The following is a 287,780-nucleotide window of genomic DNA, read 5'->3' as shown; positions in this document are numbered from 1 at the left end:
AATAAAGGGAATGCAGAAGGCAAGGTGAAGAGACAATGGTAATTTTATGCCCTGCCAGTCAGGCCCATTCATCCTGGGAGCAGCTCCACTTTCTCTCTGTACTGTTTCTTTTCTTTGGAAATGGAGCTGTGAAAGAGAAAAAAAACTGATTAAAATCAGCACCCAAACTGACAAGGAAAAAACCATTTTAATCTCTGCAGCCGCAGATTTATCTTTTTCCAAATAAATGAAACAAGAAAGCATTTAAAATATTAGCCGGTAACACAGGGCAGAACCTGGGATCATCTTAACTTTGATGCCAATCCCATCATCTGACAACCTCAACCACAGCTAAATTCTATCTATCTATCTATCTATCTATCTATCTATCCCCATTCACACCCATCCATCTATCTATCCACCTATCAATCTACCTCTACGCGTATTGTCTCTCTCCCCATACATTCTCTCTATCACAAGGCATACTATTTTCCTATCTGTCTGTCCATCTATCCATCCACCTATTTCCCTACAGTTCTAAAGGGTCTGTCACTGTTTTATCATCCCTACCTTGGATTAATGGTAAACACAAGGCTAATATTGTCTCCCAACTCAAAGTTTATTGCTAGCGCTAACCTCAGTATTACATATTAATTAAACCTGAACTATATCATCAACGTGAAAACCTAATTTTACCCCTAGCCACAGCACTAGCTAGAGTCTAACCTTCAATCCTAATCCTAACCCGCTGCCACTCCTGCTCTGTCTCTGTCTCACCCCGTTCTACCCCTGACCAACATAAGCAAGCCTTCTTAATTGGCCTGCTGGTTCTTGATTGGTCATTATTTCCTCCTGTCCCTTCTAGATCTCTGGAGGACTGTCTTGTTGGTTGCCAGGTCTGAGTGGGTTTTTCTTGGGCCCGGAGTCTCATGGTGCTGATGCCTCTAGCAGGGGGCAGAGAAGGCCTGATAGACCCCATCATGCCCCCACACTAATCTTACCCCCTATCCTTAATGCTTAACCATAACTCTTCTATGTGGACTCATAATGCTTATCCCTAACGCTAGTTGTAGCCCTGTTGGATGCCGGCACACTAGTCTCTCAGCATGTGAGAGGCCCAAGGAAAGAGAGAGAAGTGTTTTAGAGTACTATTTTGGGCATTAAATCCCGGTCTAGAATTGAGAAGAGGAAAGTCATCCATTGAATATATCTGGGGTGGGGTGGAGGTGGGAGGAAGTTTCCAAGTTAAATTCTGAGCAAAGCTAATGCATGGATTTTATATGGCAAGCAATGTGAGTTCATTCTGAAAAGATCAGTTTCCTCTGAAAGGTGCCAGAATGGGAACATAACTGAACAGTCCAAGTGTAACATTCCTATTGTAAAATGATTGGAAGGGGATTAGGCTGTTTAGCAACAGTCCTCTGGGCAGATGGACACATTTTCCAATCAATCCCATTTGCTTACAGATCATTCCTTGCAGCCGAGTAGGTAACTGCAGGCCAGATTCTCAGCCCATGCAAATCGGTGTAACCCCATCGACAGAGGATGTTGTGAAGGCCAAGACCATAACAGTGTTCAAAAAAGAACTAGATAAGTTCATGGAGGATAGGTCCATCAATGACTATTAGCCAGGATGGGCGGGGATGGTGTCCCTAGCCTCTGTTTGCTAGAAGCTGGGAATGGGCGACAGGGGATGGATCACTTGATGATTACCTGTTCTGTTCATTCCCTCTGGGGCCCCTGGCATTGGCCACTGTCGTTAGACAGGATACTGGGCTAGATGGACCTTTGGTCTGACCCAGTAGGGCCATTCTTATGTTCTTATGTTTGACAGAGAGACTTGGATCCACATCCGCTGATGGTCTGGCCTGTCTGTGCAAATGCTTCAGGGCAGGAGCTGACCTCTAACAAATGGGGTCAGGAAGAAACTTCCCTGGGGTCAGGTTATCTCATAATTGCCGGGCTTCTTGCACATCCCCTTGAGACAGCTGGTGCTGGCCTCTGTTGGCTGGAGACAGGCTACTAGCGGGAGGCCTGGTTTAATGCAGTATGGCTGTTTCTATGCTGTTAGAAGAGCTGTTAGACGCAGCTTTTTTAGCAGTGAAGACAAGGCCTACAGTTAGTCTGTCAGCTCAGGGTCACCAATGCATGAGCTATCCTGAGGCAAAAAACAGCAGAAACAAGGCACTGTAGTTATATCATGAGGTTGTGATGGGTTCCCCGGGGTGCAGCCTGGGACTGTGGGACCGCTGTGCCCCCTTACCTCTTCAGCCTGGGCTGTCTCTCACAATGCCTTGCTAGTGACCAGCAGCAAACCCCTCCAGGTGCTGTGATCACTCAGCACAATTGCATGTGGAGCCCCACAGCCAGCTAGATTGCACGAATGCTTCCAGAGCCACTCATGAATCACACAGAGAAAGGCACTAGCCAAATGCCCCCAGCTCCCAGCACTGTACCTCAGGTATATACTGTCTTGCACTGCTCAAGAGGAGCAGTGCAAGTTTATTAATTGGTTCATCACTTCATCAATGGAAAGTGGATGTACACCAAACTTTGCAAACCTGAGCAGATTTACCACATACTTCAGGCAAACTCACTAGTAAAGATAAACAGTTAAAATCTATCCTTTGTAGTCAATACATTTGTTTAAGTGACTAAAAGTGATAGGCAAAAAGTTAGAGTTAGTTACCAAAAGAAAAGAAAATATAAGCACACAGTTTAAACTCTCAACCCTATTAGATTGGGCAACATCTAGATTAAGCAGTGTTTCTCACCCCACTGGATATTACAGTTCATAGTACACAGGTTTCACCCGTGAAACCTGGGCCATTCCCCTCTGTTGGAGTCTTCGGTCTTCTGCTGAGTGCCTTTGTTGCTTGCAGCATAGATGGGGCCAGGAGAAAGGCCGTGCATGAGGCCCCTTTGTTCTGTTTTATACCCTCAGTCCATGTGCTTGGAGAACATAGTCCAGGCATATCTGGTGGACATTGCTGAGTCCCCAGGCAATGTTGAGCAGTTCCCCTGATGTGGCCTTATGCAATTGAGTCATTGCATTGTAACTCCCTTGCTGGACAATGGCTGTTGATGTCTCTTCAGCACCCACCCGGGTACTGGTTACCTCCCTTGTCATTGTCTCTGGAGAGCTGGTACCAGGGCACCTCCCAGATCCACAGCATATTTTAGTGACAACCATACAGCACACTCTCCTAACTCCATATGCATTAATGATATACATATTTAGAGAGAAAAATGACTGTCATTATAACCGTTCCCCTGATATTTTATATGCAATATCACAATTCTAGATAAATGAGGAATGTGGGGGTGACAGGATGCTCCCCCAAGGTACAGAATGTCACAGAGGTAAACTAGGTGCAGGTACAGTGCTCACCTGCTCTAGCTACCTCACAGTAAAACTAGAGTGCCTGTCCTTCACTGGGTTTTCCCTCAGGATAGCTCACCTGTATGGGTGGCCCCGAGGCAAAAACCACACCCCTATTTCAGCAGTGAAGGCAAGGCCCAAGCTGCGGACTTTCCAGCTGTGCTTCAGCTGGTTGTGTTACCAGGGAGGGTTTTGTGCAATATGCATCCCTGAAGGACCACACAGTTAATAAAGTCCGGTGCTGAGGTAATGCAGACTCCAGGGGCCTCCACATTCAGCTGGCCCCTGCTTTGCAGGCAGTGGCAGCCAAAGGTCAGGCCGTGGCCGAGTCCGATGCACACTCCTGTTTTCTCACCTCCCTATGCTGGGTCCCCTGCACCAGCAGCTGAGATACAATTACACGCAATTATTGAACTGTTGCGCCCAGCTTAGGGAACTTCAAGGAAACAGGAGGATGCAGCCGGGAAGGCAAAGCACTGGTGGTTTATGAAATTAGAAAGCTCAAAGGCAGCGAGTCCTCATGCCAGAGAGGAGCTGGGAGAAGGGAGACGTCTCCGCAACGCTTTATGGGCAGGTTCGGCGAGGAGATTGGAGTTGAAAGTGCCGCAGCGCCTGATTTGATATCTCCTCCCCGCACCTTGGCTGCAATTTCCGCCTGTAGGGTTTCGTCAGGCGTCTTTGGTGGTATTTCTGTACGCTCAGTGGTTCCTGTCTGCAGAGATCTGAGCAGGATTAGGCAAAACGCACGGCTGGAGAAAGCAGTTCAAGTGCCCCTACCGCAGACTCATGAACATAGCTGGAGGGGGAAGCCGGAGTCCCTCTACTGCAGACTCACGGCCACTGCTGGAAGGGGTGGAGCTCCTAGCACAGACTTACTAGACTCTCGGACTGGTGGACAATGCCTGGGGGAGCGAGCCATACCCCCAGAATCCAGCTGTGCTCATCAGCACTTTGTAAAAGCCCAGCACCCAGATGTTCATCTGGGCACCACAGCCAGCCACCAGCCTCCAGTTCAGACAGAGGCTACTTCTGACCTGCAAGAATCCCGATCTGATCAGCTGCCCTTCCTTGGATAGCTTCATCTTCTTTCCCTGCCCTTGGGGACATCTAAAGCTGGCTTCTTTTTCTAAATCTGGAGCCAGGGTAGCCACTGGGCCACGCATGCCCTGTATTCTTTTCCCAGCTGCTAGGCTAACCAGAGTGGAGGACCTGAAAAGGCATAGCAGTGGGTGTCCTAGGTGAACAGGCCTGGAATAGTTAACAGTGTTTTCTACTAGGGAACCATTCAGAGTAGACTGCACTAGTTCCCTCCCCCATCTGGGCTCCTGCAGTGACTGTATGGTCAGCTCCATGCAAAAGGCACTGAGGTTAAGCACCCAAGTGATTTAGAAGCCTCTGAAGGGCTGAATTGTAGGCGCCCAAGTCATGTGGGTACATTTGAAAACATGACCCCAGCTGAGTGCATGGAAATCCCCATCCCCGTGTGCAGCAAGAGAGGAGCTGCTGGAAGCAGATGGGGATTAGAGCAGACGTGAATGTGCAAGAGGAACCGGGAAGATCACTTAAGTGAGTGAGTCGAATCAATTAAAGAGGCAAAGATTGTTTCCTCTCAGACACTTCAGAGCTCAGCGACATGCATAATGACACTTTCCCATTTGTCAGAGAGAAAGTTTCCGGTGCCAGAATACGGTGTTATTAAAAAACAAAAACAAGGGGTCTGTGAATTTAAGATTCATGACCTGGACAGACAGTACTGGCCGATGATAGCCATGCAGCCTGCTTACTTTCCCTCCCAGCTCAGTCCTGACCTGCCACACCCCCTGCTATCCCGGTCTTGGCCCCCATACAGCTGTGCTGACTAAGGGCACACCACCATGCCAGGCCTGTGCCCCGGAACCTGTCTGCCAGGGTACCTCGAACTGAGAAGACACTATTGATCTGACTGACCAGCGCAGTTGCGAGGGATCCAACCCTTTATTCAGTACCCACCAGACCCGTGCCAGCTCTGATCCCAGGTAACTAGCCATGAGCACGGTGCATGGGCCTTTGACTGGAGGAGCTCCCCTCTCTCAGCATGCAGCTCTCCAGACCCCACGAAACCCACGTCCCATGTGATGTGAATTCAGCACAAAAGGGCTCGGTGTCTTTTCTCAGCTCTTGCTCCCTTCCCAGCTCTCCCAGGCAGATGCCATGCAGAGGCATCAGTAGCATGTTGAGTCGTAGTAAGAGCTTTATGCAGAAGATGACCCAGGAAATCCTGGATCGTGAGCCTCCAGGAAAGGCACAGTCAGAGAGAACACTTCCCTGGTTTGCAGCAGCCGTTGGGGAATGTCGCACATCTGCACTAGCCAACAGATGTTTTCCGAGGCTGTTTTCTCCAAATACATTTCCCTCTCCCTTCACATTCTGTCTCCCTCGATTCATGTTACAGACACAGAGCACAGCTGTATGCCGGCCCGTGCCAGTGCACACCACATCCGCTCTGCCCTTTACTCCTCTCTTGGGAGGCACAGTACATGGTGGCTCTGGGAGAGGTTCTGAACACGCACTGCACGAGACATGGGGAGAGTGATTCATATCCCAGGGTGGCTCAGAGGGAGCCCCACCCTCCCTGTGTGCAGCAGAGAGAGATGGGTGAGAGCGACAGAGACAGCTTGGGGCAGAGGGACTGAGACATCACTCTGCCAGCTAAGACTGAGGGACAAAGGCATCCCCGCCCCACCTTGGGGCAGAGATAGCTGCAGTCTAGGGAATACACCCTCCAAAAGCTGGAGCCCACTGGCACGGGTAGATCCTGACCCCCCCTACTTCCCTTTTGGGGTCCAATATCTTCCCTGCCTATGAGAGCTTCGCTTCTCAATCACGGGCCAGGAGAGAATTGGTAGCAGGATGGAGGGAGCATGGCTCAGTGCTGATCGGGGGAGTGCAGCAGGGCGGTACAGACCTTGTAATGCCAAGGCCGATCAGAGACACTTAGCAATACAATCACGCGTTGCTGGCAGCCGCACAAAGGAAATTGGCACAGTAAAATATTTCCCTCCTCACTGCGTCCCATTTACATGTTTATAATGGAAGTTTTTAAGCCCCTAATGAGAAGGAAGCTCATTGTGGGGAGACGATGATTAAAGCAGCAACAGACGTGATCGCAGGCAATAACAAAGGGATGTTAATTACATCAAGGGAACCAGGAGGGCTGCTGTTTGTGGCCCTATGGTTGTGGCCGACCTGCCTCCCTCCCCTTCTGGTGCTGGTGGGTTCACCCGCAGATTCCTAGCCTCAGCGAAAAGCAGCTTGCAAACCAGCTGGGATGCAGCTAAGGGGAAGGTTTTTTTTTTTATTATTCCTCCCAGCTGCAGTCCGCAAAAGCAGGAATGAGATAGTTTAGTGCACTGGCAAAGCTGGTCCCCTGCTTTGGGGCATTGACAAACTGTTCCCTGTCTGCTGGGTTAGATATAGCCAGCACTGGGAAGGGCGCCGGAGAGGCAGAGAGAGGTGAAGTGCCCTGCAGACCGAGCCATCGTGGTCAAAACGCTTAGCCAGCTAGGAGAGGTGATGGGGCAAAGATTCAGGTACTCAACTGGATGTGTTTCCACAGAAGGGAAGAGGCCTCTTCAGGGTTATTTGTTAGAGTTAGAGCCACCCTTGCCAGCAGCACAGGGTGAGGGAGGGTGTCTCCTCCTGTCAGTCAGGGCTCATGAAGTGCCCAGCAGGTGCTTCCCAGACATGGACTGATGCAACCACTCTGCTGGAGTCAGACTTCTGGGGAGAAGTGTCTGCAGAGAAGAAGTTGTACTGTCCTTCCGAGATGGAGGAGGGATGAGAAAGGAGTCCATCTGGGGTGCTGTGAAAGGAGGAACTCTTGCATAGCAGGAGATGGCAGAGAACAAGAACAAAAGAAAGAGTAAATAATAGAAAGATCAAGAGAAGGAAAGTAAATAATAGAATGGTCACATATCTAATAGAAAACAAGAAAGAGTAAGTAATAGAAAGAATGGATGAAAGAAGGGGGAAATAATAACAGAAAGAAAGAAAGGGCATTAGTAATTGGAAAGCCTAATTTAAGCAGAATAACCCTGGCATTTTCTCTTTAAATAAATAAGGCAGCCAAGCCCTAAGTGTTTGAGTTAGTCCCAGCCAAAGCTGCAGTATCAAACTTTAATCTATTCTTGCTGGAGCAATTAAAGGGAGAGATATGGGCCCTGAAATGCAGCCCAAAGGAACTGACTGAATATTTAATACGATTTCAGGCTTTGAAAGTCCCAACAAACCAGCGGAATGGGGAAGCCGATGACAGCTTTGTCTTAATAAGGAGAAAGGGGGAAAAAGCCCATGTTCTGCAAAGAGAAAGAGGCTCATTAAAAAGGAAGGAAATGTTGTATTGGAAGCAATATGGCACTGGGCTACGGCTGAGTGCTGGCATTCCAAGGCCAGGAGCTCCCAGAGGGCAGGGGGTGCTGGAGGGTTGCTTGTGCGTTGGTGCTGCTCACGTCTGAGCTGCAGGGTTGGAGCCATTCTGGCTGGGGAAGATTAAGCCCAGATGGCGAGAATGTTACTCATCTGGAGTAACACCTTATTCCCCGAGGAGTCAATGGGACATCTTGCTGAGTACAGTGTGAACAAACAAGAGAGGGCCTTTAAGTAGTGCAGGTAAGTTTCCCTTCCACATATAGGCCAGTGGCAGCCCTGTGCAGCTATGAGGTGGAAAAATTATTCCTTTGAGAAAGAGCTTGAATTCATAGATATCTGGGGTCTGATTCTCTGCCTGGCTCCTTGTGGAGTCAAGTGCACCTGTGCGAAGGGGCGGCCAAAGTCAAAGCTTTTCCCAGCCAATGGCTCGTCGGGCTGATGTGGTTTAAGCACGTTAGTTTCGTAGCCAATGGTACAGCCAGCTTCACCTTCGACTGCCCTAACTCAATGGATCAGGGACTCATTTTGCAGCTGGGCCTTTCAGCACAAGATCGGGAGAGATGCGACCCCATGCCCATCAGGAGCGTGGTCAAGCACACCGCACCTCCACAGAGGGGCAGCCAGGTGCTCCCAAATCAGAATGGTCTTCTCCTGTCTGCCTGATTTCCCCCCCCCCCCGCCCTTTGCACCAGCGCAAATGGTGACACAAGGTGCAAGGCAAGGGCGAAGCAGGCCCATAGATATGAAGACCAGAAGGGATCATTAGGATCCTCTAGTCTTTCTTCCTGCAGAGCATAGGCTGGAGACCCTTCCCCAGTGATTCCTGCAGTGGAGGAAACAATTCTTCTCAATGACCCTGACCAGCATGGGACACAGATGGCTGTGTGAGGGACATGCTGTGGGCTATTTCTTAGGGGACCTGATTAATATTCACCAGGGTTTCTCCCTGTGAGCGGGCAGTGGAATGCAGTCCAACCTGCAGCAATGGTGAGCTGGCTGTCCTGACACCACAGCCCTCGTGCCAGCTTAAAGTTCTGGAGCTGGGTGGGTGGATTTGTCTGTCTTTGAGGCCTCAAGCTTTGGGCAGCCTTGAGTGCGGATAACAGAGAATAATAATAGGACACCGCATGGGCTTCCACTTCCCTTTAGCTAAACCACAATTTCCTTTAGGAGAGCTCCAAACAAATTTACTCTTGTAAATTACCATAGGGCCAGAGCCTCACATCGACAAGGGGCCCATGGGGCTGTATCAGTCACGCCGGGTGATCTATGTACCCCTCTAGTAGCTGGTCCAGCTAAGGGTCTGGCCCACTGGATCTAAATCAAGGGAAGGGAAGCACTGCCAATTCACATAGGGTTTTGTGAGCCTACAAATTAGTGTGAGGGATTCACAAAGCCAAGAACATAAGAACAGCCAGACTGGGTCAGATTAAAGGTCCATCTAGCCCAGTACCCTGTCTTCTGACAGTGGCCAATGCCAGGTGGTTCATAGGGGATGAATAGAACAGGGCATTTATCGAGTGCGCCATCCCCAGTCGTCCGGTCCCAGCTTCTGGCCGTTAGAGGCTGAGGACACCCAGCATATGGGGTTTCATCCCTGACCATCTTGGCTACCAGCCATTGCTGGACCTATCCGCCATGAACTCATCTCATTCCTTTTTAACGGGGACAAAAGCGAGTGAAGACCTCCAGGACCCAGCCAGCTGTAATGTGTTATAATAGAGAAATAGCAAAGCTCCCAATGGCCCATGCCCCCCCTGCCCCACTGAGGGGCTGGCTGTCACGCTCCAGCCCATGGCAGGGCAGCATAGCGTCAGACCCTCTGGGGGGAGGCTGAGGAAATTGCTCACCTGGGCCAGGCACCACAGTGCCCCCCAGAGAACCCGTCTGTGCCGGCGAGTAAACAGACAGGTTAGCGCTGCAGCCAGCTCTGAAGCGACTTATTAAAGGGATTAGCCATCGCCCCTGACTGGATTTACGATGGGGGCTGTTTATCAACAGATAATCCTGTCTCAAATCCTCTCCAGTGGCTTGGGGAAGGCAGAGGGGAGAGCGGGAGGAGGGAGAGAAGGAAGATGAGTGAGGAATAAAGCAGCAGGAGGGGGGGGGGAGCAATGGGAGGAAGGCCGAGGAATCTCAGAGGAAGAGAGCGGAAGGAAGGAGTATGCAAGATTTTTTCATCTGAAGGGCGAACCCAGTCCCTAATGCTCAGTCCAGGTAACTGGGCTGGGCTTTGGAGATCTCAGTCAAGGTGCTTTGAGGGGAGAAATGGTCCCCACTGACCACAGAGGAGCCCCAGATCCACTCTGTAGCCACAGCACCAAGCTCAGGGCTGGAGTAACTTCTATAGCCCTTGGGCCCTGCTCTAGGTACACAGGGGCAAAGGCTGTTGGACCTACACAGTGGCGCAGCCCCTTGCCCATTCCATGTTGCCCCCAAAGAGGTACAGTGCCATGCAGGGCGGCTCTGTGGAGCTGGTTTCAACAGAGCACAGAGCAGTGGGAAACGCTCTGCCCGACTCTTCTCAGAGATGCTGCCGTGCCAAAGCAAAGCAGAGCAGACCCCATCAGTGGTCATGATGTGGGTAAGAGGCATCTGGCTGGCTGGCAGCAGAGGTGCAGCCTGGATGGCTCAGTGAGGCATGAGCTGGGATGCTGTGTGTTTTGGGGGAGGGTCCATGACAGCAGGGCTCACGTAGTGCAGACCCCTGAGAACTTGCTTTGGGCCCCAGTGTTTCCTTCAGTCCCTCGTGTGGCCTCCTCCATTCTGGTTCCACAATGCCTCAGGGTGTCTAGCTGCAAAGCTCTGCCGAGGACTCCATGCACTGCCGAGGGGGGTGGGGATGGTTGAGGCAGCAGCATTGCAGAGGCAGGCAGCCGGGGGGGGGCGTGGGAAATTTGAACCGCTGCATGCTCAGAACCACAAACGGGGGCTCTCGGGATGCTGCCAACCTAGTGGATCAGGAATGACTGTAGCCCTCCTTAACGCAGTGTGATCTATGTACCGCTCCAGTAGCTAGTCTAGGTCAGACATTTATGTATCTGTTCTACCTACAGCTAATGGGTTTAGGGACCGATTTTTAAAGGTATTGAAATCAATGGGAGTGAGGAGCCTGGGCACTTTTGAAAATCCCATTAGGCACCTCTCTGCAAGTTTAGGCTCCTAAATACCTTTAAAAATCTGCTGCTGAGACTTTTAGCTCAAGCCAAAGAGGCTCTGGCTTTTAGATCAAAATGTCCAAAGTTTGATCCCTGCTCACGACCCACCCAGGGAGTCATATGTGCATGTTTGTCCGTGTAGGAGAGCAAACCTGGCTACCATCACTGAGGAAGGTTTGGCACCCAAGGCCTGGCTCTGCCCAAAGGCCCCTGTTTCAGCACCATGGACAAGGCTCCAATGGAGCCTGACAAACTGGGTTTGCCCATGTTCTGTAGCAAGCCTGCACTTGAAGCGGCGTATTCAATCCTGATTAGCTCTGACACACTCACCTGTAACCTTTTCATTAGGAAATTATGTTTAATAGAAATTGTTCTGACACTTCTCAGCGGCATTTCCCCGCAATTCATTAGGAGGCGGGGGGTGGGAGGGGGAGACATGAAATCAAATGGTAACGGTTCAGGCGTTTCTTTTCGGTGGCAATATTTGTGCTAATCAGGCCGCGGTGTGAAGTGAATGGGCATCAGCAGGCGGCAGTGGGGGTGGGAGTGAATGGGAGCACACAGAGGAAATGTCAAGGTGAATGGCTGCCTGGAGCCCACGGGGGAGGAGAGAAGGGGAAATCAGCCAAACACACTTGGCCGGAGGTCAGGAACGAAGCTGGTGGAGCCAAGATCAGTTAGGCGGGGAGCTAGGGTTGCCCCTGCACAAGATTTTGAGCTGTCTCCATTCCAGTGTTCGGAACCAGCCCCATCTGTTGCTCTCTTAAAAGACGCCTACAACCTAAGCAGAAGGTTCATTAGGGAGCATCTATCGATCTGTCTGCAATGTTTCCTAAAGCTGTGGGGAACTAGAATTTCTGTCTCAGAGGAAATTTTACAATTTGTTTCATTCTGAATTGTAGTTAAAACAAAGACTTTTGTAATTTCCTGCAAAATGACGTTATTTTGGGGAAAATTTGGTTTTTGGGGGTCCATCAAAACGTTTCATTGGATTTCCACTTTTTAAATGCAAACTACCATTTCGAAACAAAAAGTTATTTCAAATGAAAAAAAATAACAAGACAAGATGTTTCATTCACAAAGAGTCAAAAAGAATAATTCAGCCTGATCAAAATGCTTTTTTTCTTAAAAATGTCATCCAAATGGACACATTTATTGCAATTAATAGCAGTGCAATGAATAATGGCTGAAAAGGTGAAAAGGTTTTATGGGGGTTTGGCATCTAAGTCCATTTCAGGTGTCTTTGAAAGTCTCAGCCAATAATAATAAACATTAGTATTGGTTTAAAGGAAGACAAAGTCCTGGTGCTAAACATATAGCTGATGGTTTGACTACATTTGTGGTTCACTATGAAAAATGGTCCAGAGACCAAAGAACCAAACATAGCCAGTTTTCTGGTCAAAGAGAAAGTAGTACAATATGAAAGGGAGACATACATACCCCTCCTTTTGGGAAGCAGTTCTCCTCTTGCTGTATGCCCACTTTACACAGCAGGTGTGCTTCGAAATATACCCCCAAACCGCTTATAGCGCTGTTGCTTATTAGTTAGAAAGGGCTTTCTATGCCACTAGTTCACACAAACTCTTTAACTTGTTGTTCTGTACCTTTTCTTATCTCTGTTTTGGATACTACATTTTGAATGAATTGCCAATAAAGGTACCCATGCTAGGACATAAAACAAAAGTAGCTTGCTTTGACAATCTGTATATTTGCTAATGCCAAAAGATAAGTTTAGCTTTGTAGAGAATTGTGGGATATCTCTCTCCCGACATACATGAGCAAAATGGACAGAATTGTAGGAAAGACATAATATAACGCGGTTAACATAACTGCTCACATGCTAGGTATAATACAATATTAATAAGATATACCCTACAACTAACATATACATATTGGCTAACAGGCCAGTATTTATTATTGTTTACAAGAGACAGCATGTGGTCTAGTGATTAGAGCTGAGCTCTGACAGTCCTTAGAGAAAAACTAACCCAACAGCCAAATCAGGACTCCTGGGTTCTATTCCAACCCCTTTGTGACCTTGGGCAAATCCACTTCTCTTCTCATTGCCTCATCTGTAAGCAGGGCAAGAACACTGTGTGGGGGTGTTCAGTTTAATTACCATTTGCTAGGCTCTTTGGGAAGGGAAGGCCCCAGAGAGAAGACACCGTATTATAATAAGGACCATAAGTTCTTTCCAGACAGTTAAGGGATGATAAATTCCCCTGCCCAGAAGAGATCTGGTGGTTTAAGTTGCACGCAGAATGTGGGGAAGAGGGAAGAACACTGGAGAATAGGAGTTCAAGAGCTATATGGAGCAGCAGGGAAGGGAAGATGAGCATGTGGCTGCATCTAGGTTTCTGGTTAAACACCAGGTGCAGCAGGTGGGACTTGAGAAGAGACTAGAATGAGAAGAGAGGGGGGCACATTGTGGGCAGCAGTCGGGACTGGGATTTCTGCAGGGAAGTGCATTGGCGCTGGCGGCTGACCATGGCTTCATGGATCCCTGGGATTTGTGACCTTCAGGACCGGGGGTGGGGTGAAATGCAGGAAGGCTGGAGGAGGGAGAGGCAGCGGAGTAGGGGTGGGGAGGAAACTGGAGAATGATCCTGGGTTTTTCCTAGTGTACGTTGTGGCTGAAGTCAATACTGAGCTGGGTCTTTCCCATGGCTACCAGGAGAGAGATGAGCAATTTATTCCAGCCCTACCCCTTCCCTATGGGAACGTCACAGATTTTAATGTGAGAAGGGATCTTTAGGTCATCTAGTCTGACCTCCTATATCGCACAGGCCATTAAATGTCACCCAGTTATCCCTGTGCTGAGCCCAGCAACTTGTCTGTGGCTAAAGCAGATCTCCCCGAAAGGGATCCAGTCCTGACTTGAAGAGCACAAGAGAGGAAGAATGCACCACTTCCCTTGGTGGTTTGTTCCAATGGTTAACCACCCTCCCTGTTAAACACACGGGCCTTATTTTGAATTTGAATTTGTCTGGCTTCAGCTTCCAGCCTTTGGCCCTTGCTCAGCCTCTATCTTCTAGATTAAAAAGCCCTTTAGTACCCTGTACTTTCTCCCCACAAAGGTACGTATTCCCTGTAGTTAAATCACCTCTCAATCTTCTTTTGGAGACGCTAAACGGGTGGAACTTCTTAAATCTCTCACTGTAAGGCACTTGCTCTGATGCGCCAACCACTTTTATGGGGCTTCTCCACACCTGCGCCGCTTTTTTCAACATCTTTTTTAAATATGTGGGCACCAGAAATGGACAAAAGTATTCCAGTATCAGTCTCACCAATGGCAGATACAGGGGCATAGGCACTGACTCCCTGGGTGCTTCGGGGTTGGAGCACCCATGGAAAAAAATTAGTGGGTGCTCAGCACCCACTGGCAGCCAGCTCCCTCTTCCCTGCCCTAGTGCCTCCCAGCCACTGGTGGCCCCACCAATCAACTCTTCCCCCTCCCTCCCAGTGCCCACCACCCGCTGCGATCAGCTGTTTTGTGATGTGCAGGAGGCTCTGGGAGGGAAGGGGAGGAGTGGGGATAGGGTGCACTGAGAGGAGGGGTCAGAAGTGGGTGGGTGGGGGCGGAGGCCTGGGCAGAGCTGGGGTGGGAAGAGGACAGACAGGGGTGGGGCTTGGGGGAAGGGGTGGGGTGGGGGCAGGTCCAGGGTGGAGCAGGGGAGGGAAGAGGTGGGAGGAGGTGGGGCTTGGGGGAAGGAGGTGGGGCCCGGGATGGAGCAGGGGGTTGAGCGCTCCTCGGGCCCGGAGGAAGTCAGCGTCTATGTTCAGTGGCAACATTACCGCCGTGAGCTTACTCACGTGTTTACACATCCAAGGATCACATTAACCCCTTTAGCCACAGCATCACACTGGGAGCTCATGTTCAGCGCCTTGTTCACTATGATCCCTAAATCCTTTTCACAGTCACTGCTTTCCAGGGTACAGACCTCCAGTCTGTGAGTCCGACCTGCATTCCTTGTTCCTACATGTATCACTTTTCATTTGACTGTATTGTGTGTCAACGGGGCCTGGCTTCAGGGTTATTTATCACTCTGCCAATCTTTGTGTCATCTGCAAATTTTATCTGCCGGGATTTTATATTTACTTCCAGATCATTACTGAAAATATTGAATCCTGATCCCTGCAGAGCCCAACCAGAAACACCCTCTTTCAATGAAGATTGCTCATTGACAACAACTTTTTGAGATCTGTCAGTCAGTCAATTCTTAGCCCGTTTAATGTGTGCTCTATTGATATTGCATGGTGCTAATTTTTTAATCAGCATGTCATGTGGTACTGAGGGAAATGCTTTACAAAGGGAAAGTATGTCGCATCTACGCAGTTACCTGTAGCAACCAAACTTGTCATCTCATCAAAGAATGAAATCAGATTTGTTTGACAAGGCCTATTTTCCATAAAACCACGCTGACTGGCACGAATTATATTCCTATCCTTTAATGCTTGATCGATTTAATCCCATATCAGCTTTCCCATTATTTTGCCCAGGAATGAAGTCAGGCTAAATGGCCTGTGGTCACCCAGCTTTTCTTTTCGAATACTGGCCCAGCATTCGCACTCTTCCACTTTTCTGGAGTTTCCCCAGTGTTCCAAGATGTATCGATAATTAACTCTAGCACTGGAAAGAGTAATGCCAGAGCAGAGGAGATGGAAACACGCCTGCCTGGATGTGTGGGGATGGCTGCTCAATTATCCCCCTGGTTTGGGACCTGTTGCTGATTTCCCCTCGCTGGAGCCTTACATTTATTAGGCCCCGATCTCTCCTCTGTGCCAGAATTGCCAGCTAGTTGCCCCGCTACCCCCAGTTGGCCCAAATTGGCACACTGAGACCTGCTTAGTGTGTGCCACTCGCCACCAGTTTGCAAATGAGTTTGCACAAAGGCTTTCTGACCCGAATGTACTTCCCTGCTATTATATCCCTTTCACCGCCTCTAACGCAATTACCACTCGCCCAATAATAACATGTAATGCAATTACATCCAGCGAGCCCACCAGCCGAATGCTCAAGTGACTTCAGCTCATCTGCACTCACTAGATCTTATGAGTTATGACCAGATTTTGAGCCGCGCCAAGCTAGCAAGCAGCCCCCCGGTGGCATGAGACGTGGTAGAAGGGATTCACGGCTGACCTCTGGACCTGGAAGAATGAGTGAGACATAGAGACTGAATTCCTTTCTTACCTCCAGATCCTGATTGTGGCACACTGGCAGGGGGAGGTGTGTGTGGCGCATGTACCCACGCTGCTGTGTGCTAGGGGCTGTATGGGATAGGGCATCAGGTGTTTGGGCTCTATTCCTGGCTCAGTGCTAGCATGCTGTGTGACCTTGGGGAGGTCACAGTCCCTCTCGATGCTTCAGCTTCCCCCCTCCTATGGATGAAAGGTGTAAATGCCGAGTGATGCGCCTTTGTCCCTTGTTCCCCAGAGTTGGCCTATTTCCCCAGCACTCTATTCAAACTGAATTCACACGCATGAGCCTTGTTGTTATGCATAAGTGAAACACCATCTCTGACAAGGGGCTTTCTGCTTGAGGGTGCTGTAAGAAGTGCTTAGAAGCTGGTGCTCTGGGGGTGCAAGATTCTCATCATGCATTAATATTACCATGGTTCATGCATGATTTACCTGTGTAATTCACTGCCACTAGGTATAACTGAGGCTAAGCATTAGGCAGGATTCCTAAAAGGACTGGACATTCAGGTGGATAAAGAGAATGTCCATAGTTAGATAGATAGATCAATCAATCCATAACCCTCATGCTTCATGACACAATATGACCACTAACTGATAGGGGTCAGGAAGGATTGTTTCTTATTCTTGATTATGTGGTTTCTTTCATCTTCCTCTGAAGAGCCTCTGTGAGAGACAGGACTTCCTCTGATACCAGTCCCTGTGGGAGACAGGACACTGGACTAGACAGACCAGATGTCTGATCTGTTGTGACAGTTGCCTTTGTAACTTTGCTCCAGTCAATCCCCAGATGTTGGAGGCAGTCACATTATTCCCCTCGCCCATCTGACAAACGACGTTAGATTTTACCTCTGCCGATAAGAGCTAACCTAGCATTTTACAACTGTATATCTGAAATTAGTAGCAGCTTAATCTCCCTCTGCTGGATCACTCAGGGTGTAATTGTGCAGAAAAAAAAGAGTATTAAAATGCAAAACACTCCATTGTACTTTTTTATGTTAAATCCGTTCCTCATTCTGTCTTTCTTTTAATTTTACAAGGGGGTTTTATTTTATTTTTTTTTTCCTGTGGGTGCGTGCGTTCGTCTATCATAAAGAGAATGAGCGGGGCACGCAGAGAGAATAATTTCAATTTTGACATGAATCTTAAAAATGAATACTTAAATACAAGCAAAAAATATATTCTTACACCTTTAATTTCCTCTCTATGAAGTCTAATGAAAAAGCCTGATTATTTTTAATTCTTCCCTTTAATAATTCAGTGGCAGAGTGATTTAAGGCTGGGGACGATAATTACCTTTTCACTTCCCTGGTAAATGGAGTTTTAATAGAAATGGGAGCTCAAATGCTGGAATTAATTCAAACAGGTCAGCATCAGGTCATCCATAGCTTCTTCTGTATAAATCATTTATCTGTAAAATGGTCTGCTTCTCAATTTCACAGGGAACCCTACTCAGGGGCTCCATTTGAAAGGAAGACACAATGTTTATATCTTGTAAGGCAAAGGGAAAAAAAGTGCAGTGCACATCATTGTGGGATTTTTAAAAAAATGTAAATTACTGGCAGGCTGAAGGAGATGACTATGCGCTTGGGTAGATAAAGATAGTTCACACCGGTGTAACTACAATGGTAAGCTACAAGGGTGGCTTTCTAAATTACTTATATTGGGCCCTGTTCTCTGAGCACCGCACAGTCTTAAATGTATTTCTTCTCACACACTCTCTGTGAGGCAGGGCAGTGGTATTATCCCCAGGGAACTCAAGCACAGAGAGACTAAGTGACTTGCCCAAGACCACATAGGAAGTCTGTGGCAGAGCAGGACATCGAATGTGGGTCTTGTAAGGATTTTACTACTGCCCGAACACCTGGACCATCCTTTGTCTCTAATCCCCACTTCTGCAAGCCCCTTTTTGCACTATTACTATGTGTCTATGTTAGGTGTTTGTCTTAGTGTAGCTACATTGATGTATTCAAATTCAAATTTCCCTGGTTAGACAAATCCCGTGAGAATCCAGGAGGTAGGTTTCTCCTCCTGAAGATCTTGAAGTGTAGCTAGGAATCATTAATTGGGATGGTTTTGTAGTTAAGGCACCGGATTGGACCTCAGGTAGGTTCAGTTCTTGCCTCTGACACAGATTTCCTCTGTGACCATGAGCAAAACACATAATCTCCTGGTGTCTCACTCATCCGTTTATGAGATGGGGATAATAATAATTCCCTACGCAGGATGGGTGTGAGGATAAATTCGGAGATGTACGTGCGGTATTCAGACAGGAAACTGATGGGGGACAGAGAAGTATGTTGATAGATGGGCAATTTGTACTTACATAGCACTTTTCATCCCAGAATTTCAAAGCATGTTACAACCATTAACCTTTCTAATTCTCCAGGGTGGTATTTATTTTTATCCATCTTTGAAAGATGGGGAAACTGAGGCACAGAAAGGTTAACATGACTTGTCCAAAGCCAATGGCAGAGGTGGACAAAGAACCCAGGAGTCCTGATGACTACTTCACTGCACTCATCATTAGATTACAGCCCCTCCCTGCTTGAACTAGGAGTTGCTCATCCCAAATAAGCCTTCAGCAGTCCGGGATGGGAGGGATGAGGGTGTCACTGCATCCCCAGCATGGGCTCATGGTGCCAGGGTGAGTGACTGCAGGGTCCCCCTCACAGCACATGGCATATGCAGGTACCAGGGAGAACTGGCCCCTTTGGCTCAGGCAAGGAGAGCTCCTAGCTGACTAGCAGCCAGCAGTGATGTGTCATTTTATCCTACCTATCCCTAGCACTGGGTGATTTAAATAATTGCCCCAGCTCAGCAATAACAGAGGGTGACAAAGCAGGGACAAGTGAGATCCCAGGGGCTTCCATCAGGTGCTACCAGACCACAGGACAGCACATGGGGTGGTGGCTAGCTGATTCACTGCTCCGTGAATGCGTGTGAAAGCGGATGAGAGAAGAGGGGAGAGCCCATGGGCGCTGGATGGTCAGAAAGCACATGTACAAAACGTCCGAGGCAAGTCCTGATGCATTGCAACGTACCACGGGTGCCCACACCCATCCATCAACCCTTAAAGACAGACCACCTGAGCGGGAAACATTCCAGCTCCCCAGCATGGTTCCCATCAGCTCCTCATATCCCTGCCTCCCCGCAAATGGCTTGGAGAACAGGTGCAGCATGTCCAGAAAGTCACAAGATCAGGGCTGTGATGAGACGAGGCAAAGCAAGTTCCAATGCCCAGGACCTCCCAACTGAACAAGGGGGCTGTTTGCAGAGGCTCTATCATGGTGTCACGTGGGCAGAGAGGGGGGTCTCTCCGGACCTTTTCTTATAATAACAGTTAGCACTTGTTTAGCTCATTCCAGCTATCGCTCTCAGAGCCCGTGGCAAAGGTGAGTCGATAGCATTCTCCCCATTCTACAGCCAGGGAAACTGAGGCACGGAGTAGGGACATGACTTGCCCAAGGTCATCCAGGGAGTTGAGAACAAAACGTAGGCGCCTGGATGTCTAATCTTGTGCCCCGCCGGCTGGATCATGCAGCCTTTAAGGCATTCTAGGGACGAACCCATTCCTTGAGCGGTGCCATGCCTGGGGTCTTCCCTCTGGAAAGCATGACAGGATAAAGGTCCTATGACATAGTAGGGCCCAAAGCAATAGGAGAGAAATATTAAACTTCCTGGAAAATGAGCTCAGGAGGAACCCCAATCAACCTTAATTTCTCCAATAAACCTGTCCCGACGAAACCCCCACAGCCCCAAACTCTCCGATGAACCCAACCCTGGAGAACCGCCCTCGTGGTTAACAGGGCTCCACCTAAGTTCATCCACTCTGTGCTACCGAGCCCAATGCTAGGCTAGTAGGTTTGTGCTGTGCAATCAACCCTCTGACCTAGCATTCGCTGCCTCCCCTGATTCAAAGGCTCCGGCGGGGGGGATCGGAAACCAGAAGAGTGTTGAAACTCTAAGGGGAGGTGGAAATTAGCGAGGCTGCGCTGGAATCGGGGAAAGCAGTTGGGGGTGACGTTTCTCATGAACATTAAACACAGGCAGCCGGGTCTCTAATTAAGTGCTGGGACGGCGGAACTTTAAAGCACTCCAGATCTGATTCGCGCCGAGGGCATGTTAATGATTTCTTTTCAAATGTCAAGCAGTTTTGTTTCTATTTCCTTTCATAAATAATTTCTACCAAGCCGGCGGCGGTGACAGCGCCCATCGGACAGGAGCAGCCCCCTCAGCGGCCAGTCCCGCATCGGTGCCATTAGGATGTAGCGTTTACACTGCAGCAGCACTTCGGGGTGGGGCAGAGGCAGGTAGCAACACGTGGGCCCAGGCCCAAAGAGTAGAGAGGCATAAGTACAGCGGGAGAGAAGCTGCTGGCTAGGAGGTGTAGATGAGTAACTGGATAGCAGGTGCGTGGGACGTGGGTAGGTCGTTGGCTGCGCTGCCCAACACACTGGTGAGCCGATGCAGGCGGGGGAGTGATCACTGCTTATGTCCCCACTTGAAGCAAGGGGAAACTGAGGCCAGAGCCATAATTTGGTCCTTTGGGCAGTGCTGCTCCAGGCTGTCCCATACTGAGGCTGGATTGCAGGGTTGTAATCTAGCCCTAAAAAGACATAAGGACATAAGAATGGCCCTACTGGGTCAGACCGAGGGTCCATCTAGCCCAGTATCCTGTCTTCCGACAGTGGCCAGTGCCAGGTGCCCCAGAGGGAATGAACAGAACAGGTAATGATCAAGTGATCCATCCCCTGTCGCTCATTTCCAGCTTCTGGCAAACAGAGGCCAGGGACACCATCCCTGCCCATCCTGGCTAATAGTCTTTGATGGACCTATCCTCCATGAACTTATCTAGTTCTTTTTTGAACAAGCAATATCCAAGGGGTGAGGGGCAGGGTTACACTCAGAGGGGATGCAGCCTACAGAGAGTTACCCTATGGATCAGCTGTTCCCAGCAGACCCTCAAGCCAGCTGTCATTCTAGGGTGGATTTCTTATGTGTGGCATGGGGTAGAACACCCCCCACTTTCATGGGCTTAATGCAGGAATCCTGAGGTGAAATTAATTGGCCTGGGCTATGTAGGAAGTTAGACTAGATAATCAGGTCCCTGCCTCCTGGCCTTAAACTTCCTGAGCCATGGGATGGAGGGGAGCAAAGGCAAATGGCTACCTGGATGCATTTCTCTCACACGCTTATCCAGTCTCCCAAGGGAAACGGTGGAAGCCTCTTTGCTTGGGACATTAAAATTGGAGAGAACCAGCCCTGCAGAATGTAATACAGGGCCGCGGCTTTCAGCCTTTCCCCCTTGCAATTCTATGTTACCCCAGAACAAAGCTCTGGGAATCCTCTCCCTCCCATCTTGTCATAACGAAATGGAGGGTGGTTGTGACCCCCTGGAACCTGTCTGGGACCCCCAGGCTGAGAATCTAGGCTGCGGGGGGACAATCCTCCACTAGCTGGTCCTGAGACTTTTTGGGGGGCATGAAAGAAACTCGTCTCAGATTGGAACCAGCTGCTGAGCGGAGCATCCACCCCAGGTGCTCCTCCACGCTCGTTTGTGAGTGATTAGGGCCAGCCACTAGGATGCGCTCTGCCCGTCTTAGGACAAGTGGTTTCTCATTGTAGCTGATTGGAACCTCTGCAAGTTTACGACACACTAATATTCCTTTGCCCATTACCATTTAAGGTCAGCTATTATACACCGCTTCCTGGGGAACTCAAGCAAATGATTGCATTGCCTGAGTCACAGACTCATTTGGTAAATACAAATACAACTTCCAGACTCAGGCAATGAACCGATCAGTCATCAAACTGTGGCGCTTAAAACTGATGTCTCTCTTTTGGGGACTGCAGAAATACTACGTGGTCTAGGATTTGGCCTGCGCTGTGTGCCATAGGTCACTATTTAGACTGATAAATACTCTGTGTCAAAGGCCCAATTTCCTCCTTTCTTTCCAGCCATCCGTAGGATTTTCTGTAGCATCACTGTATCCAAAAGGCACACTAACCTTTTCTAAAATATTGGTTCACTCAGAGGCATGGAATGTGGCCAGAAGCCAAATCTGCACGCTGACTGTAACCTCAAGGGAGACGCAAGTCTTGCACTTACTGTCTCCAGAGCTGAATTTGGTTGGCTTTCTGAGTATTGGGGTTAGAGCTAACTACACCCCCAGCAAATGCCAAGGGAAGCCAATGAATTTCACATGGGTGGGGCTAACACCCCATAACCTCTACATGGCTTCAGTGGGGCAGGGAGAGCAGTCCTGCAAAGCCCAGGTTTGCTTCAAACCCAGCCTCGGTCCAGCTCAAATGAGCTCAGTGAAAATGGCCTGAGCTTTGGGCTCACAACGGAACGAGGAATCAGGTGAGTTGGATTCGGGTTTGATTTTGGTTATAAACATTTTGTGCAGCTCTGTCTCAAACTTGGCTGATTCCTGACACCTGGTCTCCACTCTCCTTCCTCTTGGAGTCATTGATACATTTAGTCAGATGAAAAAAAATGAGTCTACAACAACCGTCCATATGTGCCTGCCCAATGATACATAGCACATGACAGGGACCAGTCCTGCCATCTTCACTCAGTCCTTAGCCTGGCACCTCAAGCAGCAGTGCTGCCTAGTGGAATGAGTACTATGCTGGGAGCTGGGCAGTCTTGAATTCTAATCCCAAATTGCTCTGAGCCTGATGTCACGTTACACTGGGGTGAATGGAGAAACAGGCCCATGCCTCAGTTTCCCCAGCTGTAGAGAGGCAGCAGATAGGGCACTAAAGACTGGGACTCAGGAGACCTGGGTTCTATTCCCAGCTCTGACCCTGACTTGCTCTGTGACCTTTCGTAAGCCACTCGCCCTTCGCTGTGCCTCTTTCTCTCCCACCTCTTGTCTGTTTAGACTGCAAGCCCTTTGGAGCAGGGACTGTATCCTTACTCTTTGGCTGTTCAGTGACTGTCACAGTGGGTCCCTGATCTTGATTGGGGCTTCTATGCGCTATTATAATACAAATAACTAGTAATAATGTACAAAGATAACAGCATCATCCTTTTCTGCCTCCCGGGGAAGCTGTAAGGATGAACTAGTTAATATCTGCACAGTTCTTTGACTGCACAATAGTGCTATATAAATGCTAAAGACCCTGGGTCCCCTTAGAGTCTATTAGATATCAGCTCTAAGACACTTGAGGAGACATTGGTTGGTATTTGTGCTGCAATATGCTGTAATTTTATTTGTAAATACATTCCGTTTACTGGTTACTAATTGTTGATTATGAATGATTATATCTGTATTGTTGTTCTTTGTCAGGTATTCATCCTTATGAATATTGTTTTCTATTTATATGTGAGCATGTTTTATCAGGGTTTTTTGTATTTAAGAAAATAAATACAAACAGTAAGCAATAATAAAAATTAATAAATGGGCTTTCCCTTGTAACAGACTGGCAAGGTATGTGCCACTTCTCCCTCTAATAGCCTGTCTGCTAGAGAATAGTAACCTACTACTGCTAGAAGCTGATGGAGTTACTCCTTTGGGTCATGTGGCAGAGGTTTGTGCTGACAACTCATATAGGGGGGTTGTTACCAGAACTATTTTTTTTTGAGTGGAAAATTTCTCAAAAAAAAAAAAAAAAAGACTTTTGAAGAAATTTTCTTGGAAAACTTTGCATTTTCTGTGGAAAAATTAAAACCCAAGATATTTCAGTTCTGAAATGCCACCATGGTGCCTCATGGGAGTTGTAGTTCAAGTGCTTGTGCTCACATTCTCCTTTATGGGCTGGGCTCCCTGATCAGACTACATCTCCCAGGAGTACTTTACTCATCTGGAATGGCACAAAGAGGCTGTATCTTGTTTCAGGAAAACAAAGAGTTAATAGCAACTCATGCTCACACAAGTGTTCCCGGGAGGCACCAGGGACCTGATCCATGTCCCATTCCCAGCAATGGGAGTCCTTCCACTGAGTTTAATTGGAGATGCATCAGGCTCCATTACAGCAACAGATGGGGATAGATTATCTTGGAACAGGCTGTGGGCTGGGTGAGGAACTTCTAGCTGGAGGATATTTGTTTGTTACCTTGTGGTGTTCTCTATCTGCTCTTCTGGGACAAGGGGGAAAACAATTCTCCCTGGAAGCCTGGCCAACCCAGTGCTCATTGGGCTGAATTCCTATAGCAGTGAGCATTACGCTAAATGGATGCATGTGATGTGCACCCCCCCATCAATATGGGACTCCAGGATAGTGGGGAGGGGGCTGGGACATCCAGGGACCAGCAGAAGACAAGAGCCTGCATCTGCACTGCCAGATTCTATCCCCCCCATTGCGGTGTATGGTCTGCTGTTGTCCTCTGTTAGGGTTGTGACCCATCACTTGCACCTGGATAGAAGCAAGTCCTGGATTCTGAGGAGCACTTCCCTGCGGAAGAAGCAGAGACAAGTTCTAGAGATGGGGGTGAAGAACAGACCAATGAGACGGACTGATGCGGGACTATGTCTAAAAGGGCTAAGACTTCGATAGCCCCTGAGCTGCTGGCCGGGGCTGCGGATGGAGCTGTGTGCCCTGAGAAGGGAGCATTGGGTGGGAGCTCCCAGCACAGTACTGGAATGGTGAGTCCTTAAGCCCCCAATCCTGCATGCTCCAGGGCTGGGGCTGCACCGTCTGGCGCTTTGGGGGAAATCGATATGGTAGCAGCTCCCACTAAACCTCTCTCCTTCGGGAATGGGAAGAATGTTACGAGAGCAGCTCGTTCTTCCAATCTGGTGGAGCCTAAGGGAGATTAAGAGGATGAAGATAATCTCGGACCCCTCACTGGTTCCTGATGTCCCAGCCAGGCTTCACCTTTTATAAATGGACTTGTAAGTTGGACATGTTCTGGTTGATTTGGTGTGTGGACAATATTTTGAGTGCACTTGGTGAGGACGAGGCTTTAGTGATCCGTTTTTAACGTTCGCTTAAGAAGTGTTTTGCTTTATAGTCAGGTCCTTCTGTGTACGTGTTACCATTTCATAACATTTTTAATCGTTTTTAATGTGATTTTATGTGAAGAAAGGCGTTTTTCATGTCACGTCTCGCACACACACACACACAAAACCACCATTATGAAAAAAAGATCCAAATGGGAAAAAGTCTGTGTCCATTACCCAAAGCCCTGGGGCCAGAGTAGAGATGCCTGAGTGACAGAATGGGCTCTTTGGATTTATGTTGGCCGGGAGTTGCTTCCTAGTGTTCTCCTCTGTGCCTCGCTGGCACTCCGCTCTCGAAGGAAGGCAGGGCCTTGTGGTACTTTTAACGCTTGTATAAACAGGCCTTTCCCCTGTAATGATGTTTATCAAGTCACACACACATTTTGTCTCTTGAATTTTTCATGCACCCAGTCCCCTAAGGCGACGCAACCTGCTAATCAAACAGCAGCAAAGCTGGTGCATGCTCCGTTCCCCGCTACCATTGATAATCACGCTCCTCCCCCCAACCCCGAAATGTGGTCCAGCAACCGGGATCCCACAGGTTGCCAGTTGCAGCTTTAACTGACAGATGGCCTATTACGTCCGCTCATGGGGGCTTTGTGATTAAGTGTGAGGAGGAGGCGGATGGCACCCAGTCAGTCTTAATTGGGGAAAGTGGCCATGGCTCTGGCGAGGGGGTTGGCTCCCAGTGTTATCATCAGGCCAGGGGAAAATAAATTCCCTCCCTCCCCACATCCTCTTCTACCAGTTCAGCAGGTGACTGAGGCAGCAATAATAAGCTAACTTCCAATTGTAATGATTCTGCCTGTGCAAATGAGCGGCCTTGGGGGAATCTGGTAAGCCAACACAATCCCTTGCCTTTCTCTTCCCTTTGAAGATCCCAAGCCTGTGTGCCGTAAGCCTGAATCCCTCCTCCCCTCTTGTGTGGAAAGTTAGTATTCCCCAGGTTTGACCCAGAGAGAAAGTGGAACATTTCAGTGGCTTCACTAAGATCACTCAGAGATCCTCCATCAGAGCTAGGAGGGGGAACCCAGGAGTCCTGACACACAATCTGCCACTCAGACCTCTGGATGCTGATCACTCTAAACATGAGCTGGGAGTGAGAAGGAAGGGTTGAAACTGCAGCTGGGTCTGTGCTGATGGACGCTGAAGACCTTTACAGAGTTTTGTGTGGAGATTGTTCCATCCAGCACTGATATGCAGCCACCTTTGGGATGGAACATGCAGCTGTTTAACGGCATATAACAACAGTACGTGACTATGGAGGGCAGGAACATAAGAACAAATGGCCATACAGGGTCAGACTAAAGGTCCATCTAGCCCAGTATCCTGTCATCCAACAGTGGCCAATGTCAGAGGAAATGAACAAAACAGGTAATCATCAAGTGATCCATCCCCTATTGCCCATTCCCAGCTTCTGGCAAACAGAGGCTAGGGACACCATTCCTGCTCATCCTGGCTAATAGCCATTGATAGACATATCCTCCATGAATTTATCTAGTTCTTTTTTGAATTCTGTTATAGTCTTGGCCTTCACAACATCCTCTGGCAAAGAGTTCCACAGGTTGACTGTGCATTGTGTGAAGAAATATTTTCTTTTGTTTGTTTTAAGCCAAGGGAAAATAAATGCTGTATCTTCTGGAAGGAGGAAATGAAAAACACCACACCCTGCTAAAACAGTGGTGGTGGTGGTGGTGGTGGTGGGGAACGGAAGGAGGATGCCAGGTTTCGCATCCCTGAGTTTTGCAAAAAAGTGCCTGGGGATCTTTAAGAAACACAGCATTATCCTGGAATTATGGGATAGCCCTGAGGCATGATGGGATTCCTAGAATCGGTGCTTAGTATTGGTGGGCTGTCAAGAATCACTTTGCTGCTGAGTTGAGGGACCAGGGACACATCCCCATGTCCCAGTCAAGGTAATGCTAGAGTCGCTGCTTCCACCTCTGCCTCTGGCTGGTACAGAGGGCTTTTGATAACGCACCAGAGGGTTAGGGTTAGCGAGAGGAAAAGATGCTTGCATAACATACAGGGTTCTGCTTTCATTCATCTTAACTGCATTGCGTTCTCCCCCCGCTCCTCTGATGCTGCCGCTCCATCGCAGGCTCTTTCTGTCTTTCCACACCCTCCGCTCCTACCGCAGCTCCTGAGGTTTGAATCCTGATGTCAGACGAACATGGTGTGAACATTATTATAAAATGAAACCTATTCCGTAAGATAACAGCCCTCCTACAGGTGCTATACCGAGCTGCCACCCATTCCTTGGGTAGAGGGCGCTGCCGTGGGTTTTAGTTAAGCCAAGCATGCTAATGTGCTGGTCCAAATTCTGTGCTGACTCACCGTCCTCCGGTGAGGTCAATGGGAGGGCAGGGAGTGTAAGCCAAGATAGAATTTGGCTGTGGATTTATAGTTCCTGGTGTTAATGCGCCAGAGCTAGATCCTATTGCATTCAGGGCTGGGCGGGTGACTCCTGGCACTAGGGCCCTGGAGTTTCGATCAAGAGAAAGAGGATTTGAGGCCATAGCTCGGAAAGCTCCATTTGGGCTCTCGATTCCACTGCACGGCGCAAGGATCTGCATTGCTCAGTGACGCGCAGCCTTCGAGCGGCCGCTCCATGGTCTCTTGGTGGAAGGTTTGGACAGCAGGGAAGGGGAGCACGGTGCTGGCTCAGCCGTGTTTCCGCTATGAATGTACTTCACTTGCAGACCTTCGAGCACTGTCTAAGAAGAGACAGGTTGTTCCGGCTACCTGGATGCCAGCTACAGCTGATTTGACTGCAGTGTGTGAGGTCAGAGAGATTTTCTCTGGCCCATTCCTCACTGTGTAGCCCTCCGAGGCAGGACAATGCCTAGGCAGGCAGAGATATTCCAGAGCCTGGCCTATGCCTCATAGACGCTTCAGTCGCTCCAGCCTAAAAATAGAACACCAGCTGCATAGTCCCGCCAGGAAGTCATCGTAGACCCCACTGTAAAAACCCCGCGCTGTTCCAAATGCAACCGGACATGGACCATCCAGAGGACTGAAAGCTGCAGAGAGGAATCTGTGGCTGTGGGGTACCCCCCTTGCAGTGCAAGTTGAGTCTGAAGTTGAGTTGGCCAAGCTGCTAAGACTCTGGGGAGATGGAGCCCAGAAGCTTGTGGCGGTCTGAGTATCTCCCGCTGCTGGGGCAGGCAGGGTGTGAAGGGTGGATGAGTGTGCACTAGCCTTTAATAGAGAGAAAAGGACTTGAGGCATCACTAGTTTGGGGTGCAGTGGTCTTTTTCCTCTCTGTACACACGTATGTGTTTGTGTGCCACACAGGTGCACACACATCTATGGTCAACATGGGCATGCGTGTGACAGTATGTCTGTTTGCAGGTGGGTGTTTCCGCATCCAAGCGTGCTTGTAAGGGGGCGTTTGTGTGAATATCTGTAAGTGCCTGGCTGCATTTTCACAAGTGTGTGCAGACACAAGTGTGTTGCATGCCTGTCTGCCCCGCGTGCCAGTGTTGTGTATCCACTTTATGCAAGTGTGTGTGTGTTCCAGTGTGTGTGCTTTTGCACATGTGTTGTGTTTGTGCTTATGTTGTGCATGTGTTTGCGGATGCATGTGATTGTGAAGGTCCCCATCCTGTGTGCATGGTGAGAGGAGTCACTGCTGCTGTGTGGATACTGCCCTCAGCTGTGGGACTCAGAGAGGTCCCTGCTCACAGCCCCTTCCTCTCTGGCACGCACACCTCTGTCACTCCCGGGTCTCTTTCTCCTGTCTGCCTATGTACCGCAGCCTGCACTTTAAAGAGAAACCCCCCTGCCTGCACAGCGAGTGCCCGAGATACTGCCGGCAAAGGGGTCTAAAGGGAGCAGCTCCTGACTTGCTAGCTTTGGGCACCCTGTTTGATGGGTGATACATCCTGGAGATATGCAAAGCCGTGAGACCCGTGGATCAGTGCGATCCCATCCTGCTTGGCGGTTTATCGGGGGCAAGAGCCGTGAAATTGATTCCAGATGACTTGTTGCTTTAACCCAACTTGATGCCGAGATGTCCTATGCCTGAGGTGGGGTTGGATGGAAATCAGCTGCCCCGTAGGCTGGCATACAGGGGGTTGCTTACCCAGCGGGAGCATTAGAGGCTGGGGGCCGTTTCCAGGGGGATTTTTAAAGTCAAATTCCTTGGGAACGTTCCAAAATTTGAGGAGGTGGCAGGGGAGAGGTGGGGAGAAAACCCTTAAAAACAAAGGTGGAAAAACTCTCAGGCTTTTGAATCTGAGTTTAACTTGAGCCCTTAGATGTGAAGTAGAAACGCTAGCCGATGCCCAGCGAGAGAGACAGAGGCGTGTGGGGATGGATAGATTCAGAGAGCTTTGGCTTGGTGCAGGAGCCACTGTCCCAGGGGTCCTTTTCTCCATCCTCCTCAATGTTCTTCCTCCTTGTTCTTCTTCCTGACTGTGACCCTGCAGATCTGCCACTCACATCCACCGGGAGCTTGTTCCTGGCCTCTCTGCTGCTGTCCCCTATGACAATGAGGGTGCACCAGGCTCTCTACCTATGGCAAAGCACCCAGGGGCGGTGATGCGCCCACAGCTCCAGGCATGTATGTCAAGAGAGCCGCAGGCTGCTTTGCTCATGCACTGCTTGTGCCTGCTGCAGCCCACGGGCAGTTAGGGGAGAGGATCGGGGTGGGAGGGGATTTTGCAGCTGGCGTTTTGCCCTTTCTTGCAGTGTCCACCCCACCTTTCATAGGCTGCATGGCCCCAGAGCTCAGCAGGGTTGAGCTTTCCTCGTGCGGAGTCACGGGAGCACAAAGGCTTTGATGCCATTTCACTCAAGATTGCCCATCTCCTCTTCTTTGGGCTCTGAGCTGGGGCAGGAAGCGGGACAGGGAGGCCCCGTGTGGGTGCGTTTGTGGATATGCATAACTTGGTGCAACGGGGCAGCTGGTCTGAGGCAAGAAGAACAAGGAACTTAAAGTGGCACCAGGCGATGAAATCTCACTGGGATGGGGAGAGAAGATGGAGACGGGGGAAGCCGGGTGCAGGGTTTCTGGGGTTGTTTACCAAGCACATTTTAACTTTGAGAATTATGGAGGCCTCATTAGAACCCCACAGCCACTGAGCCACCTTTAAATGGAGGCTGGGGGAGAGACACTAAATAATCCATAGGGAACCTGCCCCTGATGATACCCCTTTGCACATGCTCAGGGAGAAAGGTGGGAGACAGATCCCTTGGGATTGTTGTTGTGCACTAAGCACTGATGATGTGGACTTTACTGCTCAAGACGCCAATAAAAAGCCAGTCCCTCCCCCGGGAGCTTACCATCTAAAGGACAGACTCAGAGAAGGAATGATGGACCAGGACTGGGCTACCTAGAACAGGCATCCCGCTACAGCTAGCTGAATGATGCCCATCAGTGTTGCTGAACCGCTGTTGAAATTGGGGCCTGTTGCTCCTTGCCCTGCTCCCTTGTTCATGCGCATTCAGGCAAGCGGGTTTTTTGAAGTGGCCACTGATGTGTGAGACGGGCCTCTGTTTGCAGAGCAGGGACATGCGTATGCAAAGCCAAAAGTTGGTGAGCATCCCGCAGGCTGGGAAACGTGCAGCCCACGCCACCCTGCCAGTCATTCCGAATGACACTAACTCACCGGACTTGGGCTTGCACCCCAGAAAACCACAGGCAGAGCAACAGCAAAAACATGCTAATTCATTTGCTATGAATAATTCAGCCAACTCCAGTGCTGACGTTGACACTTTTTGTTGTTGTCCCTAGAGAACATCCACGTAATACACACGTAGTCACCACTGTACGCTTGTTTCACTGGGAAACTGAGGCTGGGAGACATTCCTCTAGGAGATCGTGTGGGGATACAGAGACCTAATCAGCCCCAGTTCTTCCCTTTAAATCTATCTAGCCATCTTTCTTTCTTTCTTCCTTACAGACTCCTTTCTGTTTGGTCCTCATCACCCTAGTATTCTAGGGTTTCAGATTGAAGTAGACCCTTTATGAACTCTCTCTTTAAATGGGAAACAGGGGCTGGGAATTTTGCTTTAAGAGTTCAAAGCCTCTTTCTAAAATGTAGAGCATATTTACGTTGTTTGCATCCTATGGCGGGGAAACAAATGCCTCTGATTTGTGAGCGGCTCCCAACCCGCTGCCCATTTTTCCAGGGCTGTGCATAAATAACACAATTTATTCAAAGGAACCCTTTCTCCTATTTACATTTATATTGAATAATTTAAAACACCTTCCCTATTTCCATAAATTACTCCCCCTAGGATGGGGAACCTGCCTGTGTCGAAGGGATCTGCTTCGGGGGGGAATGTCTAATTACTTTAACACATGCAACTACATTAAAGCGAGGGCTGACCCCAGGGAGGGGGCAGCTGTGCTGACAGGGGGAGAGGGGGATGCAGGGTTTTGGGATGCTGCGTGACAGCTGTGAGTGGTGGGACCGGGGAGGTGTGGCAGGGCTGAGCACTGCAGTGAAGGAGGCTTGGGGGCACCCGAGTGGAAGGTAAAAAAAATGCTGAGCAGGACGGGGCGTGCGGGGGGCTCAGTCCTGCATCAAAGGGCGACCACAGGGGACCTGATCCTGCATTGCTCAGGAGGATGTGAGAGCCTGATCCTGCACTAAGAGAGCACAAGGCACATTAATGAGCGCTCCACTGCCCAGTTGCCCTACCCATGTCTAGGGTGAGGCCAGAGAAGGGAACGCAGAGCTGAGCATCTCCTTGATGCGAAGAGGATCCTGTATAAGACCATGTCTCCTCAGCCCAGCTCCTGGTCCCTCTTTTATCCAGTGCTCTTGTCAGCAAGGGAGTGGGTGCCCAAGGGGGTTGGAACTTGCTGCTGCTCAGTGCACCCTACTCATGCTCACACCGAGACTCAACTCGCATTGCCACGGCAGTACCTCAGCCTGTGCTTCCCACTGGGCCCCAGGCCAGGGCACCCCAGATCCAGGGCTAAGAGGCTTGCCCAAGGCCAGGCAGTGAGCTAGGGACAGAGCTGGGAGCAGAATGCTGATGGGTCTGATTCTGACCTGGCTTGGGCATGTGCTGCCTCATTTACCCACAGCCTCTTGCACTGGGCGGTACTGCGGAGCTCACTCCCTAGGCCTGGGGAGCTCCACTGGTCCTGAACTCAAAAAGGGCCTTGGCAAGTGGGCATTCCTGCTCTGAGCACCCAGGGAAGGCGCCAAGCGCATCTTCACCCCCAGCAGGAAGAGAAGAAAATAATCAGCCCATCTTGGGCCTTTCCATCAGGAACTGAACTCCTCCTCCACCTCTTCCTCTGCTGTAGATTCCATCTGCGGGACACATCACAGACACACTGGAGTAGCCTGGACATCTCCTGCTGGGTGGCTCCATCCCTTACTGGAGATCGCAGCAGTTCAGAGTAATTAACAAAGGGGAACCCTTGGCTGCCCCTGACATCAGCAGCTTCTTGCTCAGAGAGTCATTCCGGGATGGTGTCCTGAGTTTAATTTCCCAGAAGCTGGCTTGCTGAAGGAAGGCAGGAGGGCTGCGGGTCCATCGCCACAGACAGCAGAGGATGTGAACCAACTACGAAAGGAAGGAAGAAAACTGCAGCGTTGTGGTGCTTGGGAGTTGAATTATGACATGATGGGAGCCCGGACCCTCCAGCACTGAAAGCAGCTGACTTGTGGGTCACTGTTTGCAGGGAGAAATTTAGCAGAAGGGAAAAAGAATCACAGGGAATTTGCAAGCTAGTGTTTCTCCTCCTCTCAATAGTTTTCCCTTCTATTTTCATACTTTCCCACATAGGTCTGAGTGACTCCTGATGGCTCTGGAAGAGGTGGTTCCCTAGGGACTGGCAAAGACATGGGGGAAGTATAAGGGGCAAAGAGAATACAGAAGCGATGGGGCCTGGGAGGAAGGTGATGGGTTGATAGCCCTGGCGACTGAAGGCCTCTGTTCATCTACAGAACAGGTAAAGCACCAGCCGACTACGCCCATGCACCACTCCGTTGTGCTATGTCCTTGACCCTTACCATGGCCCACTGAGTCCTTGACCACTCTGGTGAGACTGCCAAGAAAGTTGCCAGTTCATGGCAGCTGTCATGGGGTTTCTGAGCTGTGGATCCCAGTCCACTAGGAACTGCATGAGACCCACCATACTTGTTTCACACAGGCCCCCAAATTTCCACCAGCTGATTACAACCCTCAGTTGCTTCCAGCCTGAGTTAGATTCAGAACACTGAACAACAGTGCAAGACTTTGCACCTCATTACTGATCCCTGGAGTCACCCAATTCACAGATCTTAGGAACGTTAACCTTTCACCGGCTTTTAAGGGATACCCAATGGACTCTTCAGCCCAAACCCTCTATTACAGCACATGTAGCCCCGGAATACAGAGGGCAATGCACCAGCAGAGAGATCTCATGCATTTGGGACTACCGGCCGGGGCAATGATTCACTGATCAGCTAAGGGATAGCAGCATGGACACTTCTTGATCACATGAGCCTTCTTTAAGTCCACTGAAGTCCTAGGACCTGATTCAGGATGCCCAGTGCTCCGGGCCACCACCTAGGAAAACTTGATGGCAAATGTGGAGAACAAATTCTTTACTCTGATTCGGGATTCCCACTCCCCACAAAGCTTCAGACGCCACCTGGCAGGCAGAGGAGAGACATGCAGTGGGGCATGCCAGCCCAGCCACATGCATGCTGTTTGCTAGTGACAGCAATGTGTGACTCCTCCTCTGGGATGGGTGATCTGTATGGGGAGGAGGTGTGGGCCCCAGATGGCCAGAATAGAGGGGTGCCCAGTCACTCTGCTTTGACTGCATTGTTATTTATTATTGGTAGTACTGGAGCACCTAGGAGTTACAGTCATGGCCCAGGACCCCATTGTACTGGGTTCCATACAATCCAGAACAAAAAGAAGTCCCTGCCCCAAAGAGCTCACAACCTAAGTAGGAGACAAGAGACAGCATATGGCTACAGAGAGACCGACGGGACAGTACAAGGAATATGTGAGACCATATTCATCAGCATGATAGGCAGTGGTCACAACACACCAGCAGCCTAACCATGGTCAAGTCTTTTGTAGGCATCATGGCAAAAGAGAGGATAAGGACTCAAGGAATGGCAGCTGGGGGTGGATGAGGCCCTTATGCTTGGGGGCATTTACCTGCAGCGATCCCGTACATAAACATACATGTCCAGCTGGTGTAAATTGGTCATGCTGATTGGGATCAACTGAGGATTTGGCCCGCTGCGCTAGTTCTGCGTTCACACTTTTATAAAGTAGGAATAATTCAGGTGAAGTCAAAGAGCCTGGCTGACTCCTGAGTAACTCAAGTTTTAAGGCTGTGTAACTCCACTGGGCACTGGAGTAGCCCAACACAAACTTGGAGCGGACCAGGAGCAAAACCATGGTAATTCAGGCCCAGTGGACTAAGCCTTTAATTGAGAGCGAAATAAAGCCACCTGCGTATAATACATCCCTAGAAAATTCCTCCTTAAAGTAATCTCCCTTTTCCTGGCCACTACTAAAATTTCAGGCTTAGAAATTAATTATCATTTTAATGTTGCCATTTATTTTACTGCTGGCTGTACAGGGAGAATAAATCCAGCTTGAAAATAAATTGTGATTACGGTGTCCACACTTCAAAAGCTTGTGATATTGCCTCTGTATTAATGAAATATTATTGACTAATTCTATTGAATTTGGCAAAAGGCCCCCCGCCCCCCACTGTGCTGAAGTAGAGCTCTTCGAAATTAAACAGCAGTTCAACTCCTGGCATTCTGCAAATGGCTACATCAGAAAGAGAATGATGAACGTCCTTTCATTACTTACCTAGAATAGCTATTTGCCATTCCCCCTCCTTAGTGTCATTTATTTCTCTGGGATCTAATTCTCAGCAGATGCCTCTGGTAGTGTTTTATGTTTGAGGGTCCAGATACCCATTTAATTAACTCCATAATTGTATGGTAACTGCTGGTCCTCTGATTGCACAGTAAGCATCGGCTAGATTAAGACAGTAATTTCATGCTTATTTCTGTCTTCCCAACTAGTGGTCTCTCAGGGCCAGATCTCGAGGTCCCGTATTCAGTTTCTACTCAGGCAAAGCTCCCGCTCAAGTCAATAAGAGCTTGGTGCATAAGGACGGTCAGAAATACCTGAGTAAGAGCCTTATGATTTTATTAGTAGTAACAGAGTCCCCATTGTGCTGGGTGCAGTAGAAACACAAAGACAAAGGGTGAGAGGGGAAACAGGGGAAATACCTTGCCCAAGGGCACAGAGCAGGTCACTAGACTGCTGTGGATAGAACACAGATCTCCTGAGTGCTCATCCCTATCGTTATGTCCCACTTAAGCCTGGGGGCTCAACTGAGACCTAGACTTCGTGCTGTCCCTCTGCACAGGAGTGTAGGTTAGCCCTGAGGAGTTTGTGGTGATGCTGGATTCCTTCGTACAGTGCTGAGAGGGGTTTGCCATGTCGCTCCGGGGCTGTTCTGTGCTGATAGCTACATCTCCTTGGTCTCCCTTGCACCACGTGGGAGGAGACAGTGTGGAATTTATAGGGAAAAGGGTGGTGGACCAGACAGAGGGGAAAGGCAGCTATGTAGCAACAACCCTCCCCCTCACAGCTGCAGCACCCTGGGGACATGCTCAGCTCCGTCTCTGTCTGAATGGGGCCATGGGGTCAGGAAGCAGCTGCTCGACCCCCCCATGTTCCCGTGACTGATCTGCACAATACACAGATCTAGGGGCCTGATGTCCAGGCAGCCCTTCGCTGTCCAATTCCTTATTGAAAGTGGCAGAATCTCCGGAGGACACAGAGCAGAGTTCAGAGTGCAGCTCCTGCCTTCATCTTTAATGCGCTTGCCCCATAGTCACTCTCAGCGATGGAGGCGGGTGTACGGCCATGCCGGGAGAGAGAGATGGATATTGCTTGGAGCTGCCTTAGGGAATTGTGTTAATAGGCCTGGAGGGAGAGAAATTGGCAGAAGTTGGGGGAAAACCCTGCAGCAAAATTAGGAGGAGAGAAAGAGACATCTCCTGGCCCCAGTTTCACCATTTTCTTTGCCTCTCAAGCTCTCTCCCCCTCCTGTAACTTAGTGCTCACTAGTATCCTGGATGAGATTAGCTCTCTTTGACGCCATTCTCCTATCTGTGCAGACAGGTTTCCCAGGAGCTCATGGCATTCGAAGCACAGGTCCATAGGCAGTGAAGGCTCCCTGGTTGCAACTGCATCATCAGTGGCTAATATCCCATATAGCCATGCAGTGTGACGCTCTCGGGTTTAGTAACTCAAGCTTTCTTAAAGATATTAAAGCTTGTGGCACAGATGCAACAGCCATTCCATTACTCAGGGTGGATTCTATAATATTAGCTCAGAAGCAACTTAATAGCACTTCCAAAGCAGCAAGAATTTACAGTGGGTCACACTCACCCCGACTTCATCTCCATCTGGACTGATGTGTCATGACTTTGTATTCTCCCCTTCCCTGTATGGATGCATATCTGACCTAAACTGCCTACTCTCCCTGCAGAAGATATGAATCTGAAATTCTCAAAGCCTTAGTGACAATGCAACACAACAAGGCCCATTGAAGTCAGTGGGAGTCTTCCCACTCAGTGAATGGGCATTGGATCAGGCCTTAAACAAGAAGACCTTTTTAAAAAACCTAAACAGGTAATAGACAATACGTGATCTAGAAAGTAGAGTGAATCAGTGACAACTGGTCTTGGCAGGGATCAATTGAACCTAGAACAAACATGCAAGTGTGAAAATGCCTCAGAGCATGACTCAAAGCTGAGATCATCTTGCATCTTTCCATTGGTTCTTCAGCTGCTAGAACATCTGGGGAACATATGGTGTTGACGGCACTTGTCATGATGCTTCTTGCATTGGAAATTTGATTTGGGTACCCAGAACAAGTCTTCATTCCAGATACATTTTCCGAAGACCCAAATTGTGATATCCCTCAAAGCACTGCATAGGGGCCCATTAGAGAGTTTGTGTTTGAACATTTGAAGCAATTATTCATGTTCATCTAGCTCCAAATAGCTACCAAACACCATGTGTTTTTCCTCAGTGTTAATAAAAGCCTAAATGATTCTTCATTAAGAAGCCCATTAAGAAGCCTGCAGTTTCCTCAAAGCTCATTAGAGGATATTCTCACCATTAAATTATCACACTGGAGTTTTACAGAAGACTGAGGAAAGATGCCCTATTGTGATTAATTCATGATAGATTTTCTCTCCCTTCCATACAGTCTGTTCCCCAGACTCAGTTTTGCTAATTTCCCAACCTCTACATTCCTTGGAGTGCAGCTCTGATCCTTCAACTTCTCTCTGCAGGGAGGGTTTCCCCAGAGCTGTGACGCAGTGAGTCTGCAATCTGTCTTTGCAGCGTTTCCCACCAGTTTTTGACGTGCAGCGGGACCTCCGCGCATCTTTCTCGGAGGGAGATTATTGCTCCATTTAAAGTTTCCAAGCCTTCGCTGCAGGGCATGTTTATGACAAGGACATATGAGAAGACTGGCAAATCTGGAACTGAACCCATTTATCGGCACCCATCTTAGGAAAAACGCGGCCCAGCTTCGGTAGCGCATCCCTTAACTAGAGCTGTCCCTGGTGCTGAATCATGGAGTTGATGCTGAATGGAGGAGCTGCCCTTTGAGATGAATGGTGTCTCTGTCCCAAGACAAGAGAAAGCCATAAACAATGCTATTTACACTACCTACAAAATGGCAACCTCCTCTAAACCAGTATCCAGGCTCTGCTAGCAAGCCCTTGGTTTTTTCGCTGTAATTCCCTACATACCAAAGGCTTAGGAAAGGGAGCAGCCTCACGGGCAAAAACCTGAAGTAGAAAGGGCAAAGCAGGCCAGAGCACAGAATCTCCTAAATTAAGTCTATGGCAGGTCAATTTGTGTCATCCTCCTGAACCCAGGAACAAATCACATGATCGAGGGATTACTGTCTCGTGGGAAAACCGGCTGTTTTAAAACAACAGAGCTGCGCTAATCTCCCACCAAGTATTAAAATCTCATTTATGGTACATTATACAATTGGCCTTTTGAACAGTCAAAGGCCATAAATGAAGTTTATGGCATCCCGAAGTCAAATCTGAGGAAAGAACGAGAGATAATCCGTTCGGCTGGAGAGGATGGAGCAGGAAGGGCCAGCGCGGCACAATTATTTACATCCATTCTGAGTCACAGAGAAATTAAGTGCATTAACTGAGCTGCCAGGCCCTCCTCAGAATGGGGCTTTAAATGATATTGATGCGGTGCTAATAGGTGTGCAGTTTGTCTTGTGCATATTGCCGCTCAGCACTTGGAAGCAGCCCATGGGCAGGAGCTTTAGAAATATTTTGTCTCTTCAGTAGGGTCCATTTCTGTGGGTTTGGAGCGTCAAACCCCGCAAAACAAATTCCAGTCCCATGAGCCACCCAGTTGGGTTAGGGCCCCAAAGTGCATTTAACTGAGGTACCCAGCTCTTGGGAGCCTAGTCAAAATAACCCCAAAACTTCCCAGGCAGGATTTATTATTATTCTTGTTATTAGGGTAGGGCCTAGTGGCTCAGACTGAGATCAGGGCCCCCTAGGTGCTGTACAAGCACATAGTAAGAGACAACCCCTGCCATAAAATGCTTGCAGTCTATGTAGACAAGGCAGACAAAGGGTGGGAAGTGAAACGGAAGCACAGGGAAAGGAAGTGACTCGCCCATGATTCCGCAGCAGGGCAGTGGCAGAACTGGGAATAGAACGCAGGTCCCAATCCGGTGCCTTTCGCACTTGGTCATGTTGCTTTGCTTTAAGCTAAGAAGACACAAAGGCTCCCATTAGCCTGGTTTCGTAGCCCTGGGAAAGTCAACCAGCCAGGCCAGATCCCCAGCTAGCGTAAACCGATGCAACTCCATTGATATCTAGGGAGCTCTCAGAGGTGGTCTAGGTATACTTAATGTAGCCTCAGCAAGGGGGCAGGGCGACTGGACTAGCTGACCTCTTGAGGTCTCTTCCACCCCTAACTTTCCCTGATTTCTATAGTAATACCGTTACACTGCTTTACGGCTGAAGATCTGGCCCACCATATCCCCTATGGAGGGCTACATTTTTCCTCAGATTTTTCCTCATGGCCTGGCCCAGCTTTCATGAAATCAGTGGGAGTTTCGCCAGGGTGAGGAGCAAGTGAAATCTGAGGAATGACTCCAAGGTCTAGCCCATGGTCAGTTTTTAAACAGAGTCTGAAAATTGCCCTGCTTCAAGTAGAAGAGAAAGAAATTCCCCCCACCCCCCCTGAGATAACAGTTCACTCCTTCCAGGTCTTCTCCCACCAAAGGCCTGCCGTCTCAGCACCCCAGGGCACCTCCTTGTTGGACCAAAGCTTGAAATCTATAGAGATAACTGTTGCCTTACTCAGGGAAAACTCCCAGTGGGACAGATCTCAAGATGAGCTGATCCCTTCCAGTCCTATTGACTTTGGTGGGCTTGGAGGTGCTTAGCACCTCTCAGGAACTGACCCATTGTCTTCAATGAAGGCTTTGCGCAAGTAAGAATTGAGAAAGGATTTGACTCCTAGTGTACACCCAGGCCGAGTACTGCTCTCCTGCCAGTCCCTGCTCTGAGGGCATGGGGCTGTGTTCTTCCCGCTGCTCAGAAAAAGGAATTCACCCTCTTCTTGCCAATCCCCAGACAGGGTCTAAACACGGAACATCACACCTTTTACCATGCTGCCTGGTGCTTGCGTGCACACTGCGCGGTAGCTAGGGATAGACGGTGGATTGAAACTAACCCACAAAGCATTCAGCAATCAAAGACATGTAACCATATCTCCAAGGATCATGTGTCTCATTTCTAAAGGACAAGCAGGGTCCTGGCCAGCCACAAAGCTTCTGTAAATATTTAGAGAGTTATTATAAGCAAGGCCAGCCTTTGGGTTTCAGGAGCCCCAAAGTGAGGCTGGATTAGCATCCCCTTTGGGGCCAGGCATGAGTGTGTATAGCAGGGATTTGGACTAACCAAATGAGAGCTGTAGGATTTCACTTCAGAAGAAAGAGCCCAACACAAGGGCCTCTCTCCTCACCGAGGCTTAATTAATTATTGTTAGTGAGGCGCATAGAGAACCACAGATGAAAAGGGCTACATGCTTGCAGAGCACCATCCTCATTGTTACTAGCAAGCAGGGATGTGCAAACACACTTACTCCTGTGAGTGCTCCTTGCCCCATTGGGGCTGATGTTCCCAGATTCACTGGGGCCACTCGTCTACCTCAAGTGCCCTCAAAGCTGGCTCTGAGCACGTCCTTTGCCTCCTTGCTTTCTTCTCTCGTTTGCCAAACCTGATTGTCTGAGTTTCTCACAAATAATACTAGCAATAAAAAAAGCTCATGCCACATATGTGATTGAAGCCCACGTCCAATCCACAGGTGAAAATGACGCGTGCCCTTATAGATTTCAGATTCTGGGTAGCAGAGTGTGATGTAGCTATATGAAGAGCAGCTGATGCATCATGCCTGAATGCAGAGAATCTAATCTATCATCTAATTTTATTATCTCCAAGGTGCCTGTCATTTCAGTGTCCATCCACCTCTTCCTCTCTAAAGGCCAAATTCCATTCTCAGTTATAGCAGTACAGTCCCATTGACTGCCAGGGAGCTGGTGGAACCCGGCGAAGAATTTACCCTGAAGTGAATGAGTGTCTCTTCCATTTCATTTCCTCCTTCTCTATTGAGCTCTGGCCCACAACAATCAGGGGGAGGGCCCCTTGCCTCAATGAAAGGTGACACGTATGCTGGGACACAAGAAAATACACTGTGAATGGGGAAGTGCCTAGGGGATGCTGATCAAGGGGGAAATGAAGGAGAGTGACCTGCATTCAGGTTGGGATTCTGAGTGAAAAAAAACTAAACTGCTTTCCCAGATGCTGTTTATCAGGGACTAGAGATAACTTTCAGAGGAAGAACTACTGAGCAGTCCTAGCCATGGATCACTGCTTTCCTGTCAGACAGAGGGGGCCATCTTTCCAAAATTGGGTGCCTAGCTTTAGACAGTCAAAGCTGAATTTTTTGGCCATAACATTTAATGTAGAAGGTGTCAGGGGATCCTGAGCCAGAGACTACACACCTCTGAGGCTGGATGAATCAGTAAGTGAAGGCATCTCTCAGATGTTGCACCTGGAGACTCATCATCAAGGAGTTTTGGTGCATCTTCTCCTTTGAAGGATGGGCAGGATGTTATATTGCTGTGACTCGACGGGCACTGGCCCTGTTGGCCTGTGGCTGCCTGTCTTTTAACATTGCTGTTGCATTTCTAATGATGCCTGGTCTTGGGAAGGGCTTGATGAGGTCCCTTGGTGGATGTGATTGATGGGATCAGATGTCATGAGCAAACTGTTGCTGTGATGGATATTTGAATGCTGGGACCCTGCATATGGGTGTGTGTGTGTCAAGAGGAACTTCAGTGAATCATCCGGCAACCATAGTGGATTTTGCAACTTAATTAACTGACTCTGCTCAGCTGGTGCCCTGTTTCCCCCTTGCAGATTTAAAGAGGTGAGTCACCAGCTGAAGCAGAGTTTAGGGTGGCATTGAGCACAGAGACAGACTGCCAGGACGGGCGAGTGAGCTTCAGCTCATCTCTGCATCCCAGGCCTACTCTGTAAGGGCTCCCTGCTCCATTCAAACTAGCACGCATGCACACATGTGAACACATGTGCATTCACGTGCACACATTTATCTCTATATATACATGTGCACACGTGTGCCCACACATTTTCTTTGGAGTCAATCTTCATGGTCATTCCTTTCCTCACCAAAGGACCCCATTTATCACTAGAGGGCAAGTGGGGAGTTCGGTCGCTTTGTCCATTCAGTTCTAAAGCCAAGGCAGCCCCTAACCTAGAACGATAGGATCCCCCATTACTGAGCTGACAGGGGAACCCAGTCTTTCTTCATTCACTTTTAGGCTTCCTCTATGCCAGGGCACCCCCTGATCTACTCACAATGTATCCCCATTCCTTGAGCGAGAAGATAATTCCCCTCCGTTCATTCAGTTCTGTACAGTTCCTGGTCTGATGCACCCCAGCCCTGCCCTAAAAAAACCCTTTCATTCACGGATAACAGTTCCCTTTTATGGGCAGTGCATTATGTTTTAATCTCCATCATAATCAGTCATTTAAATCAAGAGCGCTTGGGATTATCTGCTGCCATCTTTGGAGGAAAATGTGCCTAGTTTAAAGGCATTAAATGATCTTTATTCATTCCGTTCAGGAACGATGATCTTAGCACAGACTTAGAAGAGGAATGGTCCTTCTTATATCTGTTGCCTTGATCTGGATGCAATTTTTGGGTCTGACTCAGAACATTTCCAGAGTTTTGGGGGCATTTGTATCTGAGGTGTTAGCTTGGGGGCCATTTCTACCTGATTTCAAAGCTAGGTGGGGAGGATTAACAATGTTGAGGCATCTTTTATGCACTTAGGTGTCTGCACTTTTTTATGCACTTAGGTACCAGGCCCAGCTGAGGTCAGGGTCCCCTGGGCACTGCACAGACACACAGAGGGAAGAGACAACCCCCGCCCCAAAGAGCTTGCAGTCTGAGCAAACAATGGAAACATTCTGGGGTGACATTTTCAATAGTGCCTGAGTCTCCCTGAAAGTCAATGTGGCTTAGGACCTAAGTTTCCTTTGTAAAGATGAGTTACATACTTCGGCGCCTCACTCGGCTGCACTGGGACATTTGACGCGTTATCCCCATTTTACAGATGGGGAATCGAGGTACAGAAAGAGTAAGAGATTTGCCTAAGGTCATATAGGGAGTTTGTGGAACAGGCAACTGCTGAACCTTCATGGCCTGAGTTCCAGTCCAGTGCCCTAGCCATGGGGCCCTTCAGGTCCCCTGTTTGCCAGAAATGGAGGCAAAAAAATTATAATGCTCCTATGTTTCCCAATGCCCTTTGCAAACTCCACCCATCAGATTTACAGCGTGTAGGTCAAACCGGGCCCTGGCATAAACAGGTGACACCCCAGCAACGTGGAGTTACACCAGGCCTGGATTTGGCCCTGTATTAGCTGAAAACATTTCACCTACTACAGTCTTCCTCCCCATTGTTCCTTTTCTCTGTCACTGTTAGCAACCCCCCTTCCTCCCGGTCTCACAGTCCTGTAACACGGGCGCCACCTTTGACTGCTCCTTCTCTCTAGATCAGTGGTTCTAAACCTATTTACCACTGTAGGCCACATATGCAGCTTTCTCTGTGTTATGTGGGCCACATCCACACAATGTATATACTACCTGTAGGGCCTGGAAGATGTCACACGGGCCGCAGCTGTGTGCTGATGCTGCAAGTGACCCGTTGGTTGAGAACCACTGCTCTAGATCCTCACACTCCAGTCATGTCCTACTCCCACAGCTGCTGCTTCCTCCATCACATTTCCAAGCCCTGGCTTCTGTTCTCTGTCCGCACCATTCGCAACTCTCATCCACACTCTCCTCATTTCCTGCCTTGTTTAACGCGCCCAGCACCATGGGGCTCTGATCCTGGTTGGGGTCACTGAGTGCCATTGCCATACAAATGGTAATAAATAAAAATAATAATAATGAACCAGGGCTCAAAGGCTCAAGTTTATGCCTGCTCCGAAATATCATCTCCCTCTTAGTCCCTTATTGCAGTCCCCCAAAGTAATCTCCTTCCAGGGCTGCAGGTGCAGATTCTCAGCTGATCCAGTTCCACTGAAATCAGTGGGTCACACCCTCACCTGGTGTCAATCAACGTAGCTCCATTGAACTCGGTGGCGTAAATCAGCCCAGACGCCAGCCGACCTAGGCTGATTCGCACCAGCTGAGGGTCTGTCCTTGGAGGAACAGCTTTCTCTGGCTGTCTTGGGAAACACGCGAGCAGTTAATTCAAGAGGAACACAGGTCTGGAGAGCAGACAGGAGCCAGTGGAGCGACGTGGGCATGTGCTGTGTGTTTTCTCTCCCTCCCCTCGCCAAGATTACTGTTTCCGTGCTCTGTGGTTTGAAAGCGAACGTTGCCGATACCAGTGCGGTCTCTTATCATGAAGCTGCTGCAAAAATTGCTTTCAAATTGTTTTACAATTGGGTTTTGCTCGCAAGCCTCCTGATTGAGCAAGGCAAACTCGAGATGGGAAACGAGTCTGGGGCGGGAACAGGAGAGGGAACCTGGAGGACAAGAGACTGCGGGGGGAAGGAGGGTAGAGAACACGGGACTGTTTGCCACACAAGCCCACATGAATTAAGGCAGAAGTTTGTTCCATAGCCTTGTCAGGGGTGAAAATCACTGGCATGAGGAAGGCTAGCATGTGGCCTGTGCAGCACTTGTGAGATTTCTGGGGCAGGGAGCATCTTTTTGTACAGCGCCTAGCACCATGGGGTCCTGGGCTACGACTGGGGCTCCTAAGTGCTACTGCAATGTAACTAATAATGAAGAATTATTCCTTAAGCCCTATGGTTGAAATTCTGGCCCCACTGGAGTCAACAGGAGTTCTGTCCTTGATTCCCCTGGAGCCAGGATTTCTCCCTAGGGAATCAAAAGGAGAATTGCCAGACAGCGTAAAAGGAGCCACCTTAGACTCTAGGGACACTAGGGCTAGTACGGCTTCCTTCTCAGGGCTTTTTACTTGCAAGGCTACACAAATAAAATAATCCCCAGTGACTTTGTTGAAGTAACTTTGTAATGAATCCCAGCCCTTCTCCCAACAGACGCCCTGGTGGTAATATCTTGAAGTAGCAGCAGAATACAATAAATCAGCTTTTAACAAACTCATAAACTCATCGAGGGGGAGGTAAACCAATTTCTGAGCCAGTTGAGGCGCTGAGATTTCTCAGAGTGGCACAAAGCTTGAGTGGATTGCGAGATTGCTCTTGAGCTGGTGAATTAGTCTCCTTTTTCTCTGCGGCTGATAGGGACAATACTATTAACTCTTTGGCGGCTATGGGCTCTCTCTCTCCCTGTCTCTCTCTCACACACACTTTCTGGCTCACACAGACAAGCTGATCCCTCCAGCATGCCCCTCTGCTCCTCCCCCAACACAGCAGTAGATCTGGGACTGTAGGTTTGAATCCCAGTACCTTTAGCTCAGCCTTCCTTCCACTTGAGGTAGGTCAACACACAGAGGCCAGACAGCTACGGTGCTGTAGCTATGCCAGCATAAACCCATGGAGTAGACGCAGCCTACAGAGACAGAAAGCTTTTTCCCCATAGCTGTAGGGACTCCACCTCCCCGAGCAATGGGAGCTAGGTCGATGGAAGCATTCCTCCACCAGCCTAGCTGTGTTTACACCGGGGGGGTCGGTCAGCATAGCTTACGGTGCTCACGAGTGTGGATTTTTCACACCTCTAAGTGCCGTATAGTAGCATCTCAGAGCTCCGAACACCTCAGGAATGGAGGTGGTTCATAACTCTGACTAAAACGTTATGGCTCTTTCAAAAGTTTACCACTGAACATTGACTTCATACAGCTTTGAAACTTTGCTATGCAGAAGAAAAATGCTGCTTTCCCTTTATTTTTGTAGTCGTTGACATTTATCACAGCACTGTCCTGGATTTGCTTTTTGTTTTTTTCTGGTCTCTGCTGCTGCCTGATTGCGTACTTCTGGCTCCAAATGAGGTGTGTGGTTGACCGGTCAGTTCCTAACTCTGGTGTTCTACTGTAGCTCTGTCGACCTAGGTTTTAAATGTGGATCAAGCCTGAGTCCCACGTACGTCATTTACTTTACATGTGGCTTTTTTTTGGAAAGGCCTTAAAACACCAGGTCCCGTCTGCTTTGTGAAAACAGTAAAGAACCCAAGACATGGTTTATGAGTCAGGGCCAAATTCACCCCTGACTTACGCCCCATGCAACCACATTGCTTTCAACTGATTAGCAGTAGAATGTGGCCCTGACTATTTGTTCTTAGCCAAAATTTCCCGTCCCTCCTGTCTGCTGTATGCATGGCTGCTGCCTTCCACCCCAGAGGTTGCTGCATTTCCATGAGGCTGTACATGTGCAAAGTGTAAAGTACTTTGCCAGATAAACACCAGCTGTTGTTATGTTCACACACCTCCTTGGCATTCACTCACAGGCAGCCTGGGAAACACCAGCCTGAGGAAGAGATACATTTCCTTTGCCTTGTTGTTTTTCAATGGGAAGCTCACTCTCTGAAAATCTTCACTGCAGCGTTTAATGAGAGCAGTGAGGTGGGGCAAGCCAATGGGGTGAGTTGCCGACTGCTTGTTGTGGTGTATCGAAGACGGTGTTGGAGTTGCAAGCTGTCACTTTACAAGTAGGGAGATCTGTATCAAAGCACAGGGTTGGCGTCAGGCTGAAAAAAGCCAAGAGGCAAGGTGGGATGAGCAGCGCCTCCCTGCCTTTGGGAGCAGCCTGTTTTGCTGGTCTCTTGTGTGTTTTGACTTCGAAGAAATAAAGTCGTGTTATTTTGCAACCTTCCAGCAAGAGTATTTCTGGTTCTCTCTGATTTCTCCGTGGCTATGCTCTGAAACGAAACACTTGTGACTCCACAGAGCTCTGATGCTAAGCAGCCCACAGGAAGGAGAAAGGCAATGGAGCAACTGCTGTTGTTGTGTCAGAGGGTTGGGTCTGGTTACAAAGACCTAAGGCCATTTTCACCTGTAGTGAAGAGGGGATCTGGGAACTGCTTCCTGTGTCCTTGTCATCCAGGTACAAGGCCAGACGCTCAGCTGACATGAATTGGAGTAGCTCCACTGACTTCACTAGAGCTCAGCTAAACTGACCACTGCAATCCCCGTCCCCTAGAGGATTCCAGAGGCTGCCTCTGAGGAGCTGAAAGAGGATTTTCATGCACAGATTATTACCCATGTGTCTTCTCAGAAAGGAAAAAGCCACCCTTCCACTCCCTCACCCCCCTTGCTGTCAGACAGGTTATCACTGTAACCATTCCCTAGCACCCCGATGGGAAAAAACTGCCCAAGCAAGTCACATAGGCACCGCAACCCCCCACCCCCCCGAGCCAGCCGAGTGGGGACTAGGTTGCTATAGCAACATCATGGTATAAGTGACACCCCCCCCCCCGCTTCCACCACTACACACCACCGCAGAAAAGAAACATGCGGCGTCTTCATCACGGCGCTGGGGTCACTCGGTTTATCCAGTTGTCAAAGATAATAGGAAACAGGAGATGCGGCGCTGAATGCTGAAGCACTACGAGGGGTGGGCTGGCTGTTAACTCTCCAAACTACCTGTGATGCCAGCAGGGATCTGACTCAGGGGAACACGTCGCGGGTTGCAGCCAGGTCTAGAGCTCCACAGACCACGCAGCTCCTGCCCCTGAAGACAGAAGCCCCGGCGGAGCTCCAAGGCAGGACTGCGGGGGTGGCCCCTGATGCTGGCCCAGGCATCATGGCCATGTTCAGTATATTCCATCCCAGGGGCACCCAGCAGCATTCCTTGCTCCCATCACCGAGGGATACTCACGTCCCATGCACGCCTGTCCTGCCCACCCAGTGCGACGATGAGACCAAAGGCTGGCTCATTCACAGAGAAGAGTCTCTCCTGAGGGACTCTGCCCTGCTCACTGACTGGGGCACTGGCACCTGGGTGTAGGGCATTCAGCATGTCCAATCCCCTGAATGGGATTGTGATACCTAGCAGAATTGTGCACCAGCAACTACCAGGCCATAGATCTTCAGGCCCAGCCAACTGTATGAAGGAGAGTAGCAGAGGGTGCCCTTTTCCTCCCTTATCTAATACATCCTGCTCTGCAGCTGGGGATGGAACAGAGCTATACTGCTCCAGCTTCTTGTCTTCCTGCAGCATCGCTCCATTCACTGCAATAGCGATAGCTTGACCAAGATCATTCAGCCAACAGGCCAAGGACTACAATAGGGCGACTGTTCGTATTATGACAACAACTAGGTGCCCCAACTGAGGTCAGGGTGCCATTGTGCAAGGTATGGTGCAGAGACATAGCAAGAGACGATCCCTGCCCCAGAGAGCTCACAGTCCAAATAGACAAGTTCAGTAAAGGGCAGGAGGGGTAACAGAGGCACAGAGAGATACAGTCAAGCAGCTGGTTAGTGGCAGAGCTGGGATCAATACCCAGGTCTCCTGACTCCCAGTCCAGTGCCATGCCCTATCCATCTGCATGGACATAACGAAAACCTTGCGCCATTGATGCTCTATGTCCACTCTAAAATCATATTGCAAATATAGTGGAAACTCCCATTCTGGCCAATGGTTTTCTTTATTAACAGCCTAGCAGGAGTCCAGGGTCGACCTTTCACACTGACAATAATACCTAAATTATCCATCCAATTACATTACTCGCTTTCATCCAAGGACCTCAAAACGCGTTACAAAAGTGAGTCAAGTTTTATTATCTTCATTCAATGGATGGGGGAAAATAAGGCACCAAGAAGTGAAATGATTTTGCCCAAGGTCACCTAGTGAATCAGAGACACAGCCTAGACCAGAGGGGCAGGACAAAGTTGATAAGAAACCAGAACTCTATCTAGGGTTGGCAACCTCCGTGATGGACATTGCATTAAACACTGAGAGATAGATTGGATTAGACCTCCCAGGTCTCTTTGACAGCAGCTTCTCCAAAACAGCTGAGCCGCATTCCATCTCCAAAATTGTACATGATTCCATTAAAAAAGAAAAGGGCCCATATCTCCCCACAAGCAAGAGCTATTCTAGCTGCTGTTGCTACTTCCTCCACTACTGCAGAGTCTGCTGGGTAAGCCCAGGCACGTTCTCACTGGCAGTTTGTCTTTACAGAAACAAATGCCCATCCACTGTGTAATTAACCCAGTTAACTGAGACACTGATCCATGCTAACTCCGTGAAACCAGCTTATTATCTGTGGCGCTAATTAGCCAGGGAGAAATAGACGCTGGTTTTGCAGAATATCCGTGTAAAGGGGGAGTGAGAGGAAACCCTTCAAAACTGATTGCTTTTTTGCCTTTTTTCCCTTTTCACTCTAAAATGAGAGATGAAAAAAGTCAGATGCAGATGCAAAAAAATAAAAGCTCGTTTAGAAGGAGTCAATCAGAGCTGGGCAGGTCTGGCAGCAGAAGTAATGCACAGTCATGGGAGAGCGTGAAAGAAGCAGTTTGCCCCTCTTAAATTGTCTTTAGAGCTCAGTTGAAATACTGCACATCAGAGGGGAAGGAATGCTGGATTTCCACTGGAAATAAGGAGAGGAAAAGCTTACCAAAGATTTACTGTAGGTTTGTACAGGGCCTTGTACATTGCAACTATAGCCTGGATAGTGCCTTTAGGTGCTCTACAAATAATACTAAGCGTCATTAATAATTATTACAAGTGTCTTCTCAGTAAATCTCCAGAACGGTTTGAAAAAGATGCTAGAAGTAATACAGGAGCTAGAGTGTGTATCAAATTCCAAAGTTTATTCAGGTTAAAAAATGACAAGTGACGCTGTGTGTGTCTAAAGCAAAGCCTGTTACTACTGGAGGAAACTCAAGCTGTAGTTTTACGGTGGCATTTAGTATTCGGAGCGAAGTCCAATTTGCTCATTGTGCTGATGGGATATGAAAGGCAGGATGGAGTTTTACTGCAGAGCGGTTGACCTAGCTCCCGAGATATTACTGATACACAGCTGTTTTTCAGCATTTCAAAACACTGGAGTCATTATGTGGAGCTGTCTGCTAAGAGAAGCAATTAAGACTTCAGAGCATTATGAACACCAGTTCCAAAACGTATACACAGGGGACAGAACCATCTTAATCCCAGCCAGAAGGGAGCGCCACAGGGAATATAAATTACATAGGACCCACTAGTTCTCAGCCCAGCCAGCAAGGAGCACAACCGGGAATGTAATGGGGAGTCCCATCCAGAAGGGGTCATGGTGACCAGTTGAACCCAAAGGGACGTACACAGGACTGGGGAATACAAAAAGGGGAAACCATCTTCTATCCATCACTAGGTGGCTGCAGAGAATGGGACAGAGGTGGAGTGAAGAGGATCTAGTACAGTCCCTGTCCCAGCTCACGGGGTGCAACTGAAGAAGTTTGCACAGAGAAGGGGATAAACCAGGGAAGCTTTTTTTTATTCCAGCCAGAAGGAGGCACTGCAGAACTCGCCCCAGGGGGAACAAACAGGAGACAGGTGAGTCTCTGTCCTGGACAGCAGGGATTGGAGATGAGGAAGAGGGGCAGAACAATCTGAGGCTACGTCCACACTACGAGTTGGGCTGTGATGCTCAGTCCCCACAGAGCACCCCTAAAAAGGGGGGGATGGGCCTCAGAGCCCACGCACCAGCCTGAGCCCGAACAGCTACACAGCTCTTGTTAGCATCATAGCCTGAGACTTGCTGCCGCTGGATCCTCCTTGCACCCACGCATGCTAGCTCTCATCTGAGCTAGTGCGCTAAAAATAATAGCATAGCCAGAGTAGCATGGGCAGACGCCGGGCCCCCGCCGCCACCCACGGCTGCCTGTGCTGCTGTGACTACACCACTGTTTTGGGCATGTTAGCTCGATGAGAGCTAGTGTGAGTCTGTCTACATGAGCTGGGAACCACTTCCCTAGCTTACAGGATAGACGTAGCCTGAGTGGGAGAGGAGCTTTCTACTGGAAGAATGGATATTAGGAAAATCTTTTTCACTAGGGGGGTGGTGAAGCACTGGAATGGGTTACCTAGGGAGGTGGTGGAATCACCTTCCTTAGAGGTTTTTAAGGCCCGGCTTGACAAAGCCCTGGCTGGGATGATTTAGTCGGGAATTGGTCCTGCTTTGAGCAGGGGGTTGGACTAGATGACCTCCTGAGGTCCCTTCCAACCCTGAGATTCTAGGATTCTATGATTCTAAGAAGAGACAGATGATGGTGTGGCCAGTGTGGCTAGCTGGATCTTGGTAAAAGTAGGGGAGATAGATAGATAGATTCCAATTCTTTCTCTGGAAAAGCCTCCCCCCATCCCTCCCTGAGCAAGGAACACATTTAACAGCCATGAATTAACACTAAGACAGCTGCCTTAATGATTCGCCCAGTCTCTCATTAGTAACCTCCCGCAGCAAGGGGTCCAGCCAGACCTGCTCTGTTGTGGATCATTTGTAACCAAGGTGGCATGGGTTAAATAAATAACCCGATGCGCCTTTTTCTGCTGGCTGGCTCCTCGTTCTTAGCGACGCCGCTCCTTGCGCTGAGTTTGGATTGGGGATGGCTCAGTTACAAGGATGGGATAGAAGAGGGCTTGGCTTTTCCATGACTCCCAATTCCTAAGACAGCTTGTGGACCCAGGCGGGAGGGACAGCATTTCTAGCATAACCTGGGAGGCTATAACAGCTTCATGACTCAGTGCATCGAGAGGCCACGACCTGCTAAAAGACATGCACTTGAGGGACATTTACTGGCAAAAACTGATCCACGCTGGGCTTTTGGCTGGGGACACTTCATCCATTTAAACTCTTTATATAGTACAAGTATTAAGAGTTGCTGGTGCAAGGTGCCCAAATGGACTCCCTGAAGTCCTCTATTTGGCCCCGAATCCAACAAAGTATGTTTCACTTGAAACACCTGAATAGTCCCCATTGAACTCAATGGGGCTACTCAGGTACTTAAAGGTAAGGCCGTGCTTAAGTGCTTTGCTGGATTGGGGCCTTTACACATTGAAGAGGGACAGCATGGGGCATCATTAGTGTAGATTTACCCTGTCAGTGCCCACTGCCGGCAGTGAGAGAGGAGGTCAGTCTCCATGGCCCCATTCAGTCCTCAGCCTCTCTGCGGCCGAGACCAGGGTATGAAAAGTGATGGAAGCTTTTGTGATCCTGCCTAGCGGGATCTAGAGTGGAGCAGCCGTGCTCATTTTATGTGGCTCACCCAATAGCCATCAGATGGTAACAACTCTTTGGACATGGGCTTGATCTACTGGTGAAAGGGCACCTGGCCAAGTACTGACCACAGCTGACCATCAGGGGTGCTGGAACCATTTGTATAGTGGGGGTGCTGATTGTGCTCTTGTTCAGGTAGATGGAGGAAGCACGTGGACGGTTTGACTCGGATGTGGTATCAAAGACACACGCACTGCAGCAAAGGGTGAGATTCATCTCTGTGCAAAGGCCTATGCACCCCCTTAAGCCCTCAAAGTAGCACATAAGTGGTGCATACACCTTGTGGTGGCTCTTTTGCACGTAGGGCATTTCACCCCACATGTCTTCCTGCTTTGTGAGTACTGGCCTTGTCACGCTCCAGAGAGGTAAAAGCCATGGGGGGATCTCTCTCCAGTCGGGACTGGATTAAAGTAACTGGAACTTCTTCTGCAACAGCAGACGCCAGGGAAGGGGGGATGCCTCTGTGCTGGCAGCTGCGCTGTAATTATGCTGAAAGTCCATATCACCGATTACGCTTGTTCTGCTTGTACGGCACGAGGCTGGTGGCTTGTTTAACAATTCACAGAGCATTGTTCTCACCGCAGCCATAACACCACAAAATTGATATTGTTCTTACAAGGGCGGCAGAGATAAGACGCGTGTTTAGCACAATGTCGGGGCCACGATACCATCGCTGCATGGGGAAATTAAAAATGTCGACGTGGAAGCAAAACCCCGATCCCCCCTCCTCCCCCCAGCATTTGCGGTGGCAGCATGGGTGTTCCCCACGGGGCCAGCGAGGAGGACAGCAATTGATGAGGATGCACGCTCCGCTTCTAGCAAGCCGGACCCTTGGGACTCAGCGGGGAGGTGACAGCTTTTAGAACAGAGGCGGCACTGAATGAAAACACTGGCACTGAATCCCTCCAAATTTTGTGGAAGTTTAGGTTTATATCTAGGCCGGTCTCTGGTCTTTTATCGGTTCAGCCCCAACGCATCCAGAGCCCCAGACCTTTCCCTTTCTTCAAGGTGAGAAGAAAATCCTTTCTGGCTTTTTGCATCCCAGATCCTTGAGATACACCATCTTGGGGATGGTGGGGAAAGCTGGGAACCGCATGGTGTGTGTGTGTGTGTGAGAGAGAGATGGAGTGTGTGGGAAGCATGTATGTGAGTATATATTGTGTGACGTGTCTATAACATGTCCCTGGAGGTCACCGTTGCGTGTCTCTCTATGAGGGATGGCTGTGAGTGTCCCTCACTGGGGATGTGTAATCTGTATCATGCTCTCCCTATGCACTTGTCACCTAACTCCCTTCCTGTTGGTTGGGGCTGCCTTTCCTTCCCAGCAGAGAGAGGGTCCGTTTTGTGCATTAGCGCCTCATTGTCAGTAGGAACAGAAGGGCTGCCACTTTATACACATGTATCCATCAGAGACAGATGGTTCCAAGAGACCCATAGGCTCAACGTGGGAAGCATTAATGCAGTTTTAATTAAACTTACTTTCCTGGCTACGTGGGCCTTGGGGAGACAGAATGTTGAGAAGCAAAACAACATTCCGGAACCTGTATTTTCCCCTTTTCTTTTTGTTTTTCACTTTTATGGAGGCACCGGCTGTGGCTGTGGGTAGAGCTGGGTGGGAATGTTTTTTACATCCTGTGAACATTTCTGAGAGTTCAAAAATAAAAACTCCCCAACCCAAATCAGGACCAAAAGTCCAAATCTCAATTTTTTTTGCAAACTGAAAATTGGAAAGACCAAAAAATTCAGGTTAGCTGCATGACATGGGACCTGGAGCTGCACAAGGCGGGGGCTGCATACGGTGGGGACAGGAGCTATGTGAGGCTGCATGAGGTCAGAACGGGGGCCATGTGAGCTGGAGCAGAAGTGCCTAGTGTGGGCCAGAATTTAATTCTCCTCCCTAGGATTCCATCTGACTTTCTTCCCCGTAAAAACACTCTTAAAGGGCTCCTTGACCGTCAGAAAGAAGGGGCCAAACTCATTTCCGAAGAGTTCCATTGGCAATCAGCCAACCAGAGATCGGATTGGGGCTGCTTTTGCAAAACCGCTTTGGTTGGGTTTCGCTTTCCTACAAGCCCAAACGAAGCATGTCTGTGCCCCAACTCCCCTTTCCCCAGGGAGAAAGCACAGCTAGGATTGGGCAGCAGCAGATCTGCTTTTTCTTCCCAGCTCTGACATTGATTATATTGCCTTAATGCACGAGAGGATTGCGAGGCTAAATTCATGGTTGTAACACACTTTGGGATCCTTGCAAGGCAAGTGCTGCAGCAGGATCAAGGATCGTTCATTCGAACTCCACACAGACCAGGTCAGTGCCGCAGTTTTGACTCATCTCTCTGAGCTGCTCAGACCCCTCACCCCCAGAGTTCCCCCAGCCCTCCCTTAACGAACGCTGATAATGAGCAGAGCAAACCCATAACCCTAGACGATGAGCAATTAATCAGGCAATCGGAGAAGCATGCACTGCATCCATCTTATCCAAGTCAGGGCGCAATCCGCCGCAGAGGTAGAAATGCGCCAAGAAACTCAACAACAACAAAAGGTGGCAAAGGCCAGGCAACAAAGTTATACAGGAGCCTGGGAGTCGGGGAGGAGAGGTCTCTGAGGCCTGTCTGGGTTCCTGCTGATTGATGATGGAATAACAAGAAAGAGATGGGGCAGAGAGACAACGCATGTGCAATTAACTTTCCTGACAGCGCCCCCTGATTATTGGGGACATGTGTCGGATAAGACTCCTGATAAGCACTCCGAGGGGGAGAAGCAGAGAGGCCCAGAGACCGCAACAGTTTCGGGGAGGGGGGGAGAAGGGGGTGCCCATCACGGGGCTGATAAGGAGAGAGCTGCACATGGCAGCGGATGATTGCAGCTGCTGTGAGTCACCCCCCAGGGGCTGAAGACCAGGCTGTGGAGCCTGCAGATTCGCTCGCCCAGCCACCAGGCTAAGGAGGCAGAGGAACCGAGTCCAGCCAGCCAGTCCCATGCCAGCCTGAGCTGGACATGAAGAGAGGGGAGAGCCCACAGTGGGATGTTCCCTCTCCAGGCTGGGACAGTTGAGGTTCGGTGCCCCAGGCTGCAGGAGGTCTGTTTCGGTGAAAGTCCAGCAGGCGGGAGAGGGAACGTTGAGGCAGCCCTTGCATACTGAAGTGAAGCAGGGAGAATGTGACATCACTCAGGGATGGTCTCCCCACAAGCAGCCCTGGCTGTCCCTACATGGCCAGGAGGACATGGGGCACTTGAGGACTCCCCCCGCCACCGCCCTCTTCCCTTTCTATCTAGGACTCTGCGCCTCCTCTGGAGTCAGTGTGTAAACTCACGAACAGGCAGGGCTCAGCTCAACCCTGCGTGGGTTTGAGGTGTTGTCCTCTGCAGTGCACACCCCTCACCGGCAGGTCCCAGATGGGTTACAGCCCATAGCTTCGCCTGGCTTAGCCTGGGCCACAATGGTCAGATCTAGAGCCAGATGGTTCCATTTCAGGCCCATCTCTGGCACTGCTCCCTGGCAACTCTCAGGAGGGCGTCTTACCCCTGACCCTACCCCACCCACTTCCCCCACATCCCAGGAGGAACCACTCCCTGGAATATTTTCATTGCCCGCAATTGAATGGGATAACACTTTGCTAGAATGAGAAAAGCGAATTAATTATCCAGTAAGAAAGCTGCCCTCACCCCTCTTTGCCTGCCCGTGGCTATATATTAATCTTTTGTTAGTTTGTTTTATTTGGAGCTGAATAAATTGGAAAAGCCGGAGTGATTCATGTACTGTGGATTGGGTATTGATCCAGCACACGTCCCTCCTTAAAGTCCCAATCGGTCACGCCGATCAATTGTGCATTCTGGCCTAGCCCTCTGCGCTTGCCGTTTGCAGAAGAGGAGACGCAGCCTGGAAGCACGTCTGCACGCCTCTCAGCTAGTCCCCTCTCCAGAAGGTTTCGCACCCCACAACCCCAGGAGCCAGCTGTTCATACACTGACTCAGAGCTTGCAGCTTTACCAATGGCAGTTGCTCTGATTGGGTAGCTACATGCGCCCTACAAAGTCCTGTCTGAAGCATAGGTAAAATACTGGGATGCTTCCTCCACTTTGGCTGTTCTAACGTCCTGGCTGGGAAGTTGGAAGGGGGGCAGCTTTCTGGACTGGAAATGCTGCTGGCATTTGTGACTCGAAGTCCCACAGGGCTTCATGCTCAACTGAGGTAATCTGAGATGGCCCAGAAGACACCATTCAAGGGGCATGATGGCCCAGTATCTGGGTCCTTTATAGGGAATCTCTGGCTCATGATCTGTCCATTCTCGGATGTTTATGGCACCCATCATGGAGGTATCTGAGTGCCTCCCAAAGTTTATCGATGAATTTATCCTCACAACCTCTCTGGGCATATGATTTCCATTTGATAGATCATTTGTATGATGGTAATGTCTAGAAACCCCAACTCAGAGAGGGCAGAGCCAGAGGCAGTCTCTGCCCCAAAGAGCTTACAATCTAAATAGACAAGGCAGACCAAAAAATTACTGCTGCCCCCATTTTATAGATGGGGGTCCGAGACACAGAGGGAGACTAAGTGACTTGCCCAAGGTCACTCAGGGAATCTGTGGCAGAGCCAGGGATTGGACCCGGGTCTCCTGAGTCCCAAGCCAGTGCCTTAACCAGAACCAAGAAGGGAAAAGGAAGATCCCAGCAGCACTGTGAGTCTGTGTTGATGTGGGATAGGTGGGCAGCAATGAAGGCAAAGAGACGCAGGGCGAAGGGGAGTGGGTTAGTGCTGGAGGTGGCAGGTTGGATGGAACTCACCAGCTTCCCAGTGTCTGTTGGAAAGCTCTCTAAGAATAGCTGAGCAGCACGGGGGGTAATTTGCAGCTCGAACAGCTTCTCGGGCGCACTGCGGCATGGTCATGGGGACTGGGGCTCAGGCTGGTGGGATGCAATCTGCCTTCCATCGAGAGACTCCAGACTTGCCCAGCGGGAGCCGGAATTAAAGTGTGAAGATTGCGATGAGAACCCGACAGCGGAGGGGAGGGAGGCAGTGGTGCAGGGACAGCAGGGGGCCCCAGCCTGCTACCTGGGAGGGAGGCAGGTGGGCGGCACAGAGATCGCTTACCCTGAACCCTAGGGGGTGAGATGACTTCAGAACGAAGCCCATCGGGGCTGGGACTCGTGCAGCCAGCACTGTAACAGGGATCCCAACAACAACTCTATGGGAGGAGCCTGGCACTGGAAGCCTTGGGAACTCCCCACAGCCAGCCCACCGACACCATTCTTTACATTGTCTCCTGCTGGGAGAGGCTGGGCGCTAGTGCTCCTGCCCCATTCCCTGTAAAATCCCTGGCTGGATGAGGTGGTGCTCTAGGCACTTGTGAGGTCCCTCACAGCTAGCACTCTGCCACTATCCCAGCAGAAATCCTTGCTCCGCTCCTGTCTTGTTTAGTGGCGAGGGGCATGACTCATGTGAGATCTGACAGGAGCCCGCGGAGCAGAGTAAAACGGAGCCTGTCTGAGGCATGGCAGCGAATCCTGGAGTAGCTCGGAACAGGGTCAGTGCTGATTGCATCTTCATTTCATCTCGGACAGGCAGGAAAGCTCCGGGGGTGGTAAAATGTAACATAACATGGGCTGCTGCAGAAATATTTCCTCCTACCTGGAAAAAGAAGAGCTTTCCCCTCACTGCTGACGTAGTCGTAACCATAACCCTTTGCAATAGGATAGCACCTAATATCAGAGCTCCCAAAGCACTTTAACAAGGTGGGCCAGCACGTTATCCTTACAGGAGAAACAGACGAAAAGGGGAATTAATTCGCCCACGGACAACAATATGTCATTGACAGAGTCGAGAATATCCAGGTATCCCCATGCCCACTTCCCTGCTCTAACCACTAGACTCCAGTGTTTCCCAGGGCTGGGTAACAGAACACAGGAGCTCTGATTCCTAATCTCCTACTCTAGCCACACCACACGACTACACACCCCTCCCACAGCCATGAGTTAAACCCAGGAGTCCTGACTCCCAGTTCCTTTCTTGAACCATTAGCTATCATAGCATACGTTTGTATGTTAGGTACCAAGGTAACAGCCACCAGACAGATTTAACACAAACACTGTGTGGATATTAACATTACATATGCAGACACAAGTATAATACAGACATCCTTTTTTATTTCTTTACATTTCGTGCTGGCTGCGATACCCTCAAGAGAGGCATGCCTTGTTTCCCGGCAATGATACTTAGACATGCTTCAGCTCCATACAAAGTATATGATTTCAGGACACTCCATGGAAAATAGCAGGCCGCAGTGGGCCATCACAATTCCAGCTCACTTTACATATGAGAGCTCCTTGAGAGGAGGGATTACAAGTCTCTTCAAGCCAATCCATTTGCCAGGTACCTATTGCAGTTTAAGAGGTAGCTTATGTCACGGAGTATGGGGGGACTCAGGGCCCTGCACCCCGGCGTCCTGCAATTCACCATGACTCTCAGCCAGCCAGTAAAGCAGAAGGTTTATTTAGACGACAGGAATACAGTCCAAGACAGGTCTTGCAGGCACAGACAACAGGACCCCCCTCAGTTAGGTCCATCTTGGGGTCCCAGGGCACCACAGCCCCTTGGGAGGTCAGAGCCCTGTCTCCCTCCCAGCCACATCACCAGCCAGCTCCTGAAACTCTGCCTTCAGCGACCCCTCCCACAGCCTTTGTTCAATTTCCCAGGGCCAAGGTGTCACCTGGCCTCTAACCCCTTCCTGGGTTCTCATGTTACATGCTCAAGTATTCTCCGTTGGTCAGTCTCCCATCCCCCAATGCAGACTATCCTAGCCACACTCCCCTGTCAGCATTCAAAGCCCACAGTAAGAACAGTCCCAGTTCGTCACAGCTTATTCCATCTCCTTGGGGCTGCAGCTAGTTAATGCAGTAAGTTCAGTTCACATGGGCTTGGAGAAGCTTCTTCTGCCACTAGTTCATTGTGTGGTCTTGGGCGAATCCCCTTGCTGCTCAGTGCCTCAGTTTCCCCATGGGCCAGGGCCCACTCCTAGTCCCAATGGGAGCATTGTCAGTTATTTCAAGGGGAGCCCTATAGTGGCGATGATACAACTGTTACCAAACCCAAGGTTGCAGGGTATCCGTGTTCCACAATTTATTACAAACTCCAACCCCAGGCCCGGATTTAGTAATGGGCTCTCCCAAGATCACAAATCTTCTGGCCTGTGATTTGGCACCTTGGTGCATCCCACTGGCTCTGGGCATGTGTCTTCCAGAGGTGGGTTGTTCTTTTTATTGGCCATGTGAGCTACACAGTCGTGAAGGGGGACGGGTACGCTTTCCCTGTCAGGCTGATAACATCCTCCTGCAGCCGCAGAAGTGCTAACACGTTCTGCCTGCCAACTTCAGGGCGATCGGAGCATCTGACAGACAGCAGCTTCCCTATGTGTTAAACATTAATAGCTTTCCAGCTTTGCCTCTACATTTCCTGTTACTGGGGACATGAGCTGCCTCTCTGGAGATGTCAGTCCACGACAGAACAATTACTCCACGGGCTCAGTGCTTCTGAAGAAGGCTGATGGCTTCAGCCCGGAAAAGGAATGGATTGCCTGAGAGTGGTAAAGGAAATATCGGGGCGTCAAGGGATTTCAGCAAGATGTTGTCACAAGGATGGGACAAGAGTGTGGCACCAACTGTGCAGCTGGGACGTGGAATCAGTTTCTGCAGAAGAACGTCGGCTGTTTGATTTAGATGAAACATTAACTCAAAGTCCTGACCAATCATGGACACGAATGATCCCATGGCATTTGGTGCAAAAGTTGAGGTCTTAACCCTGGTGTCACTGTCAGATTCCAACTCCAATAATTCCGTTCGGCCACCTCTCAAGTGGCTATAAAATTCTTCTTTGTTTTCTCGCCTGTTATGTAGTGTTACTGTGTACAGCCAATTCCTTGTTGTGTTCCACTCCAGAGGCGGATGCTTATCATTGGTGGGGGAATGATGGTTGTGAATACAGCAGCACTCTGCAAAGTTGCAACATTTTTGGGGGGAGGGGGCAAAATGTTTCACAATTTTGTCTTGTGGAAACTCGTGCTTGCAAAATGTGGCTGTGTCCTGGAATTTAGCCAAAAAGTTTTTTTTTTGGGGGGGGGGTTGTTGTTGTTTTGCATCAAAAAATGCAAAACCACAAATCTTAATTTTTGCATTTGCAACTTCTCCCACACCTGAATATGGGCCAAAGGTGACTTGTAAGTTCACCTGGGCTTGAGTGGCAAGACCCAGTTTCACATCAAACTGTGAGACCATTCAAATCTGGGGTGCTCCTTGTGAAAATGTCACCCACCTTTAATAAATACATAGATCAGAAGCTCAGCTGGTGTAAAGTGGTGGATCTCCACTGAAATCAGTGGGGATATGGTGATTGAGATCAGTTGAGGACCTGTCCCGTAGCAGGTGAAGGACTTTATGATTACTTTGAGAGAAAGCTGTCATGACGTTCTCTCTCACCTTTAAGGTTCCCAGCATAACAAGCCCCAGGAATAATTCAGCAGAAGTTCAGTATTACCTACTGAAAAAAAGGATTCCTTTCCAAACAACATTTGCCAGTGTGTGCAGTTGTGGGTCTCTCTTTCTCTGTTTCTGCAGACTACAAAACTGAACACACTTGTCCCAGAGAGAGATGAATCCAAGATTGAGTCCTGGTGTGGATCCATTTTTGAGAACCCCAAATTTCATGGGGGGTTGAGATCTGGCCTGTTCTCTTTGGCCTCTCTTTAGTCCCACCAGACTCATTATGTGGAAGCTCCACTCCACTGCCTGACGTTCGGACACGTCAGGAGTGTGTTTGTGTGGGGTGGGGGGCGGGGATCAAAGGAATTGCTGGAGAGCTCATAGAACAAGACAAGAACCAGACCAAAGGCCACAGCGGAGTGAGACATGAGACTCATCTGTATGAACTGCTAACTCCTTAGTTTGTGGGTATCCCTGATGCTGGCAAAGGGACCACCACTCAGTGGGACTTGCATTTAGAGTCACATGGATGAGTTTTGCATCTCTCGGTGCAGCCTGGCTCCAGTTGCCCCATCCCCAAACTCCCAAATCCCCCAATGCAACTCCCATGGAAGGATTTTAGCGGAACATTTCATGGCTCACTGTAATTCTGCTCGTGCTGCCATGAGATCCAGGCTCCCCAGTAGAGGTTATTAGATGTTGAATGTGTAAGTAACCGAGGCTGCCAGCTCCCTGACTGATTCAGCCTCGGGCTATTCAGGGAGACGTGAAAGACACGTCTCCTATTGGAACAATTTCTGCTGCTCCGTCTCACAAGTGAAGTGAGGTGGTGCAGATGGGGATAATCAGCGTCCCCTGCTCCCAGCCGGGGGCGTCAGGACCGGCCCCGTGCAGAGAACGCTGTGCACCTCAAACAGATTTTTGGGTTTTAAACGTTATTTTAGCACTGGTGAAAAGGGCCAGATTGGTAGACCAAGATTCTATCCACAGCCCAGCAAACTTCCCTCTCGCTGATTCACCCATGGGCCCTGCCCCAGCGGCATCGCCCCATCCAGTCCTTGACCTCTCTGCTCACTGCCTACAAAGGGGCCAGTTCGTGCTAACTGTGATGTGGACTTGTCCGTTGAGGCACTGAACCGAGACCTACTCTTCAGGATTGGGGCCCGGCCGTGCCAGGCCCTGCACAAACGGATGGGGGTGGCATGACCCCAGCTGCCAAAAGCATCCAGATTTAGTGGAAGTCCAGGGAGTTGTTCAGTTCCCAGCAGCCTTCACAGCCAAGGGGGTTACAATTCTCATTCACGCCCTGCTGAGCGGCAACATCACAAACCACTCACCTGAAGGCAGGGCACTGCAATAGAAACCAGGCCTGTGAAAATGTTTATAGTGCCTGGCTGTACCAGTGTTCTTCCTGCACAGACTAGTTAGAGCCATCATCTCAGTAGATTGCAATTTACCCAGAGATATCTGGTGTGCTAAGCAGTGCTGCTAGTTCACTTTATCTGGTTGTACCTGGAACAGTCAATAACTCAGCAGGTGGCATCTAATTGGAGTCACATGGGACCTTCAATAGCACAGTAGCTGCTTTGTACCAGCAACATTCAGCTGCAAGACGGATGCCTCGCACCTGAATACATCTGGAGCATTCAGCCTGAGCCAGGCCTTGGGGAAACAGACTAAATCCCTTTCACAATGCAAGCCATCTCTTCTCCCCACTGCTTGGAGAGGAGCACTCGCTGGCCGCTCATCTGTCCCCGAGCTCCATCGCTTCTTCACAGGTAGCTGCACTTCCTGCCTTCGCTTGAAACGCGGTGTCCATAAATACTTGTGCATTGTGGCTCTAAGCTCTACTGAGGCTCTCGGGGATTATGTGACCTAATGGCTACATCAATTTGCTTTCTAATAGTCGTGTTATTAATACTGCGAGTGCTCAGAGTTGCAGATAAATCCTAGTGCTATAAACCCACTTTTATATTTCACACCACATAGCCCTTTTCACTTGGCACACTCCACTGGCACAAAGCACCCTCCTAGCTAGGGGCATGTATTATCATCAACTCAGCCCCTAATTGAATTCATTAGAAACAAGCCCTGTTGCTTTAATCTTTAGATGAAGTTTTCCCTCTTATTACAGTGCAAATGAAAGTCCTTATTAATTCCTCACTCGGTTGTTTATCTGGCGAAACGATCAGGGAGGGTGGAGGGGAGATGGACAGTCTGGGTTAATAATGCAAAAAATCCCTTGGGTTGTTTTTCTGTCGCTAGCAGTGATGGATTTGAGGTGGCTGCTTCAGGCTCCGTCAATGGGGAAGAGAGGACTGGATGGCGTGGGTTACTCTGGGCTATGGGATATGGGCCTCCTTGCAGCTGGAAGCCAAGGGGAGGGTGGCGGTGGAGGCAAAAGACATGATCGCCTCCGTCGGAGCTGCAAAGAGACAGTCCTCAGAGATTTTGGAGACACCTCAGTTTGGCTTTGAGGGGCTGTGTACGTACTGCAGGAGGGGGGTTCTGGGTGCCATGTGTGAGAGGTCATGTGATTGAGCATCTCGAGCTCTAGGCGATGAGCTGAGAGGTTCTATTCCTACCTCACTGTGTGCCCTAGGGCAAGTGGCTTCTTGTCTGGGCCTTGGTTTCCCTGGTTGTATAATGGGAATAATGATGCTGTTGCAAGGTGCTTAAATCACCCAATGAACAGCACCACGGAAGGCAGCACTGATTCTGATGCAGCTGCCCTAACTCCAGACAGGGACCCAGATCATTTAACCATGAACAAGCCCCTTTTGTGGCAGAACACAAGAGTGTCATTACTTCACTCGTTAGACCCATTCCTCCTCCCCAATTAACCCAGCATATACAACCACTACTAACAACGTCCCCACCATACTCCAACCCAATAGAAAGTAACTCAACAAGAGACGGGAGCAGAGGGGGAAGGAAATATGGTTACATATTCATCAGCTCATTAATATTCATGAGGACTGTAAACCAGATTAATTTCCATGCACCATTTCTCCTGCGATTCCTTCCTCCCATATTTTATGTAACAAGAAAAAAGAACCCAAATATTTTTTGTCGTTATCTTTAGCTTCATTTAAATGGAACACAGGCCATTTGTCATTTAAATAGGAGTTCTTCCTTCTGTGCAGAAAGTAGCTTTCTCCTGCATCATGACTATCATAGACCCCTGCCTGTTGGCAGATCTCAGAAGGCACCATCACTGCCATTTACAAATCCAGCCTCCTTTCCCTTCCAACTTTCTACAGCAATGTTGTGGGTGAATCAGAACGGTTCATCTGTGTTTCGTAGGCCCTGTACTGCTAAAATGGAGATTCTCCTTTAGGTTAAGTGGCAGGGGTATGGGCCTTGGGAGCAGGAGGATGAGTGTTCTGGAGTGGAGTTATTGTGCTGACTGGGTGAGGGGGTGTTTCTTGGAAAGCCCAATAGAAGTCTGCACAAGATGTGGCTCCTTCCAAATGGGAGTAGCTCAGAGAGAAAGAGTGTGCCTGCGCGTGTGTGTGCGTGAGTGCATCTGTGCTTCCTGCCTGTTTTGTACAGGAGAAGCCGGGGGGCTTTCTCTGCGCTCTCTTCCAAGAGCATCTTGGTCTCTCCTGTTCTCTGCTCAGGGCACACAACAGCTTAGCTTCCTGAGGACTGAAATGCACTGGTCTAACATTAAAGTCTTTGGGCTCAATATAGGGGTAAATGGGTCAGTCTTGGTGGCTTGTGCTAACCCACTATGAAATGCTGAGTGCCCGTGCTGTGAGCTGAGTGGTACCCAGCATTATTATGGACATTACGGTAGTGCCCAGAAGTCCTGACTAAGATTGCCCCCCGACAGCGCTAGGTGCAGTACAGACACATCCCAAGAGACAATTGCTGTCCCAAGGAGCTTCCACTGTGCATGAACAAGACACGGGGTGGGAAAGCACAACTGAAGTGTCATCCCCAAGGTCACTAGCAGAGCCAGCAAGAGAAGCTGTCTCCTGACTCCCCTTCCAGTGCCTTCTCCATTAGGTCACAGATTTGCTATTCCAGAGACCCAACCTCTTGTGTTTGGAGGACACTTTGGCTAGCTCTTTGAGAAAATCTTCCACCGTCGCTATGAGAGACAGTCAAATTCATTTTGGAAACTAGTTATCACTGTAAATTAACATTTTAAAACCTCTGTAGTTTACATTTCCACTTATAAAACCTCCTGTTAGGATTATTTGATAATGCAAATTCTCATCTATTGCCTTAATAGGCCTTTCAGGTTTGGGGTGGGTATGAATTTCAATTTTTTTCTTCTGGTAATAGGATCTACTGAATATATGACAGATTTGTCAGTGGAATTTCAACAAATAATATTAAATGAACTTTAAATGCCATTTGTGTCATCAATTTTTAATTTCAAAAGTGTCACCCTATTGCATTTTGGGATATGCAAATTAAACAGTTCACCTACTAAATTTTATGGCAGCCTAACGTGTCTAGAATGCTTTCGGCTGATATTTCTGCTTATTTAATCCCTGCAATATAAGGCAAAGATTAGCTGTTCATATTTGTTATATTTGTTTTATAACGGATAGATTCCTTTCATTAATGAAATGATTTAGAATTATGCAAACCAAGGTACAAACTGTATTGGCTGGCGACGCTGAAGTACCCAGATTGGAAAAATAACTGAGCTAGAGAAAGGGAAAGATGCTACTGTGCCACAGCATGTGAAAAGAGACTTTAAAAACCTGCATTAATCAGTCTCTTCAATGAGACGTGAAACAGAATCTCTGGCCATTCATGGCCATTCTGCATCCATGGTAGTGGAGGGTTGTTAATATTAACTTGGGTGTGTAGGCTAAATTACAACTCAGAGATTTACACTCCTCTGACCCACACTTTCCAATAGTAATAATAGTTTGCGTTTGTTTAACACCCTCCAGTCTTGTTTGCAGTGCTTAGGGGCCCTGGTGTGCTAGGTGCTTGCATGTGCACAGTCTGAGACAGTCCCTGTCCCTAAGAGCTTGCAATCGACATAGGCAAGACTGACAAAAGGAGGATTGTTATCCTCATTTGACAGATGGGGTGGTAACGCCCAGGGGGGGTTAAGTGATGTGCCCAAGGTCACACAAAATGTTTGTGGTAGAGCCAAGAATTAAACCTAGATCCTCCTGATTCTCAGTCCAGTGCCTTAAACTCATTTGTGCTCTTTCCCCTCTGAATATCTCATAGGAACGGCCAGACTGGGTCAGACCAATGGTCCAGGTAGCTCAGTATCCTGTCTGCCAACAGTGACTGGTGCCAGATGCTTCAGAGGGAATGAACAGAACAGGGCAACTATTGAGTGAGCCATCCCCTGTTGTCTAGTCTCAGCTTCTGGCAATCAGATTTTTAGGGACACCCAGAGCATGGGGTTGCGCCTGTGACCATCTTGACTAAGAAACATTGATGGACTTATCCTCCCTGAATTTACCTAGTTCTGTTTTGATCTCAGTTATAATTTTGGCCTTCACAACATCCCCAGGCAATGAGTTCCACAGATTGACTGTGTGTTGTGTGAAGATGTATTTCCTTATGTTCATTGTAAACCCGTTGCCTATTAATTGCATTGGATGACCCCTGCTTCTTGTGTTATGTGAAGGGGTAAATGACACTTCCCTAGTCACTTTCTCCACACCAATCATGATTTCCTAGACCGCTATGATATCTGTTTGGCTTCACAGATGTACAGGATAGCTTGGTGGTGATGGTGGTTCAGAACAATGGTGCAATGAGAGTGTCAGGCCTGCAGTGTCTAGGAAATCGCCACTGCGATAAAAATGTAGTTTTTGGTGGCTGCAGCTTTTATTTGAGGGACCTAAGAGCTGCCCCAAATTCCCCGGCCTCCCACATAAGGAGGACATCTGTCCTGTGAACCTCTGGCCCACACGGTCAGATGTCTATTCTCCCAGAATTCCCCTGTAGCTCGCTCCAAGAGGAAGCTGCTGTCTGGATTCCCCCTACCATGCTGTAGAAGTGTCTGCCCCAGAGTTCCCGCTGTCTCGGGGAGCGCTTCAGTGGGGATGGAAGGGCATCATTCCTCCGCCTGGGTGCACCCCTGGCTCCTGTACAGTCGAGACAAGGATCAGAGGATACGCTTTCCCTGCCTGGGCGTACCCTGTGCTCCCATCCATGCCGAGCTCCGTGCCACACACCTCTAATGAAAGAATCCTCATGATAAAGTGCTTATCACTTCATCAGAGAAAATTAATCTCCACCAAGGAGAACTGCATCTTTCATGAAGCCATTCAAGTGAGAGAGCCTCTCTCGCAGCCCCTCGCTTCTCCCTTCCGCCTCCTCCACCGCAGTGGATCCCTGGGGATCTGCCAAGCAAAGCTTCAGGTGCATCTCTATTAATTACCATCAGCTGGTTAACCACAGGGTAATGATAAATTCCTCTCATTTGTTACTGGCCAGTGATTACGGCAGCGAAAGGAGGGGAGTTATGGGGGCAGGGAGCTATCAATTTCCTATCGCAAGGAGATGGCAGATCATCCGACTGAGCTTGCATGTTGGAGCAGAAGCAAGCACCAGGCAGACCAGTCCCCTGGGGCCCTTTCTCTCCCAGATAATGACCTGCGCTAGAGTCGATTTGTTCAGGCAGGGGCCTGAATGGCTCTTGCAGGCTTTGGTTGCAGAAGTCACTATTGGTCTTTTTCAACAGATGTCACTACAGCTGGAGCTGCCACCGGAGACATTTCGGGCTTCCTGGATTTCAGCCTGCACTTTGGAGTTGGCCAATGTCATTGCCACAGTGGGGTGGGAGGTGTATCATGGGATCTTGCTCCCTCTAGAGGATGAGACCAGTTCGTCATCAGGGAGCTCCTCTTTGGGCCATGTCACATAGGCTGGTAATATTGGAGACGAAGGAGCGAAGCTTGATACTGGGGATGAGGCACGTGCAGTTCCCAAAGCTGCAGCAGCCTCCCTGGCACACCAATGCATATGGAAAGTTCAGCGGTTACACCTGTACATCAGCACAATGGGCCCGCAGGTTACATCCTTTGTGTGCCAACAAGCTGACATGCATGTGACATGCAGCACCAATGCTCTGCAAGCATGAAGGGTGCTAGCTATGGATGCATGTGTGCATGCACATGTATGGTTTATGCGCAGGACGCTGCCCTTGTGTGCACCCGTTTGTGTGTATACGCACAGCACTAACATTGCATGCATGCCCCCCCACACGTGATTTACATGCCTGTACACATGTGTGTGATGTGCATACATGTCACACTCATCACATGCATGCAAACACAGAGTATAGAACACCTACCTTTGCACGCACACATGCAGCGCCCCATACAGAGGCCTGGCCCAAGTCCAGGCTGCAGCCTTCCACTGGAGTTCTTGTTTCTCCATGAACACAGCCCTTTTACCACTGGGTAAATAACTCCCATCGGATTGTTTTGCTAAACTGGCTTCATGACCCATGCCAAAGTGCTCAAACGCAAGAAATGATCATCGTGTTAATTGCAATTCTCTTGTTATGCAAAGTCATCAGCGGACTAATGTCCCATGTTATTACCAGATATCACAAACAGCTCAGTTCAAACAGAAAGCAGGATGCGTGCAGTTACCTCTGAGACCAACTTAGCTAGGAGTGATGGCAACATATTTCTAGGGCTTACTGGCAAGAGGGGGTCAATTCTACGGGCTACATTGGAGGGCAGGCAACTCTCAATTTTTAGTGCTTCAGTTAAAGAGATGGCTGCTTCAACAGCCGGCCATATCGAGTGCTTGGAGCAGATCAAGATGCACTTCTAGGTTCTTCTATTCCTGGCTCTTCCACTCGCTGTGTGTGACTTTGAGCCAGTCCCTGCCTCAGTTTCCTGCTTCCAAAGGTGCTTTCAAAGTACAAAGCAGGATTATTATTGATTGTCCTTGGGAATAAGTGCTGGTTAATCTTCCTCGAGCATGGAATGCCATTTGGGGGGCGAGGGCATTTGCACAGGATGCATTCAGGAATAATTGATAAAGGGCTTCAAAAATACAGGCTTTGGGGTTTGGGGTTTGACTCCTGTAAACTGCTTTTGCTGTTCTCTGATGCCCGGGGCTGGGAGAAGGAAACAGTAGCCAAACAGATTTCTGTGACATCCCGAAGATCACATTCTGGTGGTTTGCTCCCATTCGTTCTAGGTGAATTTTGGGCTTTTGAAAGGAACCAACCCAAAGGAACCAAACTTCTGTTTACACACAGACCATCTATGCTCCTGGAAGAGGCAGAGCAAGCGTCCCTCTCACGCCTAATCTAAAGCATCCAGAGCAAGTGGGGAATTCTGTCCCTGTGTCCATTTGGACCTGGGTCTCGCTGCTGAGCTTGTGAACAAGCAGGCCAATTATTACCAGGGTCACTGGGGGGATTAGAGACACAGACGCCTCTTCACTGACAACATCAACTCAATTCACAGAAGCAACCAAGCAGCGGGTCCTAATTTCTCATCTGAAGCAGAGACTCTAACTCATTGTCCATGTGCGCTGCTCTGTTCCTTTTCTGTCACTCACTTGCCTCGTTGGCTCCAGAGCAGCAGGGCCTGGTGCTGTCTGCCCGGGACACATCCTTGCCAAGCCATTTGGTGGCAGTGACGTGTTTCCTGGTATTTCTGGAGCAAGTTCAGCTGTTTTGCTCCTTCACCAGCACTTGGTGCCTGGTGCCTTTCTCCTTGGTAGATCCCACCCAGCTTGTCTTCTGCAACTGGAGTTTGGATTTGAAAATTGTTCTTTGGTATCAGAGTCTAAGGGGCTTTCCTGAGCCTTCCAAGAGCTTTGCAGGAAGGTTGGAGGCAATTACTAGAATGATGCCTGAGCTATCCCGTTTCTACCTTGTATTGGTGCAGCCATGGGGCCAGCTAGTGTTCATGGGGTTACTGACATCAGTACGAATGATCTGAGCTGAGAATCTGCCCCGTCTGCTCTATGCTCCCTTGTTAAGTTTTCACAGTCTTGTTGCTTCCGGTTACTCCCCTTGAGTCACCAGCCTGGTCAGGCACCCTCCAATGGCTTTGCTATTTCACAGCGAGCTGACCATGGGGATTTCACTGCTTCCCCCCCCCCCCAGCTGTTCCTCTTGGCATTGCTGGTCGGCTGGCCACTCCTGGTCACCTGCTTCTTCCCCAGCAGCAAACTAATCCATCACCTGGACACTTTTTTGGCAAAAGCCCCAAATGAAAAAACCCCAGCTTGGGCAGAGGAAGAGCAGGATGCGCTGTGAGCATGAGCAATTCGCAGGATCCAGGGGGAATGAGCAGAGGGCGGGAATGTGCTTTGAGTGCAGGAAGCCAAATATTGGAATGCTCTGCCCTGCAGGCTCCAGGTCTCGCTCCATCATGCACAACACAAGCTCGACTGGCCTTGCAACATTTACACTCACCGCTGCTTTCCAAACGCCGGGAAAGAGATTTGCTCTTTGAAAGGGCTTGGCTTGCATTAGGGCAAGGAAACTTGGGAGCATGCAATGGGCCTCATCCGGAACTGAACATGCCCAAACGATGGGTGGGATTGAGTCTGAATTGGGATCCAGAGCTGAATTTTGCAGCCGGTCTCCGTTTCTGCAATGGGCTGAACCAAGAGCCTCAGCATAGAACGCTTCCAAACTTTGGTAGATCCAGAGTCTAGACCTGACCGTTGTGGGTCAGGGCCCCAAGCAGAGCTCCTCCTAATCACTGTGGACTACCAGTCACCACACAGATGTGTGTAGCAGATCAGCAGCAGTGCTGTGAAAGCCTTCCCTCGGGCGCTGAGCAGCGGGGAGTGAGCACAGAGGAGAAACTGGCCCATTCACCCTCCTAGAGTGCTGATTGGAAAGGGAGGGCAGAAAATCCCACCCCAGGCCTGATAACCTGTGGCAAGTGCTCCTGGGAACGAGGGATGGTTGGGAGTGGATGTACTGTGTGCACTTTGTGTCCCGGGGGGTGCAGGACAGCGAGAGAGAGCTGGGCAGCCACTGAGATCTGGGCTGGGGAGCAGACCCAGGGTGCAGCCAGAGCATGTGCCCTGGGAGCCTGCGTCAGGCAGCATGTGAGGATTGCTCGGAGGCCACAGGAAAGAGAAGCCCCGATATGTGACAGAGGGACTGATACTGGCACTGGGACTGTTTGCTGCTGATAAAGCTGAGGGTCCCTTACTGATTACGGTGTTGGAGTGATTTCTGGGTGAGTGCCTGCCTCCCCAAGGGTCGGAGGAGGGGACTGCACCCCAAGGCAAAGCAGGGAGACTGGCACCCCCCATCCCATTCCCCTTTCCTCAGATAGGGTTTAGTGATCAGGATAGTACAGGGGCTTGGCAGAGGACTGGAGGCATGTCACGTGACCTGCCAGCTGACTTTCTGGGTTTGCATTCCAAAGGCACAGAGGCCCCCTGTGCTCAGTACTTACTCTCGGGACCCACCATCCAGTCCTGCAAGGTGCTGAGCGCCTGAGCAACTCCAGATTAACGGGACTCCAGGGGTCCTCAGCATTTCACGGGACTGGGCCCAACCTGAGGACCCCTGGTGTCCAGGGCTGTCAGTCCCGCATCAGCTCACTCTCACATACTGAGATCCAAAGGGAGATAAAAGAGCCAAAGAGCATTAATCCTGTGTATGCAATGAATGGGAAGGCACACCAGCCATGGCCCGGAGCCTCAGACTGCAGGATGTATTTTGATGTATTGCTCGTTGTGATGTCTCTGCAGTTAACTGGCAGCCCAGGTTGTTAGCGAGATACCTAAATGCTTGGCAAAGATACCCTTCCTCTACCCAGGTTTTCTTCAGGGTGCAATAGCACGAGTGAAAAGGTTCAGGCCCCCTGGTTTATCAATCATCCCTTAATTAAACAGCCTGCTCTGATCTCCCCCTTCGCTGCTGACTCTGACTCAGGGCTTTGTTCTCTTTATGGACAGCAGATTTTTCTATTTCTTTTTAATAGCACCAGAGAAATCCCTTTCTTCTTTCCCTGCCCCCTCCACAGAGCTGCTGGGTTTCTTAGAAGCTGCCGGCGAAGGTTTCCAATTTCTCAGACTTGCATTTCCCTTCCTGAGCAATCAAGGCACAGAGAGGCTAATGGCGCTGGGAATCCATTGTGTCTCAATGGCAGTGGAGTTCTCTGGGCCGCATTCGCCTCTCACTCTCACGGGCACTGGGCAAATCAAGAGTGGCTCAAGGATGTGACACCAGGCAAAGTCAGAGGGTAAACTGTCCTGAGAATCCCGGATCCAATCCATCATTGTCCTGCAGCAGCTTTCCATCAGTTCAGCTGGCATAGGGCTGGTGTAAACACCCCCTGGAAGATCCTACCAGCACAGGGGGTGTTTGCAATGACCCGTGGCTCAGGCCAGGGTCACTGTTTTCAAGGGGCAGCATAATCTCCTTCGCTGCAGATGCGTTTGTTAATTAAGGGCACTTTTGCAAGCCTCCTGTGATCCAGCTACTGGGCTGCTCATTGAAATGCAGGTGCAATGATGCTCCTGGCTGTGCCCATCTGTGGGGATTGAACTCAGGGCCTGTGGATCTAATATGTGACCCAGCCACCAGCCAGGGATGACACCCCACGCTGGGTTAGTGTAGGTTACACAGGCAACTCCTGCTACAGAGCTGCTTGCGTCGGGTACCCTGTATTGGAGACTGGCCTATAGTCTAGGTCATGGGTGAAGCTGACTTGCCATGGTTGGGAAGGTGGAAGACCTCGACTGTTCAATTCAAAGCTGGGGATGGGCCCTGCCAGAAAGCGTAGGGGTGCCCAGCCCTGGAGGCTAGCGTTTACTTGGCTCTGATGGTTTGTTCCAGGCACGTCTTTCACTGAGGGGCAGGAGCAGTTGAGAGGGCTCTGTATCCCTAGGCCCGGGCAGAGCAAGAGGCCGATATAAGCAGGTAGCACCCAAGGGAGCAGTGTGACGTAGCCCGTTAGGCTGTGGAATGAGGAGAGCAGGGCTCTATTTCTGCATTGGCCACTGACACTCTCTGCACCAGCCTCTGTTAGCAACGATACCCTCACCCGTGGGCAAGGCACCATTGTTACCCTCTTGCTAATGGAAAGGTGGGATTGAGCCAAGCCCTCTGCTTCGCTCCCTGCCACCTATTACCTGCAATCGCCGGGGGGCCGGGAACTTTTACCAGGCCCCTTCCGAGCCCCATCCCCACTTTTCTGTTGAATAAAACATCCTCTCGGTGAAGTCATCTCCCACGGGCGAATGGTGGGGGTGGGAAGGCTCTAGTCATCTGCAGGGCCTGCTCCAATCCGTCATGAAAGATTGCTGCTGGAACCACTATGGCAAACCATATTTCACATTTGTTATATTTATAAACATCCCCCTCCTTTTTCTCTTCTCAGACAGGCAGGCACTCAGAAGGCCTATAGCGCCTCGGCGATAAGTACTGGATAAAATATCACTTGGGATACGGTGTCAAATGCATCACGCGGTAATCGCCAGCAAAGTGGACGGGCCAACCCAATGAGATCCATTTTTCTATCAATCTTCCAGAACGGGGATGCTCACCTTGACTCGTAGCTCCTCTCTGCAGCCTGAAAGGCGGCGGAAGAAAGCTGATTACCTTCCCTTCTCTGCACCCCCCACCACCGGACCGCACTTCCACCTTCAGCTTTTCCCTCTCCCCTCCCGCCCCTTTTGTCTTGAAGCTGCCGCAGCGGCAGCCGGTTTGCGGGAGCAGTCGATTTTCTATTCAAAACGCTGTGGCGCTGTCATTTTCTGCACTTCCATAATTAGGGGAATTTTAAGCAAACTACCCTGTGGATGATTACAGCCGGATTCAATTTCTGTTACTTTGATCACCAAAGGAGGAGGACGCTGCTGGAATATTTGCTGATGTGCTGTGCTTCAAGAAAAGCTCCTGCCAGCTGCTTCTTCTCTCTTCCCCCTACCTCGCTGCTTTCTGGCTCCCCTCCGCCCGGCTGCTCCCTCAGCTCAGGGGGCACCAAATGAACCCCAAACACACTTTTCTGTGACAGGAGGCAGCACTGTCTAGTGGTTAGCTAGGAGCTGAGCAATAGGATTTATGGGGTTTGTTCCCAACTCTGTGACTCAGGGCCAGTCTGTGCTTCATATTCCGCATCCATAACACAGGGGAATAAGAGCTGCTCATATTTGTAAAGTGTGCGAAGGAGCGATCAGTGCAGAGGATTAGCCTGTTTCTTGGGGCTGCAAAACTGGTTGGGAAACCTTGAGAACTAGGTTTCTTGGGTGTTATTGGTTCTTCCCGCTGCTGGGTGGGTTAGAAACACCTGCCCCTATTGTCAAAGTTAAAACTCCCATTAATTTTAATGTGGCCAGGATTTCATCCCAAGAGAACAGCCCAATTACAGCCGATGTTTCCAGCCAGGCTGGGCTCTCTCCAAATGCAGGGGCAGCAGGGGAAATGGCAAAGGATGGGCTGGGGGTAAAGTGAAGCACGTGGTTCTGAACCTCACAAAGTGCCTGGGGCAGCTTTGGGGCAAAGGTTTGGTTCTGATTCTAGCCTCAAAAATTCACACCTCCCTGCTTGAATCCAGATCAGCTCCTCTTTCCTCCTCCCACATGGTCTGCGGATTCTAGAGACCCAAGGACCCAGTTTGGGTTTCGTAAATTCTTTCTATGCTCTGGGGCTTTTTTGAACTGGTTAATATCAAAGCAGGGAGGGTGGAAACTTCTTCTAATCAAAACCAGCTAGCAAGTGAAATTCACCAGGTTTAAGGGCTGTTTGCTGCCTGAAACTTTGATCTTGGGGACCAGTTTCACTGTGAAGTTTGTGGGTCCCAGATCTGGAGTGGGGACTGGGGCTGATAGAAACCCTGGGGTACTGAATGGTTTGAGGACTTTCTTTCCCATGAGCTCTGCAAACCAAATTAAGAACGTACAATAACCAGGTGACTTGGAAACTTCAGACCTGAACTCATGTTGTCCTACAAGCCTGGGACTCCTGATCATGGTGAGGCCACCAGCAGAGGACTTTGTGGGGACTCCCATCCAGGTTTCAAGTAGATATGACTTTGTTAATATAAATCTGTTGCACATTCAGGACTGACTGGCAATCTGCACTCAGAAGAGACCCAGGACTCAACAAGTAGAGTAGGGGGCTGTAAGTCAGGACTTGGGTGTGTTGGCAAATCTCTGGGGCAGGGGGAGAATCGGGGCTGAAACAATGGAGGTGTTATAGCTCAAAACGGCTGTGGGGGAAATGCATTTGGGGGCTACAGTACTATACTTGCTGTATTCGGAGCCAGCAGAGAGGAGCTCAGTCCTTATTTTGTACAGGTAGAGCTCAGTAGGGAATCATATTTAAGGAGGTTCTGCCTTGGTGTTCCCAAATGTGTGCATGACAGGCTGTCAGTTCCAGTATATTAATAGACTATTAATGCATCCGACTTTCCTGAGCAGCATGTATGGGTTTTCCATAGGTTAATTAGGCCATATTTCAGGATAATTACAGCTGTATATTTCTGCACTAATTAAGTGGCTTTAAGACAAACCCACAATGTGGCTTACTGAATCATAATTAAACTTCCTCTGCCTCCTGCTATACACCATGGAACTAATACCCATAAAAGACCCCGGCACTGCTCCTCGCCAGCAGCAAATTAAAGCTTGCGGAGGAATCTGATGGAACGTATCATTTTTATAGAATCGTGTGTACAGATTATTCAAAATGAATATTACATGAGTCATCAAAATGATTCAACTTTCGCTTCTTTATTTATATATATCTTCCCAAATGAACTTTCACCCGACGGGAGGGGGAATGACTCATCCATGGAATATTCATATACAACAGCGAGCTTGATGCGTTCTTTCCCTAGAGCCAGCACTAGAACTACGGACCACTTCAATCCTGCAGGAGCACTGAGGGCAAAATTTACTGCAAGCCTCATGGTTCCTTCGAAGTCTATGCATCATCTCACTACACAGATTGTAAGCTCTTTGGAGCAACGATCATCTTTCTGTTCTGTATTTGTACAGCACCTGGCACAATGGGGTCCTGGTTCATGATTGGGACTCCTAAGCCCTACCTCCATCTAAATAATAAACAATAATATCAGTCTCCCTTACGTCTTATTTTGAGGTGCCTCTGCAAGAGAGCGAATTTCGCTCTGGATGCATTTTGCTGATCTGATGGCCTTGCCAGGTGATATTGCCCCTGTTTAATGTCAAATGACAACCTGGAAATAAATATTTTGACCAGGATGGGTTTGCCTTTGCAAACCAGCTGGCTTTGGTATTTGCACCCCTTTGGAGTTAGCTTTCAGCAAATACATTAGTGGCTGAATTAGTGGTAGATGCCCCAGTGATGGGCACTCTAGAAATAAAAAACAGACAGCTAGATAGATTTTACTGGGAATAATGAATCTGACTGCAGAACATTCGTGGAAAGCAAATATCCAGGTCAAGTTCTAGGAGTTATGCTCATCCAGTCAGGGAACAGAAACAATACCACGTGACCTACCTGTCCAATCAGACAGCTCTAATTTTGAGCATTGGCATTTCACAACTAATTGCTCATGAACAAGCTACAAACCAAGGTAAAATACTCATCTCATTAAAATCAATAGCAAAACTCCCGTTGACTTCCGTGGGGCCAGGACTGCACCGAGAGAGTCATTCTGCTACTTTTCAAATAATGAATAGATTTCAAACAAGCTAATCTTTTAGTGGGAAATTCATGGACTGAAGTGGAGGTGAATGGCTCCACAGTCTACATATTGGATACTATGATGTGGACGTACAATCTATGTACTGTGCAAATGCCCCCACTTGTGCCAGTTACCTTCACAGGGGTTCAACACTAAATCACAAGCACAGTCTGCCCTGTAGTTAGGACAGCGTTTGGTTTTTTTCAGAAGGGCGTGTCACAAGGTGACTGGGTCCCTTTATGGGGGGGACCTGGTCTACCTCCAGGATAATTGATCGGGAAACTTTGGCCTGCAAAAAGGGTTTTAATGAGCAGCTGGCAGTCCCGGAGAAAGGCGTGGTCAGCTGAGGAGGGAGATGATAGGACAGTTAGAGGGGAGACACAGGAAAGAGGTCGTTTGGAGTTTCCTCCCCCAGGGAAAGGAATCGTGAGGTGCTGCTGGAGGGAGCTTGTACCATGGAACTGGCCCAATGAAGGGAGAGGGCAGGGGTGAAGGAGACTCGTGAAGCAGGCGTGGGAGAAAGCCAACCCTCCCTCCCAAGACAGAAGGCCTAGGGACAGACCAGGGCTAAGGACCCAGCCTGGAGAGAATCATCCTGGGGAAAAGACACCAGGGAAGAAGCCCTGAAGCTTGGCAGCTCAGCAGGACCTGGGCCTCCAAAGAGAAAGCTCTGCAGAGCCCTGGAGTGGGAGAAAAGTCAGCCCAGGACTGAACCCAGGAGGGGTGGAAGAGTTAGGATTCCGTTCTCTTTAGTATGGACTTTGGATACCCCAGAAGGGGTGAGGCTGTCATGTCACCTGCCAGTGGTTGAGCCCCCACACCAGACCCCGGAAATCCCAAGGCAGAGGATGAGGCAGAGTGGCTGCAATGGTGGGTCTCACCACGGGGGATGCTCCGAGACAATAAGTCTTGCACAGGGCGCGGTTCATTTGTACTTTGCATCACTCCCAGAGGTGGGGTCAGAAACACGGCGTGAGCAAGAGGGATTAGAGAGCTGCCAATTCCTTGGGGTTTTTTTTGTTTTTACTTTTCCCAAGGAGAAAGAAAGCATGAACAGTACTTCAGTCTAGGATCTGCTGAGCCAGGCCTTCGTTCTGATGAAGACATTGCAGAACACATTAGTGTGTGTGGGAGGTTTCTAGCCATGAGAACATTAAGGCTCCTCAGGACAGATGAAACCTGCTTAGATTAAGCAACATGGAAACCTCGTCCTGCTGTAGTCACCAGAGTTGAAGGCAGCCCTAGAACAGCAAGGAAGGAGAAGACGAGGGAGTGTGTCAATCTTGGAAGAGTTCCACCCTCTCTCTCTGGCTGAGGCTTTTTTGCACTTCTTAATTTGTGAGCCATCAGTAAATGCGCCCACTGTCAAAAGCAGCAACTGGGACTAGCAGGAGAGTCTCCAGATCGATGGTTCGTTGCTGCTCTGGGTTAGTTTTTGTTTTACATTAACGTTTTAAATGATGCAGCTCTGGGGAAGTGTGCTGGATTGACAGCCCTGCAGATGCAAGACCTGGACCCCTCCCCAGCATGGGGACAGCCTGGCCATCTTGCACCTGCCCTAAGGCAGAGGGAGCACCTCTGCAGAGAGGGTCAGTTCGGTCCTTGGCCTGCTGAGACGGCTGGGTGAGTCGATTGTGGTGAATGGATTTCTTTGTGTGATGCAGTTGCCCAACTGGGCTAAGAATCATCAAATGCATTGCACACACTAGCCTGTGAGCTACGTGAATTGTCCATAAGAACATAAGAATGGCCATATTGGGTCAGACCAAAGGTCCATCCAGTCCAGTAACCTGTCTGCCAACAGTGGCCAATGCCAGGTGCCCCAGAGGGAGTGAACCTAACAGGTAATGATCAAATGATCTCTCTCCTGCCGTCCATCACCACGCTCTGACAAACAGAGGCTAGGGACACCATTCCTTACCCATCCTGGCTAATATCCATTAATGGACTTAGTCTCCATGAATTTATCTAGTTCTCTTTTAAACTGTTATAGTCCTAGCCTTCACAACCTCCTCAGGCAAGGAGTTCCACAGGTTGACAGTGCGCTGTGTGAAGAACAACTTCCTTTTATTTGTTTTAAACCTGCTGCCCATTAATTTCATTTGGTGGCCCCTAGTTCTTATATTCTGGGAACAAGTAAATAACTTTTCCTTATTCACTTTCTCCACACCACTCATGATTTTATAGACCTCTATCATATCCCCCCTTAGTCTCCTGTTTTCCAAGCTGAAAAGTCCTTGTCCAAAGCTAATCACACAATATCCTACCTGAGACATGAGGTAATAAATCAGGGACGGGGAAGAATCACACTGAGGGCTGCTGCCCCTCATGCAAAGAGCTTCAGGCTCACTCCACCCTTAAGCCCGGCAGGGGCTGAGGGGAAAGACACCTCTGGATCTACATTCTGTTAAACAGAACTAGGACAGGGGCTGCAGTGTCAGGAATCTGGTGCCCAGTGCTGTAATTCTGGCAATTCCCGCTTAGCTGAGCTTTTAACACCCACAGGTTTCTTTGGCGCTTTGTTCTGCTGTTCATTTCTGTCGTCTGCCTGTGGGAACCTTCCTGACCCCAGCCAGCGAGGGAGCCCTGAATGCTTAATCCACTTCTTTGACTTGCTCCCTTCTTGCTATGCTGGAGGCAGCACTGAGCAGATATTGGAGATCGCTAACTGATGTCTGCAGCTGGAGGTGTTCTTGGCTGGAAGAGCCGCCGGAAAATGGGCTCTTCTGGTAGGAGAGAGTGTGAGTGTGTGCGCGTGTGTACGCGTGTGTGTTCGCGTGTGTGTTTGCAGGGTTTTCTGTGAGTGTCTGTGTTTCATGGCTGGAAATGCCATGCCAAGAGCCCTTTGACAGTTTTGATTTCCCGTCCGTTTGGAAATCAGAAGCAAAAAGATTTTTCGAAATGCGAGGCTGTGAAATTGAGTGAATGGTTGGGGAAATTTCCAGCTCGCTCACCTAGCCCTCATTACTACCCAGCGGTTTGGCACGGTGTGTCTCTTACCAGCTTCATAGGAGTAACCTCTTGGCTTGGCTGGGGTGCGGTGGATCTAGTGTGACTCTGGGAGTGGGCAGAAGGCAGGATAAGGCTTGGCTCACCACCAAGTCCCAGCGACTGCCACTTATTTGGTTCCACTCAGAGGAATAGAAATTGGGTGCACTCAAACAACCCAGACTGGGCCACTACAAGACATTCAGGCAGAGACTTTTAAGGCTGCCTAGGAGATTTGGGTGCCCAGTTCCCATTAAAATGCACGGACGCGGCCTCCCTCTCTACTTTCCTACCTGGAATCTCGGGGCAGGGTTGCTACATGCTGTTAACATGGCATCAGAGGGGGCTGAAACTCCAGGGCTGGATGCACTGTGTGGTTGTGTCCCTAGGTGGTTTGCAAAATGCCCTGCCATGCTCTGGACTGGAAGGCACTGTATAAAATGTCAGCCATCATCATTAAGAGATACCCGGGAGTTTGGAGTGGGGCAGATGCAAAGGGACTGGGATTTTAAATACACGGAGTTTTGTGGGTATATGGAGGGAGCTGGGATTTGGGGTTGTGAGACGGGTGTATAAGGGGAGGAACCGCAGAACTTTGTGTGTAGTGGGAGGGGCCAGTTAAAGAGTCAGGGGAGGTTGTTCTAACGTCATCTCTTAGGTTTGGAAAATTAAACTACCACTACAAAGCACTAAGCCAAAATGCTGTCTATGTATTTCTGTGTGAGAGAGATCATGCCAGTTCTCCAGCCCACCCAGGGCTACAGCTACCAGGGACGACCCACTTTTAAGGTGACCATACGTCCCATTTTGGCCAGGACAGTCCCTTGGTTAAGCCCTGTCCCAGCCATCCCGACTTTTTGGACAAAAGTGGGCAGGTGTCCCGTTTGCTCCATCGGTCGGCAAGAGCAAATGGGACACATGCCCACTTTTGTCCAAAAAGTGGGGGATGGTGTGGAGGAATGTGTGGGGAGGGGAGCCACAGCCCCTTGCGGGGGGGGGGGGGAGACAGGGCTCATGCGGGGGGCCGGCAGGGTTCCAGTGACCCCAGCCTTGTGTGGGCGGCGGAGGGGAGGGGGGGGGACTCAAGCCAGCCCTGCGCCATGTCCCATTTCACTTTGGGCAATATGGTTACCCTACCCCTTTTGCCTTTCAGGCCTGCTGCAGGATTCTTCCTTGGTTCTTACTGCCTCCCTGGATGCCATGTTCCCTCCAGCAGGTTCCCCTCTCCTCAGGGTATGCTGGCAGCTTTTCCCAGGGGAATGTCCTGTTGCTGCTGCTCCCTGGACATTCCATCCTTAATGACAAGCTGGCTCTTCGTAGACACACCCTCTTAATTGGCCCAACTGGGAACACCTGTTCTAGCACAGGGGAGCTGATCCTGCCGCCCTTCCAGGGTCCAGCCACCCTGTGACAAGAACCCTACCCACCGGAAACTGCTCTGTGCCGGGGGCATAGGGATAGGCTGCGGTGCAGCGGCATGAAGTCCTGTCCGTGCCTAGGCCTTGCTGTGCCATTCATCCTTCGGGGAGGGCACATCCGACAGTGACAGCAAGTAGGAGCCACTTGGTTTTCTCTGGCAATAAATTGGGCTGGTAATAGATTAAACGCAGGAGCCGAGGATTTGTTCTAGCAGCAATGCTATCGCCTGGGGTGGTTTTAATAAAACGATAATCAAATAAAGAGCGAACTACAATAAATTAATGTCTTTCACCAGGGAGGCGGGCACAGCCGTCCTTTTAAAGCTGCCGCCAATGTTGTAATCGGTGAAGAGAGCGGGGGAAAGGAAAAAGAAAAGGAAGGGGGGAGAAAAAGCATTTAACCCTGCTTGTTAGACATGTGAATCCCGCGTCTAATTTCCGACGGACTTACACCATGTGCGAACACTGATAAGGCCCTGTGTGAAATTGACAGCTTGGTCTGAGCCGTCTATCTGCCATAAACCATTTCTTTATTGTGCAGATAAAGGAGCTAGCCTGGCTGAGCATGACTGTATGATTAAACTTTTCATCTGAGGGAGGATAGGTGAAGAAAGAGACACATTCCTATTAAAGCCGCTATTAACTAATGAGGGAGAGGGGAATATGCTATGTGTTTTTATATATACACACAGACTTAATAACCTGTTTTCAGGCTGCTTTGAGAGAGAGGAGCAGGGGCAGGGGTGGGAAGGTGGGCAGGATATGGTGCCTGCGTTGGCATAGGGTGTTGCTGGAGGAGACTTGTCCTGGCCAGGTCAGAGAAGCAATTGTTGTGTGAGAGTTTGGTTAACTGTTTGAGAGGCTGAATATGTGTCAGAGAGAGTCCAAGTGTGTATATGTGACAAAGCCTTGGGTGTATACACAGCTGCAAGGAAGGTGTGTGTGGATTTGGCCACGTGTGAGTTGTGTTTTTGTGTCATCACAGGGATATATATATATGTGCATATGGGAGTGTGTCTGTGTGTGGGGAAAATGTATGGGCAGTGGATAACAGCCTTGGACTGCTAGCAGCCGGTGGAGTTGCTCTTTTAGCTCAGGTGTTAGAGACCGTGGCTTTTAGTGCTGAAAGGTGTTGATGACCTTTGCAGGTTGCCCTTATACTTGCATGAGTGTTTATCACTGTCTATGTATTTCTGTGTGAGAGAGAGTGTGCCTGTGCATACATTTGGATGGTTGGACACAGTTTTGCAAGGGTGCCCGTGTGTGGCCGTCCGTGTGTTTGCATGTAGGTAGGTCTGGGTGTATTTGGGAGCATGTGAGTGCCTACAGGGACTGGGGGCCTTTTTCTGTTCAGTTTCCCTTGCCAAGATCTAACCAGGGTCATTTGGTGAGCGCTAGAATCCAGGAATAAGCTTCCGACCCTAAGTTGTAGTGTAGGGTCAGGAGGTCTGAGAAATGCCCTCAGCTTCAAACTCCTGCCACTGGTGGGGGGCCTGGATGAAGTGACTGCCTGAGGTCCCTGCCAGCCCTACAATTCTATGCTTCTGTTCTGACTTGAATGTATACAAGGTCCCCATAATCAGTGTGCTCCTGCAAATTGCCCGCCTCTCTGGGATATCGCCCCTGATAATCCCCCCCCCCCACACACACACACACCAGCTGGAGCAGAGCCTTCCCCAGACTCAGCATTCGCTCCAGATTCCCTAAAACCCACCGTTGGGTCTAGATGAGTATCCCAGGAATTCATCTGCCCATACACCAGGGCTCCCTAGGAGCGGTGGAATGTCCTCTCCATGCCTGTCTACAGAGGCTTAACAGGCTGGTCTCTCTTCCAGGAGGGCTGCCTCTTGGTGTGCAAGATAATGGGCTCGGTGCAGGGATTGTCAGACAGAGGTATTCTTCTCCCCACCGCTAATGGAAGCTGATGAGTTGGGGAGAGCATGAGCAGCCTGGAGGATTTTTAAAGAGTTAGAGTGGAGTAGCCCTGTTAAATCAGGCCAGATGGCCACATTAGCTCTGTACCGGAGATATGAGACTCCCTGTCCATCACCCGCTCGCCAGCCCGGCCCAGCCGCCCAGTTTTCCTCTGCAAGCCTTTGACAACTGCTCTTGGGGAAATAGAGAAACGCAGCCCGCCCCTCCTTTTCATTATCAATAAACACGAGCGCTCATTGTCTTCTAAAGCAATTTCATAGCCAGTGCACAAACACCGAGCCATCAAAGGAGCCTTTCACCAGGCTGCCGCGAGAGACAATGGGAAGCAGATACACCTTCATCAACAAAGAGACGCATTTCCATTTTGATAACAAATGTCTCTGCCCCCCCCCATCGCGTCGTACACCCCGCGCCTTGTTGTGTGTGTGTGTGTGTGTGTGTGTGTGTTTCTTCCCCCCCTCCCCCACCGACGAGAGGAACCCGCCAAGCAGAATGGCACACACAAAAGCATTTACCCTTCCCTCTTCCTGCCAGGCGCCGCGCTGACAGATCTGATAGGCCCAGGCACCGCCGCTTACTTTTCATTCTAAATAGGGGAGAAAAACAGGCTTTATTTTCTTCCCTATCCGTTATCTCCCTCTTGCTTGTTCTCGTTACAATACAGAGATGTGGGAGCTGCCAAAGGAGCCGCTGTGCCTTTTGTGTTCCCCCCGGGCACATGCAGCTCCCACTGACTTCAGCTTCTCCTAGCTTCTGCCGGCGCTGAACTTTGCCCCAGCAAGCTTGTTCTTTCAAAGAAGAAACAGGTGCTCGGATAGCGCAGTGACGATAGCCATATAAGTGCCTTGACAGACAGACAGACAGAGAGGTATGCAGGGCAGTTATTAGATGGAGCTGCCTTTTCTAAATCTCTTTTGTGTATTTCCTTTCCATTAATATCCTACTAGTCCTGGGCACTCCACGTCAGTAGATCTCAAAGCAGTCATATGATCTTCATTTCACAGAAGGGGAAACTGAGGCACTGAGCTGTGAAGATGGCCTGATTTTCAGAGGGGGTGCACATCGGTCAATGGGAGTTGTGCAAGCTCAGCACCTCTGAACATCAGGCCATTAAAATGTCACCTTGTTAGGAATGTAGGGAATGGCAGACTGGATCAGACCAGGGAGCCATCTAGTTCTGTGTCCTGTCACTGGACGTGACCACTAGCAGGTGCATCAGATGAAGACAAGGTCTCTGCAGTCGGCACATAGGGAATAACTTTCCTCCTCCCCCATTAGTTAGAGTTTGGCTTGTGCCATGTAGCAGGAGGGTTTATATCCCTTTCAAAAGTTTTTGTTTAATGTATTTGTTTAATATCTACTGCGATAACTCTGCATGTGTTCAATAGCTATATTAATGTCTGATCCTTTTGGGATCCTCTTAAGCTCTTGGCCTCAGCGATAGCTTGTGGCCGTGAGTTCCACAGGCCAATCACACACTGGTTAGCAAACTGAGCGCGTTTGATCGGGAGTCCGAGAGACACGATGGGGATGGGGCCATTTTGCACAGCGTCACTTTCCAGAGAACCGCTGCATGCACATGGAAGAACCTCCCTGGTTTGTTGGCGGTTTCTCCGGCTGTCAGAATGGTAGCAGAAGCCACAGAAAAATGTGCTGGCATTCCATTGTGAGCTGTTCCCAGTGGAGCCCTTCTGAAAGGAAAATGCACTGGAGCGTGAGTCCAGTGGGTGTGGGGGGGCCCAGTCTGAAACTGTCAGGTTTGCTCGCACGCCCCTTGTGTCGCAGAGACCAGTTATGATAGCCATCACCTCAGCCTCTCTGGCTGGGGTCATGGAATGGGAGGTGGATATGGAGAGCCCCACCCCCACTCCTGTCCCTCTGGAGCCCCTCTCTCCCTCTCCTTAGATGGAGGCCTAATGGCACCGGTGCTTTCACAGCCGATGGGTTGTGACAACAGCAGCGAGAAAGGAACCTCCGATCGGCCCATTCTTGTAGCTGCAGAGGGATCATGAGCGTTGCCTGTCACTGAATGACCTGGCACAACGCAGACCCTTCTGCTGCTGCCCAGCAAAGGGCCGAAGGAAAACTTTAGCCCCTGTGAGCCTTTCTTCATGAGGGGAACCCATGGGATGCTGGGCCCCCAGTATCAGAGTCATCACGGGAGCTGTACAGCAGAAAGACAGAGGGAAGGAAGCAGAGAGACAGCCAAGCAAGCAGAGCTTTCGATGCCATTTTAACACAGGCTGGTCATGGCAGGGCTAGGTTATCTCCTGCAGGCCCTGTATTGGGAGGGAATCCTGCCTCCAGAGTTCAGCCCACACCCTCAGCTCCCCAGGCTGGGAGAGGGGATAAGCCGAGCAGGATCTTTTATTTCCTCATGGCCGGTGAGTATCTGGAGGGGAAAGGAATCGGGAGTTATGCCCCTATCCGCAGTTATCCCACTCCATGCAGAATGTTCCCAAGAGCACATTACCTTGGGCTCACCTCGCCAGTAACACAATCATGCCCTCCTGCGACCTCCTTGAGGCAGGGGCTGGAGATTCCACCCCTTCTCCAAGAAGTAATGGAGAGGACCACACTCATGCACCCACTGCCTGTCCCCGAGAGATGGATGCGCTCTGCCCCAAGCAGCTTGTTTACAACCATTATCTCTGCTGCTGACACTTCTCGCTCTGCCAAAGTTTTCCAGCCTCAGCAGAGATGTCATTCCCTTCTCGGTCTCAGCTGGAGAGAATCAACAGATGGCTCCTTTCACTGCAGGACCCCTCAGTGACACCGCGTGGTGCAAAGAGAGAATCAGGGAGGACGTGGAGGGGAATGTGAAAGAAAGCATAGGGAGGGTAGGATGGAAGGAACGAGAGATACAGGAATAGGAGCATTTGGAGGAGAAAAGGGAACATTCAGAAGGAAAGGCAGGGGGGTAAGAAGGCGGAAGGGAATGAAGGAGTAAAATAGGATGAAGGAGAAGAGGTGACTTGAGAGAGGAGAAGCACCAAGGGGCCTGGCACATGACAGACTGTACATCAGGAATCCAAGATCAAAATGCCAACTAAATTAGGGTGTTATAGGTCACTGAACAGAAATTTCACAATGACTGAGTCACTAACAAAGGTTAAAATGTGGAACAAAGGCAAATAACAACAAAATCCGAAGTCAGTGACCATAAACTCGGAACAGAAAAGAGGGTGACGCAGAGATGACTAGAAAGCAGAAGAAATCATTGTCTGCAATCAGTGTTCAGTGGGCCAGATTGAAAACGAAATGTACTTTTCTGCGCCAGCATCCCAAATGCAAACACAGAAGAGAAGTGGTTTTGACAATGTCTTCCGATAAAATTAATACACTTAAAGCAGTCGATGGGAAGGAGATAGCAATGTCGGGCCAGGAACAGATACAAACAAAGCTGGGATATGCAATGCTGCATGCAAACATTAGATAGGATCAATCAACGGTGCTAAGGAGAATCAGACACAAATTTTTCAGTGAAACATTTTTTTCATTGGAAAATGCTGATTTGTCAAAACCAAAACTGGGGGGAGGGTCACTTTCAAGGAAATTTCTGTTTAGGAACATTTTTCAGAAAAAATGTTTTGAAATTGTCAACATGTCCCATTTTGGCATTGTCTAAACAGAAAATTCAATTTTGTTTCGTGTTGAAAAACATTTTCATTTTAATGTTTAGGCTCTTATAGTAAAACAATTTAAAAATAAAAAGGGTCAAAATTGAAAATAAGAATAAAATAGATGATATCTGGAATAAAAAAGAAAAATGACAGCGCACATCATCTCAATTGACCCAAACTGAATTCTTCTTTAGATTGTCAGCTTGTGGGAAATTTTGAAATGTTGACTTTTCATTCTGATTCAGGGTGGGAAAAATGTCCAAAATCGCTAAAATTTTCCTGGGATAGGAAAACCGTTTCTACTTTGTCCTTCTTTCCCTCGCTCTGGTGCTGAGCACCATCTGTTCCCACTGAAATCAGCAGCAGTCTGGGTCATTCAGCACCTCTCAAGAACAGACAGGATCAGACTCTATGGGCTTGACTCTTTCTTACTGTTATCATTGAGTCTGGTGCAAAGTACATGCAGAACATGATCATTCTGACCAGGCAGCATTTTGCACCCATTCGGTGTTCCAGACAATGACGACGCAAGACGCAGGTGAGGGAAAGCAGGGACTGCTTTTCCATCATTTATTTGGCTTCTTAGATGGGATCTGAGATTTCAAACACCTGCAAAATCCAGGGGTGTTTTGTCCATTTGGTTCAGGCCCATCTCCTATGAGATCTGGCACCATAGCAGGGAATTCAGCCAATAGAGAAACTTGGAAGCTCTTCTCTTGTCTCTCGTCCTTCCAACTAAGCCTGGGTTTGCTGTGCAGGCTGGTGCTGAAGGTAAATCTGTTTATTCATAAGCCAGGTGGAGCTCAGGCTGCCGCAGAACAAATATTATCTCCCCGGTCTCCATTTGGGGTCTCTGCCCAACTTCCAAGCACCTCCCTTAGTGTAAATGAACCCCTGCTGTCAGTCTGGGTATGTGCTCAGTCCTCATTGCATGGTGATTCTGGGTCCTTCTAGGGTCACATCTTCTAAAGGCCAATTAGGGATGGGTCTGACCTGAGCCCCCAGTAACATGGGGGCCATCACAGTACTTAAGTCCTGCTTAAGCCCTCCAGTACAGCCCTGCAGCAGGACTGGGATCCCGCAGGTCCCACTGCTATAATAGTGCCTTTGATGGAGCTCAAAATAATCTGCTCTTTTAATTCATTAAATGGGGTGTTTCTGTTCCCAGTTGATAGAGTGGGAAACTGAGGCACAGGGCGGTGGCAAGATTAGCCCAAAGTCACATGGCAGAGCTAAGAACAGAACCCAGGTGTCAGTCTTAGGTTTCAGGCCCTTTTTTGCCACAGTGAACATCCTCTAGATGGCCTTTTGGTTGCTATGGCAGCAAATTTGATACCTCCCAGTCTACACAGCCAGTTCAGTGTCACTCACGCTGAGGTCAGCAACATCCATCCTGGCTACGCCCCTTCGCGCTGGAGAATGGGGTCAGCATTTCTGCATTAGCTGGATTTCTCAGTCGCTTACCAGCTCTTTGGACCTGATTCTTCTCTCCCTGCTGCTGCTGTGACTCAGGCATGACACCTCTGAGAGGCAGGATGGCCCAGTTGTTACAGCATTAGTTTAGCATTTGGGAGACCTGGGATAAATTCCCAGTTCTGCCACTGATATCCTTTGTGGCCATGGGCCAGTCACTTAATCTCACTTATTTCAGTCTCCAAGCTCATTTGTTTTCCTTGAACCCTCTGCGACAATGGCCAACAAATGAGAAAATTAGTCTCCAAAGTTTGGGAGCATCTGACATTGTGGTTCAGCCCAGCCCAGGAATACAAAGTTCATGTCTGGATTGAGGTCTGAATTGCTCCGGGGCTCAATGGGCCAGTTGGCCCCGATGTGCAGGATCAGGCTCATCTCTAGATCTAATAGGTCATGCTTCCGTTGGATGGAAGGCTGGTCTTGAGGTTAAGGGACTGGGACTCAGGAGATCTAGGCCCAATTCCTGCCTGGGCCCCAGGCTCCCTCGGGCAAGTCACCTAATGTCTCTGGCCTCAGTGCCCATCTCTTAACTGGGGATGTTGATAATGCTCCCTTTGTCTTGTCTAGTCAGGCTCTGAGCTCATCAGGACAGGGGCTGTGTGTAGGCAGCACCCAGCACAATGGGGCCCGGATCTCCAGTGCTACCGTAACACAGAGAATATACTGTCCCTAAGCACAAATCATTTGCCAGAGGAGCTCAGCCTTTCAACCCTTTTCTCTCCTGGCCTGGCAGAAGGATGGGGACTGCCCAGGAGAGGCAGCGAGTTCAGCACTGAGCAGCCGTGTCCAGAAAGGTGCAGCTTTTCCAGGTAATCCAGGGGCTTAGCATTGCAGCCCCCTACATCCACATGAGCTAAACCAGGACTCAGGCAGGCGGTATTGGGCTCACCCTAGTGCCGTGGGGACAGGGGTCGAGGGATTGCAGCCTAGGAGCCCGACCCGGCCTCCTCCCCAAACTACCAATCCTATCCCTATGAATTATTATTATGAACCATTCATTATTAACAAGGGAACCTGGAGGTTCAAAGAGGCTTTTATATAGCTGCAAATCCTGGCTGTTCCAGCAGAGCGAGAGATTTACCTAGCGCCCGTCCTGGGGAGCTGTTTGCACAGGTTTCAATGGGATTACCATCAAAGGAAGATGGGGGAGTCTGCAGGTCCAGGTCCATCAGAAAGGACACAAGAGCCCACCTTTAATCTCTTAAGACCCTCTGTGCTTCTATTTGGCTTGTCAGTGGTTTCTTTTCTCCCTAGTGGAGACAGGTGGCAGGGTGAGGAGAGCGGCAGCTTTGAGAGCATTAACAGCTTTGTTTTGTCCTGGCTCTTTCTACTAACAAAAGAGAGGAAGGAACCGACAGGGGGAAAATACCCTACTGCCATCAAGGCCCAGTTCCGGAACAGATATGCCTGAACACCAGGTTTTGCCTCCGACTTCTGTACAGAGGAGCCACGGGGGTAAATAACCAGCCATTGAGGCTGCAGGGAACCAGCTGTGGAGACTCTTTTCTTATTCGGGAGAATATTGGGTCCCACCGTTAAGCAAGAGTTCAGGAAGTGCTGCATATACACACACGCACTCATGCACACAGCGGCATGGCCGGATGCTCACTGTTGCAAACACACTGACCCCGGAGCTCTGGTGGCTAGAGCAATGGACTAGAAGTCAGGGATCTTGGGAATCTCCTCCCACCTCAGACGGAGAGCATTATCTAGTGGCTAGTGCTCATTTCTCGGTCACTGACCTAGGTGGCCTTGGGGAAATTGCTTCACTTTCCCATGCCTCAGTTTCCCTATCTGGCAGGTGTGGCGCGTACTGCTGGCCAGGTAGGTTGGGCAGCTGAGCTATATGGTGGCAGGTTGCCTTTGCTGACTCTGTAGGGTGGGCAGTTGAGATATTGGCCTGTAGGTTATCTGGGTGGACAAGCAGTTGCTCTAGGCTGGCAGGCAGGAGTGGCTAGGCCAGGCAGATTTCACTAGTCAATCTGTAAGATGAGAGAATGGGGGAAGGAAGGAAGGACACAGCACACTATATACTTGTGATAAACAGACCCTCACCCTCAGGCGTGAGATGGAGCCTGCTCCGTCTAATGCAACAGTTATTATTCCAAACCACACATGAAAGGTAATTTTGAAATTGCACTTTCCATTGCCACCTCGGCTGCCGCAATCAAAGCTGCAGAAATCTACAAGGCAGGTAGCTACCAGAGGTGTCTAAAAATACGGCAGGTCAAATGGGAAAGCAAACGAGCAGAGATGACGAGGGACAGACAGCCCCAGTACACACGCCATGCTGAGGAGACAGTGTTCAGACACTGCGAGGGAAGCGGGGGGAGAGGGGGAGAGGGGGATGTACATTTGCTTGAGCTCCTGGGCCTCAAGTCTGGGGAGGGCTATTTCCCGCATGTCTTTATCGTCTCATCATCTAAGGGACGGACGGGTATAATCAAATCCTAAATAAGAGGCAGGACCAAATTGGTCTTTCTTCCTCAGTGAGAGAACAATTTCTGGATCCTGCTAATCCTGCCTTGATCATCTGAGCACCATAAAATACTAGACAGTCCCCTCTGCAAAAATGTCAACAGTTATTAAATCCTTAGCATGAACAACTGCATTTCTTCTTTTTCTTCCCCCCTCCTTCTCTTAACACCATTTTACAGTGACCTGATGAGAAGAGACAGTTTAAAAGCCACGGCTCGATTATTATTATTAGTTGGAGAACCTGGAAATGCACTGGGCAGAGGCCTGGAATAGACCAACCCCACCTGCACATGCTAAAATCAAGGGCTTTTCTATTCAGGGCCTAGCCATGGGTCTGTTCTTTTTCTTTACAATGTGTATCGCTGCCATGCGTAGTTATACCGCTGTGAGTCCTGGCCATTGCAGCAATAACTATTCTGCCTCATCCTATCTATCTGTCTATCCTCCTAGATCTTAATATACTGATCTATGTATCTATCTATCCATCCCCATTCACACCCTCTGTCTATCCACCTCGCTCTGCAGATCATCTCTCTCCCCATACATTCTCTCCATCACAAGGCATACTATTTATCTGTCTGTGTTTCTCTCTTATGCCTGCTGCCGGCAGCACTGCCTTTGTACCCTGCTGTACAGTGCAAATACAGTACAACTCCCACGGTGTAACTCCGACTAAGCAAGCAGTTTTGTGGTAAATATATATATTTTAAAATGCTGCCTGTATGCTTGTGTTACCCCCAGACTGGACAGGAAATGTCAGGAGAACAGGTTCCCCACCCAGTTGTTTAGATGAGGAGCACACATCGATTTTCCTCTGAATGCCATTCCGCCCAGCAGGCACACAACTGAGCAGATAGTTCAATATCAGAACATCTTAAGATGGGTGAGCAGGGAAGGATTTAGCCAAGATCCTATCAAAGCCGGAGTCAGAGAAACACTCAGGCCTGCATCTCATTAACTGGAGTTAGGTGAGTGTGAAGATGAGTTAAGGGCTACTGGATATTTGCTCTGTACTGAAGGAGATAGACCGAAGCTAAACTTTAAGCAAGGAAGGGGAGGAAAAAAAATGTTTTTATGTGGACCTGGGAATAAAAACAAACATGGATGAAAGGAAGGCTAGCTCTACTGATGGCCCCATAGGCATCCTTCTGCCATTCTTGATAGGAGGCTTGACCTGGCCCGGTCTATACAAGTCAGAAAAGTGCTGCAGAGGCTGTTGGCTAGAACCCCTTGATCATGTGAAGCCAGTACAATGACTTGTCTGAACCACACAAATGGGGCCCTGCAAAGCCAAGACTCTCCCTAGTGTTTTACCAGTCCTGGGTGGTTAGACTCAAGTGCATCTCAACTGGTGTCATTGTCGTCTGTGTTTTCCCCCAGTTTGCACTGGGAGGCACAAGCATTCCAGTTGTCCAGGTTCAGCTTGTCCTCCTGACCCCACACCATGATGCAGAGCCACTCATTTAGAAATTACCCAAAAGCCACTGCTCTCAGAAAACTGAGCACTGCGGGAAAGATGCTTAACGAAGTCCCAGAATGCACCAGTCCAGCCATGTTTGTAAGGGGCGCGGGGTGCTGAGGTACCAAAATAGTTACATCAGAAACAGCACTGTGCGTGGCTGTGCAGAAAGATTACAAGCCAAGGAGACAGCTCCAGCCATTGGTTATTACCTGCTACTTGTACAACAGCAGTGCCCAGAGCCCCCAGCTGAAATCCAGGCTCTATGGCACTAGGTGATGTATAGACTCAATAAGGGACAGTCCCTGGCCCGAAGAGCGCACAGTCTGACTAGACAAGTCAGCTATTATCCCCATGTTACAGATGGAGAATCGAGGCACAGGGAGACAAAGTGATATGTCCAAGGTCACACAGGGAATCTGTGGCAGAGCGGCGAATAGAATTCCTGAGTCCTCAGCCTTAACCACAAAACTGTCCTTCCTCATCTCCTGCAGCGCCTGTCCCTGCAACAGACACTTTACTGAGTGCGGATGCAGTCGCCGTGACCCCAGGCCAAGCATCTTGTAGACACAGAGCTGGGTGTGTGAAAGGGAGCCGGCTGGTGAGAGATTTGGCCAGATGGTGTGCGAGATTAGAGGAATTTGGTTTTCTGAATGCAACAGAAACCTGGATGATCTAATATGGCTCCAGATGTGTGATCCATAGGGTGGGTTTGTTTCTTTTTTGCCAGGGACAGAGCCACGGTTGACTCCTTCCTGGAAAGAATTCTCTTTGCTTGGGGGTGTGTGCGCGGGGGGTGCATGAGGAGGCACAGCTTACAGCTGGTTTGCCACTCCTCACCGGGTTTGTGCTACAAGTCACTGGAGAAACTTCCCACCGAGCTCTCCCGCCCCTGCAGCATGGCCGCATTCGGGCTGCGAAGATTAAAAAAATGCCTCTATTACAGGGATTATTATTGTAAGTAGGTTAAACCACCATTAACAATGCCAGCTACCCTAAGCAAAAATGCTTCTACTGGGAGACTGGCAATGAACGCCAGATATTCCCCCTGCCCTCTGCATTATGACAAACTCCGTGACCTAAGGCAGATGTCCCTTGGCTCATTTCTCAGACAGACTAAAGAGCCTTATAAATAACGACTATTGGTCAAAGACTTCCATCTCTCGCTCACTCTGGGCCAGGTTCTGATGCCTCTGCTCATGGTGACCAGCAGCATACTGCGTGAGTGTTAAATCCATGGAAATAGTCACGGAGTAAGGGTCACACAATCTGGTCCGCCCTCTACAGAGGGTAAGACATCTGCAGTCAGGTAGGTTTATAATGCTGCACAACGTAGTGAATTGGAACTTTATGGTGACAGCTGGGACAGAACTGCTTCCAAAGCACTGAGCTAACCTGCCACTTGACCTAAAAGAGAATCACCATTAGGGGGTATCAATATAGGTCCTATGACACCCTGATGAGCAGTTCTGACTCCATCCAGTAGAGGGGATAACTCGCTGTAATACAGTTACATATAATAAGACATGGCTCACAGAGATTAGGCCCACAGATACAGATTTAGTTTGTGCTGGGTGCAAATTGGAGGCTGGATCAAAATGTGGAGTCAGGTTCATATTCAATGGAGCTGAAATTTCATGAGCAGTTCTCATGCGACCTTGTCCCATCCCAGGCCAGACAACTTGTGAGATCAGCTGTTCCAGAAAGACTGTTCATCACCTCATGCTGAAATCTCTTGAGAATGGCTTCTCTGCTGAGATTTGGGCCATATCAGAACCAGAGCCAGAAACAATCCCCTTTTGGTTTGGGATCCAACCCCAAAACAAGACGACAGAGGTGGTTTTAGGTCTGGGGAACTGACTCTAAACAATGCCCAAAATTGCAGGGGGTTCTGATTTTGGCCTGCCTCTCTGATAACATCCCCCAAGAGCGAACTGACCCTGCACACTGCAGGAGCAGAGGACTGGGAGTATACATGTGGACTATATAGGCAGGAGAGAGACATGGAATGCAAGGGAGCCCAATTCTCCACTAATGAGATACCACTGCGTGGCTGTGAGATATTGCAGCCGCGTGCAGTATCTTTGGGGGAACATATTGTGTTAAGTCAGTGTATGTATCACTGGGGGTCAGGGGTTGCATGAATGACTGTGTTCGGCTCCATGGGAGAGGGTTATCACAGCTCCGCCAGGAATCAAAAACAGGGAGGGGATTAAGGTGAGTCACTCAAGCTGTAAACACCTCTAGAGAGGTACCAGACCCAGGGGAGTTCAGTTGACTTCAGTTGGGTTGTGGGGGCTCAGCACTTGTGAAATCCAGGGCTCTAGCACTTCCCCTTATTCACTCCCAGGACCCACCTGTGCTCACACCCGTGCAGGAATGTACCAGCCTTGCACTCCCTTGCTGAGCACGGGCATAGTCTTTCAGGATCAAGGGCTCTCTCTCTCTCTCTCTCTCTCTCTGTGTGTGTGTGTGTTTTCAGGGAACTGAAGCAAAAAAACCAGAACCAGTGGAGTGTTGTCAACAGTGATTGAGCATAAAAATCTATATCTGAGCGAGACTGCAGCCAGACCTGTTAACTACTGATGTGAGACAATCCAAATCATGGTCCGGAATGCTTGCTGTGATCAGTCCTGACAGGTATTGTTCAGCGGATGTTGTTGAATGATGCTACTGGGATCGGCACGGGGATAGGGCCCGGTTTCTGTCCCTGCCATCTCAAAATGGCCGTGGCTCTCATCACGGCCTGCAGCCTTCTAGAGAGGAGGCCGCTGGACAATAGGATGCTTTGGAGGAGGCTAATTAAAAAAGCAGCTCCAAAGGAGAAGCTTGTTTCATTCATCCTCTTCCAAGACTGTCTTGATGAAGACGGTCTTCAAAATAATCCATTGCTGTAGAGGCTGCTAGAGAAAGGGGACTCACCCCCTGGAGAGACCCTAAACCCATCTATTGCAGCCCCGACAGGTCTAACACAGGTGGAAACGGCTCTCTCTTTTTGCAATGCACCCCTTTTGGCCCCAGCCTGCAGCTGGCTGCTTGCCGGCTTGGTTCTGGCCAGCCTGCAGTCAGAACACCTGGATATCCTCATCAAAGCCCTTCTGACATGAAACAGAATCTGTGCATGCGGCAAGGTACCTGGGCGAGCTGCTGCCTGCGCTGTACCACAGCTCAGGCTAAGCTGGGAGAATTAGCGGTGGTTTGATAAGACATGTTCTCTATTAATACGTTACTGAGCTGGAAGGCTAATTATGCCCATATGCATCTTTGCACGTTAATGCTGACATGCAGCTCCAGCGAGCGTCAGCTGCCATCGCTTCCCACTTCGGAGCAGAGGCTCTGCAGTGCTGAGGCACCTAGCGCTCAAGTGGGTGGGAAGGAGATGGGTTCGTGGTGGAAAGATTTATCCCTGAAAGGTGTTAAGGGTCTGGGGTCCTGGGCAGGGGCAAAAGGGGGTGGGAGAGTGTTGAGCTTGAGGCCACGTCTCTGGTTTATGGTGGGTTTCACCCTAACTAGCTGCTTGCACATGAAATTGTTTCATGCGATTAGGCAGGTAACGGCCCCGTAGAGCTGCACGTCTATATTTTACGCGGTAAACGGAAGCCCTGAAGCCAATCTCCCTGACACACACTCCTGATTTACACCCCAAGCCAGGCAGATAATTACATTTCAGTGTGATATATAAAAGGCAGCATGGGAAGCTTATGAAGAATTAACGCAGCTTTCTGCAATACCTGCTAAGTCAGAAGCGTCTGGTTAATCATTATTTTGCAGTAATCAAACAAACATTGACATAAAGAGGGACTAAGCAGCCTGATCTCTGGAGGGAACAGGGCTTGGCAGGAGAGCTCATGCCGATCTGAGGAGTTCAGGGGAGGACACTCGCTACTTGATCTCGGTTTCCATTTCTTAAGAAGCCTGCATCACTTGTTAAAAAAAAAATATCTGCTAAACTTCTGAGAGACGTAGGTGACTGAGGAATTTGGAGATGGGTCAGAGGGGCTGGTGAGTTATTGGGGGGGGGGAATCAGGGGCCTGACAGAGTAGATTCACTTGGGAGGAAGATCTAGATGCAGTCAGAAGGTGAGGAAGGGCCAAAATCCCGCTGGGGAAATTCGACAGGTGAGACTATGTTGATGGGGGACTGTGTTGGGAGGAAGACTATGCTGATGGGTCTAGGCCCTGTTTCCCCTTTAAGCCCCCCACTAGGAGGACCACTGCTTTCTTGAGTTCAGTCATCATTGGTGCCTGCCCTCTCCTTTGCCATCTCTACTGTTATCTGGGATGAAGGAGGGTTTCCGTACCAGTCGGTCATAACAGAGGCACATTTTGGAGAAGGCCAAGGTGAAAGAGTCATGGAGCCCATGACTGAGCCCAGGGGCCTGGGTAGATCTCCAAATCAGAGAACGTTCAAAGTCAAAGCTGGATTCTCCTTGTTCTCCTGCCCAAGGGGTAGCTCTGGAGGGGAGCTGGAATTCATTGGTGTAGCGAATCCAAGCAAGGAGTGAATTTCAGTGCAGAAGAGAATGGTCTACCCGGCTAGGTCTGGGCCCATTAGCAGAGCTGGGAAATCCCAAGGACTGAACAAGCACCTTAGCAAAATCAGGCCCTGCGAGCCTAGGAGCTCCAGGTCCATCCAAGCAGAGAAGAGAATCAGGGAGGTGCAGTGCATTACATTGACCGTTGCTGACTGTCTCGGGCCAGGGGGAGGATACAGAGCACTTCATCTCCTAGTGGTTCATAGCCCTTCAGCCTTGGCAGCTGCTGCAATTCATCACTTAAAGCAAAGGAATATGTATTAGAAATGACAGGCAGATTACACTCCGGGTACAGCCGGGCCTTCTTCATTTGGGTCTGGAATTGGTTTGAGGCTGCAGGGGACCTTGACAGTGATAAATAGTTGGCGCAGTGGACATAGCTGCCTTGCACTCTTGTCCTGGCAAGTGGAGGGGGCTTTTCATTCTCATCATTTTATTAACCTCTCGGTGACAAGAGACCTCCGCTGTCATGTTGCATTTTGAGCTCCGGAAACCTGGAGTGAGTGACCAGCACAAGCAGAGCTTGGGAGATAGCTCCTCTAGGCTGTTTCCGCTTATGGGGGAGCCTCCAGGGCGGCAGGGGAAACTGGTGGGAAATATGAGATGTAGGAAGAGACATCAGCCCCCAGGGAGATGGTGGGAGAGGTTGAATAAGGAAAGCACCAGTTGATAGTAGAAGTTGAGCTGCCGCTGGCCCGGCTGCTGAATTGAGTTCACCTCCTCCAGCGCCCTCTAAGAAGAATGCCATGTCCGCTCCCACAAGCCACGGGAGCACGTCCCATTGGGGCCTGTGCCCCAGGGATTGTGTATCAAGGCATGGGCGGGGCTTATGCACGAGGGGGAGGGGCCTATGCATAAGGAGGTGTGGTGACTGGATGAGTGCATGTCTCCGGGGACAGCGGTGCTGAGAGGGAGGTGTGGGGGACCTAAGCTGAGTGTGTGTGTGTGTGTGTGTGTGTGTGTGTGTGTGTGGCGGGGGTTGAGTGGGGTGAGGGTGGGAGTGAAGAGTGGACAGTGTGTGTACGTTAGAGTGAATAAATGAAGGCAAGATGCCGGAGTGGCCATGAGACTACAGGTGTTTTAGGTGTACTCACACAGAGCGCACGCTTTGGAGTGTGGGTGTTATAATTACACACACACACACACACACACACGCTTGTTTTTCTATCTTTCTATAACAGGCTTTAAGGGCTTAGTGTTGCAACAGCAGACTGGAGTTTCAGCTGAGTTTTGGCCACCATTGAACGAGTGTTAAAGTCTCAGCGTGGTTATTTTAAAATAAAGAAAGAATAATAATGATCTATTTGTGTATACTGACCACGCGCTTTGGTCTAATGCATCTCAATCAGCATTGTTAGCCTGATCAACCAGACATCTCTGTGTGGAACATCAGGGCAAACAGTGCGTCATGTCTGAGGTGCACCAACAGAAATGCGCAAAGGGTTGGGACTGGAGCAGCAGGGGCTGCTGCAGGTCTTGCCTAAGGTTCACCCTCAGAGCCGCATGTGTGAGCCGAAGGGCTGGAGCTGCCTGGGAGCGGCAGTTCTGTATTGCAGTCTATTGGCAGAGGGAAGCGAAGACTGTGCTCTGCTTGCCTCTCCCAACATTGACTGGCCTCTTACGTTCCTGAGAAATGGCGAAATAATTAGCGTGATTTAAAAAAAAAATTAATTACTTTTCACAAACTTTTCTGGGCATCGCTTGGACTTTGCCTCTTTAAAAGTCTCTGAGCCCCGTGAAAGTCGGCTCCGCACAATGCACTTTACATACTAATGGCATCTAATTCCCTGTCCGATAAAAGCAGAAGGGAAGATAAAAAGGCCGGCAGGCAAATAGGATTAATCGGGTGTCAGAGGTGCCTAATTAGAAAGAATGATGGACTGGAATGCAATGCACAGGAGGCAAGAGGCAGGCCAAGCTGTTCCTAACAGTTTCTTCTGTGTATTTAGATGCTTCCACTGTACACAATGCAAATGCCTGAACATCAACAAGTCACCTCTCTCCTGCTCTGGCCCTTCACCTGGAGAGTTCTGAAGCTTGGTGTACCTAACGCCATTTGTCATGGTGACGGGGAGAAGATGTAATCCATCCAGCGGCTGGTTGCATCCTGAAAAATCGATGCATTAAAGATCTGCCTTTCTTTCCTTCTCCATTTTCTTCTATTCTTTCTAACCTCTTATTCTTATACAAGGAAACCTGACTGCCACCTCTGAACACCTGGGATTGAGTCTGCCAATGTTCCCAATCTTTCTTCATCTCCGAGTCTCTGTGGCAGCCTATGCAGAGACATCATGTTGAACTAACTCTCTGGCCTCCTTCAAGGGCTGAGAGTTGGTGTCGCCATTAGACTTGCCCTATTATTGGTTGGCTCCATATCTAAGAAAGGCTCCTTGGGTGGCAGGGGGAGGGGAGAGACAGCTTGCCTTCGTGGACTAGTGATAGGAGGAAAAAGCACTCACCTATAGGTTACTAGTCCCAGTCTGGACCAGCTCAGTTGTGGCTGAATGGATGATGGCTACTTTGGTGGCTTCTAACTGAAATAAGTCTGGGGGTCTCAGCTAAGGAGATGTGTCCGCTTGGCACAAACCAGTGCCTTCTTATTGACACTCTCAGTAAAGAGGCAAATGGCTGAGTGGGTCTAGGGAAGTAGCTCCCGGTCTATATTGAGACATATTGGTTGGGGATAGCGTGGGGGCAGCTTGTGCTGTGGATTAAGAGGATTCCAGGTGATCCATCCAGCACCTTTCACCAGCATCCACCTCCCTTAAGTTTACCTGGTCCCTGTTTAATACCTGTAGAATATATGTGTCACATTTGTGCAAGCCCTGTGTGGTACAGGACAACACAGGTGCCACATGTGAAATACCAGTGCCCCACACAGCGCCCTGCTTCCCTGTGTGCGGTGTGTGTTGCATTGGAGGTTTCCACGAAGAAGGGGGATGGGAAGGATTTTGTTATTATATGGTGGGGTTTCCAATCTCCTGCCCTACTTGGGGCCTATGAGCACATGAGTGGGACTAATTTCATTTCACCGAAAGCATTCAGTGAATCCCTTTCACCATGCAAAATCCATTGCATCCTTCTCATTAATCCCCCCAAGTACAGATACTTACTCCAGGCCTAATCCTCCTCTGCTATTGTGTCTCTCCACTGCAGCCTCTCTTCATCAGCTTAACAAATTCCTGCCATTTCAATAGAGGATCCAAAGCGGAACATGCCGGGCATTAGAGTGAACGCAAATCCCAGGGGTTGCTGTGCCTTCTTCCCAGCCAGCCTCAGCCCCAGGGCCAGGCAGGGCCAAGTTCTGTAGCAGGATGGGAGGCAGAGGTCACCTGTGACATGAAAAAATTGCTTCCCCAGGAGCATGTGTCAGGTGAGACAAAACACATTGTGCTGAGGCCAAATTAAAATTGATCGTGGCTTTGTTTGGTTTTTAGCCTGGGGTGGATTCTAGCTCAGGTCTGGAGACTATCTCCAGCTTCGAAGGTGGCAATAATGTCCTTGAATCCAAATAAGGACCTTTCCAAAGTGTTTTGTTTGTGAGGCTCTACACTTTGCTGCCGGTGGAACTCCATCCGCCAATTTTAAACAGGCCCTCTCTGCCCATGGTTACTGAAGACCAAAGTAAGCACTGTGCTGACAATGTACCGCCCTCTGCAGCTGTCTCTGAGCCCTTCTCGATTCGTTAGAATGGCAACAATCGCAAGGGAGAGCGGCACTTGAGAAAATTCCTCCAAAGACTTTGTTTCAAACTCTGATGCTTTTCCTCCAGTTAGTTTCTCTTTCCTTTTCATTAGAGCAGGTGGGACTGGGAGTTAGGACTCCTGGGTTCTATTCCTGAGTCTAGGAGACGGTGCCGTCAAGTGCTTAGAGCAGGTGATTGGAAGTCAGGACTCCTGGGTTCTAATTCCCATTCCTGCCACTGACTCAAGGTGAGAATTCAGCATCAAATCACTGAACCTTTCTGTCCATCCATCTGTAAAATGGGGAAATAATATTTGCTTTGTGATCTCCAGATGAAAGGCTGAAAGACTGGTATATTGATATTCCTCTCTCCAGCAAATTGCATGGTGTTTTCTTTTCATCCATGTATTTTAAAAAAAGAGAGTCTGACAACTGTTTCCTAAATTTACCCCATAAAATAATTTTGGGTCCCTACTGGACCAGACCATTGCTCTCCACATCCAGTATCCTATTTGCAGAGGCAAATATCTGATGCATTCGGGGATCAATAAGTTCATACCCTGAAGCTTGAAATTTGATGACCATTCTCTCAACATGAACACTCCAAATATTAGCCGGGCTTGTAATGTACCTAGCCTCTACAAGATTTAATTTGATGATTTGTAAATTCCAGGGGCTCATATTGATCAGAGGGTTTCCATTTTTAAGTCACGTTTCCCATGTAAATGTTTCATTTGCTCCTGAAATGACTTTGATCTAGGCTGAATTTTCTCTCTCTCGTTTTATTGTATTAGGGGCTCGTAATCCTGTTTTATGTCCTGGTGTCTCTTCAATAGGCCAAACCCCTTGTACACATTTGTTTTTCAGCATGGCATTTACACAGTGCTGCTGCGCCACAAGGGTTCTTCTGAAAGACAGATTCACAGTGGAAATTAAACACAAAAGACTAAATGCTCCTGGGGAGCTACGAGCGGCTGTGTTGCTTTATTTAATTTTTAAGACTATTTGGATGAACACAGCAATTTTTTCCCTTTGATTCTGTCTTTACAAAACTCCTCTGAGGAACCAGAGCAGCCTCCAGGCAGATGCAAATATATTTGTCTTTATTATAAAAGGGAGGAGGGGGGAAAAAAAAGCAAAACCAAACCAACAACAAATCCCCTGAAGTTAGCACCAGTGCAAATGTCAGAGACAGGAGGACTGTTTCTCATTCACAAAAATGTAATCGAAGTGTGTTGGCACATCAAATACGCCATGAAGCTGCATTCTAGGCAGAAGCTGGAAGAGCTCACCCTCCCTTAAGCACACAGCCTGGAGCGATGTCCTTTTCAGAATGCAGCAGCACATGTATAACTGGCGGTGCCCATAAAATATTGTGGCGCTGACTTGAAATGGATGGCAGACGTGCATGGCTGTGCATGAGGGGTGTGTTTCTAGGGACAGGTTGTGTAAGCAGGAGGAGATGTGGGTGTGTGTGCCAGGTGAATGAGGCATGTGTGGAAAGGCATAGAGCAGATTAGGAGAATATGTGGAGGAGGAGGGGTGTGCATGCAGAAGGAGATGTGTGTAGTGGGCAAGGTGTGTGTGCATGTGTTTGTGTGTATAGCAGTGTGCTGTAAACAAACAGTTCCCTTCTTAATCCTCAACAGAACACATAGGCCCTGAGACCGTATCCAAACTAAGCCTTCCTGGGATCTGGTACCTCCAGAACAATAACACATCACAAAAGCCAGGCCTACCATTCCTCCCTTGGCTGTGCCTAGGGCTTTCCTGCCAGACTCCTTCTGTCCTATCCCCCTAATTCCCTCTCAGGAGAGAGCCACTCCCACCTTCCTTGTATCCAGGCTGGATTTAAAGAAACACAACTCATCAGCCAGACTGCCACAGCTCTAACCCCTGCTGACTGGGTGGTCAACAGACGATCCCCATCTCCCTGTTACATATGCATGTAAGGGCCTATGCATGGATGCTGGGGAAGGGGGAAGGTGCGTTTTAACCCCCCAATCCAATGAGCACTTTATTAAAATGCAAACTGCAGAGCTGGTTTAGGAGTCATAAGACACAGGCTCAGCATGATCAAACCTATCTCTCCGTGTAACACTTCAATCTTTTCTTCCTACCGATCTTTCAAAACAAGGTGCAGCTAACAAGACAATCATGTCCTGAGACAGCTAAAGCGGCCGCCAGCGCAGTCCGTGAATAAAGTGTATCACACTGACTGTAACATTTAAAGAGAAATCTCTCTCCAATCCACTAGCACTAGCCACTGGTAGTGAAATCTTGATGGAAGTCTCCTGGTTCATTCCTGTCAACAACTTGCTTGTTTCCACTGTGTATTTTTCTATGGCTTCCAGAGTTATGGATGTTATTAAGTTTGGATATTTTTATGGACTCACCCACTTACAATGTACAAGCAAAACAACCCTTTGTTCTAATTTAGTTTTTTTCTTTCCCTACATCCCACCAAGCAATTGCTAATAAATGACCAAATAAATGCATTCCGATTGAGCCGTAATGGAGAGAAATGCAGTGTCTAATGAACGGATCATTTGCACCCCAAGATTGTAAAGATGAATTACAGTGACACCTCTTCCAAACTCCTTTTAGTTTAAAATATTTCTCCTTGGGAAGAAACAAAAAAAAAACAAACCAAAAAAAAGCACAGCATATGGATTTCACCGAGAAGGATCTGAACATGCACGAAACAGAACTGTCACAGCCAAAATTGCTTCATATATCATAGCCCAACACCGGGCAGATAATGGCAAACCAGTTCTGATCAGGGAGTGATTATTATTGCTGATTCCAAGCGTGATGCACAGAGCAGACAGCCTTACAGCTTGATTTTCTTAAATTGGGCTGACCTTGCAGCGTTGAGATTCACAATGGGTTTGCGTTGACCGGTAAAATGAGGTGCCAACATGATGGAGAAGTTATAAAAGAAGTCAATCATCTCTCTCCTCTCTCTTGCTTTTCTTTTTCAAATGAGAGTGTCTCTTTTCATGTCTTTGTTGAAGGTGTGCGTGGTAACAACCTGTCTTCCTGTCTGCTGCTGTCGGCTTTCAAATTACCCCCAAATTACCGTGCCCCAATGGAAATGTGTGGTCAGGTGAGTTATCAGAACTCAGGCATTGGCAGAAATGGGAAGTGGAGTGGGAGAATTATGATTGGATCATTTATTTTAATGCCAGTCTGTTCTTCCCCGGATAATCTGATGTGATATTCAAACATCAGTAATTTTCTGTCATGTGGCTTTTTTTTTAATTTGTTTCGCTAATGCAGGAAGAAAAGTTATTAATACAGAACCAAAAAGCAGCCTGACGCAAATGACTCAGGAGCGGCGCGAACACGCAGGGGATGAATTACAGAAGGCTGCGCCCAGCCGGTTAGTGTTCGGCACTGGGCGGGAGCCCGTCATGTGTGAGAGTCCGATGACGATTCTGATGACATAGGAAAGAAAGAGCAATGTAATCGAATAAGAGAACATCTGGTCTTGGGGAAACAACCACTCAGCAGAGACTCAGAAGATCTGGATTCAAGTCCTGGCTTTGTCATAAACTCCCTGTGTGACCTGGCAAAGGTGCTGGGACAATTTGTATAATGCAGGGGGGCTGAGAGCCATTGAACCAAACTGTAAACTCTGTATATGATGGAAACCACTTCCAGCCAGGGGGTGCGGCAGCACCTATGTCTTGGGCAAGTTATTTAATGTGTCTGTCTCAATATCCTGTCTGGACAATAGGGGTAATAATTCTTCCTTCCTTCCAACTTTGGTCTTGTTCGATTGTAAGCTCGTTAAGGTGGGGCAGTCTCTCACTATGTACAGTACCTGCCACTAGGAGGCCACCAGATGCTATCGTAATACAAATAATTAACAACAAATGCTATGGCTGGAGATCGCTAAACTCTGACCATTACAACAACGTGTTGACATTTCAAACTGGCGGTGACGGCAGAGACAGGATACTGAGCTAGATGGACCACTGGTCTGATCTAGTCTGGAGATTGCTATGTGCCTATGACAAGCATCTCATTCTTAAAGGACAAGGTCCTTTCCTGGAAGAGCTGACATCCCAAAGAGAAAGTGAGTTTCAAGGCAGCGCAGCCCGATGGAACATGATTCAGCTCCACCCAACGTGTATCTTAGGGATGCTTTGAAAAGGGAGCAAAAATCAGATTTCAACCTTCTTTGGGAGTTCATGTGCAAGCGGCAGACGATCCTGATGAGCGGTCGCTGTCTCTCTTTGCATCCCCGTGGAACATAGTTATCAGGATCTGATCCTCCACCCACCTCAGGGTAAATCCAGAGTCGTTCAGTTGAAGTCCATGGATGGGGGAAATGAGACCCAATATGGTCTGTGGTGGTGGCTTGGATTCTAGCCGGTAGTTCATGGATGTGCTCTAATTCGGTATCTCTGCTAAAGACGCAAAGTGAGGCAATCTCACACATGCAGTGTAGTGATATCACAGGGCTGAAAAACAGCAGCTCCCCGCAGCAGGGCCGGCTCCAGGGTTTTGGCCGCCCCAAGCAGCCAAAAAAAAAAAAAAGCCGCGATCGCGATCTGCGGCGGCAATTCGGTGGGAGGTCCTTTGCTCCCAGCGGGAGTGAGGGAACGTCCACCGAATTGCCGCCGAATACCTAGACGTGCCATCCCTCTCCGAAGTGGCCGCCCCAAGCACCTGCTTGCCAGACTGGTGCCTGGAGCTGGCCCTGCCCCGCAGGAAGGGAAGGCTCATGTAAGCAGCTCAGGCCCGATCCCCTCTCCGTCTCCGAACAGAAAGGAAAGGTTGTGGAGATAATTATATTTTGTCCCTGGTGCTGATGGACAGTTCCTTCCCAGGCTATGCTTTATCTGGGCAACACATGGTGCTGATGGACAGCTCTCAGCCTGCTAGGGAATCCGATACAGCAACAGTGCTCTGTGCATCCTCTTCTTGGGGGTGGAGAGGTGGGGTCCTAAGCTGAGCTGAGCTGGGCAGTTCTTCACAGCAGCTCTGTGGTCCCCAGAGTGTATTTTGTAGGAAGTCTGGCAGTGGGGTAGATATTCCCATAGAGGTATGAATGCAGCATGTATCCAGACAGTACCTAGGAACTGAAACTTTTAGGAACAAGAGCTAAGGACTTGCATTAGGAGCTAAGGTGGCCTGGCGGTTGGACAGGCCATGGAATTCTCCTCCACTAGAAATCAGGGTTTCCAGAGAGAGAGAGAGAGAGAGAGAGAAAGAGAGATTCAGGTGTATTTGACCCATCACAGTCTAAGAAGAAGAAATTGAACTTTAATCCTGGCTATTAAAAGGTTATCTAATTCCTGGCAATGCCAGGGAGGAGAAATCCTGACAGATACAGTGAAGTCTGAGGCCAGGAAGTGCCATTGACACACAGTATAGACAAAGGAGACATTATTAAGGAAGAGTGAGCAGTGGAAGGGTTTCTTTTGCCTTTAAAAGCAAACCCTGGTAACTCCACATACTCTCTTCTCCATCAGTCTGGGCTCAGCCAGTGTCTCCTCCCTCCGCTTCTTAGCCATGGGTCAGTGAGCCTTGCATATTTAAATCAATATAATCTTTCTTTTAAAGTTTCACAGTGCTCACGTAATGCCAGTAAGTTCCTGTCCCGTCCCGTCCCCCCTTCTTAAACCAAGGAGATATTATGGCAAGGAGTTCAGAAACACTACCTGCTATGAAAATCATCTCAGGGAAGGAATTGGATCTGGAATTATCTTCCCAAATACTGGATATCATCACTGCCAATGAATCAAGGCTTGCTTCATTTTTGGTAGAGGGACAAACTGGTTTCACATCAGCGGCCTGCTCCCATCCCCACTTACACATGTTCTATTGCAGTTTAACACCACTACTTTCAATGGCAGGATTCCAGACTTACCCCAGTGTGAGCAAGAGGAAAATCAGACCCCCTAGACCAGGCTTTCATATGATCACAAGGCCACATTTTCCAGGACACAGCACCCACAAGGGGGTCAATGTTCTCAAAAGGTCTCAGATCCCACTGAAGTGGCCAGATTTTCTAACATGCTCAGCACACACCAGATCTGGTCAGATTTTCCCAAACTGGCCTCAGTGGGAGTTGAAGCATTCTGAAATTCTGGCCCTGATTGCAGGTGCTGAGCACAATTGGAAATCTTGGCCTATGTGTTAGCCTTGCCCAGTTCATCTCACCCACATAGATGATTTGGAAGAACGCGCTCATTTCAAGCCTGTGTGCTGCAGAACAGAGGGATCACGGGGTAATGGGGTATAGAACTTTTCACCACATGTGTGGATCTAGCCTGCAGTCAGAAGTGAATGACCAGAAAGTTGTTAGCAAACGCAATATGGTTTGATGACATCCATGAAATAAGTTGATGGACTCAGCCTGGTTGCTAGTGTCCATGTTAGGAAAACACCATCACAACCCATGCCAACGGGAAGTCGCCGCAGAGAAGTTAAGGGCTGAATGGACTAAGAGGGTTGAACTAACCTCTAGGAAGGTCCCTTTAACTCAGTGTCATGTTACAGAGTGCACTATCATTCCCCTTGCTAATTTTGTACTCATACGGAGAGCTTCAGTCTCCAGTGCTTTTAATCTGACATTCCATTCACACACATCTAAAAAAGACATCAAAATTGAATCAACTCTTTATAATGGTTCAAGGTTTCTTGAGACACCAGTTCGCTGGGCCAAGCAAGCAAGCCACCAAGACTCTTGGGGGGGGGGGAGGGGAGTGCAAGTGAGCGAGCAAAATAATCCACGAATAAAAGTCCTGGGCACATGCATTCTTTGTAGCAGAGACAAGTCAAGTTGTACTTCCCAAGCCTTCAAGCACTGAGAGAATTCATGTTCTTCAGTGATTGTTCATGTGAATCCCGGCTCCTCACTAAGACGTTCTGTGTCATTAATATAAATTTGTCTCCTGTATGCTTTTTCCTTGTGAAGCACAAAGAGAGACACAACCCCCAAGATCTGCCACAATTTGTTATTGAGTTTGTAATATGTAATTGTGGGAATGATTATAATATTGCCAACTGGATTTCAGTTGTCCCCACACACGCAGACAGGCAAGCTGAAATAAGCAATGACAGGAAAATGTTCTTGTTTGCACACAAATACGTTAATAACTAGCAATTTCAGGCTGGGAAAAGTAGGAAAAAAATAAGCTGAAGGACAAAAAAGCCACACATATTAAACTCAATGGGGAAGTTAACTCTAGCGATGGCTGTACTGTGGATTTGGAGTGGGACCTGGTGAATTACAAAAGAGATCCAATGAGTTAAAAAGAGTACATCCACCCTAGCCCCCTTACCTCCCCCCCATGTTGCATGCCTTTTAACACAACCATGAAATCACATTAATTTCTCTAATATATGCAATGCCATAAGTTACTTTTTAATCATTATGATCAAAATTTTGCTTAAAATTGAAGGCAGCTGCATTTGTTTCTGTCGGATATCATAATTGCAATTGTAAATTGGGAAACGTAATGTTTCCTGGTGCTGCTGTGAGTAATAGCTCTGAAATCATTATAGATAGGTAGATATAAATAAACCAGGAGATCTATAAAAATAAGCAAAAGCAAGTTAAAAGGATAATTTGCAGATCAAACAGGAATAGTGGAATAGGAATGCAGAAAAAATATTTCACTGCACAGTCAAAGTGTTCTTTAAATGTATTTGCACCATTACACAAAAAGGTAGGTAACAGAGAAAATTGCTCTACTAGAAAAATCAGAGTGGGGAATTAATGGGCAGGATGTATTTGCTGAGAATGTTGTTTTGTTTTTGTATTCACAGAAGAGAATTCAGCACCTCCCAGCAAGTTGTTCAAGGGCTCAAACTGCAGCCCAACAGCCAAATAAGGCCACCAGAATCCTCCTTGGCACGTTTGCTTTTTGGCTTGCCCTCTCCATGGATCTGATCTTGCAAAGTGCTTCTGGACACCTCCATCTCCCACTGCTTAGCACCTTGTCAGGTGGGATCTGCAGACGGTGATGAGAAAGCTGATCAGCGTCGGGTTTCTTTCGTTGGTGGGCACAAACAAGAAGCAAGGTTTTTTTTAAATACCAGGGAAGGTTTGAGTGAAATGGGGAGATGGTAGGATGAATGCGTGTGCCAGATCTCTGGTCCCCACTCCCAATCCTTTGGGCTGAATCCCCAGCTGGCACAGAACTGGAATAGCCATCTCTATTCTACCCTTTCCTGACACTGCTCGGGTACGTTGCATGTTCAGAGCACCTTGCACTCTGGCAGTCCCTGGGTGCATATGGGGATGGCATAAAGGAGACAGTCTAAATTACACCAGGAGCTGAAGTGACCCGAGGATGGGGGTGGAGGGTGCTCATATTCTGTGCTGAGTTCATTTTGGCCACACTCAAAGATTTGGCCCTGCATATGCATTTCTATGCAATGATAGGTGTGCTTCTGAGACTCCTAGCAAGTTGTGCCTGAACCCTTTGATCAAACAAAATTTCCTTCCAAATGTAGCATGAAATTTGGAACTCAGGTACGCTGGTATAAATCCAGAGTAACTCCACATAAGACAATGTAGTTATTCCAGATTTGCACTAGTAGATGCGTATTCTGGCTCATAGTGTGAGGATAACCACAGAAATAGTTGTGAAAAGCCCAGATTGTACCAGTCCTAGATACCACCCATTCATGTGCTCTGTAAAGGAAACACGGGAGGGTGAGGTGGGGAGGGGATTAATGGTGACTTACATGACAGTTTTGTAGATGTTTTCTGTTTTTCAAGACCCAAGAACTGGAAAATGGCCAACATCATGCCAGCATTTATCAGTAGTCCATGAGATACAGCAGGCAATTACAGTCCAGCCCATTTAACATCAGTACGTGGGGAAGGGATATTAGAAACAATTTTGTGAGATTTAGAAAGTGAACACTGTGAAAGGAATCGTTTAATTGGGGGATGCCAACATGGACTTATCAGGATGTGATCATCTGCTCAACTACCTCATTCTTTAGCTTCAAATACAGCGGCCACGTTATTATTTCTTGAGTTCCACAGTAGAGATTGTTCACTAAGGCGATGAGGCACAGGGTTGGGAGTGACACAGGTGGACGGATAGATAGTTACCTGCCTGGGAAACAGGAAAGTGGCCAGCATTTTGACAATATACTGGAACATCTCCAGGTGGGAAGAAGCTACCAATGGAGCAGCTGACCCGGTGGCTTGTATTCATAATGTGAGCAAAAGGTTAGAATGCAGAGATCACACATGACATTGAAGTTAGCTGCGGGGGCTAATGTCAGAGTCCCAAAGAAACAATGAGGAACAACGGAGGCCAAGATCTTCCAAGCCACGTAGAGAAATGAGCAGCCCGAATTAATAGGCCATAGACCTTCAAACCCATTGGGTGGCTTTGGAAACCCCAGTCTAAATATGTGGAACAGCTTTAAATGACTAGTTCAGATGATGGGGAAATGGGCAGACAAGCTCAGAAAATGAACGGCTGTGAATACTTCAAACGCTTAAACAGCGCAGAGGGAGGAGAAATATAGAGAGTCATGCGGGAGGAGACTACAAGGAAGGATAATGGGATGAAATTAAATAGTAAATTACATCTGAAGATTGTATACACCCTCTCCCCACACTGAACTCTCTCCACCTTCTCTCCCCCCCAGGCAAAGGGTCCTGTTTTAAACTCTGGGGTCACTAATCCTCAGCTGGCATAAAGTGGAGTCAGTGGCGCTACATGGGTTGATACCAGCTGAGGATCTTTCCCTAGGACAGCATACAATCCATTAACCACACACGTCAAGCTGTGGAGTGCTCTCCCAAGGGAAGCAACACAAGTCCAGTCATTGGGAGCATTCAGAATTAACCCAGGTAAAGGACCAGTGATTTTACTGCAGGGAGTGATCCTGCATTGACCTGCAAGGGATGCACTGATTGAACTTACCCGTCTCTAATTTTTGTGATTCTATGGTCTGATTCACGGGGCAGGGTGAGAGAGAAAGCGTGGCCTCCGTAAGAGAGGACAGCGTCAAATGAAAGGACCTAGGTCTCTGTGAGGGCCAGGAGCTGGAGGGAGCAAGATAGGAAGGGGTCATGGGGTAGCTGTGATCATTTTAGTGATGCCATGTGCATTCCAGAGACAGCAGGAGAAAGGCATGGGGATAGGCGTGAGGTTAGGGATGCTGGTGCAAGAGGGGTGGGGGTGCTGGCGGGGATGGGTGTGGGAGGTGAAGAGGATCGGGCCAGCCTCATCATGTTAATGAAATGCTTAGCTTACACACTCCCTCTGGCCTCCTTCTGCTAAGCCAGGGTAGCTTGGTGGGTACAGATCAGGGTCTCCTGTGCTCCCGGCCCTTTGTACCTTGCATGCAGCCATGCAGCACTGCATTTTGGTGCTGGACAGGATGTAATTCTGTGTGGCTACTAAATACGTCCCCATTTTCCCTGCAGTGGGGAACATAGGACACACTGACCCTTCCCTCCCAGCCATTCGAAGTGTTCCTCTGCCTCTTTGACAGGCAGAGATGCAGAGCTCTTGGAAAACGGAGAGGCCTCTGGCACCCAATCCCTCCCTGCTCTGGCCTAGCAGGCCCCACGACTGTCTCCATGACCGGGCCTATGTGCGGAAGCCATGACAGGTGACTTGACTCCCCGCTGCACAGCCCTTGTGCCAATCACCACAATCCGCAGCCCAAGACAGCTTAGACAAGAATGCCTTCATCTGTTAAATCTTCCATCGGACTCTAATGGCCCTGCTTCTCCTGTCCAACATCACTCAGCGTGACTCCCTAATTACTGTAATTAGGGAGCGCAGGAGAAACCTGTGCGGTGCTAAGGAGGCGCCATGCTCAGGAAATGGATTCTCACCATGGGCCAGGTCCATTAACAGGTCAGCAAGCCTGTCGCTTCCATCTCCCAGCGCAGACAGCTCTCTGACACCCCCGAGCTCGGGCAGCAAGGCTGAGAGGCCTCGGACAGGAACGTCAGCTGTGATGGACAGTTGCTGCCTCCAGACTCCTCTCGACTTCCTCCCATCACTTGCTTTTAAAGCAAAACGGTTCTCCTACTCTGTGAAGGCCACTCTGTAATTGACGACTATCACACCCAATGGATCCACCACACCTAGAGAGGGGGGTTGTTACCACAGCTCCACTCATGGAAGGGCAGAGAGATGGCTTGAATTGCCCCAGGTCATGCAAGGAGTCTGAGGCAGAGACAGATCCCCTGAGGGCCAGTCCTATGCCTAACCTCAAGTCCAGCTTTCCACTATTATATTCTTACGGTCTGTCCAATTCAGGCAAACCCATCCTAGCCAGCAGCCCATCCGCACATGCTTCCCTCATTGGATTAACATGACAGTCACCTACAATCTTCCCTGGAACAGAACACATTTCACTACATGCCTGTAGCAGTGTCCATCTCCCTCACCCTTCGGAGGTTCACAGCAGCATTTCCTGCCAGGCGCAGCGTCTGCTAGGAGCCTTGCAAAGACAAGAATCGACTTGGTTTGCACTTCAATAGGTGCAATGGCCCTGGGAACATTCACATGAGCACTATACCTGGCCCATCCCATTGCACCAGTGAACTAGCTAACGCTCCGGCTCTGAGTTAATGAACCATAAATTCCAGCTTAATGAGTTTTATACGGAGGAGAATCATTAATGTAATTAGTACTGATGTGAAAATGATGTTGCTCGAGCCTGAATGAGGAGGGAGTATTTTGGGGGCTGGAGGGGGCCAGACGGGGGCGGGGCGGCTGGAGGAAGTGTTTTCTTCCCCGGCAGCGTTTCAGGGATTCTATTCTCCCTGAGGAAGATGGCTCTGTATGTTCGTCGCAGATTTAACCTTGGCTCCCATCCGCCAAAAAGAATATATAGAGTGAGAACACAACGATATTAAAGCAAAGAGATCAACTGCCTCTGTTTGCCAGCTGAGATGTGGAATCTTTAATGTAGCACTTTACCACTCTGTCCTTTAATTTGGGGCCCTTTTTTTCTGATCCCTACACATAGCATGGTATTGTCTGGGCTCCTCGGTGTCTATTTTTTGCTCCTGCATGAAAAGATGTCTCTAAAGGCAGCTGTTTCAGAGATAAAATAACAGATCTTTGGCTTAAAAAAGAAAATCTATCTATCTATGAAATAAAGGGCCCAGCAGGATATGCTCTGTGCTAGGATAAGGGCTAATCAGAGCCTGGTAAGTGTTTGAGATGGAAGCTTGGAAAGGCACTGTAAGTGTTGACCCTGCTTGCAGATCTGATGGCGGAAAAGAAATAAGATGAACTGGAATGAATGGGGCCCCAATCACCTTTGTACAAGCAGCCGTCTTTACCCCCCAATCCCCAGTCACCACAAGGCTCAGGGTCTGCAAAGTGTCTCTGCTGAACCTTGGTGTTCCAGCGGGGGGGTTTAAACTCAGACAGGGATGGTGCCAAGGGTATCCTGTGTTAAATTGTTACACAGCAGCCGTGTTCAGCTGCTCTTCTCCTTCGTTTAAAGCGAATGCAGTGCTAATGATAGGTGCAAGACTGGAGCTCTGCAGGAGGAGCTATCAGTCAGCTCTCTCCATCCTGCCCCGGAATTCATATTCCAGGTCCATCCCATCCTTGGCCCCTCTGCTGAGACACCCATCAAGGGGAACTCCTTGGGCCCATGCCATTCTCTGCGATGTCCTGCTAGCCACTGGGCTGAGGCCCTAGCAACTAGTCTCATGCAATCCCACAAACGGCCGCATGACGGCAACCTAGGGTGGAGTCACACCAGTGGCCTAGAAGTGACCATCCCCACCTCAAGCCTTTTGCTGTCTCCATCCCCGGGTGAATTGTTTCAAAGGACCAAGGTCTTTTTATTTATATTTTTTTAAGAGAAGCTCTATCCCTGGACAATGTAGCTTTCCCATTAAAATAGGCCCTGGAGATTTTTCATTTGCAGAGCTAGTGACTTGTGCTTAGAATTCCCTCACTGCGTGTTGGTCAGACCCATTTGGTAGTGCACATTCTAACCGTGTGCTAATTCCATGGTCAGCCGGGCCGGACTCCAAAGCAAATACACCCGCAAGGGCTTTCCGGGCGCTAGTTCGGGCACTGTAACACAGGGACAGATGCTTAGACCCTTCCTAGAGATGCAGGGCTACTCTACTGAGTCATCCGGCTGTCAGGATCTTCACTCCTTGCCTGCAGCTGCAAGGTAATTGCTGCTAAGTTGCAATGGTAGGTATTTCTTGTTAACGCCAACCAGATATTTGAGAGAGGTTGGATAGTCTAACTCATAGGAAGAGGGAACTCGGGCTTCGCCTGGAGGAGGTCCTGCTGAGAAATCCTAGCTGTAGCCAAGCTTGGGGAGAACGCTTAGGCTGAAGTATGTTTGGTTGCGGTTATTACTGTAACTAATTTACATTGCACTAGTGCCCAAGGGCCCCCCATTAAAGATCAGACCTCTGTTGTGCCAGCTAGCTGGGGAAGTCCTATGGCCTGTGTCATGCGGGGGGTCAGACTAGATGATTGCAATGGTCCTTTCCGGCCTTGGAATTTGTGAATCTGGGAGTCACTACACAAACAAGCAAAACAGGGGCACCCCCTGTACCCCGGCGCTCACAATCTGGGGATATGGTAGGAGGATGAAGGGAAGGGGGTGGAGGAAGTGGGATACCATGCACAAGGTTGCAATCTCAGGTGTCATTTGAATGAGCGATAAAGCCAATCCCCATGCAGGGGGAAGTTTACACATGCTGGATGGAGTCCAGACTCTGATCAGAGCAGGGCAGACACTCTGCTGCTCACAGGCATGGTACATCTTTACCCACTCCCAGAAAGACACAGAACTCCATGCAGAAGAGCAGAGCATGCAGTCCCCATCTGGGCACAGCCACCCCCCCTGCAGCTATGAAAAGAGGGTTTGGCTGAACGGCCATTCAACTTGCTCTGCATTTCCACTCCTGGATTTATAGGTTATAAAGTCCCAAAAGACCAGTGTGGTCATCTGCTTCGTCCTCCTGCATAACACCAGCCATAGGACTTCCCTGAGTTCATTCCTGTTTGTACTAGAGCAGGGCTGTTACCACGCCACCCTAACTCGTGCTGCGTCCCAAGGACAGGGAACAAAGGGGATGAGACTTGGCTACATGTCCTGGAAAGGAATCGGACAAGCTGCGGTGTTGCAAGTTTGCAAAGGGACCGGTTACTGGCGTGAGTTATTGCAATGTCCCTGAAGGCTGACCATCGGAGGAATTTAACCTGACTGTGGGCAATGGGCCCACCACATTCAGGAGCTCATTTTATCCCATCCACAGGGTTACTGTAACCAGATATTGGACTTCAAAGGAAAATATCCGGAACCGTGTCTTCCCCCCACCTTTGTCCTCCCTCCATTGGGTTCTTTCTTGCTTGCTTTCTTTTTAATGGGGAATTCTACTATTCTGCCAGTTCCCCATGCAAATCAGGCAGTTGCTAGTTTCATATTAATCAGGGAAAGTGCCCCACCAGCTGGTGCAGGTCATGTGCTCATGGCAGTGCCAGGGGACGTTTGGAGTGGTCACGTCTCTGGTAAGAGAATGGATCCTGGAAGTCCGTGCTTTTCTGCTCCCTCCGCCATGATGCATGTAATGAAACAGGAGCAGAGATGGAGCAGTCTCCCCTCTCTCCGCCTTATGGCTAGGGGCACCAGCCTTCTCCCAATGTTCTCCATGCAGCATGTCAGAACCAGACAGCGGCTGTCAAGCACCACCATGAAGCAGAGCCAGGGGTGCTACATTCATCATCCCAAATAGCCCTGCTTCGGGGAACAAAGCCACGCACCCACTGGCCCACCCAGTGCACCTATTTGGTCCCTGGTGCAGGCGATACCAGTCCTCCTCCCGCAGAGACTCCCAAAAAAGCCTGGGGTACAATGTGGTGAACCTGGTGGACCTTTCAGTTAGCCCGTTGCTGAGCAGGCGCCAGCTCAGAGGAAGGCAAGGAGATCTTGAGAGAGGCTTCCACAAAGAAAGAGACACAGGGAAGACATATGGGATGGAGGTGGCACCTTCTCACCACGCCCTCCTCCCAGAAGGGACATGAACATAACCATTCCCAGTCCTGGACAGAGACCTGTGTGGGTGTGTGATAAATAAAGGGGTGGGGTAGGTCCCTTTGAGGGACACCCAGCCAGCCGGTTAGCTGTGAAATCCCTCTGGGTAGCTGTTCTCTGCTTGCTTTACCTGTAAAGGGTTAAAAAAGTCCCCCAGGTAAAGAAAAGCAGCACCTGACCAAAAGAGCCAATGGGAAGCCTAGAACTTTTTAAAATAAAAGGAAGCTTTCTGTTTGTGTCTGTGGTTGCTCTCTCGGGGCTGAAGAGACGGGGCAGCAGGAATGCTGTGTAATGGAAGTAAATCAGGAATGTTTAAGACGACACGTTTAGGTTTATTTCTATTTATTTTTTAAGGCTTGTGGACTCTTCTGTGCTAACCCCAGATGCTTTTGTTTGCTTGTAACCTTTAAGCTGAACCCCCAGAAGCTAGTTTGGGTGCTTAATTTTTGGAATTGCTCTTTTAAAATCTAGCAAAAGCCTAAGTTCCAGATGTATTTTCTGTCTTTTTGTTTTTAATAAAATTTAGCTGTTTTAAGAACAGGATTTGGATTGTTCTGTCCTAAGAGGTTTGTGCCTATGCTGTTTGATTAGCTTTGTTTTCTTCTCAGCTCTTCCCTGGGGTGGGGGCATGGGTGTGTGTGTGAAAGGGCTTGAGGGTACCCCACAGGGAGGAATCCCAAGTGCTCCTTTCTGGGTCCAAGGGGTTTTTGCATTTGGGTGTTGGCAGCCGGGCCGGCTGCAGGCACCAGCCTAGCAAGCAGGTGCTTGGGGCGGCCACTCCGGAGGGGGGTGGCACGTCCAGGTATTCGGCGGCAATTCAGCGGACGGTCCCTCACTCCCACTGGGAGCAAAAGACCTCCTGCCGAATTGCCACCGCAGATCGCGATTGCGGCTTTTTTTTTTCTCTTTTTTTTTGGCTGCTTCGGGCGGCCAAAACCCTGGAGCTGGCCCTGGTTGACAGCATTTACTGTCAGAGAAAAGCTGTAACCTTGGGAGTTTAATACAAGCCTGGAGTGGCCAGTATTAATTTTTAGAATCCTTGTGGGCCCCCACCTCTGCACTCGAAGTGACAGAATGGGGAATCAGCCCTGACAGGGTATGTGTGTGTGTAGAGGAGGGAAAGGGATAAAGTGTAAAGCTTAATTGTGCAGTGAACGAGGTGTGGTCGGAGGGCCGAGACCAAGCGCCCAACACTAGTTTCATAGCAAAGAGACCAGGGAAGCTGCTTTAACTCTTACATCACTTTTATTTAAGCTCTGTGGTCAGTCTTGTCCTTCAGAACAGCTCCATCAACCATCAGCCATCACCGCAGCAGGTAGGGCATTTCACCCCCAACTGGACAGGAGACACGGCTTCTAGTCTCGCACGAGGTAAGACACGGAAATAAAACACCGAAATCATCCACCCACCCACCCGCCTGTCGCTGGGACATGGGGGCTGCCGCCTCCCTCGCTGTGTATTCACATTCAGCCACCTTTCCTGTTCAATCCAAGCAACCATCCTTTACCTCCCCCACTAAGGACGGCACTGTTGCAGGAGCAGGTCCTTTGTCTATGCAGCCTATGCCAAGGTGTGGGCTTATCCTAGCTGGATGGAGACACCCCTGTCTGACATTGCTGAGGCTGGACCGCTACCTCTGGAAGGTCAAGACTTGGGCGCGGGGGGAAAAGTAGTGTGATCCCTTTGCTATGGGGTTGGGGAAGCTAGAAGATCTATGGGACAATTTATTTGAACCCATGAATACAGAGGAGCAAAATGAGGGCCTGGATCAGAACCATCCCTGGATTCGGCTTTGTAGAACCAAAACCCGATCAACCCAACCTCCCTCTCCATCTCCCGAAAGGTTTTACCCATCTCCAAGTGGGGGCCGTGAAGGAATCTGGCGATACCACCAGACCTTCTGCTGCAGCACAGACAAAAGGTCCTCCTTTGTTTTGTGTGTCAAGAATAGGGGAGAAGGTAAAAAAGACAGAGAGAGATCAAATGTTCCTAAGTTTAAAACATGCATTGGAAAAATCAGGCAGCTGGTTTCAGAGGCTGAATTTCTGTCTCGCTCTTTCTTTCTGGGGAGGATAGAAATCCTTTCGCTTTGCTGAAAAGCAAAGATTTCTGTGTCTCTTCTATGTGGACAGCTCGAATTCAAATTTGTCCAAGGCAACTGGATTTCCCTTGCACTGCCATGCGACACTGCGGTCTGCCTACATGTCGTCCCCTCACCCATCGTAGTACCGTCCTCCCCCAAAGACTGCAGAAGAGATGTCTAGCTACAGAGATGTCCTCTGCCCCCTCTCGCCTCCCACATACAGTCCTTTCATCTGACATGATCCTTATGCACCTGAAGAGCTGATCATGTTGCTTTTGTTCTGCCTCTCATATATGTGCCCAGATCTGGGGTGAATGTGGAAACAGGCTTCCAATCAGACCCACTTTAATTCCTGCTAGCCTGGAGACACCCCCTTTCTTTTAGGAAGGGAGCCGGAGGGAATGGCCCTTGCCCATGTGTTCTCGTGGCTCAGCGGTGCAAGGTTGCATCTCTCTGCAGGATGCAAAGACCACAGGGGTTTTCCGCCACCACATCTCCTTCTCTAAAGGGTGGACTAAAGGCAGATTGGTAGAGGAGGCCAAAGTACATTCCCATTGGCAGGGAACTGGCCAGTGATGGCAGTAGGTCTAGTTCAGAGCAAACCCGGCTCCGTGGCACGTTAAGAGGAAAGAGCAAGAGAGAGAGAGAGGTCTAGCATTTGAGTGGAGGCAGGTGGCACTTGAGCTCGTTTGTGAAGGGAAGTGAATTGGTCAGTTCTCTGGGCAGAGGAGGCCGATCAACGAAGCGTGAACCCTAACCGTACCAAAGGATCCAAACCAGCAAAGATGAAAGGGAAAGGATTTCAAGACCCTCTGTCTGTGATTAGGGGGCCCATTGGCCCTTCCATGAGATAGGTGCTACCATGGGCTGCCCCACCTGCTCTGCGTGCCAGCTAGGGGGGCTGCACACTTTGGGATGGTCATAGACCAGGAAGAGCCGGTGCCCCCTTCCCTGATCTCTAGAGGCTGCCAACCTGGTCAGCACAAAGCAACAGAGCCATTCAGTCCGACAGAACCCACCCCAACCCCAACCGGCTCATCCATTTTCCTCTGCAGGGGGGAATGATGTCATCGCTACAGGCGGCCATGCTGTTTTCCCAAAACAGGATGTGGCGCTGCGCACAAGGAAAGGGTAGAGCCAGGTTTTTTGGGGAAGTCCCAGGAGGCGTGGGTGGAGCCTGGTTCCTTCATGGCACGTTATTTCCTAACGGAAGCAGTCTCTCTCTTTCTCTCTTGATATCTACATATTTTAGCCTGCAGGAAACATATGAGGTAGTGTGGACACAGCCGTGCTTCTGTGTGAGTCAGGGAGTTGGAGGACAAGCAGGATGAGCTCAGAGACAAACCTCTGGGGTGGGAGCAAAGAAAGTACATAGAGCGACCTTCGCTTTTAGAACCAAACATACAAAAATAAAAGTGACCCAGTCTGTTTGCGAAGGCAGGAGCTGGGCTGACAGCATCTGATGTGTTATTCCCCCCATGGGGCGTCTTTAATACTGTGGTGGTTTCCTTTGCATTTGTGCAAGGAGCATTGGATACTGGTTTGGTGTTGGAGAACCAGGCAGATAGCTGGGGGCGCCTGGCTCACATGTCCTTGTGGATCAGCAGTGCGAGGTTGTGTATGTCTCCAGGATGCAAAAGAGCCACCCCAAAATTAAGAAAAATAAGAGTCTGTTAACTGAAGACACGTCCCCTTGTGCATAACTGTCCATTCTTTGTCTCTCCCATGCTGTACCTGGGTGGAAAAGGTTAGAAATATCCCTGAAGCCAACTATTCTCCAAGACTTTTTTTCCTCTTGTTCCTCTTCCTCTTCTTTTCTTTTTTTCTAATACAAGTGAACAAGGAGGTGACGTGGCGATGAATTCTCTTATTTAAAACACTTGGTGGTTGCAGGAACTTACACTTTCATATACAGACACACGCACACACTCCAAATATCAAAAAATTCACAGTCCAAAACTAAGACGATTTAAAAAAAGTTAAAAGGCCAGATTCTGTGTTGGCTTTTATCCTTCATTAAGATCAAGAAGATTACCTGAAATTCGGATTTGTTTTCTATATTCTGCCTGAGTTCACTTTAAAATTCCAATCAACAGGTGCACAGACGGACCTGGGGTGAGCTTTAGACTTTTGGAAAAGAAAATGATGGCGTGTATATCTACATATTTTTCCTAATTAGAGATTTTTTTTTCTTTTGGTTTCAGGTTATATGATAGAAAGTTCTAGGAAGATGTTCCAGAATCCATTGTCTTTCCTGTGCCCAAATTCAGTTCCCACACCCTCTGGGTTGGGAAGAGTCAATGCAAGAAGTTGGGAGCGGGGCAAAAAAAAAATCTCTTCTGCTCTGGGGCTGGTTCTGAGCCTCTTTCATTGCAAATGTCACATCATTACATTTGGTTCAGAAATCTTTACCGTTTGGCTCTTTGAACAGGGCTCCCGGTCCCAAACGGTATTTTCAAACAAGAGAGTTGCAGACGCAGACCCGGGCCCTGGCTGGGAAGTTTCAAAGTAGTACAGAGATCATTTTGTTTGGAAGTAAAGTAGAGTTGGGAATTTTAGACACGGTGTAACAAGGTTTGTGAAGTAATCCGCTCCAGGATCCTCTTGTGTAAATGGTGTAAAAATTGACACTAGGGAACACAGACACTTGAGTGGGTGTGGGACATTCCATCCAACAGAGGGCAGTGGTGCACCCACCCAGCCGTCCACTGACACACACGCGCATGCACATAGCCAGCTCGCTACTGGAGAGTGATGGGGCCAAAATTAGAAAGAAAAAAAAAGATGCAAACAAGGGGAAAACGTCAGTGTATGACACATAGAAGAAGGTAGAGAGTTCCCTTGAGCACTAATGAGCAGGCGGATACTTAACCTAATCATGTCAATTACAATTGCACCAAAATTTAAAAACAGGAAAACCCAAACAAAAATTCTCAGTGGCTGGGGAGAAATCAAAGGCCTTGGTTAATATGTGAAAGGTCAGGAGATGTGAAGAATTGGCTTCTTTGCTTTTGCTTGACTGTGTGCTGTTGTTTTAAACATACTGTTCCTTAGGACAGATGTATGGTGCCCGGGAACCTGGTGGCGGGCAGCAAAAGGAGACATCAGCACGGTGAGGATACAGATCTTCTGGGAGGTATGATAAGGGGTTATAGACACGGGGTATTTTCTCCAGATATTGATCTTCAGGTGAGCAACAGCAGGTCAGGTGATCACTCGCATCCGGTATCTCTGAGTGACACTTTCCAAAGTTCTGGGAGAAGACACAAAGTCAGTGAATAGAATCATGCAGCTAAAATGCAGTAACAGGCAGTGCTATCTAACTCCCTGTGAGATACCCTCAAATAATGAATAGCGGCAGGGAAAATAATGGAGCTCTGTTGGTTTTTTTTTGCAAAAAACAAACTTCACATTTCATCCTGGGCCATTTTGGCACTGAGAAATTTCTGCCTCACCCCCAAATATGCCCATTTTCCCCATGAAAATTTGCATACTTTGTTCCCAATCCTGCAAATCCTTTCCCAAGGGCTTAATTTTACACAGGTGAGTTTCAATGGGATGATTCACATGTGTAATATTTACCTTAGGAAGGAAACGCATAAGAAGGGGCATGATAAAAGCATAGATAATAGAGACAGGTGTAGAGAAGGGAGATGGGGAGCTTCTGTCCTCCCTGTCTCATGACACAAAAACCAGGGACGGTCAATGAAATTAAAAGGTGGCAAAATTCAAAACGGATCAAAGGGACTCCTTTTTCATGCAGTGCATAATCAGACTGGCACACCCTGCCACTGGATGTCATTGAGGTTTTGAGCTTAGCAACACTGAAAAAAGGAGCGTACATTTATACGGACAACAAGAATAGCCAGAATTAAAACAGTTAAATGCTAACAAACATTTTGGGACCAATATTAGATCTCATGCTTCAGAGCTTAAACCAATCTACTCCTATAAGGATTTAGGAGAAGTCCTCGTGTGCGGGACAGATTGTCTCAGATCTACCGAATGCAGGATTCTTATACACCTTCCTCTGGTGCATCTGGTGCTAGTTACCGTCAGAGACTGGATACTGCAGTAGATGGACCTGGAATCTAATCCAGTCTGGTTATGTCTATGTTCCTTTGTAAAGTGTGTTTGCAGGATCAGGCCTTGGAGAGTGAAATGGTTTATTGTCCAAATAAACCTGCATATCCTTATGCACGTGCTTAACTTTATGCACTGGAGCAGTTCCATTGAAATCACTGGGACTACTCACGTGAGTAACACTAATTGTGTATGTCAGGTTTGCAGGGTTGGGGCTACAGTGTTGAGAACTGAAATGTCCAATTTGGAAAACTATCGTGGATTTGGCTCGGACACAAGACCATTTCTTTCAAGGTGGGAAAACAGACCCAATCTTTCCTCCATAAAATGGTCCATTTCTTCCCGGGGCAGAGGGAGGGAGGAAGGGAGAAGAATGCAGTGCTGCTCAGATATTTTGCGAAATCTGGTTCTTTTCTGCAAGCCCTGAACAAAACGCAAACGCTTTGAATTCCAAGGTGCTTGAGTTTTTGTTGTGATTGCTTTGCCCAGTTGTTAATAACAAATGACAATCAAATGTCACTTGTTCTAGTGCAAAATCACCAAGATCTTTCTTTGCTGGGTTTTCTGCGAAACAAAAGGGATGATTGGAAAGAACATCCGCTAATGCTCAGCTCCCTCCCCTCTGCTCGTGTGTGTGTGTGTCGGGGGGGGGGGGGGGGGGGACGACAGAACCAGCCTGTTCAGTGCCCCAGGGAAATGCAAAGTCTTCACACGCCCTCCCTTGGGGGTGGCAGTGGATTGGAATGATTCCTTCCTGCCCACACATTTCTCTATTGTTTTGAAACCCTGCAAGCTGATCTTGGTGAAGCATCTAGTGGGGACATCTCTCTGCATCCCAGGCACCATTACAACGATGTGGGTACGTCAATTGCCTTCAGCTCCTGCTTCCTGTTCTTTGGTCTCAGTACATTTAAAAGGACACCTGACAGCTCTTTTTCCTATTAGGCAAAGACTGGCTTATCCACTACATTTGGGGCTCAAGAGGCCCTACTCCTGCTTTGGTTTTCCATCCAAGGGCTAGCTCCCTCGGGATGGTGTTCTTCCTGGCTAACTGATTTGCTGAAAGGCATTCAAGGGAGTGAGTGGGCCAGCTTTGATGTGTGACACACCAAAAACGAGGGCTTTCTTTCTCTCAGAGACACCGCCCTGCATTTAAAAATAACACCCTCAAATCTTGACCCATCCAAATCTCTGTTGTTCCACACCCTCATGGGTGCAGGGGTTGTCTTGTGGGTCCAGTGCTTAGTGCAATGGGGCCCTGCTCCTTGATTGGGGCCCCCGGTGCTACTACAACACAAATGAGATATAGAGTCGAGCCCTTTACTTCCCTGAAGCCTCTTTTATCCAAATTCATTGTTCTCCATTCTATTGAGGTTTGGACTACAACAGAGCATTATCTGCTGGGGGAGGGTCCCTGCGTGGTTCTGATACTACAAAGGCTGATCAAATATTGAGCACCCTGGCCTATGTTCTTTTCAAACTGTTGCAAAATGGATGCAGTTATCGGCAGCACCAGACAGGGAGCCGTTCACTGGCCGTAGCCAAGGAGCATGCACATCACACACCCATTCATGCAAACTCTGGCTCATCCTCCTCCCTTTTCCCCAGTTCATCTCAGTTTAGGCAGGGGAAATCAGGACAAGGTAAGGAGAGGGGAAGAGAGATCAATGCTGCCTACACTATTGGCAGATTATCTCCAATGGTTTTTCCACCTTGTTTTATGCTGAGCTGCTACGGGCAGGAGGGGGTCAAGGAAGCAACCCAGGCCAGCCTGCCAATTGTGATCCTTTGGGTTTTCAAGCATCCTGAATTATCTTTTGGACAATCCTCTGCCTGTCTGGTGAACCAGTAGCATCTATAACCCATGGCAACCAGAACACAACACTCCCATGAAACAATGCAGCATCGTAGATTAAAGGAACATTCTCCTCTCCAGGAAGAGAGCAGCCTGCAATCATTTTTTATGCATGGGCTTTGCTTTTGGCCTGGCTGAAATGCAACTTTGTCTTGGCCCCATCCCTTGCCCCAGGGTGGAAATCCCCAAAATGGCACCATTCAGTGCTAGGATTTGGATCCTCAAGAAGAAAAGCCTGAAGGAACAGAAAGAACCTCTCAGCCCTCTCTCTGCCAGCTCCCGGATAAATATTTCACCAGGCTGCTTTAAAAAAATAATATATATCCAGAAAACAAAATGTCGTTAATGATTTATTGATGGCTCTACAAAGCTGAACTAATGTGCGAGGCAGCAAACAACCCGGAGAGCTGCATGTTCTCCAAGCAATTTCAGGGGCCAGGGAGTGGCAGGAAAGGGGTGGGCGGCTTCTGGGAGTAATGGGTTGCAATTAAGGGATGGAAGATTATGCTGAACATCAGGAAAACCAGCCAGCCTGTGCAATGGTGTCCCCAGGAGAAGGGGAGGAACCCTGTTGCTTGAGACATTTAAAGCACCAGGGAAGGCGCTGTAGGGAATGATCCTGTGTTAGGCAGGAGATGGATAGGATCATAATCAAGCCTTAATTGCTACAAGTCCATTAAGGTTTGCCACACAAAGTCCCCCTGAGCTTCAGTGGGCCCCCTGAAGCCCCACGTGGTCTGGCAGTCAGCCACACAGCTGTTTCGGTGCACTTTCTGTGGCTATGTCAATAAATATTAAAAGACTGGAACCCAAAGCCCAGGCCTACAGGACAGGAACAGTCACACCCAGCCCAGGGGTCAGTATCTGTACCACAAGGGCAAACACAGGAGTGCAGCAGGTCCTTGCATAAAGGGTGCTATTAGCACACACATCTCAAGCAATCACACAGCAGGGACTGAGAGCAGCTGCCAGGGGAGAACTATTGCTGATCAGATAAGCAATTCTTCTGCTTCTTCAGAACATGCTACTATCTCAAGCTAGCTCCCTGCCTACCTCTAACTACTCAAGACTCTGAACCCAACCTATCCACCTCCCACCATGTAAAGGGGAGACAGGCCTTTCCTCCTCCCTCTTTAGAGCCAGGGTCATTAATCAGTCCCTACACTTGCTGCTGAGAACCCTTGATCAGCCTCACCTGGAAGGCACTTGCTTCCATGCCTGCCAGCTGAGCCAGTCCGCTTGCAGAGGCAGAAATCCCTATCTGAGCAAGGATTTTAACCCCTTCCCGGCCAAGAAGTGGTCAGGGTTTGCTCACCTTACCAGACTGGGGATGTTTGTAGCAGTCCGTGGGCAGGTGTGCCGTGGCGGGCACAACCCTGGAACTGTGGGCAAGGAGTCTATAATATTAATCCCAGCCGGAGTTGTGCATCCCGTGTGGCACAGGCGTTTGTGCCGGAGTAGGGTGCAAATGGGTATGTCAGAACTGGGCCTACAAAGGGATTCATTAGCATGCGGAGTGACAGGCATAGTGCAAAGGAGTGGCTTACCCTCGCACAGCACAGAGACATTAGAAACGTGTTTCCTTAACTGGGTCTTATGGCCTGGTGGTGGCTGGAGCTGAGCTAGGGATGCAGGAAGACACTGGAACACAACACAGCTGAGCATTGCGCCCGGAGAAACACAGGGGAGCTGATGGGGATACACCCCAAAACGCTGATAACCTGGGGAAGGATCCCAAGGAACAATGAGGGTCTGATTTAGGGACCCTGAACCATGCTGAGAGGCCAATGCTGAGGCCTCAGTAATTGGCTAGTCCACGGACACCCAAGTGGCTAGTACAATGACAGCAAAGCTATTATGATGAAGCCCAGAGCAGGGATCCTGAGACATACCCCAGGGCTAGGGCCCTGAGTTATAGTGAGAAATCTTTATGGATCTGCTGCAAAGACCATTGGAAAACCATGGAGCTGGGCCTAAATCAACCCCTCAAGGACCCATGAAAACTGGGGGCTTCCCACTGCAGATTGAAATGTGCTGCCTATTGCCCATCACTAGAAATACCAATACCCAACAGGGCTGCAAGAGATGGCCAAGTTACAGGGCTTGCTCCTCCACTGCCAAGCTCATTGGGCCCCATTTGCCATTGCCCTGCAGCTTGCATTGCCATTTATCCTGGTGTAAGGCACTCCCAGGCTGAGCCGTGCATTGCACGTGGTGGCATAGGCACTGAGGCAGCATTGTGTGCTGTTGCACCAGTGCTCTGTGCACAGGTGTAGGTGATCACCCAAGGCACAGGGCAACAGACGATCAGCCACCTTGTGGCCGCTTTTCCACCTGAGCAAGGTGGGTGCAAGAATACTGCCATCCTGCCTTGGTAGCACTGTGTGACCACAGCAAGGCAGACCAGATTTTGGAGCTTAGGGGAGAAAAAAGCATTCCCTGGGCCCTCACACCTTCCTTAAGCCTGAGAATTCAGAAGCCAAGACTGCTCGCCACTTTGCTCACTTTCAAGTAGCAGGAGGGAAGGGGATTGCACACATCCTGTGTTTATTAACAGCTCTGACAGCCAGTGCCCTGCGAATCTCTCCCTTGTCCCTCTGTGACATTTCTGCAACCTTATTTACCTCCAACAAAGTTTGAAATGAAATTATGGCTAATTAAATTTAGCTGCTACACGAATTTTTCCCCCACCTCTTGTGTGTGCTCTCCCCGCCTTCACCTCTGATGCAATTCCATATAACGCTTATGTTAGCTGGGATATTTATTTTAAATAATTTTAAAGAAACTGATTAAGTAGGGTGTCAAAAAGCCATCCATTTCAAACAGCCCGGCAGATTAGTATTAAACTGCCTTTGTTTGATTAACATGTTCTAATTCAGTTTCTCAGTCACTCTAGTTCCATCATCCGCCCCTCCCCCCCTTGGAGCTCTTCTCACATCTGAAAGTCACTCCTTAAGCATAGTTATTAGTGCTGTGAATTGTTTTTCTCTTGTGACCTGGTAATCACCAATAAATCTGTTCATCCCTTGCCAGGAATGAATTCTAACCCGGGCGAAGGAGGGGATGGGAGGGGGAAAGATATTGGCCAAGATCTTGAGGTTTGGTTAACTTCATTTCCATGAAAATCAGAAGCAGGAAAGACAGAATTACAAGTGGGGAATATCTGGAGAGGGCTCTGTGCCATCTGGCCTTACCCAAAACATTATCACTCCCCTGCAGTGGCATTCGAACACAGGACCTTCTACACGGCTAACTACCATTTGAGCTAATGGAATAGCTGCATTAGCCATAGGCTATTATCCTCTATTGGGCCAGCCATGGCTAGAGGAAGGGGCAGATGCAATAAATATCCTTTGTTAGCATACTAGTTGTTTTCCCTTTAGAGGTAGCTACTCTGGACCATGTGAGGTTAGCTAGAGTTCAAGTCTACTTTTCTAACAATATCCTCACAAGCCACGAACAGGATTTGAACCCCAGGATCTACAGACTACTGAAACTGAAGCAGCAACTCTACTAACCAATAGCAGGAAGAGGTGATTATCCTCTAGGGAACCAGCCACTAGCAAGGGATGCTAGTGATATACACCACGTTGCATCCTTACCAATGGGAATTACTGACCGGTTGGGCGATCCCCATAGCACTGGGAAACAGATATTAGACTCAAGCAGTTGCCAAAATACTGGCGTCTTGCATCAGTTTCCCCACTGTGTTTATAAACGGACTCCTCAGCACTTTTAGAGCCCTTTGCATCTTCAAAGTGCTGCACAGACTTTAGCTAATTCTCACAGCACTGCTGCTCGTTTGACACCTTATCTATCATAGAGTTCCGTGATTGCTCGCCACACCGGGTATATAGTGAGTAATAGCTGCAAGGAGCAGGGAGAGGGGCTGGGACCAAGAGAACTGGGTTCTCATGAGCAATTGATTCTCTTTGGGCTCTTGGATCCAGACCCAGAGGGTGGATCTGAGGTTTGGTTAGGAGGGGCCAAGCCCCTCAATGAGGAGCACACAAATTATTCACGCTGGAAGCTCAGCACTGCATGATTCCTTGCCGAGGCTTGGTCTCCACTTAAAATTCTACAGCAGCAGTTCTGCTGCCGGAGCACTTCAGGGTAGCCCCTCGGTACAGAGATGGGAGGGGTTCTCCCGTCCGTGTAGGTAATCCACCTCCCCAAGAGGTGGTAGCTAGGTGGATAGAAGAATTCTTCCCTTCACCGAGCACTGTCTACACCAGGGGGGTCAGCATAGCTCCGTCTTGGGGTGTGCGTGTGGATTTTTCACACCCCTGAGCGACAAAGCTAGGCCAATGTCAGTTTTCAGTGTAAACCAGCCCTAAGTCTAGCATAGCTATTCATCTGGCCCCATTGCTGCAGTATCTGACTGCCTCACGTGCCCTAATGGATTGGGCGTCGGGGCAGGGCTATTAACCCCACTCGAAAGGTGGGGAATGAGGCCCAGATTGCAGTGGGAGTTAGGCAACTAATTACCTTCAAAAATCTAGGCCTAAGTCACTTGCCCAAGGTCACTGTCACTGCTGAGAGTTTGGATTTCTAGTGTTCATCATTTCTGAGCCCCAAAGGATGCAGAGCGCAGGGAATTCGGGGATGGAAATGAAAGGCCTGCGCCGAATAGGGGCAGGGGTTCGGGGGTTGATGGTGCTGAAGTATCATGATCCATTTGGATGCATCCAAACAGCAGTAGTGGCTAGTGCAGTGGGCGGGGACTCAGGAGACCCAGGAGGGTCTATTCCTAACTCTGCCACTGGCCTGCTGGGTGACCTAGGGCAAGTTACTGTGCCTCTCCATTCCTCAGTTTCCCCACCTGTAAAATAGGAATAATGTAATTGGTAGAGCACTTTGAGATCTATGGATGAAAAGCACCATCAGAGCTAGGTATTATTAAAATGGAACTGGAAAACTGGCTTCTACTGTTCTTGGGTGCAGCCTGGATTTGTGGATTCAAATCCAACCCCTTTAACCATGAAGGGGTTCACATCTGAGGTTCTGGTTCTGGCCTGTCTCTGGGTCTGCTGGTACTTGCATTTCCTCCTGTCACGTTGGGGTCTTGGAATCTGTCTCGTGATCTGAGCCGTCCACATAACAGGGACGAGACGGGAAATTCTCAATGTGAAGATTTTTTTTTTAATAAAAGCATCAAAAGTGAACCCCAGCCCACGCTGTGTCTGAGTGGGGAGATTTTGCTGCGGTGAGATTACACTTTCAAAGCACCATATGACCGGCTTTATTTTTCCTTCAGAGAAACCAGGAGGCTTTCCAAATTTGGATTTGGCGGATTACTGTCCTTGCGCTGGCAAGAAAATCCCCCACCCCAGGAAGAAAAGGCAAGACCTCCCAAGATGGATTAGAGAACGCTCCCCTTCTTTATAGCTCCGAGAACAGCCTGCCGTTGCAGCGCAAGAATCCTTTGCGAAAGGAGGGGATAAAGGGTGGGTAGATCTCTGCTTTCAAACCTCTCACCTTTTCCTGGGCTCCCTGCTCAGTGTAACTATAACGTGCGAGGCTGTGCAAGGGGGGGGGGGGGGTCAGAGTTAGGAGCTCGGGGTGGGAGCAGAGGGGAAGGAGGGCAGGGGTCCGCAGTGGAATCTCTCGCTTGTTTCCCCTCTGCCTGCCAGCCCCTCATGAAGGGGAAATTATGCTTAGCCTGCAGCTGCCTTTCAGAAGCTGCAAAGGGTGGATAGTATCAGAGGGTGGAAATTCAGCTCTGCTCATTTCGCCAGGGATGGGTTTGGCCCCCCTGGATTATGCAGCATGGATCTCGCCTGCGCCTCCAATAGGGCTCTCGAGCCTGTAGGAAGAATAGGTTTGGATCAGGTGCTGTAGGAATGGCTGACAAAGGGCATGCTGGAATGAGATGCCATGTCCCACAGGGCATGCCACTGTGGGATCTAGGAGCCAGCAGGGAGGAATACACTCAGGCCAGCCGCCTGGCACAAAGACATGGCTCTACCTGGAGGTGACCTGAGGGGACCGAGACTCACGTCTCCATGGGGGTCTGTGTCAAAGTGTGAACCCCAGCCTGGTGAGGAGCACGTCAGAGATGTGAAGCCCAGTGGGTCACAGGGATCCTGGTGAGCCCACACGATGTGCAGTGTGCCAGTGACAGTGCCGAGTGTATTGGAGGGAAGCAGGGTCTGGGGTGGCGCACCACAAAGGAAGGAACCCAGGACCCAATGTGGGGCACGTGGGAAAGGGATACAGGGTGGGGCACCTTAAAGGGGGAGAGACATGCAATATTCCTGGGCCAGCCTAGAGCATATCACACCCAGATCTCTGCCACTACCAACGGCCCAGCGGGGAACGTGTCACAGCGAGGGAGGCTGGTTCTGATTAAAGGCAACATCTCTGTTGCCTGTTGGTGTCAGCCCCTAAGAAATCCTGGGCAGTGGAGCCCTCTGCTTGTCAGCCTGGGTGGGTGCTGTATAACCTGCTGGGACCCAATCTATCCCTACAGCACCAGGGCAGGGCTGGATTCAAGAGGCCCAGTCCACCTTCCATCCCAGTAATGGTAGCTGAGGGGCCTGGGCTGGGACACGAAGCCTTCCGGCTGGCTGTCTAGAACCCAGCCTGGGTTGGTAGGGAAGGCTGTCTGGTGCCCTGCATGAGATGAGTTGGCTGGTCTCAGCCTAGAGGGTGGGTGGTCACAAGCCCATTGCTCCAGTGGCACTAATCGGCCTCCTTCTCCATCTCAGTGGGTAGGCCGAGGTGAATGGCCCATGGATCGGCGCTCCACCTTGCCCCGAGGGGAGGGCTAGGTTGGCCTGGTTTGTGTGGGATGGCTGGCTGTGCCGTGACCCATGCTCTCCCTGTCTGTTGGATAGAGGCACCCAGCATATGTGGCTGACGACTCAGCACCGCCCGCCTGCGCTAAACTGACAGCGGAACCAACAGGATAAAAAAAAAAAACACCCAGAAACTTACTGTCCGCTCTCGCTCGTTACGTCTACGAAGACCTTGATCCTCATTCTGCATGCAGGACACGGGCGAGACACCGCAAGAGAGAGAGGTTACCGTCCGCTCTGGGCAAGGCCAGTGGCAGACACTTACCTACCAGCTACTGTGGGGCTCTACAGGGCTCCTTCCAGCACAGGGAACCAAGGGGGTCTACGGGAGGGTGGCAGGCAGACCAGACCCATCCGACTCACTCACACAGTCACTCCAGCCTCTGCAGAGACCCTCACCCCAGAGTGTCCCCTCCTCATGGAGACTCTCACTCCAGGTATTCCTGTCCCTGGCCCTTACCCCAGACTGTCCTCTCTCCAAGGGACTCACCCCCCAGATAAAATAATAAATATTATTATTTAATATTTTAATATTCAAATAAATCTGTTAGTCTTTAAGGTGCCACCAGACTCCTTGTTGTTCACCCCCCAGAAGCTCCTGTCTCTGGCGGTACCCAGACTGTCCTGCTCTGCAGTGACAGGAGCAGGGGACCAGCCTGGGGGCTGAGACATACCAGGACTGGAATGGGTCCGAATCCTCGTAGCATTTTCCAGCAGACCTTTGTAAAGCTACTTCCCTTCCTTAACGTCCTTCACCCTGCCCCACCTTCTTCCCCTTCCCCGGGTGCATCCCCTCCCCTTACCCCCGCCCCCCGCTCCTGCCCTCTCGTGCCTTCCCACCCCCCAGGCAGCCCTCACTACAGTCTCAAAGCCTTCGAGTGCCCCCTGTCCCATGGGGTGTGCTCCATCCACCAATACCGGGGGCCTGGGTTCAGTGCATTCCCTCGCTGCAGCAGGAGGAGGGAAATTTAAAGCAGTACCAGGGCTGTCACTTTGCTTCCCTCAGGCAGACCCTGCCTCACCCCCTGCCTCTGCCTGCGCCCTTCAGTCGCTCAGACCAGAGCCCACTCCCTTCCCTGGCTGCCTTGGGCCTCAGAGACATGGTCCTTCTGCCCGGAGGCTGGGACTTTCCATCTCCTCCCGGGGCCTGAGCTTGTCCCCTTTGAGTGGTGCCACAGCGAAGGAAGGGGCGGGGGAGGCGGCAGTCACCTGAGACACACAAGTAGGAGGGGCACGGGGGCATCCTTCCCCTGATAAACGGTCTCCGAGCTGTTTGGCAAGGTTGAAAGGCTCCGTCGGCCAAGGCTGAGTGCCAAGGGGTGCCCGCCGCAGAGCAGGCCTGTCCCTTCCCTGCAGGGCTGTGACGACAGGGCCACGCTGGCCGCTGTAGGGACTGAGTCAGGAGAATGGGAGATGGATGCACCTCCCTGGGGCTCACTGAGGCCCACGGTTGCTAGGGGGCCCCCTGACCCCACACAGCAGGGAGGGAGTGGGCTGGCAAGTGGAGGCTGCCCAAGAAGGGGATGTTACCGGAGGCACAGCTAGACCACGCTCTAAGCCAGGCTCCCATCCTGCTGAAGGTACCAGGAGGCGGAGAGTCACGGCTGGGCCTCGGGCCCAGGGAGCCAAGGGTGGGCAGCTGCTGGGGGGTTAAGTTTACTCCATTCCAAAGATCCCTGGTGGGACATGGACAGTCGCTTTGGCCAGTCACAGCCGCTCCCACCCCCTGTGATAAAGGATCCCGATAATGGGGCCTGCAGTTCTTAGTGATTCTCCTCCCCAAAGCCCCGTGCAGTTAGCTTCCCTGCCCCTCTATGCCAGCTGTCCAAGCTGCTCCACTTCTGTGCCGTCACAGCCCCAGCCCCTTTGCCCCTTCCAGGGAGCTGCCCTCACTGCCCTACCGTCTGCCTTAGGAGGACCCTGTGGTCACCTTGTTACCTTCCCTAGCTGCTCTATCCCTTGATACTGGCTATCCTGGCAGCTTTGCCTTAGACGCCAAGTATGCCAGGCTGTCTCAGTCCTCCCTGCCGCAGCTCCCCATCTCTTCCCCATCAGTCAGTGGCATTTGCATATCGAAGAGTTATCTGTGCCACACACAGCCCTGAACGAGCCACATGGATAATAGCTCATTATTATATGGGTCCAATTAGCTAATTTATCAGCTGCCTCCCAGCTCTTCCTATGGCTCCGGCCATTACACGGCCAAGCTGGCTTTGCCCACACCACCCACTAACCCCAGTGCTCCAGGCTGAAGAGTGCGGTGATTTTTTGGGGTGGGGTTCAGGTTCTGAGGCCCCCTGGCCAGCAGGGCTCAGTCCTCCAGCAGTTGTGAGGAGGAAAGGAAGGGGAAGTGCCCCCTATTGCTCTTGATCTGCTTGTCCCAGTCATGGAGTTGGTGGTCTCCAGATTTCTCTGCTGTCTGGAAAGATGGAGTGACCCACCAGGGATGGGGGATAAAGGTGAAGGGGACCTGAGAGATCCTGGGGACTCATCCTCCCCCACTGCCTGCCTCAAATTGTCACCATCAGCTGGAGATGACCAGGACCGTTTCCTGAACTAAGCTAGAGGAACTGGGACCTAGATCCAAACAACACTGCTTTGGGGTTCTGCAAATCCAAACCATGGCTGGCCAAGTTCTGCCCCTCTGCTCACGATGAGAGGCAGGGCAGAGCTGGGACGAGGGATCTGGACAGTGAGGGAGTCCAAACATCCTGTCTCAGGCTCCGCTGTCTAATGGCTGAATTGAAACGCTGGACCTTCCTGGGCCTTAGCGCTCGTTGGATGGCGCTCCAATTCCAGATCGGAGCTCAGTGTCTAGCCCCACTGCCTGCTGCCCTACAGAGGGTTGAGCCTTCCCAGCCAAGGAAAAGCATTCCTTGTGCAATCCAGCTAGCTGAGGGTCCATTGGAGCTGCGCCTTTCTAATGGAAACCAGGGCATCTTCCGCACCCCCAGAAATTCCCCAAGCCTCGTTCTGCAAAGAAAACCCCAAAGCACAGCCATAAAGAGCTCTGCAGCCGAGAAGTTGGAGGAACTGACTCTCAAGTCAAGCCCTGGTGTAATTCCATTGCATTGGCATGGCTGCACCCAGGATGACCCTGGCCCTAGGTATCGCGCTCTGCAACTCCCCATGCCCATGTCCTAGCGTCAAACATCCATGCAGCCACTAGAGCCCTTTGGATAGGGTCCTGGGAAGCTCTTTTGTTTGACTGTTAGCGGGAAGTTCCTACGGTATCACAGGAGTTTGGAGATGGCCCTGAGCCACCTAAATTAGGCTCCATCTTTGAAATGCCCCCAAAGCGTGTGGGGTGTTTGGAGCTGGGGTTTTTGGCTGGGGATGCCCACAATCTCTAGAGGGCACCCTCTTCTCTGGGCCCAGACCTGGTCCCTGGCATCAGAGACTGCAGTTGAGGGGAGTTTGTGACATAGACGAAGCGGAGAAAAAAGTAATTAAGGAGCAGAGACGCAGCTTGTGAACTATTGACAAGGGGCTGGATGGTAGAATGACACGGTGTCTCGTCCGGGCTGGTTAAAGAAGAGCAGAGACGTGTTATATTACAGGATAAACCACTCCTTGTGAGCCAGGGCCAAGGGTTATTGATAATATAAACTCACACACCTGGGCGAGGTGCAGAGACTAGAAATGGTGGATTGGCTGCAGGGTGGGGAGGGCATCTCCACACACACACACACACACACACACACACACACACACACACACACACACACACACACTGTCGTTCACACATACACAAACTCATTCTCTCTTACACAAACACACACACACACACACACACACTCACTCTTATAGACCAACTTTCTCCGACACACAAACATGGGAGCGATGGGCAGTGAGCGAGCAGCGGTGGCCATGTTGAGTGGATTTTCTCACCCCCTGGCTGTGGGAGGCCATGGGCGGAGAGGGGAGGGCAGGCCATTACACAAGAACAACACTCTTCCTCTTCCAACCCCCTGCCTGGGGGCGTTTCCACTTGGCGAATGTCCCGGCTGAGAATCAGCAGGAGCACTCTCTTCTCCCATGCCCCGCGGAGCTGAGCATTGTCACAGAGCAGGGCTGGCTTCCTGGCCATGTGGAGCAGGTGGCCATCATCTGCCTGACCCAGCTGCCTCCAGTGCGGAGAAAGAGCCAGGCCCTGGCTTCTCAGATGGGTGCCCCTTGGCAAGAGCACTTCCCTCTCCCAGCCAAGCTACCTGCCCTGACCCACTCTCTCTCTTTCATCTAGCTTGCTAGCCCAGCATTTCTAGGGCACTAATCCTTACAGTCCCCAAGCCTCTCTCCCCCACACGTCTCATGACTCGTTTTCTCCAGTAGTTTCTCATTCACTCTTGCTGGTTCCTTCCCCTCTCCCTCTGCACTGTGGAACTAGAGTTCCTCTGACCCACCTAGCCTTGTATCGCATGCTCCTCTGCACAGACCCAGGGAGCTGCCCCTGGGGGTAGCTCTTGAAAAACTTCTCTCAACAGGTCCCTGGGCATTCGGCTTCCTCTTCTGCACATCTTCGCTTTGGGCTACCCAGGCAACTCCAACCGCAAACCCAAACCACGACCCACACCCCCCTCCATTCCCACCCCCACTGCTCACTTCAAACTAGGTCAACTTGACAGGGGAAAACCAACCAGAAACAAACATTATCCATCCCACCCTGCCCCCAACCTCTCCACACAGCACGAAGCGAAAGGACGGGAGCGTCATGCTGCTGCAGGCCGCATGCAGGAGAGGCGAGGCTACAGTGTTCTTGCTTTCGGTTCTCTCTGGCCAGGCCCCGCGAGGACTGGAGGGAGCATGCAGCACCATGGAGACACGGGTGTGGGGGGAGGTTAGTATGCAACGGGAACCATTCCACGAGGGAGGGAAGTGACAGGAGGTGGGGGGGGAGCACAGATTTCACCAGGAGCACAGAAAGGAGAGTGCGTTTGTGTACCTTGAGGCCAGAATCTTAGGGGAAAGGCCTAGAGTGGCATGCGCTAGCGTAAGTTAGGCTGGATGGTTGCATACTCGACTAGGTCTCCGCCAGCTTGGATGGAGCTCCGGGGGCTGGGTGACGAGGCCAGAGCGGATGTGTCCAGCTCTGCATAGTGGACATGACAGTCCTTGGTGCCCGAATTCTGGAGATGAGAGAGCAGTGAGGTGTGAAAACACAGAGGGGATAGTGGGGAGGAGTGAAGGGGAGGAGAGAGAGAGAGAGAGAGAGAGAGCATGACAGAGTGCAAAGAGGGGACGGGGGTGGCATGGGAAGGGGGGTCATGCCAAGAGGTATGAGAAAGGGCAAAAGAGACAGAGGTGTTAAAAGAAAGGGGGAGGGTGTGAGAGGGAGGAGAAGAAAGACAAGAACAGTGAAAGGGGGAGAAAAGATAAGAAAGGGGAAAAATGAACAATCGTTATAACTAAAATCCTGAACAAAGCCAGGATCCAAATGGCATTTCTCCCCATTCGTTAGCCGAGCTGGGCACTTAACCTGTCTGAACAGACATCACCCGCCAGCGTCTCCTCCACCCTGGCTGAACGGAGGATGCATCCCCACTTCCAGCAGCTACTCCCCCCTACGGACAGCTCCATCTTTGGGAAATGGGGGCTGAAATCCTGACCCCATTGAAGTCAATGGCAAAGCTTCCCTTGACTTCAATGGGGCCAGACTTTCTCCCCCTGGGAGGGTGAACTGGATTCAGCTCCCATGTAATGGCAGTGCTGCCCAGTTCCGTGCCCCCTCCAGGAGCCAGAACTCTCCCTGCAGAGGGTCTGCAGGGGGCGACGGGGGGAACGTAACCCAGAATCAGGGGTAATGCTTGTATTTTAGGCCCCAGGAAAACAGATGCAGGTGCGAGTGGGTGGGAATAGTGGTGGTCAGATCCTTTGTGATATCCACAGGGCATTATATCCCTAGAGCACTTTTGAGACACTCTGGTTGTGCTACCCAGTACAAGTGATATATCACACATGGAGCTCTCAAAGCCACAGCTTGGTGCCCAAAGGGCAAGAAAACACCCTTCCCCTATGGAGGACACTGGGGTTGGGTGGGGGTCCGTCCTTGCCCCTATTCCTCCTCCTTGCTAGAGCTCTAGCTAGATTGCTAGTTCTTGGGACAGGGAACACCTCTGTGATGTGTCTGCGAAGTACCCAGCCCATCTGTAGGTGTTCAGCAATCTTGCCTGGACAGCATGATACATACCTGGCCTCCTCTGCAGGCTTCCCTCCGCGGACCTCCAAGTGCCTCAACGAACAGTCACGAGTGAACCTCCTGGGAGGTTTGTTTTAGAGTGGGGAAACTGAGGCACAGCCCAAGCTCTCACACAGAATCAGTGCCAGAGCTGGGAATAGAATGCAGCTCTCCTGACTCCCAGCTCTAAGGAGCACCACAAACACCCTCTATAGACAGCATGTCAGGGGCAGCCTCTGATCCCACCCACACAAGGTGCCTGTGTTCACCAAACAAGAAGTGTGTTTGCTACGGCTCACCAGAGGGCAGGCGGGACGCTTCCAGACATGGAAGCCTCTTCTCGCTTCCCCTCCATGAGCTACTGCATCCCGTGCAAATTAGGTAAAAGGTGTTTAATTTGAGAACGTTCCCCGGTCTGCAACAGTTCTCAGCCATTTACCAGCTGTGGCAGGGCCATTTCCGGAGGTTTATGGCTCTGTGATAAGCCGTTTTAAATGCCTGTTGCTGCACAGGGTGATTGGTTGAGTCATCGTCTCTGACTGTCTTGCTGTATCGTCTATTTTGCTATAACTCTGTGGGGCAGAACCCCTCCACCCAACGGGGTGGTGGGAAATGAAAAGCAAACAACGGTGGTTCTTCCCGTATCAAATTCCCCACGGGTGCCCAGATAGGCTGGTCTTGGGAGGGGAACCAACAGCCATCAAGGTGCATTCTGTGCTGCACACTGGGAGAGGGATTGCTGACGCGCTAGCAACAGAAAACCCAGCATACAGCCAGGAGTTCACAAATGTGTGTAAGTGCATGCACAGCGTATGGAAGTACAGGGCTTGTGTGGCTGTAGGTGCACAGAGTAGTGGTGTATGTGTGTGCATGACATGGGGGGTTGGTGTATGTGGCAACAGTGGAATCAAACCCTTCTGTCTGACAGAGACTTGAATGGTCTGCGTCTTCATTACATGCTGCAGACACATGTGTAACGTGTAGTGCCAATGAAATCTCACTGACCGGGACTGAGAGGGCATGTGGAGAGAGTGTGTAGGGGCCAGGGGGCTGGGAAAGAAGAGTTTACTGAACTTCTTCAGTTCAATTCTGGATAATGCTGGTCCCGATCCAAAACCCAGACCCGAAGGATCGTGATCTGGCCCCAGCCTTTGCATCTTGGACCCTTTCTCTAGTCCTGGAGAGGCGTGACCCAAGTCACGAGGGACCCATTCTTCCATTGTCCACATTGCTGCCCCATAGCCAGCACAGCCCCACACAAGCTGGGTTCTGGGGGCGGGGGTCTGTGTCTTTCCAGAGTCTCTTGCGTCTCTGCCACTCACTGGCTCACGCCTGCTCCCTGCTGCTTGTTTAGAACAAAAATGGATTGCAATAGCAATAATGTGCCTTGTACACAAGATCTAATGCTGACACCCCGGTAATTCCCTGTCAACCAAAGGGATGACACGGCTGCCTGGACCAATGAACCCTTTCCCTCTACACCTGCAAACTCCTCCCACACACGCCTCACACCTGAGCTTCCACACGCACACTCCCACCCACCCTGCCATGGGCTCACGTACACATCCCCATCCAACACAGCACCTATGCTCACACGTATGCACCCCTTGGCACATACACGACATCGACATTTACACACACATTCTTATGCATGCATATACTCTCTGGCAAGGCCTCACCCACACTGGCAGACCCAATCACATTCATGAACACACACTAGAGAGGGGCTGGTGCTGCAAGCTTTGGAGCCAGATCCGGATGTTGAAATCTGCAGAATGGGGGTGTATTTAGATCCAGGGATCTGGTGCCGGCTTCTCACAGTTATGTGCACAAACATACTCCCTCCTGCGCACATCATACACACAATGGTACAGTGAAAACCAGACACAGCACCAGCCCGGCAGCCTTCCAGACCCTGCACCTTTCTCTGGCCTGTGATCCCTGGAAGAGAAAATAGCTGAGCCCGTGGGCACCGGCCTAGTGCAGAGCTCGGAGGGGGAACGCTTACCGGACGTGCATACCCCCAACTTCTGAGCCTCGACCTTCACTGGGAGAGGCAGGGGAAGCTGATGGCAGGGTCATTTGGTACCTGCCTGTCCGCACAGGGTGCTGCAGTGTTCGTGGGGGGCCCATAGACTTGGCTACATGAGCCTGCCCTAGGCCTGCACCGAGCCCTAGAGACACCAGCCTCTCACTGCTGTCAACGCCACAAATAACCTCCCCCAAAGGAAAAGTGGGGCGGGGGGGAGGGACATTTCACCCATGCGGCCGGGGGTGGGATGAGGAGACAGTGTGGAGTGAAGCTAAAATGTTCTCCTCTTGGGGTGCAGGAAGCACTGACACCCCCCTAGGGAAACACCCAGCTAATCAAGGAGCAGCTGAACCTGCCTGTCCCTCTGCACACCTGGCAGGTATGTGAAGGTGGAGGTGTCTGTGCGGCCTAGGGAATTGGCGAGGACGGGACTGCTCCTCTTGCTGGAGTCAGGAAGGCAGAAGGGGCCCTGGGGAGAAGGAGGGGGCTGGGGTGAGCAGTGAGACATGATCATGGGAATTTAGGGGTTCTGCGGCTGTTGTTGGCCACCGTGATGGGCTCAGCTCTCAAGGCTGCTTTTGCTCTCTTCCCCTCCCTCCATCCTACTCTCTTTCCCCTTCTCTCTATCCTTCTCTTCCTTTTTTCACCCATTCTCTCTCAGCTCTCTCTTCCCGCCACCCTCCCCGTCTCTCTAATCCCTCTCTGACTCTCTTTCTCTCCAACTCTGTGAAATCATCACCCTGAGGCAGCAGTTTTCATGCATCCCTGCGATGAATCTACTTTATCCCAAATTACGAGACATCACACAATTCATTTAACGTATAAAGAGCCCGCCCCAGCTAAACGCAGCGTGGCTGGCTCTCCAATCCCTTCCCCCATCCATCTCTAAGCAGACAAAGCGCCAGGCAGAACAGGAACATCCTGCATTTCTCCAGCACTTTCCCCTCCGAGGGGGTCCCAAAGCCAGTTACAAACTATCTATATGCAGGAAATGCTTCAGCATGCAACCGCTTCTGGGGTGGAACTCGCTGAAAATCAGAGTAGGGCAGGAAGAGCCCAAGTAAAACCACAGGGGAATTTAGGGGGCAGATGGAATTCGCCACCCCAGAACTGGCCGAGGCACTGACCTGACCACTCTTGATGTGAAAAGGGATCTACCATAGCTTCCCCCCTCATGTCCAGCAGCATGGCTCCCCAGAGCAGCATGCCAGAGCCTTGGTGCCAAGACAATCTCCTGCAACCTCCACAGCTGGTCCTTAGAAGTCTCCCATCCAAGTCCTGGCTTAGTCTGACCTTCCTTACCAGCTATCTCGCGCCCTCGTCTAGCTCTAAAGCAGCACTCCTCAGCCTTTTCCATGCCAAGCCCTCCCCCTAGCCCGCCATCCTCCTCCCACCGAGCTGGGATGAACTCCGGCTCCTCCTCCCATTAGCAATATGGGAAGGGCAGAGGGATTGCTAACACCTGTTTGCAACCCCCCCAGCTCTGACGCCCCCATTGTCGGGAGGGCTGCTCTCCTGCAGCACCCCTCCTCTTCGGATCGCTTTGCCAGCATTAAATCTCATGCCCCTGCCCCCGGTCCCCCAGCTGACGAGATCACACTGTGCAGCACAGAGCACTGTGCCCAGTTGAGCCTGAACAAGCTGATGATGTTGACGCTTCCCTGTAGCCAAACCGCTCCGGCCGCCCAGCAAGCCGCTCCCACCAGCAGGGAGGGCTGCTGGCAGGATGGCTGTGGGAGCTAGTGGTGACCAGGCCATAGACCAGACCGTGGGTCTGGAAAGGGTTTGCGAAGGCCAGCAGAGCTTGCAATAGGCTGGGTGCTGTAACATGGGCAGGAGGCCGTCGCTATGGGTTTATGCAGCGACTAACGATTCCCGCAGAGGGGCCCGTGGGAAGGAGGGGGTAAGACTTGGGCCCTTCCCAGAGCATGGACGTGCAGCACGATGCACACCTGTCCCCATCGCCGTACCGCAGCCAGCGTGCACTATCTATACACCCCAGAGCCCTTGGCAGGTCCCAGCAGACCTGGCAGGAAACGAGCACACTCCTCCCGCTGACATTTCAGCAGCCTCCATTCCCCTTCTGCCTGCTCAAAGGGCATGGAGATTAGCAGGGATGGAATGGAGCCGACTGGGAGCAGCACCCCTGCCTCCCCGCAGGCAGCGAGCCAAAGGGGTGTTACCAACAGTGGGAAAACGGGCAGTCTGGGGCCGCGGAGGTGGGGATGATCTCTAGGTGTGTTGAGAGATCCAATGGGGTGGGGGGGGGGAAGGGGAGGCAGGAACAAAGCCAAAACCTTGTGAACATTTTCTCTGTGTGTTTGGGGGGCGGGGAGAGGGTTCAAGGCCCTGGGCGGGGCAGTGAGAGACCCAGTTCCTGCTTTGTCTGATTCCAAACAGAGATTTTCCTCAACATTATTCTGACCAGCATTACCTATTGATAGTGCATAGCAAGCAGCCCGCGGGTGAGTCAGCATATGGCAGGGGAGGGGTCCTGTGTGCCTGGGAATGGACCGGGGGGGGTGGGGGATTGTGGTGCCTGAACAGAACCGGGTTCAGGACTGCATGAGCCCAGCTCTGGGTGGGCTGCTCAGGGCTGGCCTCAGGCATCGGTCATTGCAGGAGACTGGGTCCCATGGGCCACTCAGCGTCGCCCATGGGACCCGAGCATCTGGAGGCCGCTGGATATTCACTGGGGGGCCTCCATGGCTTTGGGCCTGTGGTGTCACACCCAGATGGTTCAAGTTTAACCCCAGTGCTAGTGGAGTCACTCCACTGACCTGAGGTAGGGAACTCTTCCCACTGGCTGGTCACAGCGAAACCTCGGAGCAGGGGCTCTGTGGCCCTGCCCTCCTGTTTGGCCTGTCGGAGGTGAGGCAGAGGTGGGAGGAGAGGGGCAGGTGTCAGGAGTTTCAGGCGCTGAGTGCTCGTCCCCCCTGCCCACCCCATAGCATGATGTGGGGCTGGGTGGGCGAGGGGGGAGATACAGCTCTCAGCAAGGGTCTCCAGACTACCACACTTGAGCACTAGGAAAAGATCCTAGAAATTCAGGCCAGTTTGCCAGTTCCCCTCCCCGCTAATGTGAATTTCCTGCCACTGAAAGGGGCCCAACTGGAACCCCACCGACCAGAGCCCTCTGACTTCTGCAAGGAGAGTCCAGCAGAGCAGGAGGGTCGGGGGGATGCTTCCCACACGCTGCCCCCCCACAGGCCTTTGTCCTGCCCTGGAGGGACCCCCTCTGGGGGAGAAGGGAAGTTTGGTTTCCATTACCCATCCCAGCCTCAGTGTTCCACATGGTGGTGAGTTTTTGGGACAGGTGTCTGCTCCAAGCTGGACTGAGATTACCAAACCCAGTTCCCATGGTTACCACATGGCCACCAGCTGGGCCCATCTTCCCATCACTAGCTTGGCCACTGATGGCTTTCTTTAATTAACCAACCTCTTGTTATTTACCAAGGCGAACTAACTCCGTCCCTGTAATTATGGGGGAGATTCTGCTCTCAGATCCCATCCTCAGAGCACAGCTTGGCTCTGGGGTCCTGCTCTCCCCGAAAAACACACCCGGAAATTGGCAACCAATTGGGGAGACCAGGAAATTGGTCATCCCTCCCTGCAGGTTTCAGCAGAGAATTTTTTCCCTTAGGGCTATATGCCCCCTGCAGCTGCAGTGAAGTCCCCGGGATCACACCAGTGGAACCGAGAGCAGAGTTTGGTCTTTAGTGTTAGTTTTTTAATCACAGCTGCTCTTATTGTCTTGCTGGTTGACATTTCTCCGGATGAAGGTGATTGCGTCTGATTGTCCTTGCCCTTATTCTGGAGATTCTCACTAGAGTCACACTGGTAGAAAAGCAACATGAGGGGGAAATCCTGCTCCCTGCATCCACCAATCCTTGCATATTATTGTGAGTCCTTTACTCTGCACTTTTCATCCCAAAGCACTTCATATATAAAGAGCACTGGTGGAATGCAGCCACCTCTGGGGTGGACAGCAGCAAGCAGAGCACAATGCATTGCACAAGAAGGACTTCTGGCCAAGGATGCCAGGGCAAAACCCTCTGTTGATGAAAACTGCCCTGTATCCATTCTGAGCAGTCAGGCCCGTGACAAAGTCTCACTGAAGAGATTCCCCTATGCCTGGTACCTAATTTATCACCCTCAGAGGAGCAAAGGTGGGTCAACACTGCAGGGATTGAAACCTGCAGTTCTAGGGAGTCTAGCTGTACCAAGGCTGACGCGTAGCCCACTGAGTCACCCCCTGCAGGAAGGCGGCCAGCTACCATGCATCGCTAGCTAACCTATTCTAGATCTGCATCAGCCTTCCCTACATGTCTGCTAAATTCCCTCCCTGGCTCCCTGACCCCTAGTCCCCCTGCTGCCGCTGCCTTGCATTAGCATCTCCCTGTTTCAAGCTGAACGAATCCACACAAAACACAGGGTTTTAAAGAAGTGTCCTCAATTTAAAGTCAAACTCCAGCAAGCTCTGCCCTGCAGATAATTCATTTCCCAAGCTCCTCCTCTGCGTACATTCTGCTCTCTCAGGGTCACTTCATGGCAGCCTCCCCTCCAGCTTAACAGTCTCTCATGGGACTGGCTGCGGAAGGAGAGGACCTAGCAGGGTGCACCGGCTGGTTACAGGCCCCGATGACTTGCTGAAAATCCAGAACCCTACTCTAGAATAGATCCTAGCACCACCTGCTTCCATCCTCCTCCCTTTCCAATGCAGATTCGCAACTTGCCTCTTTCACCTGCCGCAAAAAGGCCTGAATCTTTGCTGAGAACAATGCAGAGGTCAATTAGCAGTCAGGTTGGCCCCTGAGCCCCAGAATAAATGTGCCTCAAAAAAGAAATGTAGGCCTGCAGCTGCATTCTCTCCCTCTTGCTGCTAGTAGGCTGTTAAGGACCTCAAGCCTCAAGCTCCCTCGGGATATGGGGACCCCAAGAGGCAGGCAGCACAGGGCAGGCCCAGTCAGAGAGGATGGACCAGGATCCACAGACAGATCCTCACCCCTTCCAGCCACAGGATGGTATGATCTCAGGGAAGGGTATACGGGTGGGGGAGCCTGTGACTTTGATCTGGCCAGGGGGAAGCTGTCTTGGGACTGGAGGGTCAAGGAGTGGGGGTTTTTGACTCATCCACACCCATTTCAGTCCTAATTCCCACCCCGTGTGCTGCTGGTTGTGTCCTGGAGAGGAGCCCATGGGATGCCCCGGGCACCCACAGTTATGGAAAGCCGGGGGCGGGGGGGGTCACACAGCAGAAGAGGAAAGGGCAGAGTCCTAGGCTAGGGTTGGCGGTGGTGGGGTGAGAAGGCCTAGGACGGGATGAACATGGAGACTGTGGTCTCATGTCTCAGTCCAGGAGAGGGCTCTCCTTTCCTCCAACAGCTGGAGAGAGCAGGCTGCCCGGCCCACCCCAGTGGATGGAGGAGTAACCTAATCCTTTATTGGGAGTTTCTGTGCAGAAAGCAGGGGGTGAGGGCGAGGTCAGGTGAGGTCAGTGCCGGCACCACGCCCTCCTTACCAGCTTGTCGGAGTATGGAGAGGACTCGCTGGCTGCCATGTCGTAGTACGGCGTCTGCAGGGGGAGCTTCTGGATCTCTTCCTCCTGCTTCATGTTGTCTAAGTGGACGACCTGGAGTTGGGGAGACAGGTCAAGAGGGCAAGCACCGTTCTCAGCCTTCCTGCCACCCATCTGGGGAGCAGCACCTGTCTCAGGGGATTGGACAAGGTGAACAGAGTCACCATGAGTCCTCCCCTACAGAGTCCCTCTCTCCAGCTCTCTCTCTGCCCCATTCCTGGTCTCACCATTGTTAGGCATTACACTTCAAAGGATGGGAGTTCACCATTGCACTGATCCTTCCGAGAAGAACCCTGCCTGACCTAGAACCTGTCCATGCCCAGAAGGGTGCAGGTTGCAGTCCCCAAGGGTGCTGAGATCCTGGACAGAGAGGATAATCCCAAACCACTGCCCTCCTCCCACCAAACCTGCGTCATGGGGCATTCCCAAAGGCTGGCTGGAGCTTGCACTCTGGGCATCCAGAGGCCTGGAACCCTGGATTCTGGCTGGAGGCCTGTCTCCCATGCTGGCAAAGGAAGCAGGGGCACTAGGCTCGGGGTAGGTACCTGGATGTCTTCTGCCGTCAAGTGGCTTTTCATCTCCTGTTTCCTCTTTGGCGGTGGGACAGGTTTGTGGGATGGAGGCAGATCAATTCTGCAGGGAGAAAAGCAGCCATTGATTTGACTCTGGGGACAGGGAATCGGCTTGATCCCGAATGCACCAATGTCAATGGCAAAACTCCCTTTAGCTTCAATGGGTGCAGATACAGACCAAGCAGCTTGGGCATTATTGGGGGCCAGGGAGGGCTTTCCTCTGGGTTCCTGACTTTCATCTCCATGAAGCTCACTTCCCCCAGGGAGCCCGTGTGTCAGGGGTGCCCTGCCCCTGGACGTTGCTTCACTCGCTCTGCAATTTAGCTATAGAAATGTTCATAGTCCCAGAATAAGGAATCAGTCAGAGCTCCCAGGTGCAAGCAGCACTCACCTCTTCCTCCTCTCAGAGACTGCATCCCCCTCCTCTCACTTACCATTGTTTCCCCCCCCCCCACTGCCTGTTGCCTTTTCAGTACAATTCCGACCCAGACTGTAAATCCCCTGGGGCAGGATTCCACTTTCTTTTCTGCCTGTGTAAATCTGGAGTAACCCCAATGACTCCACACATTCCCTTTGCCCTTCCCTCCACCCCCCGCAACTTCTTCTCTCCTGGTCACTGGACTCACAGCCGAGGCTTCTCTGAAATTAGCTCGTGAGCTTGCAGGGAGGGACTGTCCATGTGTCCGTACAGCGCCTGGCACAGTGGGGCCTCGATCCTGACTGGGGCTTCTAGGCACTACTGTGAGATGGCTAGATCCAGCGATTCAGCTTTCCACTGAACTGTCAACATAATTCAATGGGCTTGTTCTAATATTTCACCCACCTTCCTTGGATTCTTTTGTCCACACTACACTTCTAATCCCAGGTCAACCTCTGCCTCAGATTGTGGCCCCCCAGGCTGGTGCAGGTAAACCCACTTCAAAGCCGGCACCAAATCATCCCAACAGGGATGGTTCGACTCGCGCTGTAGGATTCCAGGAAGCAGCTTGTGGTGAGCACGGGCAATCAAGAGCAAGCCAATGGTCTGTCGGGTAGCTGGTCTCCGAGTGGCCGCTGTTGGATGCGTCAGGCTTTGGCACAAAACCTTCATACTGTATACACTGTGCAATTTATTCCTGACCCCCAAATGGGAGCGGGGGGGAATCAGCTTTTGCCCTGAAGCATGAGGATTGACAGCCTTTGTAATCTCCGTCCTAGGGACTGTCTCTGCAGATTCTGCTCATATGCATACACGTGTCTAATCCTTTTACAAAACTTATTAAACTCTGCCACTCTAATTAGCGGGCTGCCCCCTCCTTTTCCTCTCTATACTTGTTCATTCTCCTTGTAAACTTCAGCAGATGCGGGTGGGGGGGGGCAGTTTTCTGCAAACTCCAGAGGATTCCAAGCCCGGAGCAGGACTCGGAATGGGGATGCAGGGTGGACTGGGAATGGGGGTTGCGGACTGCAGCAAGGACACCCATTGACTCCAGTGGGCTTTGGATCAAGCTCCTAGATGGTTCTATGCAAAGTGGGGCACCACACAGTGATGGACGGCATGAAGAGTGCGGAGGAGATGTCTCTATTATCTCAGGCTCCAGGAGAAGGCCTGGCCCCAGGGTCAGGGCATTCGGCCTGCTCCATTGTGTGTCTCTTCTCAGCTAAAGTAGCTCTTCTTGAGCCTTTGTGGAGGGCCATTGTGGGAAACCAACTGTCTGAAAGTGGCTCTTTTTGCAGGCCTGATGCTGTCCATGTAATTTCACCCCACATGGCTATTATTGTCTCAGCTCCTGCTTTTCACTCCGCTGTCTCTCTCTGCACACTCCCGCCATCCTCCAGTGCCTTCTCTCAAACAGAATTAAATGGAGCAAAAAATTTTTGCCGGGATGCAACAACAATGTGTGTGTGTGGGGGGAGCTCCATTTGTCCTTCAGCTCTTTGGTGCTTTCCCTTTGCAAATGGGAAGGGGGTGATTTGAGGGCAATAGGCAGGGTGATTGCTCTCAAAAAGGATACAGCAGCCAGGAGGATGCTGTTCCCTGGGAGGACGCATGAGAAGAACTTCTCCAAAGGTGCGGGGCGGGCGGGGGGTTGTTTGTGCAGCACACACTGGAGCAACCACTCTGCTCCACGACCTCTGCTCTGTGCCTCAGGGGACATAGCAGGGCAATGGACCCTCAGTGAGCAGCAGCAAGAGGGATCCAGTGAGCTGGTCCCTTCTCCAGCATCAAAGCGATGCGGGATGCCAGGCTAGCACAGTGTGGTAATAACCAGACTGTAACAAACTGCCTGGTGTGGATGTATTACCACTGCCCGCTTCTAAATCAGAACTGTCTGTCTGTGTGTCATAGACTCCATACTGATGGCAGCTAATGGAGAGTCTCCTTTAGCTCAAGGAGCTGGGGCTGCATCTCGTGCGAGTCTGACTGGCCATGGAGTTTAGGGGCAACCACCAATTCCTAGGTGGCTACAGACTTCTTGTGATCAGAGTGTGCTAAGAAGGGGCACAGGGAGAGTAGAATGGGGGGACAAATTGGGTGTTTGAAAGCAGAGATGAGCCCAAACCCAGACTTTGAAAGTGGCTAGTGGGACCTGAGCCTGGACTCAGACCCGATTCTTGCCAACAACCTGAGCACCTAGGGAAGGATGGGGCCAGGGCTGAATTGCAGGTTGGGGTCCCAGCAATGTGACTTGAAACCATTCCAACAGTCAGGGAGCCAGAGAGAGCTGCCACAGGAGAAGAGCCCGGGGTGGGGAGCCTGCAATGAGGAGGATTGGAGGAGCCCAGCTGTGCATCAGGATCATACTTCAAACCCGTGCACACTCTATTATGAGTCGCCTCTTGTTCCGGTGCCTTGTTCACTGGAGCTTGGGAGAATACCACTGCCTCAGTCTCTTGCCCTAATCTGAGTCCTGGGGAGGGGGATCGGGGAGCAGGAGAGGGCAGGAGTAGAAATGGGAGGGGGCCAGGCTGGGAAGCTCCAGGGAGACCCACATGGGGGGTGTTCAGAGAAGTGGGGAGATCAGGAGAGCAGGAGGGGAGTGAAGAGGCAGAGAAGGCAGGTTGGCTTGTTTGCTTTTCTACCCCGGAATCTCCCAGCAACACAATCAAAGGAGAAACTTTCCCTCCTCCAACCTCTCCCACACTTGAAAAGGATCCACAATGAACTCTGCCGTGAGTGGGGGCCGGAAGCTGGGAACCAGGTGCTGTCTCTGCATGTTGCCAGAGCGTTGGAGGTTGGGGAGGGGGAATCAGGTATTTTTATAAATGGGCCTGGAAGCTCCCACGTGCGAGATGCAGGAGACAGACACTTGCTAGGATCCCCTCTGGGAAAGGGTCATTCTTGGGGCCAGTAATGGCTTGGCCCTGTTAGGAGGGGGAGCTGCAGCCCTGCATGATTAGGCAGAGAGGAGCAAAGATGATTGATCATTCAGAGGAAACCAGCCAGCAGGAAGAAGGGAGAGAAACACACCCAATGAAAGAGAATAATTCACTCCTCTGCTCAGCAGCCCTGGGCCATGCCCAGCATACCCTCAATATGGGGCACTCCCTCCAACCTGGCCAGCCATCGGGGCTGGAGAGCAGGGTCCTCTTGGGCATGTCCCCCGCCTCCCGCTCCGCTTTGGGGATATTTCAGCACCATGGACAGCGGACACTGCATCAGTTCCCAAGGGCTGTGACAGAGGAGAGGGGCCAAGAGTCTCCAAATCCAAGGGTGGGGCTGGGCCAGGCGGTGGACCCCTAAGCTCCTGCTCCATCAAGGGGCTGCTCTGCTGAGGAGCAGGCGAGGCAGTGCCCCCTGCACCCATACTGGCATAAGCACACTGGCATTTGCGCCTGCCAAGCAGGCCCCCTGCAGCGAAATGGGCAGTGATCCAGTTTTTGCAGGTTCCCCTCTCACACCTCCTCTTTAAACACCTGCCCCCAGATACACACAGCCGGGGTGACAAAGTGGTAGAGAAGCCAGGGGAAGCAATGTGGGACTTTGAGCTCTGTCGGCAGGGAGTAGGGCTTGGAAAACCTGGTTCAATCCTTAGCCTGCAAGCCCTGGTTGTCTCTCCACCAGCAGGCACCCCTGATCAGTAGCCAATGGACCACTTCTCCCACCCACCCACCCCCTCCACCAAAGATTTATTTACCTCATTCTTTGTAGGGCTCAGGCAGCCTCCACTGCAACTCCCCACCCTTTGCTTGTGATTTTGGAAAATATCAAACTGACCAATTTGCTTAAAGATGCCCAGTTTTGTCCAACCCAGATGCGCATGGGTCCCCATGTGCCTGGTGTCGGTGTGTAGGTTTGTGCCAGTCGGGAGCAGCACTCGTCTTTCACTCTCTGGAGCCCGGGATCCCATACACGGGTTCGTACCCTGCTCTCCCTAGCGCATGCCGTCCCGTGTCACTGAACCGCAGACAAAGGTGTCACTGCTGGCACTCGTTGCAGAGGAGCAGCTGAGGAGTGGAATTGTCGTGGCTGTTGCAGGTTCGGATACGGGGGCATTGGCCAAGAGATGCGCGTGAGGGCTCTGGCCGGGAATCCGAGAGGATGTTGCTGTTTAGGACTGAGGGGTATCAGCAGAGCTTTCGGGGGGGGATCCAGGACTGGACTAGCAGGGAGAGCCACAGCTCAGGCTTGGGGAGCAGGAGTAGAGCTGCAGGGAAGGAGGTGGGGTGGGGCCGCTCCAGGACTGGAATGCTGGAGCCCAGGGTTGAGGGGCAGCTGGGAGCGAGCACAGTGGCTACTCACAGGTCATTGTCGGTCTCCGTGCGGCTCTTCTGCTGTCGCCTGTAGACGATGAACACAGTGATGGCCACGCCGATGATGAGAGCCGCAGCAATTACGCCCCCCAGGATCCCGATAATGCCCCCTGGAGCTCCCTGAGGCAGCGGTTTATCTGCAACAAACACAGAGACAGAACACGTTAGCATCCAGACCCCGGGGAGCAATGATGCCAGGCGCAGCACTCAGCAGAGCAGAGGCCCAAAGTACTGCAGATCCTGTGGCTCCCAGAAAGAGATCAGCCCCCCCCACCCCCCGACACTCCTTGATCTCCAGGTCTCATCACTCCCCCTGCAAGGCAGACCTTCTGCCCCACGATACCTAATTTCCTATTGACTGACACTGCTCCATCTGGGCCCCTTCTGACCATTGGGTCCATGGATTCCCCGATCATAGGGCCCTGCCTCGAGAAGCGCCAGACGCCTCCTTCCCTGGCCTCCCGTGGAGTGAACAAGGCTTCTCGCCACTCATCAGCCCCTTGCCGCGTACCGTGATCCTCCCCACCGAGGCCAAGCACCCGACCCCACTCTGCCAGTTCTCCCCTCCCCATGGCCTGAACCCCACTGGGACCCACCTGCCCATGACCAGCTCTGTCCCAAGGATTAGAGCCAGAACCAATAGCAGGGGGAAAGCTATGGGGCACCGGGTGTGGGGGTCTTGTCCGCCCAGAGTCCTAGTGCTCAAATACTACAATGCTGAGCAGCAATGCCAAACCCCAGCATTTCCCCCTCTTAGTGGCTAGAGATCCCCCAGGCACAGGTCCCCCCAGCGCCCACCAAAAACTCCTCGCAGTCCACCAGGGGATTGGCTACGTTCCTGAGTGTTAACCCTTCAGCTGCTGGTATTTTGCCAGCTGGCTGAACGCCCAGGACAACAAGTCTATACTATCAGAGGTTAATCCCAGGGAAGCGCATTTCTTCCTGGAAGCAGTGACTGACTGGGGGCAGAGCAGGGGGCATGTGTGTGTGTCAGGGCCCTGCGTCCATGGGGCACAGATATCCTGACTGTCGGATGGGCCGTATACCCCCTGCCCTGGCTCCCATTGGCCCTGAAGCTGAATAGCTCCATGACTCGGAGCCGGCCTCAATGCAGCTAACATGGACCTCATTCAAAGGAAACCGATCCCGTGGGCTTGATGGGAAAGAGCTTTGAAATGTACGATAAAAGGATTTAATTTGCTCTACCTTCCAACCTAATTAAACTTGAAAACTAGCTAATTGGTACTTTGTACTTACAGCTCCGGCAGTGATGAAAGAGGAAGATAATTGGAATGGAGGAAGGGAAAAAATCCAGGGGAGGGGAAAAAAGGGGCCTGCTGGAGCCTGGTCCCCTGGGGAAGGGATGTAGCTCACAGAGAGCGTGTGCCTTCCTTGGAAAGGGGGTGGAGACCTGCCCAGTGGTCAGCTCCTCCCTGCCCAGGTGCAAAGTGCGATCTGGTTTATATCCTCCACCGGAGCATGTCACATGCACCAGATGTGGGCCAATCGCGCCAGTCCTGTCTATTGGTGATTGCCCTGGGCCCCACCTATCTGTCCCTGCTGCCTCTGTTGCTGGTTAGAGGCGCTGACCTCCCAGAGTCACACTACAGGGCTGGACTGATCAACACCCACCGTCCGCCATCCCACTCAGATGAGATGTGGACCAATCAACCTCCAGCCCTGGCACTTAAACGAAGCAGTGACTTGGCCCCCAAGATCCCCCAGTAATTCGGGGCAGTGCTGGGAAAGGAACCCAGGCATCCGGACTTCCCCCTCACATTTCTAACCATTAAACTCCCCTGCCTTCCAGAACTGGGAATTGATCCCCAGCGTCCCAATTCCCACTCCCTGCTCTAACTGCTAGACCATGCTGCTTCCCAGAACAAGATCTAGAACCCAGGAGTCCTGGCTCCCGAGTCTCTGCTCTAACCACTAGACCATGCTCCCTCTCCGAGGGCGTGCCAGGAACGTGGCAAGTAGGCATTCTGGAGCTAATCCCTCATCCATTTATTCTTGACTCTCTCTGTGTGCCCGTCCACGGGGACGCATTGCTGAGCAGGAAGGAGCCATGAACACCTATCTGGAGCAGGTCCTCCTGGAGGGGATTAAGAGCATGATAGCATGTCCACCGCCACACAGCGGTGATGTGGAAGGAAAGCCAACCCTGGGGGCCCTGTCATGACAGCGGGTTCCGTTTTCCTGACGGTGACACCCAGCAGCTGCCCCCGGGGAAGAGGATGGAATGGTTGCAGAACCCTCCCCAGGGCCAAATGCAATGGCAGGAGCTCGCAGCTCCCCTTGCAATAAGCCTCAATTCCCCACCCTGCACCGGGCACCGCCGCTCTGTTTCATTTAGCTCATTGAGGAAAGACGGCTGCGGGGGAGGCAGGCAGGAGGAGAGCCGCATAAACGTGCAAAGCCAGCGCTGTTCATTTTGATTTAGCCAAGAAGATATTGCTGGGTTTGTACAACACCTAGCACAATGGGCTATGGACCCGGACCCGTCATTTTTCGCTTTGTCTCGGAGTTCGGACAATGCGTACAGACTGCAACAATAATATTAGCTCATAGCTATGCACCTCTCGGAGAGGGCTTTTGATCAATACAGCTCACAATCTTTTCATGCGGTTAGCCCCACAACAAGCCCTGTGACATAGATTATCATCATCACCCCCAGGGAAAACTCAGACCTAGAGAGAGACTAGGTGACATGCCCAAGGACAAAAAGAAAGTTTGTGGCAGAACAGAGAACTGAACCCGAGTTTCCCAAATGACTGGCCTAACCACAGGGACAACCTTCCTCTAGCTGGGATGTTAACACTATCAGCTCTGCAGCGCCTTCCAGCCCCAAAGCCCCTGTGGCTTACACATAGTCTGAGAGCATCCAGTGTCCACCTATCTCACAGAAGGGAAGACGCTCTGTGCTAGTCAGTGGAATTCCCCCTGTAGGGCAGATGGAATAATAATAGTCTGGGGCTTTGCCATGTATATCGGAATTGTTTCACTCCACTGATGAAAAGCAGCTACCCCTGGGGTGGAAGAGACCAACTGCTTAACAGCCCCCAGGAACAATGCAGCTTGGGACAGGAAGTGAAGCAGAATGTTGTGCCCTGTTGAAATGGCAGGGGTGATACAGGCAGGGAGAATGTAATATCTCACAGTGGACTGTATTTGTATCACTGGAATTTATATACTTAGGCTTGGATGGGTTAGATTTTTAGTGGCAAACGTCGATTTCACTGCATATACACAAAGTGACAAAACATATTTCCATCAATAACATTTGAAATTGACAGATAGGCAAAGTCAGGAAAATGCTGCTTGAGAACTTGTTAGAGTTTGATTTAAGGATATTTACATTGCTTATTTTGGCATGCGATGTTGACAAATTGTGTTTTAATGGTTATAAAGCTTTAACTTGTTGAAATCAACATCTCGGACCTACCCTGCTTTCTGGCCCCCGCCCATAATTTTGTGCAACTGTGAAAATTGAAATTGATAAAACTAAAAATAATGCTTAAAAATAGACATTGCTGTTATCTGTCAAATTCCGCCACACCTGAACAAATCCAAGCCAGGGGCTCTTCAGTGGCCCCGTGTGGTCAGCACTTTGGATGCATATCCCCGCCACAAGAAAATCTATCCAACAGACTCTGTTAGGGGTGGCTAACCTGAGCCTGAGAAGGAGCCGGAATTTATCAAAGTACATTGCCAAATAGCCACAGTAATACATCAGCAGCCCCCACCCCATCAGCCCTCCCATCCCGCTCCCAGTGCCTCACCCCCACCGGCAGCCTCGCTGATCAGTGCCTCCCCATCCCTCCCTGCACCTCCCGATCAGCTGTTTCGTGGTGTGCAGGAGGCTCTGGGGGGGAGGGATAGGAACGAGGGTACGGCAGGCTCAGGGGAGGGGGTGGGAAGGGGTGGAGTGGGGGCAGGGTCTGTGGCAGAGCCAGGGGTTGAGCAGTGAGCACCCCCCGGCACATTGGAAAGTTGGTGCCTGTAGCTCCAGCCCCGGAGTCGCTGCCTATATAAGGAACCGCATATTATCTTCTGAAGAGCTGCATGTGGTTCCGGAGCCGCAGGATGGCCACCCCTGCCCTATGTGGAGCACTTAGATTCAGTGCTGACTTGGATGGAAAAGCGATTAGCCCCCATGTTCTGGTACTCCGCCAGCTGCTTAGCTGTGAGGTTGACACCCGGCCATCCCATGCCCGAAGCCCCATTGCATTGCCAGCGCAAAACCAACTGTGCCAGATCCGTGAAAGCAACACATCTGTGCGAATCCCACTCCCAGACTGCTGCACAAAGGAGCAAGCGGGGTCTGCACGGGATTCCCGGAGATGTCCCCTCTCCCCAGCTACTGCCAGCGATCGGTCCCTGTGCCACACGGCAAAGAACCGGCACACTTATCACATCAGTGCAAAGGGTTCTGAACGCCAGCACGAGACATCGCAGCAAGCACGGAAAACGCTCAACAGTGAGCCCCGACTTCAATATCCCTGAAGTTCTTCCATCACTTTACACGCTTTGATGCTAACCTGCCTTTATCCTACCTGGCAAGTCACCCCAGCATCTCCATCAGCTGGCATCTCACCTGGCCTCTCCAGGCCCGTCTTTAAAAGCTCTGAGCAGGCCGCAGGATACTGCAGTCATCACAAGGCAAGGCCCGGCTCTCGTCCTCCTGAGCTGTGTCACTTCACTTCCTCTCCCTCCCCCGCTTTCCCTCTCCATACACCACATTACCCCATAAATAATATTTCTGCCTTGAGACAGCTCACTTACTGCCATGCTCAAACAGACAGTTGAAGCAATGGGATATGATCTCTAGGACTGCATTAGAGATTGTGGCAGGGACAACGACTGTAAAGAATCTTCCAGTCACTTCGGCGGGGGCATTTCCATGATGAATTGGCCCCTAATGGCTCTCTTGATGTCAGGTAGCGAGCGGGGAACATCAGCTTCCTGCTACAGCTGTAAATCAGGCTCTTTGCATGGAAAGGGCTCGCGGGGGGTGAGGAATAAATAAATAAATAGAGCCAGGTGGATCTCCAAGAGCCGGCACGGGAGTTCAGGACAATGGAAGGGGTTAGGGAGATTGGGAGAGGGGGCGATGCAGTCCTCAAATTTGCAGGGAAGAGAGAGAGAGAGAGAGAAAGGACAATGGAAAAAGAAAGCCAGAGGAGGAGGAAAGGGAATGACGGTGGGATGAAGGAAACGCAGGAGCTCCAGGATGAGGGGGATGGTAGTGAATAGCTCTACTCCTCAGGCCCTTTCTCCCACAAGGGCGAATCTCGTCTGGGCAGGTTCCAGACAGCAGAACAAACTCCCCCAGGAACTAAGGATGGTCAGACCTCACCCACTTCACACCCAGTGGCAGGCGCACTGCTCCCACCCGCCTCTTTTGACAAAAGCACAGAGCTGCGTGGGCATTTACAATCCACAACAGCAACCCTACCAAAACACACCCTTCCACCGCACACGCAGAGGGGTGGAGGACAAAGACCACGCTGCACGTGACAGTCGTCAGTTGTGTCGCTGAATGCACGGCTGGGAGGTGATTGGATTTGATGGGGGCCGGATCAGAGCCAGCACAGAATAGATGAGGAAGGAAAGAACGAAGGGAGTAGGCGAGTGGGAGATGCATGCTTGGCTAGACAGGCCAAGTGGGAGAAAGGACAGGAAAGAGAGGGATACAGAGAAGGAGGCTGTCTCCTATTTCCCCCTTCCCTGTTTTCTCTTTCATCTGCTTCTCTCTTCAGCCTTTCACTTTCCTGCTCCCCCCTTCTCTGCATCTGATGTTCCCCACCAGCGGCCAGGGCTCAGCATCAGCTGGGAAGATGGCCCTGGCCCTTCCCGTCCCTGCCCTTATCAATCTCATTTCCAAGAAGCTGCTTGCTTGGGGGCGTCTTAATGAACCTGCTGCTGGACTGTCTGTCTAGCTGCATTAGCTGGGCTGAGTGAGCCGGGGGGGTCAACTGCAGCCCAAGCTCCTACTCGCCCTCATAATAACTGGGGAGCTGTGGGTTAGGGCTCAGAAGCACAGCATGGAGTGGACTTGCAGGGGCCGTGGGTCAATATTGGGGTTCACTGGGAAAGCTGTGGGGGTCCAGGGCTGGTCAGGATTGCAGTGCATGGGCAAGGGAGGGGGGAGGGGAAAATCAGGCTTGGACCGAGAAGAACTTTTGCAAATTAAGAATGCAAAACCCCTCGCTCCGTGTCACGCTAGAATTGCTTAAAACTCCCCCAAAAGTTTGCATGAAGCATTTGGCAGTGAGGCAAGTAGCGGGAAGCCCGATGGGGCTAAACAAACAGCTCAGCCTTATCTGAGCGGCTAAAGGCTGCTGGGAGCTCTTCATTCCTGCTGGGGACTGAATTAATGTGAACAATTAGAATTAAGGAGGAAAGGAAAAGAAAAAAAAAATTCCACAAATAATTTTGGTGCCATTTGCCTCCTTTGGTTTGTTCTTGTATTCCATTCTTCCCCAGCCCCCTGCTCCCTCCTGGAGTTGGGAACACGGTGAGGAGCCAACTTGCCCCGGCTCTCCTTGGAAGTGGATTAAAAGAGCTATGTATTAATAATGAATCCATTGCACTCGCACTGTTGTGTATGGCTGGGGTTCTCAAAGCTCCTCCCCAATGTGAGTAAGTATTCTTATCCCCATTTCGCAGATGGGGAAAGCGATGCACTAAAAGAAGATGCAACTTTCCACTCGCTGGCAGGAACCCAGGAGTTCCAGCTCCCATGTGGCTCTTCGGAGCTGTGGACCATGAAGCCTTCAGCTGTAGGTCCTGATTCCAGGAATGAAAAAGGAAAGGGATGAAGGACTGAAAGTTTGGGGACAGTTGGTTCCCTGTCAGTTCACTCTGGCATCAGGACCCTAATGAACCAATCAAAACACACGGTGAAATTAGGAACCCTAACAGTGCAATCAGAACCCCAAGGTGGATCAGGAACCTGGAATGATCCAATCACAAAACTTGGTGAGATGGGGAACTCTAAAGAACCAAACCAAACATGACATGAGATCAAGACTTTAGTTAACCAATCTGGTGAGAGCAGGACTCCTAACAAACCAATCATAACCCTGAGTACGGTCATGACTCTGTAAGGAGCCAATCAGAGCTGTGAGTGAGATGACGATCCGGCCCCAAAACAAACTAATCAAAACACTTCATGAGATCAAGACCCTCTGTAATTAACCAGTCATGATGCTCATTTAGCTCATGTCCACCAATCTTATTCAGTTGACCGTTCACTAAGAATGTGCACAATCTCCAGTGGACAGAGAAAATCCCCTTTAGACGGACGAATTGAAGGGGATGTCATGGAAGGGCTCCTGTCCTCAGCACAGACCCCCGCCAGCCACGAAAAACACCCTGGTACAAAACCCCCCCACAGGGCTGACGTCTCCATTTACAGCGACAGAGGCCTGGCTCAGATTTACGGCCCTGTCTGTGCGAGCAGCAATGGTATCATTTACAAGTCCAAGCTCAGACAGAGCAAGCCGCCCCCACGAACCGTGCCCCCAGGATAAAATAATGCAAGTGAGACGTAAATAATAGCAGAGGGAGAGTGAGGGTTTTCGAGGGTGGACAGAGAGGTTCCCAGATGGGATTTGGAAAGAGGTGGCGAGCGGAGAAGCTGGAGAGACCCACTGACTTCCCCACTGCCACCTTGCTGGGTCAGTGGTTCAGTGCCAAGTCAGGCGAGGGTGCCGGCTGCTGAACAACCAATGCACCTCCTGCAGCCTGTGGGTCTGACCTCCCCTGCCTTGCACGGTCAGCGTGAGTGCAGATCAAATCCAAGCCATAGTGCTCTCCTGCCGTTTGCACCGGTGTAAACAATGGCGCAGGGCAATGGGGAACGAGACCTAGAAAGCCTCTCATTTAACGGGCTGACCGGGCCCTGTCTTGCTTAGCTCCCAACCAGAGTGCAGGGCTGCAGGCGAGAATGCGTGTGAAGGCATTTCGCAGTGCGGAGAATCAGCCACTGGGCTGCCGCAAATCGATGCTCCATGCCCAGTCCCGAGCCTGCCGCACAGAGTTAACTCCACAGTGCCCAGCACGTGTTCAGAACCCTACACGGCTGCCCAGCTCCGACGCTTGTGCAAACAGATCTTTGCGTTTCCAGCTCAGCTTGTGTCACACCCCTCAACAGTGCAGGCTGCAGTGTGGTGGCTCAAACCCCAGAGAAGGGGACAGCCATTCTAGTGGGGGTCCGGAACCATGGAGCGAGGGGCAGCTCTGAGAAATCTCTGAATGTAGCAGAGGGCGGACTGGACGCTGCTGGGCTTTCTGAGCCAGAAAACTCTCTGGACCCGATTCTCTGGGGCCTTGCAGCTCAGGTCATCTTGTGTGCAAAGATGGTGGTGGTGGGCAGGGTGAAATGCTCCAGCCACGGGAACGAGCAGAGATTCCTGATCCAATATCGGTTTATACCCCTTTGGCCCAGGTATAAATGACTCCACTGGGTGCAGGGTAGGGGGACAAGCAGGCCCTATATTTCCTCAAAGGAAGAGGGGAAAGGGAGCGAAAGGGTTAATAACCGGCAGAGCTGGGGATATGGCCAGAACAGAGACAAGGCAGAGCTGTTATTCCTGCATCGGGCTCCGTGGAACTATATAAATAAGGAGGAATTTTAAAAGCAAGCCCAGGCTATTTGACGAGACTCCTTGTTTATGTAACAGTCACTTACACAGCTGCCAGCCTCGCGGAGAGGGTAGAGCCACCATTGTTCAGGGAGACGCTCCCAGCTCTGCCTGCGTTGATGGTCTGCAGCTCTATGCCCCCCCTCCCCCCGAGGCATTCAGCAGAAATCCTCATCTCACCCCGAGCTCAACCACTCTGTGCAACAGAGATGCACGGACCCCCCCTACATCCAGCCCCGCAAGCATGCTTGGAGTGCTGCAATCTCACAGCCATGCTGCTCAGGTTCAAAACTGACAGGTACAAGGAGCTATTTACAGGCTTTGCTGTGGTCACTGCCCCGGTGCCAGCCCCAGCATGGCCTAATTTGGTCACTGAATCAGAGCAATCTCCTACCAGCCAGCACCCGGGGGCTGATCAAGTCCCAGAGGAGAGCACGGCCTGGCACCCAGCCCACAGGGCACTGATTGCATTTCCCTTCCGCGGCCGCGTGCCCTCCCAGCCTGTTTGCCTCGCTCTATGTTCACTAGCCCCGACCAGCACTGGGAAAACAACTCGAGGGGGCGGTGGAGAGCTGGGAGTATGGCCAATGGGGGGCAGACCCCTCCCCCGGGCTACTGCTTTGAAGAGAAAACCCATCTGCCAATGGATACGCCCAGGTGTTTGATATTAGCTGAGATTTCATGCACATTCTAACCTGGGCAATTGCTTTGCCATCCAGCTCAGGCTGTGGCAGCAGGTACCAGAGGAAACTCATCTCTGGCCGCTAATGACCTTCCTCCCCCTCTTCCCCAGCATAGGAGCCATCAGTGGTTAAATGGCTGCTGGACTGTGAGAGTCTCATCTCCTCTGGAATGCAGTTTGACCCCTGGCGACCTCCGATTGCAATTCCTCTTTGAGTCTCCTCCAGCAGCCGCTAATAAGGATGGAGTTTAAGGCTGGGTAATCACAAGGGGAGCAGAAAGTTAACCCAGCAAGGCCTGGCGGAAACAGCGATTGATCTTTGGAGAATATCCTTGGCACCGAGAGATCACCAAGCACTTTGCCCGTGCCAGAAAAAGCAGCCACTTCTGGTGGGGAGCACAGCAGCTGTTTAACGGCGCACGTCAACACCACGCAACAGTCCAGGGGGACGGGGACAAAGAGCTCTTTATGCATTTTGAAGTGCAAGGGGGATTTAGCAAGGAAGCTACTGCAGTGATGAGCACAACATAGAGAGGGCTAGATCCAGTGCTGGTGGAAATTGGCAGGACTCCATTGCTTTCAGTGCAGCTATGCCAACCTACCCCAGCGCAGCCCCCTTGGCGTAAACTGGATTGCCCTCATTGGATTTACAGCATGCGCTCGCTCACACACATATAAGTCAGTCAATCACAACACAGCTCAGAAAGGCCTGAATCACAACATTTGGATCTAGATCCAGATTTCAAACTCTCCACGTTTGTGGGTGTTTGGCTCTGCGGCTTCTGCTTGGGTCCATCTCTCCACACAACCGCCTGTCACACAATGCCCCAAGAAAGCCTTCTGGCAACCTAACTGCCCCCTTGGAGAACCACATGGCACCTGTGCAGCCAGACAGTACACAGGCCAGGCCAGAAACCCTTTCATTTGCTCCAGATCCCAGTCCTTGAGGTGGTTGCTGCAGCAGGGCTCGTGCTGGCATGGGGGACGTAGATATCGCTGCCAGGGACAAAGGCTGCAGCTTCACTTGGTCACCGTTGTGTGTAGCTGGCGCTCCCAGCCCCCACGGGGTAATCAGAGCTCACAGGCAGGGCATTTCTTTGCCAAGCCAATAAATGCAGACCTGCGGTGTCAGCCCACGTGCAAGGAGCAGACAAGGCCTCCAGGGGACTCCTGCTGCTCCACCTTGGTCCTATTTCCTCAGCAAAGAGAGTGGGCAGGGACCTAGCCAAGCCTTGGCTGTGCTTGGGGAGTGCACAGGTATTTTGGGGTGTGGCCGGGATCATCCTAGGCCTGAGTGGTGCCTGAGGGGGACCATGCTTACGTGTGGCCAGGGTAGATAGACTCTGGTATTATGCTGGGGTTTGCAAGGCTACATTGGAGTGAACCCATGGGTCAGGTTAGGGTCAGCCAGGGAGCTAGCTACTCAGTGGATTAAGGAGCCATGGGAGATTTGCTAAGATGTACCCCGGGGGTCAGTCCACAAGTCTGCCCCCCATCAGCCTCCCGCACACTAGGACTTGACCGGACAAACCGCTCCACCCCAGAGAGTGAATTTCCGAGGGGTGAGAGACACAAGGAGAAAAATGAAGAAGGGCCTGGTATAAACCTGACAACTAATCCTGTGAGCTCCAGTGACACCCCCAGCCCAGTTCTGGGAAAGAGGGGAGACTAGCCCCTCTGCTATCTGATCCCGTGCATCCCTCCACTTCCAGTGCTCACCGCATTGCTCCTACAATCCCACCTATTGCCCATTGCCCGGAGTCTGCTGCTTCCCAAGCAAGGCCAACACCGCAGAGCGTCCCCTGTGTGGCTCTGGGGAGGATGGGGCCTGGCGATGTCGAATGTTCCCCCCTCCCTCCTACCTCTTAATTTTGGTTCTGCTTCATTTCCTCCTAGCTTAGCAGAGAAATGAACAATCAAATCCCTTTGCTAATTTATTTTTTTCTTCTGCACATTTTCGAGGAGGCGATGGCACTTGAAATTGCCTCTCCTGGAACTAAGGGGCCAGATCCTGATCTTGGTTACACCAGCGTAAATCCAGAGGGACTCGAGGGATTTCAGTGCTCTTACTCCAGATTTATGTCATCGCAAGTGAGAGCAGAAGCCAGCCCCCTAATCCGTCTCTAGCCGTTGATACTCTACGGATCCCCGGGAGAGTGCATTAGGGTCGTGCTATTACAGGCAGCCTCCAAATGAATTTGGAGAGATAGGGGTGCCACTGCTCCTGCTTAAACTCTTATCATTTGTTTTAATAGAGTTAATTTGCTTAACAACCTTCCAGCTGCACTCCTGGGGACATCTCACTCTCCACTCAGCCTGGGCCCAATCCATCCCATCAGCTTCCCCACAGTTCCACGAGGGATGAGTCTGGCTCAGGAGACAGACCCTTGCTTGCGTTTGTCTGGAGACCCCATCCTCCTCTCGCTGGCGTCAAGGACCTTCGGAGAGTTAGCCATGATGTAAGGGAGCAGAATCAGGCTCCAGGCAGCGCTTTAGGTTTGTACAGCACCTGACACAATGGGGTCCTGGTCCATAATTGGTAACAACAGCAGCATTGAAAATAGAGGCTTCCAAATAGACTGGGAGATACTTTGCTTACCAGCCATTGCTGCAGCTGCTGTCTCCTGCATGCGCCTCACCCTGATAAGCCTCACTGCTTCCCCACCATTGCTCCATCTCCAGCAGCTTCCCAGATACCCAGGAGACCCTCCAGAGCCCAGACAAAAGAATCACAGGACCGGAAGGGACCTCGAGAGGTCAACTAGTTCAACCCCCTGCCCTGGGCCAAGGCCAAGTAAACCTAGATCATCCCTGACAGGTGTTTGTCTAACCTGTTCTTAAAAACCTCCCATGATGGGGATTCCACAACCTCCCTTGGAAGCCTATTCCAGAGCTTAACTACCCTTAGAGTTCGAAAGATTTTCCTAATATCTAACCTAAATTTCCCTGGCTGCAGATTAAGCCCATTACGTCTTGTCCTACCTTCAGTGGACACAGATTAAAATTGATCACTGTCCTCTTTCTAACATATTGGAAGACTGTTCTCAGGTTCCACTGCTCAGTCTTCTTTTCTCAAGACGAAACATGCTCACTTTTTAAAATCTTTACTCACAGGTCAGGTTTTCTGAACCGTTTCTCCTGTTTGTTGCTCTGCTCTGGACTCTCTCCAATTTTTCCGGAGGTGTGGCACCCAGAACTGGACACAATACTCCAGCTGAGGACGCGCGACCACTGAGCAGAGCAAGACAATCACCATCCATGTCTTACACACAACACTCCTATTAATACACCCCAGAATGATAGTCGCCTTTTTGCAACTGCATCACAGTGTTGACTCATGTTCAATTTGTGATCCACTATAACCCCCAGATCCCACCTAGCCAGGTATTCCCCATTTTGTAGTTGTGCATTTGATTCTTCCTTCCTAAGTGAAGCACTTTGCACTTGTATTAACTGAATTTCATCTTGTTGAATTGAGGCCAATTCTCTAATTTGTCAAGGTTGTTTTGAATTCCAATCCTATCATCCAAAGTGCTTGCAATCCCTCCCAGCTTGGTGTCACTTGCAACATTTTATAAGCATACTCTCCACTCCATTATCCATGTCATTAATGAAAATATTGACTAGTACCAAAGTCAGGACTGATGTCTGTGGGACCTCACTAGAAACACCCTCCCAGTCTGACAGCAAACCATTGATAACTACTCTTTGAGGACTAACTTACTAAAAATCAAGATGTATCACATCTATAGCTTCCCCCCTATTCACAAGGCCAGTAAACTAAAGTCAAAGAAGGAAATTAAGTTGCGTTGGCATGATTTGTTCTTCACAAATCCATGCTGGCTATGCCTTATAAACCTGTTATCCTCTAGGTTCTTATACACTGATAGTTTAATAATTTGATCCAGTACCTTTCCAGGTATCAAAGTTAGGCTGTTCAGACTCCTCTCTGTTCCGTTTTTAGAGACAACTATTATGTTTGCCCTTCTCTGGTCTTCTGGGACCTCACCTGTTCTCCATGAGTTCTTGAAGATAATTCCTAATGCGTCTGAGATTGCTTCAGCTAGACCTTTAAGTACCCTAGGGTGAACTTCATCAGGCCCTGCTGACTGGAATATAGCTAACTTATCTAACTATTCTTTAACCTGTTCTTTCCCTGCATTAGCTTGCATTCCTTCCCCCTTGTTGTTAGTATCAACTGTGTTAAAGTATCTGGTCACTATTAACCTTTTTAGTGAAGACTGAAGCAAAAAAGGCATTAGACACCTCAACATTCTTCCCCACTGGGTAGGGAACCCACACTCTCTTTTGTCTTTCTCTTGCTCCTAATGTATTTAAAGAGCCTCTTCTTATTGCCTTTTATGGCCCTGTTGAGATGTAACTCATTTTGGGCCTTAGCCTGTCTGATTTTGTTCCTACCTGCTTGCACTATTCTTTTGTACTTCTCCTTAGAACAGCCTTATCACATCATCCCAGCAACCTCTGGGAGTGGGACTGGGACCATCAGTCATTCTGGAAAGGGGTTACATTTCTCCTCTCCCTCAGGAGTGTGGGTTGGCATCAGACGCTGAGCATTGCAGGGAATCTCTAGTCAAGTTATTTCCAGGATCCTAGCCCTCTGGATGCTTCGGAGCGCCTTGGAATAAGAACAAAGCTGTTTGATATTCACAAACCTGGATTCTGGCCTGGATTCTGGTGTCACTGCCTTTCCTATTGCTTGTCACGTGTGCTGCTCCTGATCAATGGCTCTGAGGTTAAGAGCCACTTCCCCTAACCAGTGGAAGCATCCAAGCTCGTGGATAGCAGTGGCAGCTGTAAGCTAGGCTTCCCCTGATATGACCCCTTCCAAAGGGGTGCTTTGGTTGGGCCCTAGACCTCCAAACGCACTGCACTCCTTGCAAGGAAAAAGAACCATACCATGTACTTCCCTACCACCTTTCCTCTGAGGATCTTTGCAACACTCTTGGGAAACAGACATTGCTATTGCCACCAGTAAGTCAAATGAACCATGATGTAACTTCATATGCTAGAGGTAGACTTGACCCACTATCACTATTTTACCAAAGGGGAAACTGAGGCACAGAGCGGCAGAATGACTTGTAGAAGGTCAATAGTAGAACCAGGAATAGAACCCAAGAGTTCTGACTCCTAGGTCTCTGGCAATTACTACTAGACAATGATCCCCTTCCAGAATGGAGACCAGAACACAGGCATGTGCAAGACCACACCGCACAGAGGATGCCATTTTGTGGAGCACGTATTTCTGCATGTGGCAGTGGAGGAGCTTCTGGCCCTCAACACTGGAAAGGTTGGACTGTCTTAAGTGAGAGGTGACTTGAAGGTATAAGTGCCATAATGGGATGAAAATACAGGGTCCTACAAGGCTCTTTTATCTTGCAGAGAAAGGCAGAAGAACCACCAGTGGCCAGAAGCTAAAGCTAGATAAATTCAAGTTAGAAACTAGGCACACATTTTTAACAGTGGGGGTGATTAACCAGAGGAACAAACTACCAAGTTTCTCCCTCTCATGATGTCTTCTGAACCAGACTGGAAGATATACTTCAGCCAGACACAAGTTCTGCTTTAGTCAAACGTGTCACTGGGCTCAGTACAGGGGTAAATGTAATGGCCTGTGCTTACAGGAGATCAGACTAGATGATCTAATTGTCTTCTGGCTTTAAACTCTATGACTCTAGTCCTCTGGGGTAATTACTAGACAATGTTCTTCTCCCAGAGCAGGGAACAGAACCCAGCAATCCTGAGTTTCATCCCCTGTGCTCTAACCACTAATCAACATTCCCCGTTGCAGAGCCAAGGCCAGAAACCAGGGGTAATTCCCCCAAAGCCCTGCTCTACCCATTAGATGACTCTCCCCCCAGAGTCAATATCATTCCCTTCCCCACTGCATGTGGATGCTAAGGGAAGGAGCCTTGGCATTCTCTGTCTTTGGGAAAGCTGCCAAGCATGCAGCATCACGGAGACAGGAGAGACCCCAGAAGACTCCATGGAGAGCCCAGAAAGCGTAGCACTGCTCGGCGCATGTTCCCTGCAGCTTTGTGAGCCTGGGAGCGCTTCCTCCCCGGGAGCTGGGCTCCACTCGCTCTCCCAGCTCCGTCTATTCTGTTGCTCAGGTAACACTTTAAAGGCAGGTCCTCGGCACAGTTTTTAGGTCAGATATAATTGGGAAGCTGTCGCGAGGCGCTATAAAACCTCAGTTAATACGCTGGAACTATCTAGTTAAATGCCAATTATAAAACCCTATAAGCTTCTCAACTCAAATATATTAATAACATAATTAAACATTTATTGCTTATGCAAATTAAAAATTAAGTTAATCGGACAGCAAGGAAACCCCAGGAAGTGACCATTTAATGAACTAATTTCTATTTAATTATCATTCCGCCCCATTACAAAAGCCCCGGTGATGTTATTTTGGCCTGGTTTGTAATGCTGATTTGAGTGATTCAGCCTCCGCTCTGCTCCAGCTGTTGGGATCAATCTGACTGACCTACTTCTCTGGTGCCACTTGCACAGCTGGCAGCATCTGGATGGGACCCACTTCCCCCCTCTGGCTGCTGAAACCTCAGTGCCCTTTGCTGGGTGTGGCACTGGCAGAATTTACACCTCAGATCCCACCTGTCTCAGTCGGATTATTGTGTAACTAGACACTATGGGCCTGCTTCTCTGCTGAGCACCCATGACTCCAGCAGAAGCCACTGGGACCTGCGGGTTCTCAGCTCCTTTGAACGTCAGCCATGGGTTTATATGAGGAGGGGGCAAAATACGCTCAGACTTTCGGGGGGGCTGATGGGAACTTTGCAGCTCAGGCCCATTTGTAGCCAGAACAAGGGCTGCATACAGAGACAGGGAGCAGGTGGGCAGTGAGCCCCTCCCCCACCATGCCTTTCAGAGGAAAGTCCCTCCTGTCTGGCTGTCACCCCCATGGGGGGTTGGGGAATCTGCCCCTGCCAGTCTCTAAATGGTCAAGTCCAATCACCCCTCTGCATTTCAAGGGAAGGAAAAGTCATTTGGAAAGGGGAGTGGGGGGCAGGGAGTCCCAGGAAGCACCAGTGGCCAGCTGAGAAGCAATTTGTGCTGCATTCCATCCCCTGAGCCCTAATGGGAACCAGACACTTCAGGGAAAGAGATTTGCGACTGGAACCAAAGGCTGATTTTTACCTCTGGAAGGGCAAGTAGGGAGGAGCTCTAGCTCTCAAGCCAGAGATGGATTCTCGTCACACTGAGGCAGCAGCCTGGCACATATCCCATGCCAATCTCTTGCACCCTGCATGGTGGCCCTGGTGCTGGGGTGCTCGCCTCCCCCTCTGGAGATCCAGGCTGAAGGCACTGGGGGCATGGGAATGTTGGGCTCTGTCTAGACCTGACTGGGGATTTGTCCATAGAACGCAAACCTCTCACACAGTTCAGGAGAGGTCTGAGGAAGAAGGGGTGCTACTTGCCAGGGCACAGAGGCATTGGCCGGGGCTCAGGACTGGAACAGCAGGGACATCAGTAGAGTTACGTGGCAGTCCTGGCCTCTAGGCACCCCTCACTTTTCTGAACCCAGGTAGATTGACAAACAGAAGGGAAGAAAGAAAGATCAGGAGGCCAGAGAAAGGGATTCAGAGCTCTCCCAAGTGATACTATCAGGAGGAGAGAAAGGTGGATGGGGTACCAAGAGCATGCCAGGGGTGGAATGCCCATGAGCCTCAAAGCAATTTAGGAACCTAACTCCCATTGATCTGGGCTGACATGCCTCCGCATCCCAAATTTCCCCTCTGCAAAGTGAGTGGACTGGCACTCTCCAAGCTGCCGGGGGCATTCCTAGGCGTAGCTGCTGAATGTGTGTGTGGCAGGTTAAGCTCCTGGGGTGAAAGGTGGCATGTCAGAGCAGCGGGCGGTGATGATCGGTATTGCAGAGAGGTAGCTGAAGGGACATTGTAGAAACCGGCAGCTGGAGAGGTGAACAAAGCTTGGCAGTGGGAAGTGAAGTGTTCTGAGTCCTCGGGGATGGAGCAATTCCTCAGGAGAGCAAAGCCTGTGGGGCCGGAGCTGGGTGGAGAGACGCCCCTCCCTCCCCGTGACAGGCGATCAGTTAAACCTGACAGGTGTGAAGTTGGCAATTTTCTTTTCAAAACTGCCAGATAAACAGGCTGGCAGGAGTCAGAGGAGATGGAGAGGAACAGAGAGATAAGGCGAAATGGAAACATAAAAGATGGGAAAGTCAAACACATTGCTCAGAGAGGCCAGTCACGGTTCAGAGGCGGAGAGGAAAGGAGCGAGAGTATTAACACTACTGTGTGTGCAGCCCCATGCTGCCAGCCAAATGCGCAGCAACCGAGCTAGGAAGGGGCTTGACTCACAGGCAGCTCCCCAGAGGGGTCCCCCTGGCCCTTGTCAATTACACAGAGGAGGCAAATTTGGATGCCACAGCTTGACATTTCCTCAAGAGGTTTAACTGCCACTGAACAGTCCCTCCCGGGCTGGTGGGCACAGTTCAGAGCCATGTTTTCATGGGGTGTGTGGGAGACGCCTATTTTGCACCCATGACGTTTTCACCCCCAAATTCCGCACTGAGTGGATGCGATAAAAGCCTGATCCAAAGCCCATGAAATCAGGGAAGAGTCACCCACCGATTTCAGTGGGGTTTGGATCAGGCCCTGCGATTGCAAACTCTCTGGGGCAGAGAACGTGTCTCACTCTGCATTTGCATGGCTTGTCAGTGGAATTCAAACTTAGCACATTCTGCACAGCAGCATCAGCTAAATGTCTTGAGCTAAAGGTGCAACCACATTAGTTGGTAGCAGTAGTAGGTTATTACCCTTTAGTAGATCGGTCACTAGAAAGTGATGTTTTAGAGTAGCAGCCGTGTTAGTCTGTATCCGCAAAAAGAAGAACAGGAGTACTTGTGGCACCTTAGAGACTAACAAATTTATTAGAGCATAAGCTTTCGTGGACTACAGCCCACTTCTTCGGATGCATATAGAACAATATATGTTCCATTCTATATGCATCCGAAGAAGTGGGCTGTAGTACACGAAAGCTTATGCTCTAATAAATTTGTTAGTCTCTAAGGTGCCACAAGTACTCCTGTTCTTCTTTTTGTAGAAAGTGATGTGACATTCTGTGCATTGGTGTATTATACTTGCAAAGCATCATGGATATTTATGGTGCTGTGTATGTGATTTTTCATATCTAATAAGTGTTGATCATCTGATTTGTGCACATTGATACTCGTACAAATGCTTCGTTTGTGAGTACAACACGTGCACAAAGTTTGCCAGAGGCCTTTGGATGCCTGGCTTGTGAACATTTGGGGCCATGTGCTGTCTGTAATATGACAGCATGGGTTTTGATGGTTTTTTTTTTTTTCGTATTGGGTCATTAAATGCTTCATTGCAATGAGAGCCGCTGCATCCTGGGACAGTGTGCCAGCTCCCCATCCCCCAAATACACATACTTTCTCCTGCCTCATCATAACCGTCACTAATGAAGGGAATTCCAGCCTGTGCAGGACTCCTCCAAGAGCCATACTACCTCACAATCTCAGTGCAGGGGGCCCTAGGCTGGATGATATTTGCATAAAGCAATTTCCAGTAACAAATACTTTCATACAAATCAAACTCTGCTTTGCAGATAACCTGAGAACAGAAAAAAAGGGAAATTCATCAAATACATTTTTCACTACAAATAATTCACCCATTTCTGTTTAGACTGATATTGGTCTCCCTTGACTCTGGATTAGCACTACAAGACTGATTGACCTGGTCTGACTGCATTTTCCCTGTTCTGATTTGACTCTGGACTAATTCTGGATTGTCTCTTCTCCTGACACTGGCCTACCTCTAGGGTGACACTTCTGGATTGATTAGATTACCACTGGATTCACCTTAGTCTGGATTGATTATGGATGAGCTCTGGATCAACCCTGTTCTGGACTGTCTCTGGACTAGCTCTGGATTTGATGCTGGACTAGCTCTTCCTGAAAATTTTAAACCTACATAGTGTTATTTTCACTGGAAAGAATCCCAAAGACTTTCACAAATGCACATGCAGACGGGATGCCCAAAGAATCACTTTTCTGCCCTCTGACGGGGGACTGCTGGGAAGGAACACAGCAGCTGTTCAACAGTGTACCACAGGATGGGAAAACAAGGGGAATCATGCATTGGGTCGAAACTGCCCTGGGAATGTAGGGAGGCAAAACTCAATCACCCACGCGGGAATTTGTAGCTAAACATCGGACTCCTTCCAGCGTCTCCATGGGATCTTTAACCAGGGCCGGTAGAAGGATGTTTCGCGCCCTAGGTGAAACTTCCACCTTGCGTCCCCCCCAAGACCCCGTCCTGAGGCCCTCCCCCAGCGGCATCTCCCCCCCTCCGCCCTGAGGCACCCCCCCCGCCCCAGCTCACCCCTGCCCTGCCTCCTCCCCGAGCACACCGTCGCTGCTTCACTTCTCCCGCCTCCCAGGCTTGCGGCGCCTAAGCTGATTGGGGCCACAAGCCTGGGAGGTGGGAGAAGTGAAGCGTGGGAGAAGTGAAGCAGCGATGACGTGCTTGGGGAGGAGGTGGGCCAGGGGTGAGTTGGGGCGGGGAGTTCCCCTGCATGCCGCCCCCTCCCCTTTGCTGCAGGCGGCCCTCCCTGCGCTCCACTGCCCCAGCTCCCTCCGCCTAAATGCCGGCGGTGACCGGGGCAGCCGGAGATCCGGCCGCCGTGGTCACTGCCGAAGAAAATGGCGTCCCCCCAAATCCTAGTGCCCTAGGTCGCCTAAATGGTTGTACCAGCCCTGTCTTTAACCATAGCAAGGGTCAAGCTGAAAGGACTGTGGAGTACCTCTGCATTGATCCTGTCTAACTCGGAGCGGATTGTGGTCTTTTTGGGGCATCCCTCCCCATAGGGTCTAAGCATCACTCTAGCCCTGGGTTTACACTGATCTAGATGGATTCTCTGCCAGTGGAATCCACCTCCAGCCTCTGCCTGAGCGCACTCTCCTATAGACATGGCTAAAGTCCCAGTAACTCTTCCAACCCTGGCTCTGCTGTTCCTGCAGCACAAATGGATCCTTGGGGATCTACTTGATAGCGAGTGTCGTCCAAGAGGTGAGGGGTTAGGAACCTCATGGAGGAGAACTCCCTCCCCAGAGCTCCAACGCACCAAACCGGCAGGCAGGTTCCCTGCTTGCACTGGGCAGGATTCCACACTCACTCGCCAGGCAGGGATGGGGATGGGGATACCATCTAGACCTTCAAGGCTGTTGCTCCAGGCCTAAAATTAAAGCAGAGATAAACAGGCAAGCTCTGAGCCACAGCAGCTCCCACACTCAGGCCAACCTCCCCCAGCTGCTCCAGCACTCGCTCCGTGGAGCAGTTCCAGGCCGCCTGCCTTCGCCCTGCTGTTGCAGAACACAGAGGCCTCTTAAGGAAGCACTGATGAAAGGAATCAGAACTTTGCTAGTGCTGGGCTTGGCAGCGCTGGTGGGAGGGCAGGCAGTGCTTGGCACTGGCTAGGGAAGCTGAGCTGGGCAGGGAGCGGGAGCGGGAGGGGAGTGCAAGGAGCCCTCTCCGGGTACAGTGAGCTCTGCAAGGCCTTTGCGCGCAGCACAGAGTGTTTTTGATGGACTGATGCCAGGGAAGCTTCTTTAATGGGCGGGGACTGTACCTGCAGCACAGGGCACACAGTACAGGAACCAGAGGCACGCTTAGCGTCCTCCCGGCCATCTGCTGCACTGATGGATTCGCTCCCTTGACCTGGCAGGATCGCACTCTCCAGATGGGGGAATTCATGCTGCCTGGCCATCCAGCTCTGGGCTTCCCACCCGTGGGGCCATCAGTGCCACCCTGACCTTGCCCTGCAGCGATCACCCTGTCCCAGATGGCAGGGGGAACTCAGCCTGCGTGGACGTTTGGCTCCCAGCAGCTTGGAACCAGCCCAGGGGAGGGAGAATCGATCGTTCATTCCCATTCATCTCTTGGCTCCACTGACGTAAATCTGGAGTCACTCTATTGGCTCCAGATTTACACTGAGATCAGAATCTGTCCTTTGGCTTCTGCAGCCAGATCTAGCCTCCTTCACATCAGCTTGTTCGCTGGTTCCTCGCCAGCACTCTTGCCCACCAGCCAAGCTCCGAATTTAGCCCTCGCCGCCAGCTGTGCCAGCCTATAGGTTGCAAAGATGTAGCTTTAGGAATACATCCAAGTTGCCCCACCTGCCCGCCATCTTTCCCCAAGCTGCGTGCGCGCACACACACACACCCCGCCGTGTTTTTATTTTGTTGCAGAGAAACAAAACACTTTATGGCACAAGGCGGGAGCTCCGGCTTCTATCGAGCTCAGCTCCCTGCAGCCCAAGCGGAGAAGCAGCCCCATGTTATGGGCTTTATCCATCATCGCTCAACTGGAAGCCCTGGCCTGGAAAATGAGGGCAGCACTTCCCTGGAGTGGTTGCTACTATGCACAAGAGCAGCAGGCCCCCACCCTCCATCCCTGCCTTCTTTCCAGCTCGCAGCCCAATCTGTGCTCCCTTATCTCCCACTGAACTTGGCTGGCTCCGCTGAACCAGCTGTTAGGAATCCTGTTCTATATGCCGATGCCCCTGTACATCAGCGTATTAGTCTCTGTTGGTGCTGCTGACTTGAATGATTGCAACTGAAGTGATGCTGCTTTGCAGACATCTGCTGTTCCCAGGCGAGGGAAGGTCAGAGGAGAAGAGCCGCCAAACAATGGAATAAAGATACGGGCACCCGACTTGGGGGCTGGCACTGCCCCATGGCCTGCCTGCAGCCCTTGGGCCGCTTGCTGACCTTTTCCTTCCCATGCACTTTTGCAAGACCACCTCAGGCCAAATCAGTACGGACAGATTTCCCTAGCTGCCCCCAACTTGCCTGGCAGTGATCTGAACCAACAGGACCCTGGCTGGCATTCAGAAGCACACGTTGCTGCTGCTGCCGCTGGCTGGGGAACCTATCGGTGCATCAGCAGCAAGGCGAGGGCGAGCGTGTGCCCACATTTGCAGCAGGGACATGATAGTTATTCTTTAACCCTCTCTTGAGCTGGCCTCCGGTTCTGGAGTGCCCCCTTCTCCTGTGCCAGCCCCAGTGGGGTGCCTGTGATGAACACCGGCAGCACAGTGCATGCTGGCCCTTCCCAGCCCCGATCCGGAGGGGTCGCCCTCAGCCTTACATGGGAGCCATCGGTCAGAATTTAACTGCCACCGAAGCCCTGATTAGTCTCAAGCCACTAAGATTCCCTGCTCTTCGGTCTGTGGCATTCAGACCCAGCTGAGGCAGCGGCTCACCCCACTAGGGGCTCAGGGGCTGCCTTCTGGATATTAATGTCTGGTCCCCGAGGAGCAGCCAGGGAAGGGGAGGGTTGGGCAGGACTGAATTTGCTGCGCAAATACTGCTTGGGATTCCTTTGGCTCATCCCTCCCCTAAAGCCTCCCAGATTAACATCCCTCTCCAAATTCCTGCCAGGTCCTTAGAACACCCAAAGGAGAGCATCTTTCCAACCCCCCAGCCCCGAAAGATCCCCCCTGGGTTCTACTCTGAGCCCCGTGCAGGGTGGAAGGGCTCAATCCCTGAGCTGTGCACAGGCCGTAAAGCTGCAGCTACCAATCAGACACGTACCTTCATACTGAGTCCCAGCCCCTGGGTTCAGGGGGCTCCTGGGAATGTGGGATGCCCCGGGCCCAGCAAGCTACGGAGCATGCTAGCGACCAGCGACGGGCCAAGGCGAGTTCCCAGTCTGTGTGAGAGACTGATCCTGCAGGACAAAGTTAATCCCTGGGTTATGTTGACCATCTTGATGACGTCAATGGGAATGGCCCGTGCTTGTTCAAGGCCCGAGCCCCACATCTATACACTAGCACCCAGGACTTCTCAGCCTTTTCCACACTGCAACCCCCCTTCCATATAATCCTCCCGCCCCTGCTGACCCCCCTTCCCATACACAATACGAGAAGGGCCGGGTGGTCACAACCCTCTGACTCGTGTGTGTGACCTCCAGGTTGAGAACCTCTGGGTCAGACTAGATCGGAGGCTAAAGAGAGGCAGCTATCTTGGGGTATGAAGGATTAAGCCCATTGCTTTAAGGGGAACCCCAGCTCTAGGTCAAGCCAGCTAGGGAAGAAACGAGACAACCCCCCAGTCAGGCCCGTGCTTTGCGAACTGCATTCCTGGTTCTGATGTAACCTCTCCATAGGCCCTGTTGCACTGAGACCAGACGGGTGCCAGCTGCCAGCATGCTTCATTGAAGATGGGGAACGAACCGTGTGAGCTGAGCTGTGCGATGCAGACTAACTTTCCCCCCTCCCACACACACACACCCAACCCAACCAGCTTGTCTGTAGAACAATTCCTTACTGCAGCGCGAATCAGCTGAGTTGAGATCTGGATCCGGCTGAGTTCAGATTTGGATCAGGATCCCACTCCCAGTCTCTCTGGCGTGCTGGGACCCCGGGTTTTTGGTTCAAGTTCATCTCTCGTTAAACAGTGATAGGCAGTCAGAAAAGAAAGCAAATGCTGCCTTCCATCAATGGAGGAAACTGTGCTCGGACTTGCCTGCTGGGAACCAGTAGCCAGAACAGTGTGTTCCTTGTCCCACAGTGGTCAGGGCTTTTGAGCAAAGCTGTTCAGTGCAGGATAGGGAGATCACTATGAGTCAGGCACTACATGCCCTAGAGTCAGTTGCAAGCCTCCCATTGGTTTCCCCACAAGCTTACGGAGCTCTCTAATAGGGTCTGCTCTATGGGTATCAGTGGCAAAACTCCCATTGACTTCAGCGGATGTAAGAACAAATTTGCTCTATTTGATCTATCATCTATTGTATGTCACTGTCTAGCTAAATCTCTCTCTCCAAAGACCGGAGGCTCTGCGTGAGCAAGGAACAAGGGTTCCCTGGCAAGCTGTTTGTAGACAGACAGACAATGGACGGCAAAGATCAGGTTTTTCCCTACGGAGAGATCAATCAATAGGCCCATAGAGATGTAGCCTCCGGAGTGTTCTCTAGCAAGGCACCCTTTACTGCCTGCAGTGCATTGATCTCTCCATGCTTGTCCTGTGACAGTCACGGGTTCTGGATTGCAAGCCGTCCCCTTTCAAAGCACCGTATATCACAGAAGAGATCAAGGCAACTGGAAAGGTGCAGCTTCTCTGGATTTTGTTGCACCCGGCCGCGCGTCGCAACGACACACCTTCGCGGTCGAAAAGGAAAAGCGCTGCTTCTTTTAAAATTCTTTATTTATAAAAAAGTACATTTCTTTCCACAGTTGAGCCACTATTCTTTTTTATACAAGTAAAAGGGAGGGTGAAGCAACACCCCCCCAATCCGAACCATGAAAACGTCCCCCCCCAACCCAAAATCATTACAAAGGATGGAAAACAAAACAAAAAATCATAAAAGCAAATTCAGTCCGTTACATTATTATTATTTTTTTTTTACAAAAGCACTTACAACACAGATTACAAAAAAATGCAAGGTTTGTTTTTTTTTAGGGTTGTTTTTTTTTTATTCCACAATGATAATTACAGCAAGAAAGAAAAAAAAAAAGTCACTGGAGTTCAGGGACCATGTTTGGAAAGAAAAGAAAGCCAGCCAGATCAGCAGCAGCAGCTCTCCATGGATGCCCATTTACACCAGCTGAGGATCTGGCCCCTTATAGTCATTACATTGACCTTCACCCTTAAGGAGATCACATATGGAATGCCGTGCTGTGCGAATGTATGGGGCAAGCCCCTTCTGTAGGGCTTGACCTTGCAACCTTTGCTCATGGATGGAATTCACCCCCGTGCAGAGGACCAGCCTTTCAGCCCAGAGCCTCAGCCCAATGGCAGTTCGGTGCCTAAACGCCATTGAGGATCTGGGCCGTCCCCTCTGCCATCCTACTTAAACCCTGTTTTAAGGGATAACATGGCACCTGGACTGGTGCTGGCTCTTCGGCACGGTGGTGCATCTCGGACTGTGCCGTCGCCTTCAACGGGGCTCGTTCCGGTGAGTAACGGCTGCAAGGTTGGCCCTTTGTGGAGAGGGGGGCGAGTTCCAGGAATGATGGTCGGAGGCAGGATTTGGATGGGAGCAAGTTGACACAGTCTCATCCTCTCCTCCCCGCCCCATGCTGCCCCCCTCCTCCCCGCATTCCCGGTGGAAGGGGGTGCTCTGCAGGGAAGCGCATTCGTACGCAGAGCGAGTCACTCTAATTCGCTACGGATCATGTCGAAACAGAAAAAGAAAGTCACAAACCGGGGGAGGGGTAAAGTGCTATCATAAGCCACGTAGAATACGGAGAGGCTTCAGTGCACACAGTGCTGGCAGCGTTCCCCACAGCGCCTCCTCCTGGGAGAGGCTGGGACTGGGGTAGCCACGAGCGCCGCACATTCAATGTTCCTAGAGCATTCCCCACCGCCCCTCCTGCTGGTCTACTCTTCCAAACACCCACCATTTCTCCAGCATTTCCAACAGCTGTCGGATTGGGGTGGGATTGCATTTCTCTACCGGCCATTGTTTCCAGAGCGTTTCGTACTGCTTGACCTGGAGAAGCTCGAAGCATCTCTCCAGCCAGCCCTTCCACATGCCCTGCACTGCTTCCTGTTGGGAAAAAGAAACTGGGACGGGAGTGGATCCCAGCCCCCACTTCTTCACAGCAAACTCCGAGCAGCGCTTTGTTTGGGAAGCCCTGCTGGCATGCTACAAACTTGTCCACCTACAAAACTCAATGGAGACCGCCCCCACTTCCTCTCAGCCCTCCTCCTCCAGCAGACTGACCGGCAAGCTGAGACTGGGAGACTCATTGCATGTGTGTGTGAGAACAAAGGAACCAGTGGTCCCTTCTTCTAATCATGCTCCCATTTCTATTTGCTATACTGACTCTCTCTCTCTCCCCCTCAGCGATCTGTGGTGAACAGTCGCTGAGTTTCTTTCAACGATGAGCCAGGAAAGGCTCCTCTGTCCCTGCCGTCTCTGCAATCAATTCAGCTCTACCATTTGGGTTTTTGTTTGTGTTTGTTTGTTTGTTTTTTCCCAAAGAAAACTTCAGATGGAGTTTTGTGTTTTGTTTTTTTCTGGCTTGAATAAAAATGATTTACAAAAACACAGGAACAAACCACCAAACAATCTTGTAATTAAATCAGGGAAAATAACATCACTGGGGTGAATTGTGATGGATAATCCCAGACATAAGCCCCAGCAGGAAAACAGCTGGGGCGTTTTCATACGAATAATACAGACTCAATTTAGTTTGCAGGAGAAGACACGTCTGCCTGCGTGCAGCTCACTGTGGGAGGGAAAGGGACGTGGGCATGTAGCTCAGACCAAATTCACCTTCATTTCTCCAACAGGCCATCTCCTGACCTGGAAGCCATATAATGAGGCCTTTCTTTACCAGGAAGGTCACCTTTCTGTCCTGCTGTCCTCACCTTCTCATTGTGATACAGGGTCCCAGATGCTTTGTCTCTCCCCACTTGTCTCTTTCCCTATGGCAACTGCATGGAGAATAATTCCTGGGCTACTATGTCAGGGCCGGGCTGCTTGTCTGTAACCTCTGTGCCCATATCCTTGCCTGGCACTAACAATCCCTTCTCCCCTTGGACTTTCCAGGGACTACTGCTTACACAGGGCTGGCTAGGACTGCCCAGATATCTTTAGCAAGCTCTGGGATTTCCCTGTGGGCAGAGACGTGTGCAATATGACGTGCAAGGCAAACTCCTGTGCAAGGCCTCCTGCCCCCTTTGGCCAGTGGGCTCCCCCTGAGCAGCAGAAATGCAGTTTCTGAGTCCCTCTGCACTAGTCTGCCCTGGGGTAGGGTTGCCATACATCCTCTTTTTCTCGGACATGTCCGGCTTTTCGGCAGTCAAACCCCCGTCCGGGGGGAATTGCCAAAAAGCCGAACATGTCCGGGAAAATGGCGGCTCTGCTCCTCCCCGACTCTTCGGCTCTGTTTAAGAGCCGGGCTGCCCGAGCGCTACCAGCTTCGGGCAGCCCCGTGCCTCCAGACCCTGCGCCGCTGGAGCCCGGGAGGGGAAGTGCCCGGCTGGGGGCGCAGGGTCCGGAGGCATAGGGGCTGCCCAAAGCCCGAGCGCTACCGGCTTCATGGTTTGCTGGGCAGCCTCCAGACCCTGCGCCCCCGGCTGGGCGCTTCCCCTCCCGGGCTCCAACTGCGCTGGGGAAGCGCCGGCTGGGGGCGCAGGGTCTGGGGGCTGCCCGGCAAACCCTGAAGCCGGTAGCACTGGGGCAGCCCTTTCCCCCTGGCTGGGAGTGGAAGGGAGGAGGGGGCGGAGTTAGGGTGGGGAAGGGGCGGAGTTGGGGCGGGGCTAGGGGTGGGGAAATGGGCGGGGCCAGGGCCAGTGGAGGGTCCTCTTTTTTTATTTATGAGATATGGTAACCCTACCCTGGGGGTAAGTCAAAGAGGCCATGGATGGAAGGGGAAGGAGGAACACACAAGAAAGGAAGCTGTCAGGAAGGGGCAGAGCGGATCTACTTGTCTCCTGCCTCCATGGAAATCTGTGCTCTTTTGCCTGGTTAACAGAGAGAAAGGTTCAAAAGGGGACTGTATTGGAGTGTTAAACCCTAGCTCTGCAAACGGCCCCCTAGGAACTCGTTCCCCATGGCCATAAGGGCAGCTAGCCCTAGATCTCCCACTGGAAATTAAACCCTCTCCATCAGTAATACTCAGCAGTGGAGGCCACCCCAATGTATCTTCCTGGCCTTCCCCAGGAAGCCTGGGAAAATCCCTCCTTGGGGTCTGGGAAGCAGCTCAGATAGCCCTCATTAAATAAGGGAGGAGGCGCTGCCAGAGACGGACCCATTAGCCACGTGGCCTGCTCCTGCCCCAGGAAGAGCCCGTGCCTGGCCACAGAGGACCAGCAGGAGAGGGCCCTTTGGCAGCCATGGGGAGATGGCTGCTCTGAAGAGTCTCCTCAGATTCATAGCATGAGGGCGCCACGTCTCAGGAAGGAGAGAGGCCTTGGCCGGGATCAGCAAAGCTGTCTAGGGGATTTGGACGCTCAGCTCCCATTAAAAGGAACGGGAGTTGGGCGACGGAATCCCACTGGCACTTCGAAAAGCTCACAGACTGATAGACTTTAAGAACCATCGTGATCATCTAGTCTGACTTCCTGCACATGGCAGGTCACAGAACCTCACCCAGAACTCACTCCTGTAACAGATCCCTAAGCTCTGGTGTGTCTCGTGGGCAGGCCCACCTCGCTGAGCTGTGGGGCTCGAGTCACTGGGGTGGGGATGGAGTACCAGTTCTAAACCATTAGCTCCCATGCAGCTCCGGGACACAAAACAAACAGCGTCCTCAGTTTAGCCCCCTACGCATCTCCCCTTCACAACCTTCCTGCCGCGACAGCCACCTTCGACCTAATTAGGGGGGAGAGTGCCCCCCCAACTCAAGGAGAAGGGTTGGACTCCCACGGATGGAGATCAACCCCAGAGAGGGAATGGATCTCGTTATTGTATCCCAGCAGCTCTCAGACAAATTGTCAATCCATAATATTTCATGAGGCAACTTATTCCTCGCTATAGATTAACGGCGAATCGTTTAGGCTCACTAATTAAGGCCCCATGAGGGACTCTTGTCCAATTAACTGACCCCATAAACGGTCACCCTTTCAGTAACAAGAGCCGGAAACATCCTTCTTCTGAGGAGGAGGGGGACGGAGCTAGGGGCCCTGGGTTTTTCCACGGCCGTAGGGCCCAGGCCTGCCCCTGATGACGTGCTATGGGGACAGGATAAGTCAGCGGGGTGCCTGGGACCACCTCACGCTGTGGAATGAGCAGCTTTGAGGTGTAGCTCCCAAACCGGACGTGCAGACGGCAAGGGGAGGTGGGCCCCGCTTGGTTCACAGGGGAGGAGTGCTGGCTAGCCAAGCAGGCAGGGCCCCGGTTGGGGGGGGGTGGCATTGCATACATTTCCCCCCATCCTCTTTTCTACCGGCCCTGGTGTAGTCACAGAGACAGCAGGTCTAACACAACCCAATAGCTGGAAATTGAAGCTGGACAAATTCAGACTGGGCATAAGGCGTAGCTATTTAATAGTCAGAGTAATTAGCCATGGGAACCATTTACCCAGGGTCACGGTGGAGTCTCCATCACTGGCCCTGTTTTTCGAAAAGCTCTGCTCTGGAAAGTCTTTAGGAAGAGGCCTCTGCCCTGTGTTACACGGGAGGTCAGACTAGATGATCCCAGTGGTCCCGGCTAGTCTTGGAAGCTATGACTCACACCCTGCGGGGTGTGTGTGGGTGAATGAGCCATTAACCCCGGGGAGGTGGTGTGCACTATACTGGTGTTCCCAATGACCATAGTGTCTCCCCTCAGCCCTCGCTCCCCCATGGCCACCCGCCTGTCTATGACCTATCACATTTACGGCCCTATCCTCTCCCTGAGCCAGCCTGCTCTGTCTGCCCAAGGTTGTAAACTTGCTCTTCATTACACTGGATCGCCATGTGTCTGTCTCCCTAGCTGTAAAGCGCCCTTGATTTGCTTATGGGTGCGAGAGTCTCGCACAAACACACACTCTGGATCATTAAGGAGAGGGCAGGATTCCTGTCTAAGTGTGCAAATGGGAGCTCCCTGCATCACACCACACCTCACCTCCTGCCTGTGAGTGTGCAAATGAGAAACGCTCCTGCGTCTGGTCAGTTCACATTTACACGCAAGTCTACAAAAGGGTGCATGTGCTGTTGTGGTGACTTAATTTGCTTTCACACATGGGCATGCAAATGGAAATTTGGGCACATCTCCTCACTTCACATTTGCACGCCACGTGCAAAGGGAACATGCCATCCCATCCCCGAGTCATTTGGAAACAGGGGACGTATCACTTTCAAATACAGGCAAACAAACCATTACAAAGAGGAATCAAATCCTGCTGTGCTGGCTCTGGCTCCATGCACCCTACTGAACCTCCTGCCTCCCAGCATTGAGAATTTGTATCCATGTTCCCTCTGGCTATAAACAGAGATCTCCTCAGCAGGACAAGGGACTAACACCAACCTGCTCTAGATAGCAGGGAAAACTGATCAGGAAGGGAAGGAGGGAAAGAAACCGGATGACTGGGGGTCCACTGCATCAGAGTTTCTTTAAACAGGGTGTATTGCTGATAAGCAACACATGAGAATGGGATTACCCTGAGGCAACTCCGCAGGATTCTGCAGTGAGAGAATTTGCCAGACCGTGGACTGGGGGCTCCTGCTGCTTGGGGTTGTTAATCCAGGACACAAGGGCAGCTCAACTGGGCCTGGGGGTTTTGCATGAAGTTCTGGCTCGCCCGTGTGAGTGGGTACATTCAGACGTGGGCCAAATTCACACCTGCAGCTGGAGTTTGGATGTCCCAGAGCTTGGGGTTAGCATGGGCCTGGGATTTTGGCTTGGCCCTTTTTGGAGTCAGATCCCAGTGAGATTTGGCTCCAAAAGCCCATATGTTTGGGAGGGGGAACTTGGCTAGGGCCCATCTCTAATGCATGAGGCACCGTAAAGTACGGAACCACCAGACCACCCGAGGTGACAGCAAGGTGGCAAGGGGGTAAGTGTCTGACTGAGATCCAGCAGGAGTATAATGTTACTGCCTCTGCTCTGTCTTTATCCCAGGACTCCATGTGTCCACCACGTGCTGGGAGTCTCATATCATGGTGGTGCACCTTCATCCGACATGTGCTGCTATCCCTAGGCAGGACCCGGTGAGGCCTTGACTCCCTTTGGGCTTGCAGGTTTACAACCGTAATCGGTATCTAATCAGAGGGATGCTGGGGATTTCATTTCCTTCGATGGGGCATTTGCTCAGTAGTACGAAAAGAGAAAACCGAGATCCCCAAATTCCTATGTTGAAGCGAGGGTAGAATTCGGTCTCCCCGGGTATGGATTCACCTGACAGAGACGGACGGGCACCCTAAAGTTTAATGGCTTCTCTGAACCCCTTGAGCTAGATCTCTGGAGAGCATCTCGCCCGAGATCTCCAAGACATCCTGCTTTTGATGGGGAAAGAAGCACCCCAAGAACAGCCACTCTTGGGGTGTTTCCACCAGGAAGCACAGAAACCACCAGGAAAAACCAGAACAATTACAAACAGAGTTATCTGATTTCCAATCCCCACAGCAGGAACAAAATCATCGAGGGAATGATCTGGGGCAAGTCCGACTGTACCTGACTCAAGCCAGAAACCATGGGGCGGGCTTTGGAACAGAGTCTGGCTGAAGCTGGATGTGGGATTTTGGTTTGGATTATGAGAAAGGGTCCGAGTCTCCATTCTGCTGCCCAGTTGTATGGCTATGGCTATGACATGAAACCCGTGTATGGCACCGGGGGAGAATTAAACCCATTCTAATACACCTCTGAAAACAGTGATCTCTTTTTCATTCATTTAGCCATTTGGTAAAGGAACAGAAAAAACAAACACCTAGTGAATCCTGCCTTGGTGGAAGGTCAGTGTCAGACTGACAGCCCTGGAGACTGAAATCTCAGTTAGCCACAGAACAGCAGGGGTAGCAGCAACCCAAGCGTCCCTTCAACCTCCCCATCACATCTCAAGGGGGGGCAGAGGAGATCAGCACACGACTCAATCAGTCCTTGGCCTATCAGCCTCCAAAGAGGCCATTCGATGCAGGCTATCAGTGGCCATAAGGGCAAGGGTCATTACTACGGGAGACGTGGCTGGCAACATTCTCACAAAGGGGAAGGATGTAAACAGATGACTGCGAAGACCTAGCAGTTTAAATACAAAGGGCCTGGCCTGATGCCCATTGAAGTCAACGCATAGGCCCCCATTGGAGCTCCCCTAAAGAAACCGCCCACTGGGCTGGGTGGCACCATGCCAACCGGCAGCAGGTTTGCAGGCAGGGCACGGAGGTGTCTCCTGGAACCCTCCCCGTCACTGTGGCACGGAGGTACGTGCAGAGGACACGGCGTGTGTCAGAAACGGGGTGAAATTAACTTCTCCTTGGCTGACACTAAAAACCCCTCACATCTTTAAACAATATGGACACCCCAGCAGGGACCAGTGGCATCACTACAGCCAGGGTCTTTTCCCCCCTTTCTCTTTTCCTTTTCTTTTTGTTGGCTTGTTTTTAAATGATGTAAAAGGATAATAAATGGTAGAAGGGAAACGGCAGCTCCATTTCCCTGTGCCAATAACAGCCCCGTGTGCCTTGGATTTTGCTTAGTTTCATTTGATTCTTATTTGTTCATTACATGCTTAACACTGAGACTCGCTCGTCACAGGCACATTGTGGGGAACAGAAACACCCCAAAAAAACAAACAAAAAGAAAAAAAATTAATCCGATATGGCATCTAGGTCTTCATTGCTTTGTGCTTTTCCCCTCCTTGGTCCTCCTTTTTTTTTTTTTTTTGCCCTCCCATGGACTCCTCTCACCCCCAAATAAGACAACATACAAACAAATTCCAGTGTTTCGGGGGGCATGGAGCGGGAGGGATCTTTGGGGAAGGACGATTCGAGACACTAAGACACAAATGGGGCATATTATACACAGGTGGGCAGTAGTAGTTAAAGCAAATAGTCACACCGAAGCCACTGATCAATACAAACACCACAGAAGGGGACAAAGTCGGTGGGAGAAATTAAAAAAAACAAACAAACCAACCAAAACAACCTCCCCCCCAAAAAAACGATCCGTAAGCAAAGCTACCAGCCCCTCCCTCCCCGCCCCCGTCGCCTCCAAATGAGTGGCAGGTGTCTCAAGTCTCTGTCGAGCTCCCTTGGGCCGGGCAGCAGTGGACGTGCATGGATGTGAGCGCGCGCGTGCGATGCATGTGCGAACGGCCCTCGGCTGGGGTCTGGAGGGCGGGGGGGGGAGCGTGAGTGGGGGTCTGGGGAGGGGGCGAGCTACACGTACCACTCTTTTTTGGAAATAAAAGATCCGTCGTTCTGGGAGACCATGTTCTCAGCCAGGTCCAGCTGCTCGGGGTCGTACTGGAAGCCGAGTGTCCTTTCGCTGTAGGGCTCCGGATGGGCCCCGACCTCGTCCACGGTGAAGTAAGGTCGCTTGGAGTCGTCCTCGTACTTGTTGGCGAGGCCCAGCTTCCGCTCGCCTCCGGCGTCCTCCTCTTCGTCCTCGTAGCTGCTGCCCCCGAGCGGGCCCGGCTTCTTCTCGTCGTCTGAGTCGTCGGGGTACTGTAGGTTCTGGGCCATGGGGGGGTGGTGCTGCGGGACGCCGGCCTTGCTGTACCCGTTGCCGTACACGTGTTTCTTGGTGCTGTAGTCGCCCTTGAAGGTGTGACGCCGGCGGCGGAGCAACACAAAGAGCACCACGGCCACCACCAGGACCAGCGAGACTCCGCCCACCACGCCCCCAATCACGGCCTTGGGGATGTTCGGTTGCGCCACTGATTTGCGGTCATCATTTGGAGGCGGGGTGGAGGGGAATTCTGGGTAGGAAAAGACAGATGGAAGGGGGAACAGTGTCAATCCATGTGCAATTGCACCCTTGCTCCGGGCTTGCATTTCAATCGGTTATTGGTTGGAAGATGAGGGTAAGGAACAAGGAAGGGAAAAATCGGGGAAGGGGAGGAGCCTACGTACGGCGGCCGCGACACGGGGTTAGCGCTCGGGTTCTAGGTGTTAGTCACAGGCGGACCGCGCACCATTGCAAGCTTTCCAGGTCAAGCCACCACCACCACCAGCATGCAGGAGCCCAGCACGCGACAGACCTAAACCCCTTTCACCAGCGGCATCTACACCCAGCTTTCCAAAAGCTTGCCCCAGATTCAGGCTGCCTCTGTGCTTCAGCTGTCCACCTGGAGATGCCTCGAGCGTGATTTTTGGGATGGGCTGAGCACCTGCGACTCCTGGTGACAAACTCCGGGTGCTCAGTGCTCCTCAAGAATCAGGCCTGAGGCATGTCCGGTCGGGCAACTGAAAACAGAGGCAGAGAAACCGGGGAGGCTGCTTTGCAAAAGTGTGGCCATAGAAATTCGCATTGCACTGGAGCAGACCAATGAGCCATCTAACCTGATATCCCTCCTCCCCGCTGTATCAAATGCAGCCCATCCAGCCCTCTGTCTCAGACACCGCTCAACACTGTCTGATGCTTCAGAGGAAGATGCAAAACCCTATGGTGCATCTGTGTAATTCAGTGCCATCCAATGGAGTCATCTCCTGCCTGACCCCAGCTGCTGATCGGTTTACACCCTGAAGCATGAGGATAGATAACCTCTATTTTTTTATTCTGGCCGGTACAGTGGCACTGCAGTTGCTAATCCTGTTCACCACACAGGTCCTGGCCTAGTTCAAGAAAAAGAAAATCAAAACGAAGTTATTTTCCTTTTCCCCGTGTTTATTTTATATGTTTTATGTTACCACAGACAGCGGTTTGGGGGCAAGAGAGAGCAGGACTAGCTGCTAGGCCCCTAGGCTCAATAAAAGCCCTTAGCAAAAAGCTAGCCCTCCTCCTCAATGGAATGCCAGTCCCATGGGTACCTGCATGGTAGTGCCATAGTAAAGCTGGGTCTGTATCCTTCCTTCCCCAACCTCTGTCACTGGGCCAACAGCCATCTGCCTAGAATGTGCCTGTGTCCTCGGCAGAGGCTCTGGAATGCCCTCAGCGTGGGTGGTGCCCTGACGGGGTTAATGCTCCCCTGGAAATCCTAGGCACTTTGCCAAGGGTAGCCCATAAGGCCCAATCCTGCAAGGGGCTGGTCACGCTCCACCTCTTGTGGAGCCAATGGGAGCTGGAGGTACTTAGCACCATGCAGGATTGGGCCCTCAATGCACATGGGAAGGGGAATGCCGGGCTGGGCCAGCTTTCCCCAACGGTCCCAGCTGCGCCTTGGCAATGATGCTGCCCCGGGGTGGCCTGTCCTCCTGTGGACTCGATACTGTGTGCCTACTCTTTGCTCCAGGGTTCACAATAGTGGGAAGGAGGGAGGGTCATCTGATGCCCTTCTATAGAGCCTCCAATCCAAGGAACACGTTAATCAAACGAGCTAATTACTAACAAGACTTCCAAACCTGGTGCTTCGCTGCAGGTCAGTATCATTATCCCCAACCCCGTCTGAGAGATGGGAAAACTGAGGCACGCAGCGGTGGACTGGACTTGCCCAAGGTCAAACAGCAGGGCAGTAGCAAAGCAGCAAATAGAACCCAGGTGTCCTGACTCCCAGCTCCCTGCTTTACCATCGTCTAGTAGTGCCTTCAAAACAACATTACTGTAGGGGCTGCTCCAGACAGAGGAGAGAAAGAGAGAGCGAGAGCGCAGGGGAGCAGCCCCTCTTCTCTCCTGGCGCTGCCAGGCTCAGAACACATCCAGGAATGTCCCATCAGGAAAGGACATGCACACACCAGCCAGCCGTCTGGAAACACGTCAAGATACATTCCTTCCACACGAACACTCACAACACAGGGCCAGATCTCGCTCTTGGGGAGCTGGGGAAAATCCAGAGCAACTTTACGGACTTCAGTGGCATTGTTCTGGATTTACACCGGCCAAGCCGAGAGCCGAATCCAGCCTCGCTGAGCTTCCGAGGAAAGAAGCAAAACATTCTACCACTGTTCCCGCAGCAGAGCATTGCCTGTGCATGCTCCCCCCAGCACTGCCTCGCGCCCCTCCATACTCAGCAGCGTTGCCCTTGCTCTCAGGTCTGCTGGCTTCCACGCTCTCTCCTCGCCAGCCTGGCTGACCCCTCTGGTGCTAAGCATCTCCCGCTATGAAGTGACCAGGCCACACATTGGAGCATCCCCTCTCCCCTCAGGGGGGCCTTGCCTTGGCTCCCCAGCATGGAGATTTGACTCCACCAGTCCCTGGGGCTGCTCCTCACTGCTGAATAGCTCCACAGATGCCTTCCCATCTCCTGCTGCATGCAGCTGCCAATCAAACACCAAACTTCCCTCTGGAATAGAAGCCAGGACTACGGGCAGACAGACAACCAGCAGAACGATGGACGATTTCCACCACTGAATGGTTGCAAAGCAAAAACAGACAAAAGGCAATGCCTCCTCCTCCCCCCCCGCCCCCGACACCAATCATGATGGAACTCATGGCCACAAAAGGCCAAGTGCTTAGCAGGATTGCAAAGGAGAATCAGGCATTTGTAAGTGATTGTAGGAAACATCAAACAAACTCGAGTTTGGGAAGAGACAGGAATCTTGATGCTTCAGGGCTTAACCCAACCTCAAGCTCAGAAGGAAACTTTCCCCGGAGGGAAGGTTATTCCAGAAGTGTAGCAATTTTCCTCCTCTATAGCAGCTGGTGAGAGGATACTGGGCTGGACGGAGCACCAGTGCAACTGTACCCCATGGGTGCCTAGTCCTCCATTTTAAACCCTCCCCATCCTCTGAGATAGAGGTTTTGTTTGTGCTGTTGAACGAGACATTTCAAAATCTCCATCCTTTCCTCAAAAAATGCTCCTCTTTTGCATTGTCCCGGATCGACAGTGCCAACTCTTTTGCATTAGGAGTGTTATTAGCGGAAGGCAATGAAACTGTTTGTAGCAGCGAGAAGTGCCAGCCGGAACGGGACAGGTGCACGCAGCTGGGGGCGATTTGCTCCTTCCAGCGCAAGACAGAGGAAAAACGGACATGCTACGTTAAAAGGCGGCCAGTTTAGAAGCCTCTATGTGTGTGTGTCCGTCCAGAAAAGCCAGCCAGACGAAACTAAAAACCTCTCTTGTCTCAACTGCTAAAAATGCGACATGATCTATCCCTAATGGAAACTGGATAATGCTAGCTGCTGATGGCTCAGCCTCTCTCTCTCTCACACGCACGCACGCTCAGCCACCCCCCTTGCGGCCTCTGCCATGGCCCCATTGAGCTGGTGGGGCCAGGCCCTGGGAGTAACCCCAACACTGGCAAATCTTTAGGGGGTACAAAGCTGGTGTGATGCTCTACATCACTCTTTTCTCCCCTCACAGCTTCCGGCACATGGATGCGGCTGGAACGCTGCTGATCTCGGACTATTCTCAGAGGCGGGAATGGCTCCTTAGGGGCCTCCGGCAGCTGAGTATAAGAGAGAGCAGCCCGCCAGTGACTGTTGGCCAGACTGGTTGCCAGCCAACGCCAGAACCTGGGGGCTGGATCTTTGCTCCTCCCCCCCCCAGTCCTAAACTCAGCTTGGCTGCAGTTCAGAATTGGTGCCTCTCTCTCCTGCTCAGAGATGTCATAAGGTGTTTTCAGGCCCAAGCAGCTGGTGGAAAACTGGAGCTCAGTTCTTCCCCTGGAGCTGCCCATGGAAGTCAGCTGGGGACTGGTACCGCACGAGGAGGCGGCGCAATCTCTGGGGTTCTACAGATTCCCCCCCTCCTCTTGGCTCCAGGGGGTGGGGGGTAAGTCCAAAGGGAGAGGCCGTGGGTCTGTGATGAGCAGCGAAGGGGAGTTTGGCTCCTTTCTCCTCGCCAACGGTCTTGTTAGCCCCGTGATTCAAAGGCAGGAAATGGGATATTCTCCTTCACCCCCCCTCCACACCTCACAAGATCTCCTGATGTTCGGTTCCTCTCCTCCGGTCCCCAGATGTCACGTTTCTGAGACGTTTCATCAACCTCCCCCCCACCCTCAACGCTTTGGACGTGAAAACTAACTTGTCAGAGTGTCAGATTTCGCACCTTGCACATGGAGAAAATGATTTCACTCAAACATAAGCCCTGTCCCCTCCTCGAAGCCAGTTCTGAGGCAAAACCAGGCGTGACTGCAAATCAGCAGGGAAAGGGGCACCATGCACCATGGGCAACACTGAAATTTCTCCTGCCACGCGTCAGCCAGGGAGAGCGAGAGAGACGGGGAGGATACGGAGAAGGGAAGGGGACAGACGGAGAGAGAGGAGAGAAGGGGGACTGCGGAATGGCAGCGCAATCAAGAGAAGGAAACTCAGTGACACAGCAGAAAGGGGGCCAAGGCTCACTGGGAAGCCAAGAATGAGGCTGTTCCCAGCACTACCACTGGGTGGCGGGAAAGACCACTTCTGTCCTCCAGAGGATTGGAGGGGAGCAGGGCTAGTGACCTGTTCCCTGCAATCACTGTAGCAGCTATTTGCACCCCTTCCCCCATTCCCCCCCCACCCTTGTTCCCAGCACAAGAGAGAAGTGAATCCACACAGGAGCGACCCAGCAGCCAAGCAGGGTGACTGGGGGTTCCCAGGGACGGCTGCCCCAAACACGGCCTCTTGCATCCATGAGTGCCTTCGCTCAGCAGAGACCTGCAAACTCACAAACAGCGCTGCCAGCATGCTGGTACCCCACACTCCCCATCACTGCCACTCTCTGGGTGCCCCCCCCCATGTGCCTGGCAGGGAGAAACAAAGGGGAGAGTAATGCTGGCAGGGCCCTGGCCCATCCCCATCTCCAGCAGATGAAGGACAGACGTGTTGGGGTGAGATGAAAGGCCTGGTCTTTATTTCCACATCAGAGCTGTAATGTGCAGCTGGATCTACAGCACAGAGATCCCTTGGATCACCCATTCTCTGTCAGGGGCTTGGAGCACTTTCCAAAAGGCAGGGAAAGGGGATTATCCCCACCGAAAGACAGACTGGGAAACTGAGGCACGGAGCAGGAACACGGCCAGCTGACAGGCAGAGCCAGGAACAGAACTGTCGAGTGCCGACTCCTAGGCCCTGCTGTGACCCTAGAGCCTTGCTCCTCGCTGCTTTCCTCCTGCCAGTACCTGCCTGGCCATACAGGCTCGGGACTGAAGGGAGGGGGATGGGCAGGGCAGCTTGGCCCTAGACTTCTTTAGACCTACTCCACTTGAACTCCCAGCACCAAGTCTCTTCCAACAGCAGTGGGGATAAGGCATCAAACAGCCCATCTCAGCTTCCTGGGGAGCCGGCTTCTCTCCCTCTCCTCTACAAGAGCCACGCAGCCCAGCCCCGCCCCGCTTTATCACCAAGCACTCAGTGCAAACAGTCCCCTACCCCCTCACCCCACCGGGGCCGCTGCACCTGGCTGCTGTCGGCGTTGCCTGTAATCGCCTGGGAGCTGGGCTCACACAGTGGCTGTTACCTGGGCGTTTCTAGGGCACGCCTGGCAGCAGCTGGGAGAGCGAGGCTGGGAGTTAAGCCCCAGCCCCAGCGTCTCCTCTCCCTCCACTGCCCCACCGTTAAACTCTGAAGCTAACTAATGACAGGATGGGCCGGATCCTCTGCTGGCGAAACTTGGCATGGATCCATTGCCGTTGACGGAGCTGTTGTGGCTAATGGAGCGACGCTGATTCACACCAGCTAAGGATCTGGCTCTGAGTACTGGCTGTTGAACAATCCTGAGTTCCACAGGCAGGATGAAACGGACCAAACGACAGGCTGGGGAAGTAAAACGACAGCTCTGGGTGCTTGTGGAATCCTGTGGCCTGTCTCTTCCCCCCAGCCCCGGTGCCCGTGAGGGTCCTGGAAACCGACAATCCAACTGCCCGGAGCGGAGCGTGCTGGGCCCCATGTGAAAAATCCATTAGGAAGAGTCTGGAGAGAATTAAAGCTACCGTGGAAAGGGGAGCAGCAGAGAAATGGGAGATGGAGGGAGGGATAAGTTGAGCTTTTACTACAGTGTAACACATTCTTCCTCCCCCTTTCTTCCCCCTCCAGCCCCAGTAAAACAGAGAGCGCTGTATGCATAGGAATTAAAGGAGCAACACTATCTCCCCACTGTCCCCCTCCTGCGCTCTGCCAGCTGTTGCATTCAGCCACGGCTTCCTGTCCCCGTGCCAAGAGCCAGGCCTCTTGGGGCAGCAGCTGGGAGCAGAGAGAGAGAGAGAGAGATGAGGGGTCGCTCTGGGTTTCGCCCTGGAATGAAGCCAAGCCCACAGTTTCCCTTTGATCCCTCCAAAGAAAAGGACAATCCGGCCCCATCTGCAGGGAGCTCTGGCCTCTGGGGTGTTTTCTTCCCCTCTTGGAAAGGCTTGGCTGGGTAGCCAGCCTGGAGCACGTTTCCCCAGATCCAGGGTGGGGGGAGCCAGACATCTCACGGTGGGTTTCACCTGTTGCTGACTCACAGCTGGAAAGTGCATGGGAATGAATGGCTTTGAGGGTTGCCACCCTGAGGGAGATCAGGAGTAACCCCATCAAGGCCTTAACAGCATTGCCAGTCCTAGGCTTTCCCATATCAGGAGCGAGGCCCCTGCAAATCAGGATCTTTTTCAAGACAATCATGAGATTAAAAACAAAACACAACTTTCCAGGCTTTGTTTTCCCCTCCTCCTGGTCTTTCAGCCTTTAGGATTCACCTTTCCAAGCTTTTCTCTGCAACCACACGGACTAGAAACTTGCTCCGTTTTTAAAACAAAAGCCAAGATTCTCAAGCAATCACCTGACTCCAGGTTCTGGGGGTTTAAGAAAAAAAAACCACCAGCTAGCATGACAAAGGAGAAGCAGACCCCGAGGGAAGTCTCTGGCCAAGCTGATCCCCGAGAAAACTGATGGAGATAAATCTAGCTACCCCTGCTTCCCCCGGCCTGGCACGTTGCATTGTCATTTAGACCTGTGCAAAACGGGAGTGAAATGAGTTGGTGGAGCACTTTACACCCACCGTGCATTAGCTTTGCACAGGAGGAGTAAATAATGACACAAGATGCCAGGCAAGGGGTTGGAGCTCAGCGAATGTTTTCCTAGCAACTGGCAGGTCTTCAATGTCCTGGTCGTTCTGTTTGGATGAAGTTCAGCTGCTGAGCCTAACACACCACTGGGGTCTGCAGAACCAGGCTGGGAAACTGGCCGGGTCAATGAAACTCATGAGATTCCTATTACCCCCAGCTCCTGCTGAAGGCTGGGAATACCGCAAGAGCTGGCTGCCTTCTGGGGGTTGGCAGCTTCCAGCGGGACTCCGCGAGCGCAGAGACAATCATGCTTTAAAAAGAACAAAAAAGTTAGACCCAGTGGAAAAAACTGACCTATTTTCATGAAAAAATTTAGTCCAAATTTCCCAAAGTGTTGGCTGGCTGTATTGAAAGTGTGTGTGTGTCAGGGGCGGGCGGGATGATTTTTTATAACAAAAATGTTCTGGTTAGAGTTTGGGTCAGTTTTCCTATGGTTGAGTTGGGTTCTTATTTGCTCCAGGCACATCCCAAGGAGATATCCCATTTGGCCTGGGATCTGGATTGGGTTTCAGCTGAAGTTTGGGGATTTGAGCTCAGTCAGGTTCAGGGTTGGATAGAGCCCAGATCTGGTGAGCTGTTCCCGTAAGATTTCTGTCCCTGAGTGGCAACAAAACCAAACCAAACCAAACACCACTCAGATGATATGCCATCTTGGGCCAGAATCCCCTGAGATTTCGCTGTGTGCACTGGGAAATTCTGAGCTTAGACCTCAATCTAGGATACCCCCATCGGGGCCGGGTGCATTCTAGTCCAGACCCTCTGTAAAGGGCTTTGATTTGAGACACTCTTATTCTCTCCAGAACACTTGGCCTGCCCCTGCCCATTCACAGTGAAACATCCACCCACGTACCCTGGGGCTGCGGACAATAGGATCCCAGCAGAGCAGCACAGAGCTGGGAAGGGAGATGAAGCCAGTCGTGGGAGCTGTCTAGAAAATACAAGGCAGATCCTTAGCCGGTGTAAGTCAGTGAGGACCCAAAGCTTTCAATGCCGTTTTACCCCAGCAGAGGATCTGCCCCCCCCTTCCATCGTTCCCAGCTCGTCGCGCTGGAGGGGAGTGCAGGGGTGGGAAGGGAAACCACTGGAAGCTAATTCAGAAGTCCAGCAGCTGCTGCTGGCATTTCAGAATGTGACGGCTTTTAGGACAGATGCCAAACGTCTCTTAGGTTCTAATCTCTCTGTCAGGTCACCTACTGCTTGTCAATCAAAGACTACCCCGCAGCAGGTCTCTGGCAGAGAATCCAGCGGCCAGGTTACACCACCAGGTCCCCCCAGTTGCACCTGTTCTGAGCCCCCTTTAACCTACTGCCCTGGGTTCCGAGCCCCAAGGCGTTTGCACGGCCCATGCAGCCCACAAAGCTCGGGGTGCACAGCCCCCAAGCTCCTCAGCTTTGCCAAGTCCCACAGGCTGTTTGCAGTGACTTTGCTGGGATGAGATCGCGGCGGGTGAGTAAAGAACTCTCCAGGCAGCACAGCAAACCAGGGACCCCTCTCCTCTCCGCTTGCTCCCCTCCCGCCCTTCTTGCTGAGCCACAGCCCCTCTCACCGTGGAGGAGAGGCTAGGAGCCAACGGCAGAATGGCACATTTATCAAACGCCATCGGCCGCTTACAAATCGATAGGGGCTCGGGGGACGTCTCAGGGATGCACAGGAGCGCCGATGTACCGGGGGCATGAATCCGGTGGGCACGAACAGCAGGGCAGGGCAGGGCGAGGCGAAATTCAATCAGTGACAGGAGAGAAGAGTAAAAGCCTCACTATGCTGGAGTAGCCACTGGGAGATGGACTGAGCCCCCGTAGGCAGGGGTGTGGAGTTAACACCAGGCACCCGAGCTCCACCTTTCTGGAGCACATCCCTTCCTCTGGCGCTCCCAGAGCCCCTCACCGAGGTGCCCAGTTCCTCCCACTCCATGGAGAAGGACGAGGTCGACGTTCTCCAGAGGGGCTGTTGGTTTTGGAGGCCTCTGACTTGAGACACCTGTGGGTTGGGTTTTCTGAGATGCTGAGCACCCGCAACCTCCTCTGCAATCAGCGGGATTGGCGCGTGCTCCGCACGTCGAGAAGTCAGGCGTGAGGCATCTCAGGCAGACACCCTCCCAAAACAAATAAAAACAAGAGGCCCCAGTTTAGTGGCAGTTTTGGAAGATGTTCAATTTATCGATTTACTAAGGGTCACCCAGGGAGGGGGTGGTGGAGCAGGGGACAGCTTCTTTTATCCATCCACCTGCCCATTTTATCCGGCTGCCCCTCACTGTGGTATCTGAGCGCCTTCCCCAGAAAGTCAAGAGCAATAGCGATGTCCCCATGCTCTCCTGGCTCCTTCCCACTGGGCAGCAGGCTCTGAGCTCCAGGGAGGTGCCCTCACATACAGACCCCGAGGGAGATACGTGACAGCTCAGCAGCTGTTAGGGGAGCCTGTCCCCCCTTCCCAGGCCTCTTCCTTCCTGCAGAGAGCAGGGTTGCCCTGCCAGGTCCTCCTGCGGTGGAACAGCTGGATTGACCCAGCACAGGGGATCCTGGGGACAGGTTTTAAATCTGCCCTGGCCTTGGCTGATGACCCCTCTGGAGCTTGGCCCCTTCTCTTGCCTTTCCCCCTCTTTCCCTCCAGGTCCCCATCCTCTCTCATCCCTGTCCCGTCTCAGCATTGCCACCCCACTCCCTGTCCTCTTTAGCCTTCGCAGGTCTTTGCACGTGCTGAGTACATGGCCTGGCCTCTGGGATGAACCATGTTTCCTTAGGGCCAGGCACCGCTTCACGAGCTCCTCCTTCGGGAGTCACAGCAGCCGGGGCCGGGGCTGGGCGAAGGAGGGATGCTCCGGGGAGAGCGGCATGGGGAGCGCCCCCATGCTGGCCCTGCTGTGCGGGAGAAAGAGACATGGGGAGAGGGCTGCCAGGCTCTCCCAGTGCTCTGCTAATCTCCACTAGCTCTGATTAAGTGTGCCCGGAGCTCACAGGCCTGCGCAGGGTTTGTTTTAATGAGGTCTCTCACCCTGTGCCTGCGCTGAGCGAAGCCAATACACACGGTCTCCAGCCTCCCTGCTTCTCCCCAGCCCAGACCTACACGAAGACCCAGTCCTCTCCCACAGCTGCGTTGCTCCAGCCCCGTGGGGTGCAGAGAACTGCTACACATATCCACATGCTGCCAGACTGTGCAGAGCAACACATCCTGCATGCAGAGACTGAGCCCAGCTGAGACCTTCTGGACCAAACAACGAGCCGAGCCCGAATGACGACCGCTTCTCCTTTGAGCATCTGCGAAATGCAGCTGCCAGTAAGCTGGGTTCAGGGAGGATTTTAGGCCTCCTTCTCCAACACACCTCCTCAGGTCCCTCCCTGCCATTTCCACAGGGAGTGTGCATGAGCATGCAGGTGGGTGGGCGCAGGGAGTAGTGAATATACACGTCTGCCCTTGCACATTATAACGTGTGTGTGCACTAAGCTGGGGATCCATGTGCACAGGCTGCGTGTGTCTGAAGATGAGCATGCAGAGACGACTGTGTCTACATGCGCATAGGCATGTTTGTGTGCGTCTGCATGCAGGGATGTCTGTACGCGCAGGTTGATGCATTTGTGTACACATGCCAGTGACTGTGTATGGGCGTGTTCGAGTGTGTGTATGTGTGTGTGTATGCACAGGGGAGCCAAATGGGTGGGCACTTGTGTGACTGTACATGGATGCTCAGTTGTGCCTGGCTGTGTCTGAAGGTACAATCGTACAGAGATTCGTGTGCACAACTGCTCACGAATGTGCAATTGTGCCCGAATCGGCATGTGCCTGACTGTGCACAAACGTGCCTTTGAGCCCCGGTGCACGTGAGCGTGTGCATGCATGATGGAGCGTGCTCCCCTGCAGGGAAGCCTGCCTGCCCTAGAGCCCACTTAGACACGCAGGGACACATGTGCAGACACAGTGAGTCTATAATAAGAGTCCCTTATTATTTCCCACAACCAGCTGTAATAAATAGTTACATGCCTCACTACATGGATTTTCCTCGACCGACAAACGTCCTGCAAGGCAGGAGAAGCTATTATGTGAACAGATTGCAGGGATAAAATATTAAATTTCCACTTATCAATCTTTTTAATGTGCTATAACTCTAATAGCAGCTTCCAGCCTTTCCCCGGAACAAATCCCCGGTTGGCTCAGGGGGGAGACCAAACTAGCCAGGTGATTCCCCTCCTCGTTCAGGTCTGGAGCGGGCTAATAGCAGGCTGCCGTGATGGCAGGAGAGGGGGACAGGCGCGTGTGTGAGTGAGGTGGGAGCTGGGCGGGGTTGGCTCCGCTTTGGGCTCCTCTCTATTTTACCCAAGGCTAGCGGCTCACTCGACTGAGCGCCATTTATTGCGCACGGCCCTTGAAAGAGGCTTCGTGGTCCGCTGACAATCCCTACATTGCCCGCAAGCCCCAAACAAATGTACCTGTAATAGCCGAGCGAGGCCGGCTGAGCCCTCTCCAGCACCGACCTAATCAGCCCTTGGGGAGAGCTGGATAAACATATTCAGATCCCATGAATTATTAAAAGGTATTACTTTGTGTATCCCCGGTCTAACGAGTCAGCTGCTAATCGGCTCGAACGCGGCCCCCTTCAGTGCATGCTCTTACCCCCCCATCCTGGCTGCAGCTGGTCACCTCACCATGGATCCTGTTCTACACGCTGGCACCTCAGGGTCCAGATTCTGATCTCAGCCACGTGGGTGTAAACCTGGAGTCACTCCACTGAAAACAAGGTGTGGGGTGTGACTCCAGATTTATGCATCTGGCATCCAGGGCAGTACCAACCCTCATTCTCCAGCACTATCACTGATGCCCTATCCCAACACCCTCGAAAGCCTGATTTTAACAAGGGGTTTCCCCTGCCCTCGGTGCTAATCGTCCCCTGGGCCCCCATCTGCCTGGTAAACAGCAATTCCCAAAAGCTTTTCCTGCTGTGCCCATTTTTGCTTCCCCCTGCTTGACACATGCCCCTTCCCTCCCACGCTCGGTTCTCCATTCCCTCCGGGTGGCTCACTCCATGGGCCCATCCACCAAGGCACAAAGAGCACTTAGGCACCCAGCTCCCACTGGCAGTCAATGAGAGTGGGCACCCAACTCCCAGGGGTTCACGGTTCCCCCTGAGTGCAAGGCCTTTCCACGAGAAGAACCATACTCACAACCCTGCCACCATCTGCCCAATGAGCCCCACAGCCTAGCCAACTCAAACGGGAGATGTGCCGGAGACGCCAGGAAATCCACTAGAGACTTCACTATTGCTAGGGATTTCATGTGGAAGATACCCGGGTACGGTGATGATGGGCGGCAGCGTAAGCCCCTTGGGTAGGCAGACGTGCGAGTGTCATTGTACATGGCTGTGCAATTGTGCATGACCGGCTGAGAGACATGGGAGCAGAAACAGGGCCTCACTATTACAGGCCTCACAGCAACGCGCATCTTGGGGCATATTTCGACTGCGACACAGTAATGGTTGAGAGACAGAGAGATCTGAGCTTAGAATGAAACACTCTCTACAGAAACCCTGTCTCCCCCAAACCCTTCCCTTGTGTGTGTCTCCTGTGCTGGCAACAGGGAGCTTTCCACCTCCCGGTCTAGTCCAGATTACTGGTCGTAACCATTTGACGGCTTTGGGCCTACGTGAAATAAGCTGCAGGGGTCTAGAGGGCAGTTGCCCACGTTGCCAAAGGAGCACAATGGCTGGCATCGATCAGCCCTCGTTGGTACTCACAAATGTGGCTGAAGGGATCTCGGAGATGCTCATCTCTCTGGCCCCTAGACACGATCCCGGGTCAACGCTGAGTCATGGCTCCTCACCCCACTGCTGCCCAGGCTGTATCTCGTCTGTAGGCAGCGCTCCCCAGTCGCTCAGGCTGCCATGATGCCAGCTCCTTTCACCAGTAAAGTATTCCACGAGGGGAAACAGGAACCCGTCCCGACTCAATCGGTAATGGCGCAAGGCAAACGGTTTGGACCACAGGTTCACCCCAGCACCAATTAACGAATGATACGTAGCATCTCAACAGCTTGTTTCATCCACAGACCTCCACACGCTTCACAAGGGAAAGTTAACATGACTGTCCCCACATGCTAGGCGGGGGAAACTGAGGCACAGGGAGGCGCCCAGACCAACATTATCATTGATTTCAGTTTGAGGCACCCTGGGTCCAATTCTCAGAGCTGCAAGGGGCATCAATGGAGGCCAGGGGTGCTCAGCACCTCTTCGAATCAGGCCTGAGATGTCTCAAGTCGGGCACCTCCCCGAAGAATGAAGGCCACGGTCCCACAATGAGTCTGTGGCAGCTCTAGGAATGGGACCCCGGTGTCCCGACTCCACGCAGCCCCTTGTCTAGCCCAGCGAGTGCAGGAGGCCCCGTCCCTGCTCTCCACTTGTGCTCCCAACATCCCATGCCCTGGAAGCTCCCGCAGCCTGCAGGGCGTTTCATTAGCCGTGCACCTCAGAGGGAACAATATGGCAGTGCTTGGGCCTTTGGTCAGATTTAGAGAAAGGAGACTGTGCGACGATTCCCCAACCCGCCTGACAGCAGCCGTCTTGGCCCCAGGAGCTTGTTTCCCCTCCCATCCCCACCAGGGAGCCATGCCTGCCTCAGGGACGGGACACAAGTCTCCAATGCCCCCTGACATAGGACAGCCTGAGAAGCAGTCAGTCCTCTGCCTCATTCTGCATGGCCAATTGACAGCAGTCCCTCGGATAGAGTTTTACATGGCCTGGAAATTCCCCAGTGGAGATCGAAACCAGGCAAGCAGGGAGACCAAGCTATGGCACGTGGTGACAGAACCAATGCCTTGCTAAGCCCAGGGCTTAGAGCGCTGGGCATCTTGGGTCATATTTTGGTTGTGGCACGGTTTGGTATACTCTCCCAGGTCTCTCTATCCCAGCAGCATTGCGGCCTGGCCATTGGGTGGGGAAAATCTCAGAGCTCCCCTGCATTGTGGAAAAGGTTAAATCCAGGGCAAGAGGCATCCAGCCATTGTATTAAGCCAGCTGAGAGAGATCAGGTGGGGCTCTGCCTATCTAGATGTTCATACTATGCGTCTCATCCTGGTAGCTTTGTCTCCAGGGCACCGGGTGGCACATGGTCTCCTCGCAGATGCTGGGAACAACACTGGATCATTTGTCTTTTTATAACCACCATGGACTGAGTGGATCCGAGATGGAGATCGCCCAGCAGAGGAACACACGTCACAAGCACAACACCGTCAGCAGCGCAACATACCCCAGGCCTCAGGGCTGCTTCGTCAGACAGCCACTCCTTGCTATCTCCACCAAGGCCCGAGAGCAAGCAGATGCTCTGCCTACCGCACAAGCCCTTAGCTGTATGAGGACACTGCCTTTCTCTGCCATTCGCCTGTCACTGCCAGAGGTTACTTCTGCCTGATGTCAGACCAACAACTTCTGATGTCATTTCTCCCCCCTCATTAATCTACTGCCACATGATGTCATTTCCTCCCTTTGACATCATCATGACGCCTCCTGATGTCATCTCCTCTCTTGATGTTAACCCATCATCTCCAGATGCCACTTCCTCTCTCAGTGGCTAGCCTGATTTCTCACATGACACCGTATGACATCACCATTTTAACTCCTGGCCCTCTGATGTCACTCCCTCCTGGAGCCTAGAGAAAGTGGCCCATCTCCCTACAGCTTGTCTCCTCAGCCTCGTGTGCGATGGCAGGGTTAGCGGCTGTACAGAGCAGCACAACTGGAAAAAACTGCTGAGTCGCTTCAAACCGACAAACACGGGAAACAAACAGTCACCCACAGATGTCGGACCACTGCCTTGTTGGGAGGCACTCCTCTTTCCCGCCCCCTCAGAAAGCCTCTCCTGCAACACTTCTCACCACACATCCCAGCTTCAACTCTCGCTTTGAATCAGAAGCGGAAAGGAAAACAAAGGGAGGTGAGATCAAACAAGCCACCGTGTATAAAAGGAAGCGAGACCAAGAAAACATGAAATGAAATCCAAGCCCAAATCACTCAGAAAACAAACCCCGTGAGCGCAGGGCAAAGCGGAGATCCTGTTTGCTTTATCGGTTATACCCCGAGAGAGAGAGTCGAGCTCTAGAAGAACCGAGAGAAGAGCCTGTGCCTGGTTGTTCACCACCAATCTGCCCCTTCGCGGATAGGCTGAGTTTTTCCTACCTGTGACATTGACTTCCACGAGCCCCGACCGCGTGCCGATGGTGTTGGTGGCCTCACAGATGTACGTCCCCGCCAGGCTGTAGGAGACGGGCCCTTTGAAGAACAGGGTGTTGTTCTGGACTTCTACGTTCTCGGGCAGCGAGCCGTTCAGCCTACGGGGGGGAAGAGCATTGGGGTTGGTTCCCAGGGTCTCGCGGTGTGGCAAAGGGCAATGCTCAGGCAAGGCTGTCGCACTCACGAATGCCTAGATAACTCCACTGACTTCAACAGAGCCCTGGTGTGAGCAGGAGGGGGATCAGGTCCTTGTTTCACCAATTCCCTTCCACCACCTCCGCGTGTCTATCCCTCTCCATCTGCAAACGCAGCCAACGGGCGTGAGTTACCCTCCTCTGTCACTACCGCCTGTCCCCTGACCTGCTTGGAGCGCGGATTCCCATCTCACCTAGGGCTCCCCAAGCCCAAGGGAGTTAGCTGGAAGACTTGCACTGACTTCAGCGGGCTTTGGATCAGACTGGCATAAATCAGGAGTCAATGGAGCTACACCGGGTAAAACCATTGAGCTATCAGAATCGGGCCCTTTGCATGAACTTACCCCCGTTTATGTTCTTGCTGGATCTGACCACCTGGTTGCTGAGCTGTCATAGACAAACCTCTTGGGTCTGCAAATCTTTCTAGTCTTATTTGGGGCACTCCCAGTTCCAGCCAGGCACCAGAAGAGGGTGGTGGTGGGGGAAATCAGCAAAATATGTCAGAGCCTTAAAACGGATCAGTTTCCAGTGTGGTTCTGGAAATAGGTGCAGATTTTTGGGGGCGGGGGGGAGGAGTGATTAGGTTTGAGGGTGGGTGCAGTTAGGTTATCATTTTATCTCATAGACTCATCTCTAGCAGGCCTTCAATGCACTTACATCCCCCTCGCCTTCCATTCAGTGCAACCAACAGACACAAGGATACTGATTCGCTACTGCACGATTCCCATTTCATGCCAGTGTAACCCCACTGGGCGGATCTTCAACTGGTGACAATCAGCACAACAACGCTGACTTCCGTGGAGCTCTGCTGATATACACCAGCGAAGGATCTCACCCACTGATGTAAAACTGTAACAGCAGCACCGAGTCAGGCGCCAAGTTTCGGAAAGCCATGAAACAAACAATCCCCAAAAATCCATACACCAAGGAAAGAAATACACATCCCAGTCATTCTTAATTACCGCTACAAGGTAAAGCAATTACTTTTATTAAGCAATTACATTTACTAAGTAATCTCCCCCCACACTACAAAAAATGCATTAACTGTAAGTAATCCTTACTAAAAAAAGAGGAATTAAGTGGTACCTTGATTGCATTAGTATAGGAAATGGATATAAATAACAATATATATAAGGCAAGGGATGACCATGAATACCATTAATAAAGAAAATGCATTAGTCAGGAAGGGTGAAATTCATCCCTTTGCAGAGAGCCAGCGGAAGGGCTAGGTGCCACTTAAGTCTCACTTATGCCCTGGGACTTAAGTGGTGCATACAGAAGCCTGCTGCTGGTCCAGTGCCAATGGGTGAATCAGGGCCTGGCTCTGCAAGGCACTGACCAGCAGAGTCATTGGGCCCTGTGGATGCCCTGCACTGTTAGCATTTCAGCAGGGATGCAAAGGCAGTCATGCAGCCAACTCCCAATGGGCTGGCACCTTGGGGAGGAATCCCAGCCTTAAAAGGCTGAACACTGCTTCCAACAGACACCCTGGGCCAGCCCCCGCACTGGGGGAAACCAGCCACGATCTGTTGATTTCAGTGGAGCTGCTGCACTGGTTTATGCCTGCTGAGAACCCTCCATCTCCTCGACTTGCCATCAGTTTCCTGGCTCATCCTATGTAACCATGAGTCAATCCCGACAGGAAACCCACTTCCTCAAGCCTGGCAGCCGTTCGGCTTCTGAGCCCTTATGTGGGCCCACAAGAGCCCAGTAACGACCTTGGTGCCTGTGGGTCCAAATGGGACCCTGGCCCTGGGAGCTGGAAATCTGCACCCAGACGTTGGCATTTTCCCAAGCGCTCGGCACTGGCCTAATCCTGGGCCCACCGAAGCCAGCCTGCATAGGGCACTTACGTGGCCCCGTTACAGGAATATCCAAACGCCTCCAACTTGAATACATCTATTCTCATGGGTGACCAGCCCCCTTAAGAGGGAACCAGGTCCAGTGCTCCTGTGACTGATTTCCTGCTGCCCAGCTGGGCCTCAGGGAGACAGGAGTAGACGCCAGGCTGGTAACAAGTCCCTGGTGCACTGGATCCCTCTCCCTCTTAAAGGGGCCAGTCACCCTGGCACCCCTCAGAAGCCCAGGAGGCAGGGAAGTGCTATTATCCCCATGGAACAGATAAAGAACTACTCCCTGGTGGCAGCTGATTCCCGCAGAGCTTGGCAGCCCCACAACGTGGAGCGCTGCACAACCGACCAGGCCCATAATGCAGGGTTCCCACCTTCTACTTAAGCATCCCCCTGGGTCATTGCTGGAGGGAGGCTGCTGATTGGCACAATGGTCAGCTCTCGTGTAACACGGAATCCCCCACGAATATGGGTAAAGAGATGGATGGGGCATTAGGAAGAATCTGTATAAAGGGCTAGGTATTGTCAGCAGGGGGCCACTCTCACTCACCCCCTCATGGCCTCAGGCCAGCCCTGCAAGCAGCCCCCTGCCTCAGTGTCCTCCTGCAAGGGGCTTCTTCAATCACTCACACCCCCATTCCCAGACCTTCTCAAATTCTGGTTTATTCAATTAGCAGCGTCCAAAATCAAGTTCTCAAATCTATTTAGCCTCTTATCAGCTCACTCCCAGGCCTTGCCTGCCTGTACTTTGCTCCCCAAGTCCCAGCTTTCACTGCTAGGACTTGTCACTCCCAGCAGCCTCCATACTCCTGCTAGGGCTCTCTGAAAATCCCCTTTCTGCAGCGGCCTGCTGCTCTTTATAGGGGAATCAGCTGATCCCTGATCAGGTGTGCCTGCTTAGCAACTTTTTTTTTTTTGCCCATTCCCAGTCTTTCGAGCCCAGCATCCTCAAGTACTATTCGGGAGTTCTGCTATAGCAGCTCAAAGAGAGGCTTGTGCCCTGGCTCCCAAATTCTGAATCCTAATGCAGGCTGTCTGGTAGGATGATACCATTTCTATGTCTCAGTTTCCCACATCTGTTAAAACCAGGGCTGGGCTAATTCAATGTGACCTAATTCCAAATCTAGCTGTGGGGCTGAGAACCAATGAGACTGGGTTTGCAATACAGGAGCAAAGATCCCAATGAAAAAATAAACACTTCTGCCAGCAGAGCTGGTGGGTGTGAGGCTGGCAAACCAGAGGCCAGCTCATGCCAAGGTCCCCGTGTCTCAATGGAACACTGACAAACACATGGCTGGGCTCGGTCTGGCCCCTCGGCATGTTAGTCTTGTTAACACGGGTATTAGAGTTATAAGAATATGTTTAGAGTTTAGACTGTATTGAATGCTCGTGAGCTGCTGCCTGCATTAGTCTCAACTTACACCTTCTGTATCCCATACTGTAAGGTAATATTTGAGTGCTTGTACGGTGAGCCTCTGTGACTGTGTAAATCACCAGAGAGGAGAGAGACATTAGCTAGTGTGAAGTGCTGATCTCCAACAGAAAGCATTACGTCCTGCCCGACAGGAAAAGTCCATCGACACCAGACGGACTAGTGTGCAACGTTAAAGAGGACAAAAGGCACTGATTGTTTTGCCCTCCCCTCCCCATGAAGAGGAGCCATGCAAGTGGATTCTCCCATCAGCTGAGTTTGCAGCTCAGAGATTAAGGCAGGAGGTGAATAAAAAAAACCCTAACAAGAAGATACTGTATCTCTGTGCTGCTTAGACTCTGGGGGACAAGGGTTTCTAGGAACAGGCAAGAGATCCCAGCTGCATAGCCTGGGTTAGCCCTAAAGGGCATGAAGAGCTTGCTTATTATAAAAGCTTCTATTACCTTTTAAAACTTAAGATTGTAACTCATTTGTGTGTGTATGTTCACCTGCTTTAACCTTGTATATAACTCCCTGTTCCTATTTTATAAATCTGTAAACGTTTTATTATAGGATTGGCTACAAGCGTTGTCTTTGGTGTGGGACCTAAGGTGCAACTGACTTGGGGGTAAGTGACTGGTCCTTTGGGACTGGGAGTAACCTGAATATTATTCCTGGTGTAAGGGACCAGCTATCAGAAAGGTAGGCTCACCTGGGTGGCGAGATAGATCAGAGTACCCCAGGGGACTGTCTGTGACTCCGTGTAAAGGCTGTTAGAGTGCCTGAGGAATTGACACTTGATACTTGGTTGGTGAAATCTAAGTATTCCCAGCCAGTTTGGGGTTTGTATGCTGGTTTTGAACAGTCTGCTCTGAGCCTGGAACTCATGCTCTCGAGTCACTGCATGCAGCATTACAGGTAGGGAGGCTTTTCTATCCCTAATACAAGGAACGGGCTGCCCTAGAGCTGGTGGTATTTCCGCTCCAATTTAATCTAGTTGGATAGGAAGAAAAGGGTGGGAAGTATAGGGGGATACAGACGGAGAACGTAATTCAGATTTGCAAAGTGTCCCAGAAATGGTCAGACAGATTCCCCGAGACCTGGCCTCCATGCGGCCAGCTCTCTCTGGTAGACCAGGGATAAGAACGGCTCAGAGAGCTCAGTGTTCATGTGCTGCTTGGGAGGTGACGTACGGTAGGTGTTGCTGTTAGGGTGATGGTCCCACCGGTGGTTTTGGGAGGGTAAGAGCCAGTAAGCTGTGCTAGCCCGATGGAGGACAGCCTTGCTATGAAAAGAAAGGCTTGGCTTCTTGAACCTGGTGGGGTCGAGGCTAGGCACCTCCTGGTCTCCAGGCAAGGGGCCCGCTGAGTTGACGGGCTCCCCCCGCAGGGTCAAGTTGGGGAATGGGAAGCCTGTGCTGAATACTGTAACGAGCAAGTGAGGGAATCAGCAGCCGCTCTCCGCTGCACAAAAGCGAGCGAAGGGGAGGAGGTGAATTGCCATTCCAGGCAGGGTTGCGGTGTCATCACCAGTAATTTGCCGCCTCTCCTTCAGGAACAGAAGCAGGCAAATGCGACTCGCAGGTTAACGAAAGGCATGGGAAGCGATTTCTCAGCCTGTCCGGCTGGGCTCTGACGTGGGAGCAGGGAATCAGTTCTACGTTAATCAGCAGCACGGGGGGACACATCAGAGTGAATTTCTCTCCAGCGCTGCTGCTCCGCTCGCGATGTGGCCCTGTCCCCATCACTCACCATCCCCATCCCTCCTGCCGTGCACACGCAGCTCCCAGGGCCTGGCTGCTGGGGAGCAACAGAGTTAGTTAGCGAGCTCCAAACCCAGACTTTGGCCTGCGTCTCTCCCAGGGGAACAGGCTAATAGGCAGCCCTGAGCTGACGGGGAAGCAGAGTCTGTGGCAAGGAGGAAGAGAGAGAAAGCAAACAGCGCTTTTGCCCCTCTCTTCCCCTCCCATCTCTCTGTTCTCCTTTCTATGCCCCTCCCTCTATCTTTACTACTTCTCTCTTCTTTCCCTTCCCTTCCTCCCCCTGCAGCACTCCCTCTCAGTTTAATAAACCTATACGCAAACCTCACTGACCAGTATGTCCTCTGGGAAGGGAGTGGTGAGGACAGGATCAAAGGGGTATTTGTCGCAGTAGCCTGCTCTCTCTGTCTCTCCCATCTCCTCTCCCCAGCTCCTTCTGCAGCCAACGAGCCTGTGCCCCCGGTGGCTGAGTCGTGGTCCCCTCGGGACCGGGGGCCATAGATACACACACTCACACATGGACGATAGGAGAATCCTTAGTCTTTCTAGATTTTAAAACTGTAACGAAATGCATGGCCACGGAGGGCTAACTCCAGGCCTGGCATCAGGGAGTACAATTCTCCAGGGCGTTGCCTCCTTCTGGGAGTTGGGAGCGCTTATGCCAGATGCCAACCAATACGCCACCTGAAGTGGTCTTGCTGAGGGAAACGCAGCAGGCAGAGTGTATGGAACCCTGCATCCCCTGCCCTTCCTACCTGGCCTGGGCTAGGAAATCTCACCGGGCTGAGAAAAAATGGCCCCGTCTTACTCATACCCTGGCTGTCTGCCTCTCTCTAGTGTTACAGCAGCAGCTGGAGGCCCCATGCTGAGATCAGGGCCCCACTGCGCAAGGTGCTGTACGCATGCATAGTAAGGGATAGCCTGCCCCTGAAGAGCTTATAATTTAAACAGACCAAGGGAGTATTATTGTCTCCATCTTACACAGGGGGAACTGAGGCATGGGGAGATCACGTGACTTGCCCAAAGTGACAGACAAAGCCTGGAACAGAGGCAGGAACTGAATCCTGGTCTCCTATGCTCTTGGCCAGCCTTTGTCCCACAGGGCCACCTTTAACGCCAGGAAGCTGGCCTTACTGCCCAAAGGATGTTAGCCCCCGGGAGCCAACGCCACTCTGCAGGGGGCGCTGGAGCCTCCTGTATCACGCGTGAAACCCTCTCTCTGCGCTGCCCTGGGTGATGGTGCAAGAGGTGCCAAGAGCCACATGGAGTTTACAGGGGAAGAATTGGCGGCGGTGACAGAAGAATCCTCTTCAGGCTCGTAAGCCAAGCAGCCTGATGCGGGAAGTGACATGAGAGAGAATAACTCTGGCTCCCTGCAAAGACATTTTGAGAGCCGCTTTCCCGATGACAAGCGCCAGCCGAAGAGAAAAGAATCCATTTGAACGGTTTTTAAGCTCCGTGAATGCAAAAAGAAATAACCACTCCAGGTTCCGTCAATTTTCATCTAAACCCCCAACGGCTCCGGCTCACTCCTCCTTCCCTTTAGGGCGTTCAGCCCAAAGCTGACAACCTGGAGGAGGCTGAATTGCTTCCATTTAATGACTGAAATGTGGGGAGGGCTGTGCCAAAGGGAGGTTGGTTAGAATGAGGTTCATTGGAGGGAGAGATTTTCAAAGGTGCATAAAGTCAAGAGAACTTGTGCTCTTTAATCCCTATAGGCACACATGACAATCCCCCGCACCACTGCCGAACTCCTGGGTTCTTTTTCTGGCTCTGCTACTGACTCGCTGAGTGAGCTTGGGCAAGTCACTATGCCGCTCCGTGCCTCAGTTTCCCCACTTGCAGCACAGGGAGAATAATACTCACCCTCCTTATAGGAGGGTTGGGAGGATTATTGGATGTCTGTCCAGCTTCATGGAGATGCGAAGGTCTATATAAGGGCCACTGCCATATATGCACACTCAGAGGTTATGGAGTGACAGCTGGGTTACTCCGTCAGGTCCAGTGATGGAGCTAGAGCCTCCAAGATTGAAGGGAAGCCATGGAGTTATGTGTGTCCCACCACCTGCTCAACCTCCATGCAACAAAGGGCGTCTCTTCTCCTGGGGCCCCGGAGAGCATGTCTGCGTCTGGACACGTCACAGCTATGCTCCGTCTCCGCACTGGAAAGGGGCTGGCAGATGGAGTCTTCATGCCCCAGCGGAGCCTGCAGCTGGCACCATGCACCCGGGTTTGCTAGGGAAGTATGCTCACCTGCAGCCCTTCACTCCCGGGTGTCGCTTGCGCAGCTCATTGTGCTGGGATCAATCTCCCAGCCACCATGAACACAACAGGGGCAGGGCAGCAGCGTTTTCTGCTTTTCTCCTGTGCATCAAGGGATCCTCCTGCCGCCGCAGTTCAACGGCCCTCGCAGCCCAGCTCTCCCCGCTGTCGGGTCCTTGTCAGATTGACCGGCAATGGTGCCTAATTAATGCAAACCGGGGCCGAGAGGGGCGGGAGGGAGCTGCAAGCTCCTTGCCTGTTGCCTGTTCCCCTCCATCGGAGATGGCAGGGCCCACTGGGTCTGAATTCTCTTCCCCTTGGCAAGTGCTGGGCCTGGAGGAGGCTGTGGGCAGGAGAATAACCCGAGAGAGCAGGGAGGGGATGTAATCCTGGGGGAAGGGGATCATGGTCCCCTAAGAAGGGGACCGTGACCTTTTCAGCTCCCCATCCCCCACAGAGCCTGTTAGAAGAGCTGTGAGCAGACCTGGAAATCTTTGCCCATGCCAGGCAGACATGCTGGGGCTCAGACCAATCCCCAGCCCCATCCGTGTCATCTCAGCTGTCAGGCCACGTGAGTCCATCCGCCTGGAAAGGCACTGGTGTGGATGCCTTGGGGGTACTTACAGCCTCCATTGGTAGGTGGTAGCAGGGGGGTTGGCATCGGATTTGCACGTCAGTTTCACATCCTTCCGGTTCAAAAACCAGTTGCCGTCAAAGCCCTCGATGGTGACTTCTGGCTCATCTGTCAGGGGAGAGAGGGAAGGCAAGAAACAGGGCGGGGGGGGGAGGTAGAAGAAAGAGAGATGGAGAAAGGAGGGGAGGGGGAAGGAAATGGGAGAGGAAGGGAAAAGGAGAAATGAGGAGACAGCGATGGGGGTGAAAACACAGAAAAGAAGGATGGAGGAACAGTGGGAATGCAGGAGAATGGGAGATGGGGACAGAGAACATTAGAGAGGAAGACAGGAAGAAGGGAGAGGTGGAAAGGGAGAGAAAGAACGGGCAAAAGGAAGGAGTGGGTGAGAGAGGGAGGGAGGGTGAGTGGTTATTCCAAGAGATCACGCTGTTCTCTTCTACCCCAAGGAGGGCCCGGCACTGGTCTCCACCCCTGCAGCAAGCTCATGACCCTCCCTGCCCGGGGGATATTCAGTCAAGACACCAGGCCTTGGCAGCTGGCCTGGCCTCGTTGCTCTCTCACTTACACTGCACATTGAGGGTCATGCTGTCGGTGAAACGGTCCAGTTGGTAATTGACCACGCACATGAGCTGCTGCCGGTGGGCCTCCCGGCTCGGCACTAGGCGGTACCGGCTGATCACCGTGATGGTGCCGTTGCTGTTCTTGATCTCCTGGAACTCCGCCTCCCCTTTGAGCTTTGTGTCCCAGGTGACGGTGCTGGGCGGCTTCCCATTGGAGGACATGCAGGTGGCTACCAGGATCTTTTCCGTCTTGCCGGATCTGGCTACGAGGGGCCGGGTGGTGCCCTCCATCCGGTTGGTGGGCTTGGCTACAAAGAGACAGCAGAGCAGGGAGAGGTTATAAAATCACCACCAATCCCCACGGCTCCCAACCCCCAGGACACCCAGCAGTACAGCCCCATAGCTGGGCTCTCCCTGGCCTGATCCAGAGCTCGAGCAAATTTCCTGCAGTCTCAGCAGAGCTTCTCTGAACCTCACCCACTGGAGATCCAACCCTCCAGGCTGCAGGTCATGAAGAAGGGTGGCGATACATTGGATGGACAGTTGAATTCTCTCCTTCCCCGAGAAGCCCAGGTTAGAGAGAGCCTTGTGGGGGAATCCTAGGCCAAGGTCTCTCTACCCACAAACCCAGGCTAAGAGAGCTCCAGGGAGGAACCCTACTAATGCTTTGTATCGCTCTAGTGTCTTTCATCTGGGACTCTCAAGCCACTTAGCAAACTAGTTCAGCCTCCCCGTGCTCCTGGCAATGCCAGATTATGGAGAAAGAGCTCTGTGGGTGCGATTTAAACCAAGGGATTCCCCCCACCAGAGCCTCAGGGAGTCCTAGGTCGCTGGTCCCAGGTTCCAGAAGGCGCTCGGTGGGTGACTCTGACCCAGGGCAGTGATACGGGCTGAGCATCCGGCCCAAGGCAATGGCTATATCTTACCCAGCACGGTGAGGTTCAGCTGGCTCTCCCGGTTGCCGGTTGGGAAGGTGGCAAATTCGCAGATGTACATGCCCTCATCCTCCAGCTCCAGCCGGGACAGCTGGATGGTGCCATCCTTAAAGGAGGGGTTACGGAAGGTCACGCGCTCCTTGTAGGGGGAGAGGATGGAGACCCCCATGGCGGGGTTGTAGATGGCCACATTCTGCTTGGAGCCATTGGTGGCCTTCTGCCACGTGACCTGCGTGATCTTCACACTGGGGAGCGGGTTGGTGAAGCTACAGTGAAGGACCACGTCCATCCCGATGAACCCCGAGACTGTGTCATTGACCAGGACGGTCTGAGCCCGGAGCCCTGCAATGACAGAGCAGGGAAGACGTGGATGAGATTGAGAAAGAGAGAGAGAGGAACGAAGGGATCCTGGTCTCTGGAACCCCTTGGTGCATAGCAGGCAAGGAGCTGACGTTCTGTGACCACCCCCTGAATTTCAGCTGCCCCAGGAATTTGTCAGGCAGTCGATACACTGGGCCAATTCCTACAGCATTTGATTGCAGAGCGCACCGCCCTATGGACGTTGGGGGCTTATGGTCCCTGCCGCCTGCCTTCCAGTTAGCCAAGAGCTATTGGACTCCAGAGGTCCGTCCCCAGCGCAGGACATAGCGTCACATAACAAAACTCTCCGGGCCAAATCCACCCCGATGTAACGCCATGGAGCCCTCTGCAGCCAGGGCTGGCTGGGACCCACGTCAGTCTCTGGGGGAGCCAGCCCCACTGCTGTTGTATAACAAACTGCAACCCCACCTACAACAGCTGTTCGATAAGGGCTGATATCCCCCAGCCATGCCGGCCAGTGAGGTCTGCTGCTCCCTTCCCGCCCGTAGCCACCCAGTTAGGTCTAGAGTCCAATGGCTAATGTGGTGCCCTGTGACCATCCCCTGACGGCCTGGGGATGGACAAACAAGCTGCTGCTTTTACACTTGGGAAACATATCACATGCCACTAGTCATTACTGCAAATATACAGCACACACATGGCTATATAAGCATACCCTTCGCACACATCCACACACCACACACCCCGCGCCATCACACACATGCACAGACACATTGACTGTTCTAGGCATGGGGGAACCACATCACCAGGTACCCACTGTACACACATGAACTTACATGTGCGCATCCAGCTACATGCTTGGCCAAACTCCGCTCTCAGGACATTGCAGGTGGCTCACTGAAAGCAAGGGGAGTTACTCAGGAAGATTTGTTGGTAGCATTTGATCCATCCCCAGGGTGCAAAAGACACTTGCAAACTGACACATGCATGCACGTGTGTGTGTGCTCAAAAAACACACACACACACACATGCAGAGGAAAACAAGCCCATGCAGATTAATGGCTTGCTCCAACTCCCATTAAGGTCAGTGGAGATACTCTCATTGAGACCTAGACTTGTGATTTTCAGAGCAAATCTGAAGAACAGGGTTATGAGAACACCCAGGCACACAGGTTGCTCCAGCCAGATACTCTATTTTTCACTTCCTGACCTTTCCTTTCCTGTTGTGCATTGTTGCTGTCAGATGGCAAACTGCTGCCTCGTTCCACCCCAGAGGTGGCTGCATTTTAGAGGCAGATGAAGCCATTCCTAGACACAGGCTCTGTAACACAGAGATGAAAGGCGCTCAGCAGAAGCGTAGCATATTCTTAATGGTTATTCTTCTGTCCCAGGTGATTCCTCCCTCTACAGAGTGGGAAATAAAGTCTCTCACAAGATCAACATTTAAATTCATCTATGGCTGCTGCCACATCTTCCTCTAATCTGTGTGTTTAGAGATAACGCTCCAATAATTATACAGCTGGTATTTATATTAAAAATGTATTGGAAGAGCAAGGTGCAGAGAACTGGAAAAGCTGGTTCTGCTCACTCCCTCACGGAGGAGGCTGAAACGCATGTGTGCAGAGTGTGAGAGAGGGAGCCCAGGGAAAGAGAGAAAGGGTAGGAGGAGAGAAAGGGGTAAAAAGAAAGAAGGACAAGAAAGGGTGATGGAGAGGAAGGGAGGGTCAGGAGACAGAGAGGGAGGGATGTAGGAGAAATGGAGACAGAATATCTTCATGGTCAGCACACACAGCCATTCAAAGCCATTGCTGCTAAGTGCAAGGGCATCAATACTGCTGCTGTCAGAGCCAAGGCTAGAAACAGTCTGGCCTCTGCACTCCCACTCCTCTAATGTCCAACTAGGTCCAAGTGAGTGCAAAACAGAATTAGCTCCCCACGGGCTCCCACCCCAAGTACACACACGTGTACATTAACCCAGTGTCCTCTCAAACATATTCTCATGCACGTCCTCAGACACACATCTATCCTTCCACATACAATCCCTCATGGACACGTGTCCTCTGTCACACACTCGCACATTTCCAATTTCACACACACACGTCCTCACTCAGGCACACACTTCTCCTCGCTCACACGCAGGCACACACACACACACACACACATCCACAGACAGGGGTTCCCCCTCTCAAACACACATCCACACACACGTCCTCACGGAGGCACATGCTCACTCCCAGCATTTTGTTTAAAGCCGACTGCACTTGCTTCCCTCCTGCAGTCTGCAGCCCTCGCCGCGGGCCGGCTGAGCCCAGAAGGGATCTTAACAAAACCTGCCCAGCACTGACACTTCACCCGTAGACCACAGCAGGGCAACAATGAAGCCTCAACACCCTTCCTCTGGGCTGAGTACGGGCTCTCTCCTTCAGCCAGGCTTCATGCCCCTGCCAGTCACTCAGCACCGCCAGGGAATAGGTGCTTGCCTAATGCTCTGCTAAGAGTCACTGAAAGGCACTGGGTGTGTGCAGCCGGGGAGCACCAGGCACTGGTGACGTGAGGTGCCACCGTGCGCCTCTTGGCCTTTAGATCCAGCTAATGACCCCGCAGAGCAGCTCTGCAAATGTCGTTTTACTTTGGGAGCTGCACAGCAGCCCTTTGGTGTGGGAGGAGACGGAGCCAGCTGATGCCGAGCAGAGCACCCCCAGCAGCACTGCACCTCCCGATGCCACGCGGGGGCAATGACAGATAGGACCAGCCGGAGTCAGGAAGGGAATGGCAGCAGGACTGAGATGGATGAAGAATGTCTGGGCAATGAAGCTCTCAGCACAGCACCCCCTAACCAGGGGGCAGAGATCTGGGACCTGTTATGAACAGCGGCCCCCTTAGCAGCACAAGGAGCACTGGGTGATGGAGCACGCTACGAGGGCAAAGAGCAGCACCGTGCTTCCTAATACCAAGCCGGGATTCGAGGGAGGCGGGAAATGCGGCGCAGCCAATTCGTCGGGCTGCATGCTATGATCCTTCTGCCCTCCAGGTGAGAAAGCCTCTTGCAGAACTGGCTGCACCTGCAGAGGTAAGCCAGAGCCTTGCAAGCATCCCAGCTCTGAAGTGTTTACAGCCCCGGAGAGCGTGTGGGAGCTTGCCGGCTAGCAGAGACAGTCACGTAACAAAGGTCCTGGGAACAGACGCCTGCACGGCTCACTGCTGCCTGCATGTAGGTGTGCTAAGCACTCCCTCTTGCTCCCAAGGCCTGGGGAGGATGGATTCATCAGCCCCAGCCCCACCTTCTTCTGAAGCACTGCCAGCACAGGCAGGTAGGCTCAGCCACCAGTGAGAAACCTCCCTCAACAAGCTCTGGTTCTCAAAGTGAGCTGTTGGCTCCGGGGCTTGGGCGATGGTGCAGCTGGCTCCGGTTCCGCATAAGCTCTGTGACCCTACAGGCTTCAGCTGTTCCTCACAAGCCCAGCTTTCCAAAGACCAACAGAAGAGGAAGAGGCCATGTTCGCTTTCAGTTCGGCGAATGGACAGCGGAAAACCACACTCCTTGCCGAGGCTGGACTCCTCACCACAAGGGCCAGAAAAGCGAGTGATTGGCCAGAGAATCATGGAAGTCAGACACAGAAGAACCCTCCGGGGTTCTCTGGGGCACCTCCCTGCCAATGCAGTTGCAGGGAGAGGAGCGATGTCCCAATGGCAAGGGGATGGGTGGCCTAAAGTAACGGAGTTTCCATCACTGCCCAAGGGATGCTTTTCCACAGGCCAGATGCTAAGGTGACAGGCACCTTAGAAATATCATTGGGATGATGATAATGATGAGGAATAGGATACACAGACAGACAGACAGGTGGATACCCTCAGGAAGCTTTTCTTGATATTCAGCTTCAATTTCCCCTGTGTTAATTCCATTCCATTACCCCGAGCTCTGTTCCCGGCAATGTCCGAGGAAACTAATTAAGGATCCTTACAAAACTGGTCAGGTTCTTCGAAGAGCTGGAACTGCAGTACACTTCCCAGGCCGGGGCATTCAGCCTGGCTTGCTATTCTGCCACGGAAAATAGCCTTCTCTCCCCTGCCCGGATCTTTCCAAGCCTGGAGTCATGGGGAGGGAGCAGCAGGGTCCCGGGCACATGGCAGTGGAACGGACGCAGGGACATGCAAACAGAGCAGAACGAGCGCTGGGATAAAGGGAAACAGCACTGGGCAGAGGGCAAGGGCTGGGGTACATGGAAATGGAGCTGGAGTGGCTGGGAATCAGGGTCATGGAGCATGAGGTCCTAGGATACAGGGATATGGTGTAGCAGGCCGCACAGAACCAGGGGTTAGGGCAGAGGGACATGGAACATGATGGCTGCACCCATGCCCAGCAAGATGGCAGAGACCTGGATAATGTTAAATTTGATCCTGATCTCCAACGTGTGTAGAACAAGAAGCAGCTGCCAGATCCCCCATGACAGGGGGGCCCCCTCACCTCCCAGACACGGAGGGCTGGATCCACGGCCGGCAGAAAGCAGTGTGGCCACGCCAAAGAAGCCATTCTGACTGAGGCCGGCTGAGGATCCAGATGGGCACCGTGCCCGGCTGGAAGTCAGGCTTCTACATGCAGCTGCTTTTAAAAAAAACACATTCCTAACTGTCAGAGGCTGCAGGGGGGAAAAATATAACAAGAAAACAACCAGTACGCGGAAATCATGTTTCCTCCCAAGGTGTCTGAACGCTGGTGGCTGCTTTGGGAGAGGAGATAACCTCTCCTCTGATGACCCCTCCTGGCTTGCAGCACCCCAGATCCCATGTGGGGAAACAACCCCACCTCCACTCCAAGCGACAACACCAAATCCCGGCTCGCATCACCGAGAACGAGGTCAGACGGAGCCAAGGCTTTTTGCAAGTTACCAGCGAACACGAACGACCTCCCTCTGCTCCCCAACCTAAACCTGCAGCCAGAGTGTAGATTGGCTGCCGCGGAGCAGCCAGCTGCCCTCGAGGGCGTTTGCTTGCAAGGTGACTGAGACTGGATGGCTTCTCTCCCCTTGGCCCAGTGCACACTCAATAATTCATCAGGGCCAATGCACAAATTATTGATGGGAATCAGAGAGTGCGCACATGCAGGAGAGAAGATAAAGCCCCAGTCAGCCTCTCGAGAGGCCTGGAAGAGCCCAGGGTGTGTGTGATGCGGGAGTCGGAGGGGTGGGCCCATGTCCAGCTCTGCTGCTCCCGTGCCAGATCGCCAAGAGCCTGTTGACCTGTCCCTGCCTCTGCCCGGGCGGCAGCCAGCTAGCTAGGCAGAGCACTGAGTAGCATCAGAGCATGCCCAGTTGCGCCCTCCTTCCTAGTTCTAGGGCCAAAAAGCCCTAGCTGAGTGCTGGAGACATGCCGGTGCCCTGACTTCATTAGCCGAGACCTCGGCCCCACTTCCCCGCCCTGGCTTCCGAAGTGCTTCGTGTGGAGTCTTTTCTCCCGGAGCCTCATTCCAGACACTCGCTGGGCCACGTGAGGCTCCAGCGCTCCGGCAGCTGTGCTCAGCACCGAGCCGGCTGCACCCTCCGGCATCAGCAGGGAGCTAGGAGGGGCGTGGCGGGAGGAGGATGCGTGCAGGGGTCCCCTGGCTCATACTTCCCCTGCGTCCCAGGCAATAGCTGGGTCTGGTCTCGTGAGGCCCCCGAGTGTTGGGCTAGGATAGAAGAACAGGCTCTAAGAGACCCACTGAACTACCCCCATCCCTCCTGCTGCACCAACACATCCACCCTCTAACCAAGGGACTCCTTCCTTCCCCAGCCCCTCCCATGAGACAGCCCTCTTAGCAGCCACCAGCACTGCTCTCTGGCGCCTGCCAAGCCCTGCACCATCACCTGGAACCTGGGCTCGGCAGTGCTAAGAACAAGAGCATCTCCCACTTGAACGAAAGGGATAGCACCGTGCTTTGCGGACATGGCTGCCTAATATACTGCCCCTCAAGAGTCTCGCCTCCCACTCAGAGAGCTCTGTAGACCAGTGGTTCCCAAACTTGTTCTGCCGCTTGTGCAGGGAAAGCCCCTGGCGGGCCGGGCCGGTTTGTTTACCTGCCGCGTCCGCAGGTTCGGCCGATCGCAGCTCCCACTGACCGCGGTTCGCTGCTCCAGGCCAATGGGGGCTGTGGGAAGCAACAGCCAGTACGTCCCTCGGCCCGCGCCGCTTCCAGCAGCTCCCATTGGCCTGGAGCAGCAAACCATGGCCCCTGGGAGCCGCGATCGGCTGAACCTGCGGACGCGGCAGGTAAACAAACCGGCCCGGCCCGCCAGGGGCTTTCCCTGCACAAGCGGTGGAACAAGTTTGGGAACCACTGCTGTAGACGATCCAGCGATCGCTGGAGACAGCAGATTGACGCTCTGGTGCACTGTCGTGTACCCAATTGATCGCTCTTTGTTAGTAAGAACCGTGTGAACTTCACGCTGCTTTGCACAACTTCACATTGGCCCAACCGCCATGGATTTCTCCCGCCCGTTCCCAGATATCCTTCCTGCCCCTAAGGCGTTGAAACAGCCCTTGGCATCAGCCTGGTGAGACTCCCCTATGGTGTGGCAATATCTTTGTGTACCTTGCTGACACAAATGTTATGACAGGTCAGAGATGCAAAGGCCCTTGTGTCTCAGGCTATGTCTACACTACAGCCTATGTTTATTTATAATGTGTTAATTTTTTACTTTTCTCTAGTACCCAGTCCTGAGAGGCTCTGTACACCCACAGTTCCCATTGACTTCTGTAGGTGTGGTCCTATATATACACGAAGATCAAGTCACTTGGCACTGAAATGCAGCCACCTCTGGAGCAGAATGCAGCAGCATCTAACAGCCCACAGCAACACTGCACATGGTCTAGGGAGGATGGGAAGTAATAAAGAATCTTGAATCCAGCTGAAACCACGTGGGGAATTTTGAGAGGCAGGGTGTAATTACCTGAGCTGGGACATGGCCAAGACACTGGGATTAACACCCTTCCTCTTGCAAAAAAAGTACCAAAAAAAAAAAAAAAAATGCCCAGGAGATTTTAACTGATCACTAGGCGTTAGAAACTTCTTTCTACATCTCTTCCGACAGGCACCGCTCTCACCACGCCATGCTTAGTCACCAGCTGGTTGCTGGCTGAGAAAGGAGAGTGCTCCCTAATGAATCACCAATGCACCACTTCCTGCAGCACACCAGCCCTTCATTGGAGGTCTCTTATTCAAATACTGATCCACCTCAACCTTGCTTAGCTTGCGAGCTCAGATACCAGAGGGATTAGACAGTAGTGCTTAGACAGCCATGCAAGAGGCGCATTAGTAATAAGACAGAGAGATAGCTAGGGAGATAGTGTGGCAAGATTGCCACTGAAGGTGACACAGTGGCATACAACTGCAAAATGTCCAGACTGGGTTGAAATAACATTAAGATCATGGCAGGGACAAGTTGAGAAAATTGCAAGCTAAGGCATTGCCTCCCACAGCTATATGACATCAAGGCGCTGCAGATTCAGTGGCGTGGCTTACAATGCCGCCTCTGGCTTCAGTTCAAATCCCTCTCAGAAAAGAAAGACCAATCTTGGCTTGGGATTGCTAATGGGATACACAGCCCCTTTCACTCGAGGTCACCGGTTCATAGCCAGAGTAGGTCAGGCATGACGACAGAGATGTCACCAGCTGATGGCTGGCCAGTGGCCTCGAGTGAAGTGAATTTTTTTGGTAGGTCTCTGTCTAGTTCCAAGGAGTGTCCACATCACAAAACCACCTCACATCTGGCCCCTTTGCTGGCAGTCTAATGGTACCGGATAATGGAAACAGACCCAGGTTGAGGTACAATGGAGAGGAAGCACGTCTAGGCTGGTCCGGCCTGGTGGCTAAACTTCAATCTCCGCCCGGATGCCATCAGTCAACACTGAATCCTGAAAGAAAGATCTGCCCTGGATCTTTTTTGATTTTCCACTAATTCCCCTCAAGGCTTTATTATAACTTTCCTGGCACTATTGTGATGACTGCTCTGATGGTAGCACCTACAGACCCCGCCAAGATCAGTGCTCCGTTGTGCTGGGCACTGCACAGACACAGTAAGAGACAGCCCCCATCCCCAAGAGCTTACAGGCTAAATATACAAGACGGAAACAGATACAGGGAGAGGGGATGTGATTTGCCCAAGACCACACAACAGGTCAGTGGTAGAGTTAGAAATAGGCCCAAGGTCTCCTGAGAACCAGCCCTATCCACTAGGCCACACAGCCTCTCAAGTTTCCTACTTCTGTGAATGGCAAATGGCACCCCTCTAGAAAATGAACTGCAGACTAGACTCACTATAGTGATTCTCCACCCACTCCCATGGCTTTCCCACAGCTCTGGGTCCACTGACTTCAGAGCAGCCGCTTCGCCCAGTGTGAATGGGAGACGAATGCTCCCTCGGGCGGAAGCAGGAAGGCTGGCAGAGCCGGGCTCCAGGTGAAAGTGCTGACACAGCGCTGGGCCGGGCCTTCCTGCAATAAAGCTACGAAAGCCAAAGCTCAGCAGCAAAGCACAAAGGCTCCTCAGTCCGCGCTCCCGCTCCCAGCGCTGGCCCCGCCCCGCGAGCATGCCAGCTAATCCCTCAGCTAGTTCTGCCAGTTCCCACCCCAGAGCGGGTAGCAGCACTGCCCCTCGCCTCTGCCTGACCCATGCTGAGCGTCACTGCTCGACCCAACACGGCTGCCCGAGCCAGCCTGGGGCTTCCTGTGCCCGACATCTCACCAGTTCCCACTCAGCCTCTTCGTCTCACTCCCCTTCTGCACCCCTTCACTCCACATGAACTGCACCCCTCAGCGCTGATGAGCTGCCAGCTTGTCTCTGCCCTCCCCTGACTCCATATCCCGCATTTTTACCCAACCCTTCTGTCTCCCCTAGCCCCCCCACAGCAGCCCCAGGCTTCCTCTGAAAGGTGCCCCTCAGACTGACTCTAACATTTCCCTTCCACTGACCTGTATCCCTCACCCCTCAAACCCTCAACCAGCCCTGTACCCCCACCCCCCTCCCATTCTCCTCTGGTGTATTCCCGTCTCTATCTCCACACCTTGTCCCCTCCGTTTCCCCTGACCCATCTCCAGAGGGTCATTTCCTCTGAGGCATAATTATTACCACGGAGCGTGGCTGAGTAGCGGGATCCCAGCGGTGCAGAGGAACCAGAACTCTATCCGAGGAGCTGTCTTTGCTACGGAAACCGGGTCACGTGTGGGCAAGGGGCGGGGAAGGGGTAGCACCCGGGCTCAGGTGGGGTCGTCCCCTGGGCCTACCGATGAGCTGCTCACGGGGATCGCTCTCTTGCCAGTTCTCCACTGAACTGCACACAGGAGGGAACGGCGGAGTCTGGGCAGGCGAGCTGAAGCGAGATGCCCTCCCTTAGGAGTCCATCGGCCAGAAGGTGATGCAGGGAAGGCAATGCAGATGAGCAAACACGGGGCCTGGCAAGAGCACCCCCTACAGGATGGAACTTTACCCTTGACACGCCCCTGCTATCACCTCTGTGGGAACATCCCTCCCGGAGGCTGAGAGCAGGGGCCAGATTCAGAGCAGATATTTGCGTGGGTGCAAGAGAGGGTTGGGTGGAAGAGAACAGTACAGCTGAAAGATAAAGGATGCTGGGAGTGATGGTAGCTTATTTTGCCGGGCATCCCCCTGAATGTATGGGAGCCTCCCTCCTACCCACCTTCTCCAAGGTCACCTCTGGAGGTGGCTTGGGGAGTTCGGTGCAGGAGGGGATCAGCGAGGCATTCGGGGGGGATCAATCCGTGAGACCATCTCGTTTCCGAAACAAAGGAATCCGAGACCTAACAGCTTCAATGAAAACACAAATAAACCTGATGGAAAAAATATCCCCCCTGAGCTGTCGGATTAGAGTGGGAGCAGGAAGCAGAGAGCGTGGAGTGCCCGACCTGGGGAAATGACTCACCCAGCAGCACAATGAGGACATGACAAAAGCCGAAACTCTGCTGATTCAGCCCTGAGCTCAGCGCCAGCAGGCCGGGTTAATGGCTGCCATCTCCATGTCCCCACCCCTCCTGATCCCAGCGGGGCAGTTAAACCTGGCCTCTCCTAGACACACTGTCACCAAAGGGGCAGCTGGCCAGGCATACGGAATCACACGGGATTAGAGAGTCACCTGGTGTTATGTCCTGGATGGGAAACTAGATGAGTGCCAAACAAACCAATCAATGCCAGCCCCAACGGACATCTCATCAACCAGAGCTGATATCTTTGTGCCATTAGATCACCCAGGACCCCTGCTTTGCTGTGCCTTATAGTAATGTGGTCGGATTGCAAGATAGCAGATCGTAATCTCATGCCATTCTGATTACAGTCTTGCTTCCGTCCCGTCCTACACCGGCTGTGGTCCTGGAATGAATTTACCAACTAATCTCTCACCATCTCCTGCAGTTAGAGGGGGATGCTCCGTGCCTTTTGAGAGCTGGGATTCTGAACTCTTCGATGATATAAGGCATCGGTTGCTAATCCTTCCCAAGACACCAACAGCTAAAATGTCAGTCAAAGCAGGGAGAAGAGGGAGAATGCACGATTGCAAGCATAATGATGTGACTTTAAGGTTTGATAGCTCACAACAGACTGAGGCTGGACACTCTCTGAGGAACCTGTACGCACCTGCAAACTCCCCTGGTCAAAAAGAAAGAGGGCACATGAGCATGGATGGGGGAGTGGGGCAAGTGACTGAGAAAGGAAGATATTCTTCACTGGCGCCTCCCCCCTCTCCCAATGTAACTCACCTTCTCTAGCTGGAGGGATAGTCGCTCCAAGAAAGGTGATACATATCTTGGTATCTCCACAACCCTGAAGCCACCAGGGCTGTTGATAAGATTCCTGCCCATGGAAAAACAGGCTGCAAAGGGCAGCATGTGCCTTTGCATGAGGGTGTGCGCCAGAAACAAGTCCACTACCCCCCTGCCTGCTTCCCAGCCTCCTGTTCAGCCTTCATCTAATCTAGACTCAGAGCTTCACAAACTCCTCCTCTTCCTCTGGGCACAGACTGGCCGAATCTAAGGCACCGAGGGACACTACCTATCCCTCCTGCCTTGGCCCCTCCTGTAAGAATAATACTTCGTGTTTAGACAGAGCTTTACATCTCTTCAAAGGGCTTGACACTAATTTCCCCTCCCAACAGCCTGTGAGTATTGTTATCCTGGTTTCACAGATGGGGAACTCTGAGACACACAGAGGTGAAGTAACTTGCCCATGGCCACCCAGGGAGTCAGTGGGAGAACAACGTCTGTGTCTCCCAGCAGCCTCCCTCTCTCTAATCTGAGGCTGAGGTTTGACATATTGACTGATCCCAAGCTCAGGGCTCAGAAATGATACTGGCATTTTGCGTCCAAGGAAGCACTTACAGACATGGATGGACTAAGCCCAACAGTCCCCAGTGCTGTGCACTAAGTGTCATCCCCATGCTACCGATGGGGAGAACGAGGCACTGAGAGGGGACGCGACTTGTGCAAGGTCACACTGGGAAGAGAATCCAGGTCTCCCGGCTCCCAGCTCTCAGCACTAGACCCCACTCTCTGGGTGACTAGAGACGGACACAAATGGAGCTATAGCTCTGTCAGGGGGTTCTGACAAATGGTTCCCCCAATCCCTGGTTGCTAAGGCCTGATCAGCTGACTCCAAATCAGCTGCTGGTTGGGAGGGCAGAGAACTGTGAACAGACCCTCTGGCTCCCATGAGCCTCTCCACCTCACCAGCGTGAGCCGTTGTCTCGCCGCTGAGTGGGTCTGGAGAGCTCGGCCAGAAGAATCCCACCAAGATGGACAATCTGGGGGCTCCTGAGGGAAGCTGAGTCCAGAGGGGGGTTCCCCAGAGAGTAACCTGGGAATGAGGGGGTCCCCCCCGGGAGGCTAAAGATCAAAGTCCCCGTTCAGCTCTGGTCCAAGCAATTGAAACGCCACGGAACTTAACAGCTGAGATCAGAGCTGGATTTGTCCCAAGCTCTGAGCAGGGAGAGGATCCATGCTGCCCGACCCTGCACGGAGGTGCTGCTCTGCTCTTGTGTCTAATCAGCTCCAAGCCTCCACCAGGGCCAGGCCGTGGCTGGAATGAGCGCTGGGCTAGGAGGCAGCTGCACAGATGGGGGCTTAAGGGAGCCTGCTGCGCTCCTAAGACTCAGGACTGTAAACAAGCCAGGGGACCACCCACTAAAGGCTCCTTGCAATGGTCCTAATCACACAGTGAGTCTGGGGGGAGGAGATGAGTGAGGGTCACAGCCTGGCTGAGGGGCCTGCCAAGCAGGACCACGCAGCCTGCCTTGTCCTGTCTGATACAGATGCAGCCCTGGGTGGGAACGCGGCTTTGCCGTCAGGAGTCACTGATCCACTCAGAACAAGACTCACTATGATCCACTCAGCTCAACCTCCATGTCTACTGGACCTAAAGGGCGGGGGGTCTGTCTGCTTCATCCCTCCCAGCTGATTGCTTGAAAAGGACCGAAGGGACAAAGACGTCCCAACCCAGAAACGCTCCTCCCAGACACAGGCTGCAGGGTGGCGGTGGTGGTGGGGTCTTTCTCTCCAGCAAAGGGAAAGATGATTTGCCCCTGGGGCCGGGGGCACATTCCAGGGGTCAGATTGCTCAGCGCCCAGCCAGGCATGTATATGAAGTGCCCAGCACCCAGCAGCTCCCATTCTTCTCAATGGGGTGTGGGGAGCGGAGAGGGAGGGATTCTCCATTGGTCTTAACGGGAGCTCCTGCATGTTGAACATTCTGGTTCTGCTTGTCCCTGGGGTGTCAAGAGGGACCAGAACCAACTCCCCAGGTCCAAACAGTCCCCGAAGTGGTTGGGAGGGGGGAGGAAGTCTAGATCTGGATGTGGATTCAGAACATTGGAGCTGGGGCCCACGTGTGCTTTTGTACGAACAGGGCAGGGAGGCAGAGCAAACAAAAGAGGGGGAAGGAGAGAGAGAGAAAAGGAGAGAAAGGAGGGACGAGCCGCCTCCTCTCTAGAGGCCGAGGAAAAGAAATCAAAACCCCTTTCTCCAGCCTGCTAGGTTCTCCCCGTAAGCCCCACATCGGGGCCCATGGCCTGATGGGACACTGAGGCACTCAGCTGGCTGCGTGGGAGGGAGAGAGCACAGCAGCTCTGCTGCAACAAGGTGCAATAAAGGGGCTTCTGTGCCACGCAGGTATTTAATGGTCCTCCCAGGAGCCCAGGCCAGGCAGCGAATTGTGCCCACTTGCCCTTCGAGCCACCTGCAGTGGGCACAAGCCCTCATTTTGAGGTGAGGAAAATCGGCAAATGCCGATAATGTGGGGTTAGGCTAATGGGATTTGCACGCCAAGCGTTTAAGAGGCTGTGAGCAGGCAGGGGGAGACGGGAACCTCCCTGTGACCCATGGTCCCTTCACCAGACAGGCGTCTTCACACTCCCAGGCAGCCTGGAGCCCAGAGGGAGATGGCAGGTGAGCCACAGCAAACAAAACGCAAGGGGGATCTGATGCTAAACATCACCCAGACTAGCACTTAGGGCTGGAATTACAGGTTGCACAGTGTGACTCAACAGGCACATTATTGCCCAGGTAAGGCGCCAGCTCGGGTTATGTGCAACAACACACAATAGGGGGGATGCCTGCCAGACACGCACAGACAGGAAATTTGCAGTGCACCATAGCATCGGTCCTCCACGAGAATAACCATCCACCATCTACACTGTCATGCAGCCACTGATTCCCAGGGTCTGGTGGGAGAGTCCAGTGGTACCTCCCAAGATTAGGTACCAGCAGTGGAGAAATCCAGTACTGAATAGACACGGGGGGCTCAGATCCTTGAAGGTGTTTTGGCATCTAACTCCCATTGAAAGCAATAGGAGTCAGGTGCCTAAATACCTTCGAGCATCTGGACCGAGGAGCCCAATTTTCAACCATGGGATACGCACCATGGCCTCCAGATCCCATCTCAGGATGTTTGAGTGGGTAGGTAGGGTCACAAATACCCACCTCGTAGCTGAAGCCCTGACCAGACCATGTTCCAGGGAGGCAGAGCCGAGTCACAAAGTTTGGATCTGGAATCTGGCCATTCCCAAAGGCCAGTTGCAGGATCCAGATCCAAAGGTCCCCAACACCAGGAGGCCATTAGCAGCTGGTGGCCCAGTCTGAGTCATGATATGGTAGGCAAAGTACCAAAGGTCAGATCTGGAATTGGCTCCAAACCCCAGCTGCCCAGAAGCAGGCGAGGTCTGGAGGCAGGGCCCCTTAGAGAGGCTGGGAGGGTTTTAAAAAAATAACATTTTAGCCAAAAAAAGTTGTCATTCAAATATTTGTGATCTTCCCTTCTAATTTCCAACCACTTTGCATTACATAGATGGGCCATAGTCAGGACATTCAGATCCCAACTTCCTTAATGATCAGTCAATGGAATAGAGTCAAATCCACTGTCCCAGTTCAGGGCCCACATTGGAGAAATGGGCCCACAGATACAGGGTCAGATGCTCAGCTAGTGCAAATCAGTGTATCTCTTTGACTTCAATGGAACGATGCTGATTTACACCAACTCCGGATCTGGCTCCATATTTCCCTTTTGCACAGTAATGAGCGATGCTGGGAAGGTTTGGGGCTGGGACGGGAAAAGCAAACTCCTCGGCCAGGCTCTGAAACTTTGGGCAAACCGCAAAGCTGGGCGAACAGGCTGTCTGAGGTGTCTGGAGGTGATTCCTCCCAACGTCAAAACACCATGACCTCAGCCATTCTCCTGGGATCTCTGCACGTTCAGTCCCCACTGAAACTGGGAAATGAAGAGGCTGCCACAAAAATGGAAGGAGTGTTAAAATATATATTAATCTTTTATATTTAATCTGTACAACACACACACAGAACACCTTCTGTGTACCTCTCCATCTATTAAAAAGCAACAGAGGGTCCCGTGGCACCTTTAAGACTAACAGAAGTATTGGAGCATAAGCTTCCGTGGGTGAATGCCCACTTCATCAGATGCAAGGCTTGCGTCTGATGAAGTGGGCATTCACCCACGGAAGCTTATGCTCCAATACTTCTGTTAGTCTTAAAGGTGCCACAGGACCCTCTGTTGCTTTTTACAGATTCAGACTAACACGGCTACCCCTCTGATACTCTCCATCTATTGAATCTGACATACACCCTCTATCTAATCTATCTATCTATCCCTGTTAGAATTTACCATCACTGTACTATGTAACTACAGAACTCCTGGGTTCCATTCTTATCTGTCGTCCTTTCATCCAAACCAGCTGGCCCATCCCCATGCCCTCCCCTTAGATCAAGCCTACCCATTCTGGATGGGTGCTGGGTGCCACAGGAGATAGCCCATGGCACACCTGTGCAGCTGCAAAGCGGATTAGATTCTGGCTCTGAAGTGTTCTCAACCTCCAGCTGTCTGCCCCCCAGAAGGAACCCTGTCTTTCCCTCTTTCCGTACAGAAGGTTCTGCTCTTCCCACCCACCTGGTTAGCGAGCCCCCACTCCCCTCCGTCTGTTGTTTGCTTCTTTCTTAGCGGTAACTGGTACACGGAGGCTGTTTAAAAGAACTCATGTTCCTTGCTAATCAAAAAAAGAACAAACCAAACTGTTACATTTTTTAGCAGAAACTGCAATATGGACTCGATTCCTGCAGCAATTCTGCATTTTTAATGATCAGCTTTACCCAAGGAAATTTCAGCCAGCTCCCGCAGCGGTAGGGAAATGAGGAAGGGAAAGGGTTCTTCACGCTTCCAGGAGAACTTTTTTAAAAGCTGCGTGCGGCTGGATGAAATCTCTCAGCACCTGGCTGTGTAGTCTAGAGGCTGTGTGTTTGGCCACAACACACAGCATCTGCTCTTAGGCAGGCAGCTGTGAGCTTCCAGCTAGCCAAGACTGGTGCTGCGAGCTTCCTCACAGCAGTGCCCCCAGTGCCAGCCAGGATTCCAGCACTGTGAGCTGCCTCACAGCAGTGCCCTGTTACAAAAGCAAGTTGCATATACTGTCGCATCCCTCCACTCCAATGCCCGGACAGCTGGCCCCACACATCAGGTAAGTGGGGAACATGGAGACCGGGGAGATGGGTCGGAAACGAGAGGGAGTGTGGGCTATATTGGCAGAGAGAAAGGAGAGTCAGGACAAAACTGGGAGGAAAGATCAAACCAGTATCTTAGATGCCTATATACAAATGCGAGAAGTATGGGGAATAAGCAGGAAGAACTGGAAGTGCTAATAAATAAATACAACTATGACATTGTTGGCATCACTGAAACTTGGTGGGATAATACACATGATTGGAATGTTGGTGTGGATGGGTACAGCTTGCTCAGGAAGGATAGACAGGGGGAAAAGGGAGGAGGTGTTGCCTTATATATTAAAAATGTACACACTTGGACTGAGGTAGAGATGGACATAGGAGACGGAAGTGTTGAGAGTCTCTGGGTTAGGCTTAAAGGGGCAAAAAACAAGGGAGATGTCATGCTAGGAGTCTACTACAGGCCACCTAACCAGGTGGAAGAGGTGGATGAGGCTTTTTTCAAGCAACTAACAAAATCATCCAAAGCCCAAGATTTGGTGGTGATGGGGGACTTCAACTATCCGGATATATGTTGGGAAAATAACACAGCGGGGCACAGACTATCCAACAAATTCTTGGACTGCATTGGAGACAACTTTTTATTTCAGAAGGTTGAAAAAGCTACTAGGGGGGAAGCTGTTCTAGACTTGATTTTAACAAATAGGGAGGAACTCGTTGAGAATGTGAAAGTAGAAGGCAGCCTGGGTGAAAGTGATCATGAAATCATAGAGTTTGCAATTCTAAGGAAGGGTAGAAGGGAGAACAGCAAAATAGAGACAATGGATTTCAGGAAGGCAGATTTTGGGAAGCTCAGAGAGCTGATAGGTAAGGTCCCATGGGAATCAAGACTGAGGGGAAAAACAACTGAGGAGAGTTGGCAGTTTTTCAAAGGGACACTATTAAGGGCCCAAAAGCAAGCTATTCCGCTGGTTAGGAAAGATAGAAAATGTGGCAAAAGACCACCTTGGCTTAACCACGAGATCTTGCACGATCTAAAAAATAAAAAGGAGTCATATAAAAAATGGAAACTAGGACAGATTACAAAGGATGAGTATAGGCAAACAACACAGGAATGCAGGGGCAAGATTAGAAAGGCAAAGGCACAAAATGAGCTCAAACTAGCTACGGGAATAAAAGGAAACAAGAAGACTTTTTATCAATACATTAGAAGCAAGAGGAAGACCAAAGACAGGGTAGGCCCACTGCTTAGTGAAGAGGGAGAAACAGTAACAGGAAACTTGGAAATGGCGGAGATGCTTAATGACTTCTTTGTTTCGGTCTTCACCGAGAAGTCTGAAGGAATGCCTAACATAGTGAATGCTAATGGGAAGGGGGTAGGTTTAGCGGATAAAATAAAAAAAGAACAAGTTAAAAATCACTTAGAAAAGTTAGATGCCTGCAAGTCACCTGGGCCTGATGAAATGCATCCTAGAATACTCAAGGAGCTAATAGAGGAGGTATCTGAGCCTCTAGCTATTATCTTTGGAAAGTCATGGGAGACGGGAGAGATTCCAGAAGACTGGAAAAGGGCAAATATAGTGCCCATCTATAAAAAGGGAAATAAAAACAACCCAGGTAACTACAGACCAGTTAGTTTAACTTCTGTGCCAGGGAAGATAATGGAGCAAGTAATTAAGGAAATCATCTGCAAACACTTGGAAGGTGGTAAGGTGATAGGGAACAGCCAGCATGGATTTGTGAAGAACAAATCATGTCAAACCAATCTGATAGCTTTCTTTGATAGGATAACGAGCCTTGTGGATAAGGGTGAAGCGGTGGATGTGGTATACCTAGACTTTAGTAAGGCATTTGATACGGTCTCGCATGATATTCTTATCGATAAACTAGGCAAATACAAATTAGATGGGGCTACTATAAGGTGGGTGCATAACTGGCTGGATAACCGTACTCAGAGAGTTGTTATTAATGGTTCCCAATCCTGCTGGGAAGGCGTAACGTGTGGGGTTCCGCAGGGGTCTGTTTTGGGACCGGCTCTGTTCAATATCTTCATCAACGACTTAGATATTGGCATAGAAAGTACGCTTATTAAGTTTGCGGATGATACCAAACTGGGAGGGATTGCAACTACTTTGGAGGACAGGGTCATAATTCAAAATGATCTGGACAAATTGGAGAAATGGGCTGAGATAAACAGGATGAAGTTTAACAAAGACAAATGCAAAGTGCTCCACTTAGGAAGGAAAAATCAATTTCACACATACAGAATGGGAAAAGACTGTCTGGGAAGGAGTACGGCAGAAAGGGATCTAGGGGTTATAGTGGACCACAAGCTAAATATGAGTCAACAGTGTGATGCTGTTGCAAAAAAAGCAAACATGATTCTGGGATGCATTAACAGGTGTGTTGTGAGCAAGACACGAGAAGTCATTCTTCCGCTCTACTCTGCTCTGGTTAGGCCTCAGCTGGAGTATTGTGTCCAGTTCTGGGCACCGCATTTTAAAAAAGATGTGGAGAAATTGGAAAGGGTCCAAAGAAGAGCAACAAGAATGATTAAAGGTCTTGAGAACATGACCTATGAAGGAAGGCTGAAAGAACTGGGTTTGTTTAGTTTGGAAAAGAGAAGACTGAGAGGGGACATGATAGCAGTTTTCAGGTATCTAAAAGGGTGTCATAAGGAGGAGGGAGAGAACTTGTTCACCTTAGCCTCTAAGGATAGAACCAGAAACAATGGGTTTAAACTGCAGCAAGGGAGGTCTAGGTTGGACATTAGGAAAAAGTTCCTAACTGTCAGGGTGGTTAAACACTGGAACAAATTGCCTAGGGAGGTTGTGGAATCTCCGTCTCTGGAGATATTTAAGAGTAGGTTAGATAAATGTCTATCAGGGATGGTCTAGACAGTATTTGGTCCTGCCATGCGGGCAGGGGACTGGACTCGATGACCTCTCGAGGTCCCTTCCAGTCCTATAATCTATGACTCACAGCACAGCCGGGCAATACGTTCTCAGCTCTCAAGAGCAAGCCCGGACTCCCGACAAAGAACCCTCAGCATGACAGAAAGGGAAGTCCGATCCCGAGAGCAGGGAATCGACTGTGACAGCTGCCATTTGGGCCGACCCACCAGGGACTGAAGTGGGATCTCCAGAGCTAAAAACACAAGCTACTCCAGCTTGAGCTGAAGAGACACACCTCCTCGGCGGGTGCTGTAACAGACTCATCTCCTCTGTGGATCAGGCACAGCAGGGGATCTATATCACACTCTCACCAGCGGGCTCTAGAAGTGCCCGGACAGAGAGTGAGGCAGCTGCTTTCCAAAGGAGGACAGTGGGGGGTAGAGCGGATAAGTATCCAATACAGAGGGTTTGTGATACAGCCAGATGCTGACACAGCACTGTGGATTCAGCCAGATTTGCACCTCACTTGTCTCCTGCTTAAGTGGAATCTACCTCATGTGTTTGATGCATTAGCAAAGTGTTTGTGCTTAATTAGTGGCACTTTCTTCCCTGTTAAAGTTACAAGTGGTGCAGGTCTCTCTGTCTTTCTCCTGGCTCAGATGTGGCTCCTGCTCTAATAAAAAAGGAATCCCTAGTAGAACCCTTGCGGGATCATCTCGCCGCAGCCACCCAGCGATCGCTTCCCTCCTCCGATGGCATTTGAAAGCACACAGCTAGCGGGCACAGCTGAGGGTGAGCATTGTCATACCTTGGCCTACGCACTGCCCCTGGAACCCCAATACCACCGTGCCCCTCCCCATGGCATCTCTCCACTTTACTCTGAAAACCTCATTACCCAGTGGTCTCTATCCCTGGCACCACTATGCCCAGGGCACCCTCATCCCCCAGCATTTCCTACCTGTGTCACTCCAACCCCATGTCATCCCATATGCAATGCGGTCCCCTTACTCCAACCCCCTTACTCCACATCACCCTCTTCCCACATCCTCCCTGCCTGCTGATGTCCCTCTGAAGCCTCATCTTGTGCCCAAGGACAACCTCTTGCCTGGGTGATTCCATCCCATGGCATCCCCCATGCACATGGCACGTCCCTTACCCTATATCATGCCCAATGCCTGCTATGTATATTAATGGCCCCATCCCGTGCCACCCAACAGCTAGTGAACGCCCCTTCCCTGGCACTCCCCTGCCAACGGTAGGGCCAAAACCCACAGGACTCCATGCCCAGTGCACCACCACTGTGCTTAATACATTACACTCAGGCAGTCACCACAGAACACCCAGCAAGGCAGGCACTCCCGCCACCTACCCCGGCAGCTGCCTGCTCCCAGCAGGTGTGACCCAGTTTGTTCTCTGCCCCGCACCTGGCAGGGGGCTGGGCATGAGGCTGGCTAATTAGTCTCTACATTCCACGCGGCAGTGTCTAATTATGACAAAAACATTTTATCAGGCAATAAATATTTATTTTTGAAAAAAAATATTGACACGTGTTGATTTAGCAACCAGGCTAATCAGCCCCGAGAGGGAAAAGCTTTGCCTGCATTAATTCCACTGCTCAGGATTCAGAGGAGCAAACGCAGGTCACCCGGCCTCCCCTGCTTGGCATCAGGCGTGTTATCATGGTCACCGAAGTGAGTGGAGTTTTGCCCCACGGCCATGAGGTGTATCACCAGTCATTTCCCTCTAAACCAGAAGCGATCAGAGGTGCTAATAAAAACGACCCTTTCCCTAGCACCTTTATCCAAAGGGACGCTGCAGCAGGAGCACTCCACAGACTCTGCAGCCTCTACAGTCTTTACCTGCCACTGAAGTGCGGCCACCTCTGGGGTGGAATGCAGCCGCCGTACACAGTGATGCTGCTCAACTGTTTAGAAGCTTCCCTACTCATTGCTGAGATACCAAGGTGACAGGCTCCTGAGAAATACCATAGCTAGACGGCTGAGCACCTCAGAGATTAGATCTAGAAGTAGATGTATTTGAAAAGCAGCCATACTGAAATATCTTTAAGACGTTCAGGACATTGACTATAGATCTCATCTGCAGGACCTGCAAACCTGGTGCAGGGGTGTTTGGTTCAGTGCTGACTTGGAAAGAAAAGCTCCATCTACAGACAAAGAAATCACTTAACCACTGGGTGGCTAAATTCTGCATCTGTAAAATGGGGATAATGCTTCCCTGCCTGGTTGCAAGATGCTCAGACACTGGTGATGGGGGCCGGATGTGTACATACATCGACAGGATACACTGCTATCATTGAGTGAATTGGAGAATCAAAGGGTCACCCTTCACCGAGCAATTCAGGGATGGTTGATCAGAACGGAGAGCTGCCTGCTGGCGCCTGGAGCAGGCTCTGGTTTGCATGCTCTTAGGTGAATGCAAAGTGGAGAAGAGAAACAAGCTCTCCATGCATTAACAAGAACAGCACAATCTGGGGGTCAAACCTTGGGGGAAAATATTGCTTTGAAATGTCAAGTGAAATTTGCTCTCTCTAGACAAGCACAGAGCAAGTCTTGTGGTTTTGGTTTTGTTTCAGCACAAAACTTGCGATAGCTGGTGCAGTAACAGGTCTCCCCTGAACAAACAGCATGACCCCATAAGCCATGCAAGGGTCAACAAAATTCACTGGCTTTGTTATGGGGTTTGCATTCATCTCACTGGATTAGCATCAGCCCAAACCTTAAACCAACATTCCAGGAATGCAAAGCCAGTGGGCACTGAATGTGACATCAGCCCAAAGCCTACATCTAGTGAAATATATCAGACATACCAAACACTCAGCCATGTGAGGAAAATCCTGCACTGATGAGAATGACACTGCCAGTGGGAAAGTGAAGGTGCCTCACGCAGGGGAATGACACTCCCTCCCAGGGAAAGATCCGACCAGCAAGACACAGCCATCCCTAGAGGGACAATATTTCCCTCTCCTCTGTTAGGTGAAACCCAGCCTCAAAGGGTAAGGATCTTCTCCCCCAGCCTGTTTCAAACCTGGGGGCGGGGGTTGTCTTGCTCAGGGTAGTTTTGGCTCCAACCTTCAGAGCTCTTCAGGCAAAGGAAACAGATGGGAAACCAATAGGAAACTAACACCTGATTCACTTACTCCAGTGTAAACCCAGAGTAACTCCACTGACTTCAGCCGGGTTACTCCAGATTTACTTCCATGTAGCTGAGATCTGGATCTTGATCTCTTCCCTGCCCCCCTCCCCCTGCCACCGCCATTCTAAGATCTCAAAATCATATTCTGTCCTTCTCCTTTTCCAGGAGCTAGCTAGCCTCTTTGCTTCTCTAGCCTATCCCCTTCTTTTCACCACTCTAAAAACTGGGTGTTTGAATCTCTCTCACACACAAACACACCCCGTCTCTCACCATTTCACACAAACCCTTGCATTCCCAACTAACTGCTACCCATATCCCTTGACATTTCAAAGAAATATCTCTCCCCCCCAAGCTTTGACCCCCAGATTGTGTTCTTTTTGCTAATGATGGGGATCTCCAGACAGGACCATAAGCTAAATGTCCCCCGGGTGCAGACATGTTATCTGGAGGCAGCTGTTTGGGTTATGTGGATATTAAGCCCTTTTAATCACCTGGAAGCAGAGAGCCCGTGGAATAATGGTCAGTGTTTAAAGCAACCCCAGCTGCCTCGGTGGGGCTGGGATATCTCACTAAGAGCTGCCTGCTGATTTTCTGTTTGATTAAATTGTTACATGAGCGCAAGGGAATCTCTGACCTGCAGCAACACGGCAATGGGGAGAACTTATCTGAGACCCTTAGAGCCCATCGCAGGGCCCACAGCAGAGCCTGTTTACCAGCGAGGGTTCTGAGCTGCAACGTTCAGGTCTGGATTCCAAATCCCTCCGCAAAAACGGGGGCACTGAGAATGGGGCGGGGATTTTGGCTTCAACAGTGACAGAACTAGATTCAGATCCAAACTCCCCGACCCTCGCAGAATTTCAGGAGATGAGATCTGGGCTTTGAGGTCTGGCCTAACTCTACATTATACCCAGATGAGAACAACGACTGCCAGGGGACAGTACAGAGGCTGGGGTGAACCGGCTGAAGTAGCACAGTACCTCCATAATGGCTGATACTCAGTATGTCTATGGAGCTTTCTGGTTCTGAAACTCTGTACAGACACAAAATCACCAGCCAGAATCAGAGATACAGGATGAATCCCCCCTGTCCCGTCCCCCTGTTTACCTTTTCCTCCTTTATTTCTCCTTGCTGCCTCCCCGGTCCCAGGTTTGGGCTGGCACCAGGAGCGGAGGCGCCAGGATACCATCATATAAATATAGCTGTTATCATACAGACGGGGCCCAAGCTAAACTCTCTTTAGTCCAACCACCCAGACACAGGTGTTGCTCAAGATTTGAATGCAAATTCAGAGGTGGGTTTTGTGAATGGCTCCTGTTTTCTCAAGCAAAACCCCCACATCCGAACACCCCCCGACTTGAGAGCCTTTGAAACCTCCATCTGGATGAGAATTCCCTAGCTTGAGCCTATCTCTAGATCACACAACCCCCTGCAATCCAGCCCTACCCATCTTCGCACAGCACCGACCGCCTGGGTTAAGCAGCCCTTGCGGACAGATCCATCCCAGCGTGACTGTCTCATTCCCTCATCTCCAGTCGCTGCCTCGAGGGAATCCCGTATGTAAGGGGACTCGTGTCATGGCGAGAGCGTGTCTAGGATCCCCCTGGGGACACAGAAGCCAAACTTGCTGCTCATCCCTCCTGAGCCCCCGGTCTGGCAGAGAGCACTCGCCGGAAGGGAAATGCACCCAAGGAGCTAGGCTGGGGCTTGCTAGACACGGGCTCTGCCAAAGGCTTCTCCGTCATCACTCCATGGAGCAGAGCAGACTAATTAACAGGCTTCTGATTACCATGGACAATTGGACAAATTAGGGGACAGTTCCAGCTTGAATTGGCCTCGCCACAGGGCACTGCGGCCACCAAAACAGCCCCACCAAGCTTTCACTGTACCCACCCACACCCTGCCTCGCCCTGAATCCCCATGGATCACCCAGCTCACAACACACCGTCATTCACTCCCTTTTCCTCTCCCATGTGCGCTTTCCTGGTGAGAGAGAACCATGGGGAGGCCACATCTCCCAAGAAGCCAAGATCTGAGCCCGTGCTAAGGTGAAATGGTAGGACTGGCAATTCCCTGCAGCGCTGGCGGTCAGGATCCCCATATAAGATTATGGCAGCTCTCCCAGTCTCACGGGCAGAGTCCTGGGGCCTGCAGGAGGCAGTCAAAGGGTCAGTGCGAGGCTGGACGTGCCCCCTGATTCTCCCACCTTGTTCCATGGCCATGCGCTCGGATCTCAGCCATTCCCTAAGGGGACGCTGGCGCTTCAAACTGGGGTTTGACGCCTAGCTTGAGGAGACAGACCCGTTGGCGCTCCTAGTGCCCTAAAACGAGAGCGGAGCTAGCAACAGGAGGGGCTAACGGTCCTGTCTGAGGTGCTAGGTACACCCTGCCATGGCCACACTAGAGCAGTAGCTCAGTGGGAACTAGTGTGGGGATGTCCCCTCCAGCTGGGAACGAGTCCCCCCTCCCCGCAGCTCCAAGTGCAGACGTACCCTAAGTCCCAGCACACTCAGCTTCGTCGCTGCCAGTGGTGACCCCGCGACTAACCCCTCCTACCTACGGTCACCTTCCCCAGGCCGGCTAGAACAGGCCATGTCGGGTGGGCCCCATGTGGGGCTACCTTTCCGAGAGCAGCAGTCCCCCAGGGCTCACTCTCCTCCTCCAGCCTGGCTCCTCCTCCCTCCCTTCCCCCAGGCACCAAGAGAGTCACCGTTTTGGTCCCACGGGACCTGGGGTCTCTAGCACGCTCCCGCGTCTCCCTCTCCCCACCCCCTCCACCTCTTCTGGATCCCGCTGTGGGAAGCCGCACCCTGCCCCTTCCAGCTCTGACTTGCACGCTTTCCGATCCTGGCTGGGTCGGGGCAGAACAAGCTGGGGCCTGCCGCCTCTTCCTCACCTTCCCTTTGAACAGAGACACGTAGCCGGTGAGGTATGTCAAGCGCAACTGCACACACAGGAGCCAGCCCTCGGACCACTGTGCACCTAATCCTCCCCACTCCCCACAACCCGTGAGTCACCTTGATTCTTGGGCCCGGAGTAGCCGCGTCTTTGGAACTAGGGCCCAGAATAGCCACGTCCTCCTCTGCCCCACACCTCCTCTCTACAGCCAGGGTCCCAGGGCACAGGCTTTTCTGGGTTAGCCCCATGGGACGGTTCCCCGTGGTTCCTCCCCCACTGACGCCTCTGGGAGAACCGGGCTCCAGGGTGCCATAATTGGGCTCCTGTGGGGCAGCCACTGGTCTTTGCCATGCTCTGGGGATGGGACTGTGAAGCAGAGGGCAAAAAGGTGAAAGTGGCCGTTAGTGACTGGGCACGGGGGGCAGCACCAAAGGGCTCTGGATACTCCAGCAATGGTGGCGGTGCCGTCTGTGTGGCTGTCTTTCCAGAGGCCTGCATCGCTGGGGGAGGTGGTCGGACACCCAGGCCTGCCGCCTTCCCCACATGCAGCACAGGGAAGGGAGGCAGGGTGCTGGGCAGCAGGGATAGCCTCACGAGCAGATGACTAGATCCAGGGAGCAATAATGGCTCCTTGCACAGACACGATCCAAGCCCATGGGACCAGATGGAACTGGCTTTCATCAGACTTCCCCTTCGAGCCCCAGCTCATGAACAGAGAGAGGTGACAGCAGTCACTGTCCTATTCACAGTCTGGGGAAGGGCTTCCTTCTGATCCCCCCACTCCTCCCTCAGCCCTCTCTCCCCTCCGCCCTACATCCCCTCCTAGGTACTGCTCCTCCCCCATAACCCCATTTGCCCCCTCCCCAATGCTCTTCCTCACTCATGTTCTCTTGTCTTCAGAATCTCTCCCCTTTGACCCTTTCTCCAGGGATTACTTAGCTCCTTTGATTTTGGCCCCATACCTCTCCCTATTTTTCACGTGCATCAGCTGACCGAGGGCCCCTGCCTGAATGAAGAGAGTGCCCTGCCATTTCTGTGGGGAAGCCTGTAGCATCCTGCCCTGCTTCTAACCCGCGACAGGCAATAGCGGCTCCCTGCTCTTACCCCATGCTCATGGGGGCTCGTGCAGGTTTCGCAGCATGCACAAGTGATCATCAGTGCAGCTGCTGGGGGGATCGGAGACATGCCCCCCCGCAACTATTCACTGTCTTGTCTTGATCCCCCCCCAATAGGCTGCGGGAGCTGACAGCTAGGAAGGAAATTCACCCTTCAAAGCCAAAGACGTGAAACCAGCCAGCCAGAAATTACCTGCCCTCTCCCTGCACTGGCCAGTGCGTGGATAACTCGCCTGCCCCCACCACCTCTCCTAACTGGAGCAGAGGCTGTAATTAGGTTAATGAGCTAAACCTGGATTGTAATTGGGATTCCCTGATTTACCAGTCCGTCTCCAGCTTTTGTTTTACTGCCAGGGAAGGTTCCAAAACCCGTCCCGACTAATGGCTCCGAAAGCAGAAAGGTCTCCCGGATCTTTAATTGTATTTAATGGCCAAGGTAATTAATGATCATCGAGCAAAATGGAGATGCTTGAAACAGGGCTCTGGGCATGCCCCACTGCACCTGTAGTGTCTCCAGCCTGGGCAGAGACATCCTGCAGACACAGATAAAGAGGGATGAAAGAGAGAGAGAGAGAAAACAGATGAAAGAGTAAATGGAAGAGAGAGTGGTGGAAAAAACAAAGGATGAGAGAGAAAGTGATGAAAGAAACAAGGTTGAAAAAGTGAATGGAAGAGAAAAGAGGAGTGTGAAAGAGGAATTGGAGAAGAAGAGAGAAAGAGCAAAGGAAGGAGGCAGAGAGACAGCCATCCCGTCCCATCCTGATCCTCGGATGCATAAACAGGAGAATCTCGAGTGGGAGTAGAGACGTTATTTTATCTCTTTATTTGGCACTGGTGCGACCGCTGCTGGAATCCTGTGTCCAGTTCTGGTGCTCACAGTTCAAGAAGGATGTTGATAAATTGAAGAAGGTTCCGAGAAGAGCCACAAGAATGATTGAAGGATTAGAACACCTGCCTTATCATGGCAGATTGAAAGAGCTCAATCTATGTAGCTTAAGAGAGAGCAGGTTAAGGGGTAACTTGATTACAGTCTAAAAATATCTACACAGGGAACAGATATTTAACAACAGGCTCCCCAATCTAGCAGAGAAAGGTAGAACATGATCCGATGGCTGGAAGCTGAAGTGAGACAAATTCAGGAAATAAGGTGTAAATTTTAACAGTGAGGATAATTAGCCACTGGAACAATTTGCCAAGGGTCGGGATGGATTCTCCATCACTGGCCGTTTTTAAATCCAGATGGGATCCTTTTCTAAAAGCTCTGCTCTGGGAATTATTTGGCGCAGGTCTCTGGCCTGTGTTATACCGGAGGTCAAACTTGCTGATCACAATGGTCCCTTCTGGCCTTGGAATCTATGAATCTATTCTCAGTCCATCCTATCCTAGACTCATCTGCACAGGGCAGGAAAGGTTCAGTGGAATGGGAAGTTAAATGGCCTCTTAGCAGCAGGGCCGGCTCCAGGGTTTTGGCCGCCCCAAGCAGCCGAACAAACAAACAAACAAAAGCCGCGATCGCAATCGCGATCTGCGGCGGCAATTCGGCGGGAGGTCCTTCGCTCCGAGCAGGAGTGAGGGACTGTCCGCTGAATTGCTGCCAAACAGCTGGACGTGCCGCCCCTTTCCGAAGTGGCCGCCCCAAGCACCTGCTTGGTAAGCTGGTGCCTGGAGCCAGCCCTGCTTAGCAGTGCATCTACTGGATGACCTCTGATCCCTCAGAGACCATCATGTCCCTGTAAATGCTCTTTGGCAGCTCAGTCCACTGGGAATCAATCCAGATTTTGTTTTTTCATCCCGTTCTCCAGTGATCGGCCCGGTCTCCCAGCAGAGTTTTCCAGGGGAACGTGCTGTCTCCTTCCATCATCCCCCCTCTCCCCGCAAGCCCTCCGCGTGGCTCTCTCCCCAGCACTGTTACAGGAAAGTCAGTGGGTGGCCTCAGCACCGCTGTTTGATGTGTACAGCTCTGGCTGAGAGAGCCTGGCAGAGTGCGCAGAGCTGTCAGCGGATAAAGTAGCAGATAACAAGGCCAGGGGTGTGGAGTCAGTTCCCAGAACCAAGAGACAAGACACGAGAGCCCGGGATCCAATCCCTACTTGGTATAGCCGGGTGGCAGAGACACCAGTAGCCCTAAGTTCGGTCGTGACTTGGTACAGACCCTGCTCAAGGCACCAGAGGCCGTGGCTCAGCCTGATACAGTTGCCAGGGTCATACCCACCGCGCTGAGCTCTTTGGAAAACCTGAGCCCTTTTTGTGGTGCCTAAAATGGGAGCTGAGCTCTTCTGAAAACCTGGCCCAGGATTTGTGGCTTCCATGTCGAGCCCATAAAGGCCCTGGAGAGTAAAAGGGGAAGGGGCATTTACAGACATTGCTTGGACCTTAGTCAGCAGGCTAGTATTGCGCAGAGAAGCAGGGTAAGAGCTCCCAAGTATCTCTCCTCCTACCTCCTCCTTCCCAAGGGGAAAACTCTGGCCAACAGACCATGCTCCGGGAGCATTTGCCTCTTCCTTCTCTGGCTGTTTCCAAAGTTCAAGCCCCAGGGCTGGGGGAAGCAGGTTGCAACACATCCCCTCTCTCCCAGGCTACATGGATGCGGCTCCCCTCCCAGCCAAGATCTGCAGCCAGCATCTCTCTGTCTCTCTCTCCCCGGAGCAGGAACAAAGCTAGTCCAACCAGTAATTGGCTTTCCTGCTCCGACTTGCCCCAGAAACACAGCTGCAATCAGAAATGTCAGCGTGAGAGCAGGGGCTGGGAAATGTGAATCAGGCCCGGTGCTTTGAGGCCTTCCAGATAAGGCCCTTGGTAAACAACGGGGTTGCATGTCAGGCGGGTGGAGGGTCTGTTCTGGCTTGCTGAGGAATGTGCTCCAGCTCCTAGAGCAGATGACAAGGGTTGGTTTAACGTTCACCAGTTGGTAGAGAACCACTGTGCCCTCTGCCTCTCCTCCCTGCCTCTCGCCAACACTGGACACGCTCAACACAATGGCAACTTTGGTGCCAGCTGCCCGACTCAGCCCCTGACTCATGTGGCGGGAGCGCCATAGCATGGGAACTCACCCAAGATCAAGGCAAGCTAGAGAGGGGCCTGAGCTGGGTTTGGTGGCGAAGGGGGTTGGATTAGGAGATCCCAGTCAGCCCACCGTAGAGGTAAAAGTCAGCTGTGAAATTGGGAGCTGAACATCACCCAGGTTCCAGGGGCTCGTTTGGGTTTCTCTATTGAGGGAACTTTCCCTCCAGTTTCCATACTGCTGGATTCTCCTCCCCTCACCTCCCAAGCTTTGGTTGATGTTTTGCATTTGTGCAACCCCCAAATGCTGCTAAAACCACTGGATGGCACCCGATTCTATGCTAGCTCCATGAATCAGTCCCAGGTTCATTTCAAACTGAGCCCAGATGAGCTTGATGGGCTTGCAAACCGCAGAGAAACCTCTGCTGAGCTGGGTCTGAGTTTCAAGTTTGCAAGTAGAACTGGGCCCAGGCCATGAAGTTCAGATCCAAACTTTCCCCAAGTCCTAGGTAGCCCTGAACTGGGTTTTTGCTTCCATCTACTACAAAGATAAGGGAGGGGTGTAAAGTTCACCGTCTGATCCTGGATCAGCTTGGATCTGCCTTTTCCCCCACATCCTCAGCATCTAATCTGATCCATGATAGCGACAGCGGCCCGCTGCCAAATTCAGTTCCGGCTCCTAACTTTCCCAGGATCTGGGAATCATCCCCATCCCCCTTTGAGACAAGCTGTATAACCAGGCAAGTTTCACCTTGTTGTGGCCGTCAGAACTCCTTTACTAACCTAGGTGCCCGCCCCAGGGCTTTGGGAAAAGATATCCTATCCTATCTCCTAGAGCTGGAAGGGACCTTGAAAGGTCATCGTGTCCAGCCCCCTGCGTTCACTAGCAGGACCAAGTACTGATTTTGCCCCAGATCCCTAAGTGGCCCCCTCCAGGATTGAACTCACAACCCTGGGTTTAGCAGGCCAAAGCCTCTTACAGTACAAGCGAATATTTTCCAGCTCACCTCCTCCACCCGATACAATGCAGCTTTGCTCCATACAGGGCCTTTGGTATATGCTCTCACTCTATTCGCTTTGTTTGCACTGAGCTAACTTATAGTTACGGAGCTGGAGCCAGATTTTTCAATGTACTTAGGTCCTTACAGATTCAGATAGCTGCCTAGTGATGCAGATAGGGGGGTTGGAGTCAGGGGCTAAGAGCTTATGAAAATCCCACTAGGCGCCTATCTGCATCTTTAGAAGCCTAAACACGTTTGCGAATCTGACCCTTAAATAATACTGAATGGCCAGCAGAGAGAGAAACGAAGAGGCACGAACCAGGGAGCAGAGAGAGATCCTCAGCTGGGATTTGAAAAGAGCTGGAGAGGCTGGGGAGCTGCACAGGAAGAAGCTCTTGCACCAAACAGGCTGAGACTAGGTGGCAGGGTGTGGAGGAAGGCAGGGCTAGATGAGCAGCGGGACGGTGGAAGGGAGTGGAGACCGAGATAGGTCAGGGAAGCTGCCTCAAGCAAGTCAGTAGAGAGCAGTTTACAACTCGATCCTTAAGTGAATGGGAAGGCAGGAGAGGGGCATGTGTATGTGTGTGGGGTGCTAGGGGGTGAAGCTGCCACTTGGGATCTGTCTACCATGATATATTCAGCTGTAACAGATCACACATGAAGGACAGGGCCTAACCCTGCAACCATTGCAGTCAATGTTGAAACTGCTCCTCCTAACTTCGACAGCATCAGGATCTGGCATTGCATCCCCTTCTCTGAGGGACTGATCCTGAGAACCACGGAGCTGATCTCAGAAGGAGCAACAGATGCTCAGAGCCCTGCAGGATTGGACCCACCTCCTAGATCAGGGCTCTTTGTTTGTGTCATTGTTCCTCCCTTGAAACCAATAAAAAAAAGTAAATGAAAGAAATCCTTGCGACATTCCTCCCCATGCACGTGCCAGACAGGCAGAGGAGGGCCAGGCCAGTTTATTACAGCAATTACAGCAGGGTCTAAATTTTCCTGAGGGCCGTGTGCTGGTGACAGAGCAGAGATTTGCTCTTTAACGACAGCATCAGAGGCAAGGCAGGTGCTGGGAGCCCGACAGGTATCACCTGCCCAAACACTAAGGGACATTTCAAAAACAGCATCATTTGTTGCCTCGTCCTGAAGGATCCAAATCCCTTCGCAGACAGTTCACAGGCCAGAGTACTTTATCCCACTGCTGAAACGCAGCCACCTCTGGGGAGGAGAGCAACAACAAGGGCTGAGGGAGGGGAAATGTCTCTAGAGAGGAGAAGGTTTTCCCCAAGAGGCATGTTGCCAGCATTGTAATTTATTGTTGGTATTGCAGTTGGGTCGAGGAGCCCCAATCATGGCCAGAACCCCACGGTGTTAGGCGCTGTACAAACAAAAGACGGCGCTTGTCTCAAGGGGCATATGTACCACTGGAAACACACTCCCATCTCCCCTCACCTGTGACTGAATCCTTTCCTGTACCACTGGACACTGCAAAGCCAGCACTGCCCCTTCCCAGAGGACACCCAAGAGGCGGCATGATCTGGACGCAGCATGGTCATTGAGCATCGCAGGACCCTGGCTTTAAGGGGGCCTGCACGTGGGTCATGCTGGTCCCACCATCCCGCTCCAGAGCGAGATCTCTCTGCACGTTCAACAGGGCACTGCACTTTACCTCCCTGCTTTGCAGCCCAAAGGAAGACGAAGGGACAAGCTTTGGGGAGGAATTATCCACCCTATGGCCGGTTACTGCTTCCAGTTACCCCCTCCCATTTCCCCCATGCCTGGGGGGGGGACAGCTTGGCTCAGATGGGGGTAGAGTTTCAAACTCTCTGACTGCTGTTGACTGATCCCCAGAGACCAACATTCACCACCAGTAGGGAATCGCTCAGTTTAGATCTTCCACCCACAGCCACACTAGCTGGGATGAACATGTGGCAAGGATCTCAGCCCTCATGCTTCAGGGCATGAGCCAATCATGACTTGATGGGTCAGGAAGAAACTACCACTGCTGGGCATGTTGATGAATAAGTATCATCCTCTGGTACAGCTACACCCACAGCTGGAGACATGATGCTGGGCTTGATGGAACAGCGGTCCAACGATATGGTTACTCCTATGTTATCGTTTGTTTGTTTCCATCAGCAGCTACACTGGGGGGCAGCCAACTGGATCCACCTCACATGAAAGCCGAGTCAAACCTGCACCTAAAGCTAGAGATGGGCCCAAGCCTAATAACTGGATTTCAAACACCCTGGAATTCAAGGCTGCTCACTGGGACCTGGGCAGGGACTCCAGGGAGCTCATAGTACTGCCACAGTCGGGGAAGGGCAGTGGGTCAGTGCAGGGTGCTGGGGCAAGCCAAAGTACCATCTGCTACTGAGGCCAAAAAGGGACTTTTCCATTGTCCAGTGGAGGCAGATCATTTTCTGCAGGAAGCGCACACAGTAGACTGAGGAACACCCAGCCAAGTGCAGCATTCACATTGCTGTGAGGTCTGGATGCACTGGGAAGAACAGCTGGATTCAGTTACCTGATAAGCTGGGGGGATCTTCCTTATACTCCCATCCTAGCTCTGATGCAATCCCCATCGCAGCCGGCCTTGCACCCGCCCCCACTCCAGCTGCTGGTGGGAGCCAGAGCCTGCGTGCTCGTGTCAGGGCTCCGGGAAGCAGGGTGTGTGTTGTGCCACACGGGAAAACCCAGGGTCTCTTTTCAGACCAGCTAAACATCGCTGCAGTGCACACATGTGCCTGCAACATCTGTGCAGCCTCGTGTGGGCCAGCTGCTGGGTAACAAGTTGCATCTAAATTGCTGAGCTTCTGGTTTCAGTGTCTATGAAACTCCCCCGATACCACGCAGTTCCGGATTCCCAGCAAGCCCTCCTGTAAAGGGGCAGGCTCAGGAACACAGGCAGCCTATACAAAGATGCTGAAGGAGTGTCCGCAGAACCCCCCAGCCCCCGCATGCAGTGCAAAGCACCGCATTGAGTGCATGTTCACAACTGCACACATGCAATTGGCAACACCAATCTGGATTCTGTTACCCACTTGTTAAAGGGCTGGAGACACACGTTTGCGCCTGTTCAGTTCTCCCCTATTTCCTCCTCCTCCTTCACCGTTTCTGGTCTCTCATTCTTTCCATCGCCCTCTTGTTTCCACTCTTGCTTTCAGTCTCCCCTTCCGCCATCTCTGCAGCAGCACGCAGCCACCTGGGCTGATTGCTGCAGCTTTCCCGGCGCTGCTGAGAGACCCGATGCACTCCGGCCTGCCAGCCTCGGAAAGCAGGAGCAGGGGCGGGGGGAAGATTGCCTGACTCCACTCACTGCAGGAACTTTTCCTGCCGACCCCACCTCGAAACATCTGTACTTAATAAATCAGACTTCAAGCCCAGTGATTTCCAACAGCTGAAGGCACCATGTGAGCAATTTCCATCTGCAGCACAGCAAGGACACCACAGCTCTCGCTCCCCTTCTCTGCTACTGCTGTTTAGACTGGGCACCAAGGAAGGCTCTGATCCAGACTTCCCCATAGTTTGCTGGGGAGGAAGATTTTAGAGGTTCCAGTCGCAGGCCATGGTTTCTAACAAAGGGACAGAAAGTGAGGGCAGCCCCCTCCCTCCGTCCCCCACCCCACCAGCTACATAGAGTCCAGAAAGCCACTGCATATTCTCCTCTTCGAGGCTGGATGTGCTGAAGAGTCATATAGTTAGCCTGTGGAACTCACCACCACAAGGTATGCTCAAGACCAAGTGCTCAGGTGGGTGAAAAACAGAGGAGCGGACATTTATATGGATAGCAAGACTATCCAGAGTTATAAAAATAAGGAGGAAAAGAAAACAGGAGCTTTAAAAGGGACTGAAACCTCCTGCTTCAGGGTGAAATGCTATCTTTAACTGTTCGGGGTCAGGACATTTCCCCCGGTGGCGGGGTTTTTTTACATAACCACATACTACAGTTGTTGTTTTTTTGCATCTTCCTCTGAAGCAGCTGGTGCTGGCTAATGTCAGTGACAGACTGGACTATATGAAGCCCTGCTCTGATCCAGTCTGGCAGTTTCTATGTACCATGAGCCATTTCCTGCAAGCTTGGATCACCCATATTCCTTCCTGGGCTCCCCTACTCTCCACAGCATTGGCAGGGTAACCGATGGGCTCTGTGCTGACCTGACTTCTGTGGCAAGAGCCCTGCATTCCCCAGCCTTCCAGTGCAGCAGGTTGGTGATCCCATGGCAGATATATCAAAACCATGGAGATGTGTATTGTTTCACGTATACAGATGAGTTTACCACTCACGACAGAGTGAACCCTCAGTTATTTAACTGGATGTTCAATACCATTCACTGAATGCTGACCTTCTTTTTTAACTTTCCGAGAGCTGGCGAATTTTTCAGTGAAAATGCATGACTGTTGTCAGAGGGTGAAGCTGGAGGATTCAGCCACTGAGTGGGGGACAGCTGGGACTTTTGGCATCTGGTAGGGTGAGGGAGGCAGGCTGGGATTGTGAGATAACTGCAGTAGCTGGATGGGGCTTCTAGGCACTTCTACCATACAAATATTAAATAATCAATGTTATCAAAATCAGCAGTGAAAGAGTTAACAGTGCTGACATTTGTAATTCCGTCATTAAGTTTCAGAGTTAACATGCAATTGAGGGGAGGGGGGGGCCGCTCACACCTCTTGGGGCTATTGTCTCAGGCTGTCTGCAGATTCAGGCATCCGTTTGTAGCCAATTCCCAAGTTTAACGTTTTCTTTGCAAGCTTAGCTTCTTGATCATAATTCTGTAGCCAATGCCACCCGGGTGCCCGTATGCCTTCTGTGTGGCTGCTCTTTGGGCTCCCTTCTTGCAGTGCACTCGTGTAACTCTGAAATTCACCACAAAGGTCCAAAGCTGGCCTAGCTGCCACTTAAATCCCACTTACAGGCCTCGTGCAGTGGATTTCATCAGGTGAGCAGAAACTGCCGGGGGCAGAGGGCGATCATTGCCTGGCTCTAGTTCACTGTGTCCTTCTTCGATCTACTACCTTAAGCCTTTTTACGGTGTGCAACACCACTGCCCCAGGTTTTACATTCACCCTGAGCCAGCTCCATCTCATTCCCAGCTCCATCCCTTTCCCCAGAAAGCCATCCTCAGCCTTTCTGAGTCACAGAGTACTGGAGCCCTTGGGGGCGATGTCAGTGAGTCATGGGGGACCAAGGAAGGAGACAAATCTTGGCGAGACCTTAATTAGTTCTGACAAATTAATAACACTGGGGGAGGGGAAGCCCTCATTTATCCTCCAGATCTAATTTCCTTGCCTTGTGTTTTATTTCCCTGTCACACTGCACACTGTCAGGAATGTTGGAGGGGACAAAGGATTGGGGGTGGGGGGGGGGGACTGTCAAGCAAGCCGTCAACCCCTGCCCCGCACACCCTGTTAGCATTTCCAGATACAAAGCCATCAAAACCACTCCTAATGATCTCCCTCGGTGCTGAGGGCAGAATGGGTGACAGGGACTAGACTGGCACCACAGCCACCCTTCACAGAGAGATCCTGATGGAAAAGTACAGGCCAACATGAACTCCAGTCACCGGGTGAGAGAAATCGAGACACCTGCCTCCACCAGTCATGGAATCACGGGCAAAATTACACCCAGATATGGGCCTTCTACCAGACAAAAAGCCCTCATCCGTCATGGAACATGGGGCCCCATTCTGCCATGGCATAGACACGGACGACTTTCTACAAGAGAAGACGCATTCAGCAACTTGGGCGTAAAGCATGCCAGGCTGTGGGGAGAGATGGCCTTCTGCCAGGCAATCTGTCTTCAGAAGCCATAGAACCAGGCATTGAAGTCTATCCAGACAAGGATGGCTGTGGCCATCAGCCAGACAAGACGCCTCAACCACTCACTGGACCAGTGAAAGGAGGAACACAGCAAAGCCCGGGCAGGAATCCTGGCTAGCTTGGCCAGCATTTCCGAGTGGTTCTGGGTGCTGCTGAACCTGAGACCCCCCGAAGGAGAGCTGAGCACCTGCTTTCCGAAAAGCACCCCCCTTTAAGAGGCCTCAACTTGGGCGCCCAGAATCACGGGTCACTTATGAAAAGTAGCACCAGGTGAATGGCAAAGCTCTCTTCTCCAGAGCCCTGTCGGAGGATATTTATTCCTAGCTTAGTCTTTACCCTTGGATTCTCCCCACCCCCGCCATGAAAGCTGATGCTGCCCGAGGATCCAGTTTCTGACTCATCCCTGAAAGACGAGGCGCTTTGGCCCAGCATTCGATCCAGGCCTTGTAAAGCGATGCGTGGCCCTGGTGAGCTCTGAGACAGAAGGACGTGTGCCACGGCATCTCAGCTGCAGCTGTATTTATGGTAGGAAGGGGATTAGTGCTGCTCGGATACCCGCAGGAGCTCTCGAAGCACTGGGGATGGGTACCCTGCTGGCAGACAAAACAGTTCAAGCGGACCATCTATTTAATTGGGGGGCTTGATCATTCCCCTGGGACTCACCACTCCAGCAGAGCTTTTCCAATCTGATTGATACTACAATAGCATCCCAGCTGAGATGAGGGTCGCATGGTGCTAGGCGCTGTACGGACCTAGAGTCAGAGACAGCCCCTACCCCGAATTGCTTATAACTTAAATAGACAAGGTAGATGGGTAACAAAGGCTGGGGAGGGGTCAGCGGCAGAACCAGGAAGAGAACCCAGGTCCGAATGTCCACTCCCGTGCCCTACCAGTACACCACTCTGCCTTGCCTTCCCTCACTACCGGCTATAGTCAAAGGGCGGGTTTGCAGCTCTAAATGTTCTCTTGCTGTTTGAACCGTTGCCGTCCTGGTGAAGCTCAGGCTGCCATCAGAAAAAAACGCCCAACGGCCACATTCAGTGGAAAAGCCGAATAACCCAAACCCCGCCTCCCCGTCCCCCCCCCATGCATGCTGTCCATTGTATAATCCACACAGGTGGTCACCGCTAATGCCTCGTTGCCCTGGTCACCGGGAGTGCTGAACTGCAGGAGGATAAAGGGATCCTCCTCCCCAGCTCCACTGCATACTCCAGCTCCCAGCTCAGCCCAAGGCACACAATGTGCCCCAGGAAAAAGATGAATGGCCCAGGGAGCCATTCTCTACACAGCTGTTCACTGCCAGCCTGTGATTGGAGGGTAGGGGAAAGAGAAGGGGGAAGGTTTGATTACTGCTCGTCACGCAGGGTAAAACAAAGCTATGGCGCTCAGAGCTCTGGAGTGCAGCTAGAGACATTTCTAGCCAAATAAATACTAGATCCTGCCCCTGTGGCGCCCCCTGCAATCCCACAGCAAGTCAGAGAGGAAACTCTAGGCGGAGAAGGAGGCAACCGTTCCGCCCGCAGAATGGGGCTGGATCCCAATGTTGATACTGAGCCCCGAGGTTTATTTTGAATCGACTTATGTTCCTGCGGGAGCCAGCTCCCACTGCCATCCCTTCCAATGGCGCAGCTGTCGCATTTCAGAAGCAGCATCCAGAAAAGTGCAATCGTAATATTTCCCAATACTCCCCGTCCTTCCTACTCTGTTTCTGAACCATCAGAGAAGGAAGAATTCCTTGGGAGAGCCATGAAACGCCCTAAGCCAGATGATCCACCCGTATCGTGCAGTCCTTCCTACCTGTGCCATGTGCGGACACCATGCTACCATTCTGACCGGGTCATGCTTTCCACCCATGTTGCCCAGGTTTAAATGACAATACAAGGGGCCACGCAAGAGAGAATCAGCCCTACAAGCACTTAGTAGCCCACAAGAAATACGTTCTAGCCTTCTTTTGTTATTGCTGTAGATCCTGATTCTTATAACATTGGATAAGTCTTTCCACTGGTTTTCAGACAGGACAGAGGGTCACTAACGTTTATGAATGAAGATCACACCCTTCCAAATCTATCCACAATGCCCACATTTTGCCCAACCCGAAGGCTACGGTTGCAATTTGCCAGGGCATCCGAGCCATATCTGCCAGAAACGGAGAAGGTTGCAAACATCTTCCTTGCCTGCATGTGCTGCCTTTACAAACACGTTCCCTGTGTGCAATGCCCTGTCTTGTTCCCTCACTTAAATCAAGATGGAGCATTGTGGTCTCTCTTGGCTGAGACTCTCTATAGAAGGCCAGGGTGGCTATGGGCCAAACTTTGGCTATAAGGCCTCTAGCATGCTTTTCCCCTGAATTCCTCCCTCCCCACCAAACTTGCTTAGGCTGGTATTGTCAATGGGACCTAAGGGAGTTAAGCTCTCATTGAAAGTCAAACTGGACTAACACCCCTAGGCCTATTTGAAAACCCCCTTCTCTAGCCTGAGGTCCCTCTTTGCACCGTCCTGGCCTCACAGCTCCTTTGCAGTTCCAGTCCGGCTCATTATAAATGCTTTCTGCTTGCACAGCACTTTTCACCCACGGGTCTCAAAGCAATTTCCAAAGGGTTATTTACACACATTGTCAGCTCCATTGTGGAGACGGGGAACTGAGGAAACCGCAAGGCACTGATATGCATTGAGTCTATGCCACAGTCGGAACTAGAATCCAGGTCTCCTGACGCCTCGATCAATCCACAAGACCACGACCATCCTGTAGCAGGGCAGCATGTTAACTCCGGCCCCTCGTAAAACAGATCTGGCCAAGACACTAGCCCCTGGGGTAGTGGACTCGACCCTCTAATACAGGAGCTGATTTCAAGCTGGTGTAAATTTCTAATCACTTGGAAATGGAATTGACATGCTGCTGCTTGATCCATCTTGAAAATAAACCACCCCCTTTCTACACATGTACTCACATCTCCAGGTGGCCATGCCACTGCTTGTTCTCTGGGGATACTAGACCAGAGACCTTGCACTGCACAGACAACAGGGAGACGTGACAACTATTATGCCCCCAGTGTGCTGATACCACGGCTTATCGACCAATATTGTCTGTTTCTTTGTACGCCCCCGTCTGTCTGTATACACCTGTTGCCGCCTGTGGGACCATATTTTTGCTCTTTGTTTGTACAGCGTCTAGCACAATGGGACTCCAGTCCGTGATGGGGGTTCCTAGGTGCTATTGTATGACAAATCATTAGAAAATAATAAGAAGAAGCTCCTTCGTGCAGTTCAGACTTAAAAACTTCCAGCCTTATCATTGGAGAAACATGAAACAATTGTCCTGAGGCTGAGAGCTTGCCCACCCTGGGGACAGGGCAGACAAGTAAAGCTGTTCCAAGACATTATTTGCATTGGGGCAGCTTATCCCTGCTTGATGCTAGGCTAAACTGCACTGGGGAAAGCTGAAGTTTTGCCTTGGAATTTGCATTGGGGTAACTACATCAGGGCAAATCCCCACCGTCGAGAAAGCCACAGGTGGGGCCATTCCCAGAAGTTTGGAAGCTTCTGCAGGAGGGGATATCAAATTTGCCTCCTGCATGCCTTGGAGCTTAGAACCCGAGTGTATGAACATTTGTGGAAGGAGACCCCAACGGGGGAGCAGAACGAGCTGGGGCCAGTCGCATCACACATTTCTAATGCTCCTTGGTGGAAAATGTTCAGATCGCGCACGGCATTTTCTAAAGAGCTCTGCATCTCGGGTGCCCGCTGGTAGCGGAGAACTTTTGATAGCCTGGCCCTGATGCAGGTGCCTCAGTGGGAGCTAAGCTCTTTCGAAAACCCGGCCCCAAATGTGGGTGTTGAAACCTTGAAAATGTGACCCTGAGCTCTTTGGGAAATCTGGCCCCACTTGGCCAGCTCTTAAAATAGGAAGACAGATATTTACCAACCAAAGTAAATCCATTGCAGGCCCCTGATTAACTATTAACTCCTTTGTACAGACCACAGGCAAGCTCTGCTACTATTTATTGCTCAAAGTGGAATTGCGGGCAGAAAAATAATCAGGGACACACAGTGCCAACTTATTCATCAAGTCTGTGTCTGAGACAGATCTGTTCTGGGAGACGCTTACAGAGTGCACTTCACAGGTCTCCCTGCTCTCGGAGCCATGCTGTCTGTGTACCTCTGCTGTCAACACATGTGCCTCTTTGCGGCACTTGCTCTGGCCTGCAGAACATGACAAGATCTGCTCACGTAACTGGCCAAGGGTCTGCCCCACAGCTCACCAAGTCAATATGGTCCTGACTTCAATGGCTTTGAGGCCAGGTTCCAATATACCTGTGATGCCCGCAGAGTTAATATAGCTAGGGGAGGGTGAACTGGTCCCTAATTTGCCTCATGCCTCACCTGCTAAGCCCCAAACGCAGAACCCTTTCAGATCCCTGTTTGGATCAACAAGGGCTGCAGCATAAATCACTTGGTGATGTGTAAACAGGGTTGAATGGATCCAGAGAGAGCCCCACGACTTCACTAGTTATCTGAACATAAATGACACTTTAACATTCCATCACCGATAAATTAAAGCTTGCTCGGGTCCCAGTAGCAGTGATGTTGTGACAGAACAGGTTTCAGGGCAGGCTGTACAAGCCCACCTGGGACCCTGGGTAATGACTCAGGTGGCTTAGCTGTTGTTTTAAAGCCAGCTGTGATGGGGTGTATTGGCTGAGAGGCCAATTAACCCACCTGGAAGGTGGGCCAGCCCCAATTAAAGTGAGTCCCAGCTGGGAGAGGAGCTGGGTGCTTTCTGAAAAGGCAGGGGGTCTGGAGCAGAAAGGGGCTGCAGGGAGAGAAAGAGAGAACTCTGCAATCACTCTCTGGGACTAAAGAGTGGAGAGACTGCCTGGGGGACAGTCAGCCCTGGGATCCTCCTGCGTAAAAAAGTCTGGCAAGGAGCAGCCATTGGAGGTGCACCAAACTCTGGTGATGAGCCCTGATTGTACGGCAGGATCTGGCCTTCCAGGGAGAGAGACCCCCAGGAAGCGTTCAACTGAAGACCAGAGAGGGATGAACAGTCAAGACTAAGGATGGCAGGAGTTGGGTTAAGTTTATACTTTTGGCTGGGACTTAGTGGGGAATTCCAGGGAGGAACTCTGTGGCCTGCAAGAAGGGTGAACTTAGGCAGGCTGTGGGAGAGGCTTGCCGACAGGCATGGGTAGGAAAAGGTCCAGGGAGGTGGCAGCACAGAGTCTGGCGGGGTGAACCTTGACTGCCTGTCCTAGATTCCCTGGGCTGGAACCTGCTGTCGAGGACAGGGAAGGTGACAGGTAGTCCTTGAGAAGGGGATGTGGACTCCTGGGAGCCCTGAGAAAAAGGGACATCGAGTGTGGAAGGATCGGACATGTGTCCATGTTGGACTTTCTGGTGCCCCAGAAGGAACAGGACTAGATGTGAGCTGGCCAGGTCATGAGAAGAGGCAGACCAACGCCAGGCAGCAGCGGCCGTCGGCAGGGTCACTAGCTAAGGAGAGCCTGCTACACCATTCCCGGCCACGAGGGAGTCAACTCTCCTGCAGGGCACCGGTACTGAGACAAATCATCCTTTGGTGTGTAAATGGGCCTGAATGGATCCAGAGAGAGCCCAGCGATGCCACCAGTTAGCTTAATACAACGGATGCTTCAATGTCCAGTGCCAGTGTAACAAATCTCTGGCCACCTAAGGGGATGTCTACTCTGCAATTGGAGGCATGACTGCAGCACGTGTAGACATACCTGGGCTAGCTTTAATTTAGCGGCAGCACTTTAACATGGCTTGTGTAGTTGCTGCACCACCTTCACGAGGGGTGCGGCTCCCAGCACTGGGGCACTGTCCATACTGGCACGTTACAGCGCTGAAACTTGCAGCGCTCAGGGGTGTGTTTTTTCACACCCCTGAGGAGAAAGTTGCAGCACTGTTAAGTGCCAGTGTAGACTAGCCCTTAGAGATGGTCTCCGCCCCAAGAGCTTCCAATCTAATGAGACAAGGTAGACAAAGGAAATGTGGTTATTCCTGTTCTGATCAAGGTGGAACTGAGGCATAGAGAGAAAAAGGGCCAGATTTTCCAAGATTATCAAAGATCAGCCTGCAACAGTCTGAGCTCTTTTGAAAACTCTGGCCTAAGTGACTCGCTCAAGCTCACACAGGATTGAGGGAGGTTCTGTGGCAGTGTGGGAAATTGAACTCAGGACTTCTCGCCCCCAGCACAAAGGTCCACATGACCAGCCTCTTTAATATAGGGATTAAATTCCATCCAGAAGATGCATTAGTTTAACTCCAGGTGCGGCATTACACTGAGTTGGTACAACTGGTGCCAATTTGTGCATGGCGCCGTTGTTTTAAACTTGGCTTCGGGGCAAGCTAAGCTGATAGCAGCCAGGTTTAAATTGATGTAAAAGTGTCCACACTCAAAGTTGCATCGGTTTAGCTAAATTAGTTTAAGCTCATTGCTTTATTTGACCTGGTTCAACTCTGTGCTTTGGCCCCCATTAAGTAAAACACGTATGCAGGTGTTTTACCGTTAAGCACCTGTGTAGTCCCCTTGCCTTCAATCACATGGTTCACATTAAGCACCTGCTTATGTGCTTTGCTGAACAGGGATGAGCTTATTCATATGCTTCAAGTTAAGCACATACTTAGGTGATTTGCCAAACTGTGGCCTAACTAAATTCATGCTTAGGCGTACCGGCCTGTAGCATTGGTTCTGGTTTGTCATGTTAACTGGATACAAAATGTTAACATCCTTGTACACTAGATGCCATCTCTGAAGGCTTTTCCTGAGGATTGTAGAGTCACAGGATAGCCCGGAGCACAAAGACAAAAGATGCTTGTTCCTCATCTTATTTCTAATTATTATTGGGAATAAGAAAGTAGCTGTGCTCCTGTTTGGCCTGAGAGGCAGCGCCAATCCCTCCCTCCCCAACTCTCAGGCACATCAGGTTTCCTGACATGCAGAGATCAAATAACCTATCACTGAAAGGAAAGATATTATCCCCTAGCACCATTCAATGCAAACACCAAAACAGCGCTTGGCTTCCCGAATGAAAAGCCAATTAAAGAACTTGGCTTTTCAAGGGGAACAAGGATCTGACATAAATGTTTGGGTCGCTTTTGTTGTTGTTATTGGTTTTGGCAAGGAGGAATTGCTCCATTTAAGTGCTATCGATGAGCTACGTTAAAATCAAATCAATCTTTCTCAAAACATTTTGGCTTCCTGGCTGCTTTGGCAAAAAACACATCTGCAAAACAAACCAAAAATCTTTCTGGATGATTTTTTTTGTTTTTTGGCTTACCTCATCAATGACGTTTTGGGTTCGGTTTGCCATTCTTGTGCTGGGCTCTGACATAAGCAGAGCTAAAGCAGGCATTTAAAATCTACATCAGAATAGACAGGCCCTGGTCCCAAGAAAAGTGAGCTGGGGGAAGCCTCAAAGTGAAACAGACCAGTGATGGCCATTCAATGGGGCTGGGATTTCGGGTCATTACGAAAATAACATTTTCTTTGCAAGCAGGAACCGAGATAAGGGCTCCAGATCAACACTTGTGCATCTCTGAACACAAGATGTCTGATTGCATTTACTCCCTTCCTGCACTTAGTGGTGTTTCAGAGGCAAAGGGATAGAGATAGCTTTAAGCCATCTCTGCGCTCCCATGGGCCATTCAGATGGGCCTACCCAGCCCCCAGTGTAAGTCAGCCCCCAGTCTCAGCGTTGCTCTAATTTACGCTTTGTTTCCCACGGCCCAATTTGGGTCTTAAGAAGCAGAGAACAGCTGTAGGGCAGTGCACTCACCCACACCCTGGTACGCCTCTGATTCGCTCTGCACCAGGGGCACAGATACAGAGTTAGCAATTTCCAAGGTAGGAGCAGGGCATGAGATTGTAAACTCTTGCCACATGGAGAGTGTCTAGCGCAGTGGGGCTCCAAAAGTGATCGGGGCTTTTGGGGGCTAACGCGGTACACAGAAATAAATACAATGATAAATCAACAGGTATGTCTGGTGATAGGTAGATTCTCTGTGTGGCAATGCCAGACTGATAGATTTTTGAAACAAGTCATTTTCTGGCTGGTTTCAGTTTCTGAGTCTCGTGCACTAGCGCAAAGCTGCGATGTGGAGGTCGCAAAGACTGCAGGCACACCGTTATTTGTTTCTCTCTCCTATGTTCGTTTGTTTTTTCAACGGCTTCCACTGGAAATAGAAAATATAAATAGCAGGGAACCATTTCTACTGGCCTGAGTATTCATTACAGGCTTGTTTTGAATAGAAATAGGATCGTGGGTCTACCTTTGCCTGACAAGTGACTCTTTAAATAAAAACAAACAGAGAGAAAAACAAACAAACTGGCCTGAATTCTGCTTTGGGTTATGCACCGGCAGGTCACTGAGATTGCGCCAGTTTCTCCTGTGCTGTCTGGGCTCTCTGCTGAGGGCAGGGAGCTGGGGATTTCAGTCCATACTCTGTCTGTATGTACAGAAGCACAGGGCTGGGGAGTGGGTACAAGTGGGAACCTAGCTGGGGGGACACCCAGAATCCTGCTCCTCGTGAACCTTTCAGGCAAGACGTGGGGGAGCTTTAGCATGGCCGGAGTTGGTGCAGAGCCCAGAGGGGGTGCGGGTGGGTGGGGACAAGGGTGTTGCTAGCAGCACCTCCATAAAGGAAGTATTGTAGCCATGCCTTCTAGCACCGCCCCCGCCCGCCTCAGTGCAGGATGTCTCTGAGCATGGTCTGAGGGGAGCAGGGGGCAAATCTCTGCTGCACCCCATTGCTCTCTGAGTTAGGGTGACCAGATGTCCCGATTTTATAGGGACAGTCCCAATTTTGGGGTCTTTTTCTTATATAGGCTCCTATTACCCCCACCCCCATCCCGATTTTTCATATTTGATGTCTGGTCACCTTACTCTGAGTGCAGCTCAGGGTTTCCAAGCCGTGACCCAGCAGTGGGTAGGTGGGTGTGAGAGAGAATGAAACCAACAGGAGACAGAGCGAGAGAGGGGGAGAGACAGAAGGGAAAGCAGGAGGGGAAGGGAGAAGCAAGGCTGGGCAGGGAGGAATGAGACGGGGCAGGAAGGTCCCACCCCACACAGGATCCCTCCCTCTCCCATGCCTTTCCGCCCAGGGAAGGAGGAGACCTTTGGTTGTGTATTTTTTTTCCCAGCATTCCCCAGGCCACCACTCGATAAACCTCTGTCTCAAGCCACTCCATCGCCATGACAACGGGGCGAAAAGGAACAGATGGTCTCAATGAGCCAAATTCCAGTTAAAGAGGGAGGAGGGGAGCGGGGAGGCGCTGGCTGGAGAGGGGAAGTTGTGAAATGCTCGGTGACATAGACACCCCGTCCCGAACATCGCCCCATGCCCAGCCGAGCATGCAACGTCACCCCAGCAGGGCCAGCAGCTCCCTGGCCCCCCCTCAGGAGAGTCAATAGGCGTAGAGTGATCCCTGGGCTCGGGGGAAGACCCAAAGGGTCCATGACGAGGAGGGCACAAAAACAGGGGCCCGACACGCCCTGCCACGAGCCGACTGGAAAGAGGCCCACACAGACACACAGCCATGGGCAGCAGCACAGCACAGACACTCAAAGAGACAGATGCACTTGTATACACACGGACATCACACACACATACACACACAGGTAAGACACACACAGAGACATGAGCAGAGCCCGCCTTTCTCCTCCCACCACAGGTGGTTACACTCCCATTGACACCCATGGAGCCCACCCCACAGCTGTGGGGCCTTCAATGCATCCCTGGGAGCAGGGACGCCAAGCAGACCAGGGGAATGGAGGTTGTCAGCTAGGATTGCCAACTTTCTGATTGCAGAAAACCGAACACCCTTGCCCCACCCCTGGCCCTTCCCCGAGGCCCCGCCCCTTTCCCCAGCCCCCGCCCCCACTCATTCCATTCCCCCCTCACTCACTCACTTGCTCTGCCCCACCCTTGCTTATTTTCACCAGGCTGGGGCAAGGGGTTGGGGTGCAGAAGGGGGTGAGAGCTCCGGCTGGGGGTGCAAGCTCTGGGGTGGGGCCGGGGATGAGGTCTGTGGGGTGCAGGAGGGGGCTCCGGGCTGGGGGTGGGGCTAAGGGGTTCAGAGTGTGGGAGGGGGTCTGGGCTGGGACACAGGATTGGGTGCGGGAGGGAGTGAGGCCTCCAACTGGGGGTGTGGGCTCTGGGGTGGGGTCAGGGATGAAGGGTTTCGGGTGCAGGAGGGAGCTCCGGGCTGGGACAGGGAGCTGGGGTGTGGGCAGGGGTGTGGGGTGCAGGCTCTGGGAGGGAGTTTGGGTGTGGGAGGGGGTTTGGGACAGGGGGTTGGGGTGTGGGAGCGGGTTCGGGGTGCGGGCTCCGGGCGGCAGTTACCTCAGGCAGCTCCCGGAAGCAGTGGCATGTCCCTGCGGCCCCTAGGGGGAGGCACAACCAGGCGACTCGGACCCCACCCCCACAGCTCCCCTTGGGCGTGGTTCCCAGCCAATGGGAGCTACAGAGCCGGCGTTCGGGGCGGGGGCAGCGCGCAGAGCCTCCCTGGCCGCCCCTTCACCTAGGGGCTGCAGGGACATGCCGCCGCTTCCAGGAGCCGCATGGAGCCAGAGCAGGCATGGAGTCTGCCTTAGCCCCTCTGTACTGCCAACCGGACTTTTAACGGCCTGGTCAGCGGTGCTGACTGGAGCCGCCAGCAGGTTCCCTTTTTGACCGAGCGTTCTGGTTGAAAACCGGACGCTTGGCAACCCTATTGTCAGCAAAAGGACTAGCCTCCCCACCCCGCCTCCCGAAACAATTCATGGAAAAATTTCCCAATCTCCTTAACCCAGTGGGGACTCTGCCAGGAAGGATGCCAGGGGAGTATCTTGAATGAATCTGATCTCCATGATCTGCCAGGGAGCTGCCCAGGCCTGGGTGAGGTGTGTTGGGCAGGCCAAGAATTTTTTTAATGTGTAGACAATTCTCATGTCTCCCTGAACCAAAGCTCGTCCTCTCCAGCTTCTGGGGTGACTGCATGCTAGTGCAGCTGGGTCTTCCTCATGCTGGGGGGGCTGGGGACCAGACAGCCCCAGCCCGTAGGCAATCCCCGAGACCCACGTCAGCAGTGCAGTGATCACCGTTTGTCAGCAAGGGAGACAGGCGCCTGCCTCAAATGGATTCATCAGAGCAGATGGGGGACCGGAGGGGGGAGGAAAACCAGGTCACTAATCTCCTCATGGATTAGCTGCTAGCCCAGTCCGTGGGGGGCCCCAGGGTAGTGTTTTGGATCAGAGAAGAGACGGGGAAGCAGCAGCAAAACGTCTCCGAGACTCACACAAACCGCAGCAAGTATTCAGGGCTGGGACAGATATTGCAGGGCCTGCCACATTTCCTTCAGAGAGTGCAGTGTCAGTCAGACATGGGATTCTTCCTCACATCCGGGCCTAATCAGATTTGCAACAGTGGCTGTGCGGCTGTTAACAGCTGCTACGTTCCAGAAATGGCTGCATTTCAGGGGTGGACGAAAGTGGTGCTCATGTATATTTACAGCACGTAATCAGTTTCCTAAAGTCTATAAAGCCTTCCAGGCTCCCATGCATTGCAAAGCACGGTACGTATAAATGCAAATGATCAACCCTGATTATAGAGCCTCAAAGAGCCATTGTTTCAGGAAAGAAAGAAAGAAAAAAAAATGCTGACTTTTCATTATCCACCTTAATTTCAAACACTGGACAATGGGGATCCCTTGGATATGCGGATCCGTTTTCTCCAAAACAACTGAGGCAACAATCTCTTTCCAGAGCCAGCTCCAGGGGGACATCTACACTGCAGTCAGGAGGCGTGGCTGCATCATGTGCAGATGTTCAAGGTAGCTTTGATCTAGCTGCTGCTCCATTGCTAATGTCACTCAAGCTAGCCTTGATCTAGTTAGGGGTTCTCAAACTAGGGGTTGGGACCCCTCAGGGAGTCACGAGGTTAATACATGAGGGGTCATGAGCTGTCAGCCTCCACCCCAAACCCTGCTTTGCCTCCAGCATTTATAATGGTGTTAAATATGTTAAAAAGTGTTTTTCATTTATAAGGGGGGGTCGCACTCAGAGGCTTGGTATGTGAAAGGGGTCACCAGTACAAACGTTTGAGAACCTAGGAGTTAGCTCAAAGCTTGCTCCGGTATATCTGCACACGCGACAATCCCACCTCCTGATGGCAGTGCAACCATACCCTGGAGTGGCTCATCGTCATCCAACAGCATCTAGCTCATCTCCAGAGTGCAGCCAAGTTCTACAGCCAGTCTCCTCCTCTGCACCAAGCGCACAGCTGCGCTTGCAATGTCCTGGGGGCATTTAACCCTAGTTGGGAGCAAGCACTGCACAGGGTGCCATAGGGCCCAACAGCTGGAATAGGGAATGGGAACTAATGGGACTTGACCCATCTCCATCTTCTCATCTTTCCCCTCCGCTGGAGCTGCTCCCTCATCTCTGGCCCAGTGAACACAAAGATGACGCCCTCAGGGGACCAGGCGGACCAGCCATTTCACGCCCCAGGTGAACAGCAAAAGCTGGTCCCAGCCTCCCAGCTGTCTCTCTTCCCCTGCAAGCTCCTGTCGAGGGGGGGTTGAAAGCCAGCCTGGAGCCAACGACCTTCATGTTCAGGAGGAGCAAACCAGGAGCTGTACAATGACATGTGCCACAGGGGCTGTCTGCCCCACGGGAGTCCAGGAAGAGACTTCCAAGAATTGCCACCTCTGGCTTTTGATTATGGGTTATTATTAGCAGTTCCTCCTCCCCATCCCCCCTCATTTGTTTTCTCGGAGGAGGTTGTCTCATGTAATTTTCCACTATGCTCGGACTGCAGTCGGGATCTCCGACAGCCCCATTATCAGCACCTGGGCACGTGGAGGCTGAGGAGTGAACGGTTCATTCATTTCAGCCCCTGGGTGAATGGGAGACTCTGACCTTGGAGCCTCCTGGCATGGATCCATCCAGAACAGGCCCACTGCCTCCTGTCGGAGTCATGCTCAGACGTGTCCTTCTCCATTTGCTCCCATCCACCTCCCCACCCCAGGCTGCTGCAGGCAGCTCAGACAGGCTTTGCCAAACTCCCTCTGTGCTGCTGGAAGCCAGGAGAGCAACGAAGCAAGATGCTCTCAGGCTGCGGCAACTAACAACTTGCATCCTCCTGGCCCAGAGCAGCTGCTTAATAGGGGAGCCATGGAAAACAGATGCAACTCAATTCAAACCCTTGACAGAGGAGGCTGCTCCTGCTCACCTCCCCTATTGCCCGCTGCCCGTGCCTGCACCTCCCTCACCTACGCAGGTTTGAACCTCTACAGCCTCTCTCTAAACTCAGCTGTTTTAGGTAGTGTTTCTACAGGGCCTGATCCTACTCAGATCAATACCAATAGGAAAACTCTTGTACAATGATGCAGGTTCACACTTGTCACACCTCACTGGCGCACATGGCGAACCAACACAAGGCTGTTAGCGGACTTCCAGAGTCCCATTCCGTAGCCTTCACCACCCCTCCGCTGCTGGGGAAAGGCCCCTGCCCTTTTACACATGGGGAGCTGAGGGGCAGAGAGATGATGGGCTGAGTGCTCCGAATGTCTGTTCAAACCAATCGACGTCTGGAGCCTAACTCCTCTGGAGCATTCAGCCCTAAGTTATACACGGGTTTGTAGCAGAGCTAAGTTCCTGGGTCCCACTGCTGTGCCTTAACCACAAGACCATCCCGCTTAATGAATGTTGGCTCTACTTCTGGCTCCCTGTGAAGATAAAGTTACATCCTAGCGTCCCCTGGGGCTTGTCTAGATGAGGAAAATTCGCACTGATGTAGGGCACGCTCCAAATGTAGACGCACTGCGCTAGTGCACAGCCAGGCTGGCACGAGTGTCTTTTCCCCCATAACTCACCAATGGAGTGACCCCAGTGCAAATTTCCCTTTGTGGGGAAAGGGACCGGCCCTGGAGACCGACGCCCTCCAATCACAGGAACAGCCTGGACAGCAGCAGCGCAGGCTTCCCACACAGAAAATTAACCCAGTTTGACCCACCCCCCTCCTTCTTCATTGTCCCATTCGTGTTCCTCTTTTCCTTTCATGTCTGTGCTAACTCTCCCCTCCATCGCTCCTCCTAGATCAAAGCTGCCTCTGCTCCCTGTATTACAAACATAATTCAGCTGGAAGATAAGAAACTCTCCAGCAGGTCTTTATTAATTCCACGGAAGGCTGAAACGAGAGGAGAATGCAAGGCCTGTACAGCTCAGGAAGGCCAGGACAGGAGCTAATATGCTGTGAAACCAGTTCACAAAGGAAACAACCATTCAAAAAAGTCCCTTTCTTAATGCACCTTAAATCTCCTCCCCTCCGACTCCACACCAGGGTTTCACAATAACCAGCTCGGAGTCAGCTCCTGAAGAATCCCATCCCAGATTTCCCAGGAGACACCCAGCATGCTGAGGCAGGACATTTAAGGAGCACAGGCAGTTCTATGGAGACCTCCAGCCAGGCAGGGTGTATTCAATAAAGCTGCATCTTCTTTACTCCAATACTGAGCCTCGGTGTATTAATTCCAGCTTCCCAGGGAGCTAGGACACAAATCTCCTTTCCATGCATCCTGACAACAATTTGCAACTCCCTCTGGCAGAAAGCAAATGGCTCCAACCCCAGCTTTGCAAAGCACACGCTTTCCTAAGGGTTTGCCAGCTTCTACATACCCTGCCTTCCCCTGGAACGCTGCAATGCATACCCGGGCACAAACACAGCTCCACACTGGCAATGGAATGTCAAGCCCTTCCTCCACCACCAGGCTGTGAGCTCAAGTCCAGCTTGCAGCAGCAGATACCACAGTTACCAGCTGAGCGCCTGCGTATGCATTGAGCGTGATGGTTCTCAGACAGGCACCTACAGTGCTACTTGCTCCCCTTATGTAACGAGCTGGGCACCGCACGAGATTTGATGTATTTACCCTCAGATCCCTCCTGGGAGGTGGGTCAGGGCTACTGTCCCCATTTTACAGATGGGCAACTGAGGCTGAGAAAGGCTAAATGACTTGCCCAAGGTCTCACGGGAAGTCTGTGGCAGAGGAGGAAATTGAACCCAGATCTCTAGCTAGCAACCTAACCACTAGGCAATCCTTCCTGCCTTGGCATTCTTAACAGAGAGACCCAGGATTGAGTGGGGCATGGGCCATGAACTCCCTCTTCAACCCTACAAGTGGTTTCTCCAGTTAAGGGGTCAGTGGGCGGCTGGCAGAAGCTGGCCCTGCTGCTGCCTGTTCCTTGTCTAAACGGCTGGTACCTTTCACCAGCCCTAAAAATTCCCATCAAATATTTACTTTAAACCACAAATGAGCTGGCTGCAAAGCAATTGACTGTAAAATCAACAGACCCTTTGCAATGAAACACAGGAGAAATACAATGGACCAAGTTCATCCCTGGCATAACCCCCGCAAAGTTAGACCAGAAAGAAATATTTGCTCGGTTTGAGACCATTTGCAAATTTACCTGCACTAAACAGCTTCCCACCCTGGGAATTCCCTCTGCAGTGAGCTGGCTAGGGTGACCAGACAGCAAGTGTGAAAAATCGGGACAGGGGGTGGCGGGTAATAGGAGCCTATATAAGAAAAAGACCCATAAATCGTGACTGTCCCTATAAAATCGGGACATCTGGTCACCTCAAAAGAGAAACTATTTTGGCAGCGGTCATCTCAAAAGAGAAACTATTTTGGCAGCTTATTTGTGGTACCAAAAAGAGTCACCTGTCTCCGTGCTTTGCAAATTTCCTCCCATTTGTATTATACTAGCACCCACTGAGATCGAGGTCCTTTTGTGCTAGGGGCCGTACAAACTCATCGCAAGAGTTCCTGCCCCAACAAGCTTATAACAACAAAGGGGGGGGGAGGATTCTTATCAGCAACCCATTCCCAGAGGAGGCATAGACAGAGTAAGTAATTTGTCCAATTTCACACAGGGAGTCGAGCAGAGCAGGGATTAAACCCAAATCTTCTGCGTCCGAAGGCACGGCTTTAACCACAAGGCTAGCTTTCCACTCTGAATACAAGTTGATTCAAGCATGATGCCAGCTGGTGTGGAGCAGAAGGCGTTGCAAATATATTGAGCGCTAGGGTGCCAGGCAATCATTTTGCAGGGAGGGCAGCAGCTGGATGTCAGAAGCACGAAAAATATACTTCAAAATAAGGCATTTAGTTTCATACTTCCAGAGTGCTGGGGAAAGGGCTCAGATCGATAGCACAGCAAACTACAAATTGGAGTTCTCTCCTTAGCCACTGAGCGGGTACGGCTGAGACAGCATCTGTGCAAACAACCTCCCAGTAGAGTCCCTTGCCTGCGCGCCTCTACTGAGGGGCTGCCACGAAGCGTGAGGGGAAGCTCTCCCTCTCATGGTCCCTTCTGTACTTGGCCTCTGGGCCCTGAATACAGGAGGCAATTGTGGTTTGGGCCATGGACGCAGACTGATTGGAAAGCAAACGGTGGCCTGACACGCTCAGTTCACATAAGTCACCGAATAGGCTCTCTACAGTGACAGCTGGAGATGGGTCTGAGCCACAAACTCTCATCTGGATCCAAATGCCACCAAAGTTCAGGGGTGGTGTTTGGACAGAACTCAACCAGGATGCCCTGGTCGGGATTTGAACCGGGAGGGTGACGTCTACATACATGGGGTCAGCATCCCTTCCTGTGGGTTGCAGATATAAACAAGCCCTTCCACCTCTCTCCAGCTCCTCAACTGTCCGTGTTCTCAGCCCCACGCTCCAGGGACCTCTGGATATGGTATTATTGGATCTCCCATATAAAAGTGGGATCAATGCAGTTGTCAGGCTATGGTTGCACTGTTCCTGCTAATTGGTATTACAACAGGCAGACTGCAGCTCTCACTCCAACTCTCTGTTGGTTGTCATAATGTAATCAAAATCTCTCTTGCTCTCTCTTTATCATGGAGCGTGACGGGAGCAGAGGCTAGGGCAGCTGTGCGGCTTCCAGAGCGCATGGATCCTTCCTTATCACAGAATCGTAGAAATGTCGGGCTGGAAGGGACCTTGAGAGGTCACCAAGTCCAACCCCTGGCACTGAGGCAGGACCAAGTAAACATAGACCATCCCCAACAGGTGTGTGTCCAACCTGTTCTTAAAAACCTCCAAGGACAGGGTTCCACAGCATCCCTTCGAAGCCCATTGCAGAGCAGAGCATTTTCCTAATACCTAAATCTCCCTTGCTGCAGATTAAGCCCATTACTTCTTGTCCTACCTTGGACATGGGAGAACAATTGATCAATGTTCTCTTTCTAACAGCCCTTCACGTATTTGAAGACTGTTCTCAGGTCCCCCCTGTCTGTCTTCTTTACAAAGACGCCCAGTTTTTTTAACCTTTCCTCGTAGGTCAGGTTCTCTAAACCTTTTATCATTTTTGTTGCTCTCCTCTGCACTCTCTCCAAATTGTCCACATCTTTCCTCAAGTGCAGCACCTGGAATTGGGCACAGTCCTCCAGGTGAGACCTCACCAGTGCCAAGTAGAGTGGGACAATTACCACCTGTGTCTTGCAAACCTCTGGCTCCTTTTCAGCAGTGCTCCCATCTACCCACTTATTCCTCATTTTGTAGTTGTGCATTTGATTTTTCCTTCCTTTTTTTTCCTTATGAGGCACGGGACCGTAGCTTTATCAGCCTTTCACCTCCAGAGCCCTGAGCTCCATCTCACAAGTGAAATGGGTTTGTTGGTCTTAACTTTGTGCCAGTAGAACATTGTCCATATCACAACATTGTACTGCCGCCTGGCGCAGCTGATGGTCTCTGCTTGGGAAAGGTCCTGAAGATTGGCATTACAGGTGGGGATGCAAGTCAGGACAGAGCTTTGGGGTGTGTATGCCCAGGGCTGGAATTGTAGTTGAGAACGTGACAAGCACTGGCAGAGCTGGGCATGGATAATCTAGGACTGGCATAGCAGGGGGGGCTGTGGGTCAGGTTTGAGGAGCATCAACAGAGTTGATCATGGAGGAATCTAGGACCGGCATAGCAGGGGGAGCGTGGGTCAGGTTTGAGGAGCATTGGCAGAGCTGTGCGGGAGACTACAGTGCGATAGCAGGGCGAGCTGCAGGTAGGACTCAAGTACTGTCCACTGGCAGAACTGCACGTTGCCCTCCCTGGGAACTGTAGGACATTCCGAAGAGCAGCACTAAGTTAGGCCAACAGACCTGGGTGGGATCCCAGGGCTGGCCCAGCAAATGATGCTGCAGAGCGGAGCTGGGGTGCAGGGACAGTATTGGGGAGGGGGAAGGCAAGGACTTGAAGAGCCGGGGCTGCAGCAGGCCAGGGTGGAGGTTAAGCTCCGAGCATGTCTGCATTGAAGCTGCTTGCCCCATGCACGGCGCTCAGCTGATTTACGTTGGTTGGGTGATACCTGGCAGGTGATAGACACAGAGCCCGGGATTTGCTGATTGTTACCAAATGGCAGTTACGCAGGGCTGAGTTTCCAAGACAAATGAAGGATCAGCAGCCCTGGACCACGCAGCTCTCCGGAGACTGGCCATAAACAAAGCTCAAATAATTGGACTGCTTGGGCCAAGATGCAGCTTCTAATTATTCCTAGGCTCCCACAAATAAAGGGAATAAATCCTTGGACAGTGCCAGGCTGGAGGGTGCCGAGGGAAGCTTATTTTCCACATCACTTGAAAGCAACTATTATAAATCGCACTGAAAGATGCACCTCCCTGGGCTAGCCATATTTTTAAACTCCAGGAAAGAGGGGAAGGAAAAGCACCTTTTAGTATTTACACCACAGGCAAAAATTTGTATTTAAAAATCATACATTCCTGCTGTGCTGAGAAAGAAAGAAAGAAAGAAAGAAAGAAAGAAAGAAAGAAAGAAAGAAAGAAAGAATTCAGCTTCTACAGTTAGATGCCTGGAAATGTTATGGGGTAGGCAACCTATGGCACGTGTGCCGAAGGTGGCACGCAAGCTGATTTTCAGTGGCACTCACACTGCCCGTGTCCTGGCCACCGGTCTGGGGGGGGGAGGGGGCTCTGCATTTTAATTTAATTTTAAATGAAGCTTCTTAAACATTTTAAAAAGCTTATTTACTTTACATACAATCATTTAGTTATATATTATAGACTTATAGAAAGAGACCTTCTAAAAACGTTAACATGTATGACTGGCACGCGAAACCTTACATTAGAGTGATTAAATGAAGACTCGGCACATGACTTCTGAAAGGTTGCCAACCCGTGTTATACTCATGAAATTCACTCCTACCAGCCTCCCTCTGGAATGGAGTGAGAAAACGGGGACCTTGTCAGGCCAGATAGGGTTAGGCAACTTTCACTGAGATTGCTGATTCAACTCCAGTCTGTGTCAGTAACAAAGGCAAGTTGTTAACATCTGACTGCGGGTGGGTAGCCTACATATTACCCTTGTTCTTAGTGGTGCCATGCACTGAACACCCAAATGAAACTGCGGCCCGTTGCGGTAGGTGCTGTACATACTCATAGTGCGCGACAGTCTCTGCCCTGAGGGGCTTACAATCAAAATAGGCAAGACAGACAAAAGGTGGGAGGCGAAACAGAGCAGAAGTGAGTTGCCCACAGTCAGCGGTAGAGCCAAGAACGGAAGCCAGGTCTCTGAGCTGCTAGGCGGGAAGGCTATCCACTAGACCACACTGAGTGTAATGAAGGGGTGGGTCTCAGCCCAGCTCCCAGCAGAAGGAGGTGCATGCATGTTGCACTAGGCTCAGCACCCTGGTTGGCTATCTTGCCAGACAGGCCAAAGACTTCTAGAGGCTCCTCCTCCTATAATGTGCAACCCATCGTGAGAGAGAGAAGCCAGACATAACCAGAGCACTGTTCTCCCCAGAGATCCCAAAGATTTTTCTCCTCCTGAGCGTGGTCCCATTTCTAATTTCCCCTCCAGCCTCATGCACCAAGAACCCCCTCTCCCGCCCCCTTTGCAAGTGGGACGGCATGTGCTGCGGTGTTATCCCTTTGCCTCCATCCCATGCTCACCACTGCGGTGTCGTGTCCACCGTGAATCGAAGGAACTCGTCAGACATCGCAGCACCAATCAACCCCCCAAACAATATGTCTCTAACAGTCAGAGCGTACTGTGATCCCTCCCTCTGGAAGGAGATGCTGATAAGTCTTCCCTGTGCCTTTAATTCACATCTCTGGAGTCAAGCGCGAGTCACACATGTTGGGCAAGCTCTGCTTAATTACTAGTGGACAGTAAAAGCATCATTAGGAAATTCACACTCAGGGATCTTGCAGTCTCTCTCTCTCTCTCGTTCTCCCTAAGCAGAAGATGTTCAGAAGCTTGCTACAAAGACTGCATTGCCTCTGTCCGAAAGGCCATGGTTTGTTACATCCCTGCCTGCAGCTGGAGCATGGCAGCTGGCGTGGGAGGGAAGAGGGCTGCTGCAGATGTCACAAGCTCTAATAGCACACAGCAAAAGCGTGATGACCATGGAGATGAGCAAAACCGTAGGCTTCGCATGTGCAGATAGACATGTGTGAACAGCAGTGGCTGCAGATGTGCAGCAGTGCACACACGCAAACACGGAGACGCATGCAATTACGGGGACCAGCACAGACGCACGCAAGGAGTCAGAGCCAAGCACATGGGAAACACAGGTGCACATGCCTGAACATATGCAAACATGGAGACCGACACGCCTGCAGCTGGCCCAAACATGCCTGCACATGTGCAAACAGGGAGACAAAAGTGGTATTTAGAAACATGCATGCTGCTATGTCTGTGCACTGTCTCTCTCATACACCCACACAGACTCCCTTTCCCCCAGCAATATCCCAAAGGGCAAAGCCTGGGGCTTTTCTAATGGCTCCTGTAGGGAAGTATATGCCTCTTCCCTACGCCACATAGAACCCTGCCCCTGGCTTGGGAGCCGTGTCACTAACCATCATAGATCTCTGGGGTTTGGATTTGTCAAAGGTGCTGCTCCTTCTTTAATGCCTTTTGCCCCAGGATCTCAAGCCCTTTACAGTCATGCATTAGTCAACTTTTACAGAGCCCGTGAGGCAGGGAGAAGATCACTCCAACCACAGCTCGAACTCATCCAGCTCTGGGGTGGAGCGCATCAGCTGATTAACAGCCCCCAGCAATGCTACCAAACAGTTTGGAAGAGGAAGTGACAAGGGATCTTGTATCCCACGGACACTGCAGGGGAGATTGTGGTAGTTGATACGAGTTAGCATTTGACAAGTATGCCAAGGCTGCTATGCAAAGTGTCATGGGATGCTGTGGCGGCTGCAGAGAAGAGGGCTCTGGCCTGACAATGAACAGTTTGTTCGGTTGTTTCCATTGCAGTTAAATGTCCAGTGGACTAAATCCTCTTCCAGCCCAGCTGCACCATCCAGCATCTTCACCTGTCAAATGGCTGAGCTCCTGTTCCCCTGGACGAGGCTATACAGACTGGGGAAGTGAGAGCCGGAGAACGCATCCTTAGCCATAAGCTCCGTGGGGACGCCCTTTTCGTTTTGTGTATGTACAGCGCCTAGCACTGAACTTGGCTAGGGCCTCTAAGCACCACATTCCTTACTCTTCCTCTGTGGCAGGCATCCCTTGTACATCAGCAAATCCACCCTGTGCGTCTACCTGAGAGCCTGCTGAGACCTGGTTACTCAGAAAGACCAGGGAGAGCAGCAGCTCGGCACCGAGTCCTCGGCTCTTGCTCCTCCTTGGAGCACGGCTACCTCTCCTTTGCAATGGCACTAAATCACTACGGTTCACAAGTGGCTAACACCAACTTGGGGTCATTCTTATTCTGGGGTGCCCGAATAACAATCTGATCTTTAGTGCCTAGCCCCAGTGGAGGGTGAAGAGAAATTTCAGGGCAGGAGATGGCTCCACTGTTGTTGTTCGCACACAGCAGGTTTGGGTTTGGTGGTCAGTTATGACTCCACAATGTGCCGATAACTCACCCGTCCCAGGCCCTGGGAGCAGTCGGGTGGTTTGTTTTGGTTACCCAAGGACAGAGCTAAGATCATTCCTCCCCTTGTTTCTTTCCTCGCTGACACTGTTTATCTCGCAGCGAGCTCAGTGCTGGTGAAAGGTGCTGGACTGACTGCCCTGGAGATGGGAATCCTCTGTTTGTTCACAGCACAGCTGGGGAGAGGGCTGCAGACACCCGGCCTCTTCCCCCTGCTATGTACCCAGGGCCCTATAGCCGCATTCCCCATGCCCTTATTCTGTACCTAGGGCTTGCTGGCCCCTTACTATCCCTCATGCCCTTCTATAGCCTTTCTTTAGCCTCTACCCTGTTTCCCTTTGTGCTCCATGCCCTGCAGAGACTGGCCAGTGCTCCCTAACTTGTGGCTCATCCCCCAGGGTCTGTCCTCTATCCCTCACCTATATGTCTATTATAACCTGTGCCTCATCTCTGAGATCCTACATTCTATGCCTGATACCCTGGCCCGGTCAGCCTCTGCTTAGACCCTAAAGTCCCATAGCCACTAACTAGTCTCTTCTACCCGACAGGCCTGGATTGAGCCCCCCTGACTGATGTCCTGGCTCCTGCATCTCATGCCCTGAGCCACATCTACGTGTAATGGATGGCATAGGAATAGATGGCACACCATTAACGGCATCTAGGCCACAGAGCACCAGCCACACGGGGTCTCACCAGTGGATTTTGCAAAGAATATTAAGATTGAACCCAGAGAGGCTGCCGAGCCAGACTCAGAAAGTGCCCCATCCCTGTGGGAAAAGCTGAGCGGTTCAAAGCAGATACACAGAATGCCAAGACAGAAACCGATTGGAGACAGTAACCGGAGCCCCAGCCTGGATCTGCCCAACACAGCCATGGATTCTCCTTTGCCCCCTCAGCGGCTGAGATCTGCGTTTTCAGCCTCCATTAGAAAACAAGGCTGTTTATGCATTTGGGTGGCCACATGGCGCTCGGCTCCAGCCCCTTCGCCTCCCAAACAGACATCCCATTGTATCTGGAACCACTGTCGCCTGTTACCAGAGAAGAAACGCTGGACGCTAGCCACTACCCGCAGGATCCCTGGACCTGTCTGTCACTCCAGGATGTGTCTCCAATCAGCCTGCTCGAAAAGAAAAGGACAACGGATCCCTCACTGGGGAACAATAAATTCCCTAGGTCCGGAGAGTCAAATATGCACCAGACATACTGAACTACAGAAAGCCACGTCCACCTGAGCTAACATCCAGGGGAGGGGACCCAAAAGTTCTGTCTCCATGGGTCAACTGCCTGTGTTTAACAAATGGGTGAGAGGGTGTGTGGCTGACCTCCTGGAAAGAAAGAAAGAAAGAAAGAAAGAAAGAAAGAAAGAAAGAAAGAAAGAAAGAAAGAAAGAATAAATGGTTTGGCTGGCCAGGAAAGAGGACTGCAATAACATGCTTAACCCCAGGTAAAGAGGGGCTGGGAAGAAAGGATGGAGAAAGAGGAAGAGATGCAGCCACTCCTCAATATACAGAGGCTTACTGGCACCTGCTGTTGCCTAGATAGGTGGCTTATATGGCACACGCTGATGCTTCAAATCAATGATGTGATTCGAGATCCTTGTGCAACATCCCAGCACAGCAGAGTGGGGTCACCAGCCATTTCCTCTCCCGGGCTGCAGCAGCCTCCCCTGCAGCGTATGCCCCTATCAGAAGGAGGAAGGCAAAGCAGGGCATGGCAAGAGCAGGAATGACCTTTCTCTCCTTTCTCTCGGCGGGCAAGGTTGCCAGGCGGATTGCTCCTTCCCTAGATCTCTCCCACCCACCCATATGGCTGATGAGAATTCAAAGAGCCACTGAAAACATCCTTGACCGGGACTGGCTCCAAGCCACGGTGTGTAGGGTAGGAGCAACGGGAGGGTCTGGAGCAGAGTGGGAGAGCGAGGCAGAGCCTAGCGGACAAGGTGCAGAAAGACCATTGCCCCTGCCCCCTTGCTGGAGCTGTGTCCTGGAGCATCAAGCATGTGGAAGGAGGGGAGGATGGAATCTCAGTGGGCACCATAGGTCTGGGGTGGTAGACCCGTGTTGGAGGGCCCAGGAATGGAATGTCAAGCCGTGATGGAGTGTAGGCTCGGGGTGCACTTGGGGTGGGATGAGGCTCATCTGCATTCTGCCTGGATCTCGCTGATAACAAGAGTGTCCCCCACCCAAATATTGTCTGGAGGGAGGGGAATATATACCTCACTGAGCGACAGCATCAGAAGGGACGTCTTGTAAGGGGGAGGTATCCCTAATACAGACCATTCCCCTTCCAGTGGGATCTGGAAGGGTAGGAACCTGTGAGTCAGATCCTCATCTGGTGTCAAGCAACCCATTCACAGCAGAGGCTGAGCCCCTGTTCCAAAGTCCGCTGCCTCGTGGTACAGAGAGAGCAGGGAGCTTCAGCCATGCCAGGGCAGAGCATCGGGAAAGAGGGAAGAAGAGAGAGATGGCTGACACCCCTGTCCTACCAACAGAATCACTCACTGCTCACTGCTTAAAAGCCTTTCAGTAGCAGCAGAGCAGAGCAGTTGCTGCAACCCCTCTGGGACCAGCCTGTGCCAACGGGCTGAACCAGCCCCTGAGATGAAGAGGAAGAGAAAAGCAATTGCAAAGAAAGTATAGGGGTTAAACTGCCACACTCCATCCCCCAGATCACCTGCAATGCAGCCCCAGAGTCAGGCACATGCGCCCATAACGCGGATTGGTGCACGTAAAACGGGCAGCGACAGGGTACGTACCCACTGGGCTCGGCATGTGCAAGCATCGCTCCCTGCTTCACCCGCAGTTTGTGTCTGTGACAAGCGCGCATTCAGTGGCTGCGAGGCTTGGAAGCCAGGCCCTTAAAACATGGGAAGAGTCACTCAGCCACTGGGGAGGCAGGGGAAGGACGGACGGAGGTTTGACTAACCCCTGCGCGCTCTCACCTGCTGACTCAAGGAGCTCACTGCTCCCTCTACGGCAGCGAAGGCTGGAGTTTCTTTTCTGCTCCAGAGCTGAGAGGTTCCCTTCATCCCAGCAGCAATGAGAAAGTGAGCAGGCCCCATCCTAACCTGGTCTAAAACCTTTGCCAGGACAGGTCAATGGGCATCTTAGCTGGACATCAGGAGAGGGGCCTGGGCTTAAAAGCAGCTTAAGGAGGAGTGGGGGGATATAGTTGTCAGAGGTTTCCTTCCTCAGTTAGATGGGTTTTCAATTGAAAAGGTGATATGGGCTACAGAGCTTTCACTGCCGCCGGAGAGACCCTGGGAGGGCAGGGACTGAATGTGTGGCTCTGTGACCAAGCAAAACCTGTTTCTCGGCTGACATTAAGAGGGGACGGGGGAGAGGATGCAAACTGCACGCTGGCTCCCGGCACCAAACCACCAATGAGCTGGGGAGCTGGCTAGAGCTAAGCTGACGCATTTGAATAAGAGAACAGTTCTCACGGCATTATTTGATTAGGAGCCATCTGCCCCTCCCTAGATTTCATCTGTGCCCTTCGTACCAACAAACCCAACTGGCCTGTGCAGAAAGACACACGGACATGGCAGCGCACACCCCTTGTACACACATGCACACACCTCTGAACATGCCCACATCCCTGGATACACACGCACACCCACAGGGCATGCACACATACCATTGTGCGCACACTTGCATAGACGTACATATGTGCATACACACAAGCATGAAAAGACACATACACACATAGACACTTGTCTGTGTGTGCACCCACTCTCATGGGGTCACCGCTGCAGGGCTGGTAAAAAGCACTTTGGCATATGAGCCCGGGATAGCTATTGGGGGGTATTTGCAGGATTCCCACCGCCATCTCGTCTGCTTTCATTACAAGCTTTAGCTCATCTGAGCAACACACTGACCCAAATCTCATTACCCCAGGGAGTGGGCCCCTTTGAAGGAAATTCTCCCAAACATCCTCTCCTGATCAGGAGGAATTCCCAGTGGAGGGTGGGGGCTCAGGACAAGCCCATGTGGGGGCTCCCACCACAGGACAGCAGGAGAGACAGCCACGGCAGGGGCAGCTAAAGCCAGAAATCTTCATTGGCCCAACGAGATCAAAGAAGAGCTGCTCTGACCGAAGAGCAACAACTTAGCAAGATGGAAGCGTGCATGGCTGCCATTTGCTAGAGAAAGTCAAGGGGTCTTGTGTGTCCACCTGAGGACTTGCAAACTCATCCCTGCAAAGCTCCATGGACAGCCTCCTTCCTACTGCTCTGTGTCCCAGAGGGCCATCTCTCCCTCTGCTCCGTGCTGTGCGCCTCACTATATAGCTGCCCCTTCCCCCAGGCCTGGCTGCTGCCGATTGCAATGACACAGTGCGTTTAGAGATGAGTGAATCTCCCTAGGCTACAGCAAGGACAGGTCACTGAGGAGGGGGCAGTCGCTTCTGCTCCACCCCAGCATCCTCCTCCTTCTTTATCTCATCTCTCTATCTAGGTTTAGACACCACGCCCATCTGACTGACTATGCACTCACTCCAACAGGAGAGCGAAAGGGAGGCCGCTGAGGGGGCCACCTGCTCATCTGGGGCTGGGAAGCAGGTCACTGGAGCTGGCTCACCCGGTTCCCGGTGTGACTCAACTCAGGAGTGAGAGGTGCCCGAAGGATAGTTCTCAGCTACCCAGTGCCTCCCTGGAAACTAGGCTGGTGCCAGCTGGAACGATCAAGCCTGAGGGAGAGCCAGCCATGAGGAAAAGGCTGCTGGACCCTGCCAATGCCCACTTACGCTATTAACCACTGGTTAGCGATGCCCCTTGCATTGTTCTGAGATGAGTATCCCATCATGTCCTCTCTTCCTAATCCTGCTTTGCAGCTCCCATAGCGTTTGCCAATGCTTTCCCATTAATTTTAACACCCCGGTGAGACTGGTGATTATTATAACCCCATTATCCAGATCGGGGCAACTGAGGCAAAAGGAGGCGAAGAGGCTCACCCTACAGTCATGCAGACTCAGAGGCAGAGCTTGGAAATTAAAGCCTGGAGTCTTGTTCCCTGGTCCCCCCCGCTCTAACCAGTAGTCAAAAGTGGTTTCCACCATGCGGTAACCGCAGAGTAGCCGGGCTAGTTGAACTCGGGTCAGCTGGGTCGGCTCCAATTCCAGTTGGAACACCCAACCCCTGGTGACACACACACACGCCCATAAATTCACTCCAGGCCAAAACTTGGTCGGTAAGTTCCAGTGCACTAGCGATATTTAATGAGAAAACAGCCGCAAAACACACACGCTCACTTCCCAAAATAGTCTGATCCAGTTGTTGTCATGCTGCAGGAGTGCACAGAAGAAAAAAATCTGACCAATGAATGCGATGTTTGCAAACGTCAGCCTTTTAGCAGATGCTTCATGATATTATAGCTGCTCTTCAGACCATAATATGGACCAGTCTCCTTTGGCCTCTAACACAGATATACAGCTTGGGCATTGTGAATGGTCTGATGACGGATTCTCCTGAAGGCTGTGCAATCTCCTTGGAAAGGAAATTTCCCCTTGAATTGCAGTGAAGTCTCACATCTGACCTAAGGCCTCCAGGCCACTATAACTTTGGTGTGACTTAGTCAGTGATCATCAAAGTACTTTGAAGTTGCAAATTGCCATCAGGCATGTCTATAGCACCTCCCATCTGAGGATCTCAAAGCACCTTACAAACCAAGCTATGCCGGCCCCACTATGAACTCAAGAAGTATTACTGTCCCAACTTAAGAGAAGGGAATTGCCAAAGGTCCCACAGGAAAGCCTGTAGCAGCACTGGGAATAGAAACCAGATCTTCTGGTGCCAAGTCACCCATACCAACCACAAGACTGGCAGTGGCCCAAATGGCACCAATTTCCATGGCAGATAAACAGATAGCGCATTAGTGCTTCTTAAACATAAATTGAATCACAACTGTTCCCAGCCTCTGAAAATCAGCTGCTTAAGATCTTTCTTCTCCAGCTCCCTATGGTTTTGAATAGGCTGATTCCCATTAACATCTTTGAAGCTGTACACCACAGCCTGACACGATACCTGGTAATGGCTCCAAACGGACAGGAAAGCAGATTTGCATGGTAGACTGCAGGAGCCCTGAATTGAATCCGTTATGGGCGATTGAGCAAATTGCATTAAAGACAATTTGTGAAACAGATTTTTATAAGGGACTTCTTATGGCTTTTTATGGCAAGGAACTTTTATCTCCTTATAAGACAAAGCTAACATTATAAGAAGAGGGGGAAGGGGAGGGAAATGTACACAGGAGAGGAACAAAAAAAAATCTGCACTGAACAGATGAGCATTAAAGGTCTGACAGAAGCAGAGGAATGCAGGGAAAGGCTAAAATTGCCTCCTGATTTCATTGCATCCTTCCTGGGTCCCATACCATTCTCTTCAGCAAAGTGGGTTATTTTTTTTTTATTTGTTTTTTTGACCAGAGGAGTGAAAAAAAGCTTCATTCTGTGTTCTCCATCTCTCCCTGTCTTTTCCCTGACACCTCTGCCTCTCTAGCTCTCAGTGGCTATATATGGATAGCTTCATGCACACGCTCTCCAGCTTTTAAATGTAACGTCTCACTCCCTTGCAGAACTCACTGTGAACCGATGTTGCTGAGGTGAGCAGTTTAGTAAGATCCATAAGCTCCTTGAGGCTCAGGGACCATCTTTTTGTTCTGTTTCTGTACAGCATCTAGCCCCCTTGAGCCCTCATCTCTGGCTGGGACTCCTACCTGCTACCACCCATGCTTCAGGGCACAAAGCAGTCACCAGCAGGGGTCAGGAAGGACTATATCGCCAAAGCGTTGCGGAGTTGACTGTACATTTCTCTCTGCAAATCAGAGCCAGGCTACCAGACTCGGCCACTGGTAGGCTCCAGGAGAGACGGAGGAGGGATAGCAGAGTAGACAGAGCACTGACCTATTGCAATATGGCAGGAGATGGGACTTCCCATGGACCCTTAAGTATAGCAGGAAGCAGGATACTGATTAGATGGAGCACTAGTCTCGTCTAGCATAGGGGTGGCAGGACAGAAACTGAAGCAATGAAGAGACAGAGCAATTGTGTTTTGCTAAGGCAATTCCTACGCTTCAGTGGTGATTTGAGGGATAAATTATTAATCACAGTGGCTGCAAGAGCAAACCACTCATCCCTCTGCCCCTGCAGACTCATTCCATCTCCAGTACTTTTTGGCTGTGTGTGGGGAGCGTGACCTAGCCAATGCCCTGAATGGAAAATCTCCAAGGGCATCCACGGCACATGATTTCCTGCAAAGTTTGAGCTTGTTTCCTGCAAGAAGCCACAGCTCAGAGCGGCTCTTAAAACAGCCAATCCACCTGGCTGGAGGAATAGTGGAGAACAGTGACCTGTATAAGAGCCCCAGGCTGTTTTCACCCATCACCTTATTCCTCTGCAATGCACAACCAGCTCCTTTTCCTCCCAGGCAGGGGGATAAGGAGGGACAGATCCAGCTTCCCTTTCCCCTGGACTCTCCACCCTTGGCAGATCCTCTCTGGACTCCTGACTTTCAGCACCAGGCCTTCAGCAGTCTCCCACATCCCTTGAGCTGGCCAGTCTCCGGGTTTGCCCATCCCTGATGCTCTCCAGTGGAGACAGGTCCTGGGTGCTTGTGGCCAGCTGCTGATCCGGCCCTCTGCCTTTCCCCCCTTTTAAAACACCCACCTCTGATCCAGCTCCTCCTGCCTCCCCAGCTGCAAGCCTCCCTCCCTCTGCAGCACGCACCTCCTGGGGAAGGGCAGGCAATGGGGCGCTGGCACCTGCACTCCCAGGCCCAGGCACAAGGAGCTAAGCCCTGAAAGAGGTTATCTGTTGCAGTTGCCTCCCAAACGCAAGCACAATGCACCGGGACTGTCCCTGCCCCATCCGAGTGCTAAACTGACCGTCATCTTTTGTTTTCTTTGCAGGACCCCGGATTTACATTAACCCGTTTGGTGCTGCGGCAGGCGCAAGCCAGAGCCATTTGAAAAGTGTGTCAGCCTATGAACTGCCCTAAAGACCAGGGGAGAAGGGGGCAGAACCAAGCCACGCCTGGCAAACCGCTGCCCCCGGGCCGGTTCTCCTCCCACTTGCACCAGCGGTAACGCGGGGTGAGTCTTCAGTGGAGTGGTTCTGTCTCGACCCACCTGGCCCCGGGATCCGAATCAGGCCCCAGGAGCGGCTCGGCACCGTGACCCGTGCAGCGGGGGGAAGTTCCCTCCGGAAACGGAACCCCCAAAGCATCTCTTGGCTGCGGGATAACGCAGCGGGGGCTTCCCACCCATGTCGAAAAGTGGGGGGCTGGCGAGCGAGCGCGCCCCAAACAGCTGTGCGCCTCGCCCAGCCCTTTTCTGGGAAGCCTGGCAGCGCCAGACGCTGCGAGCGCCAACAAGCAAACACAGCGCCCCAGCGCCTGGGACACTGGAGCCCGGCTGCTGCCAAAACAAATCATCCTGTTGTTGTTTTACAGGCAAAATGAGATCGGCCCGTTTTGCCAGGCTCCCCCCGCCCGCTCCCTCCCATGCGGCACCCCCAGATACCCACGCAGATGCCTTCACATCGGCTCCAAAGCTGGGCAAAAAAGGAAACAGCGTTCCCACCCCAGCAGCACCCCCACCCTATTCACCTCCAACTTCCCTTCGCCCCACAGCAGCCTCCCCACCCCCCACATCCTTGCTGCCAGGGAGCCGTGCCCTTGGGAGGATGGGGCTGGGCACCGCCGATGCCCGTCGCTCACCTGGTAAGAGGGAAGCCACCAGCAAGCAAACTCCAGTAGTCCACCAGCACCCAGGGCATCTCGACTGCCGCCGCGGAGCCATCAGAGTTCCTGAGTCAAACAGACCGGGAGCGGCGCCGGGGTTCAGGCGAGCTGTTGGCTTGGGGTTGCACCCCGCCCCCCTTCCAAAAAAAAAAATTGCAAAGGAAAATACAAACCCAACCTAGGCCGGGGCAATAAATATCGAGTGCACCACACAAAGCTGGAGGGGCCCCTTAAAAATCCACCGATTGTCGCGGACAGCCTCCCTTCTGGGGCTGCAAAAAGAGCTCCAAGCGGGAACCCGGACCCGGCTTTTTTTTTTTTTTTTTTTTTTCCAGCGGGCAGCTCTCCTCCTTCCTCCGGCGACCACGTCCTCAGGGGCAGAGCTCTCTCCCGGGGCGCCTGGCGTCCCCCCTTAGCACCGCCGCTCCCTGGAACCAGGCGGAGGGCAGGTCATGCTCCCCTTCACCGCCTCCCCCTCCGGACCCTGGGGGCAGGTCGGAGCCCTTCACCGGGGAACAAATCCCAATGCAACCGCGCAGGAGGCTGGGTCTCTTCCCCCGCCGCCCAGCCGGGCTTTGCAAAGAGGGGGAAAGGGCTGGTTAATTTCCAGTCCACGTTGCTGCTGCGATCAGATGGTCCCAGCTTGGTGCAAGTTGCAAAGCTCCATGTCTTTGCTTCTCTCCTCCAGGAGCAGAGGGGAGGCAGTCCCCGGGCACCGAGAGCGGGAGAGAGCGGGCTGGCGGCCGGGGGACTCTTTGGCACCGAGATTTTGCTGCTGCGGCGGCGGCTGGGGGAAAGAACTGGAGTCTCCTTGGAGCATCAGCACGGGAAAAGCGGGTCCCTCCCTTCTGGTCTCTGATCTGTAACAATGGAACGCGCAGACACACACTGGCGCGGCTCCGGATCCGTAACCCCGCTCCTCCGCCGTGATGTCAGCCCATGTAAAGCAGGAGGAGGGCTCAGCCTTAACCCTTTCCAGGCCCCCCACGCCTCGGCAGCAGCCGCCCAGCCGTGGCCTGCAGCCGCCCCACACTCGCAGACCGGGCTCTGGCTCGGTTTTTTTAGGGCTCCCCCCTCCCCCCCTAAAAATTAGCACCTAGTTCAAGTGGCTGCGCCCACCGGGAAAGGCAGATTTAACATGGTCCCAGCCCAGTACTCAGCCAGTCTGGTCCCGATCCTGCTAAGGCACCATTAGCCCACTAGTTTCAACTGGATAACTCCCCCCCCACACACACACACACTCCGGGAAGATCTGCAGCGCCGGACCCACTGTTTGTCCTGGTCTGGCATATTTAATCCCTGCAGTCATCCCATGGGACCGGGGTTCTTGAGTAGTGGGACCAGGGGCCTGGGAGTCAGGATTCCTGGGTTCACCCACACATGCCCGCCTTCACCTCAAGCATTTCCCTTGTATATTGTTTCCCTCGTCCAGCATCCATAGCCTGTCCTGTCCATTTAGACTACAAGCTCTTCTGGGAGCGGACTGGAATGATGGATAAGTAATACAATGATCTGGTTTTCATGGCTGAGAGTCCCTGGGCCCCATTTTATCTATCTGTACAAAGGGGATAACCATGATAGGGATTTGCTTTACAAAGGGGTTGGATGAAGGCTACAGGACAAGGTTTCCAGCTCGTGGAGTCACGGGATGAAATCAGAATACTATGGTTTTAGCCCTCATGGATACAGAGGAACGCCTGAACATGTGAACCAAGTATTATATGCCTGTCTGTGCTTGAAATAATAGCCCCTGTCACCTCAGTGGAGGGTAGGGCTGCACTGTGGGGGTGAGGGACTGGGCAATATCTAAATCTCCAGCTTTCTTTCATTTGGCCCAGTTGTGAGACTTCATTAACAACTGCAAAGCACTTGGATGATAAAGGCAAACTTGTACTATTGGTAACAAGTAGAAGTCTGCCCCCAGCCAGAGATAGCTCATCAGAGGGATGCAGTTTAGGGTGCAACCGTTTCCATAGCCAATGGTATAGAAGGAGTGGCACAGCTGGCATCATATCTGACTGCTTTTGACTTCCCTAAGCCAATGGATCAGGTGCCTACTTTGCAGCTGGGTGGACTGGAGGTGAGATTTAGTGTGTGATTAAGCAAAACTCAAACCCACAACCTCTGAGATTGCAGTCAAGCCACTGGCCACCATACCTCATAATTGGTTTATGTATATACACACATACACACACATACTTTTATAAACGTCCCTTGTTTATGTAGGACCTAGACAATGTGCAATGTAAACAAAGGCCATGCTTTGAACATATTTTGTGTGTATATCTATATGTAGACATGCTGATTCAGAATTAGCATTTTTTGCATGTATGTACTTTTTTAAAATGACCCTTGAATATAGGACCTAGAGAAAAACAATGTTTTCTGCTTTTAAAGGTCCCTCTGCTAACTCAGTATTTAACCAACAAACCCTAGACCTCAAGCTGCACTGGCATCAACAAGGTTGCTGAGTCTCAAACAAAGATGTGCCGAACAACAACAACAACAACAAAGTCATGTTGATTTCAAGCTCCATTAGAAACAACACAGGAACAAATCAATGCTTGGCAAACAGAAAAGGACAGAATCAGTAGGGAAGGATATTGCATACAATGGTGAGTGGAAAGGCGGAAGCTATAAAAAGATACCTCCAAGGACTCTTTCAACACCCCTTTCCTTTTTTTCTTCCCAGTGAAGCTAATTGCCATTCAAGGGAAGGTTGGACAGTGCTGTAACCAAGCGGATTAGCCAAATACAAGGTTTGTTTGAAAATAATGAAGGTTATTACGTAGTAATGAGGTTTAGCTAATAGATTCATGGATTTCAAGGCCTGAAGGGACCATTAGGATCATCTCGTCTGACCTCCTCTGTAGCACCGGCTAGAAAACGTCATCCAGTAATTTCTGCACCAAGCCTAGGTCTTCTGCCTGATCTACAGCATACATGATAGAAAGATAACCAGTCTTGATTTAAAGACAAGTGGTGGTGGATGGACAGGTGATAGTAAGTTGTTCCAGTGGTTAACTACCTCACTGTTAAAAAGGTGTAGCTTAATTTTAGTTTGAATTTGTCTAGCCGCATCTTTTAGCCATTGGATCTCATGTTGCCTTTTTCTGTTAGATTAAAGAGCAGTCTACTGTCAAGTTCATGGAGGATAGATCTATCATTGGCTGTTAGCCAATATGATCAGGGTGCAACCCCATGCTTCGGGTGTCCCTAAACTGCTGACTGCCAGAAACTGGGAGTGAACAACAAGGGATAGATCACTTGAAAATGCCTTGTTCTGTTCATTCCCTCTGAAGCACCTGGCATTGGCCACTGTCGGAAGACAGGATACTGGGCTAGATGGACCATTGGTCTAAGCCAGTGTGGCCGTTCTTATGTTCTTAACTTGCTTCCCCATATAGGTACTTGTAGAGATCGTCACCTCACATTTCACAGCATCATAACTTAGATCTTTTAATTTTATTTTGCTGCTGGGTGCTTATCATTTGTAAGTCAAATTAATTAGTAGGGCACTTAGAGCTTTCTGTATGGGCTTTTAAAGTTGTGGGAGAAAGAAAGAAAGAAAGAAAGAAAGAAAGAAAGAAAGAAAGAAAGAAAGAAAGAAAGAAAGGATATGTCTACACTACCCCCAGCAGGTAGTGATCAATCTATCAGGGATCGATGTATCACGTCTCGTCTAGATGCAATAAATCAATCCCCAAACGCGCTCCCCTGTCGACTCCGGAACTCCACCAGGGTGCGAGGCGGAAGCGGAGTCGACGGGGGAGCGGCGGCCGTCAACCCTGCGCCGGGAGGACACGAAGTAAGTCAATCTAAGTCGATCTAAGATACGTCGACTTCAGCTACGCTAGTCTCGTAGCTGAAGTTGCGTATCTTAGATTGATCCCCCCACAGGGTAGACCAGGCCAAAGAAAGAAAGAAGGAAAGAAAGAAAAAGTTTTATTCCCAAGTAACACAAGTATGGGCCTGGTTCTCAAGCGCTACTGAGCACACACAACTCCAGTAGAAGGTAGTGCACGCAACAGGTGCTCAGAACCCTTGAAAATCATGCCCGGTCTGTCTACGCTCTTTAATTTAGCCAGGTATTTTTAGAGCATCCATCACGCTTTAAGGTTAAAGGCACAGAAATGAGGCACGCTTCTCTGAGGTGCCACTGTGTATTGCAATGAACTAGGGAGTGTGTCTATGCGCCACTGCCCCCTACGGGCATGGAATCAGAACTGCTTAACTGTGGGGCATAGTTACTATACTGCTAACAGGCCTGTAGACAGTCATGACTCTTCTTTAGTTCAAGTGATTTTGGAGCTGGAGGGTGTGAATGGTTTGTCTACATTAGGAAAGGCGGTCAGGCTTAGTTAACCCACGCTAGCTAGCCCCAATCTCACCAGGGCCTTTTCCCTAATGTAGATGCAGTTTAATCTCCCTTCTCCCCTCTTACTTCAATTTAGCCGACTGAGGTAACCCAAGAGTTTAGGCTAGGGTATATCACAACTGTTTGTGTTGTGGAACAATCTTTTGTGGAGCGTCTAGACTAGTATTCGTAATCATGTTCGTTAACTCAAGTTAGAACAGGAGCACAAGCCCCAGGTTAGAGAAACCTACAAAGGCTCTGTCCCTATTAATAAATAGCTCTAGGTACATTTCACTAAAGACAAAGAGAAAAATGAATCTGTGTTATCAGTGACCTGAAACCTAGCAAGGAAAACAGCTCTCCAATCCCACCTGGAAGTGATCTTTGCCACTGAATGTACAGGGACTCTAAAGAGATGGTAGAAAGGAGCCATTCATGTTAGGTGGGAGCCACTCACCAAATCAGAGCTTTTCCTGTGACACGAGTCCAGCTTTCCTTGTGGGGTCTGGCCTAGGCCCAGATACTAGCAATACCATAGTCACTTGGCCCACTCTTTTATAAGTTGTCATGCAACTAATGTTCTTGAAATTGCAATTAAAGCATGCAACATTTGGCTGGGAATGGACAGGCTCCCTGCAGCGCAGTGACAAATCGCCGGCCACACGTCAGCTGAGGGTGCATCGAACTAATCCAGGACTTTTTCATGGATGCTGACTCTACAGGCAGCCTTTTGCAACCAGATCCCATCTGGTGCAACTCCCAAAATCCTTAGCGACAGTTACCAGGGTGAGAGCAGATGCAGTGGCTTAGATGGTTCGCTCTGAGGAGGACACATTTGGTAGTGGCTAAGGTCTGCACTAGCAAGAGAACAGACACAGAGAAAGAGAGGGATTCAAAGTGCCTGAAGACTGGTCATTTGGGGCCTTCCCTACATCCACGGCCGGCTCCAGGCACCAGCACAGCAAGCAGGTGCTTGGGGTGGCCAATGGAAAGGGATGTCACATCTGGCTCTTCGGCGGCAATTCAGCGGTGGGTCCCTCAGTCCCTCTTGGAGGGAAGGACCTGCCGCCGAATTGCTGCCAAAGACTGAAGCGGCAGCGGTAGAGCTGCCACTGATCGCGGCTTTTTTTTTTTTCGCCGCTTGGGGCGGCAAAAATGCTGGAGCCAGCCCTGCCTACATCATAGGCTGAAAACAGCTGGCGAGGATGTTACAAACGCCCAGTGACAAAGTTTATCATAACAATAGGGACAGACCCCAGCTGCATGAATTCCTACAGGTATGACAGATCAACAATCTCTTAGCCAATCAGCAACACAGAGGACTGCTGCACGGGCAGAGAGCCGGACCTCAGTGAAGACAGCACTGCTCTGGGCCTTCGTCACATGCAGGGGAACTTTCTGTGACTCAGCGTCATAGGAACACACGTTAGAATCATAGAATGATAGTTAGACTCAGCTGTTTGTCCCTCTGAAGCAGAGAAACGTGGGTCCACGCACGGGAGGGGGGAAGGGGAGAAACCATTCAGCTACGCCTTTGTAGACACTAACCCCTTTTCTGCTCTGGGCAGACATTACAAAGCCTGCGGAACTATGGGCTTGAATTGACTATAGGCCAAAAGGGACCATTTAGGATCATCTACTCTGGCCTCCTGCCTAACACAGGCCAGAGAATTTCACCCAGTAATTCCCAGATCCTGGCACCTTTTGGCAAAATTTCCTCTCCTGCATTAGATGATGCTTTGCCATCACCCACCCTTGAGGTGACAGCTTTCCAGCAGTTCCCTGTGCATGTAGTTTGCAGAGCACTGTGACATGAACGGCACTATAGACATGGATGATGTCATATTATGCTGATGATTATGGCCAGAGGGACTGAAAGGGGAAAAGAAATTGCTCTTTAAAGCATTTCTCACTGGGCTTTTGCAGCTGCTTTTGTTCTGTGAACGGCCCGCAGCAGAGCTCTGTCACTCTACATGGGGAGCGCATTTGACACTCTTGTCACCGCCCCGTACCTGGGGTGTATTTGCTGCAGCAGTTGATTACATTACCTTCCGTGTTTATAAACATTTTGAATCAGTGCAGAGTGCAGCGCTGCACAGAATGTTTAAGAGGGCATTGGCTTTATTTTTGCTTTTTCATCTGTAAACACACATAAATTGTCTGCGATGCACTCAACAGTGAAGGATCAGAGCTGCAGATACTTCTGCGCTTGGCTTCAGTCCTGAGCTAGCCTATTGCAACCTCTCTCTCTCTCTCTCTCATACACTGCTCCAGCAACAGAGCCAGATCTCCTGTACCACCTCTCCTGCAGAGAGAGGGCATTTCAATCTCCGTATTCCTTCCCAGCCTGTGGTTCTCTAGATGGCTCCATTTAACGGCGCCGAAAGCAACCCTGAATTAGAGGGGAACTTGTCCCACAGTTAACAGAGCTCACACAAGTTCTAATCCCTCTGCAAACATGAGCTGGGTCTAGGTGTTTATGCAATGCTGTCAGAGCACCTTAGCCCCCTGAAAAGCTCACAGCATCCCTAGTGAGGCAGGAATTTTCATATAATCCCCTTTGTACATGGGAGAAAAGAGGCCCTGGGAGATTAAAGCCCTTAGGTGCAATCCTGGCCCTACTGAAGTCAATGGGAGTTTTGCCATTGGCTTCAAAGAGATCAGGATTTCACCCCATATTTTCAATGTCAATTGACTTGGAGTCCCCAGTGTTTGGATGCCCAGCAAGAGATACATGGCGGGGCTGATTTTCAGAGGTGTTGGGCACCCACCACTCCAATCAACATCTATGGGAGCTGCAGACGCTCCGCACCTCAGAAAATCAGGCTCCCACAGGTGTCTGGATTACAGCATCCAAAATCAGGGAACGATTTTGGCTGGAGTGACTCTGCCCCAGTCTCACAGCAAATTCAGGACTCCCCGATCGCCTGCTGTGCCAAGCTGCCTTCCAGTCCCAGGGTTTCTCCTGGGCTGGTTGTATAGATGCGCCCATGTCTGACCTGAATGGACCCTCCCTGCCCTTGCTGCAGGGAGGCAAAGAATTCCTTCCACATGGTCTTTCGGGACTCCTCCTACGGCTCCGAGCCAGGCCCAGAAAAGGATGGAGGATCTGCCCTTGCCAGCACACAGCCAGCTCAGGAGAGAAGAGACAGACTTTGTCCTGAACACAGCTCCTCTTCAGGGTACCTCTACCCCAGACCAGGGCTGGCACCTCCCTCTCATAGTGCCCAGGGAGTGAATGGATGTGTGCCCCACCCTGCTTCTCCCAGGGCCAGAGCTTAATTTGTAAGAGGTGCCAGGGATACACACAATTTTTTTTTTACTTTCATAACTGACGTGGCAAGCTCACAGGTGCCGGAGCTGTGAACTGCTAAGCCTAGAGGTGCCGGGGCTCAGCCTTGGCACAAATTAAATCCTGCCCAGGGCACACGTAGCTGGAGGCCGGAATCCCCAGTGGAGCCTAATTTGGATGGTACCCAGCTATAAGCTGGAAATTGGTGGGTAGATTCTGAAGGAAACATCTTCATCACGGGGGCTGGGATGGTTTCTGATGGAGCGGTAGGGGCCCTCAGGAAGCCAGCAGTTGGCTAGGAAAAGGGTGGGCAGAGCCGGGGTTTCTCTCTCCCTAAAATTCCCCCACATTTTTAGGGAGAGAAGGTGACGGTACAGCTGCAAGAAGCACAACTGTCTGACGCCATCTAGTGACTGAAGGGCAGCATTTATGCTGCTGGATTCACCCAGCCAGGCAAGGATTTCGGGGCTAGGGAGTCATTTATCACAGCAGAGGATGAGTTGCTGTTCACAGGGACAGCTAGAGAGAAAGAGGATCGGCAGGCAGGTAATGGAAATGTCCAGAATATCATGGAGCCAGGCTGATTTCCACCAGCTGAAGATCTGGCCCGTCGTCCCTAGGAGTTTTCTCACTGCTTAGCCCCAAGTGCGTTGCTTTTGGTAGTGCCGAGGTGTGTGTGTTCCCTGTGAGGATATCAGCTCTCTCTGTTCAAGTGTGCATCCAAACACGACAAAAGAATAATTTTGCTCAGGGAAAGTTGTTTAAACGCCTGATGCAAAGAGCTATTGTTGCTGTTGACAGAGCTGGCACTCCAGGAAACACACACACACACACACACAGCCTCATGTTAGACAGAGAACACCATCGGCTTCCAAGGAGGCACGGGGGACAGACAGAGAAAATATATAGAGAGGAAATCAAATAAAAGCAGCTCTCCCCTCATTTCAAAGGGCATCTATTCCCAGGGTAGTTAACAAGGTGCTGCAAAGAAAACACAGCCTTCTTCCCTGCAAGGATACAGCCCCAGACACGACGCTGTGAGTCCCACACCCTCTGCAAAGCCTACACTTCTCATCTGGAGAGTGCGCAAGACTTAATGGTGGTTGTACTAGAAAGTATCATCCATTATTTAAGAGCCACTGTATTGCTGCCTTCCTGAGAGATGTGGCACACCCTGTGAGGCTTTAAGGACAGGACATAGAGTCCCCAAGTGGTACTCTGAATAGCCTGCAGGGTGAGAGTTTTGGAAACTCATGGGTGCTCACTCCTGTGAGAAAAGCAATGGAGGGCTTGTCTACACTTGGAAATTTACTGGAATACCTATTCCAGAATCATTATTAGCCTTGTGTTTGTCTCGGACGTGAAAACAGTCTTGTTCCCTCATAGAGGCTCTGTGGGCTGTGGACAACTGTGGTCGAGTAGCTGGATCATGGGACCAGATGGTGGGAGTTGTATTCCTGGCTCATCTGTTGATTCACTGAACTCAGTGGAATCACTGGTATGAATCTAGAGTAACCCCACAGCAGTCAGTGAGTAAATGTGTAGTAACTCCACTGCAGTCAGTGGTTTAAATCTAGTGTAACTCCAATGGAGTCACGGATGTAAATCCAGAGTAATTCCACTGAAGTTATTGGAGTGACTGGGATCATTCTGGAGTAACTCCAGAATCATTAAGAGTAGGTTAGATAAATGTCTATCAGGGATGGTCTAGACAGTATTTGGTCCTGCCATGAGGGCAGGGGACTGGACTCGATGACCTCGCGAGGTCCCTTCCAGTCCTAGAATCTATGAATCTATGAAACTCCTATGGATCCACTGTTCGGACTCTGGAATAACTCCAGTGAAGCCAATGGAGTCACTGCTGTGAATCGGGAGTAGCTCCAATGGAATCATTGCTGAATCTGGAGTAACTCCGGGCGGGTGGCGGTCAGTGGAGTCACTGCTGTGAATCGGGAGAAGCTCTAATGGAATCATTGCTGAATCTGGAGTAACTCCGGGCGGGTGGCGGTCAGTGGAGTCACTGCTGTGAATCGGGAGTAGCTCCAATGGAATCATTGCTGAATCTGGAGTAACTCCGGGCGGGGTGGTGGTCAGTGGAGTCACTGCTGTGAATCTCAAGTAACTCCAGTGGGGTCAGTGCCTTTCCTCCAGATCTGGGGTAAGCGAGAGCAGAATCCTCACCTGTGCTGTGCATTGAAATCACCACCCTTACTGCACAGGCAGCCTCGCTGTAATTTGCCTACCACTTATCACAGAGCCACCTCCAGCGAGCTCCCTCCTTTCACTCGCTCCTTCCCACACCCACCTCTTTCAAACAGATAATTAGTTTCTATTTGTCACAAACCAGCTGCCGCTCTGAAGCCAGCTCCGGAGACCCAGTTCCCTCTGAGATCCAGGTGTCATCTTCCTCGTCACAAACTCCTTGATCGACCAGCGGAAGCACAGCCCTCCCCAGTGATGCTGATTTATCGTCCTCTAGGCTGTTAGCATTAATACTTGATAAATACAGATATTAATAAGCCAGCCTGAGTTTTCCTCCCTGGAGTTAATGAATCTCCCCGTGCTGACACGCGTGGGCATTGCCGGGCTGCATTGACAGCGGAGAGCACATTGGTGTATTGTTCCGCTGAGTCTGTGGGAGGACGGACCAAGGGGGTGAGCCTCAGGTGTGTGAGGGCTCTGACCCCACAGATCTCAAGGGCCTACAAAGGCTGAGCTGGCCCTAAATTAAAGGCCTCCCACCGACCATCTCCCTTCTCCATCTATGCTTCTCTCGCCCTCCCTGAGATGCTGGTAGGTGGGCCGACCTTCCTTCTCCACCTCTGACAAGTAGTGAATGCGCTCCTCTTCTTACCTCTAAGGCACTGGCAGGACTGGGGACTGTCCTCCTCTGGGGCACAAGTGGGACAGTGGTTGTCCTCAGCCGTGGTTCTGTTCCTATCTGACCTACCTGGGGTTCCAAAGACAATTCAACCAGCCAATTATCCAGATTCTGCCCTCTTTGCATCCCATGCAACCTTCCCAAGTGACTTCCATGGGCATGTGCAGGTATAGCCAGGAGCAGAATTTGGCCCGATCCCTGCAGAGAGGGGATGACATCCCAGGGCTGCGTCTGCAGGGGGCACACCCCTTGTGGCTTGGCTAGAATTAATGAAGATGTTTTACTGGCAGAGGGTTGGGGATGAGACACTCGGTTTTTCATCTAATCAACCTGCAATGCACCAAATTCACCACAGCGGAGAGAGCGGCGCTTGCGAAAGGGCAGAGTTGTGATGACAGAATGGAGAAGGATTTTGTGGGCAGCGAAGGCGAAATGGTGGCCGTTTGCATGATGGTTAGACCCATTACTGGATCCTCTGCTGGAGGAAAGTCTCAGATTTGCAGACTTCTGACCTGCAGTAGGGGTGGTTAGTGACCATACATGAGAAGGGATGCTAGCCCAATGGTTAGGGCACTAGCCTGGGATTGGAAAACTCCAGGTTTAGTTCCTTGCTCTGCCACAGACTTCCTGTTTGGCCTTGGACAAGTCACTCAGATCCTCAAATGTATGTCGGCAACTAAGTCCCATGGAAATCAATAGCACCTAAATACCTTTGAGGATCTTGGCCTTAGTGTCTCTGTGTCTCAGTTCCCCATCTGTAGAACGTAGCTAATATAATTATTATTATTTATTTGTAGCACTGAGGAGCCCCATCAGGGACAAGGACCCCACTGTGCTAGGTGCTGTACAGACACAGAACCAAAAGACGGTGCCTCCAAGGTAATCTGATCTAGAACTGCCCTACCTCCCAGGGAGGCTGGGGGGTGGGGGAGGAATAAATATCTTAAAGACTGTGAGGTGTCGAGATACTTCAGTCATGGGGGCCAGACAGGAGCTTTAGATCGACTGACTTAACGAATCACCTCATGACAAGCAGGGAGAAAAACAACATATTAAATTTTCCTTTGCAAATTTTTGAACGTGAAATTTGATTCCCGACTCAAACAAGCTCAGATCAAAAATCGTTTGAAAGCCTGAGATTTCAGCAGGAGTGTTTTTGGTGGAGGTTGGGTGACAGGTGACATTTCTGGGTTGCAAAACACCCTGATCTGGAGGGACAGAAACACCCACTGTTGGTGTGGAATTTCGCTGGGATGTTGTGGCTTTCACAGAGCTAGGAGCAAAGAAGAAGTTCTTCTGAGAAGTTCTGAGCATCTTCCACTCCCATAGGAAAGCAGGGGTGGCCAGTCCATCGGGCACTGGACTAGGATCCCAGAGACCCTGGCTCTCCCACTGACCTATGGTGTGACCTTGGGGACTTCCTTTTGCCCTTTGTCTGTGTTATCTGTTTAGACTGTAAGCTTCTTCGGACAAGGAGCCAAGTTACTGTCTGTTAGGCAGCACCTGCCTCAACGGGGCCCTGGTCTCAGTTGGGGCTGCTAGGTGCTTGATATAAATAACCCCCACTGAAGTGGTGGGTGCATGCCACCTTTTAGAACTTCATTGACTTCAGCAAGGAGTTTTCCTGAGTAAGAAGCGACTAAAGCCTCAGGGCTTGGCCTAGGGAAGTTAGAGAGGGGAAAGCCCTAGTAGGGCATTGTGGCAAGGCATAGAGCCCCCAGGGAACAAAGGGTTAACCGTAGCTCTCTTTTGCACAGGTGCTCTGGGGAAAGGTTTTAGGAGTGGCCGGTTGGCAGTGGGGGGAAGGCGCCATGCACAGGAGTCATGCCACAACCCTTTGCTAGTGCACAGACCCTCCCTGCTGTATGGCTCTCGGTGATTTTCAGAGAGCACACAGAAAAGATTGCTCCAGGGCTCCCGCTCCCCACTCCTGCTTCCGAGGGCGAGCGGTGAAGGAGGACTGGGACTTGCATGGAGCTTGCTTGTCAGTCACCCCAGGCCTGAGCCAGTGAAGTCAAGGGGACACTTTGCACTGCCTTCAGTGGACCTGGGATCAAGCCCTGGAACAGGAAGAATGACTGGCAGCTGGAGTTACCTATTCTGCTAACCCCAGCAGGAGCCCAGCTGGAGGCGATGTCTTCCCCTGCTGACCGTATAACAAGCAGAGCCTTCAAAAACTCCCCTCCACTGACAAGCGCTGCCCCTTCTGCACGGAACTGCATGTCCCCCTTAGCAGCCAAGAAATGCTGGCACTGGCTGAAAACAGGTCTGGGTGGGGTGGACAGCTGTGAGCGTGCACGGCCCTTCCTCTCCTCAAAACCAGACAGTGCGGGGCAGAAGGATGGTTGGGCCGTTATTGTAGATTTCCTGTGCGACCTTGAGCATGTCATTCAAGGCCAGATAGCGCCTGACCCCCCCTGGGCTCACAAGGGCACCCTTGCCTCTGCAGAAGGATGCTTGACCTTTGCCCACGGCTCAGGGGGTCAGTGGCGCTTGGAATTCTAGAGGGGGAGATGGCATGGCTATCGTCCCCTGCATACCTGCCAGCTGGCTGAGGGTGGGGGAGCACCCAGGGATCTTTTTTAGAGTCTCCCCTGGGGCACCTGAGAGCTCCCACTAGGGAAGTGTTGTGCCCTGCTGACAACTACGGCTCAAAACCACAATTTACCCCTTTCTGCCTCAGTTTCCTTCTCTGCAAAATGGGGATGAGAACACTACTTCCCTTCCCCCAAAGGTTCAACTCATTGCTGGCTGGGGGGCTGGTGGGGGGGGGGGGGGGGCTGTTCCTGAGCTTTAGATGGAGGGTGCTAGGGAAGTGGGTGGAGCAGTGTGAGCCTTCAGAAAAGCTAGTGGATAGGGCATCAGAATGGGAAGCAGGATTCTCTTCCTGGCTTTGCTGCATGGTTTTGGGCAAGCCTTTTCCCCTCCCTCTGCCTCTGCTTCCCTTTCTGCCTTGTCTCATTAGTCTGTGAGCTTTCAGAGGCAGGACGGACTCTCCCTCTGTTCCTGTGCAGCGCCAGGCCCAATGGGGCCCTGATCTCCACTGAGATCTCTCTGCGCCACCATAATCATTATGAAGCCACATCTGCACTCACAAGGCAAGAGTGGCTAATGCCATTCACGCTGAAGACATGTGAAGACACTGGGCTGGAGGCAAAGAGAAAATAAACCCGAGAAGAATGGAGCCTGAATGGCCCATATGCTCTGAAACCCTCGGCTCTGTGGGGAGCAGCCGATAAAATTCATCACTGCGCTTAAAGGCAGTAAAAAGAAAGGAAGTAAACA

General features: G+C 51.3%; 1 protein-coding gene across 5 annotated transcripts; it reads right to left on the bottom strand.

Annotated features, from left to right (window-relative positions):
• Positions 1-115,795: 115,795 nt before the first annotated feature.
• NECTIN1 (nectin cell adhesion molecule 1) lies at positions 115,796-274,815 on the bottom strand. 5 transcript variants are annotated; one of them, XM_054004840.1, is made up of 10 exons: positions 273,942-274,815; positions 207,126-207,476; positions 206,205-206,507; positions 205,630-205,747; positions 197,476-197,627; positions 148,464-148,611; positions 143,714-143,801; positions 143,112-143,222; positions 134,326-134,509; positions 119,810-119,898 (listed from the first exon to the last, which is right to left on the bottom strand). In XM_054004840.1, exons 1-9 carry the CDS (start codon positions 274,021-274,023, stop codon positions 134,369-134,371), a joined length of 1,494 nt encoding a protein of 497 aa, XP_053860815.1. In that variant the 5' UTR covers positions 274,024-274,815; the 3' UTR covers positions 119,810-119,898; positions 134,326-134,368. The 5 variants fall into 5 exon arrangements, with proteins under 5 accessions (XP_053860812.1, XP_053860815.1, XP_053860817.1 ...); XM_054004842.1 differs by lacking the exons at positions 119,810-119,898; positions 134,326-134,509 and adding exons at positions 127,324-128,389; positions 129,523-129,567; XM_054004841.1 differs by lacking the exon at positions 119,810-119,898 and adding an exon at positions 129,523-129,567.
• Between the last annotated feature and the right edge of the window lie 12,965 nt (positions 274,816-287,780).

Source organism: Malaclemys terrapin, chromosome 15, assembly GCF_027887155.1.
Source record: "Malaclemys terrapin pileata isolate rMalTer1 chromosome 15, rMalTer1.hap1, whole genome shotgun sequence".
NCBI classification, from domain to species: Eukaryota; Metazoa; Chordata; order Testudines; family Emydidae; genus Malaclemys; species Malaclemys terrapin.
The sequence above is the reverse complement of the archived record's forward strand: the minus strand, read 5'-3'. Positions and strand labels throughout refer to the sequence as shown.

What these genes read in the sequence shown, in the direction of transcription:
- NECTIN1 (XM_054004837.1), bottom strand. Translation starts at nt 274,023, where the DNA reads ATGGCTCCGCGGCGGCAGTCGAGATGCCCTGGGTGCTGGTGGACTACT. An exon ending in GCTGAACCTCACCGTGCTGG is followed by an intron (nt 206,508 to 207,125) that starts GTAAGATATAGC and finishes GTCTCTTTGTAG; the next exon opens with CCAAGCCCACCAACCGGATG. An exon ending in ACGGAGACCGACAATGACCT is followed by an intron (nt 143,802 to 148,463) that starts GTGAGTAGCCAC and finishes TTCTCCCTGCAG; the next exon opens with AATTGATCTGCCTCCATCCC.